The sequence below is a fragment of the Hyperolius riggenbachi genome, chromosome 11, assembly GCF_040937935.1.
Source record: "Hyperolius riggenbachi isolate aHypRig1 chromosome 11, aHypRig1.pri, whole genome shotgun sequence".
Taxonomy (NCBI): Eukaryota; Metazoa; Chordata; class Amphibia; order Anura; family Hyperoliidae; genus Hyperolius; species Hyperolius riggenbachi.
In genome coordinates, this window is record NC_090656.1 from 182829082 (window position 1) to 183097629 (window position 268548).

The window sequence follows — 268548 nt, forward strand, 5'->3', positions numbered from 1 at the left end:
CATTGTATATCCCAGCTCCACTACATTTTCCATTCTGTATATACTGTAAAAGTGTGCTCCTAAAATTGTACATAGGTAGATCATTTTGACTTGCTAATTTTTTAAAGTAGCTCACAAGCCGAAAAAGTGTGGGCATCTAGGCCAACCGTTATATTACATGAAGGTTGATGAAATTGAAATTGCATACCAAGCTTAAAGGGATACTGTAGGGGGGTCGGGGGGAAATGAGTTGAAGTTACCCGGGGCTTCTAATGGTCCCCCGCAGGCATCCTGTGCCCGCGCAGCCACTCACCGATGCTCCAGCCCCGCCTCCAGTTCACTTCTGGAATTTCTGGCTTTAAAGTCAGAAAACCACTGCGCCTGCATTGCCGTGTCCTCGCTCCCGCTGATGGCACCAGGAGCGTACTGCGCAGACCAAAGACCATACTGGGCTTGTGCAATACACTCCTGGTGACCTCAGCGGGAGCGAGGATGCAGCCTCGCAGGCGCAGTGGTTTTCAGACTTTAAGGCTGCTTACACACAGGGACGTTACAGGCGCACGTTAGTGCGCCTGTAACGCTCCCCCAACGCACAGCAATGTAACTCAAGTGGGCTGTTCACACAGCCCACGTTGCGTTACATGTAACGCTGTACGTTGCCCGGAAAGTGCAGCATGCTACGGCTATAGCCGCGTTAGACTGTTTACACATGTGCAGTAGGGGGCGGAGAGGAGGCGGAGAGAGCCAGCTACAGTAGCCGCGCACATGGCTACTTAATATTCACTGCACTGGCGGCCACTGATTGGCCAGCGGGACCACGTGATGCGGAGTGTCTCGCTCCACGTCACGTGGTCCCGCCAGCCAATCAGCGCCACTCTGGGAGACTTTATCGGAATAGAGCCGCCTAACGCGGCTCACTCTACCGTCGGCTCTTGCAGCACCATACGTTGTGTTAGGTGCACGTTATGCAACCTTAACGTGGCACCTAACGCAACGTCTTGGTGTGCAAGTAGCCTAAAGTCTGAAATTCCAGAAGTGAACCGGAGGCGGGGCCGGAGCATCGGTGAGTGGCTGCGTGGGTACAGGATGTCTGCGGGGGGCCATTAGAAGCCCTGGGTAAGTTCAACTCATTTTCCCCCGACCCCCTACATTATCCCTTTATCACTAAAATAGTATACTGTAGATATCCATTCTTTCACTACCTGTTTCCGGAGTGCAGGTAGGTAACTTTCTGATGCTGTACACTTACCTTATTCTCTATGAGGCTGGAAGCACACTAGGCAGTACAAAAAACCATACGTTTCCTGCACTGTGCGGCTTTAATTTTTTCGCTGCGATATTGGTTTGCAATTGAGCATTTTTCGTGCGTTTCACGTTTGCGTTTTTATAAATCAACCTAATCAATAGAATAAAATACAGTAACATTTAAAAACCGCATTCCTCTGCGGCTCCATTGAGATACATTATGTGTATTTTACATGCGTTTTTGAAAATAATACAGCACAATTATGCACAATGTGAAACGCACATATATGCGGTTTTACATGTGGCCTATAGACTTGCATTAGCAGCAAAAGCGCTAGTGTTTTCCGCAAAGCTAGCGTTTCTGCCTGGTGTGTTCCCTGTGTGAGTGTGCTCAGCATCTGCAAGTTCCGTACTCAAAAGGGAAGCTGCCTGGTGAACAGGAAGTTACATAATTATTAAGCTCTGAAATGTATACTTATGCCAGGCGCAGGTCACAGATTTTATTGTCAGAGGCAGGGGCGTAACTAGAAATCACTTGATCCCCCTGCAAAACTTTGGATGGGGCCCCCTCCCGCCAGACGCCCCCCCCCCCCCCCCCCCCCCCAAACAACGTTGTACACAAGACCCTGCTGAACAGTGAACACTGACTAAGGACTGTCTACAAATCTTTGTCTGCAAAACTTTGAATTATTCCTTATCAGTGGCTGAGCAGATGCAGTCATTAGACCAATTGTGCAGAGAGCAGAAAGCTTTTTCTCTCTTTGCTCTTAGTTGTCAGTCTCTCAGAACAGGGCCCCCTGTGGCTTCTGGGCCCCCCTGCAGCTGCATCCCTTGCAGGGTCTATTGTTACACCCCTGGTCAGAGGATGCAAGACACATGAAGCAATGAAATAAATACATAAACATAGTTTAACTAAATCTCCAATAAATCCTACACTTAACAGGGTATATGAAAACTGGGGATGGTTGTAAATGATGATTTCTGATTCTGATGGATTTCTGCTTTCCGATTTCCGCGGAATACCACAGAAATCAGAATTTCCAATTTCCACAGAATGTTATTTTTAGAGTTTTTGTCAATAAAGTTTTTTTTTTTTAGTTTTTTTGCGGAATCCGCTATTTTTTGCAGATGTACGCTACACTATTATGTGGATTCTTTATTTACAATCACCAACCGCGGCACAATACTGATTCTCTGATTGGTCCAATGCTTCCAAGTCTTGTGACTGACCTAAAATTTCCAAGACTCGGTAATATGGTATTTCTGCGGAATTCCGATTTCAGCATACCGATTCCTGGCGCGAAAAGCCGATTTCTAATCGGAAATTAGAATAACTCGGAATTCGAAAGCTCATCAATAAAAACTTGATATAAATGAATGCTACTACACTATCGGGAAATAGCACAATTTTGAATACATAATCATATTTGGACCTGGCAAATACATCACCACAGGGAGATAAGTAAGTATATACAATACCAAAAACAGAAGATTGGTACTAAAAAATAAAAAGCCAAACATCACGAACATCAAAGTCCTTAAAAGTAAATCAGGTACATAAAAATAAATTGTTGACAATTCTGGTACAGACATGGACCCAGCTGAAGTCTAGCAGTGTGTACTGTTGTATGGACAGAGGAGAAAGGATGATGGATGGTGAACAAGTGAGCGATGACCTGTGAAGAGGGATAACAAGGCGATCTTGACAAAGCCAGCAGGTGGACCTGGGTTGCACACATCACCAGTAGTGAGTTCTCCTTCCTAGTGTACACCCCATTTTATCTTTTGAGATACTAATCATGGGAAGCCAGGGCGGCATGCATTGTGTTGAAATCAAACACAGCTTAATTGGAGCTTACCAACAATCTGATATGGCTTTTGTGAAGAGCACAATTAGGTATTGAACATTTCATTATATCATGGCACCTTGTAACCTCACGGGATTGGCGAAATAGTCATAAGTCTGTAATTTTACAGGGATGTATACTACAGTTGTTGCTGATAGCCAGGCCACATACTTGCTACTAGCCCGAATTTGGCCGATACATGGGATGATTATGTAGAACCTATCTCCTATCTGGTAATTTGTGGTTTTTTTTTTTTAATCTTGCAATTAGTCTATGTACTGGCTTAATAAACCTTATTACACTTGTAATAAAAATTACCGAGTATATTCATAATAGAATACTTCTGAAGCTCTCTGCGTTGATATCTCTCGCCGACACTTGTATTTTGCCCTTAAGAAGCAGGCTTGCACCCATGAAACTCGTGACTAATAAGTTATTTTTGGCCTACACTATGGCTTTTCTTTGGAGGAAGTAAGTCCACCACCAAACAGTTTTTAATTTTTATGTTACCATTGGCCTCCTTGGTTTAGGTCTCCCCCATACCCCTTTTTTATTTCCTGGTGTGACACTGTTCCTGAAGGTATCATCACTGACTGTGGATAGGCCTCTGCTCTACATTTGCCTTGTAGCTGATTGTCCCTTAAGTGACCTTGTCCTGTGGATACTCCTTTATAGATTGTCTTCAACTGGTATAAATAATTCATATACTGGCTTTTTAACCTCAAAAACTATACTCTCTGCAGTATCACACACTACTAAGATTGAGCTTAAAAAGAGGAAGTCTAAAGGTACACATACACTTTGGATTTTTCCAAATGACCCGTCGTTTAGACGTCAAATCGGGCATGTGTACAGACGTGTGTATGAGCCTTTAAACAGCTGATCCTATCTGATATGCTATGTCATTTAAATGCACATTGTTTGTAATTTGATTAGCAATAGACACTTAGCACTTTAATTTTAAGTACCCTTGACAAGGCCCTCAGTTATGAGGGTGAAACATGTTGGGTTATTTAGCGGGGGTGAATAGTTAGGAGGTGACTGAGGATTTTGAGTGTAGAGTTGGTTGTGGGCTTCATACAGCAGGCTGTGCAGCTAGCAGCTTGGGAGTTGCAGGTGCAATATCACCTAGGTTCTCAATGTGTGGTACGCGTACCCCAGGGGGTACTTCTGATGGTTCCAGGGGGTACTCAGGCTTTATATACTTGACCAAAAATAACAAATTTAGAGTTGTAAAAAATGATACATCTTATTTAAACACCACCAAATTAGTGTTTTAGCTAATTAAAAGCAATAGTAAATGCTTGGAAAGTCTATAACCAATTATCACGTACTATGATTAAATATACATTTGTCAATGGGTACTTGTGATAATGTTTACTATGCTAGGGGGTACTTGGTGAGAACAGGGATTTAAAAGGGGTACATACCAATACAATGTTGAGAAACAATACCACACCTAATTTGATACAATATTCTCTTCCATAGCTCTTCTCCCCCTCCTTGCTTACTACAGCATACAGGATCACTATGATCGTTTGAATGTGTTTGGCTTTAAACAACTGAATACTAAACATTATGTTTTAGACTTCCTCTAGTTAGGGTCTATCTTCCTAGTGTGTAGTACTAATTAAACTGGGTTCCTGTGTTTGCTTACACTACCTCCTCACTTCAGCTGTTCTTTGGTTATATTATGTTTGTTAACTCCTTGTGACACAGAAATACACCTAATCACAAAACAGCGAGTTCCATGGCCTATCATTATTAAAAGCAGGATAAATAGCACAATTACAATTTTTTTTTTACAATTTTAACATGTAAATGTAAACCCATGATGAGGAAGGGGTTAAAAACTGAATACTTACCTCAGTAGTTGGATGCCTTTGGGTGGTCCAGAGGCTTTGCAGATCCTTCTCTACCCCTCTGTTATTGCCCAGGACCCTCTTATTCTTGTGGCCATGCTTCCATCCGTGTGTGAGCTTATCCATAGTAGGCATGAGCGAGGAAGATCCGCACATGCTCAGTGCTGAGAGGTTCATACACAGCAGGAGTACCGTTACGAGGAACATATTCAAAAAGCCAAAAAGCTCTTGTTGAGTATGTTTGAAGGGACTCAGCGCTGGAGGGTGGAGTGTATGAGGACCGGGGAAACCTCTGAACTATCCAGAGTCAACCCACTGCTGAGGTATTGTATATTTTAACCAGTTCAGCCTACAGAAGTTTTCACCTCAATGACGGAAGCAATTTTTCCCTGTAGCGCTCCTCCCATTCGTTCGCCAATAACTTTATCACTACTCATCACACGAAGATGATCTATATTTTGTTTTTTTCTCCACAAATTAAGCTTTTTGTGGGCAATATTTTTTTTTTAGAAATCACTTTATTTTATATGCATTTTATAGATGAATACAAAAGAATAGAGAAAAAAATACACTATTTCTCCAATTCCATCACCTATAGTTTTAAAATAAGCAATACTGCTATAAATAAAACCCATGCATTTTATTTGCCTATTAGTCCCGGCTATCACAATATTTAAATTATTTCCCTAGTACAATTTATGGCGCCAATATATTTGATAATAAAGGTGTATTTTTTGTTTTGTGTGTCCCTTCAATTGTAAGCCCTCATGTACTAAAATAACAGTAATATACCCTCATGACATATGTATATAAAAAAAACTAAGTCCCTAAGAAAAGTATGGAATTCTTGTTTAACATCTGTTAGCTTGGTAACTGGAGTGGAGTGGGAGGGAGCTTTGGAAGGGACTAATTATATTAATTAAACATTTGTGGTGTTTGTAATTAACTTTTTGCCACTTTTTTTTTTTTTTTTACTTTCATCCAAGTTTTTTAGTTATGAATGGGGTCAGTACTTCCCCAGATGCGATCATAAGTGTTACTGTGTCCAGCTACCAGAAAGTGTGAGCATTCAGCTGTTACATATACTATTGACCTGAAACTGTTGTCAATACTATGCCAGATCGGGCTCCCAGTGTCTCTGTGGTTTTTGTCTCTATTCAGCTGGACTGCATATTAGCTTATCTCCTGTGACTATTAAAAACATTTAATGCATTGATATTTATTATCCTGATATTAAAGCATAGTCCATTGCTAGATTTGCAGCAATCCAGTCTATCCCATCTGTGAAAGTTGTATTCCGCTCATCCTGTTAGAAACAGGCGATCCAATTTGTCAAAGGTCTCCACTTCTTCATTTGTGAGTTTGCATCCTTTGAGCCTGGTGGGTATTAAAAAAAAGTGATCATTTGCCATATTTGCACAATGCTCATTGCAGATATACAGTAGGCCCAGATACACTCTTGCATTGCTCTCTGTTGCAGTGCTGACCCCATTAATCTTTATTGTATGAGTCAAGGCAAAGTTGCTCACAGAAATGCATACAGCAGTGCATTGTTAGGACACATTGCTGTGCCCATCAGACAGTGCTGTCTATGCACTGATATCTTTGCATATCGCATAATGAGCCTCTGCTGAAATCATTACAGCACAACAGTTTGCCCAGGCCCTTACTGAGCCGTATTTTTGCCATTTGCAATCCCCCATCTCAAAGTGCTGCAGCAGCCACAATGAGTGTGATACTTCAAAGTGTAGGAAGCTAATTTATTAGGCTGGGAGCACACTTGTCTGTGCGGAAAACCTTGAGTTTTCTAACGTGTCTTTCTGTGGTTTTTCGTTTGGGTTTTATGTGCCTTTTTGTTTTGCATTTTTAAAAAATATTTGCAATCAAAAAGGGAAAAAAGACCAGATTATTTGTTTCAAACGCATTCAAATCGCATGCGACTCATGTGATTTGCATATGGTATACAAGAAGCTTGCTGTGCGATTTTAAAACGCACAAAGAATTGCATTGGGAATAGACCAACTCCTAGCAACCAATAAAATTTTACTTTTATGAATATAGGCAGAGGAATAGGAGCTACTACAGGTTCCATATTTGGCACCAAAAATGCAGAATGCTTTCTCAACACCACCGGACAGCTGTAAGAGACACCTTAGTATAGGACACATTCATTGTATTTACCATATGGCAGTAATAGTGTTGTTGTAGTTTAATGCTTCAGCAAATGCAGATACACCAGTTCTACTGAAATTGTTGTTGGAAATCCTACAAGGAATTATAAAAAGAAACCAAAATAAATATTTTTATAAACAAAAAGACAGCATGAGTATAATATTCAATTCATAAAATAAAATTAGAGAGGGGAACCTTGGGCAAATACTGAAGCCCTCCTGTGTAGAGAAATAGTTATACTTGCCTCCTGTGTAGTTCTGTGACAGGAGCTGGACCCTCAGTTCCTGAATGTCTACTAGATCAGAGTTTATGACTTATGCAGGTTTTAGAAGTCTATGACTCAAAGATCACAACCATATTCATAGCCCATTAATAATGATCAGTTGAATGCAAATATGCACAACTTCCTATTGCGATAAATAGGCTGACATCCAATTCGCATGTGGGGAATATGCAGAAGACATGCAGCCAACAACTGCATCATGCACGCAAATCCCTTTAGCCATTCATGGCATGGCTAGAGGGATTTGGATGCAAGTGAACCTGAGGTGAGAGGGAGGCTGACATTTATTTCCATTTTAAAAGGAATGTCCGAGGTACCAAAAAAAACAACTACTTACCCGGGTCTTCCTCCAGCCCCTTATAGCTGTCCTGTGCCCTCGCCACAGCTCCAGCTAGTCGCCTGGGGGTCCCCTCCGGTGCAGATGCTGACCTCGCCAGGTCGGCATCTACAACACCTGCGCGAGAGCCGCTCATGGTTGCGCTGACGTCATCTGGAGTGTTCTGCGCAGGAGCAGAACTACTGCGTCTGCGCAGTATACTCCAGATGACGGCAGCGTGACTGCAAGCGGCTCTCACGCAAGAGTAGATGCCGACCTGGTGAGGGTAAGTAGATTAATATTTTTTATTTTTTTTTGTACCTTGGCAGTAAAAGGTCTGTCAGAGGCACTTAGCGCAATCCTGACCTTTTACTGCCATATACTCCTTGTTTATTTCCTGATGAAGCTGGGTTAAACCTGCGAAACGAGTTGCAACCTTGGAGTATGTCAATAAATTTGCGTTTATATTGAAATTGACAGACAGTTCTTGTGTTTGCTTCGGGAAGGTAAGTCCACCACTGCCTCCGTAGTAATTTTAAGAAATTTAGCACGTTTTTATCCTCTTGGAACCTGTGTTTGCTTTATCCCAAAATCCATATTATAATCTAGGCTCATAAATGGGCTCTTTGTAGAAGCTAACTTGTATTGTTTGCAAGCTTGTTGGAATAGGCGGATCGTTCTCCGGATAAAGGTTAAATCTGACAGGGTAAGCTTAGCCGCAGGATTAGGTATCCAGGAGATTAACTGATTGGCCCAAGAGCTCTTCGTCCAAATCCACCCATAACTTCTCACTTCTAACTGTGAAGGTAGCCAAATTGGTGACATATATCGGTCGGACATGCTGAAAGATGTCGGGTCGTCATGGTCAATCGGGTGCATGGCTGTAACGGCAAGCAATAGCAGGACAAGAGATGAAAGCATTGAAACCCCAAGCACCTGTTCCCCAAATGTATAAATGCATGACACATGCACACCGCCAGCACATAGCATTCCGGCGTGTGTGACGTCACATGCCCCGTCGTCCTGTATGCGGCTATGGAAGAACTGTGGATTCAGAAGATGGACAGGCACCACGACACAGAACAGGTGATGTATAAATGCACACTCATTTATACATTAGGGGAACAGTGGCAAGGCGCAGAGACTTATATAGAGGGGTGCCATGCCTGGTCCTGTGCTGTGCTGCCATGCCTGTCCCCGTGCTGCACCCCCATGCTTGCCCCAGTGCTGCACCCCCATGCCTGCCCCAGTGCTGATCTGCCATGACTGGCCTGGTGCCTCCCCATCACTCAGACCTCAGGTCAGATGAATTCTGTTATCGGGAATATGGCTACTTAACTTATGTATGTAGGGTGCACTTGGCCTAGTATTAGAAAAGGGGACAGAGAGGGAATAAGAAGAGATATTTCCAAAAAAGTAACTTCAGCAATATTCCGATGCCAAAAACACAGACAACCATAAAATATGCTTGTGCAAAAGGATGCTCATTTTAGAGGGGAAGGGGGCTCTGATCGGGGGGGGGGTGTTTGCCATAGGCTCTATATTATCCAGATACGCCACCGGCAAGGCGTTGAATGCAGTGGGCTTGGCTGATTTATGCTGAAATTGATCTGGGATTGGCCTGTGGTTTATGGGCCGCCAACAGATCTCTCTCTAATCAGATTTGATTAGAAAGAGATTTGTCTCTTGGTCGAATCTGCCCATCATTGCTAAATGTATGGCCAACTTGACAGGACCAGACAACCACCCTTGTAAGCAGACCCTGAACAAGAATGCAGTTCAGGTGCTCTGACTCAAGTACGACTGGCTTAGCCACGTGCTTGTTTCAGGAGTGTGCTTGAGACACTACTGCAGCCAAAGAGATCAGCAGGACTGGCAGGGAACTGGTATTGTTTAAAAACAAATAAATATGGCAGCCTCCATCCATATCCATCTCTCAGCAGGTTCCCTCTAATGGTATGAAACTCTGCATTTCTTCTTTGCTCTAAAAGATTATTTACAGCATAAAATCTACCAGAAATAAATTGGTAGCAGAACAGCATTCAACCACAGCACTTTCTTCTTCAGCTGGAAGCTTAGATCAGTGGGAAGTTTATGCCTGGTACACACCATGCAATTTCCCAACAGATAGATGGGTCGATAGATAATTTCCAACAGATCCGATCGGATTTCTGATCGTTTTTCTGATCACTTCTATGTAAATTGATCAGAAAAACGATCGGAAATCAGATCGGACCTGTCGGAAATTATCTATTCGACTCATTTTTCTGATGGGAAATTGCATGGTGTGTACAAGGCTTTAGATCGGAATTCAAGTGATTACATTATCTTGTATAGGTAATTAGCAAACATTCCTGACAATGCTTCAGCTTGGAGGCTAGCAGAAGGTAGAAAAGCAGGAGAGAACGCTCACTAAGCAGATTATATTATATAAGTACAGCAGCTATGCAATAAAATGCAATGGCAGCTTTCAGAACAGATAAACTGAACTTGTAATTTGTAAATGGGCAATAATACTTGTGCACAAAAGCAAATAAACTATACAGGTAATAAAGTAGGAAAACATGTTTATTTAATTATGTTAGAATTCAATTCTACTTTAAGGATGGAATCCTAAACGTAAGGATTGGGTGTTTATTCACAGAGAGGAAAGCAAGTGAAACAACTAACATGTGTGAGGAGTCACTACCTGGCTTCAGCTGTCCTTAAAGTATACCCGAGGTGACATGTGACATGATGAGACAGACAAGTGTATGTACAGTGCCAAGCATACAAAAAGTATGTTGTATTCAGTTTTTTCTTCCTATGCCTAAAAAAGATAAACATCAGGTATACAAGTAACAGATTCTGTCCAGGTCGGACTATAACGTAAATCTCACTGATAAGGAATTACAGCCATAAAACACTTTCCTTGCAGAAAATGGCCTGAGAGCAGGAAAGAGATTAAAAAGGTCAATAGATTTTAACTATGGCATACTTTGATCCATGTGTCATTGAGCAGAGACAATGAAACAGTAAAAGCTTTAAAAGAGTTAACAATAAAAAAATCATTTTTAAGAGAAAAAGGATAGATACAATTGTTTATCTCATCAGTTTATTTTCATTTCGTATTTCCTTTAAGTGGAGTGTTATTAGAGACGGCCATGTAAAATGCAGGATTCTGAGCTGTCTACTTTATTTTCTGGAAAGCTAGGCAGAAGGTGACACCGTATACAGAGAAACATAATACCTCCCTTCCTTTGTATATTTTGCCTGGTTCACAGTTGTAATGCAAGAAGTAGTATTTGTTGTGGCTGCACATAGACAAAGAGTAGACATTTTTGAATTATGAATTGCTTGAAAATGTGACCAGTCTACACTACAGGAATGAAATGCTCACTGCAGAAGGATATAAGGGAAGCATCACAGTCACATGAAATGCAAGGAAGTGAACTCCCCGTGACCCTGTCCACTGCTCAGGTGCTGAAGTGTGGTGTTAGGTGAATTTAGGTTTCTGAATTCAAACACCAACATTATTAAGGAAATTTATCGCTGAGGAGAAAAATTGCCTCCTCCATTTCAATTCCTGTGTCACCACCGCTAGCAGGGCCGGATTTCTGGGAAGGTCACAGAGGCCATGGCCTAGGGCGTTAAAAATCAGCAGGGCGCAGGACTTGGAGAGATAAGAGGTCACATGTCAAAGTAAACCACTCCTGCTTTGCTCTGGTCTGCCTGAATTCCAGAGATCCCTGCATCTATCTTACTTGTGCAAAGTGTGTGTTATGGCAGTCAGCATCTGCTGTCACCTGTATGATGAGAGGGGACAAACAATCTGCTGTGAGAAGAAACATATATGGGCTTAAGTAGCAGAACTCTTGAGTTCTGATTAGTTTTTCTCATGCAGCACGCATTCACAAGCAGCAATTAGCAGCTCTCCCCCTACCTGGCTGATATTAGTTTATTACTAGTAGGTCAGTGCTGTTAAAGAACTCAGATCTGTAAAATTTATGGTGTTTTTTTTTCTCCTAGAGAATGACAACAACATTCTTTGTGCTACAGTTTAACTATTTCCTGGCTTTTTTTTGCCAGCAAAGTACTGTGTTGACCATCCGTGAAAGCAGGATGTTTTGAAACAGAATGACAACTGTGTTACATTTATTTATATTTACAAAACAATCAATGCATCTCCTGCTGACTGTATATATAGCTGTATGCCTAACATCTTGTATACAGTAACAAAGTCTGAAGACGGCTCATTAACCAAAGGCTCACTGTTATTCTTTTGGTTAGCCAATCAAAAGTGTTATTCTGTTACAAAACTTCCTGCTGACTGATTTTAAAATCTGTCTTAAGTGCTAAATTGTCACTGTGTAAAGTACACCTGAGCTTATGCTGGGTACACACAATGCAATTTTCTGACAGATTTACTCTCAGATCAACTATTTCCAACATGTCCGATCTGCTTTCCAATCAATTTTCTGAATGATTTTTCATAGAAGTGAACAGCAAATTGATCGAAAAATTGAAGTTATATCAGACATGATGGAAATAATCTACCTGACAGTAAATCTGTCAGAAAATTGCATCATGTGTACCTAGCATTACACTACATCTATGCCAGTGTGTGTAGTGTCGGATCCTTCTACTTACCTGTTCTCTGTTTTGGATGGGCTTCTCTGCATTGTGCTACACTGTCCCCTATTTGTGGCTCTGCCTCTGACGGCAGCAAGTAGCACAGAGGACAAAGAAGTAGCGCTGTCCACTGGGGCTACTTGTGATTTTGCACTCCTGTATGCATGTTCACAGGAGCCGAGGGAGTGTTATGGGTATGTGTACTTGACAAGTGCTGTTGAGTGCTCATACATGAGCATCATTTCTGAAGTATGCAAGCCCAGAACACTATCGCCTGCTGTGCATGCAGACAGGAGCGCAAAATTACATGGAGTGGACAGAGCATGCACTGCTTCTTTGTTGAACGGGGCAAAGCAGCAAAACAGAGGGGGGCCCGTTCAAACTAGTCAGAGTTGGACAGAATGGGGGGGGGGGGGGCGGTTGGTGACAGCTGGAAAGTACAAATCCGGCCCTGGCCGCTAGAGGAGCATTCAAATAAGCACCGCTATTTCAACCAGTGTGAACCAAGTCTATAAATGTGCATTGCCGAGTCGCTAGCTAGCAACATCCACTTGTGCTCTTCTGCGCAACTAAGGACACGGACCTCCCTTTAGAAGCTCTTCAAGCAAGCTGAAGACTGCAAGCATCACAGAAAGAAGACGGCTAGTAACAAGACAGGAGCCATACTGCAATACAGGCAGCTGATGAAGATGGGGGTTCAAGAGAAGAACCACAAAGAGTTCAGAATAAAATATTACAACCCCGCGTGTTTGTTTTTTTTAAACGCTTAACTTTTACACATTTTGGGCCGATGTGTATGTGGTCTCAGGAGACCCCTGTATGCAACAACCCATGATGTGGGTGCTTATGTGATCAGTGAGCAGGTACTGAGTAATTTGGGTGACAGGTATTGAATAGCCTTGAGTACTAGATACTAGATGACATGGGAGAAAGGTTTTGGGTAACAATGGTGACTGATACTAGGGGACAAAGCAGCCGTGACACCCCCGCATCATTCTGCAGGTTGCCAGGCAGATGGGAGTTTCAGAAGTGACACAAAGCACCTCCCACAGCTTTAAGGGCCACTCCATGGGTATAAAAGACAATTCAGGGAAATAAGCTAAATGAATACGGTAGTTCTGATTCAGGAGGAAACATACTGCCATTGCTACTACCAGGGAACATTACTCCCATGACTGAGTGTCCCTTGTGGGTGGATGTAAGCAGTGAATCTAAAAATAAAAAGGACTCATAAGAGTAATTATGGGGTCATTTCATGGAAAAGTTTATAATATATACTCAGATGCCATTACTGTATTTATGCCTTGACACCTAACAGACACTTTTGCACATCATCTTAAAATGTCTTGTTTTTCTTTTCTGCTCAGTTGCCAAGTCCTTGGTAATCTGTTCTTCATGTTTATGTCTTATATTGTAGATCTAAAGTTATCATCACCATATACTGTTAAAGGTAAGCTGAGGTTGCAAATTGCCTAGCTGTCCTGCTGATCATCTGCCTCTAATACTTTTAGCCATAGACCACAAACAAGCATACAGGTCAGGTGTTCTGACTGAAGTCTGATTGGATTAGCTGCATGCTTGTATCAGGTGAGTAATTCACACTCTATTGATGCATCAGCTGGACAGCAAGGCATCATATGGCAGCCTCCATATTCATCTCACCCCAGGTTCCTACTTGCTTACTTCTTTAAAAATTGTTAGTGGATTGGTGAGCTCTTACAGGTTTGTCCACTAGATGGCATCATGTCCTTATTTTGTATAGTACTGTATATGGTCTATTGATTTTATTTGTACTTCTTCAGTCAGACTTGGTGCATTACATCTCATGAGATCTTACAATGGATTATTTATCCCAGTATCCTATCTCTTTGTGGAGCAGTGTAATGGTGAACGGTCGGTCCTACAGTGTGCAGTGGCCACCAGTATTCACCTGCATCAGTCAGTGTCTAAATATGCCTGTAAAGTTAGTTGGAGGATCAAAACTGCTATCTTAGGCCGTCCTGTAATGGACAATTGTCCTGGCAGAATACTCAGGGTGCCTTAACATTCATCCCTGTGATTTTCAGACCTTTTTAGATGTTTTTTCACATTTGCAATTCTGTGTTTTCCACTTTTTCGCACCCTATTCTTTTTTTGTTGGAGTTGTTTATGTGAGTGTTTATATTCTGATTTTATCATGCATATTCATGAAGCTAATCTACATGAATTTGTATGCAATTACCTTTGAATTCATAGATGTGGAAAGCATTAGCCAACATCAAAAAAAGACTTCTAAACTTTTCTACTACTCTACCTAGTTCAGAATGGTGCTTTTTATCACTGTTTCCATTTTTTATTTTTAATCAAGGTTTCTCTTAAACCCTTCTTCCCCATGTCACAGAGATGGAGATAGACCCTGGGTGTGACTGATAAGTATTCTGATTGGTCAGTTCAATGGACCAATTGAAACCCCAACACTGCACTGAGCCTATGGAGTTTGAAATCAGTATAGATTTAAAGCGGAATAAAACCTAGCATTTCTTCTTTGCTCTAAACAATTATTTACAGCATATTATATACAACCAGCATTCAAAGGTTTACACGCAGGGCTGGAAAGTTTAGTGCAGAGAAATGTGGATGCATCCGAAGTGTAGATAATGTTATCTTGTGTTTACTTAATTGTATCAAGTGAGGAATGTGACATTCTCTGACTGTGGAGAAGCTCCTGGACACAGACAGAAACTCAAAGCATTTCTGCCTTCAATACATAACAAATAAAAACAGTTATGAATAAAATGCAAAGTCACCTCACAAAGCAAAAAACTGTACTTTTGGGAACGTATAATTTCTAAATGAATAATACCACCTATGCACAAATGCAAGTATGATAACCGTATGGCATATAAAGAGTAGGAAAACATGTCTTTGTTGAATATTATGTCCGGGTTTTATACCGCTTTAAGATCAGTTTAAATGTTTTACTTCCATCTATTACAGACGTTGCCATATACATACTTTAAAACCTTCATGGTGTTATTTTTCTTAAGACTGTCTGCTAACGAGATGGCATCACTGTCCTGAAGTTTGTTTTCATCAAGCCTGCAATAAACAATAAAACCAAGATACATTTATTCTTAAACTAAGTACTGAATTTAGATTTTCATTGCTAGGGTTGAGTGTCCATGATCATCATGGGTTAAAAACTAGCATCAGCATAGCAACCTCATATTAGCCTCAATTCACAAAGCATTACCGCATTCGGTAATGCTGAAAACAGCTGATTTTACCTATCTCCTTCCCAAATTCCAATTCACTAAACCTATTAACACACGGAAAATTAAAATTACTGTCTAGTGGGGTAAATTACGGCCTTGAGTGGTAAATACCTCAAAAAAATGAAAAGAAATTGCAATTCACAAAGATTAACTCATTAGGTAACAAGCAAAAGTGTTTGGTATTTTTCTCCAGCTCAGACCAGCCAATAACTCACTTTCCCCATGCTCTCACTGTGCAGTAACATTGACAGACAGCCGATAGGGAGAGCCAGGCAGCCAATAGGGAGAGCCACACAGCCTGCTTCTCACCCTGATTTGGTCCGACACCCTGGAAGGCGGGACTTTACTCTGGCAGAGCAGGGGAAGAAGACATTTTATGAGGCTTTTCTGCTTCCCTTTAAATGTGAAAATCTGTATACCCTTATACAGAAGAGCTCCCCCTGGTGGCTTCAGCACATCTAAAGAGATCTCAGCTCCCTGCCTTGGTGAATTACTGAACTTCGAACTAGTGAATTTGGAACAAAAATGTAAAATACCGAATGCGGTATTTTACCAACCTAAATTATTTTACCGAACTGCCCTTAGTGAATTGAGGCCTTTGTCATTTAGTGATTCGTAATTATTATTAATTAAAAGATGAACAAACAATGTTGTGTCACTTTGTCCACATGGTGCTGCTTGCTTGTCTTCAAGTCATTGTTCCTCCCTCCCTTCTCAACAGAAGAACAGGAGAAAAAGTGTCCCAAATGGGTACTCCCCTTAGGAGAGGGAAGCATCTGGCTCCTTCAGGTGCTTTTCCCGCCCTCTTCATCGGGCTGTTCCAGCACTGTCCACTCTACCGTTGAAGGTTCGCACATGCACATTAGCAGCCTGATGGAGGACAGGGAAGACTCTAGAGGATCCAGATGCTTCCCTCTACCAAGGTTAGAACCAATTTGGGGCACTGTTTTTGTTTGAAGAAGGGAGGTGGGAACATTGACAGTGGAGCTGTGCTTCGGGGCGGGGGTCCATGCCCTGGAAAAACTTGATGGAAGACTACGGGGAAGACTCTGTAGGATCCAGAGGTATATCCCTCCCAAATATCTCTCCAAAAGTAAGCATCTAATTTTTTTTCCTCGCACAACCTCACAGGTAGAGATGGGCCGAACGGTTCCAGGCGAACTTTGGTGGTTCGCGTTCGCCTGGACCAGGTGAACTTTTGCGGAAGTTCGATTCGCCCCATAATGCACTATGAGGGTCAACTTTGACCCTCTGCATCACAGTCAGCAGGCACATTGTAGCCATTCAGGCTACACTAAGCCCTGGAGCCCCCCCCCCCCTTATATAAGGCAGGCTTTACATTCACTCGTGTGCCTGCTAGAGACAGACTAGGGACAGCTGCTGCAGACTTGTTCTCCTAGGGAAAGATTAGTTAGGCTCTTGGTCTTGACTTGCTCCTGGCTGATTGTTATTGCTAAAATAGCACCCCTCAACAGCTCTTTTGAGAGCTAATGTTTTCCAGATGTGGTTTTTTTTTGTGTGTTGCTCACTGACATTATACAGCCCTATCTGTTGCAGTTGGACCTTGGTAATTGTTATTACTGTGCCAGCCAGGCCCTGCCTAACTATCTATACTGGGACACCTATCTTTGCTTACCTAACTACTGGGGCACCTACTTACCTATACGGGGACACCTACCTATACTAGGGGACCTACCTATGCCTACCTACCTATACTGGGTCTCCTACCTATGCCTAGCTAACTACTGGGACACCTACCTATGCCTACCTACCTATACTAGGTCTCCTACCTATGCCTAGCTAACTACTGGGACACCTACCTATGCCTACCTACCTATACTGGGACTCCTACCTATGCCTAGCTAACTACTGAAGCACCTACCTATGCCTACCTACCTATACTGGGACTCCTACCTATGCCTACCTACCTATACTGGGACTCCTACCTATGCCTAGCTAACTACTGGGACACCTACCTATGCCTACCTACCTATACTGGGACTCCTACCTATGCCTACCTACCTATACTGGGACTCCTACCTATGCCTTGCTAACTACTGAGGCACCTACCTATGCCTACCTACCCATACTGGGACTCCTACCTATGCCTACCTACCTATACTGGGACTCCTACCTATGCCTAGCTAACTACTGAAGCACCTACCTATGCCTACCTACCTATAGTGGGACTCCTACCTATGCCTACCTACCTATACTGGGAATCCTACCTATGCCTAGCTAACTACTGAGGCACCTACCTATGCCTACCTTCCTATACTGAGGCACCCACCTATGCCTACCTACCTATACTGGGACTCCTACCTATGCCTACCTACATACAAGAAGATAATAAAGTCGTTGCTTCATTGTGGACAGACCAAATTTGATCAGCTGGACAGTCACTACTGTTCTATCATTGAGCTACCACAGCCCGGCGACCATATGGGCTGGAAAACTGCCACGGCCTGCACTCTGGCCATGTTGCGCATCAGTCCAGCACGGCCGTCACTACGCAAACAGCTGTTTGCGGTGCGTTACACAGTGAGTTTGGTGTGTCAGTGTGAAGCAGAACTCTAATTATTCTCCCTGATTGATGTATACACATAAAAGATGTTTGAAAGCACTTTAGGCCTGCAATTTAGCATTAAATGTGATTTCTGCCCTTAAAACGCTGCTTTGCGTCACATCCAGATTTTTCCCTGGGACTTTGGGCATGTATCCCACTCCGCCATGCCCCCCTCCAGGTGTTAGATCCCTTGAAACATCTTTTCCATCATTTTTGTGGACAGCATCATTTTTTCTATTTTTCAAAGTTCGCATCCCCAAGTCTAGGTTCGCGAACCTAGAATCTGAGGTTCGGCCCATCTCTACTCACAGGTTTGCTTTAAGTATGTTAATTAACAAAACACTACCGACCCCTGAAAAAGGGGCCTTGGAAAGAAGGGTGCTCATTATAAAAGCCACAATTTGCAGCATTGAACAGAAATTCCTGAACTCCCACTATGTAATGCTGCAATTTGCATAGCAGGAAGCCTCGGCATCCGCAATTTTATTGGGCACCTCCATGTGCCAAATTTCCATTCATTGCAGCAAATCGCAGCTTTGCAAGGGTGGGGGGGTAGGTTAAGGTCAGGAGACACCGGAAGGGATGAAATGTTAGACGTGACCATTGGTCTAGTGTTAGGCATCACCGATGGGGGTTGAGGGTTAGGCATAGTTATAGGGAGGGTTAAAGGTTAGGCATAGTTATAGGGAGGGTTAAAGGTTAGGTATTAGTAGAGGGAGGTTTAGAGGTTAAGTATTGGTAAAGGGAGGGTTAGCGGTGAGGCATCGGTAGAGGGAGGGTTCTATGTGAGAGTAGGGTTAGGTAAAGTCATAGTAAAATAGAAAAAGATTATCAGTATTTTACTATCAAAATTAAGTAGTAGAATATCAGTAATTTTACCAATATTCTACTAGCTGCAATCCCCTGCCTCCTTTCTCCAGACAACTATATTACGTGAATGAAGACACTCCAGCATTTTCCATTAAACACTTCCCCTCCCCTGGGACGAGTAACTACGACCCTGCAAAATGCCATAACTATGTGCATCCCTGCACATAGTTATGGCATTTTGCAGGGACGTAGTTACTCAATGTAGCTACTACGTCCCTCCCCGATGCGCATTCTTGCTCGCCCCCCCTGCGCTTGTTACAGCCGCTCGTTACTGCCAATTGGTAGCCACTAGATCAATCAATGGGAACTTAGTTCCCATTCATTGATCTAAGTCCCCGTGTAAATGAACGCCGCCATCTATTAGACGGCGCCTTCATTCATAAAGACCATCCACGCAGTGCTTCCAGTTTGCGTACTAATAGTCATCTACGAGGACATCTTCTGGCCAAATTGTAAAATTACATCTACATTTTTTTTCAAGAATCCCTTTTTACCTTATTTTTGTATTTTAAATTAACCTCTGACCTCCCACACTGCCCAATAGTTACCAAATATTTTTTTTAATTTACAAATAAAAAATATACATAAATAGTTACCTTAGGTTAGGGATTGAACTTTTTTTAATATGTATGTAAAGAGGGTATATTACCATTACTTTATAAATGATGGGCTTGAAATTAGGAATGGACACAAAACTGAAAAAAAGCAACTTTATTTCCAAATAAAATATTGTCGCCATACATTGTACTAGGGAAAAATTTTAAATATTGCAATAACCGGGGCAAATGGGCAAATAAAATGTGTGGGTTTTAATTATGTTAGCAAGTATTATTTTAAAACTATAATGGCTGAAAACGGAGAAAGAATAAATTTTTTCCATTTTTTTCTTATTTTTCCTGTTAAAACACATTTAGAAAAAAATAATTCTTAAAAAGTATGCCCGAAAGAAAGCCTAATTGGTGGCAAAAGATAAAAACCAAGATATAGATTGTTTTGTTGTGATAAGTAGTAATAAAGTTATAGGCAAATGAATGGAAAGGGCCCTGACAGGTGAAAATTGTTCTGTTTTTTTTTTTAAGGGGAAAAACCCTTTGAAGTGAAGCGGTTAAAGAACCACTATAGTGAATTGAATGACATTTTGGTAAAGTCCTACTTAAAATGGGCAACATTTTATCATTTTTTTTTATTAGGAAAATAATAATTTGATGTTTCCTGTGCTCTGTGACCCCTGTTACCATGACATAAAACAATGGGAATCTTCCTTGTAAAGCCACAGAAAAGGCAAAGAAATGACTGAAGCTGTAAACCCACCACCTTTACTAAAAATGAATTAATGTTTGAGTGTGTCCCCATTAGTAATATATGGGAAATATTCTTCAACATGAGCGCAGCCTGTGATAGTCTGACACAGGTCCTCTTCCTTCTCTACTCTGTCCAAAATTATAACGGAACGTTTTGAATGGAGAGTTCAGTAAATTAACCCTTACTGTGGATTGTCTATTGAGGAGATAAATCCACCACTTTTAAATAATTTTAATTAAAAATCATAAAATCCTGGCACTTCATTTCAATAGTAATTACTGTAGTAGCCCTCTTGTGATGGTAGGTTGAGTTTCTTTTTACCCATTCCCTTATTTTTGGAGCGTGACAGTTCCTGGGATTTTGTCTTGCATCTGAGTGGAGAAAGGCTCATCATCCTCAAATACCTTGTAATTGGCTGGCTACCTCTCAGGCCATCTATGACAGCGCGAGTACCCAGTCATCACTTATCTTCCTATATACGTTGATCTAATTACTAAACAAGACGCGGTTCTCAATTTTTGTTTTAGAGACTTCTCATGGACTACATACTGATTTTTGATGGAGTTCACTAACTTCACATTGATTAATGGTAAATTGATTAACATACCCATTGATGTTACAGTAGTTCTATGAGGTGCAGGTTATTTCAGGTGCCTTATAACTTATTTGTCCTGATATTAATTATGAATGTTTTTATTGCTGCAGAAACAACAAAATATTACTTCTGTGATAGTCTCAGATCTGCACATGACCTCCTTTTGTCCTCCTCTAGAATTTACTCCTTGCATTCACATATACAGGATTTCACATGTGCTTCAGCCCTCCTCTGGAATGCCCTTCGACAACACATCTGTGACTCTTCAACCTTTGATATCTTTGATATCTTTAAACGCTCCCTCAAAACTCACTTTTTCCAAAAACCATACACTCTGTATTAGGCCATTCTCCCTTTGACCTAAGGTCAAGTTGCATTCCTCACTAGATAACCTAAAAACACACTGCCTCTAGGTATCATTATTGTACACTTCCCCCTCCTCTTGTCCACCCCCCCCTCCCCTCATTCTTTTAGATTGTAAGCTTGCAAGAGCAGGGCTCTCACACTTTTTTTTTTTTTTTTGTCTAGGAATTTGTTAATTTGTGGTAGATTTTATTCATCATGTTACTTTTGTCACTGTAATTACCAGTGCTGTATTTTTTACCAATTCTTTATATTGGTGTATACCATCGTCTGTATTATGTATCCTTTGTTTGATTCTTACGTTGTACAGCGCCACAGAACATGTTGGTGCTTTATAAATCAATAATAATAATAATAATACTAGTTTAAAGTGAGTCATTACCAACCATGCCTTTCCATTTATTACCATGTGTTGCATGATATATTTTGCAAGGATGTTTCATCAGTTCTTTATGGAAACATATTCATTAGTATTGCTTTGGTTTAATGAATGTTTGCAACCTAAAAATGTTTATGTGGTTGGGAGCAGTTAGGTAAGTTAGGTAATTAAATAGCCTTTGAAAAGCCTTTTCGCCTCCCTCCTCAAAGGGGATCTTTTTACAATGCAAAGATATTCTAAGAACTGATCACTATGGGCAAATAATGATGGTGAACTGTAACATTTGGTTGTCTGCATGGAAGTGAATTATTTATTTACTCAGTGTAAGTGCTGAGAATAAGCAGAGGGAAGTTGGTGTTGAAATGTGTTGTGCAAGGATGTCTCTGGGTTTCAGTATAAAAATGAACTTGTTATTACAGAAGAAATGAAAAGATGACAAGGTGCAATATTAAGACAAACATGTTTATACAAGTCTCCCAAATGGGACTATAAAATGCACTCCCAAGCTCAGTCCTATTTCAGTTTCCCATTTTTTTCAAGCATACAGTATGATACATTTGAATTATCCTGCAGTGCACAATAATCTGTACACCAAGACCCTTAGGGCCGTGTCCACTTGTGCCGGCGGGCGGCTGTGAGAGCGGCGGCACTTCCTTGTCTGCGGGTACACAGACGATTCCCATCAGCCGTGCCATGCACGCCTCCGGGATTTACAGCCTCTTGCGTGGAAATGGATGCCAATGTTGGCCGAATTGCTAGCGCAAGCAAGTTATACCTTTATATTAGAAGATCAGTAGAATGTAAAATTTACACTGAATTTGCTGTTTAAGTCTCACTCCACTTGATGTGTATTTAAATTCTCTTGGGTCTATACAGTCTTTACGTTCCTGAACTAATACCTGCTGTCTAGTCCTGTAACACCAGATATTCATTCTGTTTTGCGTTATAAAAAGTGTGTCATAGGACAATGAGTACAGAAATATAATATAGATGACATTTTCTATATCTTAGATCAGTAAGATGGGGCCAGAATTCAGGACAGATACCAACCAGAGTTCTTCTAGCACAGTATTCTCCTTCAACATGCGAGCCAACGCCTCACCTCCAATGCTTCCTATGTTGTTACCCACCAAGCTGAAAATGGAGACATAAAACAATGGTCACCAACGCACCACATTCTTTCTCAGTCACACCTTATTGTCATTCCAGTGATTAAAATAAAACGAATTTCTCCTTCAAGTTATATGATAATCCTAAGAATTCATTTACTTTTGCTACATGCAGATGTACTGTACATCTACACGGTGCATCTATACTGGTTCATTATTGTTCGCAAACCAGACCAAATATAAAAAAATGCTTAAAACTAAGTTTTCATCATATATTTTTAGGATTTGTCTAAGGCCCCTTGCCCACTTGAGCACATCAGGGAAACATCACAACATATGGCACGTTGCAGATTTTTGGCAATGCAATTGCGATTCTATTCATTATGATGAATGGAGTCGCGTTGCAGTGTGTTTGAGGGAATTAATCGGCAACCATGCAATTTCATGGTGAATCTCAATGCATGGATGGGGACATTAGACAGTGCAGTCTGAGCACTTCTGGTGTCCACGCAGATCGCGTCATATCGCCTTGCCGCAACACATGGCTAAAAAAAGCAAATGTGTGTAAGAAGCCTAAAAGTCAGATGATGTTTTAGGTCACACTCATAAAAAAGTAGACATTTTAAAGCACTACTGTATAGAACAACATCTGCTAAAAAGTAACTGTCTCCTAACTCCCTGTTTAATTACTGGCCGTCAGCCCGCTAGCATAGTCTTTACCAAAATTGTCATTGGTCTTAACAGGTTCTCCAGCATAACTCTATAGTCCTCTTTCTTGATCGGTCATCAGCATGTTACACTTTCAGGCCACTCTCCTCTGCTTTAGACACTCTCATAATCAGAATCTTTATTGTCATTGCACTAATTAACATTGTACAATTAATTTTTTTTAGCGCCAATTTCCAGTACAAAATAAAAATAAAACCATAGACATCATATATACATTCTATTGCACTCGCCTCTTATCCAATAGAATACTCCACATCAATTCACTTATCAGCATTTAACATAGAACAAAACCCTTTATAGGAATGTGAGTCCCCTAGCTATTACTGTCTCCTTAAGGTAGCCATATATCTAGCGATGATGGGCAGATTTGACCAAGAGCCTAATCTCTCTCTGATTAAATCTGATTAGAGAGATAGATCTTTCGGCTGCCCATACACCGCAAGCCAATTCCCAATCAATTTCAGCATGAAAGCTCTCTGGAATTGGCCGGGCTCACTGCCTCACCGCGGCAGGGTATAATGTATAAATGTATATGTATGTGCATGTGCATTTATACATTACCTGTCCTGTGTCCGTCTTCGAAGCCCGTCCGTTTTCATATCCGCCACTCTTCCATATACACCCCGACCTGTGTGGCGCACGTGTGACGTCATATGCATGCTGGTGTGCTATGCGTCGGCAGCATGTATGGGAAGTGTAACGATCAGCGGTGGATTCGGAAGAGGACAGGCACTGCGACACAGGACAGGTAATGTATAAAAGCACATACATATACATTTATACATTAGGTGAAAGGTGCCAGGAGTTTTGATGCTTGTTCCAATATTGCTTGCTGTTTCCGCCACACCTGACCGACCACGATGGCCCAACGTCTTGCAGCATGTCCAACCGATTAATGTGACCTATTTCAGCCCGGGATTAGTTGCATTGTCAATTAGGCATGCACTGGGCGGCAACAATTTTCATCTGATCCGAATATAATAATCGCCAAGTCGCCTGATGTATGGCCACCTTAACTCTATAGAAGATAGATTGTACATTGTCTACTATTAAATCTCTAGCTTCTCTCCCCCAGAGATAACCAGAAAATTTGCAGGGTTTGAACCAGAACCAGACAGGGACTAATAAGATTCAGAAGCTGCTAATTTATTACGTGGCAGCTTAATAACTGACCTCTGCACGCCATGTAATCTTTCTATACACACATAAGTCATATGAATAATGTACTGTATATTATCATCTCACCTAAACCATATCATGGAGTTGTTCTTGTGTAGCGCATCTGCAATAGCTTTTGCTCCAATATCACCCACTTGATTTCCCCAGAGTCTGAAAGAGAAGCAGTCAGAGTACAAGTTAGTTATACAATTACCGACATTAGTAAACTGTTTACAAGTGCTATCTAGTACTTACCCCAAGTATTTAATTGACTGATTTTCCTTTAGTCCTTCTGCTAATATCTTCCCACCAACTTCAGTGATGGAGTTATTACCCAATCTAAGGGCAAAGCCATAAAAATATATTACAAGAAAATACTGGAAGGTTAAAATCATCCAATGCATGGCTGTCATGTTATGTTGAGTATTTTCATTAACTCATTTAGGATCGGCAGTGTCTGGCCCCTTTGTTTGTGATCACTATGATAGGCTTACAGTGATCACCTGGTAAGGAGCCAATGCAACTGACTCCTTATCGACAGAGACGAAGCTCTGCTGTCACATGACAGCCGAATCAGTGGCTGTGCGAGAAAATGATCGGCTTGGGACCACTGGAACTGACGGCATAAATTATACACCGCATCAGAGTTAGGGAGCAGCAGCTGCGGCATAGAATCTGCAATACGCAGTCCTGAGCCGGTTAATATATATGTACATTTTTATTACAAGTTGCTGCATCATTACATCATTGCTGCACAATGCTTTTTGTAATCCAACAATGTTGAAAATGACCTTCCCATTCCAGTTTGCAGCCTGCTATAATTTCCTGAAAGGGTCCTAAATTTTCCTCTTGCCAACCACTGCACCAGTACACCGTTTGCACTGTTTGGTGACTGGGGCACCCCAAAATCCGATTTTAATCCTTGAGCTTCTCATTTGCAGACTCAAGGCAAGTGCTAAACAGATGCTGCAAGTGAAGTGAAGTAAATTAGGCAATGTGAACATTAAGGGCCATATGCAATTCACTTTTTCTCCTGAGTTTTCTCCTAGGAGAGAATTTTTCATCTTAAATATAAATTAACTTTTTAGCACTGGAAAAAGTACCAAAAAGTAGTGAAAGAGTACTGTCCACGTTATTTTGAGTATTTGTTTGTTTGCTGGGGATGTAAAAGGCATTTTATTTACAAGTTTTGAAAATATCACCTAGGAGAAAACTCAGGGGAAAAAGTGAATTGCATATGGTCCTAAGTATTAGATGCACAGAAAGCTTGAGAAAACACCGTACTCTTCATGAGACAGTGTGAGCCCAGCCTTTATATTAATATAGCTTACTGTTATAATGTATTCTGTCCTTCGTACTCCATCTGTTTGTTCAGCCCCTTCTGACTACATGACTGGGAGCCAACAAATGGCAGCAGAAAGTGTTGGGCTGTGATGCACGGAGGAGACCTGCAATGCCTGGAAGCAGGTAAATATTACAACCGCTCCCTGCACTACTCTGCATGGCAGGAGGAGGTTGCGGGGGTCGGCTTTTGTAAGGGAATGGGGAGGGTTTTTTTCAGCATACTGTATACATATATACTTTCTTGCAAATTGGCTGCACTTGTATGTAAATGGAGGGGGCTATTCAGTCTAATTAGACCCCTGATTGAAGGGTAACTCCCCTCCCCAGGTAAATCATAACAGAATCATAAGCAGAGAGTATATTTTGACTGTAGATCCACCCCCTACCACACAGTAAATCACTCTGCTGAATACTTATTCTACAGTCCTACCTAGTGAATCAGGTCATTTTAGCACCCAACGCCGAAGCTGGGTGCAGCCATAGCACTAGTACTATGCTACATGCCCCGCACAATGGTAATTCAAGGATCCGTTGATCGCCAAACCCTGAATTACATCTTCCTCCGAGTTGCTACAACTTGAAGAGAGAATAGTAGTACGCTGAATTTGAGCACCAGCAGGGTGAGCTGTCATTTGCCTCACCCTGCGCCCAGCTTCCCTGCGGCCAAATAATACCTACGACTGCCTAGTGTGTATATCCCCCCCTTATATTGTAAGGCGTTGGCAGGGTTCTCCTTTCCCTAGTGTATTCTACATGATTGTGTGCTGCTTTCTCATGACCGCCTCGTACTTTAATTACTGGAGCTACCTAACTAGCCCATAATCGCATGATCATGTATCTTGTACCCGGTTTGCCTTGTATAACTTTGTCCTATGCTGAATAACCTTGTTACATCTGCCATCCTTTGTACCTTTGTATGTATTTATTGTTCAGTGCTGGATAATTTGTTGGCACTTTATAAATACAATAATAAAAAAAAATATTAAATTAGATTTTAGGAATTCTTTTCTCAACAAAACTGCAGTGAAGGTTTTTTTTGTATAGTCTTCTGCCCCAGCTTGGCAACTGTGACCTACCTGGTGGTTGCTGAGCTGGGTACGGGTGGCCACAGAGCTTTGGAAGACTTCGGGGGGAAATGGTCGGGCGGAGTTTCTGACATCTAATGAATTACGTGTAAATGGGTGAATGAATAGTAATAGAGAGGTTTGCATTTCAGGGACTTGCAAAAGATTATTTTTTCATCAATGGTCATCTTTAAAAGTATGGAAAAAAAGGGAAAACATTCTTACCTTAATGATACAAAGTTCTGCTTCTCCTTCAGAAGATTTGCAATGGAGGTCATGCTATCATCAGTCAGCCCATTGCTGAACAGTCTAAAATAATCAGATTCATAATTAGAGCAGGAGGAGTGCTTTCCTTTTAATTAATTCTTTACCTGAATGGTGTTCCAAAACTCCCTACTATGCAAACAGGACAAAACTAGGGGCATAACAATAGCAATCATGACCCTGTGGGCTCGCTCTTCTCCCCCCTTCATACCTCTGGCCCCCTCCAGTGCTCCTCAGTTGTCTAATGCTAGGTACACACAATACATTTTTCTGACAGATTTACTGTCAGATTGATTATTTCCAACATATCTGATCTGATTTACGATCAATTTTTCGAACGATTTTTCATAGAAGTGAATGGAAAATTTATCAAAAAATGGATTGGAAATCAGATCGGACATGTTGGAAAAAATCAATCATGACAGCAAATCTGTCAGAAAATTGCATCACGTGCACCTAGCTTAACCCTTCAATTTGCAGAGTAGTGTAATTTGGCTTAACAAATGTAACAAGCGCTTAGCCCTTGAGACCCTGGAGACTTATGAAATTCAATGGTAAAAATATTCATGTGAGTACACTAGTATCTTCCCTCCATTGCACACTCCTCATCAACAGATCCAATTGCATTTACAAATCCTAATTTGCCTAGTGTGGTAAACGTCAGGTGGCCATATATCATGCAACTTGGCAGCCGATCAGCCATCTGATTTGATTATTATGATTGAATCAGATGAAAATCGGTGCCGGCAAATGCATGCCTGATCTGTCTGAAATTGGTTGCATGAATCGGTCAGACATGCTGCAAGATGTAGGGCGTGGCCATGACGTATGGGCGGAGCATAACCGTAACCCCAAAGCAGCAAATATAGCCAACTATGACCATTAAATAATAAATGCAGCAACAGTTACCCCAGACACCAGAAAATAAACGCAATGTGGGCAGCATTTCACCAGAAAATAAACGCAATGTGGGCAATATTTCAGCAGAAAAATGCAATTTGGGCAACATTTCAGCAGAAAAAAAACAATGTGGGCAACATTTCAGCAGAAAAACGCAATTTGGGCAACATTTCAGCAGAAAACAAACACAATGGGCTTGATTCACAAAGCGGTGCTAACTGTTAGCACGCCTGTGAAAACCCCCTTAGCACGTCTAAATGAGCTTTTCGCGTGCAAAACTCTATGCGCGCAAAACTTTATGCACGTAAAACTTTACGCGCGCACTGCACAGAGCACAGGGCGCTCCGCGCGAAGTGCCCATTACAGCCTATGGGACTTTGCGCGCGCAAAACTTTGCGCACGGTACTTAGTGCGCGATTTGACTCAGAAATTCGGTGCTAACCTACTCAGCACCCTGGTTAGCACGTCTAAAGACTTTAGACGTGCTAAGTAGGTTAGCACCGCTTTGTGAATCAAGCCCAATGTGGGTAACATTTCAGCAGAAAACAAACGCAATTTGGTCAACATTTCAGCAGAAAACAAACGCAATTTGGGCAACATTTCAGCAGACGCCGCGGCCAGTTAATGCAATCAGACGGTGGCCAGAGTCCCGAGGGCGGGACGTCCCGCGTCTAAAAGCGGGACGTTTACTGGGACATAGCGCAGCCTGGGAAAGGGAACCCTGAATCTGGGATGCGTCGCGGCTAAAGCGGGATGTCTGGTCACCGTACCCATGATCACTACACAAAATAAAAACGTTTTATAACCATAATACTTGGACTGCACAAGCTCTCATGCCAGTCATCCTAATGGATCCCCCATACACACCTCTTCACACACACAAAAACCCGGTAAACACATCCACTGTGTGAGTGAATTAAATGTATGCGCTGCAGCTGCACTGTGCACCAAAATTGCTTCAAGAACTGATGTTGGCCACACTAAGACAGTTCAGTCCAGTAACTGCGATTGCATGAATGTTGCAGATAGTGATTTGTAGGTCTGTGTGATCCACACTATAACGTTTTAGCAGACTGGAATTAGATCTTGCAATGTCACAGCAGCAGAGGCGTAGCTAGGGCTTTCAGCGCCCGGGGACAAAGACTATTAATGCGCCCTCTAAGGGGAGAAATATGCGTGCCCCACCAAAAAAGGGGCGTGACCATGCAACAGAATGTGGGTATGGTAATGGGTGGAGCCAAATATACATGACCTTAGCAGTGGTGTAAAAGGTCTGCCAGGGAAGTTTAAGCTCTGCCATAGTGTTTCCACCAAAAATACATGTAATTAGGCAGATGTTCCTCCAGAATACAGATAATATGACAGTGGTTCCCCAAAATAGACGTAATCCGGAAGCAGTGGTTACCCCAACATACATATAATCTGGCAGCTATTCCCCAAAATAGGTACCCCTAGTATAGGTAACCAGGTCTATAGGTGTCCCCAGTGGCAGTAAACCAGGCCTATAGGTGTCCCCAGAATAGGTAACCAGGTGTATATGTCCCCTGTATATGTAGCCAGTGGTATATGTGCCCAGTATATGTAGCCAGGTGTATATGTGCCCAGTATATGTAGCCAGTGGTATATGTGCCCAGTATATGTAGCCAGTGGTATATGTGCCCAGTATATGTAGCCAGTGGGATATGTCCCCAGTATATGTAGCCAGGTGTATATGTGCCCAGTATATGTAGCCAGTGGTATATGTGCCCAGTATATGTAGCCAGTGGTATATGTGCCTAGTATATGTAGCCAGGGGGATATGTGCCCAGTATATGTAGCCAGTGGTATATGTGCCCAGTATATGTAGCCAGTGGTATATGTGCCCAGTATATGTAGCCAGGGGTATATGTGCCCAGTATATGTAGCCAGGGGTATATGTGCCCAGTATATGTAGCCAGTGGTATATGTGCCCAGTATATGTAGCCAGTGGTATATGTGCCCAGTATATGTAGCCAGGGGTATATGTGCCCAGTATATGAAGCCAGTGGTATATGTGCCCAGTATATGTAGCCAGTGGTATATGTGCCCAGTATATGTAGCCAGGGGTATATGTGCCCAGTATATGTAGCCAGGGGTATTGTAATCCCCAAAATAGGTAGCCAGGGGTATATTAATTACCAGAATAGGTAGCCAGGTGCCCCCCCCCCCCCAGCGGGAGCCCAGAGAAGAGGGAGAGCAGTGGGGAAGAGCGGACGCCCCCCCCCCTTTACCTCACCTTGGGTTTCCCCCTCTTTCTTGGTCCCCCCTCCAAATATGAGCGGCGGGCGACAGAACACTTACTCTATTCCCGGAGGAGTAGACTGATCTGTGCTCTGCTACTCTGATCTAGACTAGACCAGAGTAGTGGAGCACAGAACTTTCTATGCGCCGTGTATAGGGTAAGTGTTCTGTCACCCGCCCCTCATATCTGGAGAGGGGAGCGAGAGAGAGGGGGAGCCCCAAGGTTAGGGAAGGGTGGATGTCTGCCCTTCCCCACCGCTGTGCCCTCTGCTCTCCCTCTTCTCTGCACTTCCGCTATAATTAAATAAAGATATATATAAAAAAAACCTCAGGTCACAGCTGGGCGCCCCTAGGGACCCAGCGCCCGGGGGCACATGACCTACCCTGCCCACCCCTAGCTACGCCCCTGCACAGCAGTTGACCACAAGAAGATAGCAAGTTGGTTGAGCTTAACAGTCCAGCAATAATCAGATAGCAAGCAGTGAGCCTTAAGGTGCGTACACACGCTTGATTTGCTGGAACGAGGGGTCCGTTGGGCATTCCAGCGATAGAGCGTGTGTACAGTCTGTCTGCAGACTGATAACACTGTTTCTGAACGATCCGCTCAGCAGATCGCTCAGAAACAGCCTTATCAGTCTGCAGACAGACTGTACACACGCTCTACTATCGCTGAAACGCCCGCCTAGCGGGAGGGTCCGACGGACCTGTCGTTCCAGCAAATCAAGCGTGTGTACGCACCTTTAGTATCCAGCAGTAGTTAGTAGCATCAAGCTAGTTAATTGCCCCCAGCACATGTAAACACATTGCATGCAGTCTATAGATCAGGGGTCAGGAACCTTTTTGGCTGAGAGAGCCATAAACGCCTCATATTTTAAAATCCAATTCTGTGAGAGCCATACTATATGTTTCAAACTGGGACAGTGTGCATGCGCAGCAGAGGGCTCACGTCCCTGTTGCCATGGTGATATGTACACAGGGCAGTGGAAGTGTCAGATGTCAGACAAATCTTCTGCTTCTCTTGGGTTTCAGCAACATGAGCAATTTCCCAGACAGGATAAATACTGACTAACAGCTTGTACAATTAGCTAGCTGACTTGGGGGTTGATTCACTTTGTAGGATGAGATCCCGGCACTTTAGCCAGAGTGGGACAATTGGAGCAGCCGTTCGTTTTGGGGTAGCACGAGTAAGTTAGTAGTACATGCTACAGCAGTAGCGTACCTACTTTGAACATTTTATTTACGCTGCCACACTAAGCTGTCTTGCTTGAGCAATGTAGCTTAGTGAATCAACCCCTACTAATTTGTATGTGAGCCAGATGTAGCCATCAAAAGAGCCACATGTGGCTCCCGAGCCATAGGTTCCCTACCCCTGCTATAGATGGATACACAGTTAATGCTGCAGCACTTCAGCATAACATTTGGACAGAAAAGGTTGGCTGTGAGTGTCTGGTTGAGCTGAGCGCCCCTTATCTTCTGCCCACCGCAGCTCAGACAGCTGTCCTATACATCCCAAATATGTACTCACAACACGCGGGAGTCTCAGGTAGTGTTGCACGGTGAGGGGATCCCCTTTCCTTGATGTGCGTGTCCCTGTCCCGTGATCCACCCGCACCCACGTGGCTAGTTAGCGGGGATCAAACAAGGGACTGCAAGCAGAGTGAGTTCGGCATCCTAAGCTCTGCCTACCAACATGTTTCGGCCAATCCCGGCCTTTCTCAAGGTATGGGTCCCGGGACTGAACTGTCTTAGTGTGGCCAACATCAGTTCTTGAAGCAATTTTGGTGCACAGTGCAGCTGCAGCGCATACATTTAATTCACTCACACAGTGGATGTGTTTGCAGGGTTTTTTTGTGTGTGTGAAGAGGTGTGTATGGGGGATCCATTAGGATGACTGGCATGAGAGCTTGTGCAGTCCAAGTATTATGGTTTTAAAACTGTCCCTCTTTTGGCGTAACAGTCCCTCTTTGGGAACTCAATCCCTCTGTCCCTCTTTCTTTCTCATGTATCCCTCTTTCAGCACTAATGTACAGATCAGTGTAAATATATGTATTTTTCGACTGAAAAATGTGTTTAATTGATTCTATATTTTATTCCCATCCTTTAAATTAATATATTTCAGATGGTTATATAAAGGAAAATGAACCAGGATAGAAAGGACCAGTGTGGTTTGAATTATAAAACATCATATTTATCTTATGAGATCTTTATTTATGGTATGCGTGATTAAGGGTGTGCTGGGGGTGTGTTTAGGGTGTGACAAGGGCATGGCTTAAAGTGAAACTCTGGACTAAAAATCTACTCAGCAGAACTGAAAAGGCTTGGTGTTTCTTTAACAGTTTCACAGCATCAGAACTTTGTTTTTCTTACCAAAGCATCATTTTTAGCTGCATTTTTAGCTAAGCTCCACCCATCAAAGAGACTTGCCCGGGCGTTTTTTCCCTGATGCTGTGCAAAGCATGATGGGATTTCCTATGTTATTCACTTTGCCTAGCAACTGGGAGGGGTGATCAGCACACAGGACAGTTGGAACTGTGTCTCATGCTCCCTGTCACCTCCTTTCACCCAAAAAGATGGCTGCCCTTATGAAATCAAACATTTGCCTGTTCTTTTAAAACAGGGTGGGTAAGAGATTATATTACCTATCTATTTTAATTAACATAACTAATGTAACCTAATAACAGTATGTTATGTAGGCTGGAGTTCCTCTTTAAATGTCCCTCTTTCTTATTTCAGAAAGTTGGGAGGTATGCAAAGCAAGTGAGGATAAAAATGCACAACTGTAAATGAGGCATGATACATGCATAGAAGCACACATTTTCTTTGATGGCACATGTACTTACGCAATCTTTTGGAAATTGGGCCATTTTAATGCATGCTCCATAAGGCTTTTGAGTCCCTTGTCAGTGATGTTATTATCTCTTAAACTACAAGCAGAAAAGGTTTGCTGAGGGTTAATGTGCCTGACAAGTGACAAAACAAGTTCAACTTGCACTCAAATAACATTCATATCAATTTTATAACATTCATATCAATTTTATAAATGCTTGCTTCATTGAGTTTATTGCATAACAGACATATGACACAGTTAAAATAAAGGCTGCACACATAAAACTTTTGCACCTTTAAAGGGAATCTGAAGTGCAAATAAACTTATGAGATAATTAATTGTATTTGTAGTACAGCTAAGCAATAGAACATTAGTAGCACAGATAGGAGTCTCATTGACCCCAGTACAGGAAGAGTTAAGAAACGTCAGTTATCTATGCAAAAGAGCTTCTATGAGCTCTCCGACTAATTTAGTCAGAGTGCAGTGCTCTTTTCTGAAGCACTTATCTCAACCTGTCTCTCACCGTTTCTTGTTTGTTTAAAGAGACTCTGTAACTAAATTTTCAGCCTTATTTCTTCTATCCTATAAGTTCCTATACCTGTTCTAATGTGCTCTGTCTAACTGCACCCTTTCCTATTTTCACAGTGGCTGTATTATCTCTGTTATATGATCTAATCTTCTCTCCTCTGTTGGCTCTGTCGGGCTGAGGCTGGAATGTGTGGAATGTGCTGTGCTGCTTGTGATTGGCTAGAAGCTATACACACCCTCTCCAGGCCCCCTGCACACCGTATGACTCACACTCAGCTCCTCAGCGTATCACTTGCTATGTCTTGTTTGTAAACACTGGATAAAAATGGCAATTACAAGCCAGGATTGCAGCAGGGAGTGGCAGAAACAGCACAGAGGGGTCCAGGAGAACATAATGAATAGAATGGTATGCTTTTTATTGTAAGAATTTTAGAGTACAGATTCTCTTTAAGGTTTTACTGCGGAGCTAATGACCCTTTGAACTTCCCTGCCCTGTATCATAGTTTAAAATACAGAGTATAGTTTGTAAACTGCAAATATTAGAGAATGATGCAATGTGATAAAAAAAAAGCTATATAACTAAAAATAACAATGAGACACTTTTCTATGCCACTAATGTTCTATGAATTATCTGTGCTAAACATACAATTCATTATATCATACGTTTTGGGTTTTTTCCGCTTACGTGTCACTTTAAATTGTATTAATTTTAGATGTACGTAGGGCAGATGTATACCAGTAATGTAAATGCTGTAACAAAGTAAAAAATTTGAACTCTGCTTAACCCATTCAGGTTCAGTCGTTTTCACGTGAGAAATGTTCACTTCCCATTCATTAGCCTATAACTTTATCACTACTTATCACAATGCACTGATCTATATCTTGTTTTTTCCGCCACCAATTAGGCTTTCTTTGGGGGGGTACATTTTGCTAAGAGCCACTTTACTGTAAATGCATTTAAACAGGAAGAATAAGAAAAAAATGGAAAAATTCATTATTTCTCAGTTTTCAGCCATTATAGTTTTAAAATAATACATGCCTCCATAATTAAAACTCACGTATTGTATTTGCCCATATGTCCCGGTTATTACACCGTTAAAATTATGTCCCTATCACAATGTATGGTGACAATATTTTATTTGGAAATAAAGGTGCATTTTTTCCATTTTGCATCTATCACTATTTACAAGTTTAAAATAAAAAAAATATAGAAATATTTCATCTTTACATTGATATTTAAAAAGTTTAGACCGTTTTTTTTTTTTTTATTGTAATGGATTTTTTTTTAATAGTAAACATTCTATTTGGGTACTTTTGGGAGGGTGGGAGGTAAACAATAGATTTATAATGTAAATGTGTGTTAATTCTTTTTTTTTTTTTTTTTTTTTCAGGTGTAGTATTACTTTTTGGCCACAAGATGGCGGCCATGAGTTTGTTTACATGACGTCACTCTAAGCGTAGCACGCGCTTAGAGTGACAGATCGGGAAGGGAACGGCCAGAAAAGGTGCAGCTTCCGAGAGAAGCTGTCGCTTTTTCAGCGGGGGAGAGGAATCAGTGATCGGGCTCCATAGCCCGATACCTTGATTCCTTGGCTACCGAATCCGCGGCCGGGAGTGCGCGTGCACGATTGGCCGCGGGAGCGCGCGCATGGTTCCTGGACGTAAGAACTACGTCCAGGAACCAAAATAGGTTAAAGAACCACTGTAAAATTGTAAATGTGTATATGCATGTGTATAGAATGTACATTTGTTCCATAGTAAAATAGACTAAAAAAAATGTTTTTCCTGTCCTTTGTTGCTGTCGCGTACAGTAGGCAGTAAAAATCTGACAGATCTTACAAGTTTTGGACCAGTCCATCTCCTCTTAGTTTTTCTTTATTTTCAGAAACACTTACTGAACAGCAGTTGCTCAGTTCAACTGCCAAGATAGTGTGCAAGAAATGTAGGGAGGCTGGCTGACTTTGTATAGATCCTTTCCCTGGAGTGCTTTAGTAAAGAATAAAGAAAATCCTGGGAATCCCCCATAAGAGATGGGAGATGGACTAGTCCAAACCTGTCATATCTGTCCAATTTTTACAGTTTGTTATAAGCGAGAGTGACATAGGAAATAATAATTAACAGTGGATTTTATTTTGGAAGAAATATGCTTCTTATAAGTATGTGTGAACATGTATTTTATATTTTACAATTTTTAGTGGTCCTCTAAATATTTTAAATCAACCAATCATCTCATATCCTTCTGTACACCCTTCCAACTGCTGGTCACTAAGTGCCTTTTGGCTACAATTTCATTCATATCCAATTGTCAGCGTTTGTGACGACCCCATGCATGTCAGCAGTAGTTACCCAATAACAAAAAAAAAACATGGCACGCCCAAGCAAAGCTGCAGACGGGCACAGATGTGACTCCATGTGTTGGCCATCTGTCCACTGCCTGTGCCAAGTGCTAGCAAGCAACCAGCTATTGCAGGGGGTAGCTGACAGGCAGTGAATTCACCACTTTCAGCCTCCTGTGTGGTGTGGTGCGGTAATGTAAACGTTGTTTGTGTTGGTAAAGTGAATGAAGTGTATTCATGGAAAAAAAAAAAAAGGGGGAATAAGGAAGCGATAAATAACTGCTTGTTATCACCAGCAAAGACCTGGCGAGTTTGCTCTACTCAGTAGCATTTTAGGTGACAAATGGAGCCCTTGCAGCTTAATGTTATGGAATTTTTAAGGATACAGAGGAGGAAGGGTTAGAAATCCTACAGAGTTATATAATTTATAAGATTGCCGCAATAGCAGCATAGGGGGCGATATACAGGCTGGGAACGCGAACAATCACTCGCGTTCCCATGCTTGTCGGCCGGTGACGGCCAAACCGGAAGTGTTCGCCGGCGGGTGCAGAAGCATCTGAGCGGGGCTGCGAGGGCACCGATCGTCTGCAGGGGGCTGAGGGAAGCCCCAGGTGAGTTAATCTCATTTTTTTTGGTTCACTTTAGGTTCACTTTAAGTTCTTAAATTTATCAGTGATGCCAACATTTTTACTGCTGGCAAGATCAATGATTGTGGTAAGTTTTTTTTTTCCTCATCTGTAAAGTTAGTTGATCTTCCAGAGTGCTCTGGGGCAGAAGGCTTTGTGATTTCATGGCCTAGGCTAATTATCACTGGGACTGTGGGGTAACAATAATTATACAGAAAAATATAGTTATAAGAAACATGCTGATGCTGAAGCCAAGTTAATTAACATAAAAATGAGTATCCTAAATCATTGTTCTTATTGTTATGGGTCCCCTTTTAGCGCAGGCTCACATGGATGCTTGCACGTCATTTAATGCCAGCCACAGCACTAGTCATTAAGCATTGCCTATTCAAATGAATGGGCAGCGCCAGTACCGTCATCTACAACGGTTTTCTATCGTTTGCACAAAAGCTGTGTTTTGATCTTTCTTATTTTTCCCTTCATTTGCTCAGTGCATAGGTAATCCTGGAAGCAACATATAGCTTCCAGGGTGGTTACTCCATATCCTCATGCAGGGCAGAAAAAAGATGTGGGCCGCTGAAGGCTGCTAAATGCTTTCCAGCAAGCATACTGAGACACTACGGGATGCCCATGTGAACTGGCCATTATACATCTTCTACAGCTCTTTGAGTGTATCCATACAAAAATATTAAATAGAAGCACAAACTTACTACAGAGCACGGCAGATATGAAGACAGGGTATTAGCTGTTCAATTCCAGTGTCACCAACAGAATTGTGGTCCAACTGTATACCAACAGGGTTCTTCAAGTGCTCCAGCACATAAGCCAATGCTGTGCATTCAGCAGGACCAATGCCGCAATAAGTCATTTTTAAATGATCAACTGCAAGATCCTGTACAGCTCTCTCAGCCAATTTGATGTCTTGCATCTCATAAAGACACTTTATGAGCCAAACGAACTCAGGCATAGCATGCATAGCTTTCTTCTCGTACTGTAAAGCTGGTGGGATTGATTTAAAGTGCTTCTGGATTGCTTTAGCTAAACATTGTTCAACAGTTTTATTCTTCTTGGACAATTTTTCTGGATGCCAGGATTCGTCCAATACAGTTTTCAGTGCAGCAGAGAAGAGACCAGATACAAATGAGGCTGTGATCTGGAGATTACGAACTTCTATGTTGTGTAACAGAATTCTATTTTGCTTCTGAAAGAGAGGCTGTAAACATGACAGAGGAAGTCTCTGGGAAAACGACGTGCACACTTCTTTTCTATGCCACTTAAATAACTGGACAAATATAGATGGATCCACACCATCACTCATTACTATGTAAAGAGCAGCAAAGAAGCATTGGAAAGTGATATGAAGGAACTCAAAGTACTGCAGAAAAGCTTCTTGAGCATCTGAAAAGTTCTTGGAGACAACAAGAAAACCCAATAATAGATCTTCATCTGTAATTCCTGCTTCACTAATATCGCGAAGAGAAAACACATATAAGCCTTTACAGAGACCACTGATTGCCATCTTGCCGAGGCGCTTGATTGAATCTGTTCGTTCAGACAGAATATTACGTGCTTGCCTCAAGTTTGATGTGGCACGTAAGAGAAAATGCTTCAGAGTCAGCATGTACATGCCAGTCATTGTCTGCTGTGCTCTGTAGCCACAGTTAATCAGCTCCCGATGACACTTTGAGACGATCCAGCAGAAGACTGGAATATGACAGAGCCCATTAAGAGAGGGACTCGTTTTAACTAAGCTGATGATGTCTCTAGATATGTTGGGGTTGCTGCTGTGATGTTTCTCCATAAAAGTCTCAATTCCTTTTTCTGAAAACCCTCTCAAGTTGATTTCTTTTTTGATGTAGCTTTTCAGTGCTGCATTCACGGCGTCAGGCCTGCTGGTGACTACTTTCGTGCAATCTTTCATCAGATTTCCTTGAATTAAGTTAAAAACAATACTTGCGATGCTTGTAGGTTCTGAGGGAGAGCAATGCTTTTTATCATCCGTGAAGGCAAATTTGAACTCATCAAATCCATCAAACATAATGAGAACTTGACTGGGATGGTCTAGAATAAACTGAAAGATGTCATCTTGAAGTCTATCAGGCCAGCAACACTGCTCAAAAAGAAGCGTTTTCAGAGAAATTGGATTTGCTATGCAATATAGCCTTCTACAGCTGTAAGGGAAAATAAAACTGAATTTTTGGAATGCTTGTTCACTTGCCCATAGATGTTGGATTTGTTGAAGCAATGTACTTTTGCCACTACCTGCATCTCCAAGTATGAGGATAGTGTCTGCATTTTTGTTGATTATTCCATGACTACCAATAATGTCAAGAAGATCCAGGGTGGTCTGGGAGCCCTGAGCTTGGTCCAATATATTTTTACTTTTTGGTAGCTCCAAAACACTCTCTGTATAGACGTCTTCCAGACAAACGTTTTCTCTTCCATCGTAAGTATTAAGGAACTTTGTCTGCGCTGACACTGTTTTCTTCAATTTCTGGTGAAATGGCTGACACACTAAGAAAAAAGAAGTAAAATTAATTTCTAATGTAAAATTTGTACAATATGCATTTTTTTCAAATTAAGTTCATTGAAAGATCATTTAATGCAGAGACTAAAACAAGTTTGCAATGCTCTGCTAATTGGCAAATGTAATCATTGCCGGCCAGGATGAGCTCTCTCTCTGGTCTCTTCACTTTGCACCCCCTCACTCCTCTGCTGAATAGATACATTGCCTAGGCAATGGCTGAGTCACTTCAGGAACAGAGGGAGAGGGAGCAGAGTGAAGAGACCAGGCAGCAAGCTTCTAACCGGCAAAAATTACACACAAAAATTAGCAGAACAATGCTCTCTGCATTTAAAGTAAACGCGTTTAAAGAGAGGGAATGGTTTTAAATGTTCTTTTATGTATCTAAGAGTGGGTACTTAAATGTCAGTTTAGGGACTTAAATCCCATTTTAAGCAGACCAACTTTCACGGCAGATTCAATCACTGTGATTGGACCTGCTGGAACGCTATAGCACAACATGCCGCATCGATCATGATTTTGATTGATTTATGGCAAAAAGATCAATAAAAATTATGATCAGACTGAAAATGTTGGTCAACTGAAAGTGGCAGTAGATCGATGGCCCATAGAATTGAACTGTATTGAACAGTTCAATGTTGAAGCTTAATAGATTTTGAATAGATTTAATTATGAAATTTATTGGAAATCTGTGTGCAGAGCACAAATGCATTTCATTCCGCTCTGATCGGATTCAGATCAGAGAGGGATCGATCTGTTTGCCATACAGACAGATAAATGACAGCGCTCAAGGCTGCACCTGAAATGTAGACCAACAGGGGCAGTGCAAAAGCCCTACTGGAGCTAAATACATGCCTTGAATGCAAAACAGATGCAAATGATGTACTAATTCTAATGTAAAAATGTTGAAAGTAGATTTGAAGCAATGAATGCAGCTAGCCACTAGTATACTTACGTTAAATTTGCACAGCGGGAGAGATGGCAGCGCTTTCAAACAGAAGTTTTACCTGAATGATTTATCTGCATGGATGCGCAGAGCTCCAGTAACTGGACTATATTAACCACTTCCCAGCTGAGGGGTTTTACCCCCTGACCACCAGAGCAATTTTCACCTTTCAGCGCTCCTTCCATTCATTCGTCTATAATTTTATCATTACATATCGCAATGAAATGAACTATATCTTGTTTTTTTCGCCACCAATTAGGCTTTCTTTAGGTGGGACATTATGCCAAGAATAATTTTATTCTAAATGTGTTTTAATGGGAAAATAGGAAAAAATGTGGGAAATTTTTTTTATTATTTTTCAGTTTTCAGCCTTTATAGTTTTTAAATAGTGAATGCTACTGTAATTAAAACCCATTAAATGTATATGCCTATTTATCCTGGTTATAAAACCATTTAAATTATGTCCCTATCACAATGTTTGCCGCCAATATTTTAGTTGGAAATAAAGGTGCATTTTTTTCAGTTTTGCGTCCATCCCTAATTACAAGCCCATAGTTTATAAAGTAACAGTGTTATACCCTCTTGACATAAATATTTAAAAAGTTCAGTCCCTAAGGTAACTATTTATGTATTTTTTTTAAATTGTAATTTTTTTATTTTTTTTTTAATTACAAAAAAAAAAAATTGGGGAGTGTGGGAGGTAAGGAGTTAATTTTTTGTGTAAAACAAGTTTGTGTGTAAAAAATGGTTAGGGTGTAGTTTTACTATTTGGCCACAAGATGGCAACATTACCAATTTGTTTCATGCGACCTGCAAGCGTCCTTCCGGAGGCTTGCAGGAAGTAGAAAGAGGCTGGGACTTTGTTATTTTTTCACAATGATCGCGCTGCTCAGCCGAGCGGCAGCAGATCATTGTGGGGCTTAGATCAACGAACGGGAATGGATTTTCCCGTTCGTTGATCTCTGGGCGAGCGGGCGGCGGCGTGTTTACTAGCGGCGGGCGGCGTGTTTACGAGCGGGAGCGCGGACAGCGGCGGGAGTGCGCAGAGTACGGATTTCTCTGTCCCTGGGGGTGAAAGGATGGAAAAAGGGGCGGAGAAATCCGTACGCGCGGGGGTAAAGTGGTTAAACACCTAGCACTCAAAACAGGCAAACCCCCTTTGCCTGTTTTGAGTGCTAGGCATTTTAATATAGCTTCAGTAAAGAATATGTGCACAGATTATTCCCTACTGGACTTCCCCACGGCGGTGAGGTACCCCCTCGAGGAATACCTAACACTAGTCTAGCAATAAAAACATAATATTCCTCAGCTGCTAATCATAAAATGGTATACATAATTCTTCAAACTCATCAGGGGCCCCTGATGACTTGAATGACGAAACGCGTAGGGCGGAGCTGAGGGCAGGAAGTGACAAGCAGCAGTTGGAGGAGACGTCCTCTGGTCCTTTTAATACTGATAAAAAAGGGCTTATCACATGTTTGTGAGTATATTTCTTCCTTTTATCCAATAAACCATTGGTTTTACACTATTTAAGGTTTTTAGTCCTTAGATATTGCCTGAGCTTGTCATTGGATATGAAACAATAAGAGAGTGGTGCTACCGGGACACACGTGTTAAGCTGAGACAGCTGTCTGTGAGAGTGGGCAGCGGTTCTAAAGGGTGAGCAGTAACGTGTGTGGTATATTGTGGTAGCCCCAGCTCTTGTGAGATTGATCTGCACTATGATGTTTTAATTCCCTTGTTTTTGAGATGATGAATACATGAGAGGAGGGTGACTGATAAGCCTCATACACATGAGGCACAAATGTCTGCAGTTGCAAGCAGACAAGAGACCAAAAAAAAAAAAGTTTGTTGCCAGGTCCTTCTGTGCGGCAGCTGTACACACATTGCACAGATGGACAGAGATGCGGTGGAAGCTGTCGCAGAAAGTTTCGTCCCCCCGCCGGAAGCTCTCTTCTGGCTGTGGGTAGCTGTCGCTAGTTTGCACATACACATGCAGTATGCGTGGCGGACTAGCGACAGTTGCGAAGACAGAAGTTGCCGGCGACTGAACTTTTCAATCGCACGGCAACTGCTGTCTCCGGCGACAGTTCGGGGTGTGCGCCTCATACACACGGGGCAACTGTCGCCCAGACATGCACGTGTTTGTGGCGACAATTGTGCCACGTGTGTATGAGCCATAAGAGAGTCTAGCGTTTACCGTTAAGCGAAGTTGCTGTCTATGAGGCGGGACAGCCTTGCAGCCAGGTGAGCGTGCCATTTGTTGGTCATTGCACAAGGTGACGGAGGTGATCCCGTAGCTGTGTTATTCATCACTGGGCCCCCATAAGATGAAGGTCTTCCACTCGGAAAACCATAGCAGACTGTACTATGATTTTTTCCTCTTTTTAAGTCTTTTGCTTCTTGAGCTTCTGGACGACGCTTGTCCCACAGTGGTGAATATACCTGGCGGGTCACTAGGCACCATTTCGTTAGTGGAAACCAGGAGAACGGGTCTCTTAAAGAACTTCAATAGTGGTGTATGTGGGAACTATAAGGGTAGCGCATATTATGAGAACTGTGACATTTTATAACTACACTTATACTTTAAGAATGGATAGCCTAATAAAAATCAGTGGTTGATTATTATGAGGAATAGCTAAAAAAAAAGCGCAACAAAATCGGGGACTCACTAAATAGTGGGAGTCTGAGCCATCCGCTATGCAAACTGCGGCTACTAATACCAGGCATAAATCATCTGCTATTAATAGCCGCTGTTTGCATAGTGGATTGTCCCCGGCGCCCAATATTTAGCGAGTACCCATATTTTTTGTGGGGGTTAGCATGTTGGGGGGGGGGGTGTGTAAAAAGGGTGGGGGTATTTAGAGGGGTTAAGGTGTGTTGTCCACTGAGGGGGGGTTAAGCTTAGGCTCCACCAGGGCAAGGTTTAAGGCTTGGCACCACGGGAGGGGGATTAAAGTTAGACACCACGAGGGGGTTTAGGTTAGGCACCATGGGGGTTAAAGGTTAATCAGAACCAGGGGAGGGTTATGTATTAGAGTAGGGAGAGGTTAGATTATAGCAGGGCCGCTTCTAGTAACAATGGGGCCCCAGGGCAAAATCGGGGGCCCCCAACAGACACCCCCCGACCAAAAACAGGAATTAGGGCCCTTTGTTGCAGTCAAATTTCCCTCCTGGGCCCCTGAGCTGGCTGCTGACCCTCCCTCCCAATCACCTCCCAACTTAACTTTGCTGGGGCCTCTGCAGAGTCTAGGGTAGTGTAGTGTCTCACCTGCCCACCAGCACAGGTGAGATGCTACTCTGCAAAAGACTCTGCAGAGGCCCCAGGAGCAACAGTTAAAGGGAACCAGAGAGGAATGGAGCCTGGAAATAGAAAGAGCTCTTATACATACTTGGGGCTTCTTCCAGCCCCATAAGCCTGGATCGCTCCCACGCCGCCATCCTCCGCTTCCTGGAACCGCCGGTACCAGGCCCGTCACTTCCGGCGGACGCAGCCAATTGTCTGCATCACAGGGGCTCCCTCCATACCCGTACGCATGCGGCTGCGCAGTAGGCAGCCTCATGCATACTTGTATAGAGGGAGCTCCGTGTGATGCGGAGAATCGGCCGCATCCGCCGGCCGACTGGCCGACTTGCGGCAATGACGGGACCCGGTACCGGCGGATCCAGGCAGCAGAGGACGGTGGCGTGGGAGCGATCCGTGCGTATGGGGCTGGAGGAAGCCCCAAGTATGTATAAAACCTTTTTTGATCCTCTCTGGTTCCCTTTAAGATGGGGGGGGGACCTGGGGGGCCCTACAGGCTCTGAGGCCCTGGTTGGATTGCCCCTTTGCCAACATGGTAGCGCTGGCACTGGGTTATAGTGAAATATCAAATATTACTGATATTTCACTATATCAACTAAATAAAATAGTAGACCATCTGTAAATTTACTTATATTCTACTACCGCTATTCTCTACGACCTTAACCACATTTTTTCGATTTACGACACACCCAAATTAGTGTGCAGCATTTTCAAATGTACACATTATTATATGTACCTTCCCACCACCACTTTGCATTTGAACTAAGAATGAGTTACCGGTAACACTTTTTGTTTGTTTAGTAATTAATCCTCAATACATTCCACTTTGCTAATGATTAATGCCTTTCCTGTTGACTTTCTTTATGCAAGCATTTGAAGCTTGCAATATATCTGCCAAAAATGTTCTGTACAATTAAACAAAAAAAGGGGTTGATAAGATCCTAGGCATGTACAGCGCACTCTAAAGCAATCCCTTCAATATCTTCTGTAAATTGAGTTTTAAACACAGCTTTGCTGCAAAGTAGGCCAAAAGGTCAAATTGCAGCAAAGAGAGTTACTGTATATGGAAGATCATGATAAACAAAACACATTCTAGCTACAAGACAAGAGCACATATGTGACGCAATGGAGAAATTATCAACGTAGATGTCCTCTTCAAAGTATAATCATCACCAATAAGAACAATTGCATGTTCATGGATGACAGGGGAATACTGGGGAAGATTGACTGATGTACCATGTAATATTGTGGTGTTCAGCTTCTTCCAATTCAGAACATCTCTGTCAAACTACATGCAAGTGGTAAAACTGGACTCTCGTTTGGGCAATTAAAATTGGATGTATGTAGCCACCCTTTCTGCCCACCACAAATGTTCACAAAATAATGCCTACTGTAGCTATAAGTCCTTTATAGATTACAGCCAGTTATTTTGAAGGAAACTAGTTAATTCACCATTATGTTTTTAGAGCGAAGGAGAAACCCAGAGTGCAGAGAAAATCTTTGGGGTAACGCCTAAGACTCAGCCTGGTCGGGGAAGTCACCCATCACCCCATATGCTATTCGGTGTTCTTTGTCAGATTTTTTAAAATATTTTTTTTTCTCCACTTAGCACAGTTATTTTTATATAACCTTTACACGGACCTACATTTTCTTTTCTTCTAATGTTGTCAGAAGCCACTAATTTACTCAAAGGCACATATCACTTTTTCATACAAGCCGCTGTTTCATCATTTTTGCAGCTATTCTCTAGCTCTTACTTTTTGTTACCATTTTGTTTTATGGGGGTTTTTTTTGCACACTAACACTGACTAGCATTGCTAGTCCATGCACTTGCACCTTTCTTTGCACATTGCACCTTAGCTCACTAGCACTCATCAGCTTTTGAATTCCCTCTTGAGGTCATCTATACTTCAGCTGGACAGCATACTGGTAAGGGATTTGAGCCTTTGACCAGGGTTGGATTCCCAGCTCAAGCCAGTACGAAAGACAGTAAGGAGTCTATGGGCGTGACTTAAAGAGGAACTCCAGTGAAAATAATGTAGTAAAAAAAGTGCTTCATTTTCACCATAATTATGTATAAATGATTTAGTCAGTGTTTGCTCATTGTAAAATCTTTCCTCTCCCCGATTTACATTCTGACATTTATTACGTGGTGACATTTTTACTGTGGGCAGGTTATGTAGCTGCTCCTAGCTGTTTTTGGCTGTTAGAGACAGCTGTAAACAGCTAATTCCTGTCTGTGAACATTGTTACATTGTGGCAGTTTGCCCAGAGTACCGCGGTACTCAGAGCTTCTTGTGGGAGGGGTTTCAGCACAAAATCAGTCATACAGCGCCCCCTGATGGTCTGTTTGTGAAAAGCATTATATTTCTCATGTAAACGGGGATATCAGCTACTGATTGGGATAAAGTTCAATTCTAGGTTGGAGTTTCTCTTTAAAGTGGATCCGAGGTGAACTTTTACTCATTGCATAATTGTGTTCCTTTCCTATTGTTTATAGGGCATTCCTCAAGTCAAATACTTTTTTGTTTTTGTTTTAATACTCTAATTCCCTATAAACTAAATAAACCACGCCCACAGGTTTTCAGAGAGCCTTGGCAGTAGTAAGGGCTCATGGGAGCTCAGTCTGGGCAGGAGAAGGAGGAGGTATTACTAGCCAGAGATTTCAAAGGCAGAGGGGAGGAGGAGGGGGGATTAGTTTTCTTTGCTCAAGATACAGATAAGCCTGCCTCTGTGTAATGTTTACAAACAACATGGCTGCTGTCATTTTATCACAGGAAGAAATAATCATTTTCTATTAAAGCTGTTTGCAGCTAGATTTGCTTTGTAAAATATCTAAACTTTAGATAAGGTATATAGACAAGTTACTTGTTACAGTTAGTTTTTTATCTCGGATCCGCTTTAATGATCCTAGTCGACCCCTTGGGGCATGCCCTAAGTGGCTGCAGCCTTCAAGTGCTTTGAGTCCACCAGGAGAAAAGCGTGATATAAATGTGATATGTCTTATTATCTTTTTCTGTATTAATTGAATTATTAACTAAAGATGAGCAAGTAAATGATCATGTATTATTGGATTATAGTATTGTTGCAAGTATTGTAATTAGTGTAAGTAGGATTCATGGCACCCCATCCACTCTAAGTGCTGTACTCTGCATGTGGGTGGAAAGGCAAGTCCCCACAGCCTCCAAGCCCCCTGTGACTGCGCTGGTCATGGGGGCTATTGTTACACCCTTAAATAAGGAGTCTTTGAGCAAGACTCCCAAATGCCTACCAAGGTAGCCTACTGAGCATGTTCAAAATGGAAGTAGCTGTACTTAGCTACCCATGTGCTTTGTGTCCCACAGCAGAAAAGCATTTAACAAATGTTTAAAATGTCAGCATTTGCCTTTGTGTGCACCAAGTAATACTTGACACTGTTTAAAGCAGGTGTACCCATTAGGTAGATCGCGAAGGACTTCATGGTAGATCTCGACCTCACTACAGTTTGCTTTCTGTATATACAAATGTGCTCCTAAAATTGTACATGGGCAGAACATTTTGACTTGATAATTTACTCACCAACCGAGAAAGTGTGGGCACCTCTGGTTTAAAGTGACACTTAAGCAAAAAAGAAAAAAAACACCTTATGATATAATGAATTGTATGTGTAGTATGGATAATTGATAGAACATTAGTAGCAAAGAAAAGAGTCCCATATTTTTATTTTCAGATATAAAAAAAAGCTAGAACATTGCATTATTTGCAGTTTACAAGCTACACTCTGTATTTTAAACTATGAAACAGAGAAGAGCTGATGACCCTTTGAACTTCCCAGCAGTAAAACCTTAAAGTGTAGCTGAGACGAGAAGTGCCTCAGGTACCATACTTACCTGGGAAAATTAGGAAAAATAGGAGGCGCCCGTAGACATATATCAGTAGTAGGTAGTAGGATCATATGATAATAGGAAGGAAGGTTTCCTTGTTCCTACCTTATAGTAGTGAATCTCACACGTAAGGTAGTAGTAAATACTTAATTTTATTGAGGCACAAATGGCAACGCGTTTCTCGGCTACAGCCGCTTCATCAGGTCTGTGGGTGTGCCTTAGAAATAGTGTCGCTATCTTGGGCGCCAAGATACAGCACTGGGAAAAATGTCCTTGCTATATAAATACTAAATAATAATTCTCAGCGCGGGCCATTTCAGCGCCACGTGATGCCAAAAAATAACTCACCCTGCTCCTGCACAAACTTCGTCATGTGCTGATTACTATTATCCCTCCAAGTTGCAGCAACGTGGGCTGGACATGTAATTTGGGCACCTGCTATTGCCAGCGACCAAATGACTTTTCTTTTACTAATTTGTGCGGCGTACGTCTAAAACTCTGGTGCCCAAATCAGGCATGCAGTGCTGCATCATTGATCAGCACACTCAGTGCAGTGATGCACCGAAATCAGATGGTTCGCTATATTCTCCTTGTGTTCATGTGGGTTCAGGTAGTTTCCCTGCCAGATTCCAAAAAGATGCAAGTCCTCTTCTCCTCATCTATGTCTCCAGCTAATAACATCCTGCTGCTCTGAATCTTCTGAGGCCTCCGTCCTTCCTGGTTAATGGTGTCTGTGGGCTGCACATCATGCGTAACCTCGGCACACGTGTGCCCTCAGGTCACACAAAGAGAGGGCACCAGTAACCAGGAAGGACGGAGACCTCAGGAGATCCAGAGCAGCAGGATATTATAACTGCAGCTGGAGACATAGACAAGGAGGAGAGGACTCAGAGCTAAAGCATTACAGCAGCAAGAGGAGGAGATGGAGGAGAAGAGGACTCAGAGCTACAGCATTACAGTGGCTGGAGGTGGAGAGGAGAAGATGGAGGACGAGAGGACTTTGAGCTACAGAATAACAGTGGCTGGAGATGGAGAAGACTTGCAGGTGCTGGCTGGATCAATTGAGATCTTCTGCTGCATCTATTAGTTAGAGTAGCTGGTGGGTCAGTTGGGGTCAGTGTAAGGTAGTGTAGCTAGGCGGGGGAGGGATTAGTGAAGTGTAGTGTGGTGCATTGTAACTGGTGGAACATCAGGAGGTTAGTGTAGTGAGTGCAGTGTAGCTGGTAGAAAACTCAGGAGAAAAAGCAATTGCATAAGGGCCACAGAAAATCAGAGAGATTTAAAAAAAAATAATTTTTCATTATACAAAATAAATATTTTTTTTCAAGCTTGTACATTCCCCTAAGGTTTAGAAAAATTATTTATATTTTTTCAGAAGATTAACAGTTAATGTAAATTATCGTCAAATGTAAAAAAAAAAAAAAAAAAATTTCCTTAGAGGGCTTGACTTATCGCAATTTAATGCTGAAGACCGGTAGTGACAGCAGAACAGGCATGGGGGACCACGTCATCATGTTCCGGTGGTGACATCCTCTCACATCTGTGCACAGCCATTAAAACAATGCTCGAAATTAGCATTGTGAAAAACAATCATTCTGCTGCTTGGCATGACTGGATGACTAGACTCAGAACCCTCAATAAATCTTATAGAATTACTATACTGCAGCAAAATAGAGATTTAGCAAGACTTTGCTACCATCCCTACTGCACAATATTCTGACTTGCAAACAAAAGGAGCAAACACCTGGGAGCCTAGCGCAAAAATCTCAATAATTCTGTAATGGATAATACATCTATCCTTACATAATACTAAAAAGCCTCCCTACTAGAATGCTATGCAAAACAAAAGGACAACAAAGATGTGATTTAAAAGCCTATCTCATAGAGCCATATTAATCCAAGTCATGCACTGATGAGGATCAACCAATCTGAAACAGTCTGTATGTATGCATGTTAGATTAGTGTGGGGCTATACAATTAACAACAAGCTGACACATCACTGCATTCCAGTGATTCTGGAGGAGTGTTTAGCTTTCAGGGACAACAAAGAGATGATTTGCATATTCAGCAGTGATGCATTGTGGTACACCTCAGCCTAAATAATCGCAAATACCTTCTGTTTTTAGAAGGCAAACTTCTATTCTGCATAATAGAATAAAGGAGGAGAGCTCCTTATTGTGTTATCCTTTAATGGTTAAAACAATGCGCATAACAAATTGCACTTACTAGATATGATGACATACAGGCATATATCTGGGCTAAAATGCCCTCTCAGCAGCAACCAGCAGTGGTAACCTGGGAACGGCTATGGCCAGTAGCAGTCCGGGTCGTGACGTCACCAGCACACGTTGAGAACCATGGCGGGCAACTCTGGTCTTCCATAACATTACGACCCGGACTGCTAGTGGCCATAGCCGTTCCCAGGTTACCCCTGCTGGTTGCTGCTGAGAGGGATTTTTAGGCCAGATATATGCCTGGATGTCATCATATCTAGTAAGTGCAATTTGTTATGCGCATTATTTAACCAAGAAAGGATAACACACTACGGAGCGCTCCTTCTTTCTTCTGTTTTGTTTTTACCAAGTCCAGCTGTACAGCCCAGCTTGCAGGAGTTGCTAGAGTGTGTGATCACCTGTTGGCCCTGTTTGAGCAGCGCAAGAATGCAAAGCATTTTGATAAAGAGGCTTTTTGGTCTCTTTCACCCCCAGCCCTTCCACACTCCTAGGAGTTCTGGTTCACCATAAGCCTGCTGGGCAATGTGTAACTGAGCGTTTCAAGTCCTACCGCATAGAGCCACATTAATCCATGCCATGCACTGAAGAGGATCAACCAATCCAAAACAGTCTGTAAGCATATCACATTATTGTGGCTCTATAATACTAACAAGTTGACATCTTTGCATTCAAGTGATTCTGGAGGTGTGTTTAGCTTTGAGGGACAACAAAGACGATCTGCATATTCAGCAGTGATGCATTGTGTGACACCACAGAGCTCACACTAACCTGAATAATCGCAAATACCTTATGGTTTAGGAAGGCAACATTCTGTTTGACATAATGCTACATTCACTTCTAAATACTCAGCTAGACATTAGTAAGCATTTCCTCTATGCTAACATGCTCTGGCCAACGAGCACATACTCTACCAAGTAATCATAAGAGGAAGTAAAATACAAAGAATTCATGTGAAAATTCTTGGGATTAGCTACATGACAAGAATGTTCAGGAAACTTAAAAAGGACCTCAAAAACAAATGTTACAAAATGTAACAAAACCTGTTGTGAGATATATTCCAGTAAATTATTTGTCCCTAGGTGTACTGAAGCATGTCTTTACATGCATCAGTTTACCAAAGACATTGTTTCCTTTGACGTACATTGTGAACAATTGGGTCTTTTTAGTAGACTAAGGGCTCGTTTCCACTATAGCGAATCCGCATGCGGGCACTGCATGCGGATTCGCATAGTCAATGTAAGTGGATGGGGCTGTTTCCACTTGTGCGGCGGCGGGAGCGTTTTTCGGTGCGGCAGAAATCTGCACGGCAGAGCCGTCAGATTTCGCGTGCGGGAGGAATGCGGGCGAATCGCCGCTTATGCATTTAATAGGGAAATCGCATGCGGCTTTGTCATGCGGATTTCCCCGCGATTTCGCGTGCGATTTCGCATGGTTTGCTATGGAGCTTTACTCAGGCAGTGACATGGTTAAATTCGCCTGGCTCCTTGCCATGCAAAATCGCATGCGAAATCGCGGCTAAATCCGCATGCGGAAACGCAGCCGCATGCGATTTCTTCTGCGGTGGAATCCAGTCGATTCCGCACCACAACAGTGGAAACGAGCCCTTACCTCCAGTTTTTGTTCTCCAATGAACTGAAAAATTCTGAAATCTATCTTACTATTGAAATCAATATTAACCCTCGCACACAATGCCTCCCTATTTTAGTGAGCCAATTACAGCCATCACAAGGTCAGGAACCAATGAAAAATGACTTCTGACTGGCCCACAGAGCTCAGCTTTCTTTAGCAGAGTGCAGTGGCTGCAATAGCGATGGGAGCACGCAGTGATGGAAGACTGAAATCTACGCTCTGGCAGCGGTAAAAGGCAGTAAGCAGGTAAATTTTCCGCCCTTCCCAATCAACTGAAATGGTCATCTTTCAACAGAAATCAATTGATTGGGCAACGTTTGCGTTACTGATTTCAAGCAGATTCAATCATAGTGATAGAATCAGCTGTATATCGACATAACTAGAAATCACTGGGCCCCTCTGTGAAACTTTGAAAGGCATCACACCGTGGGAGGGGTTCACCACCATATCAGCCACACAGACTCCCCGATCTATTCGAGGAAAGGTAAAGATTTATCTAAGCAAAGGGGGCATAGGCTACTGATTGGGATGAAGTTCCATCTTCGGTGAAAGTTTCTCTTTAAAGGAGTCATTAGGCAAAACCAGGTCCCCCCGCTCTACTTACCCAGGGCTTCCTCCAGCCCCTTGCAGCTGGTACGTCCCATGCCACAGCTCCATTCTCAGCAGCCGGTTTTGGGTCCCCGCCAGTGATGAGGGCGACTTCCTCTAGTGCGACGGCGCGAGCGCCAATGTCAATCAAGTCCATGTTGCCCGCACTACACTGCGGACAACGTGGGCTTGGTTGACAGCAGCACTCACGCTGGCGCAGTAGAGACGACCTCAAGGTCGGCCTCTGCACCCACAGGGATCCCGAGCCACCGGCTGAGAGTAGAGCTGAGGTGTGGGACGTGTCAGCTGCAAGGGACTGGAGGAAGCCCTGGGTAAGTAGAGTGGGGGGGGGACCTGGTTTTGGCTGATGACTCCTTTAAGGCAAATGTAATGGCCACTTAAGCAACTTAAAGTGAGTGTCCAAGGAGTTTAAAAAAAAGGATCCACTTACCTGGGGCTTCCTCCAGCCCGTGACAGCTGTCCTGTGCCCTCATCACAGCTCCGAAGCTCAGAAGACGCCGACTCGGAACCCGATCTGGCGAGGTCGGGTTCTGCAGCGGAGAAGACCGGGAGCCTCCGTAGCTGCGGCGAGGGCACAGGACGGCTGCCACGGGCTGGAGGAAGCCCCAGGTAAGTGGATCTTTTTTTTTAAACTCCTTGGATGTTTCTTTTAAATGTAAATACACGAGTACTTTAAATTAGGATAATTATTAAAAGGTTACCATCTGTGACTTGTGCAACCACGCCTTCTTGTAAATTGTGGATGAAATCTATAAGACATTTTGCAGGTTCATCTCCCTTCAGTTGAATGAGGTCAAGAAGTCTTCTTGCCTTATGGAACACAATTAAGATAGATTAGCTTAACAATATTGTGCTCTGCTACATCATAACACCACATGTTAACTGTCACTCACCCAGTATGATACATGTTAGCAGCTAAAACATTAACATTTTAATAGTAAAGTTGGCCATAAAGTAAATACTACTTCAAGAGAGAGAGAGAATTACTAATCAACAATTTCAGAATGCCTACATTCTCTTTTGTGCATAGAAAGCACAGCCATCATGGGGCGTGGCTTGGCGCCGCTTGAAGATGGCTGCGTGAGGAGAGTGCTCCGCTGCTGACCCGCTCCTTCCCCTAGCCGCAAACCAAGATAAACTCTAACAAAGCCACCAAAAAGAGCCAGCCGGACCCCAGGACCACCGGGGACCCGGAGGCATCAACTCCAAAACACATCCCAGAGATATTCCGCACGCAAAAAGGCGGACACGGGCCTACCAGCGGCAATATGGCGCCGGCGTCCCCTAAGGCCGGCGCGCCCGTCCAGAGTGCATCACGATCGTCACCTCCGCCCACAGACACTGGGGTACTAGATCGCTTAAATAATATGCCTACGACAGAACTCCTAAAAGCTATTGCCTCTGATATCAAAGACACCCTCTCAGCCGCCATTGCGGACTTACGAGAAGAAGTTACGCAGATCAACAGACGTCTCTCGGTGGTGGAGCAGGAAGGGCAAGAAACTAAAAAGCAGGTCAGTAAGATCCAGGACCGTGCAGCGTACCAGGACTCAAAGATGCTAGACTTCCAGCACAGACTGGAAGATCTGGACAATCGAGGTAGGCGCAACAACATAAGAGTTAGAGGCCTGCCAGAAACGGTAGCGAATGACCAAATCAGGTCCGCCATCACTGCAATTTTCAATGAGCTGCTGGAAAGACCCAAAGACGCACAGATTGACCTAGAAAGAGCTCACAGAGCATTAAGACCAAGACGAAATGAGGAGGACCCACCGAGAGACGTTATTTGCTGCTTCGCAAGCTTCTCCCTCAAAGAAGAAGTTATGAAAAGGGCGAGAGAGCAGGACGGCATCAAATTTAATGACGCAGATATAAAACTCTTCCAGGACCTGTCCATTATTACTCTCCAAAATAGAAGAGCACTGAAACCTCTCTTGCAAGTGCTCCGAGACAGAAGCATTATATACAGGTGGAGATTCCCCTTCTGCCTACACGCCACCAAAGGCACCATTAACGCCATGCTTCGTACTCCTGCTGATACGCCGCACTTCTGCAAGATTCTAGGCCTTCCGAAAATCCGATTGCCTGAGTGGTATCCGGAGAATGGTGAGATGACCGCAGCACCGAACAAGGGCCCAGCTGACAGACCCTCCCTCTCGGGGAACCCCTACGGATCGCCGTACAAAAGCTTTAGACCCCCAGGTTCTAACCGAAGAAGAAGACACAGCTCCTCCTCAGACTTACCTATGGAAAGACAAGTGCCAGAGGTACAAGATGACACCATTGAGCTCGAGGCTCTACCACCTGAATTGGAGGACTCAGACCTTTCTTGAACTGACGCAGCCCCACAGCCATCAACCCTCTCTTCGTAGAATCTGGTAGTATACGTTCTTCATATAATACTATAACTTTACATTTGACCCCCGGTGTTCCGTGGTCACTTGGTTCTTTACTAATAGAGTTTGCAAACTTTCACTGAACTCTGCCTAACTCAGGTCCGACTTTATGCTTCAGACTGAAGGAACCCCTTTTGTACTGTGTGCTTTTCCCCCTTTGAATCCAACCAGGGCCGATGCCTATCAGTGAAAGTTGCACGATATAATAATCCTGTTAAAATATATTGTGGATAAGCCCCCCGTTTGGCTTTGTTTTGCTCTTCTCCTCTTGTTTTCTTTATCATTAGATATAGGTACAGAGTGAAAGCAAAGGAACTGGGTACTGTTTTTCACTGCCATGTACGCATCTATGTATATGAGAAGCCCTAGAATTCATCATCTAGAAAAATTGAAGTGTTTAATTTGGCATGATCTATATATCACTACCTGCTGTTTTAACCTAGCCATTTCCCCCTACAGGTCATAAGCAAGTTCCACACCTAATGTTTTTTGCGTATATACACACACTTGCAATGGGACAACCTTGAAGACACCTTATAATATAGTGAAATGTAAATGATACCCTTGATACAGGGCACACACACTCAGGACCTATAAGAGTTCTTTCTATTATATTAGTTTAATAGTTCCTGGCTCACGCCAGTTGTTGGAGTTTATCTTTAATTTAGCTTCAAAATATAGAATTAAGAGGTTGGGGGGAGGGGGGAGACGGTGGCTGTTTGAGATTGAGGTTTTTTTTTCTCTCTTTCTGTTCACCGGCCGTCTCTGCCGCTTGGCCCTAGAATACCACCCCCACACAGCAATTATTACATAATTGCTGAGCTTACCTACGGTATCACTTTAAGTAATCTACATAGTAGATTCTTCACCTAACCGTATATTATACACTAGCAGACTATCACGACTATAGAGAATTGATAGTCAGCTCAGATGACAGTAACTGAGTGGACTGTTATATTTTTGGCATATGTCAGCTTACTAACGGGATTGCTCCCAAGGATCAACCCTATACAAAACACCTTTGAAGGTAACTACTCGCCCCTTGGTAGTCTAACTATGCCGCGTGCTGGTTCCTGGAAGGTCGTGTCTTACAATGTCAGGGGACTAAACACCCCAGAACGCAGAACTGCGCTCCTGCAATTATTACAAAAAGAGAAAGTAAGCATTGCAATGCTCCAGGAGACTCATTTCTCCAAAAACCACATCCCCCATCTCAGAGACAGAAACTTTACCAGGAGCTATCACGCGGTCTCACCGACAGGAAAGACCAAGGGAGTAACCATTCTACTTCACAAGGGATGTGAGATTGAGATCACCAAATCCCAAATAGACCCAGAGGGACGATTTATCTTTCTATTAGGTAAACTTGACAATAGGGACATTACTCTAGTGGCAGTTTATACCCCTAATGAGAAGCAGACTGTTTTTTTTAGCCAAAGTGGTTTCACAACTCCTGTCTTTCGCAAAAGGGATGATAATCTGGGGAGCAGACAGCAACATCCCCTTGAACCCTTCACTTGATACATCTAATGGGAGGTCTGTGGTTCCATTCCGGTGTCTTAAAAAAATCAAAAGCCTATTCAAAGACAAACTTAATGGATGTATGGAGAATCTTTAACCCAAGAGACAAGGATTTTACATATTACTCTAATCCACATAAAAAGTACTCACGCATAGATCATGTCCTGATCTCACAACCAGATCTGCATTATGTTCGGGACGCTGGAATTGGAACCATGGGCTTCTCAGATCATGCCATGGTGTATGTTGCCCTAACTTTCCCCCTACATAGGGACAGACAGTTTAACTGGAGGCTCAACCCAGAACTACTCAAAGACTTAGAAACTATGGAAATGATCAAAAAGTCCTTAGTTGACTACTTCAGATTTAATGCTACTGGGGAAACTTCACCTCTGACTGTTTGGGAGGCCCACAAACCCGTAATCCGGGGGGAACTGATTAAAATAGGGGCAAGGAAAAAAAAGGAACACCTTTTCCAGCTGGAATCCTTTACACAAAAAATAGCAGCCCTCGAATCTGTCCATAAACACTCTATGGAATCAAAAACCTTGGAAGCACTGTCCTCTCTCAGATCAGAACTAAAATCACTACTTGAAAGAAAGGCAAAAAGCATCTTGTTATACTCAGAGGCCTCATTCTATGAATGGAGCAATAGGATAGGAACACAGCTTGCAAGAAGACTTAAAAAAAGAAGGGCCAGACAGCAAATAACAGCGGTAAAAGACCAAAAAGGTGTGCTGCATCATACAAATCAGGAAATCGCAGAAACATTTCGACAATACTATATGGAGCTTTACAACCTACAGCCTTCACCTACCACACCACAAGAGCAAACAATTAGAAAGGATAAAATACTTAAATACCTAGAAAAGTGGGGCCTAAAAACCCTAGACAAATCAGCTATAGATGACCTGGAACTACCCATAAGCATATCTGAATTCCTACAGACTGTAAAACACCTCAAGCTAGGTAAAAGCCCTGGCCCAGATGGCCTTATCACAGCCTATTACAAGGCTTTTGCAAAGGAACTGGCTCCTTTCTTTGTTAAAGCTATGAACGGAATAACCTCTAGCTCCACCCCTTCCAAACAATTTTTAGAAGCCCATATCACCATTATTCATAAAGAGGGTAAAGACCCCACCTCATGTGCAAGCTATCGCCCTATATCTCTCCTAAACAATGACGCAAAAATTTTTGCAAAGATCCTGGCTAACAGGATTTCGCCACTGTTGCCCAATATTATACACCCAGACCAGGTGGGATTTGTCCCGGGAAGGGAGGGGAGGGACAACACAACAAAAGCAATAGGGATCCATAGCTGGCTCTCTCGGCGTTCCGTGGAGGGGTTTTTCCTCTCCACGGACGCCGAGAAAGCATTTGACAGAGTAAGATGGGAATACATCGAAGAGGTGCTAGCTTCACTGGGACTGGGCCCTGCACTCATGGCATGGGTAAAAATTCTCTACTCCAACCCCTCTGCATGTGTCAAAACAAACGGAATCCTATCTAGTCATTTCAACATATCCAATGGCACTAGGCAGGGATGTCCGCTGTCCCCCCTGATCTACATCCTTACCCTAGAGCCTTTCCTAATCCAAGCCCGCAACAATGAAGAAATTAAGGGAGTTGAAATAGGCAACAGAACTTTCAAAGTAGCTGCTTTCGCAGACGACATGTTCTTTTTAACCAAACCCAAGCACACCCTACCAGCCTTAATGGGAGCACTCCAAGAATTTGGGGAGATCTCTAACCTAAAAATAAATTACGGAAAATCATGGGCTATGGGGGTGACCCTAAGACAGTCAGAGGTGGAGGACTGCATGACAAAATTCCCCTTCCGATGGGAAAAAAACGCCATTTCCTACCTAGGGATTAAAATCCCAGTGGATCTGAACAAACTCTTCCAACTTAATTACCTACCTGTTGAGGCAAAGATCAGGGCAGATATGCAGAATTGGATTGCTTTGAGAGGTTTATCTTGGTTTGGCAGAATGGCTGTTGCTAAAATGACTATTTTGCCAAAACTTCTTTATCTGTTCCAAGCGGCTCCAGTGGAGGTGCCACCTAATTTTTTGAAAAACTTACAAATTTCTATTGATAAGTTTATCTGGGCAAATAAAAGAACAAGGATAAGAGACGAAATATTGACTCTACCACATGATCTGGGAGGGGCAGGTGTCCCAAACCTAAAGCTATATTTCAGTGCAGCACACCTACTCAGGGTCACAGACTGGACAGCTTCGGTTTCATGTAAAGACTGGACATATATTGAACAGGTGACTTGTGGGGCCTCTCTGGCGGGGTTAGCGTGGGTTCCTACCAAGGCATTCAACCAGCTTCGTATTAGTCATCCCCTGATTCGTGCTACACATAAAATTTTCCAAAAATGTATTGCTAGCTCTCACATATCTCAATCACCTGGCCCTATGTCACCTATGACGGGCAACCCAGAATTTGGGCCCGGGGACTCATCCAGATTTCTCCTATCTTGGAGCAAAAAAGACACCCCCAGAATTTTACACTTCACGGACCCTCTAGGAGTCAAAACTCTATTAGAAATTGAACACCCGGAAAAGAGCGAGAAACTACCAAATTGGGTATATTTCCAGATCAGGCACTACATCTTATCACCGCAAGTAAAAAGCAAAGCGCTTACCTCACCTACAACATTTGATAAGAAGTGTTTGGAGAGAACCCCAAGAGCTCATATGCTGTCTTGGACCTATTCCCTTCTGAGGGACAGTAAACCTTGTACAGTTCTCCCTTTTAAAAAAAAATGGGACTCCCTTCTCCCCACCCCACTGACTGACGACCAATGGACCACAGTATTTATCAACACCCATAAGTCAGCTAGAAATACAAATGCTAAAGAACAGAACTTCAAGTTTCAAACTTTGTGGTACAAAACCCCATTCCTTATCCACAAATTTTATCCAGAAGCCCCAGAGGCTTGTTGGAGATGTGGAAACTGTCCAGGAAACCTCCTGCACATTGCATGCAGCTGTCCCTTACTGGACACATTCTGGACTGAGGTACATAAAATTGTCACAGAAGTATCTGGGCTCCCAGTAAACTTTTCACCAGACACCTACTTTCTACACAACTCCACTCTATCCCCCCCGTCATACAAGAAATCAATTTTACCACACATGATTAACTCGGCTAGAGCCCTAATCCCCTTACATTGGGGATCGACCACCACCCCACCCTCAAAATGTGGTTCCAGAGACTAAATAGGGTGAAAGACTTAGAGGAGATTGTGATGATCGCACATGATCAGGCCCACAAAATTTCAAAAACTTGGGCTGTCTGGTATGACTTCCAGAGTTTTGAGGTCTATAAGAGGATTATGAGCTGAAGCCTCTTTTGAGGGACAGAGAATCAGAACAACTAGCCTCCAGGGGCAACGAAACACTAACAGTACGCCCTGCAAACCAATTAACATCTCATCCTATAGACAGTAAGAAAGCCCCACCATAGACTGGGTAACCCCTATGGTTAAAGAGTTGCTCCCAGGGAAAAAACCCCAAACCAATGGGGACCATGGTACTAATGGCTTCATTTACCCAAATACAAGCTTGGGTTGTTATCCTATACAACTGAAATAAGATGTTTATATCCCTAAGTCCTGATACGTTAAAGAGGCAACATAACAACCGACTATCAAAACTTCGTCAGGTTCTGCTAGTGTGTACTGCAATCAGACTAAAGTTCACTTATTCTTTTTGATAGTTAGTGCTACTTGACTACAAGCATGAAAATGTACACCTGCTGTTACTGCATAGAATATTGTTAAAAATTTTATATCCTGAGAACCAGAACGTAGCCAACTCATATAATTGTCAAAGCATTGTCATGTTACATGTATGTAATCAGAGACTGTTATGATATTGTATGAAATGTTATTGCTGACACACTGGTTCTCAAATAAAAATATATTGAAACAGAAAGCACAGCCATTCATAATGTGTCACACAGATACTGCCTGATAGGAGTGCCACAGCCTGTTGACAAATAGGGATTAGCCTTTATGTGAAACTGTGGGCATCAGTGTAGCTACAGCAGTGGCTCATTATGATAACAAACTGGTGTAGAGCTGACCACGTAGCAGTGAGTATAGGCGGATGGGGTGGCTATGTGCACAGCAAGAAGATATGGATGGTCACCAGCTCTGGGACATACATCTATGCTCTATAAAGTTGCAAGTTTTTCGTGAATAGATCCCGAGACACATGCGTGAACTTTCCATTGGGAATTTCTCTGGAATAGGTATGTAAAACATTGGCGGTGAGTCACAAAATAATGGTACAATTGACACACAGCACAAGTAAATTTTACCAGCGTCCACGCTAGGAACGTAATGTGTGGGGGACATATAGCAGAGCCCATGTTATGTACGGTACTCAGCGCATGCATTGGTTGTACTGTGTGCATTAAGCATGTAAATTTGCCATTGTTTTCTATTCGCCTGCTCTAGGAGGATGGGCTATCATTTTAACTAGTTTAGGCAGTTTGACGGCTCCCTTTACGTAGGAAGAGGGCCGGGAGCTGTCATGCAGTAAAAGCCAGCCTGCATCCATGAGTGCGTTTACTGTGGGGTCATGGTGTCACTGAAAGCCTGACAAGTGGGGCAATTTATGCCTATCAATGATTGTGCATTTACAGGCCATCAGAGCTTATATCTGCCCAGTGATTACTGTGATTGGATAAATCACAGTAATCACAGCACCTTTGTTCTTGGTCCCTATAGATATGGTAGATATAGTAGATATGGTAAATACAGGTAGTCCCTGGTTAACAAACGAGATAGGGACTGTAGGTTCGTTCTTAACCTGAATCTGAAAGTTGGAACAATGTGCTATCTCTGTCCCCTGTACCTCCTCTGTGCCCCCCTGTGACTCTAGTGTCCCCCTCTGTGTCACCCCTGCCTTCCTGTACCTGCTTATACAAGTTTAAAAGCCATTTTTTCTTTGAATTTTTAAAATTGATTTTCTCATGAACTACAAGTCCAATTTCGAAAAAAAAAAAAAATTGGGGGGGGGGGGGGGGGGGGGGGGGGACGGGGCAATATTTAAAGAGAAACCGTAACCAAGAATTGAACTTCACCCCAATCAGTAGCTGATACCCCCTTTCCCATGAGAACTCTATTCCTTTTCCCAGACGGATCATCAGGGGGCTCTGTATGGCTGATTTTGTGGTAAAACCCCTCCCACAAATTATGTCAGCGCCTCACAGCACTGAGGTACTGACATCACACTGGGGGAGCCTTGTTGCATTGTAGGAAATAACAGCTGTTTACAACTGCCAAAAAAGCAAGAAGCATCTCCTTCCAGTGACATCACCGGCCAGCAGTAAAAATGTCACCATGTGATGAATGTCAGAAGGTAAATCAGGAAGAAGAAAGTTTTTACAATAAGCAAACACTGACTACATCATTTATACATAAGTACTGTAAAAATGAAGCCTTTTTTTATTACATTATTTTCACCGGAGTTCCTCTAGAATTGGAATTTCTATACAGAGAAGATATTGCAAAACAAACCTGTGGTCATTTTGTGTGGAATTCACATTATTTTGGCAACACAACATAATGAAGAATTTGATATATGTAGGTTTTTTTTTTTTATTTTTACTCCTTTTTCCCTTTCTAAACCTAAGGTATGTAAATATATATAATTTTTCCCTGTCCCAAGTTTTGAATAAGGATGATAACATTTATTGGCTAACTAAGAAGAAAAGGAGTAAGCTTTCTGCTATGAAGCCATCCTCAGACTCTATTCCTGTTCCTCAAGTCTGAGGCTTCAAAGTGACAGGAACAAGGAATCTGCTATCGTCTTGCCTTCAAAATATCCTGCTTGCCTGTTTTCCATGGTGGTCAGTTTGTACTGTACTTTATCTTTAAAACCAAGGGTCAAGAACAAATGTAGAGGCCTGTGTCCATTATTTAATTTTGATCAAAAACCCTACATCGGCAAGGCAAGAGTGTTATCCACTTAGCCAATATTCTGCCCCACAAAATATCAACTTAGCCCCAAAAAATGCAAAAATTTAGAATCACTACTTACCTGCTGAGAGGGTGAATAGATAGGCAGTTGTATGTCATCAATATCAGGATCTGAAACGTAGCCATGCTTCAAAAGTTGCTGGGAAATGGCACTTACGTAGTTACGAATTTTTGGCACAATCCTTGGCCGTTCAGTATGCAGATAATGAGAAGGTTCGAGTGGATCACGGAAGGCCCGTAATTGGGATGGTTCATCACATGGTGAAGTCTCAATTCTGTTAAAAACATCTAAGAAGGTTCTGCAGTAAGCTTCTCCTTTGCATGTAATGTTGTCCAGGAGGCTTCTAACCAAAGAGGACAAAGGTTGTCCCACAAGTGTGCATATTTGATATTCTTCCCAGTTGAGGACATCTTGGGAAAGCAGCTCATCAAGCAAGCATTCATATTTATCCACAGAACCTCTGGCCAATGTAGAGACTAGGTATTCCCTCTTCGCTTGGACAGTTTTCAGTGGGCACATTCCACATTCTCATTATCAAGAGGTATCATGGATGCTAATATCAAAGGCAGAACAATCCTCTGCAAACAAATAAACAGGAAATAAGCGCCCAAGTTAAAGTAAAAGATTGAAAAGTTTTATATGTATAATGTATATTTAAAGAATATATATATATATATATATATATATATATATATATATATATATATATATATATATATATATATATATATATATATATATAAATATATATATATAAATATATATATATAAATTATCTGCAACCATCATCAACCCTCACCAGAACAGTTGATTGTATTTCAATATCATATACAGACTGTAATAAAGTAGTCTGTACTACAGCAAAGTCCCCGTAATATGTAAGTCTCAACTAACCGGCATGCCTGAGGGATAATGGGGACTTAGTTTTGGGTGGGTTTTGAGGCTTTTAAAATACTTAGCTAGAGCTACAGCAGAGTCCTCAGTATCCAGCACCATCAGGCATTGCCAGATGCAGGATACATGTGCTTGCTGGTTGCTAGAGCAACCAGCCTAAAATGCACAAAACCTCCCCCCCTAACTACTTACCGAGCCTCCAGCGACATCTAGCAGCCTTTCCGCAGCAACTAGCAGTCTCTTAGTGGCTTCCAGCATTCATGCACGCAAGTCAGTGTGCCACCTGACCCAGTGCAGAAGCCAGAAAGCTGGTAGGAACCCGCTAGGTGCTGTAGGAAGGCTGTTAGACATCGCTGGAGGCTCGGTAAGTAGTTAGGGCAGAGGTTTTTGTGCGTTTTAGGCTGGTTGCTCTAGCAACCAGCAAGCACATGTATCCGGCATCTGGCAGTGCCCGATGGTGCCGGATACTGGGGACTCTGCTGTATATTGTTCTCTGTCTCCTTTCTGTGGTTGGAGTTACATAACATACCATACTAGTTAAGTGTGCTGCCTTTGATGTAGGTTTTTAGCCTTTGACCAGGGTTAAAATCTGAGCTCAATCCGTTATATAAAACAGTAGAAAGTCTTTAAGCAAGGCTCCCTAATGCTCCTGCACACCCAGGGAGTGTGCCCTAAGTGGCTGCAACTCTGAAGCGCTTTGGGGCCTGGAACCCACTAGACCATTTATTTTTAGCGTATAGGGAGCGCTTTCAATCTCTAGCGATTTCCCTAAACACTCTGCCAATGTAGATGGATGGGGCAGATTCCGCTAGAGCGATTGCGATTAAGGAAATCGCAATCGCAGGACATGCAGCATTTTGGGAGCAATTCCATTCTAATGAATTGTAAAGGAGTAGAGAAATCCTCCCAAAATCGCTTGCAAAACGCTACCACAAATCGCTAACAATTGTGATAGCGCATTGTAGTGGGTTCCATGCCTGAGTCTGCCGGGAGTAAAGTGTCATATAAAGGTTATATGTCTTGTGGTTGAATTATATAACTCACAGTCTTCATGTTATTTTATAACAGTATGTTTTATGTATTAACCTCCTTGTCGGTTATCCCGAGCTCAGCTCGGGGTAACCTGCGCAGGAGTATTTCTCAGGCCCCGCTGGGCCGATTTTCACAAATTTTTTTTATTGCATGCAGCTAGCACTTTGCTAGCTGCGTGCATATTTTGATCGCCGCCGCTCTCCGCCGATTCGCCGCTACCCGCCGCAACACGACGCCCCCCCCTCCAAACCCCTTGCGCAGCCTGGCCAATCAGTGCCAAGCAGCGCTGAGGGGTGGATCGGGATTCCCTCTGACGTCCCGACGATCGGTGACGTCATCCCGCCCCGTCGCCATGGCGACGGGGGAAGCCCAGCAGGAAATCCCGTTCTGAACGGGATTTCCTGCTTTCAGAGAGCGCCGGCGGCGATCGGTGTAGGTAGGGAGATGACGCTTATCAGCGGCTATCATGTAGCTAGCACTAGGCTAGCTACATGAATTTAAAAAAAAAATTTTTTTTAAAGTGCTGCGCCGCCCCCTTGCCGACACAATTGGAATGGCAAGGGGGTTAAAATGTAGAGTAATAAGAAAAAAAGAGCAAGAAAGTACAAGATACGGAATCCCCCACCTAATGATATTAACCAGGACCCTAGGGTACGTTATCCATATTTGATAACCAAACCGACCAAATCTTTTCAAATTTTTCAAATGAGTTTCTGTTGAAATAAGTTAATTTATAAAGAGGTACGGCGTTATTAACCGACCTAATTCACACATTTGCTGCTTTCCATTTTATTATGATTATTTTTCTGCAGACATAGCAGCATAATACTTTGATGAGTATTTTAGTATATTGATCTGGGAGTATTTTATCTGAGGTAAAGAATAAAAAGGTCATTGGAGAACAATGTAATGGGAGAGAGGTAACCCTATTAATCAGGGCCAGAATTACCATAAGGCACTGTAGGCATGTGTCTACAGGCGTCTGTTGATGGAAAGGCGGCTCACTCCCCTCCTCAAGGGCCTCCCTCCCTCCTTCCCTATGAAAGTGTAAATGAGAGGTTACACGCCTGGCTCTTGGCATTCCACGGACAAGATCTTGCTTCAGTCAGGGGCACCTCTAGCTACTTAATAGTAAGAGTATGTTTGGCTACTTAATACTTGGGGGTACCTGTAGCTACCGATGACGGGCAAGGGAAGTAAGGGAGAAGTGACATCTGGGCTAGTTCAGGGGGGTTTGTAGGTTCATGGAGGGCTAAGTCTAGGGTGCCAGGACATCTGTTCCTGTAGGCTCCCGTGAGGTAGATCTGGGCCTGCTATTAATTATTTGAAACACTTCTAGCCAACAGGCCTGTATGTACATAGAGCTCCAAACCATATGGATATAATCACCCACATTTGTACTATGCTGGAACTTTGCATTAGTTAAAGAGGAACTCTTTATTCAGGATGCCCACTTTTATGTTTAATTATCCTGATTTCAGATTAGAAATAATTCCCATATCTACAGTACAGGGAGTGCAGAATTATTAGGCAAATTAGTATTTTGACCACATCAACCTCTTTATGCATGTTGTCTTACTCCAAGCTGTATAGGCTCGAAAGCCTACTACCAATTAAGCATATTAGGTGATGTGCATCTCTGTAATGAGAAGGGGTGTGGTCTAATGACATCAACACCCTAAATAACACAAGCTTTGGGCAATCAGTGCACTCCGCGGAACCCCGGCCCGCTCCACCACCGGACTCTGCGTGAGTAATTTCTCTGCATTAATTCTAGATCTAACTGCTGCTATGTATTGACTGTCTCATATAGACTGATATAAGCCTGTGTTTCTGACTGTTATATGGACTGCTACTAGCCTGCGCTTATTAGCCTACCACTGCTCCCCACACGGATTGCTACATATGGACTGTCACCAACCTGCAGCTGCCCCCCCACCCATATGGGCTTTTATAGATGACGGTACCTCATAACTGCTGTGTATGGACTGTTTTCAATAAGGATTGCTACTAGCCTGTGATACTAGCTGTTTTCAATAAGGATTGCTACTAGCCTGTGACATTATCTGCTATGCATGGACTGTTCCAACCAGCCTTTATCTGCTATGCATGGACTGTTCCAACCAGCCTGCCACTGCACCCGGCACGGACTGCTACATATGGAATGTCACTAGCCGGAAGCTGCCCCCACATGGTCTTTTAAAAACGGACTTGTAAAGACGATCTGTTATCTTATAACTGCTGGGTATGACCTCTAGCAATCACTTGCATGATGACCTTCTGATGCGGCTTTTCTACCCTGCTCACACATGTCTCACCCCTGTATGATACACCACTGTAAACTGTCATAACTCATACGACATGTACTGTAAATGATTCGTTGATGCCATTGATACTTCTGCGGTGCAGTGTCTGAACCGCTATATCCCTGATGCACTCCCTTCCATCCCAGAGTACCATCACCTATACCAGAGCCGAGCTCCTGGTATGGGAGTCCAAGGCCCAGGCACTGCCCCTTGCGGGATACAGTCCTGGCCCATCTAGATCAGTGGACCCGAAGGTCCAGATACAGGCCTAGGGGGAGGAGGGCAGGCGCACAAGTAAGGCTTAAAAAGAAAGGACTGCGGTCACCCATCCCATCCATCCTGCTAGCGAACGTTCGCTCCCTCCCGAACAAGCTAGACGAGCTGCTTCTATTGCTTGGCAGGAAACCCACGCTTGGAAGCAACTCCCCGGTACTCTGCTTCACCGAGACTTGGCTGAATGACAACATCCCGGACAACTCCCTGCATCTACCGGGCTTCGATCTCTTTCGGGCGGATCGCATCCATGCACTCTCAGGGAAAAAGAAGGGCGGGGGTGTATGTTTTTACATCAACTCCACCTGGTGCTCCAACACGACCGTCTTGCAGAAAAACTGCTCCCCCGACATTGAACTCTTACTGATTAACTGCAGACCTCAGTACTCCCCCAGGGAATTCAGCTCCTATGTCCTGGCAGGCGTCTACATCCCCCCGGATGCTGACACCAGCAATGCACTGGGCACACTCAGCGATGCCATCTCAAGGTGGGAGACATCCCTCCCAGACTCTCTCTTCATCATACTGGGGGATTTCAATAGGGCAAACCTACGTCAAGAGCTGCCCCGCTACAAACAACACATCACCTGCCCCACCAGGAACCAGAACACACTGGACCACTGTTACACGGTCCTCAAAGACGCGTACAAAGCCATTAGCCGAGCTGCCTTAGGCAGCTCTGATCACCACCTAATCCACATGATCCCCACATACAGAAGACAACTTGAAACCACAAAGCCGCTAGTCAAGTCTGTGAAGAAGTGGACAGAGGAGGCGAAGGGGCAACTTCAGGCCTGCTTCGACAGCACTGACTGGTCAGTCCTGGAAGCCCCCTGCCTGGAGGAATGGTCAGAGAATGTCACCTCCTACATCCGATTCTGCAAGGAGACATGCATCCCAGCGACAACCGTCAAGGTCTTCCCGAACAACAAGCCCTGGTTCAACGGAAGGCTACGCAGGCTCCGAAGGGAAAAAGAAGAAGCTCACAAATCTGGAATACCGGAGAGCTTCAGGGAGGCCAGAAACACCTTGAAAAGAGAGCTGAAGGTGGCAAAGAGAGACTACTCCGATAAGCTGAGTCGCAACCTCCAGTCCAACAATGTCCGGGAAGTCTGGAAGGGCCTAAGGGCAGCCACCAACTTCAAGCCCCCCTCTCAACACATACTTCCGAGCACCGCACTAGCTGAGGATCTCAACAAATTCTATTGCAGGTTCGAGGCACAACTCACTCACTCTGCAGATCAAACGACCACACCCTCACCCAAGCATCCACCCCCCTCCCCTCCTCTACATGTTAGCCATACTCCCCCAACACAGGTAACAGTCCAGGAGACCGACGTACTACGGCACCTCCGGAAGCTAAACACCAGGAAGGCCTCAGGCCCAGACGGCATATCCCCATCCTGTCTAAAAACATGTGCGGCCCAGTTAGCCCCGGTCCTCACTCCCATCTTTAACAGATCCCTGGAGCTGGGCAAAGTTCCCTCCTGTTTCAAAAGAGCTGACATCATCCCGGTCCCCAAGAAGCCAGGAGTCACGGACCTAAACAACTTTAGACCCGTCGCCCTAACCCCGATCATCATGAAGACATTCGAGAGACTAGTTCTCTCCTACCTGAAGCTCCACACTGCCACCCTATTGGATCCTCTACAATTTGCGTACAGGGCAAATCGGTCTGTGGAAGACGCCATTAACATCTGCCTTGCACATATCACTGAACACCTGGATAAACCGAAGACCTACGCAAGGATCCTCCTCCTGGACTTCAGTTCCGCGTTCAACACCATCTGCCCAAATATTCTGCACGACGACCTGGAACAGCTTGGTGTTGACCCAACCCTTTGCACCTGGATCAAGGACTTCCTTACGAATAGGACACAGCTAGTGAGACTTGGAGACTGCTCCTCCAGTGCGAGAACCACAAACACAGGCGCCCCGCAAGGGTGTGTGCTGTCACCGATGCTCTTCTCACTGTACACAAACAGCTGCACCTCCTCTGCGGACACCGTCAAGGTCATCAAGTTTGCGGATGATACCACCATCGTAGGACTCATGGGTGAAAAATCGGAGCTGGAATACCACAGCGAGATCAAGCGGATTCTCAGGTGGTGCTCAGACAACAAACTTGTTCTAAATGCAGCAAAAACGGTGGAACTGATAGTGGACTTCCGAAGGAACGCCCCACCGCCCAGCCCGGTCATCATAGATGGTACCGAAGTCACCAGGGTACATAGCGCACGGTTCCTGGGCACCACCATCACGGAGAACTTGAGATGGGACGAAAATACCTCTACAACCCAAAAGAAGGCCCAGCAGAGACTGTTCTGCCTGAGGCAACTGAGGAAGTTTGGAATGCCCAGGGAGCTACTGACCAGTTTTTATACGGCGACCATTGAATCTGTCCTTTGCTCCTCCATCATCGTCTGGTACTCGGGGGCAAATGCAAAGGACAGGCTCAAACTCCAGAGAGTCATCAATGTGGCTGCGAAGATCATTGGGTCGCCCCTGCCACCCTTGGACCTTCTCCATGCATCCAGAATGAGGTCCAGGGCAAATAGAATTACACTCGACCCCTCCCACCCTGGCAATCACTTCTTCAGTCCCCTACGCTCGGGACGCCGCTACAGGTCCATCTACACCAAAACTACCAGGCGTAGGAACACTTTCTTCCCTCAAGCGATCACTCTCCTAAACTCAGACCCTCTCCCAAATGTCATCTCCTAAGCCCCTTCAGCACCTAGGGGCACTAGTGCACTAACCAGTATTCTTTGGTCATCTTTGCATAAGACTGTATACACCATTGCATCATAGGGGGACAACCCCCTAGATGTGTCTTTGCTCTGGTGAAATGTTTCTCTATAAATCGTACTATGTGTAGGGTACTTGCACTGTCGTCACTTGCCAATATGTTGAAATGTTTCCTTATAAACTGTACTACGCGCAGAGCTACTTTGCACTGTTGTCACTTGCCAATCATGCTGAAATGTCTCTTTATAAATTGTACTATGTGTAGTGTTATTCGTACTGTTTGTCATTGCCAATATGCCATGTGTCCACAAATAATTCCGGGTGCGGCGCCTGTCGCACTTGGCGAAATAAAGTGATTCTGATTCTGATTCTGATTCTGATCAAGTGTGCATAATTATTAGGCAACTTCCTTTCCTTTTGCAAAATGGGTCAAAAGAAGGACTTGACAGGCTCAGAAAAGTAAAAAATAGTGAGATATCTTGCAAAGGGATGCAGCACTCTTCAAATTGCAAAGCTTCTGAAGCGTGATCATCAAACAATCAAGCGTTTCCTTCAAAATAGTCAACAGGGTCGCAAGAAGCTAATGGAAAAACCAAGGCGCAAAATAACTGCCTATGAACTGAGAAAAGTCAAGCGTGTAGCTGCCAAGATGCCACTTGCCACCAGTTTGGCCATATTTCAGAGCTGCAACATCACTGGAATGTCCAAAAGCACAAGGTGTGCAATACTCAGAGACATGGCCAAGGTAAGAAAGGCTGAAAGACGACCACCACTGAACAAGACACACAAGCTGAAACGTCAAGACTGGGCCAAGAAATATCTCAATTTTTCTAAGGTTTTATGGACTGATGAAATGAGAGTGAGTCTTGATGGGCCAGATGGATGGGCCCGTGGCTGGATTGGTAAAGGGCATAGAGCTTCAGTCCGACTCAGACGCCAGCAAGGTGGAGGTGGAGTACTGGTTTGGGCTGGTATCAAAGATGAGCTTGTGGGGCCTTTTCGGGTTGAGGATGGAGTCAAGCTCAACTCCCAGTCCTACTGCCAGTTTCTGGAAGACACCTTCTTCAAACAGTGGTACAGGATGAAGTCTGCATCCTTCAAGAAAAACATGATTTTCATGCAGGACAATGCTCCATCACACGCGTCCAAGTACTCCACAGCGTGGCTGGCAAGAAAGGGTATAAAAGAAGAAAAACTAATGACATGGCCTCCTTGTTCACCTGATCTGAACCCCATTGAGAACCTGTGGTCCATCATAAAATGTGAGATTTACAAGGAGGGAAAACAGTACACCTCTCCGAACAGTGTCTGGGAGGCTATGGTTGCTGCTGCACACAATGTTGATGGTGAACAGATCAAAACACTGACAGAATCCATGGATGGCAGGCTTTTGAGTGTCCTTGCAAAGAAAGGTGGCTATATTGGTCACTGATTTGTTTTTGTTTTGTTTTTGTTTTTAAATGTCAGTAATGTATATTTGTGAATGTTGAGATGTTATATTGGTTTCACTGGTAAAAATAAATAAATGAAATGGGTATATATTTGTTTTTTGTTAAGTTACCTAATAATTATGCACAGTAATAGTCACCTGCACACACAGATATCCCCCTAAAATAGCTAAAACTAAAAACAAACTAAAAACTACTTTCAAAAATATTCAGCTTTGATATTAATGAGTTTTTTGGGTTCATTGAGAACATGGTTGTTCAATAATAAAATTATTCCTCAAAAATACCACTTGCCTAATAATTATGCACTGCCTATATATATTGCTGTATACTGATCTGTAGCTCTGCCCTCCCAGAGATGTTTAGCCTAGGTCGTTTATTATGCTGAATTCCTCTCCCGGTGCACTCTGGGAGAGTAGGTGTTATTTCTGCTGCCTTCGGAACAAACAGTAAACAAACATTCCATAGTGATGCACCTACCGGCAGTAAAGATGTAATGTAGATCAGGGTGAGCAAACACTGACTAAATAATTTTGATATGTTCAGTAAAGTGTCTCTTTAATGTGAGAGATTAAGGTTAACTAATCTGCACTAATCAACACGTGTAACTTTGTTACAGAGAAAACCGATAGGTATACAGCCTGAAATACTGGTGTTTTAGAATGTTGAAATTAAGAGCAAATGTTGATGTACAGTATTGTATCACATTCAACAAAGCTAGGATTTATTTTCAAGCCTTTTTCAATCCTGCATCCCGCCCACCAGCTGTTGCTGTACTGTACAAAGGAATGTTAGCTGACCAAACTAGTTCTGTCTGTGCAGATTGTATGCATAACTTGCTGTACCAATAGTTTACTTTGTTCATTTTAAAGTTTTTACCGTCTCAGGTGAATAACAGCAGTTTTTTTTATGTTTTTTAGCTCCTAAACGGATAAACCTTCAACTACTGAACTTTATCTGTTCCTTGTACTCATACACACGTACAAGGATGCCCACAGGGATTGGGAGTAAAACCCCTTAGCAACAGTGTAGGGTGGAGTTCTGTACAGACTAAATTATAAAGACTAGGAAAGAGATTGGCTTTTGGGTGCATGCAAAAAACGTTTATTATATCAAAACTATAAATCTCCGTAACAACATACAATATATTACATATAAAAAAAAACTAAAAACAAACCGCCTTATCTAGCAAAATACTTTTTTTTTTAAAATGCCTTATCATTCCTTTAAGTCAAGGGACTTGTCTATTTGCCATAAATAACTCACAATCCTTGCAAAATCCCTTGTAATCAATGTATCTGGGTGACACTTATGTTTGCAAAAAAATTTCTCTACCCCCTTCTGATTATATGTTCTAACATTGCCAACAGGAATAGAGTCTGAAGAAGGCTTCCAAGCTGAAAGCTTACTGTTTTTCTTTTAAATTAGCCAATAAACTAGAGCTTGTATTTTACAGACAGGAAGTTTTCAATCAGGATTGCTGAACTAATTTGCCTTAATTTTATCCCCTGAGTTAAGCAAAAAAATACTATATCTAAAGCTCACCATACAAACATTGATTTTGATCACCCAGATGGACCCCACCAGCCACCGTGCCCCCTTTGTTTCCCCCCCCCCCCCCCCCCCCGGTTTCAATTTTGAAGCTTTGTTGCCTTCCCGTGACAAAGTTATGGCACCTCTGGGAGCGTTTGGAAGGCTTCGGGGTCCTCATGTCCCCAAAGGAGTACTCGACTAGTTAGATGAATACATACAACTGATGTTACAGTGCCAGAACAAGGGGACTGGGAAGGCTCACTTTTGCTCTGTGCAACACTTGCTTGTTCCCACAGTGACCATAGCTCCCAACTGTCCCTTTTTCGGAGGGACAGTCCCTTTTTGGGAGCCCTGTCCCTCTGTCCCTCTTTCACCCTCATTTGTCCCTCTTTCAGGACTTTGTCCCTCTTTCTATGTAAATATATATATTTCTATACTAAAAATGTGTTGACTGTAAACTTTATTCCCAACCTTTAAATTGATATGTTACTAATTTTAAAATGTTACTATGAAGGAAAATGAACCAGGATAGAAAGGACCAGTGGGGTTTGAATTATAAAACAACATATGTTTATTATGAAATCTTTATGGTATGCGTGACTAGAGGCGTGGTGAGGGTGTGGCCAGGGGTGTGGCAGGGGCATGGCTTAAGTGTCCCTTTTTCTCATCTCAAAATGTTGGGAGGTATGCAGGGACTGCTGCCAGCTATGGGAAGTGCACACAGGATGCTGGCTTTTAATTGATTCTTGATGCACCTTTGTGCAAGTGCATTTTCAGTAGAGGAGTTGTGGTGAAGCAGAAATCATGGATCATGGATAATTGTGCTCATTTTGATCAGGTGACAGGTTTGTAAGACTCTGCTTTTGCTGCTCGGGATTTTTTGTTTACTTTGTAGGCTGAAGCAGGAAGTGGCCACAGAAAATCACAGCCTTGCACATCTATCAACTGATCAATGCGATCACGTGTCTCCATGAGTTCTGCTACACATGAGTAACTCTAATTTTGTACTCAGTATAGCATGACTGCTCCTCAGCTCTCATCTTGCTTCAATCTTATATGGCTGAAACTAGACCTCTAGCTGCTTTTATGAAACAACGATATTGTGGTTTTAATGATGAAAGCTCTTATGGACTTTCTGATATTGTGATATTATCCTGTTTACAGATCACATAGAGTTGCTTTATTTTAGTTTCTATTGTGTTAAGCTAGGTACCCACGGGCAGATCACGCCCAGAAGTATCGGGGGCAGGGCCGGGTCGAGGCATAGGCTGGAGAGGCTCCAGCCTCAGGGCGCAGTGTAGGAGGGGGCGCACAATTCATTCAGCTGTCATTCCTAATTGTGTTTGAAGCATAAATAAATAAGAAAAGGGGATACATAGCAGTGACTGCAAGCCAGATAACTAGATATTAAGGTGTTGGGGAGGTTGTGGGCCCTGTGGCGCCTCTTAGTCTAATAGCAATCAGTGTGTGACAGCTGGGGTGGGAGGGATGGAGGGGCGCACTTTGGTGTCTCAGCCTTGGGTGCTGGAGGACCTTGTCCCAACTCTGATCGGGGGTCTCAGCCGACAAACCCTTATTACCCAATGCAAGTGGCTGAACCTGTAAGCGCCATTTGTGTCATTGTAAATGAACGATTGTGAAACCCGCGAAAGTCAATGAGGATCGGATTGATCCTCCACGATTAAATCCAACATTGCGATCGTTCAAAAATTAACGATCACTGCGGGTGGCGTGCGTACTGAAACATCGTTTAACGAATTTCCATTAAATGATGTGCAACATCGCTGAAGAAAATTGTTCGTTCGTCGTGAAAGATCATTCGGAAAAAAGTCCCGTCGTGGGTATGGGCTTTAAACCAGCATCAGGGGAGAGGGCACAATACACTACAATCACTAGAGAATGTGACAGCCTGCTTGGAGAGAAAAGACTAGTCTTGGGACAGGTTTTGGACTAGTCCATTCTGCTCAAGGGAGATTCTCAGCACTTTCTTTATGCTTTTTAAAAACACTCAATGAAAAGGACTTATACAAAGATGACAGCCAGCCTTCCAACTCATCTGCACGCTGTTTTGACAATTAAACTGAGCTGAATTGCTATTCAGTAAGTGATTTTGAAAATAAAGGAAAACCTGAGAATTACTAATCCAAAGCCTGTCAGATTTTTACTATTAACTGTAATTGACTGCAACATAGGAGAAAATATGTATAGGGCATTTTATACTGGAACAGATGTACATTTTATGCATATGCATACAAAGTGGCGTATCTAGAGAGGTACAGGCATGGCTCATGCCATGGGCGCCATAGCACCATGGGCGCCATGCCTGCCTACTCCTACTCCACTACATATACTGGGGGGGGGAGTTAATTATACACCTGTCACTACCCATATTGGAGGGGTGACATACTGGGGGACACCTCTCTCTACCTATACTGTGTTGATACTGGGGGGGGGGGGGGGGTACTTATACTGTGGAACACCTGCCAAATCTATACTAGGGGGAAGTTATAAGCAAACAAACCGAGAGCCCAATATAGTGTAGTAGGTATTAGCCCAAATGGAAAGAAATGAAAGGTAAGTATTATACTTACAAACATGGGTTACCGCTGAGGCAACCACTGTATAGGCAGGTGGGGAGTATAAACCTGTCCCCACTCAGGATTAAGATGTCGCTCTCTGTGATAGAAGAAAAGGAGGGTATAACACCCATCCACCAAGGGTGGTTCACTGGATGAATCGATGTACAGAGGCGCCAGTAGGATAAAAGATACTAAAAGGTTTAAAACATCTAGGTGGTGGTGGTGGACCAACCAACCCAAAACAGACACGATGCTGTCAATTAAAGTCAACGACAATTTATTCACATACTCCAACGAACACTGCGACGCGTTTCACGGGCATAAAAAACCCGCTTCTTCAGGCATTAAACAATAGGAGTATCTCACTAAAAAATGACAGAGACATAAACCATATCAGGGAACTGTAAAAAGCATGTCGTACACTTGTAAATGCAGATTGTAAATACAGATTTACATTTGTATCAGGGGGAGAGAGTGATGAAAGGGGTAATTAAGTGCATCGTTAGTTGTACTATGTATGGGAAGTGAGAGGGGGAGTACTGGTGGTCAGAACATTGTGAGATGCAATTACTGGACAGGGGGAAACAGGAGGAGGCAACAAAAATTCAGCAGGTGTTATTGTGTGTGGTGGGGAATAAGGAACAGAGTGGTGTATGATTATGACCAATAGTAACGTATTCATAGGTTAGATAAAACGTAAAAAGAGTAAATTGCTTACCAGCTCTAGGTCCTAAAAGGGCTTGGCACCTCTGTGCTCAAAAGCCCGCTCAGGACCTTTAAATAGATCAGTGTCAGTATAGGGAACCATTGGGAATGCGTGGCTAGAGGGCGTGGACCTAGATAGTAGCCAGGGTAGGGGGCCAATGGGGTGAGCGAGGGGGTGTGGACAAGGGAGCAAGCACTGTAGAGCGTAATGGGGAAGGGGGGCGAGTCCTTGTGGGGCGAGTCCTTGTGGAGGCAGAGCGGTGTGACGATTGCGTCACGCCGCTTGCCTAATTTGCGCATGTGTGATGGCTGAATACGCACATGTAGAAGAAGACTATGGGGAGTTGTGGGTATGGAGGGGGAAGTTACTTATACTCGGGGCACCTCTCATTACCTGTACTGGGGGACTTAACTCTCACCACTTATGCTTAAGAAGGCTACTTATACTGGGGAGACACCTCTAACTACATATACTGGGAGGGCAACCTAAACTGGGGGCTACCTATACTGGATACATTACCTCTTGCTACCTATACTGAGGTGCTACCTCTGGTTAATTATACTTGGGGGAAACTCGCAACCTGTACTTGGGGGGCTACTTATACTGGGGGGACTTGTATCATTGCAAGAAAAGAGGCTGTTAATTATGGGCAAGGTGGTCTGACTGAGGGGTGTTGGGGGGCGCAACTTCAGTGTTTGCCACAGGCGCTATATTACCTAGATACGCCCCTGTGCATACACATGGATTTAAAATGTTTACATTTTTCACAATAGTGGTCCTTTAACCACTTTAAGATGCACTGACATGAGTGTCATGTCCTAATTAGCTACCCTAAAGATTCCTGGATGTGAGAGTCACACCCAGCACTAAAAGCTGCCACTGCGATCATGCACAACTTGTGCATCCATTTAATAGAGTATGATAACCATTCATCAAAAGTAAAACAAACAAAAAAAGTTTAAAACTTTTTTTTTTTAAGTTAAAGGATAACTAAACAGACTTATTTGCAAAAACGGGGGGGGGGGGGGGGGGGGGGGGAGCAGGCATGTATAGGGAGCAGTCCTCATGCCCACTGCTCCCCCCCATTCTCCTCAATCCCCTTCGTTTTCGTCCAAATGCCCCCCGCAGCTAATTCCACATCGGCCAGGTCGGGCAATAGTGCGCAGGCACACACTGGGAGTCCTTTAAAGTGACAGTGTCACATTAAACTTTTGTGAAGTGTTAACCCACTACCAGACTAATTAACCCTTTGTGTCACCTATACTTGGCCTCAATATTCATGGACACCTGTAATGGCTGCCGCCGCAGAATGCTCCCGCCTCAGGTAAAAACCCAGGAATGTGAAGTGGTTAAAGAGCACCTGTAGCATGCTCAAGAATAAATTGTGTGCGTTTCTTCTTTTAAATTAATGTGGGGTTTGGGATTTAAAAGTAAACTAACTCAAGCACTTGCCTGTAAATAGCTCAGTCTGAAATCTTATATCAAACTGCAAAGAAAAGAAGAAAATTGGGACCCCACCCCTCCTTTTTTTTTTCTTTAGCGTCTGGTATACAATCCAAAGTACACTTCTGTCTCAACAGATTTGCCTCATAAATATAGACTTAGAGATGGAATCTGGAATCACATAAATTGCCTGCTTTAATTATCACACATCAGTAAAGGTGGCCATACATCTAGCGATTTAGCTGTACAATCGGCCATCCAATTCAATCACTTTATCGAATTGAGAGAGAATCAAGTGTGTTCCAGTATGCCTAATTGATGAAAAGTGGCCGATATTATGTTGAATCAATCAGCTTACTGGATCGATCAGGCTGGAAGATATCGGCCAATCGCACCACAGGAATGGGTTACTGTTCACATATCAGTTGATCCACTGAATCGATTTTTGCTTTCAGACCATGGAGGCACATCTATTAGTGAAGGTGACTAGCATGGGATATTGCTTGCAGTGTGTGGGCCACTAGTCGATCAACTTTTGATAAACTAATCTGAGGTGAATCGCCCATTTAAGTCAATCGCTTTGTCGATTGAATCAGATTTGCTGGATGTATGGCTACCTTAAAGCGGATCCGAGATGAAAAACTAGTAACTTGTCTATATATCTTACCTAAAGTTTAGATAGCTTACACAGCATATCTAGCTGCAAACAGCTTTAATAGAAAATGATAATTTCTTCCTGTGATACGACAGCAGCCATGTTTGTAAACATTATACAGAGGCAGGCTTTTCTGCATCTTGAGCAAAAAAAAAAACTAATCCCCCCTCCTCCTCCCTCCTCCCCTCTGCCTCTGAAATCAATGGCTAGTAACTCCTCCTCCTCCTGCCCAGACTGAGCTCCCATGAGCCCTTGCCACTGCCAAGGCTCTCTGAAAACCCGTGGGCGTGGTTTATTTAGTTTATAGGGAATTAGAGTATTAAAACAAAAACAAAAAAGTATTTGGCTTGAGGAATGCCCTATAAACAATAGGAAAGGAACACAATTATGCAATGAGTAAAAGTTCACCTCGGATCCACTTTAAAGAGAACCATTGACGAAGCACCCTCATGTATTTTACCTAATAAATCAGTGGGAACATGACAGTAAGCACCTAATCTGCTCTTTGTTTCATTGCTCTCTGTTTAATCTGACTGTTATCACCTCTGACAAGAATCCCCGACTGAGCATTCAGTCTGCTTTGCTACGGAATGATTATAGCCGAGTGTCTTCTCTGGTGTCTTTTCAAGCCCAAGCCTGCCCCCTTGTGGCTCTGCTATAATGACTCAGCTATAATGATTCCTGAGCAAAGCCAGACTGAATGCTCAGTCCAGGATTCTTATCACAGCTGATAACAGACACTTTTCGCAGTGAGGATGAAACAGAGAGCAGGGTAGGTGTTTTCTAAAATGTTCCCACTGATATACCGTATATACTCGCAAGCAAGCCGACCCGCATATAAGCCGACCACCCAACTTTTTCCTGAAAAACCATGAAAAAATGATTGACCCTCATAAGCCGGGGGTAGGAAATGCTGGCCGTGTGATCCCCCCCCAGTGTGTCCCAGTAATGTTAGTATAGTGCCCAGTATGGGTAGGTAGTGCCCAGTATAGCTAGTGAAGTGCCCAGTATAGCTAGTGAAGTGCCCAGTATAGCTAGTATAGTGCCCAGTATAACTAGTAAAGTGCCCAGTATAGCCAGCATAGTGCCCAGTATAGCCAGCATAGTGCACAGTATAGGTAGTATAGTGCCCCAGTATAGCTAGTATAGTGCTCGGTATAGCTAGTATAGTGCCCAAGTATAGCTAGTATAGTGCCCAGTATAGCTGGTATATTGCCCAGTATAGCTAGTATAGTGCCCAGTATAGCTAGTATAGTGCCCAGTATAGGTAGTATAGTGCTCGGTATAGCTAGTATAGTGCCCAAGTATAGCTAGTGTAGTGCTCAGTATAGGTAGTATAGTGCTCAGTATAGGTAGTATAGTGCCAGGTATAGCTAGTATAGTGCCCAGTATAGCTATTATAATGCCCAGTATAGCTAGTATAGTGCCCAGTATAGCTAGTATAGTGCTCAGTATAGCTAGTATAGTGCTCAGTATAGCTAGTATAGTGCCCAGTATGGCTGGTATAGTGCCAGGTATAGCTAGTATAGTGCCCAGTATAGCTAGCATAGTGCCCAGTATAGCTAGTATAGTGCTCAGTATAGCTAGTATAGTGCTCAGTATAGCTAGCATAGTGCTCAGTATAGCTAGTATAGTGCTCAGTATAGCTAGTATAGTGCTCAGTATAGCTAGTATAGTGCCAGGTATAGCTAGTATAGTGCCCGGTATAGCTAGTATAGTGCCCAGTATAGCTAGTATAGTGCCCAGTATAGCTAGTATAGTGCTCAGTATAGTGCCAGGTATAGCTAGTATAGTGCCCAAGTATAGCTAGTATAGTGCTCAGTATAGCTAGTTTAGTGCCCAAGTATAGCTAGTATAGTGCCCGGTATAGGTAGATAGTGCCCCCCGCCTCACCCAACCCCCCCGCAGCCGCCGCTGCTATTAGCTTACTGTGCGGCTTCCAATAGTCCCCTCTCAGACTCCCGGGCATGTAAATAGTTCACAGCAGCTCGCTCCACGGCGGCTGCTGTGTGATGACAGGAAGCTGTAGGCAGAGCAGCTTACTGTAACGGCGATGTGTATCGCCATTACTATGGAAACCGCTCTGCCTACTGTTATAATTTAAATAGGCCTCAGTTATTTGGACTGAGTTAGTCAAAAAGGCTTGGAGTGCAGATCGGCCCTTTAAGGGGATTGTCTCAGAGAGAAAATCTGCAGTTCTGTCAGCAGAACTAGAACATACCAAGAAGCTGTTCTAGTACAAGGCCGCAGGTCTCCCTGACCTGCGCATGTACCGCCTTTAGAACAATAAACTTCAGCCATGTTATGTAAATATTCACATTCCTGCATATAGGTCAGGAGCCTCATTGATTATTAATCAAGTAGGTGTGTATGATGACACCACGAGTGGGTCCACCAATAGTCTGATCTAGGGGGTGGCGAAGATGTCATATTTAACTCTTTCCTAGTCAGTATTAAAGGCTGAGGGAGCTATGGGAGCTCATTCTGCTCTTTACTTTCGCAATAGCTCGCAAGGCTGACTGGGACCTCTAAGTATGTGCTTCCTTTCTGTAATCTCATATAATGTCTGCTGTACATAGGTAGTCTAGATGTAACATAGAGTAGATACAAGAAGACCTGGGTACTTTCAGCAGGAAGGTACTCACGCAGCTGTAACGCAACATGGAAGTCTGCTTTGCCAGGAGATGATAAACTGTATCTATCTGTATTTCTGTTACTTGAATAAATAACGTAAACATTGAAGAAGCCTGAGGAAGTCTATCTCCTACTCGCTGTGTGGAGAGTCAAGTGATCTCACAGTCTGTGAGACGTAACTGTAAGAAGTTACTGGTGTCGAAGCAAGGTGATATAGAAGCAGGTTCTAACACCTACAGCATCCTGTCATCACACAGCAGCCGCCGTGGAGCGAGCTGCTGTGAACTATTTACATGCCCGGGTGTCGGAGAGAGGACTATTGGAAGCCGCACAGTAAGCTAATAGCAGCGGCGGGGCTGGGGGTGGGGGGCGGCCTACGACCAACGAGACTCGCAAGCAAGCCGACCCCCCAACTTTTGGCCCACTTTTGGGGGTGCAAAAATTCGGCTTGCTTGTGAGTATATACGGTATATGGTAAAATACATGAGGGTGCTTCGTCTCTGGTTCACTTTAAGTAATTTCAGAGCTAGAAATGTCATCATCGTCTTTCCGTAGCATCTGATATGAGCAGACCCCGCCTCCCCCACTCATGACATTAGCCTCTGATTTTTTCCTTGTTGTTATCTGATATCTCAACTGATCACGATCAGCAACAGGAGAGCATCTGTAGAAGCAGAAAACACCTGGGAAAACCCCAGAAGCTAATCCTATGAGACTGGGAGGCAGGGCCGATGTGTGTGCAAAGCAGGTGTTAGAGAAAATGTGGATGACATATCCAGCTTTGCAGCTCAGTTCCCAGCAGTGCCGACAGGTCATCAATCCCCAGAGAAAGTGAAAGCAAGTGGCTCATAAAATTCTAGGTAATTTTTTTATAAAACAGGTTTCCTAGGAGACTGTACTGATGTGGCAAACCTGTTTAGGCAGAGCGGCAGTTTCGCTTGTAGCTCCACTCTAAAGCTTCACTTACACCAATGTTTTCCAAATGACTGAAAAGAACATTCAGCATTTGTATGCAGTTGACCAGGCATTGGTTTTTAGGTATATATTGTGCACTCAGTAAAAACGATGGAAAAAGATGGCCATAGGCGAAATCGCTTGATCCAGTGTATAAAGGGGAAATATGGAAGGTGCCCAGTAGGACAAAGGGGTGATTGGAGTGGGGAGTGTCAATCTAGAAGCACTCGCCTCTTGCAAAATCTGTAAAAAAAATTATTATGCTTAAAAGAATTGGGGTGGTTGGCACACAATGTTACTGGCAACCAATACATTCAAAATATTACCAGGTAGGAGTCAGGCACTGAATCCAATGTTTCAAAACTATTTTCGATCCTCAAGACATCAAGACATTAGAGACACTTGGGGTGAAGGAAGGTCGGCCTGGCAGCCGTTTCACAGGTATTCCCTTTTTAGTAAGATGCAAATACAGTTACGGCTGTCAGGCCGACCTTCCTCTCCCCCCCATTGACTTACATTATACAGTAATTCGACTTTCAGCTATTGCTGATGGCCGAATTACAGAGTATTAAAAGTATCTTCAGCACAGTCTTCTGACGGCGCCGGCGTTACTCACTGAGCGTCGCTATATATATATATATATATATATATATATATATATATATATATATATATATATATATATATATATATATATACACATATATATATAACCTATGGAGGGAGCTCAAGCTCAGAGTTGCACAGAGACAGCCTCGAAACCTTATGGCCCATACTCGAGGGACTTTTGTCGCCTCAACACGCGGCGCGCGCGTGTTGCGGCGACAGGTCGCCCGTGAGTATGGGCCGTCGCACGCGCGCGCACCCCGAACTGTCGCCCGCCGCTCTTGTCGCCATGCGATTGAAAGTTTCAATCGCATGGCAACAGTCGCCGCCGCACCTCCGCCGCAACTGTTGCTAGTCCACGTGAGTACGCGGACTAGCGACAGCAACCTCCATAGAGGTGAATGAAGCTTCCGGCGGGGGGAGGAGGAACGTCGGCGACAGCTTCCGTCTCGCCGCTGGTCCCTCTTCCGCGTGTGTACGCGGAGGGACCTGGAGAGAAGCTGTTGCCGGCCTGTCGCTAGCACGCTCACGTGTGCTGGCGACAGGCCACTTCTGCAGCCCGTGAGTACGGGCCATTAGGGATTTAGAGAGGATCTGCAAAGAGGAGTGGACCAACATTCCTCCTAAAATGTGTGAAAACTTGGTCATCAATTACAAGAAACGTTTGACCTCTGTGCTTGCAAACAAGGGTTTTTCCACTAAGTATTAAGTCTTTTATTGTTAGAGGGTTCAAAAACTTATTTCACTCAATGAAATGCAAATCAGTTGCTATCTTTTATTAAAGGTTATTTTTTTGATTTTCCTTTTGATGTGCTATCTGCCACTGTTAAAATAAACCTACCATTGAAATGATACTGTTCTGAGACTTTTCATTTCTTTGTCATTGGACAAACTTACAAAATCAGTGAGGGGTCAAATAATTATTTCCTCCACTGTATATATAGTAATTCCTATTACGGTCTGTTGTGACGCCGGCTGCGCCCCCAAATCTCCTGCGCTGGATCCAATGTGTTCGCATAGACATACTAAAACCGCTACAAAGATGTACAACTACAGTAAATTAATCAGAGTGTTGGAAAGTCTTACTTAGGAAAAAGAGGAAAAAGAGGTTTTGCCATCTGTTAAAAGAACAACTTCAGTGTAAAAAGTAAGCAGATAAAAGCTGACAGAACCAACAGGTTTTGGACTAGTCCATCTCCTCATGGGGGTTTCTCAGGTTTTGCTTTCAAAAGCATTTCCTAAGTGGCAGTTTCTAAGCATAACAAATTAGTGCGCAAGTGAGTAGAAAAATCAGGAAATGCTTTTGAAAAAGAAAATCATGAGAATCCCCCATGAAGAGATGGACTAGTCATAAACCTGTTGGTTCTGTCAGGTTTAAAACTGCTTAGTTTTTTCACTGGAGTGGTCCTTTAAGGAGATTGTTCTTTACAATAAGAGTGGTAAAAATAGGGAATATTTTACCACAGGAAGTAATTATAGCAAATGATTCTATATCTGAATTTAAATGAGGCTAGGGTGTTTTCCTTTAATTCCCAGCAGGGTTTGTCAGGAACCGGCCCGCGGCACGCCTGCGTATACGGTTCCTGACTGCGGGTTTGACCAGATCAAGCGGGGAGCAGCCTTATTCAAGCTAAAAACAAGGCTGGGACCACTCAAACACTTCTCACTGCCACCACTAGCTGTTGCTAGACACGTCCACTCTGCTGTCGAGTCCTCAGCACGCAATCCGCGTTTTCGTACTCTGGTCAGCTTTACGCTTTAGGCCGAATACGAGAATGCCACGCACACACACAGTTGCAATCTTACACTGTAGTGAAGCAAAACCACTAACAGTCGTTCCGAACCATACTGTTAGCCACTCCGAGACTTCCCACTCTGCTGTCAAGCGCAGAAGTGCCCCATACACACAGTGCAATTACAATCTTATATGGTAGTGTTGCTCAATCATACAATCAGGCATGGACTTATACACAGTTACACTTCAGTCTCTTCTAGGCTATGAGTGTTCGTTTAGTACAGCAGAAGTCAAACTTATTAAATAACGATTTAATATTCCAGGAAAAAAAAGTGGAACAATGCAGAAAATAATATATACAAAAGATTTACAAAAACAAAGTAACAGTTACAAAATAAAAGTTACAAGGATACACACAAAACAAGTTGCAAAAATAAAAAGGGAAATAAACGTAAAGTGAACTTTCACCAGCCAAATGTCCAACCGTAGAGGGAGACGGATTTACCGATTCGATCGGGATCAGCTCTGGCGATGTGCTACCCTCAAGAGAAGATGATCTGTGACTGTCCCGGGCTGCTGTTTTATAGCAAAATGTGTACCCCGGGGCCACCCCAATGTCCCAGGTCCAGGAATAATCCAATTTCCTGTTTAACGTGTGCAACTTCAAAGCGTTTCTGTGTTAGTGTTTAATCTTTTCAGAGATTTCAGAACACTTCCATAATCCCAATTTCCACAGGTAAAACTATAGTCTAGTCCATACATCAAAAAATTGTGGGGTGAAGCTTCCTGGCTGTCATATGTAAATTCCTGGCCCTGTGCTGGTGTGAGCTGTGTCAAAGCACACTGCAGCCAGTCCAGGTGACAATTGCTCCCAAGCACAATACACATCTGAGACAGTATTTCCCAGAAGATCACAGCAGATCAAAGGTGGGGACTTGACTGCTCTTGGCATAATGAGCCATTTCCTGGCCAGATGCTAGTTAGCCAATTAGCAGTTCCTGCTCCTATTCACAATCGTTCACGTTCAGATGCAAATGTAGTTGTCATTGACATATGGACAATTACCTTAACAGCTTCCTTGAGCCAGGTGACAATAACTTCACAAGCCAGCTGCCCGAGTGGCCTCTTAACATACATACACATCTGAGGTAGTACCCAGTAGACAGAAAAATGAAAGAAATATGTTCCTGTATTATCTTTAAAGAGACTCCGTAACAAAAATTGCATCCTGTTTTTTATCATCCTACAAGTTCAAAAAGCTATTCTAATGTGTTCTGGCTTACTGCAGCACTTTCTACTATGACAGTCTCTGTAATAAATCAATGTATCTTTCCCCTGTCAGACTTGTCGGAAGGCTGCCAAGTTCTTCAGTGTTGTAGTTCTGCTATGAACTCCCCCTTCCAGGCCCCTCTATGCACACTGCCTGTGTGTTATTTAGGATTAGAGCAGCTTCTCTCTTATCTTTTACAAGCTGGATAAATCGTCCTCTGAGCTGGCTGGGCTTTCACATACTGAAGAATTACAGACAAGGGCAAAGCTGTTTGCAGGAAGAAACAAGCAGCTTGAAACTTCAGTGCATGAGAACAGGGGGAAAGAAACACACAAATGATCTCTTGAGATTCAAAAGGAAGGCTGTATACAGCCTGCTTGTGTATGAATGTATTTTCTATGTGTGGACATACTGTACATCAACCTACTTCCTGTTTTGGTGGTCATTATAAACAAACTTTTTAAAACTGTTTTTAACCACTTTTAATGCTGCAAGGAGTGGCGAAATTGTGTCAGAGGGTAATAGGAGATGTCCCCTAACGCACTGGTATGTATACTTTTGTGCGATTTTAACAATACAGATTCTCTTTAACATCATCAGCACCCCAATATCTTACCACAAGGTTGATCCAGGGATTTTATCTGACTGTCACTTAGAGCTGGGAAGGAATTTTTTCCTTCACACGGTTCCCACGGGCTTTTGCCGGTGTGTTGATCAAATGCTTTTCTTCAAGAATTGCAGAACTTGCCCTGAAAGGTTAATTGGCCCAAGACTTGTAAACGTGTTTGGTTTTTTTTGCCTTCCTCTGGATCAACTGGGAATTGTAAGGGTGAAGGACGAATGTAACAATTTTTTTTCCTTGCTTGGATTTGATGAATGTCTTTTGTCAATCAAACTATGTAACCTGTTTTAAATAAATTGTATGGTGTATAGGCGCTCCCACATAATTAAGTGACAGACAAAGTTCCAATAATTTTCAAAGTCCTCCTCCGCCCAGAACAACTTAGATTTGATCCACTATTAACCCTCCTGGCGGTTTGCTAAAAAATCGCCAGGGGGCAGCAAATCTTTTTTTTTTTTTGTTACATGATAGCCGCTGATCAGCGGCATCCCCCCAGCCCCTCCGATCGCCATCGGCGATCAGGAGATCCCGTTCCAAGAACGGGATCTCCTGGAGGGCTTCCCCCGTCGCCATGGCGACGGGGCGGGATGACGTCATCGACGTCGTGACGTCAAAGGGGATTCCGATCCACCCCATAGAGCTGCCTGGCACTGATTGGCCAGGCAGCGCACGGGGTCTGGGGGGGGGCGGCTGCGGCGCGACGGATAGCGGCGGATCGGCGGGTAGCGGCCGCGATCGGGCACTGCACGCAGCTAGCAAAGTGCTAGCTGCGTGCAGCAAAAAAAATTGATGCAAATCGGCCCAGCGGGGCCTGAGCGGTGCCTTCCGGCAGCATAGCCCGAGCTCAGCTCGGGCTTACCGCCAGGAAGGTTAACATGTGAAGTAATCGCTCACCAGATCTCAAGGCTGACCAATAACAGACCAGCAATAACATCCACCTACCTCACGATCTCAGCTCCTTGTCCTGACAAATCCTCAGAAAATCCAAACAAGAATCACTTATTGTGTAGTATTAATGACTCCAGTTGTTACCTTTCCTAATAACACCGTGCACATGCACTACTATTCACCACTTGTGATCCCAATCACCAATATACAAATGAACTGCTCACCAGATAAACTGGCTGACGATCACAGACCAGCAATAGAGCATTCACTGCAGATCAAATGTCTCCTTTCTTCTCACAGGAATCCGTTCTCAATCAAGTTTCAGGTTTTCATATAGAAGTGCCATGGTCCTTTGTTTATTGAATTGCTAAAGAGAGTTAACAATGTAACTAAACACACTAGCTCGTACCAGGGCCTGTAGCGCGAGTGTGTTTAGTTACCATGGCACTTATATATCTGATATTCTTTGTTTTAAAGTGTAAACAGTGTAAATTATCGTAAAAAAATTGGTATATATGAACAATATTTTACTTTAACTTAACCTAACCCTGCTCTCACACAGAACCCTCCCCCCTTCGATGCCTAATCCTAAAATCCATCTTCCTGATACCTAACCCTAAAAACCCTCCTTCCTGAGATCGAACTCTAAAACCATACTTCCTGGCGTCTAACCCTAACCCCCCCCAGAGATGAGCGTAATGACTTAATTACGATTTCGCGAAATTTCGCGTAATTCGTGTAATTACGATTATGGCCGTAAGTACATAATCGTAATGAAGAAGGATTTCGCGAAATCCGCGTAAGCGTAATTTTCGTGTAATTTTCGCATTACAGTGGGTATTGCGAAATTACGTTTCCCTTGCATGCAACCGTTTGTAAGCGTAGTTACATAACATAATTTCGCGATAGTTCATATTACTGTAAGCGTTAATTTTCGCGTAGTTTTCGCGTTACGGAATGCTGAGTTGTTTTTCGAGACAAGTTGTACTGTCTACATGTGCTATTTCGCATATAAAATTCGCCATGTAGTGATATTTCGCATCAAAATTCGCCATGCAGACGAAAACGCAAAAAAAATAAGCTAAATTTAGCGAAAATTAAGCGAACCCTTTGGCGAAAATTCGCGAGCAACCCTGCTAACAAGTAATTAAGAAATTCGCGAAATTACGAAGAAATGCGAAATTACGTTATGGTTTAACGCGAAATTACGTTATGAACGAAACTTACGCGTTGAAAATTACGCTTACGGTATTTTCAATTACGATTTTAATGGCAATTACGCTACCATAATTTCGCATCGTAATAGCAAATTTCGCATGCGTAATTATAGTAACGCGATAATACTTCCTGGTGTCTAACCCTAAACCCCCCCTTCCAGATATCTAACCCTAAACCGTCCTTCCTGACACCTAATCCTAAAGCCCTCCTTCCCAACACCTAAACCCTACAGCCCTCCTTCCTGGCGCCTAACCCTAAAACCCCTCCTCCTGATGCCTAGCCCTAAACTCCCCCTCCTGATGCCTAACCCTAAACCCCTCCTACTGACTCCTAACCCTAAACCCCTCCTACTGACTCCTAACCCTAAAACTCTCCTTCCAAACCTTATAAAACCGTTTAAAATGATACATTTCAAAAATGCATAATTAAAAATTGACATTTTCAAAAATTAAAAATGTCAAAAACTGTAACGTTCTAATTTCAAAACAATAGAAAAAGTCAAAAACTATAACGCTGTAATTTTAAAAATGATAATTATTGTGTGCCCAAATTTCTGCTTTGGGATGCAACCTGAAGCTGATATTTGCATTAGTGCCTATGGGGCAACCAAATCATCCATTAACCAGTGGCCACCTGAATTTCCTGCTTCTGCCTCCACAGTCTTCTAAATATACGGTACTTTACTTCCCTAATTTCTGATAGAAGCTGATATTCTTTGACTTTTTGGCCAGCATGTTAACTCCAAATAATGCCAGCTTTGTGTATGAAAGCTGCAGTGCTGTCAAAGGAAAGAGAAATAAGGCAAACGCTTCCTTCTTCTGAAAAGATGAAGAAATAACACATTCCAGGAACCCTGCAGCGTCCCTGCACGAGACAACATGTGTCTGGGCAATCCAGTGTTACTATGTACTGTATACAGTATATACATATGTAGCAGCCTAGTAAGTCGCATACCACTCTCAGCATAGAGCACTTAACAGAGATCGACAGAGTATACCCAGAAAGCTCATTGTGACCCAGAACCTCTAGGAGAATACAAAGGGCTAAAAAGAAACTGAAAAGCCCTCCTACTAAATTGCCAATGCTAAACAGAAGGCAACTCACCAACAAATACGACTTCCTGCTCCCAAGATCTTTATGGAAATGGTACCAGACACTGAGCAGTGTGAGGAAGCAATATATTTTAACTGAACTGTTTACAGAAGCAAACAGCACTCAGCCTATAGCACATCCTCTCCTCTCTGTATGGTAACGCTCCACCTATACCCACACTTCCTATATCTGAACCTTCATCTGCATGTGCTACCTCCTGCAATTCACTCTCACTCTGCCTCATTCTACAGTGTGTATGCAGATGAGTATATGCAAACAAAGCACTGAAACTTGATATTCATTAATCACAATGGAATGCATTCATGAGGAAGGAAGGGGAAAAGAAAGTGAATGCAAAAATGACCTGTGACAATGGCTTCAATTCAATGAGCTTTACTGAATGTGGTAAAGCAGAAAACAGCTGATTTTATCAAACACTAGCTGATGACCCGGCGTTGCCCGGCTATGTATTTGGCTGGTGTTGGCTCCGCCCACCTTTTCTAACCCTAACACACAAACACTAAATGACTAAGTTTGTGAGCTTTGGCATCAATAATTTGTATATTCCCATAGAAATTAAATGAATCAGATTGGCGGTTTGTGACTCCGCCCCTCTCCGGCATTTGAACCCCAGTCACCCAATGACCAACTGTAGCAGGTTTGAGGCATCTGCTATTAACAGTGAAAAATGGCAGCAATTTAAATATTCCCCTTGAAAATCAACAGGTAATTTTTGATTAGCTATTATAGGCTCAACGCACTGCCCTGAATATTAATCTTAGTCACCCAGTGACCATCTGGGCAAAGTTTGAGAACCCTGCCTTTAACAGTGTAAGAAGGCCTGCAGTTTATATTTTCCCAGTGCAATTTGATTTTGGCTCTGCCCAGTTTTTTGTAACCAGGACACGCAGTCACTCAATGACCAAGTTTGTGAGCTTTTGGGTCCTGCATCATTAAAAACAAATCTAATTGGCTGTTTGTGACTTCACCCCCTTTTCTGAATTTGAAGCCCAGTGACCCAATGACAAACTGTACCTGGTTTAAGGCTTGTGCCATTAACAGTGCAAGAATGGCAGCAATTTTAATATTCCCCTTGAAAATCAACAGGTGAATATTGATAGGCTTTCTTAGGCTCAACCTACTTTTCTGAATATTAATCTCAGTCACCCAGAAACCAACTGTGCAAAGTTTGAGAACCCTGCCATTAACAGTGAAAAGGGGCTGCAGTTAACATTTTTCCAGGGAAATCTGTTTTTGACTCCACTCAGTTTTTGTAACCTTGACACACAGTCACTCAATGACCAAGTTTGTGAACTTTCGGGTTCCTGGCATCAAAATTGCGTGAATGGAAGCAGTTTATCCAGCAAAAAAATCTGATTGGCTGTTTGCGGCTCCGCCCCTTTAGTGAATTTGAACCCCAGTCTCCAGGGGTGCAGCGATAGGGGGTGCAGAGATAGCGACCGCATCGGGGCCCTTGGGCCAGAGGGGCCCCGATGGACCCTCCCTCAACTGCCGTATTCGCTCTCTATTGGTCCTGTGCTCATAATAATCACCTCTATAGATACTTTGAATAGTGGTAGTCATTATCAAACTGTTCCCCATCCTCTTCTTGCATCCGAATCGGACATCCAAATCTGAACTTTTTGGTATCAGAGTAAACTCGGATATCCAAACCCAATATCCTGGATATCTGTTCGGATTCGGATATCCGGATAGAAAACCGGAAGTGACTTCCAAAAGTCTCTTCAAATGGCAAAAATCCCTTTCGTAGGTCTCTCTCTCTCTCTGATGGGAAATCAGAGTTTGCTCGGATAGTGCTATTCGGATAAAAAAAAAATCTGAATTCCTATTCAAAGTTCAGATAGTGGAAAAAGTTCGGATTATCTGGGTAGTACCCGAATATTGGATGAGCACCACTGCTTGGGGGGGGGGGGGGGGCATCATTGTAAAACTTGCAATGGGGCCCACAGCTCCGCAGCTACGTCACTGCCAGTCACTTGATGACTGACTGTAGCAGGTTTGAGGCCTCTGCCATTAACAGTGTAAGAATGGCAGACATTTCAATATTCCCCTTGAAAATCAAAAAGTGAATTTTGATTGGCTGTTGTAGGCTCCACATACTTTTCTGAATAATAATCCCAGTCACCCACTGACCAACTGTGTCAAGTTTGAGAACCCTGCCATTAACAGTGTAAGATTGGCTGTTGTTTACATTTTCCCATTTAAAAAGTTAGTTGTTTTTAGCTGTTTCTAACCTTGACATACAGTCACTCAATAACCAATTTTATTGAAATTAAACAAATCTGATTGGCTGTTGTAGCTCGCCCCGTTTTCAGAATTTAAACCCCAGTCTCCCAGTGACTGACTGTACCAGATTTGAGGCATCTGCCATTAAGAGTGTAAGAATGGCAGCAATGTAAATATTCCCCTTGAAAATCAATAGGTGAATTTTAATTGGCTGATGTAGGCTCCACCCACTTTCCTGAATATTAATCCCTGTCATCCAGTGACCAACTGTGTCAAGTTTGAAACCCCTGCCAATAACAGAATGGCTGAAATCAATCTAACAAATCTGATTGGCTGTTTGTCGCTCCACCCCCTTTAGTGAATTTGACCCCACTCACCCAGTGACTGACTGTATCAGATTTGAGGCCTCTGCCATTAACAGTGTAAGAATGGTAGCAATGCAAATATTCCCCTTGAAAAATCAATAGGTGAATTTTGATTGGCTGTTGTAGGCTGCACCTACTTTTCTGTTTGGCTGTTGTAGGAGGTGACAGGGAGCATGAGACAGTTCCAACTGTCCTGTGTCCTGATCACCTCCTCCCAGCTGCACACGCTAGGCTTCAAATCTCAAATAAAAAATAAATAAATTGCACTAAAATAGCAGAAGAAGAACATCAGAAATCCCATCATGCTTTGCACAGCATCAGTGGGGAAACGCCTGGGCAGTTTTCTTCTGTGCAGCTCAAAATAAAGCTTGGGTAAGAAAAACAAAGTTCTGATGCTGTGAAACGGTTAAAGAAACACCAAGCCTTTTCAGTGCTGCGGAGTAGATTTTTAGTCTGGAGGTTCACTTTAACCCTGGAAAAGAAACAAAGTTTAATTTACCAGGGGCTTCCCGAAGCCCCCTGCAGCCGTCCTGTCACACACTGGTCCACGAGTGACCTCCGGTCCCCGCTGTGGGTTAGTTTCATTTTCGGACAATTCTTCTTCGCCTTCCCGCCATCAACAGTGTCCTGTGCAGGCACAGTACGTCTGGGAAGGCGAAGAATACGTGTGGCCGGAGGCCGACTCAGTTGGCCGAAAATGTAACTAACCCATGGCGGGGACCAGAGGACACCCGTGGACCGGCGAGGGCACAGGACGGCTGCAGGGGGCTTCGGGAAGCCCCAGGTAAGTGAAACTTTGTTTCTTATCCAGGGTTAAGGTTTCTCTTCAAACTAATGATATAATGAATTGCATGTGTAGTACAGCTAAGAAATAAAACATTAGCAGCACAGATATTGTTTCCAGTACAGGAAGAGTTAATAAACCTTAGTTATCTATGCAAAAGAGCTTCTCTGAGCTCCACGACCAAAGTCGTGGACAGCACTGTCTTTTGAAGCTCATCTCAAATGTCTCATTGTTTCTTGTTTGTTTCTGGTTTTCCTGCAGAGTAAAGTTGAAAAGGTCATTAGCTCTGCTCTGTGAAATCATTTAAAATGCTGCTATATAACTGAAAATAAAAATATGAGACTTTTCTTTGCTACTAATGTTCTATTAATTATCTATACTACACACATTATTATATCATAAGGTTTTTTTCCGCTTCAGTGTCACTTTAAGGCTGTTACTGCATGGAAAACGGAAATTGCTGACTAATGAGGTCAATGATTGACTTGTGAGATAAATACACAAATAAATGTCAATTCACCAAGAATAAAGCATGCGGTAAAACAAATTAGATGTTCAGTATTTATCTCCAGCCTGTAGCTGTCGGTAACTAACAATCAGAAAATGCCATGAAAAATCATTTTGTAAAAAGTTTGCGACTGATCACATTTTTCACACTAAAATAGATGATTTTTCATGTTTTTGCTGTAAAAATAATAATTTTTGCTGTAAAAACAAACAAAGATCAAAAATGCCATTTTCGTTGCAAAAATGATTGGCAAAAATTTGGGATCAATGCTGAAACATAGAGAAGAGGTCAAAACTAAACTATTCAGGAAAATAAGAAAGTTAATAACAAAAACATATTTCCCAAATTTCACAATATTATTATGTAGTCATTCAAAATGGTTAAATACTAATCGATGTGAGTTGATACAAACTTTATGTTAATTTTATGCAGCTTGGACTTGCACTTTACTTGTCAATATAAAAAAGAATCTGTTTCATATCACTCACCCATTTTCCCTACAAGGCAAGAATCCATCAAATATCAAATAAAATATTGCACGATTCCTTAAAATACCAAATGAAATACAGCTCGAGTTAAAAAAAACTTGCATTTTATTGGTAAATTACCAAACTATTACGGAAGCAGACTATTTGGGTGCCCGCACTAGTGGACAAAATGGGCGTCGCCACTGACACCAATACAGAATAGTGGCACGCATGTACCAGAGTGGAAATTTGGGCGCTCAATAACAAATATCGTTTTTTCTGCAAACAAAAATTTTTTGCAATATCTGACTTCCTTCATTTTAACTGTGTAAACTTACATTATGTTTATATTTTCTGTAATATAAAACATTTTGCCGCCTGTGATGGCATTGAAAATATCGGGCCGGCGGGAGTTCTTTAGGCTTAGGCTAAGTTAAGAGCCACCAGGGGAGTTTTATTATTAATAGTATTTATGACGGGCCAACATAATACGCAGCATTGGACAACAAATACATACAACGGTACAAAGGATGGCAGACATAGGAAAGGAGCACAACAATGGGGGCACACAATCATGTAGAATCGCAAGGGAAAGGAGGACCCTGCCAAAGGTTTATAATGTAAGGGGATGGGGGATGGACACATGGGAAATATGCAGGGCAGTTAAGTGAAGGCTGTTGGAGGACCGGAAGGGGGCCACCTGGTGTACATCTGAACAAGCTCCAAGATTGCAGGTTTTGTGCACAGATTTATAGGCCAGGCACAGAATCTTGAAACGTGTCCTGAATCAGATAGTCTGGAAGCCGCATTTAAAATTGATTGAAAGGGGGGGGGGGGGGGGGAGCAATGTGGCTCAAGTGAAGGCCAAACAGAGAGGAGTTGCAGTAATCAAGGCAGGAGATGAGGGCATGGATAAGCAGCTTCATAGTGTCTGGGGTCAGGAAGGGGAGGATCTTGGCCATATTGCGGACGTGGAAATTGCAGGCTCTGGTAAAATTTTGGATGTGAGGATGAAGGAAAGGGCAAAGTCCAGGGTGACACCAAGGTGACAATGTTATCGACTGTGAGGTGGATGTCTGGAAGAGGTGCAGCAGCATGGGGTGGAAAGATCAGGAGATCTGTTTTCTCTAGCTTAAGCTTCGGGAACCTAGCTGGCATCCAGGAGGAATTAGTCAAGAGGCATGGTGGGGGAGGAGAGATCAGATGTATGGAGGTAAATCTGAGATGGTATTGAAGCCCAGGGAGAAAATTACTTTCCCAATGGAGGAAGTGTATAATGAGAATAGGAGGGGCCCAGAACAGAGTCTTGGGGGGGCCCCAAATGAGAGGAGGGCAGTGGTTGAGGAGGAGCCATTGAAGGAGGTTGTAAAGGAGCAATTGGAGAGTTAGGAATAAATGTAAGTCAAAGCAAGGCCATGGACGCCCAAGGACTGTAGAGACTGGAGAAAGAGGGGACGGTCTACAGCAGTGTTGTCCAATTTCAAGGGCATGGAGGGACAATTTCTGGCAGCACTTTCTCACAAACACGCATATTCTGGCAGCAGTCTTCCCACAAAAGACACATAATCTGGCCACGACTTCCCACAAAATACACAATCTGGCAACAGCTTCCAACAAAAAACACACATAATCTGGCAGCAGTTTCCAACAAAATGCAATTATATTGGCAGCAGTTTCCCACAAAATTAAATTAGATAGGCAGCACCCCACCCCCCACCAGCTCCTCTTAAAAATATATATATATAAAAAAATAATAAATATATATATATATATATATATATATATATATATATATATATATATAAATATATATATATATATATATATATATATATATATATATATATATATATATATTTTAGGACATATTCTCATTTAATGAAATAAAATTCCCCCTCCCTCTGATATCCATTCCCGGTCAGGCACCTGAAAACAAAAAAAAATAATCAACTCACCTTACAGATGAATGCCCCAGGGCTGATCTCCAGTCTGTAGTGCAGCAGCTCTGGCTGTAAATTTCACACTGAGCTGATTAGTTACGGGGTGATGCTGTTGGAATGTGTATCACACACATTGGCTCCACTGCCACTCTGTCTTCTGTGACTTTAGTGGGGCGGGAAGAGTCAGCAGCGCTTGCGGGCTGAAGCAGGCGGCCAGGTGGGCCTGATGCAGCCTGCGAGCCGCCAGTTGGATACTACGGGTCTACAATTCAAATGCCACGGAGAGGTCAAGTAGGAGCAGGATGGCTCTGTCAAGGGTAAGCTTGTTGACCACCTTGGTGAGAGCGGTTTCTGTTAAATGTTAGTGTTAGGCAGCGTTGGGGGTCCTTAAGATTAGGTATCGCTGGGGGGGGGGGGGCTAAGGTTAGGCACCACCAAGGTTTTTTTTAGGGTTAGACAGTACCAGGGGATCGTCAAAGAGACGGCTTGAGTTTCCAAAACCAGAATGCAAGTTTTTGCCTCTAAGCCTGAGATATTCAACAGGGGGGAGGTGGGGGGGAGGGGGACAAAAAGACAATGGCGTTTCTAGGCAAAAAGGCATTGTGGCAAATACTGAAATTGCACCTGCAAGGGAGGGTAAAGAGTTGCAAAGAAAGTACTGTACAGGCAAAAGACTTGCACAAAGAAAGTACTGTACAGACTTGTGCAAAAAAAAAAGTAACACTTAAACAATGACCCATTGCAACTGAATTCCCAGTTTCACCAGGAAAACAAATACCTGACTGGCTGCTTTCAGTAATTCTTCTAGTGATTCTTTCAGTGTCTATCATTGTACCGTTTAGACACCTTTTACTGAAACCAAGTTGTGAGCAGCTGGTTTTAGGCAGTGTTGCTTTGCTGCATTCCAACCCAGGAGCGTTACATTCTCATGTCTTTGTCTCAACTGAAACACACCCTTCCCTTCTACTCACTTTAGCTAGAAGAAAAAAAAAGTTTTTCCAGTACTGAGACACGGGTATTTTATTATACCAGAAAAGAAAACCACATGGAACAACCTGAATTTGGGTTAAATTAGCATTGTGGTAAAAAATGGAAGCTGCTTTGCTTCTATGCTCTACAGCTGGGATGTGTTGGGATCCACTTGACCACCATTTCACTGTGTACAAGCACAACCTATCTGTGATCTCTTCTACAGTGACAGCCCTCACTTGCTAGTTGGAAAGGCACGGGTTGGAAAGGCATTTTTTTTAATGTCATTATCAGGATGCTATTATGAACTGGCAGAGGAGTCCAAAGTTCATAATTGTTTCTCTGTACTTCTGGTCAGCTTAGTAAAACATCCCCAAAGTGTTATGACGTCCTGTCTAAAGCTTTGTACATGCTATGCTTCTCCAACAAAACTGCCAGTCTGGCTATCTGTTGGTCATGGCTTGTTGTGGTTAACAGCAGGGGCGTCTCTAGCCATTTTGTCACTCCAGGCGAGAAATCCTGTGGCACCCCCCCCCCCCCCCCGTGATTGCCCCCAGTCCCATACCCCGCACCCCTCATGGTGAACACCACTCCTGTGGTGAACCCCACCCCCAAGACCCCCGAAAATCATAATGCAGCAGCGTTTCACCAGAAAATGTACTTATTGCGGCATGGGTTCACCAGAAAATAGTTGTTATGCAGAAGAGCGTTTCACCATAAAATATACTTATTGCGGCATGCACTCACACACACCACACACAGTACACACACACACACACTATACACACACACACAGTGTACACACTGCACACAACATACACACTATACACAGTACACACACACACACACTCTAGACATGCACAGCACAGTACACACACTATACACACACACACACACACACACACACAGTACACACACTGCACACAACATACACACTATACACAGTACACACACACACACTTTAGACACGCACAGCACAGTACACACACTACACACACACACACACACACACAGTACACACACTGCACACAACATACACACACACACACACACACAGTACACACACTGCACACAACATACACACTATACACAGTACACACACACACACACACACACACTTTAGACACGCACAGCACAGTACACACACTACACACACACACAGTACACACACTGCACACAACATACACACTATACACAGTATACACACACACACACACACACACACTTTAGACATGCACAGCACAGTACACACACTACACACACACACACACACACACACAGTACACACACTGCACACAACATACACACACACACACACAGTACACACACTGCACACGACATACACACTATACACAGTACACACACACACACACACACTTTAGACACGCACAGCACAGTACACACACTACACACACACACACACAGTACACACACTGCACACAACATACACGCGCACACACGCACACACACACACACACACACACACACACACAGAGAGCACACTATACACAGCACACAGTAGACATACACTATACACATACAGAGATAGGAGGAGTGGAGTGAGACTGAGAATAGCCTGAGATGGAGCAGTTTATCTGTATTGCAGTCCCACATTACACAGAGACTAGTTGCTGGTAATAGGACTGCTGTCCCTGCCAATCTCTTACACAAGTCAGCAAGCAGCCCTCCTGGAGTCTAGGGACTGTCAAAACTTTTCAACCTGTTTAAGACCTTATCTGCACATGCAGTCATAACAATGGGGAGAGACCAGACAGATTTTTTCCCACTGACCCTCCAGACGAGTTCTACATCATGCTGTGTATATTTACCAGCTAGCCTGCCCTCTAATTGCACTTTTATCAGCTAGCCTAGTATTTTACATTGCCTTACATCAACAAACCTGAATACAGCAGACACAGGACCAACCCTAAATCATTGAATGAAAGGCGGCCTGGGGGGAAGTCAATGCCTGGCTGCTACACAGTCTCTACATCCACGCAGTTACCAGTAGCAGAGAGAGAGGGACTGAATTCTCAGGAGTCGGACTCAGGAGCTGATGATGCTGTACTCCTCGGATCCCTGACTAGGATGAGTGCCTTCTCTCACTGACTCATTCATTACTGTGGTTCTTTGAATCATTGAGCTGAAGTCCAGTCAGCCCCGCTGCTGCTGCTGCTGTGTAAACTGACACCTGAGTCAGCTGAGAGGCATTTCTTCTCTCACTACTCAGTGCAGAAGCGCCCTTGCCTCTTCCTGTCGCCTTAGGCGAAAATTTATAGCTGCCTAATGGCTCGGACGCCTCTGGTTAACAGTACAATCATCTGCCCAACTGCACAGGTCCGCTGCCTGGGTGTCACCCTGGACTCTGCCCTCTCCTTCACACTATCCATCTTCACATCCAAATTATTAGTAGGACCTGCAATTTCCATTTGCACAACATCTCCAAGATCCACCCCTTCCTGGTCCTGGATACTGCCCGTGCCAAACTTCTTGTCCATGCCCTTATCTCCTGCCTGGACTTCTCTAACACCCTCCTGTCAGGCCTCTCCCTGAACCACATCCCCCCCCCCCACACACACACACACACACACACACACACAATCCATCATGATTGCAGCAGCCAGACTCATCTACTTCTTCCACTGCACCATCTCCATAACTCCCCTATGCATATCCTTCCTGGCACCCAATCCACTTTCCAGATCCTATGCCTGACCTACAAATCCTGCCCTACCTACAGTGCTGCCCATAATTATTCATACCCCTGGCAAATTATGACTTAAAGTTACTTTTATTCAACCAGCAAGTAATTTTTTGACAGGAAATGACATAGGTGTCTCCCAAAAGATAATAAGATGATGCACAAGAGGCATTATTCTGGAAAAAAACATTTCTCAGCTTTTATTTACATTTGAGCAAAAAGTGTCCAGTCCAAATTTATTCATACCCTTTACATACTGTTAGCGGTGGCTGTCACAGTCTGTGGGAAAATCCAAAGCTCTATACCCATTCAAATAGTCCAAGCTGTTCTAAAGCATCCTGATTAATTGGAAACAACTGTTTAATTGGAAACAACTGATTAATTGGAAACAACTGTTTTAATCAACTCAACAGGTTAACAACAGCAGCTCTCTGCAGTTGGTTTGTGGACAGTCATGCCTAAGACAAAGGAGCTCAGTGAGGATCTGGGACTGTGCTTTGTGGCTGCTCACAATTCAGGAAAGGGCTACAAGGCCATTTCCAAAGGTTTTCATGTTCCAGTGGCTACAGTGTAAAGTATTATTAAAAAAAAATACAAGAAGTTCCACACTGTGGAAAATCTCAGAGGACATAGTCGGAAGCCAAAAGTGACACCTGTGCTAGCCAGGAGGATAGTGAGAGAGGTGAAAAATCACCACCAAGGCCCTCCTGGTGAATTTGGGCTCTGCTGGTGGCAATGTCTCAAGGCAGACGGACACTGCACACTGCTGGGTTCCATGGATGCAAACCAAGGAGGACGCCACTCCACCAGATAAGGCACACAAGAGCTCGCTCATCTGGACAAAGAAGAAGACTTCTGGTCTTCTGTGTTATGGTCAGATGAAACAAAAATTTAATTGTTTGGTCACAATGATGTTTCCTGCATTTGGCATAAAAAGAGAGAAGCCTTCAACCCAAAGAACACCATCCCAACTGTCAAACATGGTGGTGGGAATCTAATGCTTTGGGGTTATTTTTCAGCCAATGGACCAGGGAATATAATCACTGTAAATGGCACCATGAAAAAAGAGCAATATGTGAGGATTCTCAATGACAACATCAGGCAGTCTGCAGAGAAACTTTGCCTTTGGCACCAGTGGACACTTCAGCATGACAATGACCCAAAACACACAGCAAAAGTGGTGAAGAAATAGTTAGCAGACAACATTAACGTTTTGGAGTGGCCCAGCCAGAATCCTGACTTGAATCCAATTGAGAAACTGTGGAGGGAGCTAAAGATCAGGGTGATGGCAAGAAGACCCTCCAACCTGAAAGATTTTGAGCTCATTGCTAAAGATGAATGGGCAAAAATACCTGTGGACACATGCAAAAAACTGGCCTGCAATTATAAGAAGCATTTGATTGCTGTAATAGCCAATAAAGGTTTTTCTATTGATTATTGAGAAGGGTATGAATAATTTTCGACTGGACACATTTTGCTCAAATGTAAATAAAAGCTGAGACATTTTTTTCCACAATAATGCCTCTTGTACATCATCTTATCTTTTGGGAGACACCTATGTCATTTTCAGTCAAAAAAGTACTTACTGACTTACTGGTTGAATAAAAGTAACTTTAAAGAGGCACTTAAGTGACAAAAATAAATTGAGTTTTACTCACCTGGGGCTTACCTCAGCCCCCTGCAGCTGATCGGTGCCCACGACGAGTCGCTCTGATGCTCCGGGTCCCGCCGGCGGCCACTTCCGGTTTCGCCGTCAGGACCCGTCAGGCTGGGGAACGCGGCTGATTCTACGCGTTCCCAGCCAAAATAGCACCCCTATGCGGCCATATGGCCACATAGCATAGGGGTGCTATTTTGGCTGGGAACGCGTAGGAACGGCCGCCTTCCCAGCCTGACAGCGAAACCGGAAGTGGCCGCCGGCGGGACCCGGAGTATCAGAGCGACTCGTCGTGGGCACCGATCAGCTGCAGGGGGCTGAGGTAAGCCCCAGGTGAGTAAAACTCAATTTATTTTTGTCACTTAAGGTTCACTTTAAGTCAAAATTTGCCAAGGGTATGAATAATTATGGGCAGCACTGTATAATATCTGTCTATCTGCATTCAAAACTGGGCCAGTTTCATTTTCATCATGCCAGATGTCATTCGCATACAGTGTGATACTGTGAGAAAGCTTTAGGTAAACAGCCCCAGCCCATTGTATATTTAAATGAAGGAAGCAGAGGCTGCAACTTCCTGCTTTTTGTTCAGACAAGCAGTGAGAGACAGCAGAGAACTGCTCTGTTCTCAGAGAAAAAACAAAACAAACATCACGTTCGAGACTTGGACATGACAGATGAATATTTCTTGGACGCAATCTCAGTAACAGGTAAGAGACAAGGTTTTGTCCTGTGTCAGTGAGCACCCTGACTGGAAAATGAAACTACTATCCAGCATCTAACATTGCAGCTATTTTATCCTGCTTCTTGCATGCAGTGCTTGAGGAGACTAGAGCCTCTCCTACTGAATGGCATTGGCAGCTACACTGTGAATAATGAGACTCACCATTCATACCATTGATTATAGAGTGATTACTTAGATAGGACTGGGAGGAACTTGTGTAATTACTAAGAACTTATTTCACCGATCACTATAACAATGACTCACTGCTCCTGATAGGAAACACTGCAGATAAGATGTATAGAGTGTATAGATCTCCTATACTTTCAGTAAATACCACCCTTATTAGGTTCCCATTAATGGTACAATTTGTCCTTCTGATTCAATCTTTTGAGGCAATTATCGATTGTTGCTATTAACTGACTGATTTAAGGTTTTACATTCCGATTCGATCATAAAATCCAACTTTCAGATCGATGTTTTTGGCTTTTCCAATCGACCACAGAATCATTTCACATCGATTTGCGCCACACACAGCACAGTTTTCTATACAATTTAATCATAAAAATCGCATCGAAAGATTGAATATGAAGGAAAAATTGTACTGTTTATGGGCACCTTTAAAGTGGCCACATTCATTTTTTTTTTTAGATCGATTTCTTTTCAATTGGAGAAGTAAAATAATTTTTTTTGCATAAGGGCCAGTTCACACGGACGCTTGGTGGCGATTATCAGTGTAATCGCATTGCCCCGTTTGTACTGCTACAATCAGACATACTGTGATTTTAACCTAAACACAATCGCACCGCTTGCTGCAGTTTCTCTGCGTTTGCGGTTAGATTGGGGTCTATGAGAGTGCAGGGAAATAGCATAGTAAGTGGGGTACTATGCAAGTTACCTATGCGGCATGAAGCCCTGCCCCTTATTTTACGTATCGATGATCTCACAAAAAATCTTGCTGCAACACATGGAAGGTCACGTTTGAAAAAATCTGCAAATTGGAAACAGGTCACAGCGCATTTGTGATTTACAGTGGAAAAGGCCTCTCTAGTTGCATATACCACACAATTGCTGTCACCCATAGTGACTGGGAATAAATCCTTTGGACGACTGTAACCGCTATAAGCAGGCGGGTTGAGCAGGGGATTGGCTGAGGCAGCAGGGCACTCCGTATCTCTTGGCTTTGCTTCGGGCCGCCGCACACAACTGGCTACTTCATCCGAGAGCCATCTAGCGTGTGTACAAAGCTTTAATGATCGTCCCTGGGCCGTTAGGATGACATTACCATTTTAGCTAATGAGCACCGTACAGACAGGCTGTTTGGCTATAGGAAGACGACAATCAAGCAGAGTCCTGCTTAGTGGGTCAGTAAAGAAAACAATGCACTAGTTTGTCACTTGTCATTTAGCAATCCGGTCACAAGACTGTCATAGCTGTACTCAACTGAGACCTTTCAGAACGATCATCTCAGACAAGATTTTCCTAGCATGTGTAAGAGCCTATGGTTTCTTTAAAATTAACCATTTACCATACAAGAGTATACTGTCGCCTATCTGAAATCCCATCTGGTGTTCCGTAGATGGAATAAACTAATCCACATACACTTATAGATTTCCATCCAATGTTCCAAAACCATTGATTCCTTTCTAAAAAGAATCGATTCAGAAGGAATCCATTCCTGCCACACGCTGCACATCAATTTCCAATAAGTTCCAGCAGGGAATCTATTGAAAATGGATCGAACTGCAGAGTTGCACTGTTCGATTAAGTGCAAAGCTATAGGCCTTCGATCTGCAAATGCTCCTGCTCCGCCCCCAATCCACCTAAATTATCCATCCTGCCCAAGCAACTGCCGATCCACTTTTGGTCAAAATCAATAAAAGATCCATCTGACATTTTTTGGGAGTCTATGTAGATGTATCAATTTATTTAGTGTATATAGCGCCAACATCTGCTGCAGCGCTGTACAGAGTATATTGTCTTGTCAGTTAACTGTCCCTCAGAGGGGCTCACAATATAATCCCTACCATGGTCATATGTCTATGTAAGAATGTATGTATTGTGAAGTGTATGTATCGTAGTCTAGGGCCAATTTTAGGGGGAATCCAATTAACTTATGTGTATCTTTTTGGGATGTGGAAGGGAAGTGCCCGGTGGCAACCCAAACAGACACGGGGAGAACATACAAACTCCTTGCAGATAGCTCCCTGGCTGGGATTTGTACTGGGGACTCAGTGCTGCAAGGTTAGAGCACTAACCACTACGCCATCGTGCTGTGTCACAATTACATTATGTACAGAGCGCTCCCGGCGGCGGTCGAACACTGAGGGACATGTGCAAGCCCCTGCACAGTGAGACCTGACTCTGGCGGAGGTCTTTAGATAAGGAGAAGGGGGCGCAGAGGAGAACAGGGGAGGGGAGCAGTAGCTATCAGTACAGGTCCCCACACGTGCCTGCTCCCCCGCTTCTCCTAATAGGCTCTGGTATTCATTAAGGAGAGGGCTTAAAGCTAAAAGCTGGTATTAGTGATTTTGTAAGTCACAGATATTACGTTTGAGGCCGGTTTTACAACTGATTACGGTGGGATGCAATGCTTTTGCCGCATCCCACTGCAGCACAAAAAAGACACACATAGAACCCAGCTTCACGGTGCGCAGGGTCATAAGCAAAGTGCCGCTCAGTGAGGTACTCCCTGCTGGACAAGGAAGTATGTCACTGGGATTCCCATCGGTCCATGCTTGCGCACTGTGCTCTGTTTACACACAGTGCTTCACCCATAGATTTCCTTACATCAGATCGGATACTTCCAACTGACCACAATGAATCAGAATCAGCTTTACTCGGCAAGTACGCCGAATTATGTACCTGGAATGAGGGTGAAACCTTCCAAAGACTTTCATTGCTTTTGCGTCTTGCAAAATACAATGCGGTTCACAGAAAACTTAGTTCCCTTCCCCACTTGTGCATTGCTGATAGCTGATTTATCAATGCAAAGGGATGCGATACACAGGGTTATCAGAAGTGCACAGATTGCACTGTCCAATGTTTCCATCCATACATTGCAATTCACTGTGGAATCACAACACATGGTTGCAGCCAAAAATATAATGAATGGAAATTGCAACCTCATTGGGGAAAATCGCGTAGCAGTGCAAGTGGCATGCGTTGCGACAACCACCTGTGTTGCCCACAGCGTAAATATGGGGAACAAGCCGTTTCACACTGGGACGTTGCACATCCTGTAAAAGTAGGAACACAATGGGGGGGGGGGGGGGTTGTTCGCATCGTGTGTGATGCATAGAAGGAAGCAAACAGTAAAAGAAAAGTATGCAAGCGCAGTAAAGTGGACTTGATCAGGCTCGGCTATCTCCGTCAGAGCCCTAGGGAAAGCCGCTACTGCGTGGACTGCTGACAACCCTTGTCAGTGGATTTCCCAGCACTGGAATGGATGGGCAGATGGAGACTGGGGAAGCCTCTTTAGGGTCCAGAGCCAGAGGCTTCCTCCTCCTGAGGCACTTTTTTCCCCTTCACGTACACTCTTAAAAATGCTGAACAAACAGATACTGGCATTCTGCAGTCATGTGACAAGCGGTGCAGGGAGAGAATTTTTTCTTCTTTCTAACATTTTTTTAATTGAACATTTTTAAAAAGGTTACATATAAACAATACCACAAATGTAACAAAAAATAAGGTATACCAAACAAATTATAACAGCACATCTGAAATAACCGGGAACTACACATGGATCAAAGAAAAAAAACAACATTTGGAGAGTGTTATTCATTAACTGATTATCTTTTCTAGACCTATAAGCCGAACAACTTGCCGTCTTATCTGAAATGCACTGCTAAGATGCACTGCTTAGCTGTGCCTGTTAATTTAGAGACCATCCAAAACGTCATATAATAACAGAACATGAGGGGGAGAGAAGAAATTAACCTCACCCAAATGGCTGCTACTTTTTGGACAACCCTAGTACATGTAGACATGTACTGTAGACATGTACTGTAGGATGTACATTTCTCTCAGTGTAAAATTGATTGTAAATTATACTTTTTTCCTGGATCCCTGTCACTTAACCACTTCCGGATTTGCGGATTTCAGCCTGATCTGTGCTGCGGGGGCTCTTCAGCCCGCAGCACAGATCAGATAGCAGGCAGGGCGATCAGACCTCCCCCCTTTTTTCCCCACTAGGGGGATGTCCTGCTGGGGGGGTCTGATCGCCGCCGCCGCGCTGCTGTGCCTAGCGGGGGGGTCCTCAAAGCCCCCCTCCGCAGCGCTATTCCTCCCTCTGCCTCCTTCCCTCCCTCCCCTCTTCACTATGGGTTGCGCAGGATGGAAATCCGTCCTGCTCCGCTTCAGATAGGCTTCAGCCTATTAGATGCTGGCGATCCACGGCCAATCAGAGGCCGGGGATCGCCGATCTCCTCTACAGCAGAGCCGTATGTATGTAAACAGCGGGGAAGATTTTCCCCGCGTGTTTACATTTACCCAGCGAGCCGTGATCGTAGGCTCGCAGGATGTATATGGAGACACCCTCCGTGAACTGACATGGAACGGCCGCTCATACGAGCGGCCGTTTCCATGGAAACCGCTTCAGGATTCAGGGGCGTACTTATGCGTACGCAGAATCCTGAAGTGGTTAAAGCAAACCTGAACTGAAAATGAAAAGTCAAAATAAACATACATAAGTCATACTTGCCTTCCGTGTAATCTACTCATCAATCTCTTTCTCCTCTCCTGTGTCCTGTTTGCCCACTGTGATAATGGAATTCTCCATCCTCCATTTTGAAAATGGCAATGACCTTTTTAGGTCCATGAACAGGGGCGTAGGGGCCATGGTTGCAGCAGTTGCCTCTGCGACCGGGCCCCCTGAGGGGCCTGCTTGTTCTCCCCACATGTTGCATGGGGAGGCGCAGTGGCACAACCAGCACTGGCTCGAAGAGTTATTTCTGTGAGATGGAACGCAAGAACAGGAAGAAGTAAGTAGATGCAGCATGGGGTTCGAGGCGAAGTGAGTATTTGATGACTCCTCAAGCTGCTGCATCCTCCCTCCACCTGGCTACCTATACTGAGGCATCTAATCCTGGCTATCTGTACTGAGGCACCTATCCCTGCCAATCTATACTGAGGCACCTACCCCTGGCTATCTATACTGAAGGACCTACCCCTGGCTATCTATACTGAGGCACCTACCTCTGGCTATCTATACTGAGGCACCTACCCCTGGCAATCTATACTGAGGCACCTACCCCTGGCTATCTATACTGAGGCACCTATCCCTGCCTATCTATACTGAGGCACCTATCCCTGCCTATCCATACTGAGGCACCTATCCCTGCCTATCTTTACCGAGGCATCTATCCCTGCCTATCTTTACCGAGGCATCTATCCCTGCCTATCTATACTGAGGCATCTAATCCTGGCTATCTGTACTGAGGCACCTATCCCTGCCAATCTATACTAAGGGATTAATCCTGCCTATCTATACTGAGGCACCTACCCCTGCCTATCTATACTGAGACATCTATCCCTGCCTATCTATACTGAGGCACCTACCCCTGGCTATACTGAGGCACCCACCCCTGGCTATCTATACTGAGGCATCTAACCCTGCCTATCCATACTGAGGCATCTAACCCTGCCTATCCATACTGAGGCATCTAATCCTGGCTATCTGTACTGAGGCACCTATTCCTGACAATCTATATTGAGGCATCTAATCCTGCCTATCTATACTGAGGCATCTATCCCTGGCTAACTATACCAAGGCACCTATCCCTGCCTACTTATACTGAGGCACCTATTCCTGCCTATCTATACTGAGGCACCTATTCCTGCCTATCTATACTGAGGCAACTATCCCTGGCTATCTATACTGAAACAGTCAAAAAGACATGAGAAAAAAAGTCTGGCACTATAGTGTTTATTGTGCAAAAAGATGTCACATATAGTGAATTAGAGTGCATCAGCAGGCATGATATGCATTGATTGATCATGCAGTGAGACAAACACACATACCATCATGGTGTCTTCAAATTCGGCTGGGTACAGGTGGGAGGCAGCGGTGGTGGGTGCCACTAGGTGCACGGCCTAACGACCGTTTCTTGCTCAGACAAGAAGCGCTTTGGATCCTACGTACTGACGCTATGGGTCCTTTGGGTCTAAACGATTACGTAGACCTCGCATGCTTCCTCGATCCTTGATACCTTTTAGTGACCCCCTTTGGGAACTCCTGTGCCCCCACTCTTGGCCACCTCTTGTTGCCCGCTCACTCCCAATGTTGCGTTCTAAGAGCGTTATGCAGGCTTCGGGCATGATGCTTACGTCATTTTCTGACGCGTACACGCAGCTTTTTCATGCGTAACCAAATGCGTTCCACCACGCTCATAGGTTATAGGGCATGAGCTTTTCTCATTTCCGGAGGGGGCGTGGCTTACTATGGCGAACCGGAAGTGCCGCCAGCTGCACTTTAAAAAGCTTCGCTGCCTTTCCAGCACTGTTGCACATTTTACCTTTGAGAAAGCCTGGCGCAAGCCATGCGAAACGGTCGTTAGGCCGTGCACCTAGTGGCACCCACCACCGCTGCCTCCCACCTGTACCCAGCCGAATTTGAAGACACCATGATGGACGGTATGTGTGTTTGTCTCACTGCATGATCAATCAATGCATATCATGCCTGCTGATGCACTCTAATTCACTATATGTGACATCTTTTTGCACAATAAACACTATAGTGCCAGACTTTTTTTCTCATGTCTTTTTGACTGTTTTAGAACTCTCTCCTTTGATAGTCTTGAGCACATAGTGTACTGGGTACTATATCTGTTTTTGACTGCATCACTCCGAGTGCCTGCCTGCTCTCCCATACACTTGTACTATCTATACTGAAGCAACTATCCCTGGCTATCTATAGTGAGGCACCTATTCCTGACTACCTATACTGGGACACCTATTCCTGGGAACTGTTGGTGAGTGTAGTAGGGCACACCCAAATATATTTTGTTGTGAAAGGTTATTATTTTGGTTAATGCAATACACATTTTGACAGGGATTAGAAAATTGCATTGATAAATGCTGTTTGTTGTGCAAACACTGCAGAAACCATGTTGTGTGTCTTGCAGGGACAGAATGAGTGCTGAAGGCTCTGTAGAGGATGAAGCACTAATATCTTGTAATTCCCCATCATTACTAGAGGTGGGGCTCTCTGGGAATAAGGTCAATGAAGAAACAGATGAAGATCTTAGTAAAAAGAGTGACGGTAAGTATGACTGTATACCACATGCTCACATTCCGATTCCTTGATTTTGGGGCTTGTATCAGAAATACAGAGGCGCCAAAATGATAAAACAATGTTCGAATTATAAATAGGGGAAGAGTTACTCACCTCCTCATAGAAGATTCAACAAGATAAATAATTCAAAAATATATTTTTTAATAATGTACTCCAATAATTGCAATGCATTTCGTGCGACACAGCCCACTTCCTCAGGCAGTTGAACAGGCATGACACCTCCTTGATTTTGGGGAACCCTGGTCCTTTTTAGTCTGACAGAATGCGCAGTCTTAAAGGACAACTGAAGTGAGAGGGATATACCAGGCAACTGGTATTGCTTAAAAGGAAATAAGTATTGCAGCCTCTATATCCCTCTTGCTTCAATTGTCTGTTAAGTGTCCCAGAGCCAACACCGTGATTTTTTTTAAAAAAAGTGATATGTAAAGCTCTAGAAGTAACCTAGCAACAGTGTAGCCTAAAGTCGGTGGGTCCTTGTTTCTTCCCACAATATACAGTAAGTAAAATGTCACTCAAACAGGTGGCTAGGAACAATAGCATTTACACCTAAATTAGCCAGTGTTTCCTTCACATAATTATCCAATGTTTCTCCAACATAAGCCAGTATTTTGCCACCTTTCACCAGGACCCCCTATCTTTAGCCTGTGACATGGCTGAGTTCCCAGTGAGGGGAGTAAGCTAAGCAGCACTACAGGCTCCACTCGCGACACTGCATGTGGGTTTCCCAGTCTAGGGGGCTGCCCAACACTGGGGCTGATCTGGCTACCTAAATTAAGGGGGGTTGCCTGAGGCCTGGAAAGCGCAAAACGCCATAGTAATCGCTAGCGATTTGTGATAGCGTTTTGCAAGCAATTTCCCTGCTCCTATACAATACAATAGAATGGAAACGCTCCCAAATTTCTGCATGTCCTGCGATTGCGATTTCCTTAATCATGATCACTCCAGTGCAATCTGTCTCATCCATTTACATTGGCAGAGCGTTTAGGGAAATCGCTAGCGATTTAAAGCGATCCCTAAATGCTTAAAAAAAATGCTCTAGTGGGTTCCAGGCCTAACACTAAGGCCTCATCTGGCTATCAAAGCTGGGAAGGGGGCTACCTAATTACTGGGGGCTCATCTGGCTACCTACAATGGGGGGGGGAGCTCGCCTAATACTGGGGGCACATTTGGCTACCTATACTGGGAAGTGAAACCTACTTAGTACTGGGGCTATGTCTGCTACCTACACTAGGGAAAAGCACAATTCAGGGGGTGGGAAAGGGAACCTTGGAATTTCCGCCTTTTGGTGGAGAACCTAGGCCCGGCTTGGCTTACAAATCTATCATCTGATCCATGTGTTTCATACATACAAACATCATTCTTAGATAAGTGCCATGCACCCTATGCTTCGCTATTTTGTCTTGGACTAAGTACACTATTTATATGACTAGGTTCCCCACCACGGCCGCATCACCTCATGACTACAAAAGAACTACAGCTATATTGGATAAAGGAGAAATACGGTGACCTGCCAGAAAAACTGCTTTTCCAGATCAAGTCTGCACGCATTGCTGAGGATTTTCTCTCAAAGTTTGTGGTAATGTAATATATTAAAATATTTTCAGATGACTTCACACAGAATACAGCTGAGATTCATATAAGAAAGGCAACATCATTGAGGCATTAATGATGGCAGTTCTCAATGGTGAATGAGTTCATAAACCTGTTTTCCTGTTGGAAATTTTCAGGTCCTTGTGTCCCTGAATGCGTCCTTGTGGGTACGCCGTGCTGGATCGTCTGATTACAAGTAGGCAACCTTCTGTCCCCCCCCCCCCCCCCCGCCCACTGATCTTAAAGTCACTCCAAATCTGCGTTGCTCAAGTTAGAGGCTGTATATTTTGACCTGAAGAAGCGAGTAAGTCCCCCGAAGCGTGTCGTCCTTTACATGTCCAATAGATTGAACATTTCTTACTACACTTCCTCTACCAATGTAAAATTGTTTTTCACACTGCATTCCAGCTGTTCACAATTGTTCAAGGTGCCTTCAATTTGGCTGAAATAGCGGTCCATTGCACAGCAGCAGGCACAGAGCTGGACTGGATGGGCAATGTGGAGGAGAGCGGCCCTCAGTTAGGTTAAATTACAGCCAGCATGCGCTGCTGTGTCCTGGGCAGTGACGTCATCCTGTCTCCTGTTGGGGTGAGTGAGCAGACATCCCAGGCAGGGGAAGTGACAGAGGAGTGCCAGCTGGGGATCAAGAGGCGATCTTGAATGGTTCGGAGGCAGAATGGCAAACCAACGTTTATGTCAGGATTTCCCATGGGGATTCGATGAATTTGGCGGTCAGTAGGAATGAAATCTATCATTTTCAAATGTTTGTTCTTCTAACATTATTTGCTGCAAGAGGTTTAAACACTCACTAGCCAATTGGCCTTTTCACCGATTTGGGTAAGTTGGGAGAGAAAGGTTGGTAAGGGCAAATTCTGCCAAGAATCTAGCATGTATAGCATAAGTTGTCCTCTGCAGCTGAGGAACTGAACACTGCCCCCATTTAAATGTACAAGACAAAAATTGCTGTCACTCACAGTAGGTAGTAAAAAGCTGACAGATCTGACAATTTTGGACTAGTCCAGTTCCTAGTGGGAGATTCTTAGTATTCTCTTTAATCTTTATATAAGCACTCAATAGCACACTGTTTTGGCAGTCGTACTAAGGAACTGCCATACAAAAAGTGCCTTTGTGAATAGACTTACCTAGAATACCCTCAGGAGGAGATAGCCTTGTCTTACACCTGTCAGACCTGAGAGAATTTTTACAATCTACTGTAAGTGACCGTACCATAGGAAAAAAGTCATTTATAGTGGATCTATTCTGAGAAATCTACATTTTATGCGTACTTTTAAAATTTCACTATTTTTTTAAGATAGTTGTCTTAATGCTAGGTACACATGATGCATTTTTTCGGTCGATTTTCCGTTCAACCGATTCTTGATTCGATTTTCCGCTCAATCCCCTTATCTTTTCTTATCGATTTCCATTCACTTCTATGAGAAATCAACCAGAAAAACAATCCAAAATAATATGGGACATGATGGAAATTATCTATCGAACTATCTATCTAACAAATTGTATGGTGTGTACCTAGCATTAAAAGATCCATTCTTCACGGTCCTCTGCGCACTTCTGTCCAAAATGCACAGTGTGATAAGACCCTGAGGATCTGCCGGCCTATCTGAGAGCGTCTCCTGCCTCTCCCTGAATTCCTCCTATTTGGTGATGTGTGTCAGGATAACAGACATGATACCTGCACAACAGGTTTGATAAACATCTCAGTACAGAGGACGACGGTGATAGAATCTGTGAAGATAGCCTGGCTACATTCCTAAACACACAGCCGTAACTGGGGATTTACAGTGCGTTTACATTCTAGGTTGCATGCTGCACGTACCCAGGGAGTACTTTAGTAGGGGTCAGAGGGTACTTGACCTTGTAATTGTCAATCTCCAATACTAAAGGGGCCCATACACTGAGCCGATTTACTGGCCGACCGATCGATCCAGATCGATCGATCGATTGAAAATCGGTTGGCCAATCGACCGATCGATGGCCGATTTCGATGGATTTCGATGGATTTCTGTCGAACTGGCAGGATGGAAAATTTAGGTCGATCTGATGAGATTGTTTATCAGTTTGCATTGGCCTTAATGGAAATCTGATGGAAAAAAAATGCCATCAGATCGAATTTCAATAGATTTCAAACTGAAATCTATTGGAATTCTATCCTGGTAAAAAATGTTCTAAAAACGCATCAGATAGATCATCAGATGCATTTCTTATCTATCTGCTGCCAATCTGACGAGTGTATGGGCACCTTTAGGTTTCGTAAAAAAAAAAAAAATGAAATGGAGGATATACAAAGCAATCCAAAGCAGTATTTAATGCAAATTAAAAAGGTAAGTACACCTGCAATCAGGCCCGGATTTACATCACAGGAGCCTATAGGCACAGATGTCCTGGCACCCTAGACCTTGCCCTCCATGAACCTACAAACTCCCGCTGAACCGCACTGCAAGTGTGCTGACTGGCCCAGCTGTCACTTCTCCCTTACTTCCCTTGCCCGTCATAGGTAACTACAGGTGCCCCTTAGCATCAGGTAGCCAGAGGTACCCTCACAATATTAAAGTGAACCGAGCATCATTTTTAACACCCAGGGCAGCTCTATAGCAAATTAAAAATGCATTCTAAAAATGTGGTTTATTATTAAAAAAACTTTCAATTTACCTCATTTTTTTACATCTAAGGGTTAAAATAGCCACTTTGTCCGTCCACAAAGGACCTGCGGTCCCTGAGCAGGAGATTGTTGAACACAGATAAGAAATCACCTCATTAGACTTAACTGACCACAAACAAACCCCCATTGTACTTCAAACAGAAAACATCAGTTACAGTTGAAGAATTTCACACCTAGCCTGGACAATGCTAGTTGTAAAACATCGGGTTGAGCTTCTGAACAATGGCAGCCCTTGCAGCTATTTGAAGCCAGGAGCTGCTTAGTTCACTTTAAGTAGCTAGAGGTGCCCCAGACTGAAGGGAGATCTCATCAGTGGAAGGCAGAGAGCTGGGTGAGTAACCTCATTTGCGCTCTGCTCAGGATTCTGCCTAGGGAAAGAGGGAGTGAGGCATTGGGGGGGGTTGGAGGGAGCTGCTTCTCCATCATCAGGCACCTGTAGTGCATTATGGTAAATCCAGCCCTGCCTGTAACCATAAAAAAAAAAGAAAATATCTTTCCCCTCATGGTGATTTGTGCCTGGAGAGAGCCACAAGTGGTATATCTGTAAAATTCCACTTTCTTTAATATCCTCTATACCAGTGATGGCGAACCTATGGCGGCACGTGGAGCCGTCTCTGTGGGCACGCATGCTGTGTCCGCCACCACCACTAATCTTTATTACCCCCGCCGCCTAGAACTCCGCATGCCGCCGTGCGTCTAGAGAGGCAGAGCAGGACTAGCATCCATGCACAGAGATGCTTTTCAAAGTTCCGCCTCCACCCCCTCCCTGCTTTGCTCGTCAGATCTTCTCGCAGTGGCGCCTGGTCCAATGTTAGCGCGGGACTTTCGGCTGGCTTCAGGCAGATCATCAGGGAGCTGTGCGCCACTGGGAGACGAGAATTCTGCCAGGTGAGTAAATGCTTTTTTTTTTTACAGGTTACAATATTTTCTGGTGAAACGCTGCCCACACTACAATTATTTTCTAGTGAAACATTGCTGCGTTACGATTATTTTCTAGTGAAACATTGCTGTGTTACGATTATTTTCTGGTGAAACATTGCCACGTGGCTGGATAGTGTAATGGTTAAGGGCTCTGCCTCTGACACAGGAGACCTGGGTTCAAATCTCGGCCTGTTCAGTAAGCCAGCACCTATTCAGTAAGGAATTCCTTGGGCAAAGTCTCCCTAACACTGCTACTGCCTACTGAGTGCGCTCTAGTGGCTGCCTCGCAAGAGCTTTGAGTCCGACAGGAGAAAGGCACTATACAAATACTGCAATTATACAAATACTGCAATTATTTTCTGGTTGAAACATTGCCATGTTACGATTATTTTCTGGTGAAACATTGCTGCATTACAATTACTTTATGCTGTAACATTGCCACGTTACGATTATTTTCTGGTGAAACATTGCCACATTACGATTATTTTCTGGTGAAACATTGCCACGTTACGATTATTTTCTGGTGAAACATTGCTGCATTACGATTATTTTATGGTGAAACATTGCCACATTACGATTACGTCATTGTGAAACATTGCTGCGTTACAATTATTTTCTGGTGAAAGGTTGCCACATTTTGATTATTTTCTTGTGAAACATTGCTGCATTATGATTATTTTCAAGTGAAACATTGCAGCGTTGCCTTATTGCTATTATTTTCATGGGGGGCACCACAGGTTCTCTTGCCTGGAGTGACAAAATGGATAGAGGTGCCCCTGCCTTTGCTCCCAGCGTGGCCAGGAATCACATGGGGCCGGGAAGCCAATATTCAATATAAATTGCCATGTTGGCACTCGGTGATAAATAAGTCGATCGCTGGTCGCAGTTTGAGCACTCGGCCTCTGAAAGGTTCACTGCTCTATACAGTCTTGGGACGACTGCAAGTCCCCTCTCTCTCCTATTTCTCAACCCTTCTTCTGCTATTTACCTACCTTTACCTTTTTTTTTTCCCCTCTCTTCGGACTATGAAAAGGTAATTTATGTGTGGCTGATACCACGCATCGCCATCTGCACTAAAAAGCTCAAAAAAAAAAAAATGGTCAACTTAGCAACATTTCCTCTTGGATGATATATATATATATATCTTATTGTATTATGTTTGGTTTTTATTGGTACAAGGTTCCACTAATGAAAAGTTAATAGAAAAAAAAAAGAAAACTTAGGAAGTTATGTCTAAAGAAAATGAAAGGAAACCGGGTGCTTACTCAATCTATGGAATTCCCCATGTGTGTTTGTATTCTTGCCTCACAACAGTGGTGGAATCCTGCCAACAGACCACATTGCAGCTTCTCTTTTTGAAACAATGTTGCACTTGTGACAGGAACATGCAACTCTGTGTTCAGATCCTGCAGGCAGATTTGGTGTGACCTGTAAAAGCAATATTTGCTAGCTAAATGCCATACAACATTGTCATTTATCCCTAATAATAAATATCACATAATGTGGATATGCTTCTCAGACCGATGCTGTGTCATAGCGACTCCTGCATTAGCATATAATGGATGTACAGCAGATGGGTGCTGGGGCAGCTGCAATTTGGTAGAGGGAAGTAGATTGTGAATCTCCAGCTATTCTGTAGAAGCTTTTGAATCTGTATGTTAGCTAAACTGCTGCCTGTTCCAGTTCAATTCAACAGTGCCTGTTCAATTATTTGTGCATGAGATAGCACCATCTAGTGGCCATTTAGGATTACTGCAATAAATTGATTATTGAACATCAAGAACTGGACTTAATGTAATGAAGCATTTTATGTCATTCTACCAGAACTTTACATGGGCTAATCAGATTAAAGAACCACTACAGCAAAAAAAGTAAGTAGTTAAAATCTGTCAGAACCCACTGGTTTTGGACTAGTCCATCCCCTCAGGGGGGAATTCTCTTTGTTTCCAAAAGCATTCCCTGAACGGTAGTTGCTCAGCCCAACTGCTAGAATACTGTGCAAGCAATATCTTACCATTTTGGCAGTTAGACTTAGCAACTGACGTTCAGTAAGGAATCCCCCATGGGGAGATGGACTAGTCTAAAACCTGTTGGTTATGTCACATTTTAACCTATTACTTTTTTCACTACAGTGGTCATTTAAAAAAAAACACTTTTGCAAAAAAAAAAAAAAATAGGCAGTTAAAATCTGACAGAACCGACAGGTTTTGGGCCATTTCATCTCCTCATAGGGGATTCTCAGGGTTTTCCTTGTTTTCAACAGCATTTCCTGAACAGCAGTTTAACTGCTTGCCGACCGCATCACGCTGATGGGCGTGGCAGCAGCCCCAGGACCGCCTAACACCAATCGGCGTAAAGTCCTGGGACAGCAGTTTGCAGGAGATCGCGCGCAGGCTACGCATGCATCTTCAGTCTCCAAGCGGAGACTTACATAGTACAGCGCTGCGATCTGCAGCAGCGCTGTACTGGGGACAGCCGTGTGACATGGCTGTCCCCTCCAGGAGATCAGAGGTGATCAGGGATTGGCTGGCAGGGGGAAGGAGGGGGGAGTATTCAAAGCACAAAAAAATACATATTTTTATTAAAAACACACAAAATATTTATAAAAACAAAAACAAACATCTGGGGGGGGGGGCGATCAGACCCCACCAACAGAGAGCTCTGTTGGTGGGGAGAAAAGGGGGGGGGGAGGGGAGACTCACTCGTGTGCTGTGTTGTGCAGCCCTGCAGCTTGGCCTTAAAGTGTATAAGATGTCCTGGTCTTTAGGGGGGGGGGGGGGGGGGGGGTTAACACTGCAGTCCTCAAGAGGTTAACTGCCAAAACAGTAAGATACCAGCCAGCCTCCCTACTCACTTGCACACTATTTTGTCAGTTAGAATTTGAAACTGCTGTTCAGGAAATGTTCAGGGAACAGCATAGTGGTCCTTTAAAGGGATCCTTAAAGAGGAACTCCAGCCTAAACAAACATACTGTCATTAAGTTACATTAGTTATGTTAATTAAAATAAATAGGTAATATAACCTCTTACCCACACTGTTTTAAAAAAACATGTAAATGTTTGATTTCATGATGGCAGCCATCTTTTTGGTTGAAAGGAGGTGACAGGGAGCATGAGACGCAGTTCCAACTGTCCTGTGTCCTGAGCGCCTCTCCCAGTTGCTAGGCAACGTGAATATCAACATTTTTTTCTTTGATGGGTGTAGCTTAGGTAAAAATGCAGCTAAAAAGGATGTTTTGGGAAGAAAAACAAAGTTCTGATGCTGTGAAACTGTTAAAGAAACACCAAGCCTTTTCAGTTCTGCTGAGTAGATTTTTAGTCCGGAGGTTCACTTTAACTGAAAGGGATATGGATGTTTCCTTTTAAACAATACCAGTTGCTTGGCACTCCTGATGATCACTTTTGCTGCAGTGGTGACTGAATCACACACCTGAAACAAGCATGCAGCTAAGCTAGTCTGACTTCAGTCCGAGCACCTGATCTGCATGCTTGTTGATGGGCTGTGGCTAAAAGTATTAGAGACACAGGATCAGCAGAAGAGTCAGGCAACTGGTATTATTTTTAAAGGAAAAATCCATATCCTTCTCAGTTTAGGTTCCCTTTAAGTAACCAAATAACTATTTCTCTGAAGGATTTCATTTTTCCATGATGTCAAATACTGTATCTAAAACAAAACCAAATCAGGCCGCTTTTCAGTGTTAGAAACAGTTTTATTGCTCCTACAAGTTCTTAAGATATATGGCCGGTCCACCCTGTGCACCTGTCACATGCTCCCTGGGTTTATTGAAGCTGTTGTATGAGTAATGTTCTCAGTGGCTGGATAGTGTACTGGTTAAGGGCTCTCCCTCTGATATAGGAGACCTGGGTTTAAATCTCTGCTCTTCCTGTTCAGTAAGCCAGCACCTATTCAGTAGGAGTTCTTGGACAAAACCCGCTAGAAGCCTTTTCTAAGCGCGAATGATTTGAAAATTCTCTTGCTAATACAATGCTATGTTTTTTTTTATAAAATCACATCGCTTAAGTGGGATCACACTCATAGCATTACATTAACGAGCTTTTCAAATCACAAAGCGCCCAGGAAAGTGCTCCTACTGGGTTCCAGGCCTAACACCGCTATATTGAGTGAGCTCTAATGGCTGCCTAGCAAGTGCTTTGAGTCCAAACAGGAAAAAGGTGCTATAAAAATATTGGAACAGCTTCTGGATGGTCCAGAGGCCCCCTAGACTCTCCTACAGCCCACTATCCCAGCGCAGTGTCCCTCTATACCTTATTTGACTTGGTGTGAGTTGAATAGGTGTCTTCCGGCCATGAGTGGCTGTGGACAAATGCATTCAGACTGAGCATGCATGAGTAAGGTGCTGATGCCCAGTATAGGGAGGCCAGTAGTGTATGGATTTTGTCCTCCGTGCACAAGAATCTCATCAGATTTGTTTGATGTTTAATTCTGAGCACGCAAAGTAAAGGCCCGTATATGTGCTGATTAAAGTTGGCTGAGGTGGCTGATAACTACCGCCTCAGCCAATAATCCAGCATGTATACAACAGCTCCTGACCAACAATCTGCCAGGTGGATCAATTCAGGCAAGCGATGGCCAATAGCTTTGTTCTCCCTGCTCACCCTGCCTGCTGTGTGACGTCACATCTACGCTGCTCTGTCGGCCCCCCGGCCACATTGCAACAGAACGCTCTATTAGCCTGCAGATTGACTACATGTCTGGACAGCCTTGACCCAGCGATAACACCTAGGGGATTGGGTCATGATCCCTGTTGGGCGACATCACTATTGTGAGTACTGGGCTTTAAAGGAATACTATCGATTTAAAACAACTTTTTTTAAATGCTGTATGTTAAGGCACACATTACCACAAGTACTAGGAGCAATTTCCTTCATCACACAGCTCTGCCTCTCTGCTGTAAAATCCTCCGTCTGTTTTAGATACAAAAGTGTCAGGCTCTTAGAGGGTTAGACCATGTTCCTCCACAGGGGGTCGCTATAAACTCCTTCGTGTATTCTATACAATAAACTCTCTGTGTCCCTGCATCCTCTCCTGTCCCTGTGTCCATGCCTTGCGCTACTGCAAATGTGTGGCATGTGGGTGGACGTTGGGACAGGAGGTGGACGGGGCCAGGGGGCAGGCGTGTGCGCGCAGCGGCAGGCTTAGGCCTACTAGTAGTTTAATAATCACCTTGGTGAAAGAATCATATTCAGATGGTAAGGGGTTAAAGATTCCAGCAATGTGTGTTTATTATCTTTGCTTCTCTGACTGATAAAGGTCCTAATAATGCCTTTGTAAACAGCCTCTCGCTCTCTCAGCACAGCACCCAATAACAGCCTACAAAGTAGATGCAGCCTGGAGTGAAAAGTCACAAGCAAGCCAGTCAGGAATAGTGTATACACATATCCCTGCTAAATATATTAAAGCAATATTACAGCACATCTAGCTACGTTAACTTCAGATGAGCCTCCTACTCCTCATGTCTACTGCATGCTGTGACACAGTAACGTATATTTGTGAGCTGTGTGAGGAACGAAGGATGATTTTTAAGCAAGGAGAGAGTGAGGGAGAACTGGGTGAATAAATAAAGTGCCCCTAGCACTAGTGGTAATGTGAACTCTAATATAGAGTATTAACAACAACAAAAAAGTAGTTTTAATTGATAGTTTTCCTTTAAGTTTTGCCACACTCATATTCACAAAACACATCAATAAAATTGCTGATTGCAGTTGATACCCCAAGGTATATCAGATACTTTAAGTGATAGAGATGGTGTGGTGGTCGCGTGCATGAAATAGAGGCGCAAGGATAAATGGGCATGGGGTGAAGCCAAAATTGTAATAAATGATAAACATCATGTTAAACTGGGCATGGGGTGAAGCTGAGAACTTGAGAACAATAAATGAAACCACAAATGAAAATATATCGTAATAATATTGCCGAATTAAACATTTGTAAAGATAATAAAACAGTAGAAAATCTTAACGATATTTTACTACAGTTTAACCTAACCTTACTCTCAAACAGAACCCTCCAATATCGATGCCTTGCCCCCCTGGTGCCTAACCCTAAGACATCTCCCCCCCGCCTGGTGGTGCCTGACCCTAACCCCCCCCCCCCTCCCCGGTGGTGCCTAACCCTAACCCCCTACCCCCACTGATGGTGCTTTGCTTAACACGAACCCCTTCCCTCCGGTGGACCCAAAGACCTTTCCTGATGCCTACCCCCCTGACCGCAAACGTACCCCCCCTCCCCCGCACAAACGCCCTACAAACAAACTGTGCACATAAAAACAAAACATTACAAAAACAAAAATGTTGCAAGTTTAAAAACAACATTTCAAAAATTTGAATGACCTAATATGGAAAGCTATATTTATCGGGTGCCCAAATTTCTGCTTTGGGCACCGTATTAACGATATTTGCATTGATGCCTATGGGGCGCCCAAATCATTCATTAGCCGCGGGCACTAACATTTCCTGTTTTCATGGTGGTCACCTTGGTATATCTCTCCTTTATTGTTTTCCACTATATTGATTTGAACACAGAAACACATCCATGCATGAATGCACTGCATATTTTTCTTACGGTATATGAACAATGGATTTGTTCCTTTCCCGAACTTTGACTTCCACTTCAGTAGTAGCTAAACTGTGATGTTTCCTTTTGACAGATGTACCAGATCGTGATCATTAAAACTGGAAGTTTTGATCAGAAAAGGGTCTCCATTGAACGAAGGTACTCTGATTTTGAGAGACTTCATCGGAACTTATTAAAAGACTTCAACAATGAAATGGAAGACATTGTGTTCCCAAAGAAAATCCTGATCGGAAACCTTAACGAGGAGATGATTAATAAGAGGATGATTGCCCTTAAAGAATACCTTGAAGAGTTGTATGCTATTCGATGTGTAAGGAATTCTAAGAAATACATTGATTTTTTTATAAATCCGGAACTGGAAGAGTCTTACAACTGTATAAGAGGTGGACAGTATGTCAGAGCCACACAGCTGTTGCAGCAAATTCTTGGTCTTCAGGAGAAACTGGCCAAAGACCACCCCACCACGAAAGTGCCCACTCTTTGTGCTCTGGTTGTGTGCCATAAAGATATGGACCAATTCCAAGAAGCCTATGAGGTTGGACTGCAAGCATTGGAACTGATACAAAAACACCCACGACACAAATATTATGCCGCACTGTTAGACATTTTGATCACAATAGCTTACAAACTGGGCAAAGAGTTCCAGTTTCTTCGTGAAAAGCTAGAAGTTCAGGAAAGAATGGGGAGCAGAGGCTTTGAAGGTGAAATGACGTTAAAGGAAATTGTGGTCCAGGAGTGGGTGCATGCTGAGTAAGGCGTGGGGTTTCAGGTTTTGGTATTTTCTACTCAAACTATTTTAGTAATTTTTTAATAACAATTACATTACAAGAAAATCTGTTTATCACTGTTAAAATAAAAACTGCAGATATTGGGGTACAAAGATTAAGCTTTTGTAATGATCGCTGCTGCAGCAGCTATTGCTGGAAGTAGTGCTGCAGCTCAGGCAGTTCTGATGTCTTTCCATGCAAGCTGCATAGGTTTGTCTGTCTTTCCCTGCTGTCAGCTTGTGACTGATTATCATTCACCTGTGTGGGAATCTGCATGTCTGCTCCCATTGGAAGACCTCAGTATAAAGATCTGCTTCCTGCAGGGTTTCCTTGGGTTTTCATAGCTTCAGCTTAAGCCTGCCTTGCTGTCGCTTTAGCCCCCGATCGTGTTTCTTGTTATTAAGATACTTTGCTGGTTTTGCATCATATATTGGTTCATTGCCAATATATATGCATACCAGCACGTTTATTATTTTCCTTGTATTTGTGTTACGTGATACATCAGTGTCGCTGATGTATACGTACACGAACTGTTTATATCCTGTGTTCAGTTAGTCAGTTTCCAGCACGTTTTGGTAGTTTGCGCGTACCGTGAACACCCGTGCTGAGCTAGTTATCCTGTTCCTGGTCCTGTTTGTGGATTGCGTTCATCTCTGCGAAGAGATAGCGAATCCTTCTGAATCCTGTTCTGTTACCGTTTGTGGATTGCGTTCATCTCTGCGAAGAGATAGCGAATCCTTCTGAGTCCTGTTCCCTGTGTTACTCCATTCCTAGTCAGCGTTCCTGCTTATGTCATATATCGGTTCATTGCCGATATATACATAGGTTAGTCAGACGTTACAAATAGTTTCATTGATAGCTGTAATTGTAATACGCTAGGAAAACATACTTATTGTATATTTATCTGTGTTACGTTCATCTATCTTAATCCTGCTATTTTCTGACTGTCCTGTCCTGTCTTTGTGAGGCACGCCATCGCCGCATCGCATTGGCTGCCTCATTCCAGTCTGTCTGGTTTTGGACGCTTGCTGTCGCTAAGTAGCCGCTAGCTAGCAAGCGTTCATTCTGTCTACCTGTCCTGATCTCCTCAGTTCTGGTTTGTGCGCTCAGCGCTACTTTGCGCTGAGACGTTATAACGAAAGCATTGTTTGTGGCTGTCAGATCTGCACCGGCTCTGTGCGCCACAATCTCCTATTGCAGTCAGTCCTCCCCTCCACTATACTAGGGATAGCCTGTTTCCTGGTGCTAGTGTGTGTACCTCCTCCACGCCAGCTCATGCGTTGCATGCTGACTGTGGAGAATACACCACCAAGCCTTACAGCTTTCAAGTTAATTCAAAGGTTTGGCACACTACACTACAACAAAACCAATAGTCTCATTTGTCGTTATTAACCCTTATGCCTTGTACACACAATGCAATTTCCCGTCAGATCGACGGGTCGAATTGATATTTTCCAGCATGTCCAATCTGTACCAGATCGAAAACCATATCGATTTTCAGAAACTGAACTAAATTGATGCTGTTCTTGATTGGGAGCAGAGCGGACATGCTGGAAATGATCAATCTGATCTGCCAATCAGACGGGAAACTGCATCGTGTGTACCAGGCATTAGACAGTCAGCTTTGTGAACTTTAACCTAAGAAGAGAGAACGCTCGGTATACTATAGAGCCTTTTAGCTCATCCATGTTGTCCGTCATTTCTGCACCGTCTCCCATTAAACTTCCTCAATCTGTTGGCACTTTAGTAGTCTTCAGGAAGCCTTAAGACTTACTTGTGTCCCTGAGTACTTTCAAAGATGAGCACATCTGTACTGCGCATGCCCATGCCCTGGATACGCTTGGCTTTGGAGGTACTCAGGGATGTGAGTATCTCTGAAGGCTTCCTGAAGACTACCGAAGCGGTATTTAACCTAGCAGGATGAAAAGGTTGAACTGGGGACAGCACAGACACGATGGCTAGCTTAAAGGGAAAGGAAGGCTCTATAATATTCAGATCCTACCCTCCCTCCCTACCCTACAACTTTAGCCTCTTCCGGACAGTCACAGTTGAAATCTATGCCCTGTTTGTGTCTGCCTGTCCCTGCCAGGGTGTAGATTTCAACATCTACGAGCATGGCTGCCCCAGTGTAAGGGTCGTGTCCTGCTTTATCTTGGCACGGAAATGTGGGGCTTTACAGGGGTGTAGAATCTAAGTGGCCCCTGGGCTTCAGAGAGTTGCATAAGGGTTGATGGGTCTTTACCCTAGCAGGCAGCTTGATACTTTGCTGAAAGTGGCCTCCACCCGCATGGATTCCATCCTGAGCGATGACAAGAAAAACAGGAAGGTGAATCTCTGGCATGTTTAGCTCTGCAATGCACGTCTACTTTTAGGATGCTAGAATAGGTCCATGGGTTAATGTATATTTGCAAATTTGTGGAACTAATCCTGTTTTTTTAATTAGAAACTTTCCGCTTTTTGTGTTCCAGTATTACCTGGGCTTCTCTGGGCTTTGCCCCTTAGCATCGTTCTTAAATTGTACCTGAGATGGGGGGGGGGATTTATACATACCTGGCGCTTCCTCCTGCTCCCTCGTCGCCCTCCTCCGACTCCCGGATCCTCAGAAACTGGCCCCAAAAAGTCCTCCAGTCGGGACATGCGGCGTTGGGCCACGCACGCTCCCGTGGCCGGGAACGTTCTGCGCCTACGCAGAATGCTTCTGATCACAGGGGTGTGCGCACGGCCGGGCTACGCATGCGCAGTACACTGCAGACCAGAGGACTTTCTGTGGCCAATTTGAGAAGATCCAGGAGGCGGAGGACATCAGTGAGGGAGTGATCTGTCTGGACGGTTCTGGAGGAAGCCCCAGGTACGTATACTTGTGTCCCTCTATCTCATGTTCACTATAAGCATGCTCAGAGAATGACTAGGTTTGTGGTTTTATGTCTCTTTAACATCACTTCCACATCTACAGGGTAAAAAAATCAAGTTGGGTCAATCCCCAATCTATATTTCACAAAGAATATCTGAATAACAAAAGATGTAAAGGTTTGAGATTAATTTGGATGTTTGTGTAACAGTCAGGCTGTGTTGACATTGCTGACAATATGATTTGAATATTTAAGTACAGGAAGGACTGAAGGCGAGACTAAATAAAATCAAACTGATCTTTTTGCGACTCTCTTTGAGGGCTTGTTTCCACTGTAGCGGTGCGGAATCGCCTGGATTCCACCGCTGAAGAAATCGCATGCGGCTGCGTTTCCCCATGCGGATTTCCCCGCGATTTCGCATGCGATTTCGCATGGCAAGGAGCCATGCGAATTTAACCATGTCACTGCCTGTGTTAAGTTCCATTGGCTTTCATGCGAAATCGCATGCGAAATCGCGGGGTAATCCGCATGACAAAGCCGCATGCGATTTCCCTATTAAATACATTAGCGGCGATTCGCATGCATTCCACTCGCAGGCGAATTCGTTGACTCTTTTGTGCGTTTTTTTACCGCTGAAAAAAACGCACCTCAACAACGCTACAGTGGAAACAGGCCCATCCACTTGCATTACATGTGCGAATCCGCATGTGTTGGACACATGCGGATTCGCGATAGTGGAAACGAGCCCTGAGGGGCCCATGTACACTTTTCAGACTTTTTAAAGTGCGGAGTGTACAGTGATTTGCGATAGATCACCCGTTTTGTAGATTTCAAGTGCGAATGGGCCCTCAAATGGGACAGTTCCAGTGGTCTGGTATCCAGCCCACGGCTTGTCACTATTATGAGGTGTGAGACCTATGGAAGCTGTCAAATTTATTTCCTTTCAGGGTACATTTCCATTGGTGCGGTGAGATTCCTGTGCGGAAAACGCATGTGAGATTTTGCATGCAGATGCGTTTTTCTATGCGATTTCCCGTGCGTTTTGTGGCCAAGCGTTTTTAACCATGTCAATGCTGGTGTGCTTTTTACATCGTTTTTACACAAAAATGCATGCGAAAACGCATGGCAAAAATGCATGCGTTTTTCCTATTTAATAACATTGTATGAGATTCGCGTACGAATTCTGATGGCTCTTCCGTGCAGATTTTTTCTGCACAGAAAAACGCTAAGAAATCCTGACAAGTGGAAACAGTCCCATCCACTTGTATTGGTTATGCGAATCTGCATTCAGAAAATGCATGCAGATTCGCTCTAGTGGAAACGGACCCTCAAACAATACCAGTTCCCTGGTAGTCCTGCTGATCCTTCTGGTCAGTAGGGTCTAAATCACACACCTGAAACAGACATGACGCTAATCTTGTTAGATTTGTCAGACATCTGATGTGCATGCTTGTTCAGGGTCTATGGTTTAAAGTATTAGAGGCAGAGGATTAGCAGGACAGCCATGCAATGAGCATTATTTTAAGGCTGCTTACACACCAAGACGTTACAGGCGCACGTTAGTGCGCCTGTAACGCTCCCCCAACGCACAGCAATGTAACACAAGTGGGCTGTTCACACAGCCCACGTTGCGTTACATGTAATGCTGCACGTTCGGTGCAAAGTGCAGCATGCTACGGCGTTGGAGCGGCTATAGCCGCGTTAGACTGTTTGCACATGCGCAGTGGGGGGCGGAGAGGAGGCGGGGAGAGCCAGCTACAGTAGCCGCGCACATGGCTACTTAATATTCACTGCACTGGCGGCAGCTGATTGGCCGGCGGGACCACGTGATGCGGAGTGTCTCACTCCGCATCACGTGGTCCCGCTGGCCAATCAGCGCCACTCTGGGAGACATTATAGGAATCGAGCCGCCGAACGCAGCTCACTCTACCGTCGGCTTTTGCAGCACCATACGTTGTGTTAGGTGCACGTTATGCGACCTTAACGTGGCACCTAACACAACGTCTTGGTGTGCAAGAAGCCTAAAGGTATTATTTTAAAGGTAATCAGCCTCCATGTCCTCCTCACCTCTTCTTCCCTTTAACCTCCTTAGCCGTAACCCCGTGCTGAACACGGGGTAAGCTGCCGCGGAGGATTCCTCAGGCCCTGCTGGGCCAATTTGCATAATTTTTTTTTCAAGCACTTTGCTAGCACTTTGCTAGTTGTGTGTTTGTTGTGATCGCCGCCGCCGATGCGCCGCTACCCGCCGCGATATAGCCCCCCCCCCGTATACCCCTTGCACAGCCTGGCCAATCTGGGGTGGATTGAGACTCCCTGTGACGTCACGACGTCGATGACGTCACTCCGTTCGTCGCCATGGCGACGGGGGAAGCCCTCAAGGAAATCCCGTTCAGAACGGGATTTCCTTATGGGCAGGCGACGCCGGCGTCGATCTGACGCTATGGGGGGACGCCGCAGGGAGGGGGGGGGAAGCATGTAGCTAGCGCTAGGCTAGCTAAATACCGCCCGGAACGTTAAAACGAAGGGGGGGGGGGTGAGATCTGGGAAATATCAATCCGCTACATTATCATTTTTAGGGTTTTCAAGTGTTATGTTATACAAGACTCTATAGCAAGAGTATAATCTTAATATATGCATGCTCGGCTTTTATGCGATGAATGCTAATGTGGATATTGGAAAAGTTATAGATGTAAGATACTTGGACTTTGCAAAGGACTTCAATACTGTTCTCCAAAACAGTCTAGTGCAAAAGTTAAGGATTTAACCACTTGAGGACCTAGGGCTTTACCCCCCTTAAGGACCGGCCACTTTTTTTCCATTCAGACCACTGCAGCTTTCACGGTTTATTGCTCGCTCATACAACCTACCACCTAAATGAATTTTGGCTCCTTTTCTTGTCACTAATAAAGCTTTCTTTTGATGCTATTTGATTGCTCCTGCGATTTTTACTTTTTATTATATTCATCAAAAAAGACATGAATTTTGGCAAAAAAATGATTTTTTTAACTTTCTGTGCTGACAGTTTTCAAATAAAGTAAAATTTCTGTATACATGCAGCGCGAAAAATGTGGACAAACATGTTTTTGATTAAAAAAAAAACCATTCAGTGTATATTTATTGGTTTGGGTAAAAGTTATAGCGTTTACAAACTATGGTGCCAAAAGTGAATTTTCCCATTTTCAAGCATCTCTGACTTTTCTGACCCCCTGTCATGTTTCATGAGGGGCTAGAATTCCAGGATAGTATAAATACCCCCCAAATGACCCCATTTTGGAAAGAAGACATCCCAAAGTATTCACTGAGAGGCATAGTGAGTTCATAGAAGATATTATTTTTTGTCACAAGTAAGCGGAAAATGACACTTTGTGAGGAAAAAAAAAAAAAAAAAAAGTTTCCATTTCTTCTAACTTGCGACAAAAAAAAATGAAATCTGCCACCTAAATGAATTTTGGCAGATTTCATTTTTTGAAAAAAATGAAATCTGCCACGGACTCACCATGCCCCTCTCTGAATACCTTGAAGGGTCTACTTTCCAAAATGGGATCATTTGTGGGGTGTGTTTACTGTCCTGACATTTTGGGGGGTGCTAAATTGTAAGCACCCCTGTAAAGCCTAAAGGTGCTCATTGGACTTTGGACCCCTTAGCGCAGTTAGGCTGCAAAAAAGTGCCACACATGTGGTATTGCCGTACTCAGGAGAAGTAGTATAATGTGTTTTGGGGTGTATTTTTACACATACCCATGCTGGGTGGGAGAAATATCTCTGTAAATGACAATTTGTTAATTTTTTTTACACACAATTGTCCATTTACAGAGATATTTCTCCCACTCAGCATGGGTATGTGTAAAAATACACCACAAAACACATTATACTACTTCTCCTGAGTATGGCGATACCACATGTGTGGCACTTTTTTGCACCCTAACTGCGCTAAAGGGCCCAAAGTCCAATGAGTACCTTTAGGATTTCACAGGTCATTTTGAGAAATTTCGTTTCAAGACTACTCCTCACGGTTTAGGGCCCCTAAAATGCCAGGGCAGTATAGGAACCCCACAAATGACCCCATTTTAGAAAGAAGACACCCCAAGGTATTCCGTTAGTAGTATGGCGAGTTCATAGAAGATTTTATTTTTTGTCACAAGTTAGCGGAAAATGACACTTTGTGAAAAAACACAATTAAAATCAATTTCCGCTAACTTTTGACAAAAAATAAAATCTTCTATGAACTCACCATACTCCTAACGGAATACCTTGGGGTGTCTTCTTTCTAAAATGGGGTCATTTGTGGGGTTCCTATACTGCCCTGGCATTTTAGGGGCCCTAAACCGTGAGGAGTAGTCTTGAAACCAAATGTCGCAAAATGACCTGTGAAATCCTAAAGGTACTCATTGGACTTTGGGCCCTTTAGCGCAGTTAGGGTGCAAAAAAGTGCCACACATGTGGTATCGCCATACTCGGGAGAAGTAGTACAATGTGTTTTGGGGTGTATTTTTACACATACCCATGCTGGGTGGGAGAAATACCTCTGTAAATGGACAATTGTGTGTAAAAAAATCAAAAGATTGTCATTTACAGAGGTATTTCTCCCACCCAGCATGGGTATGTGTAAAAATACACCCCAAAACACATTGTACTACTTCTCCCGAGTACGGCGATACCACATGTGTGGCACTTTTTTGCACCCTAACTGCACTAAGGGGCCCAAAGTCCAATGAGTACCTTTAGGATTTCACAGGTCATTTTTGTTTCAAGACTACTCCTCACGGTTTAGGGCCCCTAAAATGCCAGGGCAGTATAGGAACCCCACTAATGACCCCATTTTAGAAAGAAGACACCCCAAGGTATTCCGTTAGGAGTATGGTGAGTTCATAGAAGTTTTTATTTTTTTGTCACAAGTTAGCGGAAATTGATTTTAATAGTTTTTTTTCACAAAGTGTCATTTTCCGCTAACTTGTGACAAAAAATAAAATCTTCTATGAACTCACCATACTCCGTACGGAATACCTTTGGGTGTCTTCTTTCTAGAATGGGGTCATTTGTGGGGTTCCTATACTGCCCTGGCATTTTAGGGGCCCTAAACCGTGAGGAGTAGTCTTGAAACCAAATGTCGCAAAATGACCTGTGAAATCCTAAAGGTACTCATTGGACTTTGGGCCCCTTAGCGTACTTAGGGTGTAAAAAAGTGCCACACATGTGGTACCGCTGTACTCAGGAGAAGTAGTATAATGCGTTTTGGGGTGTATTTTTACACATACCCATGCTAAGTGGGAGAAATATCTCTGTAAATGACAATTGTTTGATTTTTTTACACACAATTGTCCATTTACATAGAAATTTCTCCCACCCAGCATGGGTATGTGTAAAAATACACCCCAAAACACATTATACTACTTTTCCTGAGTACGGCGGTACCACATGTGTGACACTTTTTTGCAGCCTAGGTGCGCTAAGGGGCCCAACGTCCTATTCACAGGTCATTTTGAAGCATTTGTTTTCTAGACTACTCCTCGCGGTTTAGGGCCCCTAAAATGCCAGGGCAGTATAGGAACCCCACAAGTGACCCCATTTTAGAAAGAAGACACCCCAAGGTATTCCGTTAGGTGTATGGCGAGTTCATAGAAGATTTTATTTTTTGTCACAAGTTAGTGAAAAATGACACTTTGTGAAAAAAAACCAATAAAAATTAATTTCCGCTAACTTTTGACAAAAAATTAAATCTTCTATGAACTCGTCATACACCTAACATAATACCTTGGGGTGTCTTTTTTTTCTAAAATGGGGTCACTTGTGGGGTTCCTATACCGCCCTGGCATTTTACAGGCCCAAAACCGTGAGTAGTCTGGAAACCAAATGTCTCAAAATGACTGTTCAGGGGTATAAGCATCTGCAAATTTTGATGACAGGTGGTCTATGAGGGGGCGAATTTTGTGGAACCGGTCATAAGCAGGGTGGCCTTTTAGATGACAGGTTGTATTGGGCCTGATCTGATGGATAGGAGTGCTAGGGGGGTGACAGGAGGTGATTGATGGGTGTCTCAGGGGGTGGTTAGAGGGGAAAATAGATGCAATCCATGCACTGGGGAGGTGATCGGAAGGGGGTCTGAGGGTTTGGCCGAGTGATCAGGAGCCCACACGGGGCAAATTGGGGCCTGATCTGATGGGTAGGTGTGCTAGGGGGTGACAGGAGGTGATTGATGGGTGTCTCAAGGTGTGATTAGAGGGGGGAATGGATGCAAGCAATGCACTGGCGAGGTGATCAGGGCTGGGGTCTGAGGGCATTCTGAGGGTGTGGGCGGGTGATTGAGTGCCCTAGGGGCAGATAGGGGTCTAATCTGATAGGTAGCAGTGACAGGGGGTGATTGATGGGTAATTAGTGGGTGTTTAGGGTAGAGAATAGATGGAAACACTGCGCTTGGGTGGTGATCTGATGTCGGATCTGCGGGCGATCTATTGGTGTGGGTGGGTGATCAGTTTGCCCGCAAGGGGCAGGTTAGGGGCTGATTGATGGGTGGCAGTGACAGGGGGTGATTGATGGGTGGCAGTGACAGGGGGTGATTGATGGGTGGCAGTGACAGGGGGTGATTGATGGGTGATTGATAGGTGATTGACAGGTAATCAGTGGGTTATTACAGGGGAGAACAGATGTAAATATTGCACTGGCGAATTGATAAGGGGGGGTCTGAGGGCAATCTGAGCGTGTAGGCGGGCGATTGGGTGCCCGCAAGGGGCAGATTAGGGTCTGATCTGATAGGTAACAGTGACAGGTGGTGATAGGGAGTGATTGATGGGTGATTGATGGGTAATTAGTGGGTGTTTAGAGGAGAGAATAGATGGAAACACTGCGCTTGGGTGGTGATCTGATGTCGGATCTGCGGGCGATCTATTGGTGTGGGTGGGTGATCAGATTGCCCGCAAGGGGCAGGTTAGGGGCTGATTGTTGGGTGGCAGTGACAGGGGGTGATTGATGGGTGATAGGTGATTGGCAGGTGATTGACAGGTGATCAGTGGGTTATTACAGGGAAGGACAGATGTAATTAATGCACTGGCGAATTGATAAGGGGGGGGGGGGGTCTGAGGGCAATCTGAGCGTGTGGGCGGGTGATTGGGTGCCCGCAAGGGGCAGATTAGGGTCTGATCTGATAGGTAACAGTGACAGGTGGTGATAGGGGGTGATTGATGGGTAATTAGTGGGTGTTTAGAGAAGATAACAGATGTAAACGATACATTTGGGAGGTAATCTGACGGCGGGTTTGCGGGCGATCTAATGGTGTGGGTGGGTGATCAGATTGCCCGCAAGGGGCAGGTTAGGGGCTGATTGATGGGTGGCAGTGACAGGGGGTGATTGATGGGTGATAGGTGATTGGCAGGTGATTAACAGGTGATCAGTGGGTTATTACAGGGAAGAACAGATGTAATTAATGCACTGGTGAATTGATAAGGGGGGGTCAGAGGGCAATCTGAGCGTGTGGGCGGGTGATTGGGTGCCCGCAAGGGGCAGATTAGGGTCTGATCTGATAGGTAAAAGTGACAAGTGGTGATAGGGGGTGATTGATGGGTGATTGATGGGTAATTAGTGGGTGTTTAGAGGAGAGAATAGATGTAAACAATGGATTTGGGAGGTGATCTGATGTCGGATCTGTGGGCGATCTATTGGTGTGGGGGGGGTGATCAGATTGCCCGCAAGGGGCAGGTTAGGGGCTGATTGATGGGTGGCAGTGACAGGGGGTGATTGACGGGTGATTGATGGGTGATTGACGGGTGATTGACAGGTGATTGACAGGTGATTGACAGGTGATCAGGGGGATAGATGCATACAGTAAACAGGGGGGGGTGGTCTGGGGGGGGGGTCTGGGGAGAATCTGAGGGGTGGGGGGTGATCAGGAGGGGGCAGGGAGCAGGGGGGGGGGATAAAAAAAAAATAGCGTTGACAGATAGTGACAGGGAGTGATTGATGGGTGATTAGGGGGGTGATTGGGTGCAAACAGGGGTCTGGGGGGTGGGCAGGGGGGGTCTGATGGGTGCTGTGGGCGATCTGGGGCAGGGGGGGGAGAAATCAGTGTGCTTGGGTGCAGACTAGGGTGGCTGCAGCCTGCCCTGGTGGTCCCTCGGACACTGGGACCACCAGGGCAGGAGGCAGCATGTATAATACACTTTGTAAACATTACAAAGTGTATTATACACTTTGTATGCGGCGATCGCGGGGTTAACATCCCGCCGGCGCTTCCGTATAGCCGGCGGGATGTTGCGGCGAGCGAGCGGTGACAGGCGCCGGCGGAGGATCGCGTCACGGATGACGCGATCGCTCCGCCCATGCCCTTAAATGGACCGCCGCCTCTGTGGGTGAGGCCGTCCTGCAGGGCTCCACTTCCCCGCCGCCCCTGTGTAGTGGGCGGTCGGGAAGTGGTTAAGGACTGGGGAAGAGTGTGTACTTGGTTAGGGAACTGACTAATGGACAGAAATCAAAGAGTTGTGGTCAATGGATCATATTCAAAATTTGTGACTATTAACAGCGGGGTCCCACAAGGATACTGGGTCCAGTACTGTTATTTATTAATGACCTAGTAGATTAAATAAAGAGTAATCTTGCAATTTATGCAGACAAAGGCTTTATTCATTAAGCTGCACTGCTAAAGCAGTGCACCTTAATGTGAAGGAGCAGCCACTATGCATGCCTTGTTAAGAAAAAGTGGGGGAAGGCTTTGCATCCCTAAACACATTCTGCAATTGAGTGGTTAATCGCATAGGCATACACCGCCTCTATTAGACTGAAAAATGCATACCCTGCATCCAAAATAAGTGCTAACGGTCTGCAAGTATATAGCTATCAGGTTAGCTGCTCCCAGCCCATCCTCCTGAGTTTCCTGTTTGCATGATAAGTAGTAGCAGTTTTGCATATGATTTGCATCTGAATTGAATGCTAAGTGTGCAGAAAGCCTATTAGAGGTGCTGCACACATGAGCTGGTTGTCATTTCAGATGCAGCCTTTGTGGTATGCGCTGGCCCTCTCCTCACTATGCATGCCTTACATAGCAGCGCTCGCTGCTATGTAAGGAGCGTGCATTCCTTATGAGTGTGCCTTCCTTAGATGAGAGCGTGCCTTACTTAGATAGAACGTGCCTTCCTATACGTAGTAACTATAGCTAAGGCACTCTCCCATCTAAGGAAGGCACATTCCTTACATAGCCGCAAGCGCTGCTATGTAAGGCATGCATAGTGGCCTCCTTCACATTAAGGTGTGCTGCTTTAGCAGTGCAGCTTAATGAATCAAGCCCTTTGTCTGCAAAAATTGCAACATGGTCTCATGTACCCCAGGTAAATAACCATAACAGTCTGTCACATAATGGGAGCCACATGGTGATTGGCTGCACAGCCTGGATCTACACTGAAATGGGCCTGTCCCGCAAGACTGCTCGGCTTATGACTCTGAAGTTGCTGACAGGAGTGGGCCCCCTTAGCCCTTGGCCCCTGGGTAGGCTGGAAGAAGTGGGCTGGTGGATCAGTCAGCTGATCTTTGATGAGGGGCCAGTAGGTTGTAGTTACGCTCCTGCCTTAGGCCACAGCCTAAGTGGCCTTTGCAGAAAAACAGCACTGCCTCAGAGTATATTTAGGAAGTTGTATCCAGCAAGCTGTTGAGAGAGACAATACTGCACAACACAGCCTAGAACTTCTTGCACTGCTGAATGGCTGAATTTGATTCCATGGAATATATATCTGTCTTCTCTCTTTCTTCCCAGAGAAGATAGCACTTTGCAATCCTTTTCTACGGGGTTCATGAAAGAAGCTGGAGGCCTTTCTCATTAGTCTCTCTGACATCTTTTATCACTTATCAGAGGAACAAGAAAACGCAGAGCGCTTGCTTTGATCACGGCAAAAGTAGAAAGAGTGTTAAAACCCCTATGAAGATTTGGAAAGTGGGATAGACTCACTGTGGCCTGTTTCAAAGAACGAACACGACTTAAAGTTGCTAGAATTGCATGTTTTACAGCATTTTTAATGATGCATCGTTTTTATTCCCCATTTTACTTCCTCACAAAGGCCTTTAAGCAGACAGGCAAACTCCACACATGGAAATCTGTTTTTAGACTTCTCTCGGACCTTGTCAATAAATTAAATTGTCCTCTCTAATGTGATAAAACTAATATCCTGCAAATGCCTTTGTGTATGTTTTTAGCTGTTACATTGCATTAGGGATAAGCTAATCTAGCCGTTTGTGCTGTATAAAAGATGTAGTGGATGTAAAAGTATCACTTTGTGAAGAACTTTGGCCAGTAGAGTAGCGACTAGTGTTGTCCGGATCATGAACGATTCGGATCTTTGATCCGAATCTATTTTGTGAGTCGAATCATCCGAATCATCAAAATGAGTGATTCGGATCGCAAAGGGGGCGGGGCCAGGAGAGACACGCCCTCTCTCCACGGGCAGCGGGGTCCTGGAAGCAGAGCGGAGATGGATCGCTCTGTTGGAAGGGAGGCAGCCTTGCAGTGAGACAGGTAGATGAGAGAGAGGGGACATCGGTGCCACTGCCAGATATGTGTAGAGCACACATACTGGCTATAACATGCTGCTGATTATAGGCTGGCTGTTCCGCAGTTGTGCACAGTGAACACATTGGAAGCTTTTGGCTCAGCTCAGCACAGCTTAGTAACTTTGCAGGCACTGTGATTGCAGCGCAATATAATCCTCCTGCACTCGGCACTAAACATCTGCACTGTAACTTTGGGGGATGCTTTCTTTCACTGTGCGACGTTTGCATTTAAAGTACACAGATGAGCATATAGGTGAAATACATGTAAAGCATATGATTGCAGCATGTGGGTATTGTGTGCAAACAAACATTTCTGCTCTCTGCTCGTCCCTCCTCCCTTCTCTGTCCACTCCCTGCCCGTCTGTCCACCATCTCCCCTTCTCTGTGTGTCCACCCCCCTCCCCTTCTCCTGTCCACAGCAGGGAAAGACCTGTCCTGCTAGTCATTTCACCCCGAATGCTTCGGTAGTAAAATGATCCGAGATTCGGATCAAAGATCCGGATCTTTTCAATGATCCGATTCGAATCATCCGGATCATTGAAAAGATCCGAACTTCCCATCTCTAGTAGCGACAGAGTCATGGGCCTCAGTGTCGCCTCCCCCTTTCCCCCAGCAACATTTTACACTGAAGACCTATAGCATTTTCTTCCACAGAACATGCTTTTGCAAAGACAGCTGCAGGGTAAACATTTTATAATACCAGTAATAGTTATAATAAAAATAATAGTTCCCTTACTTTCTCTCCAGAACAGGTAGCAGCTTCCTGCTTTATCACTCACTTTGAACATTTTCTTTCCTTATCATATGGAATGTAAACAATTGTTTTTGTGCACCTTCCCTGGATCCGGGATCTGTACATATGTGAGGAGTGGTTTTTAATTGTATTGACCTGTCTTTGGAATACATTTACATTATTGTCATCTACAATGTGCATGGCCAGAGGCTGCTGGCTTTAATGTTTTTATTTTTTCTGGGATATTTTCCTAACAAAAGGGTGTGATTTATATTTTGAAATATACAGTGGTTTTTTTCTAATTCTTATTGAGTCATGGACATCTTTCTTTTTTGGTGATATAGTAATAATCTGTCATGACTAGACTTATTGTTTTGATTATTGGGTGGCTCTGCTTGCTTGAGTTGCAGTTTAAGAGCCAGGTGACCATCAGTGGTGAGCAAAAACTGCTGTCTTGCCTAGGGCCCCATTTCATCTTAATCCATTTCTGCTCCAATCCACAGGTCGGCCTTTTAGTTGCCCCATTACAATCTCTAAACTTTTCTAAGGCTCTATAGTGTCCCCTCACATTTCCTGCATACATACTACTCCCATGTAGCATGCCCTTTATGTGTTTATGTTGTGTGTTCGTTATAGAGGGCTCTGTGCGGTTTCCCTCTTATAGTGGCTCCTTTGCTGTGCCCCTCATAATGCATTGTGTTGTGTCCCCTATAGTAGCCCTTGTACTGTGCCATTATATGGGTCCATCCTTACAGGAGCACCTCTCCTCCCTGACCTGATTATTATAGAATATCAGGTCACAGAGAAGATGCAGCCAGTGGTGGATGAATGTGGGAGTGTACGGAGCCACAGACAGAGGAGCGCGTCTGCTGGGACAGGTGAGATGCCACAGTTAAAGGGATTGTGACCTCTAAAAATAAACGAAAATGGTACTCACCTAGGGCTTTCTCCAGCCCACCGTAGGTCGAGAGGTCCCTCGGCGTCCTCCTGGCTCTTTTCCTGGTCCTTCCGCCGCCTACCGCCCCGGAGACACCCACGCCGGGTGTCGGGCTCCCACTTCCTGAACGGGGACACTCTTCACGTCATCACGGCAGCTGGCGTGACAGTACTGCGCATGCACGATTTGACCGCGCATGCACACTGTGATGACGTGCAGCAGTCGGCGTAATGACGAAGAGCATCCCCATTTAGGAGGTGGGAGCCCGACACCCGGCCCGGGTGTCTACGGTACAGTATGCTGCGGAGGGACCGGGAGAGGAGCCAGGACCACGCCAGGGGACCTCCCGACCTACTGGGCTGCAGAAAGCCCCAGGTGAGCACCATTTTCATTTTTAGAGCTCGAAGCCCCTTTAAGTGGGGGGAAGGGGAGACACCTTGGGGGCCCCTACAGGCTCTGGGGCAATTACCCCCTTTACCTCTATGGTAGCGCCAACCCTGGGTGGTCATTGCTGAAAACCTAGCATGCGAACAGCTGCCTTGACACGTTTAAAGATGTTGGCTATGGCTAAAGCCATCTTTATTATCTGGTTTGCTGTCTAACACTAACCTGCCCATCTCTATGCCTAACACTACCCTACCAACCACCTACACCTACCACTGCCGTCAACTGGTGTCCTCGCCACTACTACACTTGTTACTACAGAGTCCTGGAACTCCACCACCACTTTTGTGCTGTCTTCACACTACAGAGTTCTGCTTTAACATATTGGTACTTACTCCACTGCCACTGTTGTGTTGTCCTCGCTGATACTAAGTTATTTTATAATTCAACAAGTACACCTATGGCAGTGCCTATTTTCTGGGCCGCAAATCACGTCCAAATTACCTGCTTTAAATATAAGTACTATGCAACTCACCAAAATGCAGCTGAAACTAATGAATACAGCTTAGTAGAAACAATATTTCAAAAAATACATACATTAGTGCATCACCTAAAAAAGTCCAAGAAACGTACACCTTTTATCAACAAAAATCTACTTGCAAATGCACTTCCTGCAGGAAGCAGGAAATGTGGGCGTCTGCTAGTGAGGAAAATTTGGGCACAGCCATAGGGTTCTATTAAATTTGATGGCAAGGAGTGGAACTTTACGGACTAAAGCCCCAAATCCCGAAACTTACAGCCCAAATTGTCCTCACCAGCTGGGTGTGGGGTTTAGGCATCAGGAAGAGTGTTTGTGTGAGGGGGGACTGTTAGGATTAGGTTTTCAAAAGAAAATACCGTGGCGCCCCAGTTCGGTATAAGTGGATTGCTACCGTGTAGGGACGAATCCTCACATCCACAAGAATAGTAAACTGTTTTAGTATCACAGCGCAGATTCACTCTTCTCTTCTTGTCAGAGCGGGCAGCACGGAGGCAGGAACGTGGGGTGAGGTCTGAGTACCACTCGGTGTGGGAAGCGCTATTAGCCAAGGAGGGTCCTGAGTGGATTGGGACCCTCTAGAAGTAAGTGCCCACCCCAAAATTGTCTGTTCTGTTTTTATCCAGAAAATAAAGAACCATTACTTTCCACTGAAAGTATCCCTGTTTATTTTATCTGCACAATTGAGTGCATACAGGTGGTGAAGTGGACTAATATATCAGTGAGAAGAGTGAATCTGCGCTGTGATACTAAAACTGTTAGGATTAGGTGTCAGGAAAGTTGTTAGTGCGGAGGAGAGGGTTGGGCGTCAGGAAGGGTGTTTTTGCGAAGGGGTGAAAGGGGCATTAAACTGTAGTTTCTCCCCTGCAAGGGATACCCTTACCCATTAGTCTGCTGACAAGCTGCTTGTCACCAGACTCGAGGGGGGCTAGTGCCGCACAGGGTGGGCAGACAATGGAGTGGAGGGCACACAGCGGCATTTCCTTCAGATGAGAACATGCTTCTTTTTTTATTTTAAGAACCGCCTCGGGTACACTTTAGTTATCAGGGACAAAGCACCATCACAGATGTCAGACAAGTGGAATTGTTAGAGAATAAAGTTGCCAGCCTTCATAGTCCTGTCGCTTTAGATTCATCCCCTCCCCCCCCCCACCACACACACACCACAAACACACCTTTATTTATTTTTTTTGTTCATTTCTTACATGCAAAACATATATCAACCCACATAGAATGTATGACTAGTGGCCCTTTAGTATAAGGGCTGTTGAGTACTTGGGGCTTCCATGTGTTACATGTCATTTCAAATTCACTTTTAAAATAAAACATATCCTAATTTGAGAACGGTTGACCCTGTGCGGCTGAAATAACATCTAAAGGAATAAAATTAAGAGAAAGCAATTATTTCACTTATGGAAGTGCCTCTGGAGTGTCTTGTGGTTTGATAAAAGGCTAAGGGACAGAGCAAAGATTCCTGAAGATTGTAATCCGTAAGTGATACAGATGAAACGTGCGCGGAGGTTGAAAGCTGCAACAAAGGAAATCTCCTGGAGTGAGACGACCAGAAGATCATGAATATAAAATGAGAAAAAGACTAGTGAAACCTCCTAGGTACTTACATTATCTTAGTGAAGGGAAAAGGTGGCTTGCCCATACATAATTATCTGTAATGAAATACATAGTGTAAAAAGAACACCAAGAGCCCGATATAGTGTAATATGTATTGAAATATAGAAGAAAAATAAAGTGTGAGAATGAAATACTCACAAACCAGGGTTACCTTCCAAACAACCACTGTATAAGCAGGTGAGGAGATTAGACCTGTCCTCACTCAGGATTAAGAAGTCGCTCTCTGTAGATTGGAAAGAAAGGGGGTAAGTCAGCCCTCTACCAGGAGTGGACACAATGCTAGTAGTAGAAAACAGAGGCGCCAGCAGGATAAAAATATCTAAAAACTTTAAAAGTGCTTGGGAGGCAGCGGTGGACTTACCTCCAAGAAGCAGACACGATAACTGTCAATTTAGACAAACAAATTTAGTGTATATTCCCCAAAAAAGATGCAACGCGTTTCGCAGGTGTAACCTGCTTCATCAGGCAATAGGTAGGGATATAAACAGTCAGTGTTCCGCAACACGAAAAGCGCCCCTTCGAACAGAGACAAAGTGGAAGAAAGCGCATTGAGTGTGTGAATTATGAAAAGTGGCCAGCCGACTGTAGAATGAGCTCACCTCAGTGTAATGCTGATTAGCCCGTATGGGTGTACCAACTCACAGGCTTTGTCCCTTTGAGCCAGGGACCAGGCTCATGGCAGCGGGGATTCCTTCATTCCTCTCCTCTCACAGCTGTGGATAGCACCACTCGCCTTGCAGTCACCAGCGTTCTGCACTATGCAGGTGCTCAGTGGCCATGGCAGGTGCCAATTGTATGAGTATCTTCCCTTTTGTGGAGGGATCGGTGTGCAAGCTATCTTACACCTTCAAGCACAAGCGGTACCTGCACTCTGCAGGTGCTCGTTAGCTGGTTGTGTATAAAAGGAGTTGGCAGGGGTGAGGTGCAAGTCTGTGCAAACAATACATGGGGAAGCCGTGTAATGTAAAATTCTGTTTATTGTAATGCGTTTTGAAAGGGATAAAGCCGCCCCTTCTTCAGATAAATGCTTGAACATACAATGAGACGTTGCTTAAATACATAGTTAATTGGCTTAACATGGATGTCACATGCTAGGTAACAACCAAAGATGGCTGCATTATTTAAAAAAATCCTATCAGAAGGAAGTATGCAAACAGGGTGAGGACCATGAGCCTCTGCTCTGTGTCCTATCAGAATGAAGTATGCAAATTAGGATGAGAACCATTATTCTCTGTTCTGTATCCTATTCTATTCCATGAAAGTTCTCATTTATCCAACTTATTGTACATCTAGGAAAATAAACTCAAATCAAGATGGTCTTCTTGTGTATCTGCACTTGAAACAAAAAGAAAAAAAAAAAACCGAGAGCCCAATATAGTGCAGTAAGTCTAACAATTGTTGGCGAAATAATTAACAGATGTGGATATACTCACAAACACGGGTTACCACATAGGCAACCACTTGAAATGCAGGTGGGGAGCATTAGAACCTGACCCCACTCAGGTTTAAGAAGTCGCTCTCTGTAGATAGAAAGAAGGGGACAGTCCCCTCCACCCAAGGTGGACTATATACTGTGCAAATTTGGACAGAGGCGCCAGGCAGGTTAAAATGATCTAAAAACAACTAAAAAGGAGGAGTACAGGTGGACTTACCTCCTGAAATGATGGACAATCGAGATTGTTCAAATCGCAAATAACAATTTATTTTGGCACTCCGCAACGCCTTTCGCAGGTATAACCCGCTTCATCAGGCAAGGAGTGCAAGCTCAAAAAGGTCCAATAGTGGCAATAAGCCTCTGCTCTGTGTCCTATCAGAGTGAAGTATGCAAATTAGACTGAGGACCATTATTCTCTGTTCTGTATTCTATTCCATGAAAGTTCTCATTTATCCAACTTATTGTACATCTAGGAAAATAAACTCAAATCAAGATGGTCTTCTTGTGTATCTGAGATAGCTTTTCATTAGTAGAGTCCTAGGGTCAAATGTTTATGTTTGCATATCGAATTAATACGCACTAATCTTAGTACCATAATGTCTGGTCCTCAGTGCGCTTCCATGGAAGCAAATAGACCTGGCTGATGCCCCCCCCCCCCCCTCTCCCCCTCAAACCAACCACAAATGAATGGTGGTCATTACTCTGTAATGTTGAGCCATTTGCTCTCTATGGGGCTGGGACATTTTGTGGCCACTTTGTTGCACTCAGCTAAATGCTCAATGCCTCACCAATGCTACTAGGACAAGGCTCAGATTGCTCAAACTGTAATAGGTGAAATTCAAAACTTCTGCCTTCGCTTACTAGACATGCATAACTGCAACCATATCTTGCCATATAGTCACCTTCAGTTTAAGTCACACATGTATAGCAAACTACACATTGTTTTCCCTGCTCGTTCCCACATTGCCCATGTCTCTCTCACACTAATTTTTCCATAATGTGCTCAGTCAATGTTGCGGCTGAAAGCATCTCTTGCCATCTACTCTCCTGCCCTCTTCTCCACACTTACTGCAGCCACTATCCTACTATCCTGCCACCAGCAGCTGGCATCCTCTGCCCAGCCCTGCCTACCACTAACCTTACACCCATTCCTGAGCACCACCAACATGTTGTTCCCATGTTCCATCCAGCCCCCTGCTCTTTTTCCTCTACCTCCTCATGATTCTGACCCCTGCTGCAGCCTCTCTCCCGCTAACCATGACCCTAACTGCCATTATCTGTCCCCTTCTAGCCTGCAGCCCTAATTTATCCTCCTATTTTTGTTGCCTCATCTGACTCCCACTGTCCCAATTCTCATCTGGTCTCCTTATTTCATTCATCCATTCCTCACCTACCCGCCTTCTAACCTCTAACCTTCTCACCTACACTGTGCATTCCATTCCCCATATCACCTCTGCTGACCTCAAACTACCCACCAACCCCTTTTTATCCTTTCACCCCCTTCACAACATGGCACACCTCCTTTGGCTCATCCACCCTTATACATGTCACCCTACCTGACTCTTACCTACCCATCTATTCCTCATATAGCCCTCATATAGCCCCCTCATCTAGATTCAGACTGCATTCAGGTTTCTCGCTGGCTATTAGGAAGGTGAGGTGCTAATACCTTTGATTGTTGTGTTTTTGAATGTATGTTTTTCCCCAAACAGTGAAAAGTAGGCAATGCTTTGGATAGAGTAGGACTCACCAGATAGTGCCCACTGTGGCGTAGTTGATAAGCTTATCATGAATTACTGCAGTAAAGTGCAGCCGAGTGTCCCTGTTTTTAATCTTTGCTTTGTTCTGTGATTCCTACAATTTCTATATGCATAGGACTGAACCTGCTGATATTTTTGTTGTTGTTTGTGGTGTGTAGCTTATAGTCCACCACACATATAGTATATTGAAGTGTTTCTTTGAGGTAATAAAATAGAAAATAGAAAAAAACGAGAGCCCAATATGGAGTAGTATGTTAAAGACAATTGGTAAGTGGTTTAGTGAGAGAATTTATACTCACAAACCTGGGTTACCATTCAGGCAACCACTCCATAAGCAGGTGAGGAGATTAGACCTGTCCTCACTCAGGATTAAGAAGTCGCTCTCTGTAGTAAAGAAACAAGAAAGGGGGTAGCACTCCCCTCCACCAGGAGTGGACGCAGAGTATTTGTATGTAGAACAGAGGCGCCAGCAGGATAAAAGTCAATCAAATTTTTAAAACTTGCTTGGAGGAAGTGGTGGGCTTGCCTCCCAAAAGCAGACACGAGATTCTGTCTTCATATAAATCAATACATTGATTATACGGTACCCCAAAAACAGTGCAACGCGTTTCGCAGGCCCAGCCCGCTTCATCAGGCAATAAAAGTGGGGACAAAACAGAATTTCGGCAATAGCAGGTGTAGCGCCTCAGGGAGGTACAATTTCTTTGAGGTACAATTTTGCCATTTTTCTCCCTACCTGCCATTTACCACTGCTTGCGTTTTTGGACAGTTTTGACATTTTTTTTAAAGTAAATTGTGGCTGCAAATATTCCCTGAAGTCTTTGCCTGCAGTTAAAGTCAATGGGGAACGTTCGGTTCATGAACTTTCAATGAAAAATTTGTTAACCGTCCACAAACGTTAGTTTGCGATGTTCGTCCATCACTATAGAAAAAGATGTCAATTTCTTTTCATGCATGTCAAGCAAAATAAGATTTGAAAAAAAAATGGTATTGCTTCAAGGAAACCTGAAGTGAGAGGAATACGGAGGCTGCCATATTCATTCCCTTATAAACAATGCCAGTTTCCTAGTTCTTATGCTGGGCTTTTGGCCTTCGTTGTTACACACTTGCAATAAGCATGCAGCCAGTGGAGGCAGACTAAAGTAAAAGATTCTGATCTGCATGCTCATTCTGGGTGCCAACTGGCATTGTTTATTAAAGAATGAAAAGACAAATAACATTTATATTGCGCTTTTCTCCTGGCGGACTCAAAGCGCCAGAGCTGCAGTCACTAGAACGTTCTCTATAGGCAGTAGCAGTGTTAGGCAGTCTTGACCAAGGTCTCCTTACTGAATAGGTGCTGGCAGAGCCCTTAAAGTGTACCAGAGACGAAGCACCCTCATGTATTTTACCATATATATCAGTGGGAACACCTACCCTGCTCTCTGTTTCATCCTTCTCTGCTCAGCCTGTTATCAGCCCTGATAAAATCCCCAACTGAGCATTCAGTCTGGCTTTGCTCAAGAATCATAGCTGAGTTTGTCTTCTCTGATGTCTTTTCAAGCCCAAGCCTGCCCCCTTCTGGTCTGCTTTCCTGTTCTATATATTTGCAGCATCACAGAGAGCTGTGATGAGATGGCAGGAGCTGCTGGTGCTGAGAAAGGAGCTATGAAAATTGGGGTTTTTTTTTATCTATATTTGCTAGTTATAAGAGGTTTTTAGAAATGGTGACTTCACTTTGCACACAGCCCACTAAATAATATGATTTTCTGATAAACTGTTTTGCATGGAGTTTTAGTGAAAAACACACAAAAAACGGCCAGGTATAGTATTTATTTTGTAAAATCTATTGTGGTGGGATATGTTTATTTTGCGCCAAAGCATTCATCCCTGGTTTCCTTTAACCATTACACTATACTATCGGTGGGCATGAGGACTGCATCTAATATATGCCTGCTCCCCCCATTTTTAATAACGCTTTCAGCACTGGTATACTGGCTCTGCAATGCTGGTAAAAGTTGTAAATGAAGTAGCGTAATTAAGGAGGTAACCACTAGATGGTGCTCTGTTGCTGTTAAAAACTAGATGCTGTGTTCACCGAATACAATCTGTAATCGTTTACCTGCCATATGAGACCACATGAAAACTAACAGCTCTAGACTGTGGAGCTCTCTGGTCTTTCCTCTTTCTCTGTAAACAATGAACTCATTCAATTTTTACCATTTATACCAATTTGCCTTCAATTCTTATCTGCAAAGCAAAAATAATTGTATATATAAAGTTTGAGAGCGGTTCTCTAGTGACCAGAAAGCTTCAGAGTCTGATGAGAAGCAAGATGAGATCAGTTTGTCAGTGGCCACGCCCCTAATGATTAGGATGATGCTGCAGGGAACAAGTGCTGTACAGACATGCTATCCAGCTGAGCAGCATGTTCTGTTTTTTGAAGATGTGAGAAGGTATGGTAAGTAGCACCGTGGTGTAGTGAATGGTATTCTGGGGCACAATAAATTAAATACATAATGAGATCATTTGTCACTTGTCGGAGGTCAGGCAGAATGGAGGGCGACAGTCATGCAATAGAACAGGCTATGATGGAGAAGTCAATAGACATATGTGCGCTTGGTGTTACAACCAGGGCTAAAGGATATTATGTCCAAAGTAAATCAGTTCTCCAATGCCAGTGTCAGACAATGAAAGGAGGAAAGGTAGCATCCAGTGCAGCTCTCTCAGTGGTGGGATTTGTCTGTATCAGAAAAAGTAGAGAGAATTATGGTGCAATACCTTAACCACTTCACTACCCTGGTAATTTTCACAGTTCAGCTCAGTTCTGATTACTTTGGCAATAACTTTATCAATAATTATCGCAACTAAATGATCTATATATTTATTTATTTTTTCAGGACAAATAAGGCTTTTTTTGTGGCTGATATTTGTTATTAGTAATTACCTTTCTATGCATTTTAAAAGGAAAAAAGTGAAAAAATACACAATTTATCCACTTTCATACATGATAGCTTTAATGTAAACAGTTATATTGTACATTAAACCCACACATTTGATTTGTCTATCCCTCCTGTTTATTTAAACAGTTCATTTGTTTTGATAATGTATTAGATGTAACAATTAAGTAATATATACAATCTGCTACTGTCTGCTTCTGGAATGTATATTTTACACTTGTTTATTAATCAACTCTGCCACTCAATTCCCTAGGAGGAAGAGAGTGGTTCGCTGCCATTATTGTACAACTGTGTAGTGATGTTATCAGGTCAGAGATAAATAAACAGTGTTCTTTAAGATTTTGTAGGTAGGAGAGACTTATTTTCACGTCATAGGGACAGCAAGTTGTTAAATTCAGTTTGCAAATTGCAAAAGAAATGCAGGTACATCGCAAACATTTGCAAGCGTATCTCACATGCCCAATGTTCCACTACTCAGACATCGTCCGTGGCCAGCAGGGGACATCATCAAGGCTACATGGTAGGTCTGGCAAGCTCCGTGTGCCGGGTGATAATGATGACGCGTTTCGACACACCAGTGTGCGATCTTGTACGCACATTTCTTTGCAATTTGCAAGGTACTGCACCATAGAGGCACTCTCTTCTCTCTCCTTTTTTATGATGGAGAAGTCATCTAGGTTAGAGATGGTCAGGGTGGAGGGAGAAGTCCAGATAGTGGTTCAGTTTGAATGGACAGGATAGTGAGGGTAGACAGGGTCAAACAGAATGAAGAGGTCAGCCAGGGTGGAGGGAGGAAAGTGAGGGTGGAGAGGGGCAGTCAAAACTGAGGGGTGTAGGTTGGGTGGAGACTGGAGAGGTCCGCCAGGGTGTGTAAAGGAAAGTGGGGATGAACAGGACAGTCAGAACTGAGGGATGTAGTCAGGGTGTAGAGGTCAGCCCGGGGTGTAGGAAGAGTAGTAAGGATGGAGGAGGCAGTCAGAACTGAGGGATGTAGCCAGGGTAGAGTGGTCAGCCATGGTCAGGGGCATACCTGGGTAATATAGAACCTATAGCAAACACTGAAATTGCTCCCCATCCCGTCAGAGCCCCCTTCCCCTTTAAAAATGGCATCCTTTCTTGCATACATGTGTTATTGTTGCCTGTGTCTTTTGGGATTGGGATATTGCTGAAGTTACTTTTTTGGAACTATATCTTCTCATTTCCTCTCTGTCCACTTTTCTAACACTAAGAAAAATGCGCCCTGCATACATAAATGATGTGCAATATAGGGTTTAGGAGAGGCACACCTTACCGTCAGCAGTTGGGTGCATAGCCAGGATGTAAACGCCACATCAGTCCAGCATAAAAGATTCAAGTTTGGCTAGCACACCAATGTCAATATTCCAGGATATTTATTCCTTATTGTATGCACAACATGACAATGACAAGAGGGTCCTCTTCATCAGATAAAGTGCAGACATGCAAGTGATACAGTGAACAAGCACAAACATATAGACTGTGATTGATCCCCAGGCATCAAAAGGAACCTTCCCCTTCATTAGCCTGCACAATGTGTCCCATGCAACAATTTTACATAAATGTCACTGCTGAAATAATTTTAACACATTGACTGACCTGTACGATCTGTCTTGGTGTGTAATCCTATACACATGTCCCACAATACATCCAAGTATCCAACATCATCACATTTAGAAGTGAAAGACTACATAATAGCCGTCTGCACTTCAAAACTCGCGCCAGCTGGCACCTGCCGTGCCCTGGTGTAGTAGGGGAAGTGGGGGGGGGGGGGGGGCGAGGCGGCAGTCAGAACTGAGGAATGTAGTTGTAGTGAAGTCAGCTATGGTGTAGGAAGAAAAGTGAGGATGGAGAGGGCAGTCAGAACTAAGGGTTGTAATCAGAGTGGAGAGGTCAAACAGACTGTAGAAAGGGACATAAGAATGTAGGGGCCAGTCAGAGCTGAAAGTGGGTATTTAAGGTGGAGAGGGCCAGCCAGGGTGTGGGGAGAGACGTGAGAATTGGGGGGAGTGGGAGTATTCAGGTCTAAGAGGGTCAATCAAGGTGTGGGAAGGTAAGTCAGTAAGGAAGGAAAGTAAGGAGGGAGGGGGCAGTCAAAACTGATGGATGAAGTCAAGGTGGAGAGGTCAGACAGGGTGTAGGAAGGGACATGAGGACAGAGTGGGCAGTCTGAACTGAGGGGTGGAGTCAAGGTAGAGAGGTCAGCCAGGGTGTAGTAAAATAAGTGATGATGGAGGGGCAGTCTGAACTGAGGTTTGTAATCAGAGTGGAGAGATCAGCCAGGGTGTAGGAAGGAACATGAGGATGTAGAAAACCGTCAAAACTGAAAGGTGTAGTTAAGGTGGAGAGGGTCAGCCAGGGTGAAGGGAGAGATGTGAGGATGGAGGGGGCAGTCAGAACTGAGGGGTGTTGTCAGGGTGGAGAGGTCAGCTAGGGTGTAGGGAGGGATGTGAGGATGGAGGGGGCAGTAAAAACTGAGGGGTGTAGGCAAGGTTGAGAGTACTAGTCTAACAATAGCCTCCACAACCCCCAACATCGCAGGAGGGCCCAGGGGCTAAGGGCCCCGGTAGGGTGCAGAGTGGGTCTATTATTACACCAGTGCTTGTGTGCACTTTGCACACTAGTAAAAACAAAACAGAGGACACCGAGAGCCCAATAGTGCAATATTGTCTGGTAAGCTCAATATATAAAATAATGTCAAAGGTTCTTATACTCACAAAGGTGGGTTACCATCAGGCAACCACTTGACAGGCAGGTGGGGAGTATTAGTACCTGACCCCACTCAGGTATAAAAGTCGCTCTCTGTAGATAGAAAAATGGGGAAAGAACCCCTCCACCAGGGGTGGACTTAATAGTGCTGTAATATGTACGAACAGAGGCGCCAAGCAGAGTAAAACAATGTTCTAAAAACGATAAAAAGAGGGAAGTCGAGGTGGACTTACCTCCCTCTGGTAGTGGACATATACTCAAATGCAGAGTAAAAATATATATACAATTTATTCACCACTCCATAAAATCGCAACGCGTTTCGCGGTCAACAGTCCCGCTTCATCAGGCAGTATAGGAGCATAAAAAAACTGGTTCAGGTCCATGAAGCGTGTGAGCGCCTCAGAGGCGCTCACACGCTTTATGGACCTGAACCAGTTTTTTATGCTCCTATACTGCCTGATGAAGCGGGACTGTTGACCGCGAAACGCGTTGCGATTATATGGAGTGGTGAATAAATTGTATATATATTTTTACTCTGCATTTGAGTATATGTCCACTACCAGAGGGAGGTAAGTCCACCTCGACTTCCCTCTTTTTATCGTTTTTAGAACATTGTTTTACTCTGCTTGGCGCCTCTGTTCGTACATATTACAGCACGTTGCACACTAGTACCATACACAAGTGCCAGCAATCACAGCAGAGTAATAGTTTATCTCATCCCAAGAGACTAGTCCTCTTCCTTCCTCTGTGAAGCCACGCCTTGCAGCCTATTAGCTTGCAGCTCTTCTGACACTGCATATCATGTGACAGGAAGCCTCAAGCTAAAAGGCTGCATGGCTTTGCAGAGGAGTGAATAGGACCTGTTGCTGCCGCTAATTTGTAGAATCTGGGAGGTGCCAGGGAGGGAAGGAGACTTCAGAGTTGAGACTGGGGTGGGGGCCCCAGCCTGCCTAATGTTGCTGGGGGGGCTGGGCTATGTAACTTACGTCCTTGGTGGAGAGGTCAATCAGGGTGTAGGAAGGGACATGTGGATGTAGGGGACAGTCAGAACTGAAAGGGGTAGTTGAGGAGAGAGTGTCAGTCAGGGTGTAGGAAGGGAAGTGAAGGGTGAAGGGGACAGATAGAAACTGAGGGGTATAGTCAAGGTTGAGATGTCAGCCAGCATGTATGACGACAGAGCTGTTTGAACCAAATAAATTGGCTTCTGACCCTGCCATCACTGTAAACCAATCCCATTGGCTTACATTGATGGACAGCATCAGGAGCCAATGAAAGCCGCTCACACAGCTCTGCTGTCATAGCGACGGCAGAGAGAGGTGCCTGTGGGGATGGAGGCAGGGCCGGCCTTTGACCTGAGCGACCAGTGCGATCGCTCAGGGCGCCGGCTTCCAGGGGACGCTCCTGCCGCCTGGCCACATGTGTCAAGATGCACGCCCCGCCTGGGTCCGTCTAGCCCCGCCCCCTGGTGCCGCTGCTGGGGGTGATGGCTGGGGAGCAAACATGCGATGATGGAGGGGGGAGCCGCAGCCCGACCTCTCCGGGTGCTCTCCGTGCTCCCCCCTCCCATGAAGACTGCAGCAGGAAGCTAATTCAAAGAGAACAACTCACCTCCCTGGTTCCGATCGCCGGTGCTCCAACGTTTTGTCCTACATTGTCGAAATGTCCTACGCTCATGACAGAATGATGGAGAACTCCATCGAGGTGACCTACAAAACGAAATAACCTACTATGGAATTAGGGTGATTGAATATGTGTTTCACTATATGTTATTGCTAATAAAGTAATAATGGAAATAAGTATGAAAATGTAGCAGATATAGTTGATTCATCTGTGCTCAGGGCGGCTGCACGACCCCTAGAAAGGGGCCAGCTCATTGGGACACACTTGCCGCTGCACTCCCTCCAGCCACAGGCTTACTCCGCACACCCGTAGGGTAAACCGATGAGGGGAAATGAGAAAACCTAAACGCGCATGTGCAGAGTGGGCGTGGAAAGTACTGAGCACGCGCAGAAGGGAATGTAGGCAAAATCGACGCATAGGTCAAAACGTTGGAGCACCAGCGCCTCTCACTTGCCGCTGGTCTCCTCTTCTATATTAGTGACTGATACACACTAAACTTCCTGCAGGAAGTTTAGTGTGTATCAGTAACTAATGTAGAAGAGGAGACCAGCGGCAAGTGATAGGCGCCGGCGATCGGAACCAGGGAGGCGAGTTCTCTTTGAATTAGCTTCCTGCTGCAGTCTTCATCGGAGGGGGGAGCACAGAGGGTGGCCCGAGAGGAAGGGAGGGAGAGGTCGGGCTGCCCTCCCCACGGCTCCCCCTCCACTATGAGGGGAGGGTACCTACCTAACTAATCTATACTGGGGGCAGCTACCTATCTAGCCAATACTGGGGGCACCTATCAAACTTATACTGGGGGCACCTACATATCTAACCTATACTGGGGGGCAGCTACCTATCTAACCTATACTGGGGGCATCTACCTATCTAGCCAATACTGGGGGCAGCTACCTATCTAGCCAATACTGGGGGCACCTACCTATCTAACCTATACTGGGGGCAGCTACCTATCTAGCCAATACTGGGGGCACCTACCTATCTTCTAACCTATACTGGGGGCACCTACCTATCTAACCTATACTGGGGGCACCTACCTATCTAACCTATACTGGGGGCACCTACCTATCTAACCTATACTGGATGCTACCTATCTAACCTATATTGCAGGTACCTACCTATCTAACCTGTAGTGGGGCACCTACCTATCTAACCTATAGCTGAGACAAATGCCTATCTAACCTATACTGGGGCAAGTATACTGGCTACCTCTACTGGGGGCACCTACCTGGCTACCTTTACTGGGTCACCTATGCCTGGCTACCTATACTGGGGGCACTTATAGCTATATGTCAGGAATCAGGATGGACGGAGGCACGCTGAGCCTCAGGCTGCTGCAGAGAAGCGCGCAGCACGTGTGCCACCAGCCCTGTGACAATGTCCTGAGTGACGATGAGTCCTTCTCTCCTGCTCCCAGAATCCTGGCACCTACACTGGCACTAAGTCTGCAGACTGCTCTGCAGACAGTAAGAAGAGAAGACTGACCAGCAAAAAGTAAGGCTCCAGAACCTCCCTACGCTAAAGGGGGAATATGCTTATGCTGCTAGATACACTAATGGGGGGGGGGGGGGGGAATCTGCTGCCTATATACACTAAAAGGGGATCTGCGACTGCAAGACTAGATCCCCCCAACCCCCCCCCCATTAGTGTATGTGTGTGGTGCGCTCACACGCGAAGAGGATGAATGTGGGGGGCACCAAAATCTGGTTACGCTCAGGGCGCTGTGAATCCTAAGGCCGGCCCTGGATGGAGGTGCGGCGTGACTGGCAGGTATGTGCGGCGATTCGACGTGAGGCGACGTTCTTTGGTAGCAGCAGTCTCTGGTCCTTAAAGGGACACTTAAGTCAAACAAAAAAAATTAGTTTTACTCACCTGGGGCTTCCAATAGCCCCCTGCAGCTGTCCGGTGCCCTCGCCGTCTCCCTCCGATCCTCCTGGCCCCGCTGGCAGCCACTTCCTGTTTCGGTGACGGGAGCTGACAGGCTGGGGACGCAAGTGATTCTTCGCGTTCCTGGTCACAATAGCGCCATCTATGCTGCTATAGCATGTATCATATACCATATAGCAGCATAGAGGGTGCTAAAGTGTCTGGGAACGCGAAGAATCACTCGCGTCCCCAGCCTGTCAGCTCCTGTCACCGAAACAGGAAGTGGCTGCCGGCAGGGCCAGGAGGATCGGAGGGAGACGGCGAGGGCACCGGACAGCTGCAGGGGGCTATTGGAAGCCCTAGGTGAGTAAAACTCATTTTTTTTTTTTGACTTAAGTGTCCCTTTAAGGGGCAGAGACTGCTGGTATGGAAGTGGTTAAAACACTGAAAATTAAAATATATGTACAATCGGAATATTTTTATAATATTGTGGATAACCTTATTTTATCATTTCTTCATGTAATAAAATCTGATATCGTTTTTAAACAAAGAAAAAAAGATATAGTTACATTCGTAATAACTATAGTAAACCATTAGTAAATATTACCATTATTCTACTACAACTACGGTAAACCTAACCCTACTAACACAGAACCCTCTCTCTACCTATCCCTAACCCTGAGACCCCTCCTGGTGGTGCCTAAACCTAAAAACTCCCCTCGTAGTGCCTAATCCTAAAACTAACATATCATTGATCATATTTTTTCAATCTATATATTTTTGTTATTTGAGGAGTATTTTTATTTTTCGGACAATATTGATTTAATTATTAAAATGTACGTAGATAGACGTGATAACTATGGAAAGTAGGTTTGTAAACATTATTCACTGGGTGCCCATTGTAAACATTATTACGTGCGCCGGAATTTCCAGTTGGGTGCTCGTCAAACAATATTTAGCATGAGAGTCAATGGTTGCGCCCTTTTTTTTTCAAGGTGAGCCCAATTAAAAAAAAAAAAAAAAAACTACTAAAGAAGGATGTTTCACATTTTTAAGCAGTCCACCAAAAAGGGTGTAATAGTTGAATGCTTTGGACAAGTTCTGAAAACCTTAGATATTTTAAGAAAAATCAAGCGTGATTTTAGTATTGGTAAAAGATTTGTGGCTCACTCAGCACACACAGGTTGGTGCTGAGAAACGAAAAATTGAAGGTTTCTGCCTGCCAGACAAATACATTGGATTAAGAGAACAGATGCTAAAATGCCATTACAAAGCAGCAAACAGGTATTTAAAGTTGCTGGTGCCTCTGAACCGTACCGTGAACATCAAGGTGCAGGATCCTCCAGAAAATTGCAGTTATACAAAAATCTTCCATGTGACCACCCCTACCCAATTCTCACAAGCAGAAATGGCTGTAGTGGGCCCAGAACTATATGAAGACTAATTTTCAAACAATCTTGTTTATTGGTTAGTGCCATGCAAACCTGGATGGTCCCGCTGGATGGAGTGGCAGATGGTTGGTGGACAGCCACTATGTCCCAACAAGGCTACGATATTAGCAATGTGGTGGAGTCATGTTGTAAAAAAAAAAAAGAACTGCGCATTCTGTAACAAAATCATCTTCATGCATTACAATGCATCATCTCATGCAGCAAGAAGTACCTCTGCATCACTGGATGCTATCAACACAAAAGGAGAAAAACTCATGGTGTGGACCCCATCCTACCCTGACCTTAATCATATTGAGAACCTTTAAAGTATCCCCATCAAAAAAATCTATAAGGGTGGGGGTTAGTTTACATCCAAACAGCAGCTCTGGGAGGCTATTCTGGCACCCTGCAAAGAAATTCACGAAAAAAACTATCCAAAAACTTACAATTGTGAAGCTAATATCAAATCAGGGATCTTATGTTAATGTGTAACTTTACCTGTTAAGATGTTTTTGATTGAAATACTGTAGCTTTTGATTTCAGTAAATATGACCTCCTAATGCTCCAAATTTAACAAATGACCACTTTCCGTTCTTTACAACCTATAACATTTTTTGAAACTCGTGTGTAATAATTTTGAAGAGTAAATTTTAAGTTTTTTATTTTGGCAAAGCATACCACTATCATTAGAAGGTTTTGTTCAGTAACATTCAAATTAAACTCTAAAATTATGCTGACTGCCAATTGCAATTCAATATTTTGGTTGTATTGGAAAATTATCACAGGACGACAGGTGTATGGGGCCCAAGATGAGTCTGGAGCCTGAACAGTTACATAGTTATTTGGGTTGAAAAAAGACATACAGTGGGATGTGAAAGTTTGGGCAACCTTGTTGATCGTCATGATTTTCCTGTATAAATCGTTGGTTGTTGCGATAAAAAAATGTTAGTTAAATATATCATATAGGAGGCACACACAGTGATATTTGAGAAGTGAAATGAAGTTTATTGGATTTACAGAAAGTGTGCAGTCATTGTTTAAATAACATTAGGCAGGTGCATACATTTGGGCACGGTTGTCATTTTATTGATTCCAAAACCTTTAAAACTAATTATTGGAACTCAGATTGGCTTGGTAAGCTCAGTGACCCCTGACCTACATACACAGGTAAATCTAATTATGAGAAAGAGTATCTAAGGGGGTCAATTGTAAGTTTCCCTCTTTTAATTTTCTCTGAAGAGTAGCAACATGGGGGTTTCAAAACAACTCTCAAATGACCTGAAGACAAAGATTGTTCACTATCATGGTTTAGGGGAAGGATACAGAAAGCTGTCTCAGAGGTTTCAGCTGTCTGTTTCCTTAGTTAGGAACATATTGAGGAAAAGTAAGACTATAGGCTCAGTACAAGCTAAGGCTCGAAATGGCAGACCAAGAAAAATCTCGGATAGACAGATGCGACGAATGGTGAGAACAGAGTCAACCCACAGACCAGCACCAAAGACCTACAACATCATCTTGCTGCAGATGGAGTCACTGTGCATCGTTAAACCATTTGGCGCAATTTACACAGGGAGATGCTGTATGCGAGAGTGATGCAGAGGAAGCCTTTTCTCCACCCACAGCACAAACAGAGCCGCTTGAAGTATGCTAAAGCACATTTGGAAAAGCCAGTTTCATTTTGGAATACGGTGCTGTGGACTAATGAAAATAAAATTCAGTTATTTGGGCATAGCAAGAGGTGTTATACATGGAGGAAAAAGAACACAGCATTCCAAGAAAAAAAACACCTTTTACCTACAGTAAAATATGGTGGTAATTCCATCATGATATGGGGCTGTGTGGCCAGTGCAGGGACTGGGAATTATGTCAAAGTTGAGGGATTCATGATCCACTCAGTATCAGCAGATTCTGGAGACCAATGTCCAGGAATCAGCGACAAAGCTGAAGCTGCGCCGGCGCTGGATCTTTCAACAAGACAATGACCCTAAACACTGCTAAAAATCCACGAAGGCATTCATGCAGAGGAATAAGTACAACGTTCTGGAATGGCCATCTCAGTCCCCAGACCTCAATATACCGGTAATTGAAAATCTGTGTTGTGAGTTAAAGAGAGCTGTTCATGCTTGGAAGCCATCAAACCTGAATGAACTAGAGATGTTTTGTGAAGAGGAATGGTCCACAGCACCTTCAACCAGAATCATGACTCTCATTGAAACCTATGGGAGGCTGTAATTTCTGCAAAAGGAGGATCTACTAAATATTGATTTCATTTCATTTTTGTGGTGCCCAAATGTATGCACCTGCCTAATTTTGTTTAAATAATTATTGCACACTTTCTGTAAATCCAATAAACTTTATTTCACTTCTCAAATATCACTGTGTGTGTCTCCTATATGATCTATTTAACTGACATTTTTTATCGTAACAACCAACAATTTATACAGGAAAATCATGACGATTAACAAGGTTGCCCAAACTTTAACATCCCACTGTACGTTCATCGAGTTCAACCAGAAAACAAAGTACAACACCAGCCTGGTCCCTCACATATCCCTGTTGATCCAGAGGAAGGCAAAAAACCCTTACAAGGCATGGTCCAATTAGCCCCAAAAAGGAAAAAATTCCTTCCAGACTCCAGATGGCAATCAGATAAAATCCCTGGATCAACACCACTAGAAATAACCTACCTAGTAATGATAGCCATGGATGTCTCATCACAAGCAAAGCATCTAAGCCTCCTTTAAATGCAGATATAGAATTTGCCATAACTACTTCCTGTGGCAATGCATTCCACATCCTAATCACTCTTACTGTAAAAAACCCTTTCCTAAATAAATGGCGTTTAAAAATCGTTTTTCCTCCATGTGCAGATCATGTCCTCTAGTCCTTTGTGAAGGCATAGGGACAAAAAGCTCATCCGCTAAGCTTTTATATTAACTTCTGATGTATTTATACAGGTTAATTGGATCCCCTCTAAGGCGTCTTTTCTCTAGACTAAATAAACCCAGTTTATCTAACCTTTCTTGGTAAGTGAGACCTTCCATCCCTCGTATCAATTTTGTTACCCGTCTCTGCACCTGCTCTAAAACCAGGGGCGTAGCAATAGGGGTTGCTGAGGTAGCCACCGCATCGGGGCCCTTGGGCCAGAGAGGCTCCGAAGGGCCCTCCCTCAACGACAGTATTAGTTCTCTATTGGCTCTATTGGTCCTGTGCTCATAATAACCACTTCTATAGATACTTTGAATAGTAGTTATTATTAACAATCTGTTCCCCATCCCCTTCTTGCACCTCTGACGTAGTCGCCATTGGCAGGTTTTGGTGTGCCCTATCAATTGCTATGTATAGAGTGCTTGGGGTGGCCCCATTGTAACCTTGCATCGGGGCCCACAACTCCTTAGCTATGCCACTGTCTAAAACTGCAATATCTTTCCTGAAATGTGGTGCCCAGAACTGAATACCATATTCCAGATGTGGCCTTACTAGAGAATTAAACAGGGGCAATATTATGCTAGCTTCTCAAGTTTTTATTTCCCTTTTAATTCATCCCAAATGTTATTAGCTTTAGCTGCAGTGCACAATAAGGGAAAGAGGCGCCCTGATTTGAATAAAAGCTTTTAAAACCAGTTTAAAAACGAAAAAGAAAAATGAGGTATCTTACCTCAATGACGAAATCTCTGTAAACTTACAAAAGATTTTTATTTGAGCACAGGCAATGCGTTTCGCGGGTCTGATCCCGCTTCCTCAGGCCAATACAGTGCCAAATGACAGAAATCATGTAGCATAGGGAGCCTCCATATGCTACATGATTCCTGTCATTTGGCACTGTATTGGCCTGAGGAAGCGGGCTCATTTCGTCATTGAGGTAAGATACCTCATTTTTCTTTTTCGTTTTTAAACTGGTTTTAAAAGCTTTTATTCAAATCAGGGCGCCTCTTTCCCTTATTGTGCATAGTTATACCCCCGTACATGTTTGTCCGAGGGGTGGTGACAGAACACCCGTTGTTTCACCACGGTTAATGTTTTGTCCATCCTTTTTCATCTAAGAGAGCGACCGCAACCAGGTCGGTCCAGGACCACCCCGAGTGGAGTCGGGTTTATGGTCTCCACCTGCTTCCTGTGGTCGGTTGCCCCTTGCAACCCTCCTTTGTGAGTAGCCCTTTCAATCAATTGATTTCTCCGCACACCTACTATTGACATACTGCACTATCGGGCTCCCTTTTTTGTCTCCTGTATCCTTTTTTTTCCCATAGGGTGCCAAGACACCCCAACCACGATTTTAGCTGCAGCGGCTTGGCATTGAATAGGATTATTTAACTTGTTGTCAATGAGTACTCCTAAGTCCTTCTCCAAGTTTGATGTCCCCAACTGTATCCCATTTATTTTGTGTGGAGCTAGACCATTGGTACGACCAAAATGCATGACACTACATTTTTCAACATTGAATTTCATCTGCCATTCATGTGCCCACATAGCCATCCTATCCAGATTCTTTTTCAATATGTCACTATCTTCCTGAGAGTTGATGATTCTGCACAATTTTGTATCATCTGCAAAAATAGCAACATTGTGTCACGGGTGAAGAACTGTTGACCTCACCACTGGGATAGGACCACTCCAGCACAGAGTCTAAGTGACCACGGGTCTTCACCAACACCCCCCTAATGGGAATGCTGGAACACCCCCCTAGCGGGGATGTCGACTTCGCTGCCTAGTGCCCACCAGGTTGCGCTGGAAGTAGCCCACAGTGATTCGGAGAACAGGAGGACACTGCTGGATGGATGATCAGGCGTAGCAGAGCAGGACGTAGTCAGGGGCAGGCCAAAGGTCGAGGCAGGCAGAGAACAAGAATAACCGGGTACACAAGCCAATAGGTCGAGGCAGGCAGAGTTCAAGGATAACCAGGTACACAAGCCAAAGGTCAGGGCAGACGGAGATCAAGGATGGTCGGGGTCACGAAGCCAAGGGTCAATTCAGGAGATCAGATCAAAGGTTTAGATGCACTTAGAAACACTAGCTAAACTGCCAGAACAAGCAGCACTGCAGTGAAGGGCAGTGCTGCTTATATACTGTTGGTAATTGAAACTGGCGCCGGAATTAACGCTTGCGCATGCGCAGTGCGCAATGCTGCGCACGCACTCTCCTTTGCGCAAGCGCTGTGCGCAACTTGGTGCGTGCGCGCGCCACCGCAAGTGCGCGCGCGCGCACATCGCGCAACACTGGACGCCATGACAGTCTCTTGAGGAACTACAAGGCCCAGCGTTCTCCCGCGCGCACGCGTAGAGACACCAGCCCAGGGATGCTGCAACCTTCTGACACGGTGAGTATGACATTGCCCCCCCCTTAAGGGCAACCTCTGGGTGCCCCCAGATCCTGGTTTTTCTGGGAATCTTCGATGGAATTGTTTGATTAGTCTAGGGGCATGGAAATTCTGAACAGGTTCCCAAGAATTTTCCTCCATGCCGAAACCCTTCCATTTAACCAAATATTGGATAGAGTTCCTCACTTTTCTGCTATCCAGAATCTTTTCCACTTCATACTCCTCCACACCCTCAACCAGGATTGGAGAAGGAGGATCGATAGAACGTCCGGGGAATCTGCTAGGTTCAACCTTCTTTAAACATGAAATGTGGAAGACTGGATGGATCCGTAGAGTACTAGGTAAAGATAATTTAAAGGCTACGGGATTAATCTGTTTAAGGATTGAGAAAGGGCCGATGAACTTGGGACCTAATTTCTTGGATGGACAATGAAGCTTCAAGTTCAAAGTGGAGAGCCAGACATGATCACCTGGTACCAGACTTGGTCCCTCTCTTCTGTGTTTATCTGCAAATCTTTTTCCCTTTTCCTGAGACTGTTTCAATATCTCTTGTACTCTTGAGAAATTTTCTGAGATTGAAGATATTCTCTCCTGAACTTCCGGAACGGTGGACTCCGATCTGAGACCGGGCACAAATGAAGGATGAAATCCATAGTTAATGTAGAACGGAGATTGACTGGTGGAGGCGTGGATTGTGTTATTGAATGCAAATTCTGCAGTAGGTAACAGTAAGGACCAGTTGTCTTGTGATGAAGAAGTGAAACATCTGAGGTACTGTTCGAGGGTCTGGTTCGTTCTTTCTGTCTGACCATTGGTCTGGGGATGATAGCCTGAGGACAATGAGGTGTTAATGTTGAGATTCCTGCATAATTCTTTCCAGAACTTTGAAGTGAATTGAGCTCCACGATCAGAAACGATGTCTACTGGGAGTCCGTGGAGTCTAACTGTTTCTTTCAAAAAAATCTCAGCGGTTTCTGCAGCTGTAGGCAGTCCTTTGAGTGGAAAGAAGTGTGCCATCTTGGAAAATCTATCTACCACTACCAAGATAGTAGTGAATCCCTCAGAGGGTGGTAATTCTACGATAAAGTCCATGGCAATGTTCTCCCATGGTCGGCCAGGAATGGGCAAAGGATTCAAAAGGCCCCAGGGTTTCATTCGAGGACTCTTGGACCGGGCACAAGTCTCACAAGAGTTCACAAAGTGATTAGTCCTTAGTAACTTCAGGCCACCAAAAGGATCTCTGAATCAGTTCAAGGGTCTTAGCGGTTCCAAAATGACCTGCTAACTTATCATGGCAGGCCTGAAGAACCAAGAGTCGGGATTCCGGAGGACCAAAGATCTTGTCTTGGTGATAATAGAGACCATCCCTGCAGGTCAGTTCAGGAGAAGCTTGGTGATGCAAGGTAGCTTGTCGAATCGAAGTGAGCAGGCTAGACTGCATAAGAAGGAAGTGTTGGGAGGACAGGATGCTCTCTGGCACCGGGTTAGAAGTTGTCTCTGTAAGGAACATACGTGATAATGCGTCTGGTTTGACATTCTTGGATCCGGGGCGATATGTAAGATGAAAATTAAACCTTGAAAAGAAAAAGGGACCACCTGGCCTGTCGGGGTTTCAACCTCTTAGCTGATCGAAGGTATTCAAGGTTTTTGTGGTCTGTGAGGATGAGGATAGGATGTTCTGCTCCTAACAGGTAGCGCCATTCCTCCAAAGCTGCCTTAATAGCGAGAAGTTCCCGATCTGCCACATCATAATTCTTCTCAGCTGAACTGAGTTTCCTGGAGAAGAAAGCAACCGGGTGGAGAATGGCCTTCTGATCGAAACGTTGAGATAGGATGGCCCCAATGGCGATCTCGGATGCATCTACTTCCAGGATGAACGGTTTAGTAGGATCGGCGTGTTTCAGGATAGGTGCTGACATGAAACAGGTCTTAAGCTTGTCAAAGGCAGTCTGAGCTTCAGAAGTCCAATGAAAAGGCTGTCGAGTGCTGGTTAACCTGGTAATAGGAGCAACAATCTGGGAAAAGTTCTTAATGAATCGTCTATAAAAGTTGGCGAAACCGACGAATCTCTGTACAGCCTTTCTGTCTGAAGGTGCTGGCCATTCCAGAATGGCGGAGACTTTCTGTGGATCCATTTCTAGACCTCCTGGTGATATCCTCAATCCCAGGAATTGAATAGTCTCCCTCTCGAACTCACATTTTTCTGGTTTGGCGTAAAGTCCATGAGTTCGAAGGCGGGACAGGATCTTCTTGACGTGGACTCGGTGTTCTTCCAGAGAAGAGGAGAATACTAATATATCGTCCAGATAGACCACCATGAAGCCATCGATAAAATCACAAAAGATGTCATTAACAAAGTGCTGGAATGTGGCTGGGGCATTGCAAAGCCCGAAAGGCATGACTAGATACTCGAAGTGTCCAAATCTGGAACGAAAAGCCGTCTTCCATTCATCTCCTTCTCTAATTCTGACCAGATTGTAGGCCCCCCGAAGGTCTAACTTGGAGAAGATCTTGGCTGTCCGCAGTCTTTGAAACAAATCAGACATGAGAGGCAAGGGGTACCGATTCTTGATTGTGATGTTATTTAATTCTCGGTAGTCTATGCACGGTCGGAGAGAGCCGTCTTTCTTCTCCACGAAAAAGATGCCGGCCCCGGCTGGGGAAGTGGAGGGCCGTATGAATCCCTTTTTCAGGTTTTCATCGATGTATTGCTTCAACACCTGGGATTCTGGTTCTGAAAGCTGATAAGTCCTTCCAAAGGGAATAGAAGCTCCTGGTTGAAGATCAATCGGGCAATCATAAATACGGTGAGGAGGAAGAACGTCTGCTGCTGTCTTGTCGAAGACGTCCAGGAAATCATGGTATGCAGTAGGCACCGAGTCCTTCTTCTCCGTATTTAAACAAAACAGTGTCCGAGCTCGGGGAAAACAGCTACGAAGGCAGTATTCTGAATGGAAAGACACCTCCCCAGTCCTCCAATCAACAGTCGGATTGTGCATCTTTAACCACGGCATTCCCAGAATGATAGGGAAAAAGGGGAGAAGGAAGCAGATCAAAACTGAGGTACTCATTATGTTCTTCTTGGATAGTAACCAGAAGTGGAAGAGTCTCTGATGTAATAGGACCCGAATCAATAGCAGATCCATCTGCCAACTGGATAAGTAATGGCACTCTCTTATTACGGGTCGGAAGTTGTAGTTGGAGCGCCAGTTTGACATCAAGGAAGCAAGAGCAGGCTCCAGAGTCAATAATGGCCTTGACCTTGACGATCTCTCCTCTGGGGCCCTGAAACGAGAGAATGAGAGGAACATGAATAACGGACGGTGGTTGGGCAACGACGTCCTTGCAGAATGGGAGCTCCAGCTTACCCAAAGGTCTGACCGGGCAATTTAGACGAAAATGTCCTGAAGCGCCACAGTAGAGGCAGAGGTTAGAGGCTCTTCTGCGCTGTCGTTCCTCCTGAGAGATGGCAGGCTGGGCCAGTCCCAACTGCATGGGTTCAGGAACATCAGAAGCAGCGGAAAAGACTAGAGGGTTCGGAGTGGCCATGCTTTCAGACATGGATGGAATCCAGATAGGTCGGGAAGGACCGGCTCTTTCTAACCGTCTCTCTCTCAAACGTCGGTCGATCTGGACGGAGAGATGAATTAAGTCCTTTAAGGTATCAGGGACCCCAACTCTGGCCAACTCATCTTTTAGGACATCAGACAATCCTTGACGGAACAGAAATTTGAGTGCAGACTCGTTCCAAGAGGTGTCTCCCGACCAGCGATGGAAATCTGTGACATATTCTTCCACAGGTCTTTTCCCTTGGCGTAAGGCTTGGAGAGCTGTCTCGGCAGAAGCTCCTCGACCAGGATCGTCATAGAGCTCGGACATTGCTTCAAAGAAGTTTGTGACATCAAGGAGCACTGGATCACTCTGCTCTACCAGTCGAAGGGCCCAGGCTTGTGGTTCGCCCTGTAACAAAGATATGACAGCTCCAACCTTGACTTGTTCATTAGAGAAAGTTCTGGGCAGTAGGGAGAAGTGGAGGCGACAGGCACTCTGGAAGAGTCTAAACTTAGATCGATCCCCTGAGAACCGATCAGGCAATGGTAGTTTAGGTTCCGGTACAACATTAGTAGCCCCGTCTACTGCAATCGGTAGGATGTTAACTGCCGCGGCTGGTACAGGAGCCTGAGCAGGGGCTGGAGCAGGAGCAGGAGCAGCCGGCTGATTCCGAAGGTATTTCAGAATCTCAGAATTCTCCTTCTGGACCTCTGCAACAGAAAGTCGTAGTTGAGAAACCATCTCGCATAGTAGATCCATCTGGGTTCGATCTCCATCGGTGTCCATTATGGCTGCTTGTTACTGTCACGGGTGAAGAAATGTTGACCTCACCACTGGGATAGGACCACTCCAGCACAGAGTCTAAGTGACCACGGGTCTTCACCAACACCCCCCTAATGGGAATGCTGGAACACCCCCCTAGCGGGGATGTCGACTTCGCTGCCTAGTGCCCACCAGGTTGCGCTGGAAGTAGCCCACAGTGATTCGGAGAACAGGAGGACACTGCTGGATGGATGATCAGGCGTAGCAGAGCAGGACGTAGTCAGGGGCAGGCCAAAGGTCGAGGCAGGCAGAGAACAAGAATAACCGGGTACACAAGCCAATAGGTCGAGGCAGGCAGAGTTCAAGGATAACCAGGTACACAAGCCAAAGGTCAGGGCAGGCGGAGATCAAGGATGGTCGGGGTCACGAAGCCAAGGGTCAATTCAGGAGATCAGATCAAAGGTTTAGATGCACTTAGAAACACTAGCCAAACTGCCAGAACAAGCAGCACTGCAGTGAAGGGCAGTGCTGCTTATATACTGTTGGTAATTGAAACTGGCGCCGGAATTAACGCTTGCGCATGCGCAGTGCGCAATGCTGCGCACGCACTCTCCTTTGCGCAAGCGCTGTGCGCAACTTGGTGCGCGCCCCTGCGCGTGCGCGCTACCGCAAGTGCGCGCGCGCACACATCGCGCAACACTGGACGCCATGACAGTCTCTTGAGGAACTACAAGGCCCAGCGTTCTCCCGCGCGCACGCGTAGAGACACCAGCCCGGGGATGCTGCAACCTTCTGACACGGTGAGTATGACACATTGCTTTCTACTGCATCTAATAGATCATTTATAAATAAATTGAAGAGCACTGGACCCAGTACTGGCTCCTGTGGGACCCCACTGCTAACAGTCACCCATTTTGAATATGATCCATTGACCACAAGTCTTTGTTTTCTGTCCATAGCCAGTTCCCTATTCATGCACACAGACTTCCCCAGTCCTTGCATCCTCAACTTTTGCAACAGACTTTTGTGGGGAACAATGTCTTTGCAAAGTCCAAGTATATCACATCTACAGAATTCCCAATATCCACATTAGCATTCACTACCTCATAAAATCTGAGCATGTTAGTCAAACAGGACCTGTCTTTAGTAAACCCATGCTGATGCTGAGAAATAAGATTATTTTCTACAATGAAGTTTAGTATAGTATCTCTTAGTAACCCCTCATATAGTTTGCATACAACTGATGTTAAAGGGACACCAGTCTGCTAATAAAATGTTTTACTCACCTGGGGCTTCTACCAGCCCCCTGCAGCCATCCTGTGCCTGCGCAGACTTGCTCGGATCCTCCTGTCCCATGCCGGCAGGTACTTCCGGTTTCGCCGATAGGCCCGACAGGCCTGGGAACACGAGGGATTCTTCGTGTTCCCGGCCGCAATAGTAGTATAGAGGGTGCTATTGCGGCCAGCAACGCGATGTATCAGACACATGGCCAGGCCTGTCGGCGAAAGTGAAAGTTGCTGCCAGCGGGGGACAGGAGGATCCGAGCGAGTCTGCGCGGGCACAGGACGGCTGCAGGGGGCTGGTAGAAGCACCAGGTGAGTAAAACTCATTTTTTTTAACAGACTTAAGTGACTCTAAGCTTACAGGTCTATAATTTTCTGGATATGATTTTTTTTGCCCTTCTTAAATAATGGGAAAACATGGGCTGTATGCCAATCTACTGTGACTCTGCCAGTTGAGAGTCACAAAAGATAAGATAAAGGGGTTTATCAATAACTGAACTGAATTCTCTTAGGACCCGGGGATGCATCCGGGCCAGATGCCTTGTCTGTTTTTTATTTATTTAGTCTTGCCTTCACTTTCTATGCCATGTGTACCACAAATAATTCCGATTATGGCTCTTGCTGTACTTGGCGAAATAAAACTGATTCTGATTCTGATTCTGATTCTGACTTCTTCCTGTGTTAAGTATTTAATATTACAATTGGAATATTGAGACTCTTCTGCATCTGTAATTTGCATCAGTGATGCTTCCCTTGTGAAGATAGAAGCAAAGAAACAATTTAATAACTGCCTTACCTTGTTCATCCACCATTGAGTTCCCACCCTCATCCTTTAGGAGTCCAGTACAGTCAACCTTTCTTTTTTTAGAGTTGATGTACTTGTAAAACTTCTTTGGGTTAGATTTGATATCCCTAGCGATTTGATTTTCAGCGTCAATCTTTGCCAGCCTAAAAGTTTTTTTTACAACTTTTGTTGCACTCCTTATAATTGCTTAACCACTTCCCGACCGCCGTATTGACAATTGGCGGCCGGGAAGTGCACCCCGCAAGGACCGCCGTATTGACAATTGGCGGCGGTCCTTGTAGGGGCATGGGCGGAGCGATCGAGTCATCAGTGACGCGATCCTCCGCCTCCGCCTGGCGCCGCTCACCCGCCGCAACATCCCGCCGGCTATACGGAAGCGCCGGCGGGATGTTAACCCCGCGATCGCCGCATACAAAGTGTATAATACACTTTGTAATGTTTAAAAAGTGTATTATACAGGCTGCCTTCTGCCCTGGTGGTCCCAGTGTCCGAGGGACCACCAGGGCAGGCTGCAGCCACCCTAGTCTGCACCAAGCACACTGATTTCCCCCCCCCCCCTGCCCCAGATCGCCCACAGCACCCATCAGACCCCCCCCCTGCCCACCCCCCAGACCCCTGTTTGCACCCAATCACCCCCCTAATCACCCATCAATCACTCCCTGTCACTATCTGTCAACGCTATTTTTTTTTTTTATCCCCCACCCTGCTCCCTGCCCCCTCCTGATCACCCCCCACCCCTCAGATTCTCCCCAGACCCCCCCCCAGACCACCCCCCCCTGTTTACTGTATGCATCTATCCCCCTGATCACCTGTCAATCACCTGTCAATCACCTGTCAATCACCCATCAATCACCCGTCAATCACCCCCTGTCACTGCCACCCATCAGCCAGCCCCTAACCTGCCCCTTGCGGGCAATCTGATCACCCCCCCACACCAATAGATCGCCCGCAGATCCGACATCAGATCACCTCCCAAATCCATTGTTTACATCTATTCTCTCCTCTAAACACCCACTAATTACCCATCAATCACCCATCAATCACCCCCTATCACCACCTGTCACTTTTACCTATCAGATCAGACCCTAGTCTGCCCCTTGCGGGCACCCAATCACCCGCCCACACGCTCAGATTGCCCTCTGACCCCCCCTTATCAATTCACCAGTGCATTAATTACATCTGTTCTTTCCTGTAATAACCCACTGATCACCTGTCAATCACCTGCCAATCACCTATCACCCATCAATCACCCCCTGTCACCCCCTGTCACTGCCACCCATCAATCAGCCCCTAACCTGCCCCTTGCGGGCAATCTGATTACCCACCCACACCATTAGATCGCCCGCAAACCCGCCGTCAGATTACCTCCCAAATGTATTGTTTACATCTGTTATCTTCTCTAAACACCCACTAATTACCCATCAATCACCCATCAATCACCCCCTATCACCACCTGTCACTGTTACCTATCAGATCAGACCCTAATCTGCCCCTTGCGGGCACCCAATCACCCGCCCACACGCTCAGATTGCCATCAGACCCCCCCCCTTATCAATTCGCCAGTGCATTAATTACATCTGTCCTTCCCTGTAATAACCCACTGATCACCTGTCAATCACCTGCCAATCACCTATCACCCATCAATCACCCCCTGTCACTGCCACCCAACAATCAGCCCCTAACCTGCCCCTTGCGGGCAATCTGATCACCCACCCACACCAATAGATCGCCCGCAGATCCGACATCAGATCACCTCCCAAATCCATTGTTTACATCTATTCTCTCCTCTAAACACCCACTAATTACCCATCAATCACCCCCTATCACCACCTATCACCACCTGTCACTGTTACCCATCAGATCAGACCCTAATCTGCCCCTTGCGGGCACCCAATCGCCCGCCTGCACGCTCAGATTGCCCTCAGACCCCCCCCTTATCAATTCGCCAGTGCAATATTTACATCTGTTCTCCCCTGTAATAACCCACTGATTACCTGTCAATCACCTATCAATCACCCCCTGTCACTGCCACCCATCAATCACCCCCTGTCACTGCCACCCATCAATCACCCCCTATCACCACCTGTCACTGTTACCTATCAGATCAGACCCTAATCTGCCCCTTGCGGGCACCCAATCACCCGCCCACACGCTCAGATTGCCCTCAGACCCCCCCCCTTATCAATTCGCCAGTGCATTAATTACATCTGTCCTTCCCTGTAATAACCCACTGATCACCTGTCAATCACCTGCCAATCACCTATCACCCATCAATCACCCCCTGTCACTGCCACCCATCAATCAGCCCCTAACCTGCCCCTTGCGGGCAAACTGATCACCCACCCACACCAATAGATCGCCCGCAGATCCGACATCAGATCACCACCCAAGCGCAGTGTTTCCATCTATTCTCTACCCTAAACACCCACTAATTACCCATCAATCACCCCCTGTCACTGCTACCTATCAGATTAGACCCCTATCTGCCCCTAGGGCACTCAATCACCCGCCCACACCCTCAGAATGCCCTCAGACCCCAGCCCTGATCACCTCGCCAGTGCATTGCTTGCATCTATTCCCCCCTCTAATCACACCTTGAGACACCCATCAATCACCTCCTGTCACCCCCTAGCACACCTACCCATCAGATCAGGCCCAAATTTGCCCCGTGTGGGCTCCTGATCACTCGGCCAATCCCTCAGATCCCCCTCAGACCCCCTTCCGATCACCTCCCCAGTGCATTGATTGCATCTATTTTCCCCTCTAACCACCCCCTGAGACACCCATCAATCACCTCCTGTCACCCCCCTAGCACTCCTATCCATCAGATCAGGCCCAATACAACCTGTCATCTAAAAGGCCACCCTGCTTATGACCGGTTCCACAAAATTCGCCCCCTCATAGACCACCTGTCATCAAAATTTGCAGATGCTTATACCCCTGAACAGTCATTTTGAGACATTTGGTTTCCAGACTACTCACGGTTTTGGGCCTGTAAAATGCCAGGGCGGTATAGGAACCCCACAAGTGACCCCATTTTAGAAAAAAAGACACCCCAAGGTATTCTGTTAGGTGTATGACGAGTTCATAGAAGATTTTATTTTTTGTCAAAAGTTAGCGGAAATTAATTTTTATTGGTTTTTTTTCACAAAGTGTCATTTTTCACTAACTTGTGACAAAAAATAAAATCTTCTATGAACTCGCCATACACCTAACGGAATACCTTGGGGTGTCTTCTTTCTAAAATGGGGTCACTTGTGGGGTTCCTATACTGCCCTGGCATTTTAGGGGCCCTAAACCGCGAGGAGTAGTCTAGAAAACAAATGCTTCAAAATGACCTGTGAATAGGACGTTGGGCCCCTTAGCGCACCTAGGCTGCAAAAAAGTGTCACACATGTGGTACCGCCGTACTCAGGAAAAGTAGTATAATGTGTTTTGGGGTGTATTTTTACACATACCCATGCTGGGTGGGAGAAATTTCTATGTAAATGGACAATTGTGTGTAAAAAAAATCAAACAATTGTCATTTACAGAGATATTTCTCCCACTTAGCATGGGTATGTGTAAAAATACACCCCAAAACGCATTATACTACTTCTCCTGAGTACGGCGGTACCACATGTGTGGCACTTTTTTACACCCTAAGTACGCTAAGGGGCCCAAAGTCCAATGAGTACCTTTAGGATTTCACAGGTCATTTTGCGACATTTGGTTTCAAGACTACTCCTCACGGTTTAGGGCCCCTAAAATGCCAGGGCAGTATAGGAACCCCACAAATGACCCCATTCTAGAAAGAAGACACCCAAAGGTATTCCGTACGGAGTATGGTGAGTTCATAGAAGATTTTATTTTTTGTCACAAGTTAGCGGAAAATGACACTTTGTGAAAAAAACTATTAAAATCAATTTCCGCTAACTTGTGACAAAAAAATAAAAACTTCTATGAACTCACCATACTCCTAACGGAATACCTTGGGGTGTCTTCTTTCTAAAATGGGGTCATTTGTGGGGTTCCTATACTGCCCTGGCATTTTAGGGGCCCTAAACCGTGAGGAGTAGTCTTGAAACAAAAATGACCTGTGAAATCCTAAAGGTACTCATTGGACTTTGGGCCCCTTAGTGCAGTTAGGGTGCAAAAAAGTGCCACACACGTGGTATCGCCGTACTCGGGAGAAGTAGTATAATGTGTTTTGGGGTGTATTTTTACACATACCCATGCTGGGTGGGAGAAATACCTCTGTAAATGACAATCTTGATTTTTTTACACACAATTGTCCATTTACAGAGGTATTTCTCCCACCCAGCATGGGTATGTGTAAAAATACACCCCAAAACACATTGTACTACTTCTCCCGAGTATGGCGATACCACATGTGTGGCACTTTTTTGCACCCTAACTGCGCTAAAGGGCCCAAAGTCCAATGAGTACCTTTAGAATTTCACAGGTCATTTTGAGAAATTTCGTTTCAAGACTACTCCTCACGGTTTAGGGCCCCTAAAATGCCAGGGCAGTATAGGAACCCCACAAATGACCCCATTTTAGAAAGAAGACACCCCAAGGTATTCCGTTAGGAGTATGGTGAGTTCATAGAAGATTTTATTTTTTTGTCAAAAGTTAGCGGAAATTGATTTTAATTGTGTTTTTTCACAAAGTGTCATTTTCCGCTAACTTTTGACAAAAAATAAAATCTTCTATGAACTCACCATACTCCTAACGGAATACCTTGGGGTGTCTTCTTTCTAAAATGGGGTCATTTGTGGGGTTCCTATACTGCCCTGGCATTTTAGGGGCCCTAAACCGTGAGGAGTAGTCTTGAAACGAAATTTCTCAAAATGACCTGTGAAATTCTAAAGGTACTCATTGGACTTTGGGCCCTTTAGCGCAGTTAGGGTGCAAAAAAGTGCCACACATGTGGTATCGCCGTACTCAGGAGAAGTAGTATAATGTGTTTTGTGGTGTATTTTTACACATACCCATGCTGAGTGGGAGAAAGATCTCTGTAAATGGACAATTGTGTGTAAAAAAAATTAACAAATTGTCATTTACAGAGATATTTCTCCCACCCAGCATGGGTATGTGTAAAAATACACCCCAAAACACATTATACTACTTCTCCTGAGTACGGCAATACCACATGTGTGGCACTTTTTTGCAGCCTAACTGCACTAAGGGGTCCAAAGTCCAATGAGCACCTTTAGGCTTTACAGGGGTGCTTACAATTTAGCACCCCCCAAAATGTCAGGACAGTAAACACCCCACAAATGACCCCATTTTGGAAAGTAGACACTTCAAGGTATTCAGAGAGGGGCATGGTGAGTCCGTGGCAGATTTCATTTTTTTTTGTCGCAAGTTAGAAGAAATGGAAACTTTTTTTTTTTTTTTTTTTTTTTCACAAAGTGTCATTTTCCGCTTACTTGTGACAAAAAATAATATCTTCTATGAACTCACTATGCCTCTCAGTGAATACTTTGGGATGTCTTCTTTCCAAAATGGGGTCATTTGGGGGGTATTTATACTATCCTGGAATTCTAGCCCCTCATGAAACATGACAGGTGGTCAGAAAAGTCAGAGATGCTTGAAAATGGGAAAATTCACTTTTTGCACCATAGTTTGTAAACGCTATAACTTTTACCCAAACCAATAAATATACACTGAATGGGTTTTTTTTTATCAAAAACATGTTTGTCCACATTTTTCGCGCTGCATGTATACAGAAATTTTACTTTATTTGAAAACTGTCAGCACAGAAAGTTAAAAAAATCATTTTTTTGCCAAAATTCATGTCTTTTTTGCTGAATATAATAAAAAGTAAAAATCGCAGGAGCAATCAAATAGCACTAAAAGAAAGCTTTATTAGTGACAAGAAAAGGAGCCAAAATTCATTTAGGTGGTAGGTTGTATGAGCGAGCAATAAACCGTGAAAGCTGCAGTGGTCTGAATGGAAAAAAAGTGGCCGGTCCTTAAGGGGTAGAAAGCCCTAGGTCCTCAAGTGGTTAAAGCGGTATTGTCACCATAAAAATCAAATTTCAACAGCAAATGGTCTGGGTGTATTAAGTGATAGATGCTAATCCTGTATTCAAAACTTTTTCTGCTGTTATGGTTTGGAGTTATCACATACTTTAGGAGCACTGGCCCTAGTGCCAAAAAGTTGAATGCTGGGAGTTCTTTTTATCTATAATATATTCCTCCTCTTCCATTTATTTCCCTACATAGCTGATCATTTGTGTTTACAAGCAAGGCTGAGGTGACTCAGTGATTGGATGTGTAAATAAAAAAAAAGTCTCTGGGAGGAGGGCAGCTAATGAATACACAATGGGCAAGAGAAGGGAGGGGAGGAAACAAGAGTCAGGGAGGATATGATGTCAGCATTAGCTTGGCAAGATGGCCACTGTCTAGAGTAGGATTCTCTGCTTTTCTTTTATAAAATTCACAGGAATCATTACGTGGATAGCACATTACATATGTTATGTAAGTAGAAGTAGTATTTATCTACTTTTATATGTGTTTTTTTATTTCTAGGTTAGCATGGGTATCACTTGTTCTTTAACCATCCTGGCGGTATGGACGAGCACAGCTCGTCCATTACCGCCGGAGGCTGCCGCTCAGGCCCTGCTGGGCCGATTCTCACCAAATAAAAAGCAGCACACGCAGCCGGCACTTTGCCAGCCGCGTGTGCTACCTGATCGTCGCCGCAGTGCAGCGATCCGCCGCGAGCAGCGGCGAAAGAGGGTCCCCCCAGCCGCCGGAGGCCAGCGCAGCCGGAACAATTAGTTCCGGCCAGCGCTAAGGGCTGGATCGGAGGCGGCTGACGTCAGGACGTCGGCTGACGTCCATGACGTCGGCTGACGTCCATGACGTCACTCCGCTCGTCGCCATGATGACGAGGCAAGCAAAACAAGGAAGGCTGCTTTCAGTTGGCTGCATGTAATAGTTTTTTTTTTATTTAAAAAAAACCCTCCCGCAGCCTCCCTGGCGATCTTAATAGAACGCCAGGGTGGTTAATGCAGCCTCGGTCCCCTCCTGTTTTAGGACCTTATAGGCATTCTTTTTCCACTTCATTTTATCTCTAACCTTTCCATTCATCCATAGAGGCCACCATCCACAATTGTACAGCAGAGGGGAGTGCAGCGCAAATATATGGGTCCCAGCCGGCAGCAGAGGGGGGCGCAGAGGATCGAGAAAGCCTCTGGAATATGAGCAGCTTTTCCGTTTTTTTTTTTTGTTTGTTTGTTTTTTACTCCCTAAAAGATCTGGTCAGAAAAGCAGAAAATATGTAGGATGTTACAAATCGGTAGCAAATAATGATTAAGGGCATTAAAATGAAAATTAAATTTACATGAATCTGATTGGCTGTTTGAAGTGGAAACAGGCACAGTAAAAATGTCACTTTTTGGCATCAGACCTATATGCCTTGATTCGAGTAGTGCCAGTAAAAATATTACCAGTACTAACCAGGCCAGCAGAATACCGACAATTATCGTGACCTGACATTGGTAACATGAACATTGCTGAGGTAATTACATTACTTGCATTATGTCTGTTACCATAGCAAAGCTCCCATCACCCAGGTACCACAAGTCACCCTAATTGCACAATGGGTGGCACTCCGCTGGCATTAGTACTGGTAATATTTATCAGCGCTACGTGAATCAAGGCCATAAAGTGAAAAATACAGGAGAAAAGTTTAATACATCAGAGTCTTGATTTCTTTAGCTGATTCATCCCATTCTTTCAGGTTCTTCAATTTGTATTTCAGTGACCTTTCTCCTCCCCACAAGACATTCGTGTTTTAGGATACACGCTTTTACCATTTTCAGTCTGATCCTTCACATTTAATGCCAGTTCTGCTCTAGGAGTATTTCCATTGTTAGCGCTTTCTGTTTTATGCTTACATTCATCTACAAACTTGCCTTTTAGCGTATTCCAGTGAGAGCTCAGTGTGAGAAATGTTTTATAGTTGTCCGGGAGACCACTGAATAACAATACAGCCAGAAGAACATTCTTTATTTCTTCTCTTAGGCCTTTTGTGCATTCCTCTGAGTCTAGGATACATCTTACATCGCTCTGCATATTCTGGCTTTTTATAAGCTTGGATGAAGTACAGATTCCTTTTTTCAGATCAGGTTATTGCTGAGGTGAGCTTTTTGTACACTTTCTCTAGTGCCTTCCACATTGTTTTACATTGACGTATGTCCACAATTTGGTCATCTATGAAAGAAAGATGGTATTTTCATTCTTTCTGAGCTCATTGATTTGTGTGTCTAGCTGCTTGGCCTCTTCTACACTCTAGCAGGACCTTATCTTATCAGGTCCCTTTTCATTGTAAACTTCCAAGGCTGGTGTTCAGATTAGCTATTGAGATCTTTGATGAAGAACTATCAGCAACCACCATTCTGCACTTTGATCTTTCTTCACTCACTGACTATTTTTAGGCTACGTTTATATAGCTTCAACAACGCCTAGCATGTGTTAAAGAAGGGCTTACAACGCATTGGAAACTTCTCAATAAACTCCTCTTGATAATCTTACCTTTCCATGTTTCTGCACTGAAACTATCTAAAGGAAGAGGAGTCCCACACAGGGCCTGCACTTTCATAGAGGCAAACGGGCTGAGTGCCCAGGGCGACGGAGGCGGCTGCTGGGCCGTATCGAGTCTACCCCTAAGTGTACAGTGGTCCCCGGGGGCCCCTGCAGAGAATTGGCCGCCTTTTCTACGTGACCTGACAGCTCGTTGAGTTACATGCACCAGGTCACAAAGAAGAGGCACCAGTAGAAATAAAGACATGAAGCACACAGACTGATGGCGGAGCGTGCTGGCCAAAGAGATCAATCACTCCACTAGACAACTCTCTGCAGGGGCCTTGGGGGCCACTATGCACTTTAAAGGGGGGGGGGATACCTGGGGTTTCCACTAACTAGCTCTGGGATCCAGGGGTAAGAAACAAAGTGGCCTTATGCTGCTTATGTAGGATGTTAAAGGGTGCCCACATCATTGTTGCCTGCCCACGGCCCCACTGAGCCTAGAACCTGCCCTAATCCCACAGTATTACTAGTCTACCCTTCAGTGATCCGACAGGATATATTGCTGAACCCTGCCCACTATATTTCCTGCTGGGAGAGGAGGGGAAAAGTGGCCACTACCTCCTTGGTAATAGAATGAAAACATTGATTGGACAGTAATGATTGAGTTTGCCCAGTCAGCCAATAGCTTTGGGGGACAAAGAATCTAACAAGCTTACATTAATAACATCTCCAAGCACAGTATTAAAGTTTAGATTTATCTTAAAGAACAAGCGACACCCATGCTAACCTAGAAATAAAAAACACATATATAAGTAGATAAATATTAGTTCTACTTACATAACAGATGTATTGTGCTATCCACGTAATAATTCCTGTGAATTTTATAAAGGAAAAGCAGAAAATCCTATTCTAGGCAGTGGCCATCTTGACAAGCTAATGCTGACATATCCTCTTTGACTCTGGTTTTCCCCCCTCCCTTGATCTTGATCATTGTGTATTCATTAGCTGCCCTCCTCCCAGAGTCTTCAGACACTCCCACTGAGGTGTATACTAGGAATCTTTTATTTACACATCCAGTAACTGAGTCACCACAGCCTTGCTTGTAAACACAAGTAATCAGAGGGTGTTTCTGATAAGCAGCTAGGCAGGGAAATAAATGGAAGAGGAGGAATATATTATAGATAAAAAGAACTCCCAGAATTCAACTCTTTGGCACTGTTTGGCACTAGGGCCAGTGCTCCTAAAGTATGTGATAACTACAAACCATAACAGCAGAAAAAGTTTTGCAAGTTTTGAATGCAGGAATAGCATCTTTATCACTTAATACACTCAGACCAGTTGCTGTTGAAATTTGATTTTTATGGTGACAATACCACTTTAAAGCAAACCTGTGAGCGCAAAACAGTTAGATACTTAGCTAAGTAGTGAGAAGCTTCTGGATAATCCACAGGCTTCCCATGTCCTCCTCGACCTCAACACCGCTGGTTGGGATTCTCTTCTTCTTAGTCAACACATTCCCGTCAATGTACAAGCGTGGCCAGTATGGTCTGCGCCTTTGCTGTAGCACAAACCTTCTCGTGGGGCATGGTCATGAATGTAAAGAGGGTCCTGGCCAGCTGTGATGGGTCGAGGAGAATGAGGAAGCCCCTGGACTATCCAGAGGCTTCCCTCTACTGAGGTAAGTATAACTTAATTTTTATGTTTTCACTGGTACCCTTTAATGAGATACCGAAGAGACTTAAAAAGTGTGAAATTGAAAATGCTGCGTCTTAGCTGCACTGAAGGACAACCTATTTTTTTTTTTTTTGGCGGGGTGGGGGTGGGGCATTTGGCTACCTATTAAGGGACTAGGGAGGGGGGCATGGCCGAATTTATGGAGTGGGTCACAGAGGGCTATTCATCCCCATGGATAGGCCCCTTAGTAACACAATGGTGGACTCTGCCAAGCACTGCAAAAGATGTCAGTGCTATATAAATACAACAAAGAAAAGAAAATATTCATAACCGACAACAATTAAAACCTGCAAGCAAGAGAAGAGTACTGTCAAATAAGTTCAAAATCAGCATTTGATGTGCTTAAAGTGGATCAGAGAAACTTTTATTCAATGCATAATTGTGTTCCTTTCATATAGTTTATAGGGCATTCCTCAAGCCAAATTATTATTTTTTTAATACTGTAATTCCCTATAAACTAAACAAGCCCCACCCACAGCTTCTCCAGAGTGCCTTGGCACTCCCAGACTCATGTAGCAAGGGCTTATGGGACCTCAGTCTGGGGAGGAGGATACTAGCCAGAGATTTCAGAGGCAGAGGGGAGGAGGGAGAAGGAGAGGGAAGTGAAGTTTTCACAGGCTGAGGGCTGGAGATGCAGATCAGCTCGTCTGTGTGTAATGTGACAAACAGAACATGGCCGCTCTCATTGCATCACAAGAATAAATAATCATAAACTGTTGAAGCTGTTTGCAGCTAGATTTGCTGTGTAAACTATCTAAACTTTAGATAAGATATATAGACAAGTTACTTGTTATAGTTAGTTTTTCATGTCGGATCCGCTTTAAGTTTAATTTAAAATAAAAAATATACTCTAAACTCTTTAAAGTCTCCATAAAGTTCATATTGAGGGCGTCTGAGAAATCTGCCTGTTACTACAGCAAACAGAATGGCAGCCTTCCCTGCCTGCAGCTCACATTCAGGGGCTGAGGAAAAAGCTTAGAGTACCAGCAGGGCAACTGCCGTCAATATTAGAGACATGATAGCGAGATACTGATTAATAACAGGAGGGGGTGGTAATCAGGGGAAGCCATATGCTATTAAACTTAAGATGAAAGTGGAAACGATAATCATTATTTCAGGAAAGATGCAGTTTAAAGAGTAGTTGAACAGCAAGCGGCATCTTTTTATCATTTCCATGTCTTCCTGCAAAAACCTCTTTTCATTTTCCCTTCTGTAGATTTATTTATTTTTTTCATGAACATCGAATTCATTTCATCTTTAGACGGTCTTTCAAAGTCCCCCTCCCCTTCATCTATTATATTTGATGTTGTTTTTTTGAAGCGCAGACTTCTAAATTTGCAATTAATCCCCATTAATTACAGCCTTCAAATGTTGCAATATTATGCTTTGTTGAGATAATCATGTTTATTTTATCTGAAAGGTTTTCTTTGTTGTTTTAGTTCTATATACAGTATGTATACAAAATTGGGCGCTAGTCCAGTTTAGGGGACCCAGCAGGAAACCTCATAGGGAAATTCCGCTAACATGATTTGGTGGAAAACACCTTCTCGAATGGCTAGGTTTCAGATAGGTTGTAGCAAATTACGCCCACACCATTTGGCCAATCACAATGCTTCAAGCTATAGGGTGTTGTGATTGCAGAACTGTTCCCTATGTATAGGTAGCTGATAAAATAAACGATTATATTTATCCTTCTACTCCTAAAAATGATTTTTATTTTTTTTAAGTATCCCATGGTTTTCTTTTAAATTTAAATATTTGCAAAGTAGGTTGAGTGTTTTACAGTCTCTAATCAGTGGCAGCCTATTAAGTGTCCCAGAGTTAGAAAAAGGACAATAGTTCATGTATTTTAGCTCTACCTGTATTCTGCCATGAAAACTTTAATTGCTGTAATTTGCTTATCAGTGATTTATAATATATTCCCAACAAGGTACCGGCAAAACAGAAGCTGTCACTTCCATGCCTAGAAATTAACTCTTTCAGGCAGGAAAATAAAACAAGTAAAACAGCCTGGTTGTTAATATTTTCTACTGTACATAAACGGTTATCTCCAGGGCCGGATTTGTACTCTTTACCGCCCAAGCCCACTGTCACCAGCCACCCCCCTTCGGTATAGGTAACCAGATGACCCCTCCCCTACAGTATAGGTAGCCAGATGACCCCTCCCCCCTTCCCTCTAGTATAGGTAGCCTGATGACCCCCCCAGTATAGGTAACCAGATGACCCCTCCCCCCTTCCCTCTAGTATAGGTAGCCTGATGACACCCCCCCCCCAAGTATAGGTAGCCAGATGACCCCTCCCCCTTTCCCTCCAGTATAGGTAGCCAGATGACTCCCTTAATCTCTCCTTTTCCCACCTCCCTTTCAGTATATGTAGCCAGCTTGTCTTCACACCACAGCAGCCATAAGTGTCACTCATTTCTCCGCTCGACTCCAGTGCAGAAGTTTCCTCTTCCTCTCTGTCTCAAATGCTGCCCAAGTCCATATCTGCCGGCCACAATGCAAACATGCACCGAGAGCAAGGTGGCTGCTGCACAGGCGGCTAGCAGCAGAGTACCACGGTCAGGCACTAGCCTGATCTCCCTGCATTGCAGCATTTGCAAGCTTCCAAATGCTGCACCAGTTTAGCCTGCTGCTTTGGTGCCCTTGCTCCCGTGGTGGCCCTGGCCAAAATCTGGCCCTGTTTATCTCATGACACTTATCGCCTTGGGTACACTTAAAGCAGACCTAAACCCAGTACCTCCTTTCTGCTCTGAAAGATAAGCAACAGCATAACATCCTTTACAGAAGAACATTTGTTGCAGTCCACACAACTACTGAGATGCTGCAGAGCTGTCACTTCCTGGTTTCATGTAAGCACATACAGGGTTAACCTGTGTTTACATATAGTCTGTCTGAATAACACACCACGGCACAGATCAGACTGAGTTGACAGCTCAATTTACAGTGGCTCCTTACTAGGAGATAAGGGAGAATTATACAGGCTGTTATCTCTAAATACAAACAGGGTGGGCTCCTCTGTGTTTTCCTTCTCCTCTGTGAAAGAGTTTAGGTCCTCTTTAAAGCTAAATTATTGAAAATACTTTGTTTTAAAAAGGCAATTATATATTTAGCATCTTTTTTGTTTGTTCAGAAAGAGGACTTTTTGGGTTCTTCAATCCCCTTAGACTACATTCAGAGTGGTCTATTGCATCGGACAATATAACTGCATTGCCAACGCTATACAGTTATATTGTAATGGTATGTTCACACTGGCAGGTTAGCAGTGTGGTGCGACTGATCTGTCGGGCATAACGTGATGCATGCAGCGCATCTCTGCATACCATGGGCATTAATGCCAGGATCACAACTCCCCAGTGTGAACATAGCCGTATGATACCCTATTGGTTTTGGGTCACCACCATGAGCCTTGTGGGTATCCATGATTACGTGATTGGCAGCTTGCAGTTTTCCTTTGCCCACTGCTATTGCCATTCCCTGTTGAACAGAAATTTGCAGATACTGTACAGAACTTTTGTATAATTGAACTATATAAGAAACCTCTATCACAACCCTCCCTTCTCTATCGGCTCATCTGGTGGCCATATGTGCTGCTTGGTAGATTTCTCTTCTATCACATCATACGCTATACTATATAGAAACACTTGTTGTGCAGGTCCTCTTGCTCTCTGTGGATGCAATCAACCATGTGACCACAATTTTTTTTCAGGAAAAGGTGATCTGGAAAGTTTACATTTTTCCACTAAAAAGGATGCATCAAGAAAGGGCGCCTGGAAAAAAAGGTTGCGTGGTGTATCCGAAATGTAATGATATTGTCTATAATCATATTTTATAGTTTCTAGTTTTCTTCATGTAATAAAATCTGAAAATATTGTTTATAACAATGAAAAAAAAAAGTACATTCATAATAACTATAGTAAAAAAATGTGTAATTACCGACATTTTACTACAACTAAACCTAACCCTACTGTCACACAGAACCCTCCCTGTACCTATCCCTAACCCATAAACCTCCCCTGGTGTTGCCTAACCTTAAAACCCCCCTGTTGGTTCGAAACCCTAAGACCCTTCCAAGACTCCCCTGGTTGTGCACAACCCTAAAACCCCCTGGTTGTGCCTAACTCTATGACCCCTCTGGTGGTGCCTAACCCTATGACCCCGCTGGTGGTGCCTAACCCTATGACCCCGCTGGTGGTGCCTAACACTAAAAATCCACCTACTTCGCTGCAAACAACATGAATATAAAAAGCTATATATTTTTAATAGTATAAAAAGCCTTACAATAATATACACATTTAAAAAAAAAAACTTTAAAATAACGGTAATATAAAAAAAAAATCAAAAAGTTCTATATTTGTCATAGAATAAATAGCCTAACAATGTACGCATTACAAAAAAAACCTTAAAATATGTTAATATAAAAAACAATAGATTAGAAATGTGAGAACTAAAATTTACACATTGTAATTCTGAAAACAAGGGTAATTCAAAAAGCAATATATTTGTAAGTGAATAAGCTTTAAAATGATAATGTACGCATTGTACTACTAAAAACAAATTGTAAACCGCTAAAATAAGTTAAACAGATAGTCAAAACAAATTTCAAAACAATATTTGTTACAAAACTTATTTTGTAATCGAAACATTTTGATTACATGTTCCCGGCAACCGCTATTTAACAGCCGCCCTAATTTCTTCTTTGGCGCCCAATAGCCGATATTTTGCATTGGAGCCTTTTAGTCCATTAGCCATATGTGCCCTTTTTTCCTGTTCCCACCAAAAAATCTTTTTATTACCATTAAAGTACCACAATCACCAAATGTTTTTAAATGTAAAATACATCTGTATGCATACATATAAAGTGTACATTTGCCCCAGAGTAAAATGCACTATAATTTTTTTTTCTATGTTGCTGTCACAGTAAATATATGACAAATCTGACAGATATTAAACTACTCCTTATCCCCATGGGTGATTATCAGGGTTTTCTTTATTTCCAAAAGCATTTGCCGAATAGCAGTTTCTCAGTGCAACTGCCAAAATACAAGGTGGTACATTTAAAAGTGGCCCTGAATGATTGCCATGAGCGAATGATTCAGATGCTGGCCAGCCTGTCCCTGTGCCTGTACTCTCTTCCGTGTGTGTGTGTGTGTGTGTGTGTGTGTGTGTGTGTGTGTGTGTGTGTGTGTGTGTGTGTGTGTGTGTGTGTGTGTGTGTGTGTGTAAGTGTGTGTGTGTAAGTATGTGTGTGTAAGTGTGTGTGTGTAAGTGTGTGTGTGTAAGTATGTGTGTGGTCTCTGGATTCATGTTAGCTGTACGGCAGCAAATACCGGCGACAAAGGCTGCAATATAGTCAGACACCACACACACTGCACTGAGGGAGAGAGTACGCAGGTTGACTCATGATATGTTAAATAAGAAAAATCTCCTTAATGTCGTCACTTCAAACGGTCATTCTACACCACCACCACACCGTTTGTGGCACTACACAATCCAGCTATTGGCTGGATTGTGAAGTGTCAACCAATGGAAAGGGAAGAGGTGGGGATAAAAGACTTCAAACTGCCGCGCAGGCTTCATTCCCCTGATGGCTCGTGGCAAAACTAGTAGGGAGGAGTCCTGAGTGGCATCATGGAACTATAGGAAGTAAAATGCCGAGCTATCGGGAATGGATGCTCGGGCGGTTAGACCGGAAGTCTCATGCAGGGCAGAGCGCAATGACAAAACTCAATGCCTTATTTTAACGGAGGAGCATGTAAGAGCAATCTATGAATAAATTCATGCTTACAACAAATTGGTTGCGCTATCAACCTTTTTTATTGGTCGGAGGTAAACTTAATCCATGCTGGCATGAAGAAAGCTACAGCAAGGATCTAAAGTGGTATATAAGCGAGAGGCAGGGGAGCCCACTGAATTCCCCACATGTGATTAAGACCATTATGATAGTGACCCTACTGACTCAGTGAGTCAGAACCACAAAGGGTGTGGTGGTGGTGTACAATGACCGCTTGAAGCCCTGATGTTGAGGAGATTTTTCTTATTGGCATACTCTGTGAGGGCACCTCTACCTATATCTCCAGTGATCCACTCAATGAAATCCAGGACACTCCAACATGAACTCTTATAATATGTGATAGAGATTGTTATAAGCCCCCCAAACCTTAATTAACCCCTTCACACACATGCAGGCTGCTATAGCTAGGATAGGCGAGTCAACATGTGTTGGCCTCTGCCATACCACTGCACATGGTATATGACATGGGGGGGGGGGGGTTTGTAGGAGAGGGGCCACAAAGCCTCGCCCATCTCCTACAGAGCCCTTGTCCATGTCATGGTCAAGGAGCTCTTCCCCACCTCCGGTACCCAGGAGGAGGTGGGGCTGCATAAGCCTTGGGGGCTTATGTTAGAATCTTGACCCCCAGATGCCAGGCTCCTTCTAGGTAAATAGGTATAGAGGGTCTCTTTTAACCCAATTTCTATTTATTTGGTGTTAAAAATATAATAAACTTTATTCTGGAAAAATACTTCTGTATTCTTTTGTTTTTTATGTGCATCACTTTCTTCTTTGACGTCTTTCTTCTGTCTTCTCCTTTAAATCTGGATTGAAGTGTCCTCCCGCTGGTCGCTAGCCGTCACTCTGTCAACCACCCATCACTCCTTGCAGGAACCATGATGCACCACACTTCTAGACTCACAGCAAAGCATCCTTGAGCCACCCAACAGCGCTTCCCATTGGTCCATTTTTTTAACCAATGAGACGCCATTGAGGAAGATTTTCTTTGGTGCTCTAAACTGACCAATTAAAATCCTCCGCAAGTAGGATACACATTGGTTAAAACCTTGGACCAATGGGGAGAACCGGCAGGAGGCTCTAAGATGCTTTGCAGGGGTTTCCTGAATAACAGTGTAGGAAGGAAAACAATAAGACGACGTGCCCCACAAGCAGCGGAGGACCTGCCGAGTCCACCACTTACTCAAACGCTGGCTCCAGATGCCACGTCTGGAGCCAGCGTTGAGGTTTTTTTTTTACAGTAAATAGGTATGTAGTCAAAGAGGACTCCTTTTACCTACTTAAAATACAGGCATCTGGCTGGGGTTTCCTTGGTAAAGGAGGCTCCCATTTCTTAAAGCGGATCTGAGATGAAAAATTAACTATAGCAAGTAACTTGTCTATATATCTTACCTAACGTTTAGATAGTTTACACATCATATCTAGCTTCAAACAGCTTCAAAAGTGTATGATTATTTATTCCTGTGATACAATGAGGGCAGCCATGTTCTGTTTGTCACATTGTCACAGGCTGAGGGCTGGAGATGCTATCAGCTTGCCAGTGTGTAAATTCAGTCCCCTCTCCTCCTCCCCCCTCCCCTCTGCCTCTGAAATCAATGGCTAGTAACCTCCTCCTCCTGCCCAGACTGAGCTCCCATAAGCCCTTGCTACAGTGCCATAGCACAAAAGGAGCCGTGGGCAAGGCTTGTTTAGTTTATAGGGAATTAGAGTATTAAAAGAAAACAAAAAAAGTATTTGGCTTGAAGAATGCCCTATAAACTATATGTAAGGAACATAATTATGCAACGAGTAAAAGTTTTTCTCGGATCCACTTTATAGAAGCCAGCAGAACTTAGGTGATAGGACGTTTCACTTGATCTGAGCTGGTGAAAAGTTCTCACCTATGTTTAACCAGCCTGGCGGTATGGACGAGCTCAGCTCGTCCATCACAGCCGAAAGCTGCCGCTCAGGCCCTGCTGGGCCGATTTTCATCAAATAAAGTGCAGCACACGCAGCCGGCACTTTGCCAGCCGCGTGTGCTGCCTGATCGCCGCCGCTCTGCGGCGATCCGCCGCGAGTAGCGGCGAAAGAGGGTCCCCCCAGCCGCCTGAGCCCAGCGTAGCCGGAACAAAAAGTTCCGGCCAGCGCTAAGGGCTGGATCGGAGGCGGCTGACGTCAAGACGTCGGCTGACGTCGATGACGTCACTCCGCTCGTCGCTATGGCGACGATCTAAGCAAAACAAGGAAGGCCGCTCATTGCGGCCTTCCTTGTTTATTCTGGGCGCCGGAGGCGATCGGAAGAACGCCTCCGGAGCGCCCTCTAGTGGGCTTTCATGCAGCCAACTTTCAGTTGGCTGCATGAAATAGTTTTTTTTTTATTAAAAAAAACCCTCCCGCAGCCTCCCTGGCGATCTTATCAGAACACCAGGGTGGTTAATGGGAAGCAGTGGCATAGCTAAGGAGGTGTGGGCCCCGATGCAAGTTTTACAATGGGGCCCCCCAAGTTTTACAATGGGGCCCCCCAAGCACTCTGTACTTAGCAATTGATACGGCGCACCAAAATCTGCCAATGGCAACTACAGCGTCAGAGGTGCAAGAAGGGGATGGGGAACAGCTCGTTAATGATAAGTTATTATTACGAGCACAGGACCAATAGAGAGCTAATGCTGTAGCTGAGGAAGGGCCCTTCGGGGCCCCTCTGGCCCAAGGGCCCGATGCGGCTGCAACCTCTGCACCCCCTATTGCTTCGCCCCTGATGGGAAGCATCACTTCCCGGGGGGGAAATCTTCAATTGCGTAGGGGGAAATGAAATCGCTGGGTGATTACATCATCCACTAGCGTTCTTTATTGCCTGGCCAGGTGGTAAATACAATTGAATTAAGCAATGGTTCTGTCACCTGATTGTTAGTGAATTGCATGGGGCCCACGGTGCAATACCTGAAAATACATACATTTAATAAAACTCGGGTCTGACTAGAAAGGGCATTACTCACAGAGCAGTATCTTTTCATAGGCCTTGCTTTGTACAAACAGTGATTTCTTCATTTATAGCCTTTTATTTATTTTTATAAATAAAATAAACAGGAAAACCCCTTCCACATTATCTGGCTAGTTTCTTTTTTTTTTTCTAAAATGCACTGCACAAAATATTATCCAAACATCATAGATTATATCTCTCAGGCTTGGTTCACATTAGGCTAAAATAGCTTACGTTCCGCAGCAGCGGAAGCAATGCATTCCCGATGGGAAAGTTCACATTGCTACGTTCCGCTCAGTTCTGGTCCCTGCTTTCCGACGTTCCCGACCTGCTCGAACCTTCCGATCCACTTCACCAAGCGCAATGCAGCGCAGGAGCGGATGTGTGCCAATGTGAACCCGGCCTCTTACCTCTGGAGCAGCTAGTGGCTCCTGGCAGTATTTCTGAGAGCATGAGAGCACCACCTTGGAGAAGCCAATTCTCTTGCAATGCAACAATTCTGAAGAGAAATATGAATAGGCAATAGGCCTGAATCAGGTCAAGGTCATTTGGGCGTGGGGATCGACAGTAGAGATGGCCTGAACGGTTTGCCCAGCGGGTAGTCCGCGTGGATATCAGCTACCCGCGATGGGTATTGGACACATAGTGCGTTCGGATAATATATAAAAGAAGTAAGTCTGCGCTAAGGAAAAAACACACAATTCAAACAACGTGGTGCGCTTTAACTAATGTACTGCCATATACATAAATTGTCCAAAAGAATTAATGTTAATAAGCGCTCAGAGGCTAGGATAAAGTTCAGTCTCACAAATCACCACTCCAGAAGTCTTCAACAACCGCTGTAAAGTAGATCCTATAAAGATCCAGGACACACGACCACCTCCACAGTATCCAGCCAACACGTCATATAAGAAAAGAGATACAGGACATAGCGTAATCCAGTAGTACATTAAATGCACGTCACCTCTATAGTGCACACTATCCCAGCACCTGGTGCAGTAACACACTCCCCCTGTGTGTCCGCACTCACCCAGATAGCCTCCAATCGATCCGGAGGTATGGATATACAGGCAATGCGGGGATCAATGAACCAGTCACGTTGCAAGTCTAAAACGCAAAGAAGGCTCCAATAGTGTAAAACCATTTAATATAAAAGCTTAAAATTTCAAGGATACACTTCACAAGGATCCGTAGGTCATGCGCATATAACAGATAACTTGAAGCGGTCCCGGATAGCCGCTGCTGCGTATGCCGCCTTGCCTCCTTGCGTCTCCTCACTACTGCCGGTCACGTAGAAGGAAAGCAGAAGGAAATAACTGAATTATTGCAAATTTCCTTCTGTTTTAAGAAGGCAATTACACCAAGCTTTGCTTTTTTAGTAGGAGGGCTTTTTGGTTCCTTTTATCCCCCTATACATTCCTAGTAGTTTGGGTCACCCTGAGCTGCTTGGTTACTCTGTTGTACTCGTCCAAGCCCTATTTCATACAGCCTTATCAATCCCTGCCATGTACTGATGAGGACCAAAAGTCCGAAACAGGCTGTCTACATGTGGGTTTGATATGGCTGTTTAAAACTTAAAGCTATAGGCTTGCTATACACCAGCGGTTCTGGATGCTTGCTTGGCTTAACAAGGGCGAAAAGGGATAATTTGCATATTTAGTGGTAGTGCATTGTGGGTAACCACAAATGTTCATTTATAACTGAATTATTGCAAATTCCTAGTAGTTTGGGTCACCCTGAGCTGCTTGGTTACTCTACTATTGAATATTGATAGTAGTACTGCATGCCTCCAATATGGGAAAAATAACAGGCAGGGGCAGGCCATCCGGCAGGTATTTTCAAGGTCGTGCTGGCGTGATTTTGTGCGGCCCTCGACCAAAGTACAGTGTTCAGAAGGTACATACCCTCAACCCCCAAAATTCTGAGGACGTGGTTGACTGGCTTAAATAGCGCACTACATCTTCTCCAGCTTCCGCACAGAACCTCCTTGATGCACCGTCCTCCTCCTGCTCTGCTTCTGGTTTCCCAAAAAAACACTACCACTAGCAACACAGCTGCTCCACTTGATGTGTCAGAGGAGTTATTCACACATAATGCATTTAGTGATACACTTGGGGTCATCCAGCCAACACGCCCTTCAAGGCCTGCTGTTGCCACCACCCCCCGAATGCCGACATTCCAAAGCTCACCAGTGTGGCATTTGTTTTGTTTGTGTGCCTCTGATACCAGCAGGGGCGTAGCAATAGGGGGTGCAGAGGTAGCGACCGCATCGGGGCCCTTGGGCCAGAGGGGCCCTCCCTCAACTGCAGTATTAGCTCTTTATTGGTCCTATGCTGATAATAATCATTTCTATAGATACTTTGAATAGTGGTAATCATTAACAAACTGTTCCCCATCCCCTTCTTGCATCTCTGACACTGTAGCTGCCATTGGCAGGTTTTGGTGTCCCGCATCAATTGCTATGTATAGAGCGCATGGGGGGCCCCATTGTAAAACTTGCACCGGGGCCCACAGCTCCTTAGCTACGCCACTGGATACCAGCAATGCCATCTGCAACCTCTGCCAAGAGAAACAGTTGTGGGAAGCCCAACATCCAACTAGGGACAACTGCTTTGCGAAGGCACCTGATCGCAAAACACAAACACCAATGGTATGCACACATTAATAGAAGAAGCACACAAATATAATAACATTAGAAATAATTTTTGATAAATTTGACAAACATGCTTTAAGAAAAACAAAAGAAAATAGGTAATACAGTAAGCCAGTCTGCTTGCTACCATCATAAATTTCAATAATTATCTTCCCATCCCATCTAGGCCTTTGGTACATGTGAGATCATGACGCTACGCTGGTCCGTTTACTTGAGCCAACGCACAAACTTAATCTATTATTTTTTGTTAATGACATTGTCCCCACACAGCGTCTCTGCCTGGAGGCCGCTTGATTGCTTTCTCCGCCACCACCAACAGGGCCCAGGACTCTAGGTGGATTCGTGAATTTGTAAGGCCGCTGCTAGCGGCGGCTGCTAACAAAAAGAATAATAATTTTTCTGGTGTGTGTACATGCCTGCCTAATTTTTCTGGCTGCACTGCGGCTGCAACAACAAAACAAAAGGCTTGTACATGTGGCAATTCCCCTTCATGATCCACTATATGGGCTGGAAAACCACCATTGCCTGCATTCTCGCCAACATGCGCACTAGCACAACCATCAATACACAAATAGCTGTTTGCGGAGGTGCGTTAAACAGTGAGTTTGGTCTGTTAGTGTGAAGCAGTACACTACTTACACTAGCTGATCCATATATACACACGCAAGATGTTTTAAAGCACTTTATGCCTCCAGTTTAGGAATGCAATGTCATTTCTGCCCTGTGACAAATGCTCCGGACACGGAGCAGCACAGATTGGTGCTAATCCTATTCTGCACTACGAAGACAATTATGCGAGGGTAATCATTTTCAAAAAGTACCAAAGCAGGTCTGTAACTGCGGGATCTCAGAATTCTGAACTGTGCTGAGCTGTCCATCTGACACTCCATGATCTCTGTACAGCACAATCTTCTCTGGCAGCGCTATTAAGTAGCAGTGGGTACCTAGTGCAACTGGTGGAGAGAGATGCCATAAGGTACAGCTTCCATCCATCCATAATCTCCTGGTGTGGAAGCTGAAAGACTACTAATGGTTAAGGGCTCTGCCTCTGATGTAGGAGTCTTGGGTTCAAATCCTGGCTCTGCCTGTTCAGTAAGCCAGCACCTATTCAGTAAGGAGTTCATTGGGCAAGACTCCCTAACACTGCTACTGCCTACTGAGTGCGCTCTTGTGGCTGCCTCGCAAGCGCTTTGAGTCCGACAGGAGAAAGGCGCTATACAAAAAAAGGAATTATTATTATTATAATATCCTGGTGTGGAAGCTAAAATGCTACTAAGTAGCAGCGGGTACCTAGTGGAACTAGTGGAGAGAGATGACATAAGGTACAGCTTCCATCCAGCCACAATATCCTGGTGTGGAAGCTGAAATGCTAGTAGTAGCAGCCGGTCATCAGAATGAATTTATGCTGGCCACTATTTAAGCCTGTCACTGTCTAAACGGGAACAGCGCACGATTTACCTTGTAGTACTTCTGGATGGCCATCACTACACAAACATTGCTGCCGAGAGAACTGAAAGTGTATGTCCTGAGAGTGTCAACTAATGACAACCCTTTGTGGCGGTGCATTAAACAGTGAGTTCGGTCTGTCAGGGTGAAGCAGTACACTACTTACACTACCTGATCCATGTATACACACCAACATGTTTTCAAGCACTTTAGGCCTCCAATTTAGCAATGCAATGTGATTTCTGCCCTTTAGGGATTATAACCCTGTTCTGCGTCAAATCGTAATTTTACCAGGGACTTTTGGCATGTATCCCACTCTGCCATGCCCCCCTCCAGGTGTTAGACCCATTGAAACATCTTTTCCATCACTTTTGTGGCCAGAAACAGTGTTTGTAGTTTTTAAGGTTTGTCTGCCCTCTGCTGTTTGCAATCTACATGTTGCCACTCGGCACACTTATCCAACGACATGGCCTGACGTACCACTGCTACGCCGATGACACACAGCTATACCTGTCCTTCAAACCTGGTGGAACAGACCCTACCCCAAAAATAAACTCTTGCTTAGCTGAGCTACAGGCATGGATGAATGATAACTGGTTGAAACTGAATGCTGACAAAACTGAGGTCCTGTTTGTCCAAAGCCAGTGCCCGCCATCAAAACAGCTCTATCCTAAAGCAACACCAATCAGGATTGGGAATTCAGACATAAACAGCTCCAACTTTGTGCGCAGCCTTGGCGTACTAATCGATGGGGAATTGAGTTTCAGAAACCAAATTTCATCTGTAGTTAAATCCTCCTTTCATCTGAAGAACATTGCAAAGATTAAACATCTGATTCCCCCAGAGGATCTTCCAACCCTAGTCCACGTCTTCATCACATCACGTCTGGACTACTGCAATGCCCTTTATGTTGGCCTCCCCAAAAAGGACCTGCGTCGCCTGCAATTAGTGCAGAATTCTGCTGCCAGATTGCTAACAAACCAGCCTCGCCACTGTCATGTTACACCGATCCTTCGCTCACTGCACTGGCTACCAGTAGAATGGAGAATACTCTTCAAGATTGGACTGCTGACATTCAAATCCCTGCACAGTCTAGGCCCTGGATACATGAAGGACTTGCTGAAGCTGCACCACACCTCTCACAACCTCAGATCAGCAAGTTCTGTAAACTTGGTCACTCCCAGAGTGCACCTCAAAAAATCTGGAGATAGAGCCTTCTGCCATGCTGCCCCTGCTCTCTGGAACTCCCTACCACACCCAGTAAAGACAGCACCATCCCTGGAGCTATTCAAATCCAGACTGAAAAGCCACCTGTTTAGCCTGGCATTTCCAGATTTATAAAATGTCTTCCTCTGTACCACGATGGTCTGAGCCATGCTTATGCGCTTTGAGTCCCACGGGAGAAGAGCGCTTTACAAATGTTATTTGTTGTTGTTGTTGTTGAAGTCTATTGCAGTTCGCCCGAGTTCGTGGACTTTTGCAGAACTTCGCGTCCGCAGTTGGCAAATCCAAAATCTCAGGTTCGAGCCATCTCTAATCGGCAGGCAGCAGATAGAGGCCTACATTAATGATCAGGAATGCAAACGTGCGGCCAATGTGAACAGTAGTTGATCGGCTAGTGTTAGGAATTAGGTTAATTTTAGGCACTTCAAGAAAGAGTTAGTGTTAGGCATTAGGAGAGGGGTTAGTTTTAGGCACTAGGAAGGGAGGGTTCAAGTGAGAATGGGTTCCGGGTAAATACCAGCAGCATCACCCACCACCCCACTCATGCGGGGGTGCTGCTATACGTACTCAGTATAGCCTCCCATCTGCTGGCAAATGAGGGCCTTCCGGATGCAATTTAATGGTAACGTTTATAACTCTTGGCAGCAAAAAAAGACATGTTACGGTTAGATGCGACTCAGTGCCGTGGCCCCTCTAGACTGTTCATCTTGAGCGCTAGCAAGTGCCTGACTGATGCACAGGATCGGCTGACAGGTGGAAAATTCTCCTCCTTCAGCCACCCATGTGAAAGAGACCTAAGAGACATGACTATGTACTCTATAAAATGCTGTGGAAGATCTCAGCACTACATAAATACACACTAATAACCATCCTAATCATTAATTCATGGGGTACTACTATTATACCAAATAAGGTAGGTTTTACAAGATTGCAAATATGCTATACTGTATGTTTCTTTGTGTGGGCATATACTGTATAAATACCAGCAGTATGGAATTTATATATAAAAATATAAATCTTGTATTTTCTCCCCTTCTATGTTCTTTTAATCTCTTAGACCTGTGTGAGTTCCAGCTTGAGGTTTGGAATCATGCCTTCATCCGAGATCTGCCTTTTAGATATGCAAACTTCTATGTAGGACATTCGTTATCAAGGCCCCTGTTTGCCTTTTATGTAGCAACTCCACGTCAGTGTTCATCATAAACTACACGGACACCCGCCAGATTGACATTTCTCCATTCATGCTCTACCTTAAACAGCATGCAACGACTTCAAAGCGAAGCACATGGCTTTGATGTAACAAAATGAAATACGCCTTATGATTTGTAGAGACTGGGAGGACTTTGAATCTGGCTGCTTTTCTACCCTTAAAGAGACACCGTCACCTTCCCAGCGCACATTTCGGGAACAAAAACGAGAAAGAAAATCGTGCTCAGCTTTTATCTAAAAAAAAAAGGTATGACAGATCTTTTGAATGACAATAGGACGATTGTACAAGAGAAGAAACATCAGAAGTGCAATTTATTGATTCATCTCTGACAAAGCCAACATGAATTGAATACATTTCTTACTAGATATTTGTCAATTAATGAATGTGCATATACAGGCCTGATGAGAATGTTTTCTGCTTGTTTTTTTATTATTATCACTAATGGGCAGCATTAGTGGCGTAGTGCCTAGCATTCTCTACTGGCAGTGCTGGGCCCACTAATCCCAGCCAATGCACTATCTGCAAGGAGTTTGTATGTTCTCCCAGTGTCTGTGTGGGTTTCCTCCGGGCACTCCTGTTTCCTCCCACATCCCAAAAACATACAGATAAGTTACATAACTCCTAAGAGTTCTGGTTCACCATGAGCTTGCTGGGCAATCTATAACATAAGAAAGTAACATGGGCACCAATGAGCATTTCTGCCTTTTAATTTGCTAGTGGTTCCGTTAACAGATGTGAGAACAGACAGTATGCACCACCAGTCCATTCCAGCAGCACACAGGGACTAAGAGTGGTCGTCAACAATTCTGTAGTGCTTCCTCACGGACGCATACTAAGTTCCATGATAGGAATGCTCGCCGCCATATCGAGGGCTTGCCTCTTAAGACATGCAGCCCCTCTTCCAAAAGATGGAGTGTGGCATCACGTCTGCCTCCCAGGCCGCAGCAAGGCGGTCCACGCTGAAACTCACCCCCACACTTCTGGATATATCCCCTCCACTTTTTGCTGAGAGCTGCCCTTGCGGGATAAACGTCACATAGCGGTTCCTATGGCCACCTGACACTTGTGCGCCTACCTCCCCACTGAGCGGTTTCCACTGCTCATCTATGGAGATAGTGGAAGTGACTAATGCGGATGCCCCGCCACACAAACATCCTTAAAGAGGCCACAGCATTGGATCATACATCACTCAGAGATTAGAAATATATCCTTAGGGTGACCGTCTGAACAAAAGGGAAAGTGTGAACAGCGCAACCTAGTTAATGTGTACAGGAAGTAAAGAGAAGAGAGATACCCACACAGAGAGAGAAAGGGAAGAACCATAACAAAGGAGCATGAAATTCAATATTCCACATTCTATGCAAAAGTGCCTCACCAACTATACTATATTATATAATATATTACTGGAGGTTTTTGTACATACAAGAGTTACCATAGTATTAGATAATTTCTATCATTGAAGGCCTAGCCTGTAGCATTACTTCTAGAGATCAATAGAGCCTCCCCTCTGGGGGAGGATATTTCCTCTGTTGCCACCCCTATTCGGGGCTTTAACCATTTCAAGCCCTGCCATTTTCATCACAGCGGGATCTCCATTATGATTCTCATGTACATGTTTCGGAACGTCAACACAATTAGGAATTGATGTTATATGTTCTACAAGACGTTCCCTAACAGGTTGGGTTGTCTGACCAATATAGAAGGCGTAAGGACAGAAATTCATCTCCACAACAAATTTGGTCTTACAGGTGAAGTTTTTAATGCAATGTGTGTAATTAAAAATTCAAGTAGGGTAGTTTACAAGGATAAAGACCCTGTGCCTCTAAACTGTCCTAACCTAAGTCAAAGATCAAGGTTCACATGCTCACTCCATGTCACCATCTAACTCACCCTGGTTCCCCTACAAAAAAAAATACTAAAGGGCCATTGAGAGCTCTGGGAGTCACATTTTCATCTTTCTAAAATTTGCTAGTTCCTACCTATTTCTTTCATTCTTCCCAGGGACAGATTTTACATAAGGCACTGTAGGCTTATGCCTACAGGCACCTTATGTTTTAGAGGTGGCTTCCCTTTGCAAATGTCCCCCCCCCCCCCGCCCCGCCCTTGCACTTCCTCCCTTGAAATTAAAGTGTGCTGCAGTCACTTCACTTCCCCAGCCCCAGCAGAGATGGGATGTAGAAGGGACGTACTTAGGGTATTTGGCACCTGATGCTGATTATTTACAGACACCACAAACCCCCCTAGCAATTTTTTTGGGGGGTGGGAGGGGGATGAGAGGTTGGAGAACTAAGTGTATTAGGACTAATGAAATAGGACAAGAAGTGAGTGAAAATGGGCGTGACCATGAGAGGATGTGGGTAGAGCTAACTGTAATCTAACAATTTAACGCAGCCTTTCTCAACCTTTTTTGACCCTTTTTTAACCCTTTGGAAAATTTTCAAATTTCGGGGAACCCCTGGCGCACGCGCGTGAGTGTGTGTGTGTGTGTGTGTGTGTGTGCATATATATATATATATATATATATATATATATATATATATATATATATATATATATATATATATATATATATATATATATATAAATAATTTTCCCTATATTAAAATCGGACCCATTTCCTCTTTATAGTATGGCACCTGTGCCCCCTTTACTTAGTGTGGCCCGCTATGATCCCCTTAACAGGTATGGCCCCCTTTGTCCCACTTGTTAGCAGTTATGGCCCCCTTTTGGGTGGCTGCTTTGTCCCCCCAGTTTGTTTGGCTGCTATGTCCCCCTTGTTTGTGGGACTGCTTTGTCCCCGTTTCTGTGGCTACTATGTCCCCTTGTTTGTGTGGCTTCTTTGTTTCCGTGCTGCTGTCCCCCCTTTCGGTGGCTGCTTTGTGTGTTTGTGTGCTGCTGCCCCCCCTTTCTGTGGCTGCTTTGTCTCCCCTTTCTGTGGCTGCTTTGTCCATTTCCGTGCTGCTGTCCCCCCTTTCTGTGGCTGCTTTGTGCGTTTGTGTGCTGCTTTCCCCCCTCTCTGTGGCTGCTTTGTCCCCCGTTTCTGTGGCTGCTTTGTCCCCCCTTTCTGTGGCTGCTTTGTGCGTTTGTGTGCTGCTTTCCCCCCTCTCTGTGGCTGCTTTGTCCCCCGTTTCTGTGGCTGCTTTGTCCCCCCTTTCTGTGGCTGCTTTGTGCATTTGTGTGCTGCTTTCCCCCCTCTCTGTGGCTGCTTTGTCCCCCGTTTCTGTGGCTGCTTTGTCCCCCCTTTCTGTGGCTGCTTTGTGCGTTTGTGTGCTGCTTTCCCCCCTCTCTGTGGCTGCTTTGTCCCCCGTTTCTGTTACTGCTTTGTCCGTGTGCTGCTCTCTCCCCCCTTTCTGTGGCTGCTTTAGTCATTGGTGTCAGTGCAGGGAACAAAAAAAAAAAAAACATACTTACCATCTGACGTCCTTTCCTCCTTGAAGCTGAGATCCTGTTAGAACTCCGCGCGTGCCGGAACTATAGAGCTGGCTTCGGGTGATGCGGCTGCTTTGTAGATCCATCCGCCGCATCACTCGCAGCAGCATGAATGAATCCTGCTGCCGCCGCTGCTATGCTGTGGAGCAGCTATGGAGCCGCTATGGAGCCTGCTGCCGCCGCTGCTATGCTGTGGAGCAGCTATGGAGCCTGCTGCCGCCACTGCTATGCTGTGGAGCAGCTATGGAGCCTGCTGCCGCCGCGGCTATGCTGTGGAGAAGCTATGGAGAAGCGGGACTATATTGTCCCTCGGAAGTGTCAAATTGACACGGAACCCCGGTTGAGAATAGCTGATTTAACACAAAGGCAAGGGTCTGAGTTTCATCCCACATGCATGATAAGGCAGTGTGCATCCCCCTAAACAAACAAACCCCAAAACACACACACAAACAGCATCTCCCCATGACATGGTGGAATGGGAGATGTGCATCATGGATTGCAGATGATAAATCTGCAGAAACTACATGATGCTATCATGTCAATATGGACTAAAATCTCTGAGGAATGCCATGAAGGATTAAGGCAGTTTTTAAGGCAAAAAGGGGTCAAACTCAGTACTACCTAATAAAGTGGCCAGCGAAATATATCAATTTTCCTGTTTGTAACGATTGGTGTCAACACGCAGAGAGAATATGATTATTGGTGATCTGCAGATTCACCAGTAATGCAGATATACACCAGATTATGAATGATCTGCAGAATCACTAATAATCCAGGTATGTCTAACCTCTGGACACCTGAGATATGAGTGTACAATGTAACAGTAGCACTTAGAGAGAACCGCCAGAGGAACTGGAGGTATGAAGAAGAAGGGATTTCACCTCAGACTGTGGGTGAATCCCTAGGCCAAAGGCTCCCTAGGAGAGGGGCCTAGGCTTGGTTGCAGGAAGCCCTGCTGCTAATATAAACAGGCTTGCCCTAACTAGGTGTGAGGGCCTATGCTCTATGCCCTGGAACCGGGTTAAGGTATAAAATAGAAATGGCACAGTATCCTAGTCTTGGGTGTGAGGTCCGTAGTCACAACACCCTGGAACTGGTCTAAAGCATAACATAGAACTGACACAGTATCCTAGTCTTGGGTGTGAGGTCCATAGTCACAACACCCTGGAACTGGTCTGAAGCATAACATAGAACTGACACAGTATCCTGGTCTTGGGTGTGAGGTCCGTAGTCACAACACCCTGGAACTGGTCTAAAGCATAACATAAAACTGACACAGTATCCTAGTCTTGGGTGTGAGGTCCATAGTCACAACACCCTGGAACTGGTCTAAAGCATAACATAGAAGTGACACAGTATCCTAGTCTTGGGTGTGTGGTCCGTAGTCACAACACCCTGGAACTGGTCTAAAGCATAACATAGAATAAGCATGAGAAAGTATTCTAGCTCAGTGTGGATTCCCAGGTCCTTCCTGGTTCAACCACACTGTAGGATCTGACTGAGGTCTGTGTGCTAACACATAAGCATTTGCAACGGCAGACGATGTGAGACTGAGGGACAAGTGGTTATATAGTGCAGCGCTGCCCAGCGCCGTCCAGTCCCTTCCAGCCAATCCGCATACAAACTTGGATCAGCTGACCAAGGGAGTCAGCTGATCCCTCTCTGCTTCCCATAAAGCTTCTGTCTCGCCGCGCGCGCGCATGTATTCCTCAGCCTATGTGCACAGGAAGGCTGCACCAGGTCAGACACGTCGCCGCGCGTAAACCGCCGGACTGGACGCAGAAACGGCCGCCACGCCATCAGAGCACGCAGCGGCCATTCCGCAATCCTTTACACTGTTGTGTTTCTTTTGGTTTATGTATTAGGATACCATTTAGCATTCACGAGCCCCCAAAATGCCAAGTACTGTAACAATAATCCAAAATTATCAAATTATCAAATGCAGCCATTGTGACCATCAAATAATAAATGCAGGAAATGTTATCTCTTACACATGCAATACAGCAAACATTATCTGCGACACATGCAATACAGCAAATGTTACCTCCGATATATGAAATGCAGCAAACGTTATCTCCGGGTCAGAGATGAATGTGCAGGTGGGATAGATAGGTCATCACCTAAACTACTGCACCCACTGAAAACTGGCTTCCCCGGCCAGCGGCTCTACACTATGTGTGTGTCACTATGCGAAGTGTGAATGAACACATACTGTCACTGTGCCCAAAGAGCCCTTGTAAATCTTATTATTAGTCTACCCAAACCCACCTTAATTTATATTATATTTGAAGCACTTGTCCTGCAGCTTTTTGATAAATTTGTATGATATAGAACGTCTGTCTGATTTGGGCTATGTAGCCTGTTTCCCCCGCCTGAATTATCTTTCAAAGCTTTTAAATGACCCAGCCAACTTCAAACACTTCCTCCCATTGACATTTACATTTCCCCTGGTCTATAAAATATGAATTTCCTTTCCCTTAATCTCTGAGGATGTGAACATTGTTCCTAAACCAATGAGGGAAGTGGTCTTCTGAATGGCTATGACCTCACACTGCCTTTCTATATGTATATTCCTTTATTATCTTGAGTGACATTTCTTGATAAATAAGTTACTATTCCACCTTATTAAAATGATCAGCATCATGTATATTTATGTAAACTACTTCCCATTTACCCAAAACATGTTTCTCTGTTGAGGCATGTTTATAAGGGGTATTTAGGTTGTGTATCTATACTGCAATCAGATGCAAATTTAAATGAGTAGCAACTCCTACAAATGTAGGGAGGCTCTGGTCTGTGAGGGGAGTACGTATTGCGGTGTCACTGCTTGATTTGCCCTGGTAGTGGCATTAGTAGTAAAATAGTCATTTACATGACTGATATTTTACCATGCACTAGCCAGCATCCATTCTCACTTACACGCTCGCCTCCTAGTGCCTAAAATCGCTCTCCCACCTCCCACCTAATGCCTAAACCTAACCCCCCCTCCTAGTGCCTAAAACAACCCCCTTCAAGTACCTAAAATGAAACAAATTCCCTCCCCCCCACCTAATGCCTAACCCTAATCCTCCCACCCCTTCCCTATAAGTGCCTAAACCAAACCTCCAAATCTTTGTGCCCAGATGAGAGACCACTAGCTGTAGAAGATCATCTACAATCAGCTACAGTTAATTCCTATCTAGTAGCCGATTTGCATCAGCTACCCATCTTACCGCTAAGGTGTCTGAGTACTGTTAATTTACACAGGTATCTATTAGATGCATGCTTACTTTAAAAAGACCGCCGCAAGTTTTCCACGCCGCGCATGCACGGAAGTGTATTTTGTCAATACACATCCGTGCACGTCATCAATTAGGCCATGGGAAGTGAGCACTAGAGAGCGTCACTTCCTGTATGGCCCACTACCAGAAGAGGATTACTGCGGTAATCCCAGAAGGCCTGTTTTTGGCGGTGCGGTCCCTGGACCACACCGCTACCACCAATATGCAGTGTGAAACCGGCCTAAAGTGTATCTGCAGTCAAAGAAATAAGAAACTATTACATTCAACGTCCATCATAGTTAATGCAAGAAAATGTTTTCATTACAGCCTAAAAATATGACTGTCAAAACCAGTATGAGTGTTGTCTTTTATCGTGCCTGCCTTTGGTTCCAACTTACACAGCTTCTAAACAAAACAAGTCAGATGAATGCACTGCTAGATTCACCTCTCAGTAATCCGCCTATACAATTTCCTCTGCCCCATATCACATATCCTTGTGATAAGTCCTGTTGGTATATTTACCTAATTTGACTTGTAAATGAGATGAGAAAGAGGGAAAAGCCAACACTCAATGAGGGAGGGAGTTAGGGAACTCTGGACTGAGGACTCTCCCACACAGAAGCTGGCTGCATTCAGCAGACATTAGGCTCAAGTCACAATAAATAAATACTTTTTTTGGGGAAAATTACTAACAATGTTAATTACCGTTTTTCCCACCACATTCACAATTCTTTTTCCTCATGAGAGTAAAAGTCTGTAAAAAAAAGTGCAGAAACAAAACAGAAGGAGGCAAAGGAGATTGGCACCAGATGCTAAGACGGGCAGAGAGTGGGGGTAGCAGGTGTAGATGGCCGTGCCTCCAGACCAACCAGAAAACGTTATTGGCACACAGAGAGAAAAGAATCCAGGCACCAGTAAATGTGAAGCAAATCTTGAATGCACCTTAATTCATCCCCATAAATACACCTGACAAGCAGTAAAGTGGAAGTCTGACAGCCGTTTCGCAGTAATAACCTGCTTCTTCAGAGGCAACAATTATAGGCAACAAGTATAATTGGTGCCTCTGAAGAAGCAGGTTATTCCTGCAAAACGGCTGTCAGGCCTCCACTTTACTGCTTTTCAGGTGTATTTATGGGGATGAATTAAAAATGCGTTCAAGATTTGCTTCACATTGACTAGTGCCAGTGCAGAAACAAGGCGGAAATAGTTTAAAAAGTTGTTAAACTGTCGTTAAAAGTGCCGACAAAGTACAAAAAAAAATTTGTTTCCAGTGGAAAAATTCTAAAATTCAGCAAACAGCTCAAAAGGCTCTTGACTACATCTAATTGGATGTGAAGTGAAAAATAGCACCAGGCACTTACAGATGATCAAACAATCAGTAATTAAGGATAAAACAATGGGCTCTATTCACTAACAGGCAAAAACACCGCAAAATTTTACCGCTATATTTCCGCCAGCGGTAAACTCCGCATTTTTTCCACATTCACTAATATTTTCCGCATGTTTTCCGCATGCGGGAAAAAAGATGCGGAAACAGCCATTATTCATGCGGGAATCATGCGGTAAAAAGGTCGCATGAAAAAGTGTTTAAAAGAAAAAAATTAAAGTCCACCAAGCACAGCTCTTAAGCCTCCACACTTCATTAAAGTCAATGGGATGCGGAATATATCACCTACTATTTGTAGGTGATAAAAAAAAAAAAATCGGTAAATAACGACGAAATGATGCACCTGAACATTTTTGAGAATTGATTTTTTATTGCGGAAAATACCGACTTTTGCGGAAATTTTTCCGCATGAATCTCACACTTTTACCGCACTTTTTCTGCATGCGGAAAAAACATGCTGAACATTTTGAGAATTTCAACTTGACGGTATTTTGGTTGCAAACTTCCCGCATGTGCTTTACCGCATGCGGGAAGTCTTTGAGAATAGAGCCCAATGTGCTCTATTTTCATCGTGAAATTTCTTTTTTGCTGAAATTACCTCTAAAATGATTTTTACTTACCGCACTTTTATCACTTTTTTACCACACTTTTTCCACACACGGTAATTTCAGGTGGAAAACATTGTGAATGTGGACAAGGTCATACTTCAGTCAGTAATTTTTTGACACTTTGTAAATAGAGGCCATTACGAGATAGTTACCTCTCCAGGATCTACAAGGATGTACATGACCCCTCTTCCTCCTCCCAGGCATTCCATCTCTATGGAGCTATTGGGCTACAGACAGTATCTATGAGAAACTGTCCATTCCCTCGTAGAAATAATTGCTTTCTGCTGTAACTCCGAGATACATAACATTACCTAAGCAGTTAAGAAACCTGACATAAGTGTTATATAGAGGATGCCAAAAGCTTTTCCCTTTTACCCATGCTGCTTGGCTATGGTATATACTCGCAAGCAAGCAAGCTGATCTCCTGCACTTAATACTTTTTTGAATCATTGACCTAGAATGGGCATAGAGATCAGGTGTTCTGACTCCACTGACTGTTTGAAGCCGGTGTGTGACTCAGACACTACAGAAGCTAAAAGACAGACAAAATGGATTTCAAAGAATATGTAAAGGGCAGTCTACACACATACTCCTCTGACTACAGATTTTCTTTAAAGCTAGTAATAATATTACATTACGGTCTCCAAAACTTTGCCGCTTCAGGTACTACAATCCCAGGCTTTGCTTTGTTCAATGGTTACTTGTACTGTTTAAACTTATAACATGTATACCATATATCTATTCTGCTAGCATCCATTTATTACTTAGTGCTATCCAGTATAGCCAGTGTAACCCATACAAACTCACACAAACAGTTTTGCTATGTTCCCAGTGATCATTGGCCTAGCAATAGGGGATGCAGATGTTGTGACCCTAGACCAGCAGGGCCCACCATGGAGCCTCCTTCAACCTCTGTATTAGCTTTTCATTGGTACTATGCTGATAATGAACACATATACCGTATATACTCGCAAGCAAGCCGAATTTTTGACCCCCAAAAAGGGGGTCAAAAGTTGGGGGGTCGGCTTGCTTTCGAGTCACCTGTGGTCAGCGCATAGCCCCGCAGCCGCCGCTATCACCTGAGCTGGCGCCGCATTCTCTATTATTCTCCTCTCCGCTCGTAAAGTAATTCACTCACAGCACCGCACCCCACGGGGCTGCTGTGATGACGAGGCAGGAAGCCATAGAGAGAGAGCGGTTCCCATAGGTACAGGAAGCCGCTCTCTGTATGGCTTCCTGCCTCGTCATCACAGCAGCCCCGTGGGGCACGCTGCTGTGAGTGAATTACTTTACGAGCGGAGAGGGGAATAATGGAAGATGCGGCACCAGCTCAGGTAATAGCGGCGACCGCGGGGCAGGGGAGAGGAGGGGGCACTAGCCGGGCACTGTACTAGCTATACTGGGGCGCTATACTGGGCACTACCTACCTATACTGGGCACTATACTAGCTATACTGGGGCACTATACTGGGCACTACCTACCTATACTGGACACTATACTAGCTATACAAGGCACTCTACTAGCTATACAGGGCACTATACTAGGCACTACCTACCTATACTGGGCACTATACTAGCTATACAGGGCACTATACTAGCTACACTGGGGCACTACCTAACCATACTGGGCACTATACTAGCTACACTGGGGCACTACCTACCCATACTGGGCACTATACTAGCTATACTGGGGCACTACCTACCCATACTGGGCACTATACTAGCTATACTGGGCACTATACTAGCTATACTGGGGAACTACCTAACTATACTGGGCACTATACTAGCTATACTGGGCACTTTACTAGCTATACTAGGGCACTACCTACCCATACTGGGCACTATACTAGCTATACTGGGCACTATAGTAGCTATACTGGGACACACTGGGGGATCACACGGCCAGCATTTCCTACCCCCGGCTTATATGAGGGTCACTCATTTTTCCCTGTTTTTTTTCAGGTAAAAGTTGGGGTCGGCTTAAATGCGGGTCGGCTTGCTTGCGAGTATATACGGTATATGTGAGGTATCCAGATGATCACCAATTACCATTGAGACCCAATACCCCAATCTCCACCGAAAGCCAAGCCCCCGCCCGACTTTAATGCGAGACTGATTAAGTCTACCTGATTTTGGTTGCCCCCAGGACTTATTTGTGCAAAGTGATCTGAGGCCGAGCTAACCAATGAAACACTCAAAAACCCAGCTAATACAGAGTCCAGGAATGGAGTCAAAGGTCACACACAGGAGGTCAGATGACTTACTAATCCAAGAAATAAAGGAACTCTCAGTGAGGAACCAGCCAGAGGTGATACACGGAAGATCCAGCAGACAGGCAGATGCACCAGGGGATGAGACAAACGTGCTCAAACCAAAGGTCTGCACACAGAGCAATACATAAGCAACCCTTCTCTGAACAGGAAGCTGAACAGCATAACAGGCATGGAGCCTAGGCAGGAAGGACTTTTATAGCACAGGCAACCAATCAGAGAGCAGATGCAAGCCAGACTCACAAGACCATTAATTAATCCAGAGTGTTGTAGGTGAACTTGGCTGCAAGCCAGCTGCCATGCAAAGAAAACTCACCTGATAAATAATTAACTAAGTGAGAAACAGGTAAGCTTGCTGTAATGCCTAATGCCTGGTACACGCCATGCAATTTCCCGTCAGATTTCAGGTTGAATCGATAATTTCCGTAAGGTCCGATCTGATTCCCAATTGTTTTTCCGATCGACTTTTCCATCACTTTAAGTACAATCAGAAAAATGATCAGGAATCAGATTGGACTTGACAGAAATTATCGATTCCACCCAAAATCTGATGGGAAATTGCATGGTGTGTACCAGGCATTAAGTTGTCACTGGTCGGCGTAGAACATAACAGGAATGTGCAATACTGATTCTCATTCCTAACAATGTGCTTTGAATAGTGGTAAACATTTACAACCTGCTCCCCTCCTCTGCTTATACCTCTCTGAAAATGGAGATGTCTTTGGCAGGTTTGGGGGCTCTTTATTAATTGATATCTATTGAGTGCTTGAGGGGGCCCAATGCAATGCTGGGAATACACGGCTCGATTTTGAGCCATTAACCACTTCAGCCTACAGCTTCGAAAATCTTATGCATCCAAGCAATGTTCACCTCCCATTCATTCGCTAATAACTTTATCGCTACTTATCAAAATTAATTGATCTATATCTCGTTTTTTCCGCCACTAATTAGGCTTTCTTTAGGTAGTACATTTTGCTAAGAGCCACTTTACTGTAAATACATTTTAACAGGAAGATTAAGATAGAAATGGAAAAAAAACATTATTTCTCAGTTTTTAGCCATTATAGTTTAAAATTAATACATGCTACAGTAATTAAAACCCATGCATTTTATGTGCCCATTTGTCCCGCTTATTACACCATTTAAATTACGTCCCTATCACAATTTATGGCGCCGATATTTTATTTAGAAATAAAGGTGCATTTTTTCAATTTGCGTCGATCACTATTTACAAGCTTATAATTTTAAAAAATGTAATAAGATACTCTCTTGACATGTATATTTAAAAAGTTCAGACCCTTAGGTAACTATTTATGTAGTTTTTTTTTTTTTAATTGTAATTTTTTTTATTATTTTTTTTAATACAAAAATGTATTTGGGTAATTTTAGTTTGGGAGGTAAATAGCCAATTTTAGATGTAAAATAATGTATTTTTTATTCAATACAGGTATGTGGGTGCAGTTTACTATTTGGCCACAAGATGGCCACATTCAAAAAGTTCCTAGATGCGAACGATGTCGCATCTAGGAACTAAAATGAAGAGAAGTTGTTTCCTGGGGGCAGAAATACCACGCTCTCTGATGAGAAAGCGTCGGTATTTCTGCCGGGGACTTGGATCGGTGAATGGGAATTATATTCCCATTCACTGATCGGGGGGGCAGCGGGAGGTAGCGGGGGCGCGCGCGGGCGCGCGCCCGATCGCGCGCAACACACGGCTGCAGCACCACTGCCTATCTGGACGGATATATGCGTCCAGATATGGCGAAGTGGTTAAGTTTGCTTGATAGATAAAATTTCCGACATGTCCGATCTCCCGCCCGACCGTTTCGCTGCTTGATTCCAGATGGAAGAAAATCGAGCGGAAGATAAGAGAATTGACTGCGGAATCGAGCAGCGAAACGAGCCTTGTATGCCCAGCATTAGGCCTCTTTTCCACAGACTGTTGAACTGTGTGCTCAGCAAGCAGTTACTAGGCAGCAGTGAGCAGTTATCAGGCAGCAGAAAACAGTTCCCAGGCAGCAGCAAGCAGTTGTGAGAGTTTGAGGGGCATTTCACTGCCTATTAACTGTCCGTGGAAAAGAGGCCTAAAAATCACACTGGAGCCCACAGTGCCTTTGCTGCATCGCACTGCAGGTGTCCTGAAACACATGCACGGCAATGGAAGAGTTTTCACTACGTGCATGCTGCAGATTCTTGCATGGCCGCAAACGACAGCAGCTGCGTCCCATCTCCTCCAATACACTTCCGCATCGGGAGATGCGGAAGTGATGCGGCCGGCAGCGGAAGTGATGCGATGCGGCTAGGTAGCCGCATTCGCATCACTTTACAGTGGAAACTGGCCCTTAGATTTTGCAACTGCTGTTCAGGAAATGCTGTTGAACACAAAGAAAACCCTGAGAATCCCCCATGAGGAGATGGGCTGACCCAAAACCAGGGGTCGAGTCGGGCGTGAACGTGGGTGGGCGACGTCCACCTGATTTTTAGAGAGGGTGGACGTCATCCACCCTGGCATATGTGGAGTGAGAGAGCGCAGTGAAGGGGGAGCGTTGAGCACAGCGGTGGAGAAGGGGGGACGTATCCCCCTTACCTCACCTTGGGGCTCCCCCTCCCTCGCTCTCCCCTTCAGAACTAAAATTTGCGGGCAGCTGGCAGCGGGCGAGACTTACCTGTGCCTCGTTCCAAGCGCCGGGTAATTTCTGCGTGCTGCTGCTCTGGTCTAGATCAGACTAGCGGCAATGGAAAGCCCCCTCTTGCGCTGGAACAAGGAAGAGGTAAGTCCCGCCTGCTGCCAGCACATTTTAGTTCTGGAGGAGAGAGTGAGGGAAGGGGAGCCCCAAGGTGAGGGAAGGGGGGGGGGGGGAGAAGTTCCCCCTTCCCCACTGCTGTACCTACCGCTCTCCCTTCTCTGAGCTCGCCCCTCCTGCTGGGGGGACACCGGCTACCTATTCTGGGGACACCTATAGACCTGGCTATCTGTACTGGGGACATCTATACACCCGGCTATCTGTACTGGAGACACCTATAGACCTGGATAACTATTCTGGGGACACCCCAAGACCTGGCTACCTATTCTGGGGACATTATACACCTGGCTACCTATACTGGGGACAACTATACTCATGGTTACTTATACTGGGGACACCTATAGACCTGTCTACCTATGCTGGGGGTACCTATTTTGGGGGGGGACTGCTGTCAGATTATCTGTATTTTTGGGGAACCGCTGTTAACAGATTAAGTGTATTTTGGGGAACAGCTGCCAGATTATGTGTATGTTAGGGGAAAGGCTGCTGCTGCCAGATTACGTGTATTTCGGGGAACTGCTGCCAGTTTGTGTATGTTTGTGGGACCACTGCTGCCAGAATACATGTATTTTGAGTGTTACATGTATTTTGGGTGATCTGCTGCCAGGTTTTGCAAATTTTGGGGAACTGCTTCCAGATTATGTGTGTGTTGGAGAAACTGCTACTGCCAGATTGTCTATTTTGGGGGAACCACTGCCATATTATCTGTATTTTGGAGGAATGCTGTCAGATTACATCTATTTTTGGGGGATACACTACAGAAGAGCACAAACTTCCCCGGCAGACCTTTTACACCATGGCTAAGGTCATGTATATTTGTCCCCACCCATGACCACGCCCACGCTATGCTTGACCATCCCCATTTTTGGGTGCAGGGGTTTTTAGGGTGACTCCACTCACCTCTTTTCCCTGGACTAGACCCCTGCCCGAAACCTGTCCGTTTTTACAAATGTGAACAGGAGTTACAAGCCGATAGCTTACCCTCTTGCCAACAGTCAGAACTGCACATGGAGAGGGGCGGAGACTGAAGTGAATAATGAAGATGCACTCACAAGCTGGAGGTCTGTGTGACAGACAGCAAGCTGGTGCTGCTATTGAATGACATTCAGAATCTATATTATACCAGCAAGCACACCCCTCTGAACTTGCAGCTTTGTCTGATAAGTGCCTTCATTTGCTTCATGGTAGAACCCCCTGGCTGAGTCCCAGAATCCCTCGGGGTCCCATACACTTCTCCCCCCCCCATGATGCTTTCAAAGTACAAAAGGAATGGTTTTACCAAATAGATAACTCATTGCAAGCATGACTTAAAGGCTTAAAGCACACCTTACCCAAGGCAAAGTTACATAAGGTAAGAACAGAGCTATGTTCATGCTGGATCCACATATATCTGGCTTGCTATGATGTTCTCTACTATCCCCTCAAAGAGACTCTGTAACAAAATTTTGAGCCTTATTTCTCCTATCCTACAAGTTCCTATGCCTGTTCTAATGTGCTCTGGCATACTGCAGCCTTTTCTAGTTGCACTGTCTCTGTAATAAAACTTATCTTCTTTCCTCTGTCGGGCTCAGGCTGGAATGTGTGGAATGTGCAGCACTGCTTGTGATAGGCAGAAGCTTTACACACCCTCTCCAAGCTCTCCTCTCAGCCTATCACACTCTGGTTAGCAGCCATGTCTATTGTTTGTAAACACTGCCTAAAACTAGCAATTACAAGCCAGGATTGCAGCAGGGAGTGGCAGAAACAGCACAGAGGGGCCCAGGAGAACATAATGAATAGAATGGTATGCTTTTTATTGTAAGAATTTTAGAGTACAGATTCTCTTTAAAGGAGTACTGTAGGGGGCCCTTAGGGAAAAAGAGTTGAACTTACCTCGGGCTTCCAATGGTCCCCCGCAGATGTTCTGTGCCCACACAGCCACTCGCCGATGTTCCGGTCCCTGCCGCAGGCTACTTCCGGAATTTACCACTGCACCTGCGGGGCAGTCTCCTCGCTCCCGCTGACGTCACGGGAGCGTACAGTACGGCCTATGCCTGCGCAGTGCGCTCCCGGGACATCAGCGGGAGTGAAGGGTAGGCCGTGCCGGTGCAGTAAGACGCAGTGGTTTTGCGACTTTAAAGTTGCAAATTCCGGAAGTAACCAGCAGCGGGAACAGGACCATCGGCGAGTGGCTATGCGGGCACAGAATGTCTGTGGGGGAGAATTAGAAGCCCCACGTAAGTTCAACTCTTTTTTCCTAAGGGCCCCCTACAGTACTCCTTAACCTCCTGAGCGGTATGGACGAGCTCAGCTCGTCCATCACCGCCGGAGGCTGGCGCTCAGGCCCTGCTGGGCCGATTTTCTTCAAATAAAGTGCAGCACACGCAGCCGGCACTTTGCCAGCCGCGTGTGCTGCCTGATCGCCGCCGCTCTGCGGCGATTCGCCGCGAGCAGCGGCGAAAGAGGGCCCCCCTAGCCGCCTGAGCCCTGCGCAGCCGGAACAAAAAGTTCCGGCCAGCGCTAAGGGCTGGATCGGAGGCGGCTGACGTCAGGACGTCGGCTGACGTCCATGACGTCACTCCGCTTGTCGCTATGGAGACGATCTAAGCAAAACAAGGAAGGCCGCTCATTGCGGCCTTCCTTGTTTATTCTGGGCGCCGGAGGCGATCGGAAGAACGCCTCCGGAGCGCCCTCTAGTGGGCTTTCATGCAGCCAACTTTCAGTTGGCTGCATGAAATAGTTTTTTTTTAATTAAAAAAAAACCCTCCCGCAGCCTCCCTGGCGATCTCAATAGAACGCCGGGGAGGTTAAAGGGGATAGTAGAGAACATCATAGCAAGCCATCGTCTCCTTGTCTAAAAATTTTACTTAGCCAAAAGTCATATTTTTCAAGGAGTGATTACAGGGCCAGGGGAAACAAGGAGAGGAACCGACAATGCATAGAGATATGTGGATCCAGCATGAACATAGCTATGTTCTTACCTTATGTAACTTTGCCTTGGGTAAGGTGCCAGAATCTGGCATGTATTCATGCTTCTGATCGTACTTCTGATGGTTCCAGGGGTACTCAGGCTTGATATACCTAACCAAGAATAACATATTGAGAGTTTTAGAAATAGATAAATATTATTTAAACAACACCAAATTAGTATTTTAGTTAATTAAAAACATTAGTAAATCCTTGGAAATTGTTTAGAACCAAGTATCATATACTATGATTAAATATATATTTGTCAAGGAGTACTTGTGATAATGTTTACTATGCTAGGGGGTACTTGGTGAGTACAGGGTTTTAAAAGGGGTACATACCAATAAAATGTTGAGAAACACTGATCTAGTTGGTACAGCCATTCCTTTTGTATACAAAAAGGAATAGGAACGCTGCTTTTTTTTCCTTTCCTTCCCCCCCCCCCCCCCCCCCTTTTTTTCCTTTTTCCTTTCTTCCCTGTTTTGATGCTATACCATTTATCATAATATATAATGTCTATTGCTATCTTACCATACATCTCATAGTCTGTTAACCCTCTGGGCGATACAATTATATCGCCCAGGAGGTGGCGCGGCACTATTTTTTTACATTTTTTATTTTTTAAATCATGTAGCGAGCCCAGGGCTCGCTACATGATAGCTGCAGCGCAGCGGCATCCCCCCACCCACTCCGATCGCCTTCGGCGATCAGAGTAAGCAGGAAATCCTGTTCAGAACGGGATTTCCTGCTGGGCTTCCCCGGTCGCCATGGCGACTAGGCGGGATGACGTCACCGACGTCATGGACGTCGTGATGTCAGAGGGAGTTCTGATCCACCCCTCAGCGCTGCCTGGCACTGATTGGCCAGGCTGCGCAAGGGGTCGGGGAGGGGGGGGGGCTGCGCGGCACGGCGGGTAGCGGCGGATCGGCGGCGATCGGAAGTTACACGCAGCTAGCAAAGTGCTAGCTGCGTGTAACAAAAAAAAATTATGCAAATCGGCCCACCAGGGCCTGAGAACTCCTCCTGCGCGACATACCCCGAGCTCAGCTTGGGATTATCGCTCAGGAGGTTAAACCTATGTCTGTTGTCAAGCTGTTTATTTATCTTGATGTGTGACCATGGCATCATTGGTTTTTAACTTTTTGACTTTTGTATATTGGCTCTGCCATTTTATATGTGATAATGTATATGTCACTTTAAGAGGGATAGCCATGCCCAATGTGGGTGGGCACCCGACTATTTAAACCTGTGTTGAATTTGTATATGCTGGCTATGATTAAGGAGCCTTTCAGAGCTCCGATACGTGTCAGCCTTTTGTGTGTCTACTGATGTGCTAATAAAGGAAGAAAGGTTTTATACCCACCCTTGGTGTAGCGGGATATCCCCCTTTTTTTGCCTGCATTCCTTTTGTACTTTGAAGCTGCCGATAGGGCATCACGGGGGGAGAGGTGCATGGGACCCCAAGGGATTCAGGGTCCCAGCCATGGGGTTCTACCATGAAGCACATGAAGGCACTTATCAGACAGAGCTGCAAGTTCTGAGGGGTGTGCTTGCTGGTATTTCCCCTATCACCCTACTAGTCCCTCAAGAGGAGGGCATGGAAGGGTAATAGGAGGGAGCATCACAGGAAGCCTGCCTCTTCCTGTCTGAAAGTTTGACATTAGCCAAAAGTCAAATTGTTCAAGAAGTGATTACAGGGCCAGGGGGAACAAGGAGAGGAACGGACAGGGCATAGAGGTATGTGGATCCAGCTTGAACATACCTCTGTGCTTACCTTAGGTAGCTTTTCCTCAGGTATCCTTTAATTGTTACAAGAACTGGTGGTAGTCTTTGACCAATACTAGTCAGATATCTACAGTGTATAAATGTAGTGGTTATATTAACCTCCTTGCCGTTCTAAAAAATCCAGCAAGGAGGCAGTGCCGCACTTTTTTTTAATCTTTTTTTTTTTAAATCATGTAGCGAGCCCAGGGCTCGCTACATGATAGCCGCTGAGCGGCGGCATCCCCCCACCCACTCCGATCGCCTTTGGCGATCAGAGTATGCAGGAAATCCCGTTGAGAACGGGATTTCCTGCAGGGCTTCCCCGGTCGCCATGGCGACCGGGTGGGATGACGTCACCGGGGTGACGTCAGAGGGAATCCCGATCCGCCCCTTAGCGCTGCCTGGCACTGATTGGCCAGGCTGCGCAGGGGTCTGGGGTGGGGGGGGGGGGCGGCTCGGCGCGGCGGGTAGCGGCGAATCGGCGGCGATCGCGTACTACACGCAGCTAGCAAAGTGCTAGCTGCGTGTAGGGAAAAAAATATGCAAATCGGCCCAGCGGGGCCTGAGAAATCCTCTTGCGCAGGTTACCCCAAACTGTGTTCGGGATAACCGGCAAGGAGGTTAACCACATATCCTGTTTTAATTATCAATATATTTGTCAGCGAAACTTATGATACAAAACTATTTTGGAAGCCTTAACTTTGTAACAGTCAGTTTAATTAGTGGCCTACAAGTGCTCCAGGCTGATTTACTAATTCTAATGTATTTTGCTGCAATAACAAAATCACGCCTAAAAATGAAAAATCACATGCGGACAACGCAAACAAATATAACAATTCTTAGGGCCACAGTAAAAGGATTGCAGCGACAGAAGTAGGAGGCAGAGTATGAGTGTGCTTCCCCACTAGAGGGAAGTGTAGGAAGGCAGGAGAGATACCAGAGGATTTCTGCTATCAATTGCTGTACAGGCCAAAGTCGTATAATCACTGATCACATGACCATATGGCATTCCAAGTACACTCATCAGCACTGTGTTATCTCCTATGAAGAAACTCATGTGTGGCGTCTAAAAGGTCTCAGCATCAACTCCCATAAAGAGAAAGAAATAACTGTTTGCGCCACAGTCCATCGCTTTCTCATGGCCTAAAATCATAATAATTAATAATAATAATGATAATCCTAATATTTGTATAGCGCTTTTTTCCTGTTGGACTTAAAACGCTCAAAAGGCTGCAGCCACTAAGTGGGCACTCAAAGGGACACCCTGCAGTGCTAGGGAGTCTTGCCCAAGGACTTCTTACTGAATAGGTACTGACCCTATCCAAGATTCCAACTCTGATCTCCCACGTCAAAGGCAGAGCCCTTAACCAGTACACTATCCAACCAATGAAAAGGTAGCATACATGTATCTCCAGTATTGCAGAAATACCGCTATCCAATATGCCTCCCACAACTCACAGGCAGATGCTGGTAAACATCTATCACTGGATTCTATAATGCTGGGAGCCAACAATGCAACTTCCTGTCCGATCAACGGGTCATCTGACAGGAAGTTGTATCGTGTGTACATGTCCAAACAGCTCCCGATCAATAAAAGGATCAATTTTCCAGTGATAACTTCATAAAATCGATCCCTTTATCAATCAGAAACAGAAGGGACCTGTTGAAGATAATGGTCGAATTCCCATCAATCGGACAGGAAGTTGCATCGCGTGTTCCCAGCATAGGTGGTGTGACACACTAGGAAGCATCACCTTAGTAATTGCACTGCAGCACCCCTGGCCTGGTGAGGCTCCTGTTGAGAAAACACACCAACAAGGAAAACTGCAGAGTGAGATATGCAGCCTGCCATATTTATTTCCTTCTAAACAATACCAGTTGCCTGGCAGCCCTGCTGAACTTTCATGCCTCAATAGTGTGTGAATCACACACCTGAAAAAAAGCATGTGGCAAATCCAGTCAAACATCTGATCTGCATGCGTGATCAGGGTCTATGGCTAAAAGTATTAGAGGCAGAGGATCAGCAGGACAGCAAGGCAATGTGCATTGTTTAGCCTCCTGGGGACCGCCGAGCGTAAATCCTATGCTGCACTTGTGGCTGCTTAAACCTGATGCGGGGTAGAATTTACGCCACCTGCTTTTACCGCTCCTGCCGCGGTCGTGCACACCCGAGAGGGGAGATTAAGTGGACATATGACAGCTGACATCGCCGGCCGATCATAGTGATCACTAAAAGCATCAGCGGTAGGAGGGGAAGAAGAGGGCCGGGACTCACCTTCCTGACGTTCCCCCGGCGATCGTCGCTCCCTTCCACTCTGCCTGGCATCCCTGCCTCTTTTGTCGGGTCACGGCTTGATGACGTCATCAAGCTGGGACCCGGAACTTAGTGGCAATGCAAGAAAGGATGGCGGACAGAGTGGAGGGGGTAGAGCTGCTGATCACAGGACCCTAGGAGGTGAGTAATGGCTGCTGGCTATACAGGGAACACATGTATACTGGGGACACCCATGCCTAGCTATCTACAGTGGCTTGCAAAAGTATTCGGCCCCCTTGAAGTTTTCCACATTTTGTCACATTACTGCCACCAACATGAATCAATTGTATTGGAATTCCACGTGAAAGACCAATACAAAGTAGTGTACACGTGAGAAGTGTAACGAAAATCATACATGATGCCAAACATTTTTTACAAATCAATAACTGCAAAGTGAGGTGTGCGTAATTATTCAGCCCCCTGAGTCAATACTTTGTAGAACCACCTTTTGCTGCAATTACAGCTGCCAGTCTTTTAGGGTATGTCTCTACCAGCTTTGCACATTTAGAGACTGAAATTTTTGTCCATTCTTCTTTGCAAAACAGCTCCAGCTTGGTCAGATTAAATGGACAGCATTTGTGAACAGCAGTTTTCAGATCTTGCCACAGATTCTCGATTGGATTTAGATCTGGACTTTGACTGGGCCATTCTAACACATGGATATGTTTTGTTTTAAACCATTCCATTGTTGCCCTGGCTTTATGTTTAGGGTCGTTGTCCTGCTGGAAGGTGAACCTCCGCCCCAGTCTCAAGTCTTTTGCAGACTCCAAGCGGTTTTCTTCCAAGATTGCCCTGTATTTGGCTAAATCCATCTTCCCATCAACTTTGACCAGCTTCCCTGTCCCTGCTGAAGAGAAGCACCCCAAAGCATGATGCTGCCACCACCATATTTGACAGTGGGGATGGTGTGTTCAGAGTGATGTGCAGTGTTAGTTTTCTGCCACACATAGCGTTTTGCATTTTGGTCCAAAAGTTCCATTTTGGTCTCATCCAACCAGAGCACCTTCTTCCACATGTTTACTGTGTCCCCTACATGGCTTGTGGCAAACTGCAAACGGGACTTCTTACGCTTTTCTGTTAACAATGGCTTTCTTCTTGTCACTCTTCCATAAGAGCCAACTTTGTGCAGTGTACGACTAATAGTTGTCCTATAGACAGATTCCCCCACCTGAGCTGTAGATCTCTGCAGCTCATCCAGAGTCACCATGGGCCTCTTGACTGCATTTCTGATCAGCGCTCTCCTTGTTCGGCCTGTGAGTTTAGGTACACGGTCTTGTCTTGGTAGGTTTACAGTTGTGCCATACTCCTTCCATTTCTGAATGATCGCTTGAACAGTGCTCCGTGGGATGTTCAAGGCTTTGGAAATGTTTTTGTAGCTTAAACCTGCTTTAAATTTCTCAATAACTTTATCCCTGACCTGTCTGGTGTGTTCTTTGAACTTCATGGTGTTGTTGCTCCCTATAGTCTCTTAGACAACCTCTGAGGCCCTCACAGAGTAGCTGTATTTGTACTGACATTTGATTATACACAGGTGCACTCTATTTAGTCATTAGCACTCATCAGGCAATGTCTATGGGCAACTGACTGCACTCAGACCAAAGGGGGCTGAATAATTACGCACACCCCACTTTGCAGTTATTGATTTGTAAAAAATGTTGGGAATCATGTAAGATTTTCGTTACAAATCTCACGTGTACACCACTTTGTGTTGGTCTTTAATGTGGAATTCCAATAAAATCGATTCATGTTTGTGGCAGTAATGTGACAAAATGTGGAAAACTTCAAGGGGGCCGAATACTTTTGCAAGCCCCTGTATACTGGGAAGAATACCGTTGCCTGGCTATCTAAATACAACATGTGAAAATTCTCTGGTCCTTAAGAGGGGGTTAGGCTGATGGTCACCAGAAGGCTACATTGAAATAAATATAGCATTTTCCTCTTCCTTCAGTTGTCCTTTAACGATTGTAGGACAGGCTACAATAACTGCTATTTAATATGGATCAATAAAATAGGCATTTAAAAACTTTGAGCTACATTCACAGTGGTGCAGGGTAATGAGTGCATTATAACGCGGCTTTCCACACTGTAATTCACCACCTATGTGACATTCACAGAGCGGTCGGTGCGTTGCGGTATAACGGCATGCGGCATCCCAACGCACAGCATGCAATGCGTTACTGCCAACCGCGAGACAGTGAAGCATATTTTTAATTGATTGTATGTTTCACTGTATGTGAAGCAACTTGCGGCTAACATGCAGCACAACCCTGCCATCCTGTTGCATAGGGATGCTCAATCGGATTCTGCGGAATTGAAATTTCCAATTGGAAATTGGCCTTGATTTGAATTCGGAAATCTAAAAACAAATATCTGAATTCCGTGGAAATCCGATTTACCGCAACTCGGTAATTTTAGCCCAATCACAGAACTCGAAAGTATTGGAACAATCAGAGAATGAAGAATTTTTCAGCAAAAATCAGATCATTTTAGTTTTTTTAGAAGTAATTTTTCATTTTGTGCATTCTCGGATTAAAAAAAAAAAAAAAAAAGGCCAAATAAAATACTGCTCAAACATCGGAGAAAATGGAAATCGGAAATCAAAAAAGCGGAAATTGGGATTGGCAGAAATCGGAATTTCTGTGGAATCGGAAATGGGCATTTCCGACCATCCCTGTTGCGTTCCTGCTTCTTGCAGGGAATGCAACCGCCACTGTGAATTTAGCCTCAGGTTGCACCAGTTTCTCCTTATTGGACAGTGGGGCGGGGTGATCACCAAGGTACAATCTTCCAACACACTTCTCCTTTAAACTTTCAAGTATGAATTACACATTTCAGCATTAAAGGACAGCCACGTACCTCCCCTCACTTTGACAGGGAGTGGTCTTTCCTTTTACAAACAGCAAGTGAATTGTAGGTTGGTACCACATGCTTCATGATCTGCAGAGCGCTCTCCAGAAGTCCCACTAACTTCCGTCTGGGATTGCTTTACTAATTAAAGATCTGACAGTTTGGCACACACACCCTTCCATTTCCGTTCAGTCTTCAAAAGAGGAAAAAAAATCTAAATATTCCTCCCAGTCATCAGTCACACGACATACTGGTGCTGATTCACTGTGATACAGACTGACGCCTCGCTTCCAAGTGCAATTCGAAGAAAACATGGATAAATATAGCATTTAGGCAACACAGAGATGAATTAACATGAAATGGGGCCTAGGTAACCTAGTAGATTTCTTCCCTCCTTATGGTTTTAAAGTTCCAAGATGGGAAAAGGGTCAGAAAAAGTGGCCCCCCTGACACCCACTGAGCCTTAGGCACCTGCCTAGGTTGCCCGGTGCATGATCCTGCTCTGACGAAATATCACAGCCCAAGCAAGGTTCTCGCAGGGAGAGAGTTCAAGACTATATTTTATTATTTAAAAAAGGGGTAAAAAAAAATCAATTTTTGTAACATTCTTTCGCAAAGCACATTAAAGGCTGTTGCATCAATTAGGACTAATTCCTCTTTTTTTCAGAACCTCTTTGTAGAAAAATCTTATATTTCAGCAATTTGCATTATCCACAAAATCTGCTTTGAAGTTCTAAGTTATGGCAAGAGAAGGATCCACTTATCAGCACATAAAAATGTTCAAAGCTTATAATTCCCTGAAACAGATGTACATTATCATAGGATTTTCTTGTGTCTTTTGGGCTGCATGGGTAATATTGTATCCTATTCCCATTCACAACCCCCCCTCGTTTTACAATCTCTTCTATACCGAAGGATTTAGCCTGCTGTGGCAATCCACACTTCAAAGATTTCTGCCTATCTATTAGAAACAAAGCACAAAGTGAGAACATATGGCCCTTTTTAAATTCCCACATTTAAGTCAATATCATTTCTTTTCTTCTTCAGCAAAGAGAAACAGACTTAAAAGGTTTATCTCCTCCTACTCTAAAGTGAGTGTCTATATTTAATGCCGGCTCAGCAATTGTTTCATTTTCAACACATTAAAAAATAAAGGTGTCAGGTCCACAAAATGTATCTGTGTTAAAGTGATCCGGAGCCAAAGCTCAGGATCGGAATCAGAGCCATACCTTAAAGTGGAATATAACCCTGCATTTCATCTTTGCACTAAAACATTATTTTACAGCATATTATATGCAACCAGCATTTTTTTTTTTTTTACTAGACCAGCATTGGAAGGGTTACACACAGAGCTTGAAAGTTCAGTGCAGTGAAATGCAGATGCATCCAAACTTTAGATAATGTTATCTTGTGTTTACTTACATGTATCAAGTGAGGAATGTGACACATTCTCTGACTACGGAGAAGCTGCTGGAGACAGAGAGACACTGAAAGCTTGTCTGGCTGCAAAACAGCAATGAGTAAAACCAGTTATTAATAAAATGCAAAGTCTGCTCACAAAGCAAAAAACTGTACTTTTGGAAACATATAACTTCTAAATGAATAATAATACTTATGCAGAAATGCAAATATGATAACCGTATGGCATATAAAAAGTAGGAAAACATGTTTTTATTGAATATTATGTCAGGGTTTTAAACCGCTTTAAAAGTGGGAAGCCTCAAGATCCTTTTGAGGCTTCCCTTGCTGATTTGAAGCCCCCTCGTTGAGGGCTGGCCTCCTCCACATCAGGACCGTGCAGCTCTTCCTTCTGAAGTGTCGCTGTGCACTAGCTGGGGAGCCGCAGAGTTTAATTTGACTTGCACAGTAGAAGGGAGGATGTGGCACTGCTGTACTGACAGAGGAGGAATTGAGGACGGCCGACTGGCTGGGGGTGAGCAGTTTGTTTGTCACATACTCACAGCCAGCCAGTGTACTATTGTGTTGAGCTGCAGCATGTCATGTGAGAGCATTAAATGAAGTAGAGTAAATTGTTGGGTGCTGTGCGATCATCCCTAATTGGGGAGTTGTCTGTCCCTGGGCTAAGTAAAGATTTCACGTGCCTGGCTTGATAGATGCCAGGCATCCGTCCGATAATTTCCCATCTCTGTCTTGAAGATAGGGGATTGCATATTACTAGTAGGGAACTCAATAACTCTATGCACAGGCATGACCAGTGTAGAGAAGACACAGGCAAGACAAGACTCAGAGAATTTATATCGCGCACATGTCCATCATAGTCTAGGGCCAACGTTTTAGGGGAAGGCCAGCCAATAAACGTATCTGTGCAATTTGGGGATGTGGGAGGAAACATGGGTGCTTGGAGGAAACCCATGCAGATACGGGGAGAACATACAAACTCCATGCAGCTAGTGCCCTGGTTGGGACCTAGAGATGCAAAGCAAGAGTGCTGCCCATGGTTTACTTATATGTATGACTGCAACGCTACAAAAATGTAAACAGAAAAAAAAATCTAAATATCAAATTGCGCAATCACATACTGCACATGTGCAGAAGAATGCTGGTACACCTACAACTTACTGTATGTGCAAAAATGTGCTTCTCATGGATGGCGTTGACTAGGAATGGTTAATGAGATGCAAAACATTCCGAGTTCAGTATGCAAATTTTGTATGCACATTTAGGATGCATACACACATTCAATTTAGTTTGGCCAATTACTGGCCAATTGTGCCACCTCTATGTAGTATGAGAGCTAACCTACACAATCTGCACAACGTTTTCATAATCTGTTGGCCCCCATGCTACATGGGCCATTTACTTTTGTGCAAAGCACAAAGATAATAAATAACAAACAAGAAACATTTGACAGAAATGCTTCTAGTGTGAATTGAAGAAAAACAACACTATCTGCATTTTTTGGTGTGAAAGAGCGTTCAATGTACAGTATGTAAATACAAAAATAAATAAAGAAGGAACCTGATATTTAGGTCACTGCTGGAAGCAGAGGATCCCTGCACTTGACTGCAGTTCAGGGACCAATCACATTGTTCTCAGGCAAAGAGTGATGTTGTAAATGGATTATATTTAAAATGGTAAAATGTTACCAGTGGGGTCCCGTCTGGGATTGCTTTACTAATTAAAGATCTGACAGTTTAACACTTCAATTAGCTATTAAAAGGTATTCATTTTAAAATACTTTTTTCTTAAAGTATATGTTACGTGAAGTCCAAAAACATATTCTTATCTATGGAGAGAAAAGGCTGTGGGTCCTATAGAACCTTCCCACTCCTCTCATGGTCCCCTGGTTTCAGCGCTGTCACCCCCGCAAGAGCATTTCAATCACTTGGTATTCTATACAGCTCTGAGTATCCTCTCAAGGCATTGGGAGCCCTAGAACTGAAGACAGGCGGATGAGCACTGTGCAAGTGTGAGCGCGCCCGAAGCCTCCCGTGGGGATAGATTTTGTGGAAGTGGATGGAGGCTGGAACAAGGGGATAGAGATGTAGCGAACATCAAATTTTCGGTTCACGAACATCGAACCCAAATTTTCGTAAAAGTTCATGGCAGGCGAACGGCCGCCGACTTTAGCGGTTAATAGCAAAAAATTCAAAAAGACCCTACAGTTTTTGAGAAAATCTATTTTAAAGTTCTCCTTCTGACCGTGGGAAAATTAAATGCCCGCCGACTTTAGCGGTTAATAGCAAAGCCCCCTTAAGTGCTAGAAACACCAAATTTGCAGAAAATGTTAAGAACAGTGAACAAGAGGCAACAATTTTTTCTAAAAGACCTTAGACCGTTTTTGAGAAAATCGATTTTTAAATGCGTTAAATGACAGTTGTTAATGAAGCAAAACCTGTTGACTTTAACAGTTAATAGCGAAGCCCCCTTACATCCTAGAAACACTAAATTTGCAGGATATGTTAAAAAGATAGTGGAAAAAAATATTCTTTTCCTATTTTTTAAAATGTTTTATTTTTTTATGCGCAGTGTGGGATTTTTTTTTTAAATGACGTGGAGTCCCCCCTACTCAGCATATGTATCCCCTTGTCTCCTATGCAGGCTGGGATAGCCAGAATACGGAGCCCCGGCCGACTGGGGCTTCGCACCCTGAGCTATACCAGCCCGCATGGTCCATTGTATGGGGGGGCTTCGGGGGAGAGGGGCGGCTAAGCCTTCCTCTCCCCCCCCCCTCCCAGAGCCCTTGTCCAATCCATGGACAAGGGGCTCTTCCCCACCTCCGGTACCCCAGGAGGAGGTGGGTGGAACGACTCCTGGGGGGGAGGGTTCATGGGGGCCCTCCCAGGAGAAATGAGTACAGGGGTACAAAGTACCCCTTAACCTTTTCCACAAAGTGTTAAATGAAATAAAAACAAGAAAAGTCCTTCAAAATTATCCTGCACATTTGGTGTTTCTAGCATGTAAGGGGGCTTAGCTATCAACCGTTAAAGTCGGCGGGCGTTCGACTTCCATTAAAGTCTATGGTAAAAATGCGAACATGAATTTTTTTTAAAAAAATTGCGTTCTAGGCAAACAGCGAACAGCCAATGTTCGCTGAACACTGCTCGCCGGCAAACTGTTCGGGCCATCTTTAAGAGGGGACCATAAGAGGAACGGGAAGGCTCTATTAGAGATGGCTCGAACCTCCGATTTTCAGTTCGCAAACATTGAACGCGAACTTCCGCAAAAAGTTCGGTTCACGCAAACTTTTCGAACCACAATAGACTTTAATGGGGAGGTGAACTTCAAAAATTAGAAACATTTATGCTGGCCACAAAAGTAATGGAAAAGATGTTTCAAGGTGTCTAACATCTGAGTTTTTGCATGGGGGAGTGGGATACATGCCAAAAGTCCCGTGGAAAATCTGGATTTGACGCAAAGCAGCACTTTAAGGGCAGAAATCACATTGCATGCTAAATTGAAGGCCTAAAGTGCTTTAAAACATCTTGCATGTGTATACATCAATCAGGTAGTGTAATTAGTGTACTGCTTCACACTGACAGACCAAACTCACTGTGTAACGCACCGCACACAGCAATTTGTGTAGTGACGGTCGTGCTGGACTCGTGCGCAGCATGACGAGATTGCAGGTGATGGCGGCTTTCCAGCCCATATGGTCGCCGGGCTGAGGTAGCTCAATGACAGAACAGTGACTGTCCAGCTTATCGAATTTGGTCTGTCCACAATGAAGCACCGACCTTACTATCTTGGATGTGCCCTTCCCCCCACGCTGTGTGCCAGATATGACACCACTTGCTTTTCAACATCACGGTTGGGTATCACCTTTTTTGAGAAATAATTGCGGCCTGGTATCTTCCACTGCGGTGTGTGACTTGGCTTTTGTGTGCTGCTTTTCCTCAGGTGGTCATACATTTGCAGTTTGTGCCTTTGTTAGGAAGTGGTCCCTACGCGGGTCTTGGTCTTTCCACGGCTCAATTTTTGGTGGCAGAGAGTACAGATGGCATTGCTCTCATCTGAGGCAGACACACAAAAAAATGTCCACACCGCTGAGCCCTGGGGTGATTTGACACTTTGGTGGTGGCGGCCGACTGAGTGTTAAGTGGGGTGCCAGAATCAGAGCAGGAGAAGGAAGATATGTCACGCTTCCGTGCGGAAGCTGAGGTGTTCTGTGTTAAATAGTCAACTACGTCCTGACAATCTTGGGGGCTGATGGGACGCGCCTTATGAACACTGTACTTTGGTCCAGGGCCGCATGAAATCACAACAGCACTGTGAAGAAACGCGTAAAAGCCGCCACATGGACGCAGGATGGGGCGGCTGTTTCCGCAGCTGGCATAGCGGAACCCGGAGAAACCGCCGCGTCGGACGCGGCGGTTTGTACGCATAGGCCTGCTTCTCACAGTGGGGCGGGATGCGGAGGAAACCTAGAGGCGTGGGCGAGTCGGCATGTTGGATCTGTCTTTTGATATGCGCTTTTTTACTGAGGAGATGTGAGTGCACTACTTTTAATCTTTTAATAAATGATACAGTGCTTGGTGACTGATTCTGCGACCCATGGACACGTAAACAATGGACTGAATTTCACTATTGATTATCAACTGTTACTTTTGTTGAATATTGAGCTATTGTTATTTTGATAAGAGTGAGTGAGTGCATTTATACACTGGGTTAATAGGGAGCTCCTGGCCAGTGGCGTATCTGGGTAAAATAGCGCCTATGGCAAACACTACAATTGCGCCCCCCCATCCCCAGCCCCGCCCCCAAGCAGAGTCTCATTCCTCCATAATAAAAGCAACCAGGTGCCTCAAGATAAGGAAATTAAATAGCCAGGAGCGCCAAGATAATTAAGTAGCAAAGTGCCGCGTATATACATAATTTGAGTAGATATGTTCCCCAGACAACCCAATTAGGCAGACACATGCTTCTAGATATTAGTATAAGGTAGTCATCTGTGCACCTCACATTTGAAAAATACTCTTCAGTCAGTGGACAGTCAGTGACATGACTATGTAATCTGTAAAGTACTGCAGAAGATGTCAGTGCTATATAAATACATAATAATAATAATAATAATAATAATAATATGGTAGGACATTTCACTATGACCATGGCAGATATTAGATGTTATGCTTCTCTGAGGACAGTCAGTGACATGACTATGTACTCTGTAAAGTACTGCAGAAGATGTCACTGCTATATAAATACATAATAATAATAATGATAATAATATGGTAGGACATTAGACTATGACTATGGTAGGATTAGAGTGTGAGCTCCTCTGAGGACAGTCAGTGACATGACTATGTACTCTGTAAAGTACTGCAGAAGATGTCACTGCTATATAAATACATAATAATAATAATAATAATAATAATAATAATATGGTAGGACATTAGACTATGACTATAGTAGGATTAGAGTGTGATCTCCTCTGAGGACAGTCAGTGGCATGATTATGTACTCTGTAAAGTACTGCAGAAGATGTCAGTGCTATATAAATACATAATAATAATATGGTAGGACATTAGACTAAGACTATGGTAGGATTAGAGTGTGAGCTCCTCTGAGGACAATCAGTGACATGACTATGTACTCTGTAATGTGCTGCAGAAGATGTCAGTGCTTAATAAATACATAATATAATAATAATATGGTCGGACATTAGACTAGTGACATAACTATGTAATCTGTAAACAGCTGCAGGAGATGTCAGTGCTATATAAATACATAATAATAATATGGTAGGACATTAGGCTAGGACTATGGTAGGATTAGCGTGTGAGCTCCTCTGAGGACAACCAGTGACATGACTATGTACTCTGTAATGTGCTGCAGAAGATGTCAGTGCTATATAAATACATAATAATAATAATATGGTAGGACATTCGATTATGACTATGGTAAGGATTAGAGTGTGAGCTCCTCTGAGGACAGTCGGTGACATGACTATGTACTCTGTAATGTGCTGCAGAAGATGTCAGTGCTATAAAAATACATAATTATAATAATAATAATAATATGGTAGGACATTAGACTATGACTATGGTAGGATTAGAGTGTGAGCTCCTCTGAGGACAACCAGTGACATGACTATGTACTCTGTAAAGTGCTGCAGAAGGTGTCAGTGCTATATAAATACATAACAATATGGTAGGACATTACACTATGACTACGGTAGGGATTAGATTGTGAGCTCCTCTGAGAACAGTCAGTGACATGGCTATGTACTCTGTAAAGTGCTGCAGAAGATGTCAGTGCTATATAAATACATAATAATAATATGGTAGGCCATTAGACTATGACTGTGGTAGGATTAGATTGTGAGCTCCTCTGAGGACAATCAGTGACATGGCTATGTACTCTGTAAAGTGCTGCAGGAGATGTCAGTGCTTTATAAATACATAATAATAATATGGTAGGACATTAGGCTAGGACTATGGTAGGATTAGAGTGTGAGCTCCTCTGAGGACAATCCTGACATGCCTATGCTCTGTAAAGTGTTGCAAAAGATGTAGCTACTTGGATTTGAAATGTAAATTATACAGCGGTGACCGCAGGAGATGGGGGTTAACTTGTACATAAGTCCGTGGGATCCTATGCATTCCATTTGCGTCACATACAACGTGTGACGTGTTCCCCACGCCACTATCGCGCTTTCTCCTTCAAGCCAGAAGAAGGAAGTGCGGTAGTGACATGGAATGTGTCACACACATTGCGTGTGACGTGAATGGAACGCATATGATCCCACGGACTTATGGGTAAGGTAACCCCCATCTCCCGCGGTCACTGCTGTATAATTAACATTTCAAATCCAGGTAGCTACTCAAAAGCCCATCCCTGCTTAAAAGTACCTTTTGAGGGAGGTAGGATAGATGGGGGGAGACAAGCAGGGAGAATGGAGATTGTGATGGGGAAATGGAAGAAGTGTGGGAAAGGCAGGGGGTGGACACAAGAGAGGGGGAAAAAAAAAAAAAAAAAAAGAGTAGGAAAGGTGGGAGATAAAGAGATGGAAGAACAGACTTTGTGGAAAGGGAGAAATCTCACCAGGGCAATATTCACCAGTCCCGTTTGGAGGAACATCACACCACAACCATGCTGCACTTTATAGGAGAGAGAGGGGGCAGAGAAAGGAGATGAGCACATGCTGGAAGCAGAGAGAGGACAGGAACCAGGAAGTATTCAGCAGTAATCATCTTATCTATATTGTCAGGAGCTGCCTCTCTCTGCTCCGGTAACCTGATACACATGACATATGCTATCAGATTCCTCATACTCACCGCTGCCTCTCCTGCAGTAAGAACACACTCACTGTCTGTGTCACTTGGCTCCAGCTACGCAGACTCTTGTTCTCCTCCATGCTCCATCCCCCATCAGCCCCAGCGGCAGCAGCAAGGCTCCATGCAGCCAATCAGGAGGGAGATGTGAGCAATGAGCAGTGCCGACGTTGCCTGGGCGACTAAGCAGCAGAGGTGAATGGGACACGGAAAACGTTACCTACTGCTGTACGGCGCTCTGGACGCTGGCAGCCAGCTAGATCATCGCCATGGGAAGGTGCCAGGAGGTGCTCAGACCTGGCTGGGAGGGAGAGGGGATTTTCTAATTTATGCGCCCCCTGGGAGGTGAGTGACAAGGGCGCCCATAGCAGCTGCCCTATGTGCACGCCTCCAGATCCGCCTCTGCTCCTGGCCATCAAGTTAGCCTTTGAGGAATGGCGTCATTGGTTGGAAAGAGCAGAACATACGATCACAGTTTACACTGATCACAAAAATTTGGAATACATCGAGGGAGCTAAAAGATTAAGCCCCCGTCAGGCTCGATGGTCTTTGTTTTTCTCGAGGTTTAGATTTATAATTACGTACACTCCAGGTAGCAAGAACATGAAGGCAGATGCCCTGTTCAGATGTTTTGAGCCAGAGACAGCACAGCCCTCTACCCCAGAGACCATTGTTCCGTAGAAACTGATTCTAGCAACAACTGAGACATGGAAAGACTGGACGGAGACCTTAGGGCCCTTTCAACAGGACGCCCCGGAGGGGAAGCCCGAAGGGGTTATGTTTGTACCACTGCCATTCCGTCTTCAGATTTTACAAATGTTTCATTCACACAAAAATGCGGGACACCCTGGGGCCTCCAGAACACAGGATCTGGTTGCCAGGTGCGCTTGGTGGCCTTCTCTGGCAACGGATTGCAAGGAGCATGTTAGGGAATGTGCAGTCTGTGCAAAAAGTAAGCCCTCCCAGCTGGCACCTGTGGGAACGTTGCAGCCCTTATCCACCCCGAGTGAGCCGTGGACCCACCTGTCCATGGATTTTGTGGGTGAGCTTCCCAGGTCTGAGGGCATGTCGGTCATTTGGGTGGTAGTCGACCGCTTTAGTAAAATGGCCCATTTTGTGCCCTTAAAAGGACTCCCCTCGGCCCAGGAGTTGGCCGATTTATTCATCATCCATGTTTTCCGTTTGCATGGCATTCCGGAAAACATTGTGTCAGATCGGGGAGTCCAATTTGTTTCGAGATTCTGGAGGGCATTCTGTCACCAAATGGGCATGGAACTGTCATTTTCGTTGGGCTATCACCCACAAGCCAATGGTCAGACTGAGAGGGTCAACCAATCGTTAGAACAATTTCTGAGGTGTTACGTGGCAGAGGCGCAAAACGATTGGGTCAGGTTTCTGCTCTTCTCAGAATTTGCGCACAATAATTTAAAAAGTTCTTCCACGAAATTCTGTCCATTTCAGATAGTTACTGAGAAGCTGCCCAAATTTTCCCCATTGCCAATCGCTTCCACTCCGTTTCCACCTCTGGAGGCCTGGCAAAACTCATTTAAGAACGTATGGGGGATCGTGGAGAATAATTTGGGAAAGCCGTTTCAAAGTCAGAAAGGTCAAGCTGACAGGAAACGTTCCTTAGAGTGGAAATTTCAACCAGGAGACTTAGTCTGGGTATCCACACGTCACTTAACCTTAAAGCAGCCTTCAGCCAAGTTGGGGCCCAGGTTTGTGGGTCCATTTCCGGTAACTAAAAAGATCAACAATGTTACTTATGCTATTGATCTTCCTGCCAGTATGCGTGGCGTAAGATCCTTTCACGTGTCTCTGCTTAAGCCAGCGGTCCATGTGGGTCCCACTCCTCCTCCTCCTGTGATGATAGATGACCAACCTGCATGCATGCTGACAAACTGAAAAGTGAATTCCACGCTTTACATCCTGAGAAGCCTGGAAGGAGCTGTCCGGAGTCCACTCCTCAGGGGGGGTTACTGTGAAGAAACGCGGAAAAGCCGCCGCATGGACGCAGGATGGGGCGGCTGTTTCCGCAGCTGGCATAGCGGGACGCGGCAGTTTGTACGCATAGGCCTGCTTCTCACAGTGGGGCGGGATGCATAGGAAACGCTGCACGCTCAGATAGCGTGGCGGCGGATTCCGCATCCCATACAGCAACAACATTACACATGACTGGTGTGGCTGGGACTGATAGTCCACACTGGTTTAGGAGGACACGTGCGCGCGCAGAGAGGCAGGGCCTTTATGGCAGTCAGAGGAGGGTCAGCTGACCAGGCCGGTCAGCTGACAATTGCAGCAACTTTCATTGGTCCAGCACTTAAGGGAGGTGCTGGAGAGCACTGGTATACTGGGTGCTGGTCATTCCTCTGGTGTCTGGTGTTGCGATCACTACGTGGTAGCACTCAGGCCTTGTCTGTTTCTGTGTTCTAGCATAGTTTCCAAAGGTGTTGACGATCACGGACCTCATACCTTAGCGTTAGGAATATTGAACTGTATTATTTGTTATGACCTTCTGCCTGCCTGACTTATCCTCCTGAACTCTGATTCTGTACCTTTCTATTTCTGATAACCTGTTGCCAAACTCTGCTCGTTCCTGGACTCTGTATTTGCCTCCTGATTCTGTACCCCGCTATTCTGATACTCCGTTGCCAAACCCTGCCTGTTTATTGGATTCCGTATCTGTCTCCTGAATCTGTACCGTATCTGTCTGTGTGTTAACGACCTGGATTGCCCGACCTCGAGAACTGGCCTTACTGTTAGAGGCAGTTCCCAGACCTGTTAGTGACACCCTCTCCCTGGTGTCACTCACACCCTGTCCTTCCTACTCCCAGCCTAGCTCCTCCCCCAGGAGAGTCTAGGCCTACGGAAGGAACTACTACTGTGCTATACTCAATATATTACTGTTGCACTTAACACTCACTTGCTATCTCAGGTGTCCAGAGGTTAGTAGATATATCTGATTTTCGGTGATACTGCAGATCATCAATAATCGGGTATATTCTGTATTCTCGGTGATACTGCAGTTCACCGGTAATCAAACCCTCTCTGTGTTACACCGATCGTTACAAGCACGACCTCGAACAGACCTGCCGGGTGGCCTGCCTCTGCCTTTTTTGTCCATATTGGGGGGATGAAGTGAAAGGTATGTACACTGACTTGACTAATACAATGTGCAGTCACACAGGTGCAGTGAACAGGTATGCAGTGACAGGAAGCAATACAATGTGCAGCTGTCACACACACAGGTACCGTGAACGGGTGCAGCGACTGACTGGTATATAACAGTGTGTGCGGTCATGTAGGTAGGTAGGTGCACTGAACAGGTGGGTATGCAGTGATTGGTATTACAAATGTGCAGCTGTCACACACACAGGTAGTCACTGAATGTGCTGGGCCTGGCAGAGGTACAGTAGGATTTACCAAGGGGCCAAGGTCCCACCAGCAGCTGCCACTGATTGACAGAGCTGTATATGCAACACAAGTGTCTGTGTAGATCACAAGGACAACATTAGCTCTCAAAAGAGCTGTTGAGGAGGAGGAGTGCTTTTTAGAAATAAGATCAACAAGAAGGAGCAACTTAAAAAGCCTGACACAAGAGCCTAACTAAGCTTTCCCTATATCAGCAGCTCAGTTCTCTCCCTTCTCTAATTACTGCAGCCACACGAGTGAGTGAAATGGCTGACACTGCTTGCGTTTTATAAGGGGGGGGGGGGGCTCCAGGAGGGAGTGTAGCCTGATTGGCTACCCTGTGTCTGCTGACTTTGATGTAAAGGGTCAAAGTTGACCCTTATGATGTAGTATAGGGGGCGGGTCGAACTCGCATATAGTTCGCGGTTCACCGCGAACGTGAACCACCGAAGTTCACGCGAATAAGTTTGCTGGCGAACCGTTCAGGCCATCTCTAGGCTCTATTCAAGCCAGTCTTCTCTTTCCATGTAATTCCAGGTAATTATCCGACTTTTTATTTATTTTCACATTGCGTTTGTTTCTTTAATTCTCCTATTTCTTTCTCGGCTCACATGCTAACACAGTTTCCCCAGCTTTTGGCCTCGTATTCCTGTACAAACAAAAAAGCCATGAAAAGGGAAGTGGGGGGCTGGAAAGGACGATGGAATGGTAACAAATGATTAAATCATTTTTGCTCTACCAAATCATTTGCCAGGAGATATTTTTGACAGTGAAGTGCTGGCAAGGACATTGGTACAAAGCGCTGGAGCTGGGCCGTAATAAGTGTGGACTTACAAAGTTATCTGGCTCTTAAGATGAAGTGTCCTGAGGACAATGACATGTTTATAAGGTTAAAGATCTAAGTATACATATAAATATTATTTGGCTTTAAATGTCCAGCCTTGGCAGGCGTCTCCCGCTCCAGACTACATCAAAGACAAAACTTCAGAGATAATGGCAGATAAATGGGGACAAAGGAGGGCACGTTACAAGTCAATTACATTTCATTCTGTGGAGTTACATAGCAGTTTGGCTCTAGCTTTTATAACACCAATGAGATTTAAAAAAAAATATATATTTTTTAGAAACTGATATCGGTACAGTGCGTGCATTAACAATATAGGAAATTTCAAAGTTGACGGCAGAGACCAAACAAACGCTGAATTACATAGAGGAATGATTCTGTGTAAAGCGGACTACATACGGTGTAATCTGATCTGATAAACTGTTGATATTCAGGAGAAGCAACACATCACAGATGCCAATTTTTAACAGATATCTAACCTCTGTATGTTTTTACGGTTTCATGGAGTATAAAGCCATCCAGCCAAGCTTTGATCCAATTATGCATTCCCATTGTGCTTGATTTAATCTACAGTGAGGGGGAAAAAATATTTGATCCCTTGCTGATTCAGCCTATAATTGTCATGGTAGGTTTATTGTAGCTGTGAGAGGCAGAATAACAAAAGAACCCTCAAAAAACACAGTGCCCCAAAGTCATAGCTCGATGTGATTTGTAATAAGTGAAATAAGTATTTGATACCCTATCAAGCGGCAAGATTTCAGGCTCCCAGGTGCCTTAACTGTATGCAGGCAACAAGCTGAGATTAGGAGCACCCTCTGTAAAGGTGGGCATACATCAGGTGACTTGGTAGCCACTCGACCATCCGATTCGATCATTATAATTGGATGAAAATCGGTGCCGCAAAGTGCATGCCCGATCGATGAGGCAACCAATTTCGGGCCAATATTGGTCACATCATTAGCTGCAAGATGTCGGGCCGACTTGCTCAATCAGGTGCGGGGGGGGGGGGGGGGGTAACGGTGAGCGATATTGGAACAAACGACAAAACATTGTATGTATGTATGTAATGTATGTGTGCATTTATACTTTACCTGTCTTGTGTTGCGGTATCCCTCCGTCTTCTGCCTCTCTTCTATTAGCCGCATACCTGTTGCCGGCGTTGTGGCCCGTGTGACGTCACGCGCCGGTGTGCTATGAGGTGACAGCGAGCCGCGGCAGGGGACCATAAGATTGTCTTGTCCCAGCATGGGCACAGGACGTCTGCAGGGGTCGGTAGACGCCTACAAGTTTTTTTTAAGTCCTTACAGGTTTCCATGAAGTAGTCAGGTGCCTTAAGATTAAATAATTAAGTAAACAAAAAAGAAAGAGTACAAAGATAGGCTTGTCTCACCCATAATTAAACCATATGCAAACAACAAGTATAGGGAGTACTGAGCTGGTGTAAAATCCTTAAAGGGACACTTAAGTCAGGAAAAAAAATCAGTTTTACTTGCCCGGGGCTTCTACCAGCCCCCTCCAGCCATACAGTGCCCTCGCAGTCACTCATGAAGCCTCCAGTTCCTCCCCGCCAGCTAGTTTCATTTTCGCTGACAGGCCCTGACAGGAAGTCGGCTGGCTTTTTGCACCTGCGCAGACCTGGTCATGCGTATCCTTCATCATGTTCCCATCCTCAATAGTGGACAGGAACAATAAGAAAAATACGCATGGCCAGGCCTGTCGGGACTGTCAGTGAAAATGAAACTAGCTGGCGGCTGAGGACTGGAGGATCCGTGGCCGTGAGTGACTGCGAGGGCATGGGATGGCTGGAGGGGGCTGGCAGAAGCCCCAGGTGAGTAAAACTGATTTTTTTATTCCTGGCTTATGAGTCCCTTTAAGAACTTTAATCAAAATATAGGAGCATTAACACAGTGCACAACCAGATAGACAATACATATACCCTCCTCTTAAAAACAATGGAGCTATTCTGGGACTAAGTTGAATGTCCTGAATGGAGTAGACTCATATATATTATATATATATATATATCAGACATCATATGCATATGCAAATATCTTCAGGCCCATGAATTTTGTTATAGCATCCATAATAGTAGCCATGTGCCCCTAGATATCAGTATTTGGTATTTAGCTGTCAGCTTAGATGTCAAACTGTTAAGACCTTGGTCCTGACATCACACTGTGGGAGGGGTGTCACCACAATATCAGCCATATAGACCTCCCTGATGATCTATTAGAGAAAAGGTAAATATTTCTTGTGGGAAAGGTGGTATCACACTGATTGGGATGAAGTTCAATCCATGGTTACAGTTTCTTTTTAAATATAGATGGGCTTCCCCCACCCCCCTTCAGAGTGAGCAGTGACTCACTTGCTCCCTTCCTGCTGGGCCGCAAAGTTCCCCTCCTTCTCCCGCTGCCTCACGGGTGCTACCCCCACCCGCTTCCTCTTCCAGCACTCATCTGTCTATGTGGCACAAAGTTTCCCTTGCTCCACTGCTTGGGCTTTATGCACTCAGTCCTGCAAAAATCAGCAGTGATGAGTGAAGCGTGTGGTGACCAATGACGGCGTTGTTAATACTTCACATACAGAAAGTTTTGGTCACCGCTCTCCTCACTTATCACTGCAGGCCACATTAATATCTGCAGCTCTGAATGCATAGAGCCCAGGCAGCAGAGCTAGGGGAACTTTGATCCACACTGATGGACGAGCGCCAGAAGAGGAAGTGGGCTGCGCCAGCACCAGCAAGGATATGATGTAAGACACACTGCATCCACCCAACTTCCCCAGCACCCTAGGCACAGGCCTATTGTGACGTACCTTAGGAGCTGGAGACCGATGTGCCGAGGGCAGCAACTCTTGCAACTTACTAGCCTAGTACCCTGGATTGGGAACAGGGTTCCACAGCTAGTATGGGGCAGGAGCGCTAGCAGATCCAATGGTGTAACCAGGCAGGAACCGAAGCGCTCCCGCGTGCTGAGTCTGGAGGTGCAAGGACCCAGCTTACAGGCAGGTTTCAAGACTTGATTCCAAGCAGGAGCAGATACTGAGGCAGATCCGTGAACAGGCAGAAGGTCGGCAACAAGACGGGTAATCAGACGGGCAGAGGTCGGCAACAGAGCGGGCAGTCGTACGTAGCAGGAGTCGGTAGCAAGTCGGGAAGTCAGCCAGGCCAGGGTCAGCAACATGAGATCAGGAACAGGCAGATACAAAGATCACGCACGGGAACACACACCAAACTAGCTGCAATACTACAGCACTGAATGATGGCATTCTCCAAACTTAAATAGGCCGTTTGGCGGGAAAACGCGTACGTCCGTACGCAATGACGCATCAGGAGCACGTGATGACGCGACGGACGCACGCTATGACGCGTACGTCCGTACGCGATGACGCGGACAACCAGACGCAATCACGCCGAACAAACGCATGCATAAGCCCATAAATGATGCATGAACAGGCGGCCCTTCGGGCGCGCATGCGCACAGTATCACACCAGCGTCGCCGAGCGCCGATGTCTCAACTGCCACACACGGAGCCCAGTGTGCACCCTGCCAGGACCCGTGAGGGACCCACCAGCATGCACCAGGACACCTGCAGCATCCGTAAGTGCCAGCCGCCTCGTCCAGACAGGTAAGTGACCGTGACAATACCCCCCCTCTAAGGGGCAGCCTCCGGATGCCCCCTTGGAGCTGGTTTACCAGGACATCTTTGATGAAATTTCTTAATCAGGCGATCAGCATGTAGGTTTGAGGCTGGCTCCCATGTGTTATTCTCTGGCCCATAGTCCTTCCACTTCACTAGGTATTGAATACCTCTCCCTCTTCTTCTGGAGTCCATAATAGTTTCCACCTCAAACTCCTCTTCTCCATTAACTATGATAGGTGGAGGAGGGGCCATGATTCGTCCAGGAAAAGGATCCTTGAGAACAGGTTTCAATAGGGATACATGGAATACCGGGTGTACCTTCAAATGACTGGGTAATTCTAACTCATAGGCCACCTAGCCAATCTTCCTCTTGATGGGGAATGGACCGATGAATTTTGGTCCCAACTTCTTTGACGGGCAAGACAGTTTGAGATTAACTGATGATAACCAGACCAAGTCCCCTGGATCCATATCAGAGTCACCTCTCCTTTGATCGTCTGCCTTCTTCTTAAATGTTGCTTGGGCTAATGCCATAGATTTCTTTAAAACCGCATGATTCTGAAGTAATAATTTGATGAATTCTCCAGCAGCAGGAACAGGAGTCTCTGCAACCAAGTTTGGTAGGAATGATGGGTGAAAACCATAATTGGCAAAAAATGGAGACTGTTGTGTAGAGGAATGAACGGAGTTGTTGTAGGCAAATTCTGCTACTGGAAGAAGCTGAACCCAATTATCCTGAGAACATGAGGAAAAACATCTTAAATACTGTTCCAGCGTCTGGTTAGTCTGTTCTGTTTGGCCGTTGGTTTGTGGATGATAGGCTGAAGAAAGGCAAAGTTTAATGTTAAGCATCTTGCAGAGGGCCGCTCAAAACCTAGAAGTAAACTGTGCACCTCTATCCGAAGTGATGTCTGCTGGTATACCATGAAGACGGACTATTTCCTTAATAAAAGCTGAAGCGGTTATTTGTGCTGTTGGAATCTCTTGCATTGGGACAAAGTGTGCCATCTCTGATAGTCTGTCAACCACCACAAAGATTGTGTTACAATTGCGTGATTTAGGTAACTCGGTGATAAAGTCCATGGATATGGAGTGCCACGGTCTTGGAGGAATGGATAAAGGTTCCAGCAAACCCCAAGACTTGAGATGAGTTCCTTTTGAGCGGTTACAAACAGTACAGGTTGAGACATACATCCTACAATCCTTCCTGAGTCCTGGCCACCAAAAGTATCTCCGGAGTAAATCCAAGGTTTTATAAAATCCGAAGTGTCCTGCTAGTTGGTGGTCATGGCAGAGTTGAAATACTTTTACTCAGGTTTCTTCAGGTACAAAGATTCTATCATTGTGGTACCAAAGACCCTGTTTCTGGACAAGATTAGATTTGACATCCTCTGAGATGTTGGTGTTAGTTGTAACTGTTTTACAATATCTGGTTGCATGATCAAAACATTTTTGTTGGACAATATTGTATCTGGACTGACCTGAGGCTGATCATCCGGGAACATACTAGAAAAGGGCATCGGGTTTAGTATTCTTCTACCTAGGTCTATAGGTAATATGGAATGAAAATCTCGAGAAAAACAAAGCCCATCTGGCCTGTCTAGGATTCAGCCTTCTAGCCGTTTTAAGATATTCCAGGTTTCTGTGATCTGTAAATATGAGTATAGTATGCAAAGCACCTTCCAACAAATAACGCCATTCTTCTAATGCATCTTTGATGGCTAACAACTCCCTTTCACCGACATCATAGTTCCTTTCTGATTCAGACAGTTTCCTGGAAAAAAAAGACACAGGGTGAAGGAGAGCCTTGATTCCATGTCACTGAGAAAGTATTGCCCCAACTGCAGATTCAGAAGCGTCCACTTCCAAGATGAAGGGCAAGGCAGGATCAGGATGCTTTAGTACAGGTGCTGTGGTGAAATGTCTTTTTAATTCATCAAAGGCCACTTGGGCTTCTTGAGTCCAGGAGAAGCGATGATTTTGACGAGTAAGTCGTGTGATTGGAAGAATGGTAGCAGAAAAATTCTTAATAAATCTTCGATAAAAATTGGCAAAACCAATAAATCTTTGTACTGCTTTTTTATTGTCTGGAGCTGGCCAATCAACAACGGCTTGAATCTTCTGAGGGTCCATAACTAGTCCATTGGCGGAAATGATAAATCCCAGAAACTGAATCGACTCCTTTTCAAATTCACATTTTTCCACTTTCACATATAACTTATGTAGACGTAGACGTACGAGCACCTGACCAACCTGATGACGATGAATCTCCAGAGATGTAGAAAAAATAAGAATATCATCCAAGTAAACAATGATGAATTGAACGAGGAAATCCCTGAGTATATCGTTAATGAAATGTTGAAAAGTGGCTGGAGCGTTGCACAGACCAAACAGCATCACTAAATATTCAAAATGTCCGTAACGTGATCTGAAAGCCGTTTTCCACTCATCTCCTTCTCTCATCCTGACTAAATTATAGGCACCTCGAAGATCCAACTTTGTAAATATTGTGGCGTCCCGTAATTTTTGGAATAGTTCTGGTACAAGTGGAAGGGGGTAGCGATTCTTAATCGTAACTTTATTCAAGGCCCGATACTCAATACATGGTCTTAGTGTGCCATCTTTCTTTTGGACAAAAAATATCCCAGCTCCAGCAGGAGAGACTGAAGGCCTAATAAATCCTTTCTTCAAGTTTTCCTGAATATATTGCTTCAGTACCTCCTGTTCGGGATCAGAGAGTGGAAACATCCTTCCAAAAGGTATGGTAGCTCCTTCTATTAGATCAATTGGGCAATCGTATGGTCGGTGTGGAGGAAGTTGATCAGCCCCTTTTTTGTCAAATACATCAAGATAGTCGTGATATTGTACTGGGACTTCATCTGCCAAGGTAGAGGTACAAACTAACGGGCCAGATGCTTCTGAGGCTTGCTGAAAACAACAACTATTACAGTAGGTGGAGGTGAACTTGATTTCTTCTGTGGCCCAGTTGATAGCTGGATTGTGAGCCCGGAGCCAAGGTAGGCCCAGAATAATAGGATATACTGGGGAAGACACTAGATCAAATTTAAGCCATTCTTGATGATCTTCGGAGGTGGAGGTGAGTAATGGCAGAGTCTCAGTGTTTACAGGTCCAGAGCTGATGGAGGACCCATCTGCTAGGTGTATGTGTAATAACTCTTTTCGGGATTGCACTGGAATTTGATGAGTTGTGGCGAATGCTTTATCCATGAAGCAGCTGCAGGCTCCAGAGTCTATTATGGCAGAAGTCTTAAGGGTTCTTCCGGGAAACTGAAAGAGAATAGAGATATTAAAATGAGTGTGAACCGTGGATGGGGTGTACTTGGGTGGAGTTTGAGCTTTCTGAAAATACTCCATACCCGCTGGACGAACTGGACAATTCCTCAGGAAATGTCCCAGATTTCCGCAGTAAAAGCATAGATTTCCCTGACGTCTGCGGGTTCTCTCTTCATTGGTTAATGGGGCACACATGACTCCGAGTTGCATGGGCTCAGGTTGATCATCAGTGGAAGCAGAGGTCGGAGAGGGTGACTGATTTACAGGAAGCCAAGAAGTACGGGCAGAGCAGGGCATTGATTTGTCCAGTTGACGTTCCCGAAAGCGTCGGTCTATCTGAATGGCAGTTGTAATCAACTCGTCCAAGGTAATGGGTACTCCTCCACTGGTTTACGGCCTTGTCTTAGGTTGCGGATGGCAATTTCAGCTGTAACACTACGCTGGGGATCGTCGTACAAAACTGCCATAGAAGTAAAGAATTGCTCCATAGAATTTAAACACTGGTGTTTTTGCTCCATCAACCTGTGGGCCCATGACTGTGGCTCTTCCTGTAGTAAGGAGATGATGAATCCTACTTTTGTTTCTTCGTTAGAAAAGGTGCGAGGTTGTAGTGCAAAGTAGAGCTGATATGCATGGTGGAAGGAGCGGAATTTGGAACGGTCCCCTGTGAAGCGTTCTGGCGTAGGTACTCGAGGTTCCGGGTTTACTGCAGGGATCACGGGGACCGGCTCCACAGGAGCAGGTGCTGGAACTGCTGGAGGTGCAGGAGCAAGAAGTGACGGAGATTCCCCAGCACGCATTGTATTAATCCGGCCTTCAAGTTGAACATGACCAGCTTGTAGTTCCTTAATGGCCTCCGTTAGTGCGGTAACTTGTTTGCATAAGGTACTTAGTATGTTTGCTGCCTCAGCGGTCTCCATCTTTGGCTGTAGTATTTTTGTGACGTACCTTAGGAGCTGGAGACCGATGTGCCGAGGGCAGCAACTCTTGCAACTTACTAGCCTAGTACCCTGGATTGGGAACAGGGTTCCACAGCTAGTACGGGGCAGGAGCGCTAGCAGATCCAATGGTGTAACCAGGCAGGAACCGAAGCGCTCCCGCGTGCTGAGTCTGGAGGTGCAAGGACTCAGCTTCCAGGCGGGTTTCAAGACTTGATTCCAAGCAGGAGCAGATACTGAGGCAGATCCGTGAACAGGCAGAAGGTCGGCAACAAGACGGGTAATCAGACGGGCAGAGGTCGGCAACAGAGTGGGCAGTCGTACGTAGCAGGAGTCGGTAGCAAGTCGGGAAGTCAGCCAGGCCAGGGTCAGCAACATGAGATCAGGAACAGGCAGATACAAAGATCACGCACGGGAACACACACCAAACTAGCTGCAATACTACAGCACTGAATGATGGCATTCTCCAGACTTAAATAGGCCGTTTGGCGGGAAAACGCGTACGTCCGTACGCAATGATGCATCAGGTGCACGCGGTGACGCGACGGACGCACGCTATGACGCGTACGTCCGTACGCAATGACGCGGACAACCAGACGCAATCACGCCGAACAAACGCACGCATAAGCCCATAAATGATGCATGAACAGGCGGCCCTTCGGGCGCGCATGCGCACAGTATCACACCAGCGTCGCCGAGCGCCGATGTCTCAACTGCCACACACGGAGCCCAGTGTGCACCCTGCCAGGACCCGTGAGGGACCCACCAGCATGCACCAGGACACCTGCAGCATCCGTAAGTGCCAGCCGCCTCGTCCAGACAGGTAAGTGACCGTGACACCTATATGGCCTTCCCACAAATCTGGCCATGCTACTGCCACCCCCCAATCCTTGCAGCTCTTACACACAGCTTTACATTTAAGTGTATTACAATGACTTGGTAATCTTTAACTAACTGTTACTGCCATGAAAACCCTAAAGTGAACCATATGCATAAACAAATCTCTGGGGAAACCCTGAAGGCCTGTTCATGTGGATGGTGTTCAGCAGTTCTGTGGTGTGGTTGGTTCCCTGGTGACTGACAGCTGTACAACCATCGATCCATAGCCCTCAATTCTAATTCCACTGTAACTGTAGGCATGCGCATGCGTTTGTCAACCACTAAGGTAGTTTGCAGTTATCCAATGCTGCATGCATTGTCTATCAAACAGTTCAGCCTATCAACCACTGATAAAAACTTGCATTGGAACACATAGTCTGGCAGTATGAGAAAGCGGTCGATGAATAGTCCCCGTTTTGTGGTCAGGTCCACACTTTAAAGGCAGTTAAGTGAAAGTAATGTGGCCACTTACTTACCTGGGGCTTCTTCCAGCTCCCTGAAGTCCTCCTGGTCCCTTGCTGTCATTCCACGATGCTCCGCTCCTCTGCTGTCCGCCTCCAAAAGCTAGTTGCTGGCTACTGCGCATGCGTGGCCACACACCTCTTCAATCACATTCTGTGCATGCACAATAGCAATTTTTACCTACTGCGCAAGTGCAGAGTGCTCCCAGCCACAGGAGTGTGTTGGAGGAGTCACAAAGCACAGGGCAGCACATGCAGTAGTCGGATGGGGACAGTGGAGGAACAGAGCAACATGGAATGACAGCAAGGGACCAGGAGGACTTCAGGAGGCTGGAAGAAGCCCCAGGTAAGTAACTGGCCACATTACTTTTCACTTCAAATTTCCTTTAAGTATGATTACTAATGACTTTAATAAGAACCAGCTACAATTGCATAAATCTCCAAAGAAACGCATCTTGCAGTGAGGTTTCCCTTGCTTGCTGGGACATCTGCTTGCCATAAAACTAAACCATATTGTTTTTGAACATTTCATTTCTGTACTGTGTGGAAGGACTCTGCCGAAGAGGCTGGTTATTTGATTGCATGAGCTCAGTGTTTCTAGAGGCCCATACCCACCACACAATTTTCCTGACGATTTTTCTGATGACCAGTTATTTTTTTGAGTGATGAGCGGTTGTTTCCGCAATCTCGTGACATGGATACAGGCGTGCGATCACGTGGGCAACAATTAGCGACTGTCACGGCGGATTGAATCTTTGAAATCCCCGACGACCCCGCGCAAAGTACCGCGATAGTTTGACTTCTCATTTGCACCCATCATGTGCTGTCGGGAGACGTTGGGAGCAGGAAGAGGAATCGCTGCACGCTCGTCAACAAGGGGACATCGCTGGACCCATCGGGTGGTGATGAGTACACAGCTTAAGTTTCTAATTTTACCCCAGTTTTATATTGTGGCTTACTTTTGTCTTATCAAGTATTTCTGTCACATCTCATTAAACGTAATAGCTTTACAAGCATATGTTGTCTTTTTTTTTTAGACCAAGCAGCAGAAAAGACAACTCTGACTCCTGCCAGAAATCTGAGCAACATAGAGGAACATGCTGCATCAATCAATCTTCATCAATTTCAATGAATTTGCAGTCAAAATTGATCGACATTATGATTGGACCGGACAGCAATTTTTGGCCAATCAGATGCGACGTGATGAAATCTATTGTAAATCCGTGTACAGTGTATGAATTTACTTGATCACTCTCTGAACAGATTAGGAACAGCAAGGGATTGATTTGTTTGCCACATTGGGTAACAATTTGTTGCGTATAAAGTCAGGCTTGGGCTGGAAATCTGCAGCTCAGAGTGTTAACCCCAATCCTGACTAATGGTAGCTGCTCGTAGGTATAGGCAGAGCCTGCGCATAGCGGGCATTTGTAACTCACCTCCCCCTGGATCCAGACACTGGCAGCCATTCTTCTTCCATTCCCTGTAGGCTTATTAGGTCCCTTGCGGTCCTCAATCTGCTGTTTGGCCCGGTACAGAATCCAAGTTGGCCAAGTCACGCACTACTACTGACATCGATACCTCGGCTATCCTTTAAGTCTGGCAGTGCCCTAAGCATATTAAACACCACCCACCACCACCATGTACACACACACCCCACAAAAAAATACAGGGCAGGTTATCTGACTAGTTTTCTTTACACTGAAGGCACTCTAGAGAGTACTAAAGGCTTTTTAGCTTAAGCCCCACCTACCAGTCTTTCAACCCACCTATCACAACACTTGATACAATATTCAGAGCCTGACAGCAGCAGATAAACATCCACCATGGGCAGATATTGTATTGTTCAACCCCCATTGCCCTAAACAGAGTTAATTTTCCATAATTCAAAAAGTGTTTTGTTTCTAGTATTTTCTTCAATGCATTTTAACCTAATTAAAGTTTAATGCAGATTTTATATATGATATTAGATTTTATGCTATTGGACTAGACCAAATGAAAGAGGCACCTAAAGAGCAATGAAGGTGAGGATGGACATACTTTTTCAAAAAGTTTCTAAATTAAGATACCTTTATTACCATACAATGCGTTTCGCTGGTTACTGCCACCTTCATCAGGTGAAAATCTCTGCAATGGGACCATATCATTAAATGCCTCTGTTATGTGCACCTGTAGGAAAAAGAAATGCTCCTACGAGGACTCACTTCAGGAGGGGTAAGGCTCTGGACCCGTGAGACTGCGCCTGCATGAGCCATCTGCACCTAAACAGTAGCATGGACCCGATCAGGCTCGCTTTTTCCAATGGACCTCTAAACCCTCATGTTGTTTTTGTTTACTGAATTATGGGATGTGGCAGCTGCCATATTTATTTAATATTAAACAATACAAATGGCCTGGCTGCCCTGCTGATCATCAACCTGGAATACTTTTAGCCATAGTCCCTGAACAAGCATGCAGATCTGATATATCTGACTGAAGTCTGACTGGCTTAGCTGCATGCTTGTTTAAAGTGGGCCTGAACTCTTGCACAGGACAGAAGGAAAACGTAGAGAGAAATGCGCCCTGTATGTATTTAGAGAGTATAGCTAATTCCCCCTCATCTGTGACTAATCAAAAGTGTAATTTGATCTCTCGGCTGTATCAGCTGGCTGCCTTAGTAGCGCAGCTAATTTGTAAATGCAGGATATTAACCCTTTGTCTGTTTCCATGAAAGCAAGAAGTAGACACACTGCAGATTTATTTCAGGATTTGTATCAGCTGTAACAAAGAAACCCTTTTAAAGGTCATTATGCTGTTGCTTATCTTTTAGAGCAGAGAGGAAGTTCTGAGTTCAGGTCTGCTTTAAAGGGACACTTAAGTAAAAAAAAAAATGAGTTTTACTCACCTGGGGCTTCCAATAGCCCCCTGCAGCTGTCCGGTGCCCTCGCCGTCTCCCTCCGATCCTCCTGGCCCCGCCGGCAGCCACTTCCTGTTTTGGTGACAGGAGCTGACAGGCTGGGGACGCGAGTGATTCTTCGCGTTCCTGGCCACAATAGCGCCATCTATGCTGCTATAGCATATATCATATACCATATAGCAGCATAGAGGGTGCTAATATGTCTGGGAACGCGAAGAATCACTCGTGTCCCCAGCCTGTCAGCTCCTGTCACCGAAACAGGAAGTGGCTGCTGGCGGGGCCAGGAGGATCGGAGGGAGACGGCGAGGGCACCGGACAGCTGCAGGGGGCTATTGGAAGCCCCAGGTTAGTAAAACTCGTTTTTTTTTTTTTTGGACTTAAGTGTCCCTTTAAAGGGTGTGATCAGACACTACTGCAGCCAAAGAGATCAGCCAGACAGCCAGGCAACTGGTATCGTAAGAAATAAATATGTCAGCCTCCACATCCCTCGCCATTTAAATTTCATGTGTTATCTGGATTCACTTCTAAACACAGATTTTTTTAAGTTGTCATTAGCCTGTAACCTAAAATAGCTTCTACAGAATCCATCTTTCCAGATACACTTAATACAGCTCCGTGTGGTAACTGGAGCTGGTTGTAGTCTGCCCTGAGTTTGACGTGGCTCCTCTCCTCTTGGCCTCAGTGACAGCTGCGAATCTATTTCAGACATAACAAATACAGAAGTGTAAGTCCTCTAATGACTCGCATGTACACAAGCTATCTGCTGGGCTTGTCTCATCCATATCATATGTAAAGTTTTGGCACCTGTTCACAGTACTCTAAAGGAAGAACAGTCTATAATGATCCACAGGCCGTGAGTAGGTAAAAAAACACACTATGTAATGTGACGTCTAGTGCTTACCATCAGCCACAGCCAGGTCACGGGGATATTCCTGTAGTAGCCGGAGAGGAAACTTCACTCACTCTATAGAGGGGTTGCATTTCCTTCATCTCCATATCTAGGTTAGAAGAAAATAAATATGATGGGCATCCGCTGTCGCTTGCTTTGATCGCATTGATCTCACTGGTTTCCTCCCAAGGGCTAATTATCCTAACTGTATTTTAGTTTCCTTTGTATGATTCCTGACTTAGGAACAATACAGACGAAGGAAACTGAAATTTGGCAGAGAATATCTAAGAGTTATATTATTTCCAGCACTGTTGAAGCAAACTTAAAACCGCTAAAGTCCTGGAATCTAACACCAAAAAAGGATTTTTTGTTTAAAGCCAAGTTACTAAAGCCAAAGTCCTAATTGCGCAATGGCCTGCGTTGCCCCTGGAACACAGTAAACCCGAGGTGAGAGGGATATGGAGGCGGACACATTTACTTCCTTTTAAATGATGCCAGTTGCCTGGCAGTTCTTTTGATCTTCTGGCATCAGTAGCGTCTGAGTGATAGTGATGAGCACAACATTTTGCATAAACGTAATTTCACATCGTAATTCGCAATTACAATTCAAAGTCGTAATGTGAAATTTCGGGTAATCTCATAATTCATTACACATGTAAATGTAACAGGTAACCGTAATTTTGGAATTTTGCGTCATTGTCGCGTAATTTTGTGTCGACTTTAACCTCCTTAGCGGTAACCCCGTGTGTGACACGGGGTAAGCCGCCGGAGGGTGCCGCTCAGGCCCTGCTGGGCCAATTTTCATATTTTTTTTTTTGCTGGACGCAGCTAGCACTTTGGCTGACGAGCACCTGCTGACGACTTAAATGTAGCTGCATGCATGTATTGCTGTGTTCTATTGCTTGTGTGTGTCGAATTTAGCTGCGCCACCACCCTGATCGCCGCCGCTGCGCACCCGATCGCCGCTATCCGGTGCGGCGCGCGCCCCCCCCCCCCCCCAGACCCCTGCGCTGCCTGGCCAATCAGTGCCAGGCAGCGCCAAGGGGTGGATCGAGTCTCCCAATGACGTCCCGACGCCGCTGACGTCGGTGACATCATCCCGCCCCGTCGCCATGGCGAACAGGATTTCCTGATCGCCTATCGCCGGAGGCGATCTGCGGGGCTGGGGGGATGCCGCTGAGCAGCGGCTATCATGTAGCGAGCCCTGGGCTCGCTTCATGATTTAAAAAAAAAAAATCAAAAAAAAACTGCTGCGCTGCCCCCTGGCGGTATTTTTCATACCGCCAAGGGGGTTAATAGCAAACCCCCATACATGCTACCATCAATTGCTACCTATGTTAATAGGAAAAGTGGGGACAAAATTTTACAAAAAGACCTTGTAGTTTTTGAAAAAATTGATTTAAGAAATGCAAAGGAAAAATGGTTTTTAACCACTTAAGCCCAACTGGACGAAAATTTTCGTCCAGTTGGGCTGCGCGCGCTCCCGCGGGCCCCCCCCGTGCGCGCCCCCGCTGCTGGCCGTTAGCCCACCGATCAGTGAAAGGGATAATAAATCCCTTTCGCTGATCGGACCCCCCCGGAGAAAAGCCGACAGCGTCTCTTCAGACGCTGCGGCTTTTCTGAGCTCTGGTCTCCTTTCTTCTGCCTGGGAGTGAGATCGATCGCTCCCAGGACTTTTTGATTCTGGCCATCTTGTGGCCAAATAGCAAATTACACCCAAAACACACTTGGTATTAAATAAATATATTTAAATACATTAAAAAACCCCTGTTTACCTCCCACACCAAAAAATACCCACATACAAGTTTAAATAAAAAAAAAAAAAATTACAATAATAAAAAAAAACAAAAACAAATAGTTACCTAAGGGTCTGAACTTTTTAAATATGCATGTCAAAGGAGTAAATCAATATGATTTAATAAATTATGGGCTTCTAAATAGTGATGGACGCAAAACGGAAAAAATGCACCTTTATTTCCAAATAAAATATTGTCGCCATACATTGTGATAGGGACATAATTTTAACGGTGTAATACCCGGGGCATATGGGCAAATACAATACGTGAGTTTTAATTATGGAGGCATGTATTATTTTAAAACTATAATGGCTGAAAACTGAGAAATAATGAATTTTTTCAGTTTTTTTCTTATTCTTCCTGTTAAAATGCATTTACAGTAAAGTGCCTCTTAGCAAAATGTACCACCCACAGAAAGCCTAATTGGTGGCGGAAAAAACAAGATATAGATCAATTCATAGTGATGAGTAGTGATAAAGTTATTGGCAAATGAATGGGAGGTGAAAGTTGCTCGGATGTAAAAAAATTTAAACCCTTCGGGCTTAAGTGGTTAAAGTGAACCTCCAAACTAAAAATCTACTCAGCAGCACTGAAAAGGCTTGGTGTATCTTTAACAGTTTCACAGCATCAGAACTTTGTTTTTCTAACCCAAGCCTCATGTGCAGCTGCACAGAAGAACTGCCCTGGCATTTTTCCCCTGATGCTGTGCAAATCATGATGGGATTTCTGATGATGTTGTTCTTCTGCTGTTTTGGTGCAATTTTTTTTTCATGTTTAATTTGAGATGTGAAGCCTAGTGCGCACAGCTGAGAGGGGTGATGAGGACACAGGACAGTTGGAACTGTGTCTCATGCTCCCAGTCACCTCCTGTCAACAAAAAAGATGGCTGCCCACATGAAAAAGATGGCTGCCCCTGTGAAATCTGAAACATTTGCCTGTTCTTTTAAAACAGGATGGGTAAGAGATTATATTAGCTATTTTAATAAACATAACTAATGTAACGTTATGACAGTATGTTTTCTTAGGCTGAAGTTCCCCTTTAAACTGTAATTTTTCTGAATTTAAAAGCCATTTGTTCTTTGCATTCTGTAAATCGATTTTCTCAAAAAATACATATATGTTAATTGCTATTAACCACTAAAGTCGGCTCAAAATCACTTGATAATTATGCTAAATTACGATTGAATTACACAAAATCAGTTGAATGTCCAAATCGTAATTACGAGTGGCCTAATTGTGAAAAATTACACTGAATTTTGCGTAGACTAAATCTGACTCAATTTACCTGGTTTGAGCAGACAGTATGTCTCTGAACATCTCAGAGTTCACTTGGATGCATCATTAATAAACACTAGTGTCCCAGTGCCACTGGCAGCCATGCACGCCCAAGCCATCACACTGCCTCCACCGTGTTATACAGATGATGTGGTATGCTTTGGATAATGAGCTTTTCCATGCCTTCTCCATACTTTTTTTCTTGGCATCATTCTGGCAGCGATTGATCTTGGGTTCATCTGTCCAAAGAATGTTTTTTTCAGAACTGTACTGGCTTTTTTTAGATGTTCTTTGGCAAAGACCAATGTAGCCTTTCTATTGTTGAGGCGTATGAGTGGCTTGCACCTTACAGTGCATCCTCTGTATTTACTTTCATGCTGTTTTCTCTTTATGGTAGACTTGATTATCGATACACCTACCCCCTGGAGAGTGTTGTTCACTTGGTTGGCTGTTGTGAAGGGGTTTCTCTTTACCATTATTCTGCAATCATCCACTACTGTTCTTCCATGGATGTCCATGTCTTTTTGCATTGCTCAGTTCACCAGTGCTTAATTTCTTTCTCAGGATGTGCTAAATTGTAGATTTTGTGTAATATATTATTATATATTGTAGCAATTTCCCAGATTTTTTTGCTCTGTTTTCACAGCCTAGGGATGGCTTCTTTCACCTGCATGGACAGCTCTTTTGACTGCATGTTGTATGTTCACAGTAAAATCTTCCACATGCAAGCACCAAACCTAATATCAACTTCATGACCTGCTTATTTGATAATGACACAACAATGGACTTGCCCACACCTGCCCATGAAATAGCCTTTGAGTCAATTGTCCAATCACTTTTGAGCCCCTGAAAAAAAGGGATCGTGTTAAAAAATGCTTTTAGTTGCCTCACATGTTTATGCAATCTTTTTCATTCACCTCCACTGAATTAAAGCTGAAGGTCTGCACTTCAACTGCATCTGAGTTGTTTCATCTAAAATTCATAATGGAAATGTTAAGAACCAAAATTGGAAAAAAAGTTATCTCTGTTCAAATATTTATGTACCTCACTATAGGTACAGAAACTGATTCTAATGCTTAAAGGCGTACTGTGTGTGTGTGTGTGGGGGGGGGGGGGAAGTTGAACTTACCTGGGGCTTCTAATGGTCCCCCGCAGACGTCCTGTGCCTGCGCAGCCACTCACCAATGCTCAGGTCCCTGCTTCCGGTTCACTTCCAGAGTTTGCGACTTTAAAGTCGGAAAATCACTGCGCCTGCGTCTCCGCACCCTCCCTCCCGCTGCTGTCACCAGCAGTGTATTGCACAGGCCTAGTACTGTCTGCGTCTGCACAGTACACCCCTGGTGACGTCAGCAGAAGCGAGGACACAGCCGCGCAGGCACAGTGATCTTCCAACTTTTCCAGAAGTGAACAGGAGGCGGGGACCGGAGCATCGGTGAGTGGCTGCGTGGGCACAGGATGTCTGCGGGGAACCATTAGAAGCCCCGGGTAAGTTTAACTCTTCTTCCTCCTACCGCCCTACAGTAGTCCTGTACAGTGCCTCTTCAATTAACCTGGATAATTAACCTCCCTGGCGGTAAGCCCGACCTCCGGTCGGGCTACACGTGCAGGAGGATTTGATTTGCATAATTTGTTTTTTTGTACACGCAGCTAGCACTTTGCGAGCTGCGTGTACTTCCCGATCGCCGCCGCTCCGCGACGATTAGCCGCTATCCGCCGCGTCTCCCCCCCCCAGACCCCTTGCGCAGCCTGCCCTATCAGCGTCAGGCAGCGCTGAGGGGTGGATCGGGACTCCCGATGACATCACGACGTCCATGACGACCGTCGCCATAGCGACCGGGGAAGCCCAGCAGGAAATCCCGTTCTGAATGGGATTTCCTGCTTCCGCTGATCGCCTCCGGCGATCGGAGAGGGTGGGGGGATGCCGATGCTCATGATTTAAAAGAAAAAAAAAATAGTGCTGCGCTGCCCCCTGGCGGTTCTAATTGACCGCCAGGGAGGTTAAAGAGGCACTGTAGTGACATAAGTAGAATGTAATCAATTTTGACAATAGCTGGCTGAAAATTGAAATGGAAGAATATTTTTTTAAAACCATTACATTTCAGAGCCTTTCAGAGCTCTGATGTATGTTTGCAGCAAGAATACAAATCATGTTTGTAACTACAAAAGCTGCCAGGAAAATCAGAACAGGACAAAACAAACGCTTTGAATGTTTCAGTGTATATTTTTATATGGACACTTTATTGTACGGTCTTAAAACTTAACAAAATGACTTAAAAAGAACAGGCTGCACTGTTCCCACCAGCAGGAATCGCAAAATGACACAAGATTTAAAAAGGGTATTGTCTACAAAACAAAATTGTTTGATGCAGGAAGGAGATGTTTATTCCAGGCAGGAAGGTTGATACAGGATACCAGTATTGGAACCCCGGATCGAATGAAGCCCTACAGCTCTGCTCTCAGGGCGCCCTGTCTGATATCCAGGTATGTATTTTTTCGGCTTTTCCTGCTTCAGTCTCTGTTCACCCTCTTGTTCTGCTTGGAGTGCCTTGCCACAATGCTCTGCTCAACACTTCTCCATTGTTGGACATACTGTACTTCCTGATTTCCTGTCGCCTCCTCCAGTCTTTAGGGTAGGCACCATGAATTACGCAACCACCTGTCCCATAACTGCACGGGGACATCCTCAGTGACTGAACATCAAGAAACAGGGAAAGCACAGGACCAGCGCAGTGACTTTGTTGCTGGTGGAACATGTTAACATGGGAGTGTTACATGAGGCACAGGTTTGTTGTTACAGTGCAATTCTAATCTTTGACTAAAAACGACAGTGGAGACCTCACTGTAACAACTAACAAAGTGCAGTTTCCATATATGGTTGTGCTCAAAGTGCAGTCCAGATCTTTGTTAGAAGTCAAAGTGCAGTCCCCATCTCTGTCAGTACAAACTAAGCCTCTGTCCATGGACAAAGTACACTCACAAACTGTGGTCAAAGTTCAGTCATCTCTGTTAAATCGTCAAATTTCATTCTCAATCTCTGTCAATGCCCAAGTTCAGTCACAATCTCTGTCAGTGGTCAAAGTTCAGTCACAATATTTGTCAATGACTGAAGTGCAGTTAGCAGCAAATAAATGAGGAATTTACATACAGAAGACTGTCATAGTTGTCATCCAGAAAGTGGACCTGTTATAGAGTAGGTTATGGTGGGATGGAACTTGACATAACAGCTGCTAAGAGTTCAAAGTCGGAGAACTCCAAACACACTGAGAACCGCCAGGCACCATGCTGGCATAATATATAAAAACTGTCTGCGTCTGCGGTGACCTGTGACACGGGTGTTTGGAGCAGGTGGTGTGACCTTGGTACTGTTCATTATGAATGTTATGTAGAATAGCTATCCGGTAGAGGTTTTCCACATCACCTTCTATTTTAGTTCTGTGCATATTCACTTTATCTTGGTTTTTGCTTGTGTGCTGAAACATTTAAGTCGTCTATATTTGACTTTAAAGCTCCTTCTGTAAAAAGTCTTCCATCCCAAACTTTAATATGTAATTCCTTTCACTTTATAGAGGTAAAAGAGACAGAGGCCACATCTAAGAGATAAAACGTATGGAGATGAAACGTATGGACTTCAAATGCACTCGCCTAATGAGATGACAGAGCTTTACACATCAGTGAACCGCCATTGTACAGTATGTACTTCAGAAGCATTGCCATGTGCAACAGGAACATCGCCAGGCTGCAACTCATAAACAAAGCCTTCTTATGTCTTCTGACTAACCTTTCTCAATCTTCAGGTCACGGTAAGTGCAGGTCACAGGCAATAAAGTTGTGTCGTACATGGAAGACAATGGCCAGAGAATAAAATAAGCAGCATTTTGGTCTAAACAATACTTCAAAAACATATTTTAAGATTAAAAAAAATCATCAGGGGTTATTTAATGCAGAGGGTAAGGAATGTACCCACTGTGGATGGAGGGGCAAATGGGGGACAGAGGCACGTTCTCTTCTAAATGACGGGCCTCTGTGTTCTCTCGGCTCATTGCTCCCCCCAATAAAATATAAGGACATAAAGTTCAAAACGATCGATCCCCTGGATAACAACCCAATGGGTGCAGGATCTGGAGAGCCAGGCCAATCCACAGGTATATAGAGAAGGATCCGCAAACCAACAATGGTTGAAAAAACGCTGCTATTCTTTATTCAAAAATTCCACATGACAGGTGCAATACAATCACAGAGTTCAACTGACACGTGTCGGGCTTACAATCTGCCCTTAATCATAGTTAAAACTATGTTTAGTAGTTAAAAAAGTTTTAACTATGATTAAGGGCAGATTGTAAGCCCGACACACGTCAGTTGAACTCTGCGATTGTATTGCACCTGTCATGTGGAATTTTTGAATAAAGAATAACAGCGTTTTTTCAACCACTGTTTGGTTTGCGGATCCTTCTGTATATACCGTAACCCCAATAAAATATACTGTTAGCAGCTTGTCAGCAGCCTAATGGGGGAAAAGGCATCAGTTGCAGGAACGGCACTCCTGCAAACCGCCTCCCTCTTCCCCTCTGTGCTCTCAGAAGCACAAAGCGGAAACACTGCAGTGTCATGACCCCAGGGTAGCAGCCAATATTTTTTTAAAGAAAAAAAAACTAAACTTGCAGATTATAAGATGCGGGAGCAGCGGTAAGGGACTGAAAAATAGGCACCAGTCCTGGGGAAACTATGAATGATGGCAAAGTAAACCAATTCTGGAGGACAAAGTATGCACCCAAGCTATTATTATCGTGTATTTAAAGTATATAGCATTTTACATAGTCTATAGTCATGTCACAAACTGTCTTTTAAAAAACCTCACAATCGAATTTACATCATGATCAGTCTTTTGGGAGGTAGGTGACCAATTAATTTATCTCCACATTGTGGGACGTGGGAAGAAAACAGTAAAAAAATCACAGAGAACTTATTTTAGTATTTATATAGCACTGACATATTATGCAACTGTCCCACCGAGGAGCTCACAATCTAATCCCTACCATGGTCATATGTGTATGCATGTATCGTGTAGTGCATGTATCATAGTCTAGGGCCAATGTATGGGGAAGCCAATAAACTTATCTGCATGTTTTTAGATGTAAGAGGAAACCCAGGCAGACACGTGGAGAACATACAAACTCATTTCAGATGTTGACCTCCCTGGAACTCGAACCAGGGACTCAGCGCTGCAAGGCGAGAGCTCTAACCACTACGCCATCGTGCTGCCAACTTACAAGAAGATAGTGTCCTGGCCCCCAGATTTGAACCTAGGGACCCAATGATGCTACACAAGAGTGCTTTTCACTACTAGGCACAGTTAATTAAATTCACATAATTCCAAGTTGCATTAAGCAAAATTATGAATGCAAATGTATGCAGCTTGTAAACGAACCAACCAAAATTTAACCTTTGCAGGATTTGATCAGTCCATTTTCAAGCTGCATATATTTACATACATAATTGTAGAAGTTACAGTTATTTTGGTTGAAAAAAGACATACGTCCATCAAGTTCAACCAGTATAAAGTACAACTCCAGCCTGCCCCCTCACATATCCCTGTTGATCCAGAGGAAGGCGATAAAACCCTTACAAGGCATGGTCCAATTAGCCCCAAGGGAAAAATTCCTTCCCGACTCCAGATGGCAATCAGATAAAATCCCTGGATCAACATCATTAGGCATTACCTAGTAATTGTAGCCATGGATGTCTTTCAACGCAAGGAAAGCATCTAAGTCCCCTTAAAAATGTAGGTATAGAATTTGCCATAACGACTTCCTTTGGCAATGCATTCCACATCTTAATCACTCTTACTGTAAAGAACCCTTTCCTAAATAAATGGCTAAAACGTTTTTCCTCCATGCGCAGATCATGTCCTCTAGTCCTTTGAGAAGGCCTAGGGACAAAAAGCTCATCCGCCAAGCTTTTATATTGCCCTCTGACTGATGGTGTAATGGTTAAGGGCTCTGCCTCTGACACAGGAGACCAGGGTTCGAATCTCGGCTCTGCCTGTTCAGTAAGCCAGCACTAATTCAGTAGGAGACCTTTGGCAAGTCTCCCTTACACTGCTACTGCCAATAGAGCGCGCCCTAGTGGCTGCTGCTCTGCTCTGGCGCTTTGAGTCCGCAAGGAGAAAAGCGCAATATAAATGTTATTTGTCTTGTGTCTTGTCTAATTAGATCCCCTCTAAGGTGACTTTTCTCTAGACTAAATAAACCCAGTTTATCTAACCTTTCTTGGTAAGTGAGACCTTCCAACCCACGTATCAATTTTGTTGCTCGTCTCTGCACCTGCTCTAAAACTGCAATATCTTTTTTGTAATGTGGTGCCCAGAACTGAATTCCATATTCCAGATGTGGCCTTACTAGAGAGTTAAACAGGGGCAATATTATGCTAGCATCTCGAGTTTTTATTTCCCTTTTAATGCATCCCAAAATTTTGTTAGCTTTAGCTGCAGCGGCTTGGCATTGAGTACGATTATTTAACTTGTTGTCGATGAGTGACTCTTTAGTTGACTCCAAGCCTTTGTGATTATATGTACTCCTGCATATCCAGATGTGTCTATCACGGACTGCTTCTTTTCAGCTGTTGCATAGGCATGTCCATTGCTTCTATTCACCTTAGCCTCTGCCATGCTCTAGTTTTGCCCTCAATTTTTCCAAGCATCAACTACTTGGCTAGTTTAACCCCAGAGTGGTGGTTGGTATAGGCCTTTTTCCCCTAACCCCTCCTTTTTTCGTTTTTTTGGAAAGGGACAACCTGCACAGGTTCAAGTTTGACATCTGCACAGTGCTCGTTTGTCAGACAGCAGTTTCTTGTGAGAACCCTGCTTTTGCTTATTTACCTTAATTTTTGACATACTACACAATCAGTGGCTCTCTGTCTCTCCCAGTTTTCATTTTTGAGTTCCTTAGACATTACTACATTTTCTTTAATGTACAGCCCCTTTACAAATCACTCCCGAAAAGACAGAGGAGTCTACTATTATTGGCAATAACCACTTTCAATTTCAGTTTTAAATGTAAAAAAAAAGTTTAATATACTGTCAAAGTTCACGTTGAGCATCTTTTAGGAGTTACTTTGGTTGAAATGCTTTGATTATACGGAAGCACTGGGCATGACAATCCTAATGGCCCGCAAAGAAACCCATTTCTCCACTGAGTGGAATGTGTTACCTGACCCTTGTACCTAAATCATCCTACATATTTGGTGAGTAAGTGTCAGAGGAGGTCTCTCTAAAGAACATCTGAAGACTGTGGACTACCATCTTATGCATGGCAGTAAACTGTAATTACAACTGGCTGCGGATTGTGACAACATTGCTACAAAGAGCTACAAATAGCATTCTGCACTCTGAAAGCTATCACCCAGCCCAAGTAAGAGATGCCATCTCATATGGGCAATTTTTAATGTTAGAATCAATTATGACCCGGATAATTTTGAAGCTCAGGTGCTTGATCTGGTGGAACAGTTGACTAGGAGAGGGCATCAGATAGGTTATATTAACCAAGCCTTGCAAAAAGCCTGGTTGGTGCATAGGGCAGCATTACTGACCAAGCTTAAAAGGTGTACAAATGATAGGTGGTTCAATTTTGCCATGTCGGATCATATCCACCAATCTATCCACAGCCATTGGCATTTATTATCCATGGATAAATATCTAAGGGAAGTAGCAGCCAGGGTTAGTTTTAGGAAAGGTAATACTATTAGGAAGCCTATAATTTGATAGGAGTGATCCAGCAATTAGCTCACTGAAAAGAAGTGGGAGAGTAACTTCCCTTGTGGCCACTGTAAGGCATGCAAGGCCATTACACGGGGCCATTCCATATAGATGGGAGCCATTACCTGGCAGATTAAACAGTCTAACTGCCAAAGTATGTGGTGTACTGCGTCTGCTTCCCCTGTGGTGGGTTCTATAGAGGGAGGACCACCCAGCCACTCAAAGAAAGGTTTTGGCAACACAAGCCCTCTATACATAGAAGAATGGAAGTTTGCTGAATGATAGATGACATTACTGAACACCATAATGGTGATGCCGAGTGCCTTTAGGTTGTGGGGTTGATTAAAAGAAAAACGTAGACTTAGGGTGGGCTTAAAGGGAACCTAAACTGAGAAGGATATGGATTTTTCCTTTTAAAATAATACCAGTTGCCTTACTCCCCTGCTGATCCTGTGTCTCTAATACTTTAAGCCACAGCCCCTGAACAAGCATGCAGATCAGGTGCTCTGACTGGAGTCAGACTGGATTAGCTGCATGCTTGTTTCAGGTCTGTGATTCAACCACTACTGCAGTGAAAGAGACCAGCAAGACTGCCAGGCAACTGGTATGGTTTAAAAGGAAATATCCATATCCCTCTCAGTTTAGGTTCCCTTTAAGGATGAGCTCTTGTTATGGAAGGCGGCATCCATGATTTCATTAACCACCTTAGCGGTATGGACGAGCTCAGCTCGTCCATTACCGCCGGTGGCTGCCGCTCAGGCCCTGCTGGGCCGATTTGCTCCCCGTAAAAAGCAGCACACGCAGCCGGCACTTTGCCAGCCGCGTGTGCTACCTGATCGCCGCCGCAGCGCGGCGATCCGCCGCGTGCAGCGGCGAAAGAGGGTCCCCCCAGCCGCCCGAGCCCTGCGCAGCCGGAACAAACAGTTCCGGCCAGCGCTGAGGGCTGGATCGGAGGCGGCTGACGTCAGGACGTCGGCTGACGTCCATGACGTCACTCCGCTCGTCGCCATGGCGACGAGCAAAACGAAACAAGGAAGGCCGCTCATTGCGGCCTTCCTTGTTACTGCGGATCGCCGGAGGCGATCAGAAATATGGGATAGGAGCGCCCTCTAGTGGGCTTTCATGCAGCCAACTTTCAGTTGGCTGCATGAAATAGTTTTTTTTTTATTAAAAAAAAACCCTCCCGCAGCTGCCCTGGCGATCTTAATAGAACGCCAGGGTGGTTAACCAGTGCCTTGAGCAACCTGTGTTTTAATGAGAGGAATGAAATGCCAGTTTTTTTGTAGATAAAATTGCTATGTGTTCATGTACTTACAGGGCAACTGAAGTGAGAAGAATATGTATGCTGCCATATTTATTTCCTTTTAAACAATAACAGTCAGCAGCCCTGCTGATCTACTTGGCTGCAGTAGTGTCTGGATCACACCAGAAACAAGCATGCAGCTAATCTTGTCAGATCTGACAATGTCAGCAATACCTGATCTGTATATGTATATTGGGTGTCTATGGCTAAAACTATTAGAGGCGGAGGATCAGCAGGGCTGCCAGTCAGCTGGTATTGCTTAAAAGTAATAAATATGTCAGCTTCCATATCCCTATCGGTTCAGTTACCTTAAAATTTTTTCTACACTTCCCTAACCCTTTACCCTCTTGTTAACCAATTCATGATTTCCCCCTATGGTGGGCAGTTCGCAATCAGGGTATAAAGAATTGTCAGTAAGGGGAAAGGGTGTGTCTTGACGTCCTGAAGAGGCATGATTTCATGCGAAACAGCTGTCGACACAGACCGCTTTTGTGCTGTTTGTAATCTTTTTTTATACGTGTGTAAAGTAGTAACTACTTCTGAGTGGCTGAATCCGTTGGTCTTCTTACCTGTTGTTGCAAAAATTATTGTTTCTTCTTCAACTATACTATTCAGTTCAGTCTTTATGTTAAAAGAAAACGTATACATTTTTAGGCAGACATCCATTATTAGCGAGGAGAACGCCAGCGCATACCACTAAGGCTGCATCTGAAATGACCACCAGCTCAGTGTGAAGCAACTAAATAGATTTTCTGCACACTTCGCATTCAAGTCAGATGCAAATCATATGCAAATCTGATCTGCTACTACTTTGCATCTGACTTGAATGCGAAGTGTGCAGAAAATCTATTTAGGTGCTTCACACTGAGCTGGTGGTCATTTCAGATGCAGCCTTAGTGGTATGCGCTGGCGTTCTCCTCGCTGTTCAACCAAATGTAATTTACACATTTTTTTTTGCTTAGCTGCTCCCAAGGTTTTAAATTTAGGTTAGGTCACTTGCCCGGAGGTTTGCCTCACCGTGGCGCAAGTGTCTAGTATAATATACTTTGCATGCAAACCATATTGGAAGCTAAAGTTCCTCCTAGTTTAATAAATGTTAGCACTTGTCTTGGATGCAGGGCATGCATTTTTCAGTCTGGCAGAGGCGGTGTATACCTGTGCGATTAACCATTCAATTGCAACATGTGTTTAGGGATGCGCAGCCTTTCCCCCCACCTTTCCTAGACATCCATTATTAATTTGCTTGTTAATTACAATTGCTAATATTCAGCCCAATACTGTTAGCTAAGATTATTATTCAAAGGTCAAAAAAAGAACTTACATACACCTGAGAAATAAAGACTCAGGCCCCGTTCACACTTGCGGTTGTTTGCCAAACGGACCAGATGACCTGACCGGATCCGGACCGGATCCGGATCGGAACCGTACGGTTCTGATCCGGATCCGATCCGGATCCGGTCAGGTTGCATCAGGTGTCCATCAGGATGCGATCCGGATCCGTTTGGCAAAAGTAACGTTAAAAACAAAAAAAATGTTGGGGTCTGGGAGGTCAGCAGAAGGGGGACCTGTGGAATCAGGCCCTCTGCTGTTTAGCACTCACCTCCACCTGCGACATGCTGCCAACATCTCCGGATCCGGATCCAGCTGTGCTGCTCCACTCCAAAATGCTTGCCCATGTGTCCCCATCCAATATCGCCGCAACAATCCCCATAGGAAGTGGGGTAGAACATCCGGATTTCTCAGCCAGTGTGTTGTGCGCTCTCCGGTTCCCATTGGTTTGTATTGGCCGGATGGTGCAGTCCGGCTCCGCCCCGGATACGGCTGCCGGAGGAGCCGGATGAAAAAATAGCGCATGTTGGAACGGAGGCCGGAGTCCGGATCCGGCCCGGATCCGGTCCGGCTCCGGTTCGGCAGAACGGACGCATGTGAACGGACGCATAGGCTTTCATTGCTATGCCGTGCGTCCGTTCCGTCCGTTCTGCAAGCGGTGCGGCTCCGGCACGGCGATTCCGGAGGGCCACCGCAAGTGTGAACCGGGCCTTATTTAGCTCTCAAAATTGCTTTTAACAGAGAATTTCTATTTCCCACACAAAAATGCACCTACAGCAGAAAATGTAAGTACAAATATTGTTTTAATACAATATAAAGTATAAATAATGTATGTGATATAAAATGTTACATAAAAAGGAGAGGCCCGTTCTTGGTTAAAACAAACTGTGATCTGAAATTAGACATCTCAGTGTTATGATGGTGATTACTGTAAAAGCATTAATTCAGATTTCATTCTATTGAATCTGTTTTCTACACAATATTTTCAGCATCACACAATTCTCTTCATAATATATGTACAGGAAGAAAAAAATGCTGCCTAAAGGGTACCCATACTCTTGCACAAGACACAATACAAAAGTATTCATTCTACATAAGAGTTGCTAAGAAATTAACTGCTTTGCTTAGAAATAAACTGCTGTTTTGTTTATTTAGCCAGTTCCAACTGTCTTATCAGTAGCTGTGAATTCTCTGCCAGGATCTTTGCCAACTTTCTCATCATACATAAACACTGAGGCTTAAAGAGAACCCGAGGTGGGATTTTATTATGCTAGTGGGGCACAGAGGCTGGTTGTGCACGCTAACACCAGCCTCTGTTGCCCCATGGTGTGCCTCCAGGACCCCCTGCGTGCCGCTATACCCCCCGCAGTGCTGGCGACACGCAGCGTGTCGCCAGCACAATGTTTACCTAAGCGCTGTCTGTCAGCGCCACTCCCCCGCCTCCTCCGTATCGCGCTACCCGCCCGCGTCACTTCCCTCCAATCAGCGGGAGGGAAGGGACACAGGTGGGTAGCGCCAATACGGAGGAGGCGGGGGGAGCGGCGCTAACAGACAAGCAGAGGTAAACATTGTGCTGGCGACACGCTGCTTGTCGCCAGCACTGCGGGGGGTATAGCGGCGCACAGGGGGGTCCTGGAGGCACACCATGGGGCAACATAGGCTGGTGTTAGTGTGCACAACCAGCCTCTGTGCCCCACTAACATAATAAAATCCCACCTCGGGTTCTCTTTAAAAGAGAACTGAAGTGAGAAGTATATGGATGCTGCCCTATTCATTCATTTTAGGCAATACCAGTTGCCTGGCTATCCTGCTGATCCTCTGCTTTTAATACTTTTAGCCATAGACCCTAAACAAGCAGGCAGCCGATTAGGTGTATTTGACATTTTTGGAAAATCTGACAAGATTAGCTGCATGCTTGTTTCTGGTGTAATTCAGACACTACTGCAGTCAAATAGATCAGCAGAGCTGGCAGACAACTGGTACAGAGTAAAAGGAAATAAATATTGCAACCTCCATATAACTCTCAGTTCAGTTGTCCTTTAAGCCTTTTAGTGCCCCCTGGAAAGAGAATCCTAGGTACAACTTCAGGTTTTTTAGGATTTTTATAAATTAAGAATTTTTTTTCCATGAAGGTCATCATGCTTTAGGTAATCCTCTAGAGCAGAGAAGTAATTCTGAATTTAGTTTCACTTTTAGAAAGTGTCTTTCCACTTGTAATATTTTTTCTGCACCTACAGTCCCCTCCCCTCCCCCCCCCCCCCCCCCCCCCCATCTATCCACTAATCTGCTACTGCCAACTATTCTGGACAGCACAATATTTGATTAAAAAAAAATGTAACTATGTAAAATTGATCTTCAGTTCAACAATATTAATACATAGTGATATAACAAATATATTGCACCATATACTGTACATTATGTAGTCCCTTTGTGTAATTTCAATAATGATACATATGAAAAATGATGTACACCCCTATATTCATCACTACCTAAAATAGCTATAGTTAGATTCTGGTAGATCAAGTTAGGCGCAAACGATTAATTTACTTAACTTCTAAGTGTTTGAAGTTGTGTATCAGTTTAACCATTTAGAACTATTCTCTAACTTTTAAGATATCCATCTGATTTTAATACTGTTTTTTCCCCCGACGAATACAACTTTCTACCTATAGTAAAACAAAATAAATACATGTCCCCTTTCACAGGTATATTCAGGAAAAAAATTACGAAAAAGAAACAAAATGCATTTTAGGGAAACCATACTCTTAACTGTGTTTGAAAAAATAAACGCAACCAAAATAAAAATGATCAAATATATATATTTTAAAGCAATGAATGCTAATTATCTATCTAATGTCCACATATGATTTTATACAGAAAAAAATACACTTTAAGCTAATTTAGGGAAATTATTAAAAACGCCCATACTCCTGTTTTTACTGTAAACAAAAATAAACAGACTTCACTCAAAAACATCCAAACACAGTCTTAAAGAGACACTAAAGCGAAAAAAAATATATGATATAGTGAATTGGTTGTGTACTATGAATAATTACTTGAAGATTAGCAGCAAAGAAAATATTCTCATACTTTTATTTTCAGGTATATAGTGTTTTTTCTAACATTGCATCATTCTATATTATGTGCAGATTACACAACACTCAGAATTCAAAATGAGTCTTTCAGAGCAGTCTGTGAAGTAATGACCTCTCCTCTAGCAGAGGAAAAGTAAATAGTCCAGGAACAGTTGAGATAATAAAAGTCAGATAACAGCCCTCTCTACGACTAACTTAGTCGGAGAGCTTAATGGCTTGTTTGCATAGAGATAACAACTGCAGTTTCTCAACTCTTCCTGTACTGGAAACAATTACACTGATGTATATGAGCTTAATGTTTTATTTCTTAGCTGTGCTACACATACAAATCATAATATCATCATTTTTTTTTCGCTTCAGTGTCTCTTTAATGCCTACCAAGAAAAGTCTGCCTAAAAATGTCCTACAGTTTTGTTATGTCTTTTTTAAAACAGAAGAGAGACCGTGACCATTTTTGGATAAGCAAATAAAAGTGTTTATTTGCTTCCAGTCAGTACATTTTTCTTTTCTTTTTTTTTTATTTATTTTTTTAAATCTGTATACCGTATATACTCGCAAGCAAGCCGAATTTTTGACCCCCCAAAAGTGGGCCAAAAGTTGGGGGGGTCGGCTTGCTTGCGAGTCATGGGTGGATAGGTGCTGTCCCTCCCCGCTCCCCCGCGGCCGCCGCCGCTGCTATCACCTTAGGCGGCGCCGCTTCCTCTATCCCCGTCCTCCTCCGGTAAGTAACTCATTCACAGCAGCGCGCCCCCCGCTGCTGTGATGACGCAGGAAACCATAGAGAGCGGTTCCCATAGTAACGGCATCGCCGCTACAGGAAGCCGCTCTCTATGGTTTCCTCGTCATCACAGCAGCGAGAGGCGCGCTGCTGTGAATGAGTTACCGGAGGAGGACGGGGATAGAGGAAGCGGCGCCGCCTAAGGTAATAGCAGCGGCAGCCGCGGGGGAGCGGGGAGGGACAGCACCTATCCACCCATACTGGGGCACTATGCTAGCTATATGGGGCACTATGCTAGCTATATGGGGCACTATACAAGCTATACTGGGGCACTATACAAGCTATACTGGGGCACTATACAAGCTATAATGGGGCACTATACTAGCTATAATGGGGCACTATACTAGCTATAATGGGGCACTATACTAGCTATAATGGGGCACTATACTAGCTATAATGGGGCACTATACTAGCTAAACTGGGGCACTTCACTAGCTATACTGAGCACTATACTAGCTATACTGAGCACTATACTAGCTATACTGGGGGCACTATACTGGCTATACTGAGCACTATACTGGCTATACTGAGCACTATACTGGCTATACTGAGCACTATACTGGCTATACTGAGCACTATACTGGCTATACTGAGCACTATACTGGCTATACTGAGCACTATACTAGCTATACTGGGGGCACTATACTGGCTATACTGAGCACTATACTGGCTATACTGAGCACTATACTGGCTATACTGAGCACTATATTGGCTATACTGAGCACTATACTGGCTATACTGAGCACTATACTGGCTATACTGAGCACTATACTAGCTATACTGGGGCATTTTACTAGCTATACTGAGCACTACCTACCTATACTGGGCACTATACTAGCTATACTGGGACATACTGGGGGGATCACGCGGCCAGCGTTTCCTACCCCCGGCTTACATGAGGGTCAATCATTTTTTTCTGTTTTTTGGGGTAAAAGTGGGGGGGTCGGCTTACATGCGGGTCGGCTTGCTTGCGAGTATATACGGTACTCTCATACAGTTGCATTTGGAAAACACTGCATTCAGCTCTATCGAATAATCTTAAAAATAAGGGGTGTAACACAAGGATTCCCTTTTGCACCTAACTTTTAAACAGTAATATCGTTTATATCATTAGAAATATGCTAGGTATCAAAATGACAATTGGGACTTGGGCTACAAAACGAGCCTTAAAATGAAACTAGAAGTGTGAATATGTACAGTATAAAAAGCCAAAGACTTATTTATAATAATTTACATAAAACATGGGCCTGAAGTGGTTAAAAAGCAGACATCTTTGCTCTTTGTTGCTGAAGTCTGAGGCCTTTAGAAAACCAGTTATTAGAATAGTAGCATGGGAAGCTGTTAAAACAACATCTTCTAACAATCTCATATCAATCATTCATCTGTCAGGAAGATGGACAACAAGGGGAGAAAATTTCAAACGGGTGATAACTTGCACTGGCCAGCTAAGCAACCTCAGTTTTAAAGAGGAGCTGTCAGCCGTACTATCTCAAAACAATTAACACACATATGTAGATAAATACTTGCTCTACTTACATACAGTATGTATTGCACTGTACACATTTTGATTTTAGTGATTTTTCTATAGTAAAAAAAAATACATTTGAAAATCCTTCTTAGGATTCTCTCTCTTGACTGTCCATCTTGAAGCCAATCCTGACATAATTTCCTCCTTTACTCTGTCCATGTTTGCATTGGCCGCCCTCCTCCCAGTCTTCAAACATTCCTAACCAGCTCTGCAATTAAAAGGGCATTGTCGTTGTGTGACTCTGTAGCTTCTCAGCATAAGAAATATTGGCCAATCAGAGAGGAACAAAGGAGTGGCCGGGGAACTAATCAGGCTGCATTAGTTAAGTCTGAGGGAACGTAAAGAAGAAAAAAAGAAAACTTCATTTGTGTGGCAGATGTACCATATAAGAGCAAGGGAAATTGGGGAATGATCTTTTATGGACAAGAAAAGTAAGAGTGATTTGTAACTTTTGGATTGCCTGGTTAGCATCCTTATTACTTGTTTACCAGACAAAAATAAAGAATTGATTTTATTCCTGACAGTTACACTTTAAAGTGATTCCAAGGCAGCAGGATAAAAAAGTTAGATATATACCTAGGTATAGGAAAGCCTCTGGATAGTCGTCCTCACAGCCATTACCGTGCACAGACCCCCGGAGCATATATGTGCTTGTGGCAGTTCTCCCGCTGTGTACAAGATCGGCAGTACTGCGACTGCACAGTTTTGGCCCCAACTGTGCAGTAAACCGAACCTACTCATCCGTGGGCTCCATGCTACTGCACAGGCACAGTACATCTGCAGGGTGTCCCCAGCAGTGATGGTGGTCTTGAGGAGGACATAGGAACCTTCTGAATGATCCAGAGGCTTCCCTCTTCTTAGACAGCCTGAAAATTGGTATTGTTTATTAGGGAAAATATAAATTAGATTCACTTGGGAGGTGTGTCGGGAAAAAAGATTTACTGTCCAAAAGACAAACTCAATATGTTTGGAACAATGTACTGCAAACAGACAAGGCAAAGTTACCTAACCAGAGCGCACAAAGAAATAAAAAAAGCCCAAAAAAAACTAAAACCAAGCTCAAAATGTTATGGATGGAAGAGGAGAGACTGGTATAGAGCATACCTACTTATTTTTTCTGACAACATTCAGGTATTAGACTGGGGGCCCAATCCAATTTTCTCCTTCGGTTTCCAATTTTTCAGCACTCTGCTATTGAAAACGCACCATAAAAGCAGGTGAATAAAAGTACTGACCAAACGACAATACTAAGTATTTTCTCGCTTGCTAGCGGCAAAGGCATTTCATTTATAAGATGGGAAAATATCACCTAGGAGAAAACGTAGAAGAAAAAGTGATTTGGATTGGGCCCTGGGTGTTTTTACTTAGTACAGAAGGAAATGGCACATCCATTGTTTTTTTTTTGTTAAATGATTGCAAAGCTTAATCTTTTTTTGCTCAATTATATCACTTCTATCTTTGATACTGTTTGAATGAAGGTAACAAATCATATATAAATATGTCCACATGTTAAATGATTCTTCATATAGGGTGTACATACTTTTTCACATGGAGTAAAATAAAACATAGAGACACCACAGCAGTACAAGCAACTGGGAAGGAGGAGAGGGCAATATTTTAGGAGCATTATCTTTGAACAGAAAAAAAAGGCACCCCAACAATTTGGTCATCTATGAACAATCCACGACTGATTTTTACAACTCCATTTTACAGGGAGTGCAGAATTATTAGGCAAGTTGTATTTTTGAGGAATAATTTTATTATTGAACAACAACCATGTTCTCAATGAACCCAAAAAACTCATTAATATCAAAGCTGAATATTTTTGAAAGTAGTTTTAGTTTGTTTTTAGTTTTAGCTATTTTAGGGGGATATCTGTGTGTGCAGGTGACTATTACTGTGCACAATTATTAGGCAACTTAACAAAAAACAAATATATACCCATTTCAATTATTTATTTTTACCAGTGAAACCAATATAACATCTCAACATTCACAAATATACATTTCTGACATTCAAAAACAAAACAAAAACAAATCAGTGACCAATATAGCCACCTTTCTTTGCAAGGACACTCAAAAGCATGCCATCCATGGATTCTGTCAGTGTTTTGATCTGTTCACCATCAACATTGCATGCAGCAGCAACCACACCCTCCCAGACACTGTTCAGAGAGGTGTACTGGTTCCCTCCTTGTAAATCTCACATTTTATGATGGACCACAGGTTCTCAATGGGGTTAGGATCAGGTGAACAAGAAGGCCATGTCATTAGTTTTTCTTCTTTTATACCCTTTCTTGCCAGCCACGCTTAGGAGTACTTGGACGCATGTGATGGAGCATTGTCCTGCATGAAAATCATGTTTTTGTTGAAGGATGCAGACTTCTTCCTGTACCACTGCTTAAAGAAGGTGTCTTCCAGAAACTGGCAGTAGGACTGGGAGTTAAGCTTGACTCCATCCTCAAACCGAAAAGGCCCCACAAGCTCATCTTTGATGATACCAGCCCAAACTAGTACTCCACCTCCACCTTGCTGGCGTCTGAGTCGGACTGAAGCTCTATGCCCTTTACCAATCCAGCCACGGGCCCATCCATCTGGCCCATCAAGACTCCCTCTCATTTCATCAGTCCATAAAACCTTAGAAAAATCAGTCTTGAGATATTTCTTGGCCCAGTCTTGACGTTTCAGCTTGTGTGTCTTGTTCAGTGGTGGTCGTCTTTCAGCCTTTCTTACCTTGGCCATGTCTCTGAGTATTGCACACCTTGTGCTTTTGGGCACTCCAGTGATGTTGCAGCTCTGAAATATGGCCAAACTGGTGGCAAGTGGCATCTTGGCAGCTGCACGCTTGACTTTTCTCAGTTCATGGGCAGTTATTTTGCGCCTTGGTTTCTCCACACGCTTCTTGCGACCCTGTTAGCTATTTTGAATGAAACGCTTGATTGTTCGATGATCACGCTTCAGAAGCTTTGCAATTTTAAGAGTGCTGCATCCCTCTGCAAGAGATCTCACTATTTTTGACTTTTCTGAGCCTGTCAAGTCCTTCTTTTGACCCATTTTGCCAAAGGAAAGGAAGTTGCCTAATAATTATGCACACCTGATATAGGGTGTTGATGTCATTAGACCACACCCCTTCTCATTACAGAGATGCACATCACCTAATATGCTTAATTGGTAGTAGGCTTTCGAGCCTATACAGCTTGGAGTAAGACAACATGCATAAAGAGGATGATGTGGTCAAAATACTAATTTGCCTAATAATTCAGCACTCCCTGTATTTAGAACATCTTCTTCCAAATTGTAAAACTACGGTATAACTACAGCTAGTAACTTATATTGTAGCTTATTTTTTTATTTAGTCCTTGCAATGTATAGAGAGCTGAACTGAAGTGACTACTTGTTTTCTAAATGGAATTTCACTTTACTGCTGACATTTTTTTCTGGATGCGAATTTCGCATCTAATGCACACAGGCACATAGGAATTCATTGCTGTGCAAATTTGTGTGCTTAAAAAACCCTGCACAAATTTGCACCTGGCAGAAACGAGCCCTAAGGGATGCAAGGAATCACTGGCCTAACTGTATATGCAAAATGTGTTTATTTGTTGAGGCATACTGGAGCCGAAGGCAGCAGATGGATTTTCAGGTTTGAAAAGCGATGTGAAGTGAAGGATGGAAGTCCAGAATAACCTTCTTGTTTCTAGGTACGCTCACACTAGCACGTTGTGTTGTACTGCACACTGATTTACCCACTGTAACCATTCAAAGTCTATGTCACACTCCATCAGTTGCAGTGTGATGCATGAGATTCCAGTGCTACAAAGAACCTGCAGTGCACTGCTAGAATTGCACACACTGATACTCTCAATTGTATTAAAGGTGCAGATTGGTCAGTTGCTTCTTTGCAGGTCAGTGTGTTTGTGGTTGTCAAACTATTTAGATCGTATTGTATGAAAACCGAGAAGCTGGTGGGCCTGCTAATGGGCTATTAACGGTGCAATTTTTAGCAAACATTCTTATTTTTGAGAAAAACATTCAAACTGAAAGAAAAGATCATATTTCAATGGTCCATAGCATTAAAGAATCCAACTTGTGATCATATCTAAACCAGTTAGGATCGTATCTGAAAAATCCACCATGCCAATCATTTCTTTAAGGAAACAATCGATAATGCGATCATTAAGGATTTATCAGGCCCACCAGCTTCTCGGTTTTCATACAATACAATCTAAATAGTTTGATTGAAAATGGGTCTGTTTACTAAAAATTATACCATTAATGTGCCTTTATATGCATGTTATAACACGACGCAATGCAGCACCCCAGTGTGACACTAGCCTTGACAGGCACCTGTAAGGAAAAGAGTGCCCCTGGGGGTACTTGCCTCGGACGTGGGAAGCCGCTGATTCCGAATGTGGTTTCCCCCGTCCTCCTCGGCCAGCAGGAATCCTGTGCTGGGACTTACGGACATAACAAAAACAATACCCATTGCCGCTGAGCGTAGGCACGGTTTCCCGCTAGGCCTCCAGCGGATTTAGCCAAGCCTGATCAGGTCCGCTGTACTGCGCAGATATGAGGTGCCTATGCAGTAGCGTGGACCCGATCAAACTCGGCTATTTCCACCGGAGCCCATGAGGGAAACCGCTACTGCGCATGTGAACAAGCCACTGACATGGAGATCTTTGGGGGTCCCAGTGCTGGATTCCCTCTATTGCAGAGGATGGCAGAAGCCTCTCTAGGAACCAGACGCCTCCCCTCCCGAGGCAAGTATCCATCAGAGTCCTATATATATATATATATATATATATATATATATATATATATATATATATATATATATATATATATATATATATATATATACACACACACACACACACACACACACACACACACACACATACAGGTACACTTTAAGTTTTGATATAGTGGAGAAAGGTTTTGTTTTTTTATCTTTGCATTTCACCTAAAGATGATTTTTTTTTTAAATCGCACCCAATACCAGCAACCCCACTGATATTGCCCAAGACCAAATTCCCTCTTCACTCACCCTTTCCAGAGTCAATTCTTAAAATAGCTGAATAAATTAATAAATAAATAAATAAAGAGCAAGGGGAAAGGGGGAAAAAAGCCATTTTTTTTCCAGAGCTCCCCTATAATTATGAAATAATGGTTCATTTCATATCAATGCCAGTGAAATCTTTGAATCAACCTCAGATGGGGGGGGGGGGGGGGGGGGACTGGAACTGTATCCCCACTCCCAAGTAGTTTACTATATCAGAATTTGTCATACATTATATATTTATACAGACACATTTGCAGGGACATGAGGACTGAGTTTACTATATCCAGAGGTTTACTATATCAGTTTACTATAGTGAGATTCTACTGTATTCTATCTTTACAGTCTCTGTATCGGAAAAGAACAATATGCAACAACGAAATCCATTGGCCCATTACATGTTTATTTCTACATAAAATGTAAAAGCAGCAATCTGATTTCAGAACTACAAGTAGTGGACTGCTAAAAGCACAAGAAGGTTTCTGGGAAAGCAAGCTGATCAGTCATTTAGCTTCTGGCAGATGTGGTGTATGTGTAAGCTACAGGTGTCCAGACGATAGGCACTTTTTACTCTGCGTCTGACTAGCATTCTATAAGGAAGATTACCTCAACCAGTACCTATATTGCTTGTTGAGCACACTCAACATTGCATACCTGAGAATTTACAACCAAGACTGAACTGTAAAGTACAAAGACATGTCTGGCTACCTTTTGCATTTGCAGCAAAGACAACCAACCAAATCTGCTCAAATTCTGTGATGTTGTAAAAGTCAACTTTTCCCAAAAACATCTATTTGCACAGGTTAAAGATCAAGATAAAGACCTGACAAAGACGTGTGTGCATCCTAAAACACGTTGTCTACTCAGCATACAGAGCTGGCTCACAGAGGGGCTCCCACTCATGACATCTTGCTGGATCTTACCCCGGATCACACCGTAGACATGCTCCCTTTCCCTTTGTTGTGGTTTCCAACCCAAAATCCCACACATGAGTAAGCTGCACTACCTTAGATCTTCGCTTGGTGACTTGAAAGACGAAACTAAAGGTTTCTACCCACCACGTGATCTTTCTGGCAATGTAAGACCATTTTTCACAGTATTGCGCAACATCTTGTAACATTGTTTAACTTAAATTAGTTAAACGATGTGCCGTGGTCATGACGGTCACGATCAAGGACTATTATTCTGACCTCTGTAGACTCCCGTGCAAAAGAACCGCTAATATATCACACCTGTCACGCGTATCCACAGCAGAAGATGGAAAGGGAGAACAATTGTTCATTGGATCGTAGGTCGCCAGTAGTTCCCTGATCCATCTTCTGCCATCTTCTCGTGGATACAGCTTAAGGCTGATCACATATCCTTTTGTTTTCAACATGGCTTAAAGAGACACTGAAGCGAAAAAAATATATGATATAATGAATTGGTTGTGTACTATGAATAATTACTAGAAGATTAGCAGCAAAGAAAATATTCTCATACTTTTATTTTCAGGTATATAGTGTTTTTTCTAACATTGCATTATTCTATAATATGTGCACATTACACAACACTCAGCATTCAAAATGAGTCTTTCAGAGCAGTCTGTGAAGTAATGAACTCTCCTCTGTCAGAGGAAAAGTAAATAGTCCAGGAACAGTTGAGATAATAAAAGTCAGATAACAGCCCTCTCCATGACTAAAACTTAGGAGAGATTAATGTCTTGTTTGCATAGAGATAACAACTGGAGTTTCTCAACTCTTCCTGTACTGGAAACAATTAGACTGATGTATCTGATCTTAATGTTTTATTCCTTAGCTGTGCTACACATACAAATCATAATATCATTTTTTTTCGCTTCAGTGTCTCTTTAAGATGGCTCCAATACGCCTCATCATATTTCTATACCAGCCTAGGCTCTACAGCTTACCCAGCTACCTCCCAGGCTTATGGTCCCTTGCTTATTCTAGATTATTATACTCATGACACCTTACACTTTTCAATACCCTTCAATTCACTCATTAAAACCATCCTGCAACACACTAATATATCGATGCAACTTTCTTTTCATTCATTGATATTGAAATACTTCAGCCACTTTGATTAACGTACTTTCCCACGGTTATACTGGGACCCAGTTTCTTTCCACCCAACCTGTGGACCATCACTACAAATATTTGAACACTTAAAGCAGCAGGGACATCCATATTATCCCAGGAAAAAAAACACATATATAGGTAGATACTGTAAATACTTGTTCTACTTACATAACATATGTATTCTACTGTCCACGTTTTGATTTCAGTGAATTTTATAGGCATTTTCCATCTTTAATGCCTCTTGCTGAAGCAAATCCTGATATTTACTTACTCTTTATTTCCTAGAAACTGTACTTTCATATGTAGCTTGGTTTGTAAACAGGTAAGCACAGCATAGATCATATTTCAGCAGCTTCTGTAGATAGGTGAGGTGCATTTCCCTTCTCAGCCTTGTGTCACACTGAACTGTCCTCAGCCAATCAGTGAGGAGCAGGAATGTGGGAGGAGAGATAACAAGCTTCCCTCTTCCCGGCAATGTACCAGAATAGAGCCAGGCTGACTGAGATAAGATTCATTACAGCTGAAACATTTATGATTATATTGGAATGCTTGCAATGCAGACTGTATGTAGACTACAGAACAAACACAGAGCAGTGGGTAAATGGAATTTGATTTTGTGGCTGACAATCCAGCTTTAAAATATGTTACAACCCTTCCTAGATGTGGAAATAAAAGCTTTCTGTTGAAAGATGTGTTACAGTGATGGACTATGCACACAATACGGCTGCTGGACACATTGGTAGGTTGTGACCCAATCAGTATAGATGAATGGAAGTGCACATCTACCACATCAATATGATGCAGGGATATGTTTTGCTGCCATGCTACTCCACCCTTAGTAGTAAGTCCAGGCACTAGCGATGAGAATGCGATGCACATCATGCTAGTATTGTAAACGGGCCACCAAATGATTTTCTAAACTGTGTTCAATGGGATGGTGTTTATCTTATCAGTTTAATTAAATGGAAAGGAGATTATTATGGTGGGTCCCAGACAGATATTTGTATTCCATCATTTTAGGTCAAACATCTGAAGACACCCTTAAAGAGAACCCGAGGTGGGTTTGAAGAATATTATCTGCATACAGAGGCTGGATCTGCCTATACAGCCCAGCCTCTGTTGCTATCCCAAACCCCCCTAAGGTCCCCCTGCACTCTGCAATCCCTCATAAATCACAGCCACGCTGCTGACAAACAGCTTGTCAGAACTGGCTGTGTTTATCTCTATAGTGTCAGTCTGCTGCTCTCCCCGCCTCCTGCAGAACTCTAGTCCCCGCCTGCATCCCTTCCCTCCCTGCTGATTGGAGGGAAGGGACGGGGGCAGGGACCGGAGCTATGCAGGAGGCGGGGGAGCAGCTGAGACTGACACTACAGATGTAAATACAGCCTCACAGCACGGCTGTGATTTATGAGGGATTGCAGAGTGCAGGGGGACCTTAGTGGGGTTTGGGATAGCAACAGAGGCTGGGCTGTATAGGCAGATCCAGCCTCTGTATGCAGATAACATTCTTTAAACACACCTCGGGTTCTCTTTAACTTAAATTAACAGATTAGATAACAAATATGTTTCCAAGATCCATTTGTCAAATGTTTCAGCAAAATTCGGAGGCCAACAGGATTCTGAAGCAGATATGTTCACCGCTGATCATCTCAGCACAGCGCACTAAACACACTTCAGACACTAAAAATATGGGGGTATGGTTAGTGTTCGGTCAGGAGCCAAGACTAAGTTGGGATATTTGGGGAACCAGGAAGGCAAAATTGAAATGCTGGGGCTATCAGTGCCACAATATGTAGTAACATTTGATAATATTATACAGTGCCAATACATTTTTGCCCAAATGTACTGAGGGCATCTCTTCCTGTTACAATCTACAAAACTGGAGGATGGCCTATGGATGTTTTTTTACTACCCACAGGTATGTATTGTATAGCCCTACAAAACGCACACTGCCAGTAGCAGCAGCCAAGTATTAGTTCCTATATGATTTGGGCATTATTCATCAAAGCAGAGAGTAGAATGGTTTGTGTTGTCCACCAAATCCACACGTTCCAGGAGTCTCTGGTTATTGTGGGAAAAACAACATGGTTTTTAAAGGAATACTGAAGTGCGTTAAAAAAAGTTGATTATGCTTCTTCAGTGGGCTGTGGACAAGCGTATATGTACGGTTTTTCTCCATGCACAATGCTTTGTTGTTCTGGACTTGCATGAACCTTACTTGCGCATGCACAACAATGGCCACACCCATCCAGGGCTGCGCTCGCACACTGAAGACACCAAGGTACCCAGCACTGGAACGTTACAGTGTAAGAAGACACAGGAAGATTCTGGACTATTCAGAGGCTACCCATTAGGGAGGGTCGATTAAAAAGAATTTCGAACTGATGCAGCATTATGCAAATTTATGCAGCTTGAAAATGAACCAATCAAATCCTGCTCAGGGTAAATTTTGATTGGTCCATTTTCAAGCTGCATAAATTTGTGTACACAATTTGCATAATCCTGCATCAACTTGAAATTATTTGAATCTCACTGACCATCCCTACTTCCCACTACTAGGGATGGTCAAGTAGATGCAAATAAGTTCGGGTTGATGCAAATGTATGCAAATCTTTATGCAAATGTATGCAGCTTGAAAATGAACCAATCAAATCTTGGTGAGGTAAAATTTGATTGGTTCATTTTCAAGCTGTATACATTTGCATAACTCAAAGTTATTTGCATCTACTTGACCATCACTAACCCACTACCAAGGCAAGTGTCTTATTTTACCAAATTAAGGATTACTTTTAGTAACTGTGGTAATTAACCCTCATGGCATCTGCACACTGAAAAGCTATGTATATGTATAACAGCATTTGCAGAAAAGAGAGCATTTCCAAAGCAAGGTATTCTGTGTGTTTGATAATCATCTACATAACAGGGACTACCCTAATTTACCTGGTTACCATTTTATTATAGTGAACATTAAACAAAACAAGAAAATTAAATACACTCCTTCACAATTTAGTTATTCTTCCTTCTAAAGGAATCTGGCCTAAGAGCAGCAAGGCTTTTAACACACGATTCTGTTATAATACAAAGAAATTCTCTAAAATGAAATAAAAAAATAAAAAAGAGAGAGAAAGATAACAATGTTATGAAAATCTAGCCACAGGTTTACTAAGTTTAATGGAAACCTGAGATGTCAAGTACTGCAGTATTTATACTTACCTGGGGCTTCTTCCAGTCCCATGTGATCCGGGGGGCTCCCTCGCCGTCCTCCCCAGCCGCTCGGTTGTCCCATGGTCACCTCTGCTAATTTGGCCAGTTTTGCTGTTCTGCGCACGTCGTTGAGTTCTGTGCCTGCACGGAAGAGCACCACTCGCCGCATTAGCAGAGGTATCCACGGAAAAATGGAGTGGTCGGGGAGGACAGCGAGGGTGTCCACGGCCCACGGGGGGCTGAAGGAAGCCCCAGGTAAGTATAAATACTGCTGTACCTACCATCTCAGGTACACTTTAAAGCAAACAAATGTACCTGAGCGTATTAACCTGCTGAGTGTTCTGGACGAGACGCCGGAGGGTGCCGCTCAGGCCCTGCTGGGCCGATTTAGACAAAATAAAAAGGAGCACACGCAGCCGGCACTTTGCCAGCCGCGTGTGCTACCTGATCGCCGCGTGCAGCGG

The 268548-nt window shown here is 44.2% G+C and overlaps 2 protein-coding genes across 6 annotated transcripts; one reads left to right on the forward strand and one right to left on the reverse strand.

Moving 5' to 3' along the window:
• Nucleotides 1-5523: 5523 nt before the first annotated feature.
• On the reverse strand, nt 5524-221706 carry NOD2 (nucleotide binding oligomerization domain containing 2). 4 transcript variants are annotated; one of them, XM_068261577.1, is made up of 12 exons: nt 221643-221706; nt 61880-62397; nt 52599-52707; nt 37499-39302; nt 33312-33395; nt 27274-27357; nt 24896-24979; nt 24728-24811; nt 22695-22778; nt 15310-15393; nt 7115-7198; nt 5524-6310 (listed from the first exon to the last, which is right to left on the reverse strand). In XM_068261577.1, exons 2-12 carry the CDS (start codon nt 62336-62338, stop codon nt 6235-6237), a joined length of 3036 nt encoding a protein of 1011 aa, XP_068117678.1. In that variant the 5' UTR covers nt 62339-62397; nt 221643-221706; the 3' UTR covers nt 5524-6234. The 4 variants fall into 4 exon arrangements, with proteins under 4 accessions (XP_068117678.1, XP_068117677.1, XP_068117675.1 ...); XM_068261576.1 differs by lacking the exon at nt 221643-221706 and adding an exon at nt 114562-114724; XM_068261574.1 differs by lacking the exon at nt 221643-221706 and adding an exon at nt 88468-88584.
• Nucleotides 100683-120772, forward strand: SNX20 (sorting nexin 20). Of its 2 annotated transcripts, none has more exons than XM_068261579.1 (4): nt 100683-100800; nt 108007-108072; nt 109536-109681; nt 119964-120772. In XM_068261579.1, the coding sequence occupies exons 1-4, from the start codon at nt 100761-100763 to the stop codon at nt 120642-120644; spliced, it is 933 nt and encodes a 310-aa protein (XP_068117680.1). In that variant the 5' UTR covers nt 100683-100760; the 3' UTR covers nt 120645-120772. The 2 variants fall into 2 exon arrangements, with proteins under 2 accessions (XP_068117680.1, XP_068117679.1); XM_068261578.1 differs by having other exon boundaries at nt 100696-100800; nt 107936-108072.
• Nucleotides 221707-268548: the final 46842 nt, after the last annotated feature.

Bases quoted from the DNA above. Each gene is read 5' to 3' on its own strand.
- NOD2 (XM_068261577.1), bottom strand. From the start codon at position 62,338: ATGTGCCCACTGAAAACTGTCCAAGCGAAGAGGGAATACCTAGTCTCT. The intron at 39,303-52,598 runs GTAACCTTTTAA...CTTTTTTCTTAG, and splicing joins GGTTGCACAAGTCACAGATG to TGTGTCAGCCATTTCACCAG. The intron at 7,199-15,309 runs GTATGTATATGG...AATTCCTTGTAG, and splicing joins AACACCATGAAGGTTTTAAA to GATTTCCAACAACAATTTCA.
- SNX20 (XM_068261578.1), top strand. From the start codon at position 107,943: ATGAGTGCTGAAGGCTCTGTAGAGGATGAAGCACTAATATCTTGTAAT. The intron at 108,073-109,535 runs GTAAGTATGACT...TTATATGACTAG, and splicing joins TCTTAGTAAAAAGAGTGACG to GTTCCCCACCACGGCCGCAT. The intron at 109,682-119,963 runs GTAATGTAATAT...TCCTTTTGACAG, and splicing joins ATTTTCTCTCAAAGTTTGTG to ATGTACCAGATCGTGATCAT.